Source organism: Trichoplusia ni, chromosome 25, assembly GCF_003590095.1.
Source record: "Trichoplusia ni isolate ovarian cell line Hi5 chromosome 25, tn1, whole genome shotgun sequence".
NCBI classification, from domain to species: domain Eukaryota; kingdom Metazoa; phylum Arthropoda; class Insecta; order Lepidoptera; family Noctuidae; genus Trichoplusia; species Trichoplusia ni.
In genome coordinates, this window is record NC_039502.1 from 2,868,028 (window position 1) to 3,134,752 (window position 266,725).

General features: G+C 34.5%; 11 protein-coding genes and 1 non-coding gene across 18 annotated transcripts; 3 read left to right on the forward strand and 9 right to left on the reverse strand.

Annotated features, from left to right (window-relative positions):
* The first annotated feature begins 32,204 nt into the window (after nt 1-32,204).
* Nucleotides 32,205-146,811, forward strand: LOC113505367 (Kv channel-interacting protein 4-like). 3 transcript variants are annotated; one of them, XM_026888025.1, is made up of 6 exons: nt 32,205-32,855; nt 65,202-65,222; nt 129,943-130,137; nt 142,222-142,295; nt 142,493-142,705; nt 143,643-146,811. In XM_026888025.1, exons 1-6 carry the CDS (start codon nt 32,666-32,668, stop codon nt 143,751-143,753), a joined length of 804 nt encoding a protein of 267 aa, XP_026743826.1. In that variant the 5' UTR covers nt 32,205-32,665; the 3' UTR covers nt 143,754-146,811. The 3 variants fall into 3 exon arrangements, with proteins under 3 accessions (XP_026743826.1, XP_026743827.1, XP_026743829.1); XM_026888026.1 differs by lacking the exon at nt 65,202-65,222 and having other exon boundaries at nt 32,207-32,855; XM_026888028.1 differs by lacking the exons at nt 32,205-32,855; nt 65,202-65,222 and adding an exon at nt 40,127-44,473.
* Nucleotides 138,308-140,945, forward strand: LOC113505369 (small ubiquitin-related modifier 3). Its single transcript, XM_026888030.1, has 3 exons — nt 138,308-138,469; nt 138,623-138,739; nt 140,366-140,945. The coding sequence occupies exons 1-3, from the start codon at nt 138,452-138,454 to the stop codon at nt 140,504-140,506; spliced, it is 276 nt and encodes a 91-aa protein (XP_026743831.1). The 5' UTR covers nt 138,308-138,451; the 3' UTR covers nt 140,507-140,945.
* A 175-nt stretch (nt 146,812-146,986) lies between the features above and the next one.
* Nucleotides 146,987-151,599, reverse strand: LOC113505366 (delta(14)-sterol reductase). The gene is made up of 4 exons (XM_026888024.1): nt 151,395-151,599; nt 149,984-151,307; nt 149,194-149,614; nt 146,987-148,922 (listed from the first exon to the last, which is right to left on the reverse strand). Exons 2-4 carry the CDS (start codon nt 151,304-151,306, stop codon nt 148,636-148,638), a joined length of 2,031 nt encoding a protein of 676 aa, XP_026743825.1. The 5' UTR covers nt 151,307; nt 151,395-151,599; the 3' UTR covers nt 146,987-148,635.
* Nucleotides 151,600-152,095: 496 nt separating this feature from the next.
* On the reverse strand, nt 152,096-155,050 carry LOC113505368 (phospholipid hydroperoxide glutathione peroxidase-like). The gene is made up of 3 exons (XM_026888029.1): nt 154,688-155,050; nt 153,689-153,852; nt 152,096-153,228 (listed from the first exon to the last, which is right to left on the reverse strand). The coding sequence occupies exons 1-3, from the start codon at nt 154,890-154,892 to the stop codon at nt 153,082-153,084; spliced, it is 516 nt and encodes a 171-aa protein (XP_026743830.1). The 5' UTR covers nt 154,893-155,050; the 3' UTR covers nt 152,096-153,081.
* A 325-nt stretch (nt 155,051-155,375) lies between these two features.
* On the reverse strand, nt 155,376-161,069 carry LOC113505219 (probable phospholipid hydroperoxide glutathione peroxidase). Its single transcript, XM_026887825.1, has 4 exons — nt 160,958-161,069; nt 160,496-160,698; nt 160,249-160,412; nt 155,376-155,855 (listed from the first exon to the last, which is right to left on the reverse strand). Exons 1-4 carry the CDS (start codon nt 161,044-161,046, stop codon nt 155,712-155,714), a joined length of 600 nt encoding a protein of 199 aa, XP_026743626.1. The 5' UTR covers nt 161,047-161,069; the 3' UTR covers nt 155,376-155,711.
* Nucleotides 161,070-161,364: 295 nt separating this feature from the next.
* On the forward strand, nt 161,365-163,326 carry LOC113505220 (iron-sulfur cluster assembly scaffold protein IscU). The gene is made up of 3 exons (XM_026887826.1): nt 161,365-161,572; nt 162,200-162,503; nt 162,912-163,326. The coding sequence occupies exons 1-3, from the start codon at nt 161,480-161,482 to the stop codon at nt 162,983-162,985; spliced, it is 471 nt and encodes a 156-aa protein (XP_026743627.1). The 5' UTR covers nt 161,365-161,479; the 3' UTR covers nt 162,986-163,326.
* Nucleotides 163,327-164,228: 902 nt separating this feature from the next.
* On the reverse strand, nt 164,229-175,061 carry LOC113505218 (protein SON-like). Of its 4 annotated transcripts, none has more exons than XM_026887822.1 (14): nt 174,129-175,060; nt 173,696-173,803; nt 173,167-173,379; nt 172,166-172,329; nt 171,586-171,761; nt 170,782-170,928; nt 170,429-170,493; nt 170,258-170,316; nt 169,032-169,105; nt 168,790-168,873; nt 168,333-168,452; nt 165,285-165,479; nt 164,806-164,976; nt 164,229-164,445 (listed from the first exon to the last, which is right to left on the reverse strand). In XM_026887822.1, exons 1-14 carry the CDS (start codon nt 174,947-174,949, stop codon nt 164,335-164,337), a joined length of 2,508 nt encoding a protein of 835 aa, XP_026743623.1. In that variant the 5' UTR covers nt 174,950-175,060; the 3' UTR covers nt 164,229-164,334. The 4 variants fall into 4 exon arrangements, with proteins under 4 accessions (XP_026743623.1, XP_026743622.1, XP_026743625.1 ...); XM_026887821.1 differs by having other exon boundaries at nt 164,800-164,976; XM_026887824.1 differs by lacking the exons at nt 164,229-164,445; nt 164,806-164,976 and adding an exon at nt 165,828-165,903 and having other exon boundaries at nt 165,387-165,479.
* Nucleotides 175,062-176,037: 976 nt separating this feature from the next.
* Nucleotides 176,038-206,331, reverse strand: LOC113505344. The gene is made up of 5 exons (XM_026887985.1): nt 206,141-206,331; nt 184,876-184,979; nt 184,338-184,454; nt 178,926-179,158; nt 176,038-178,664 (listed from the first exon to the last, which is right to left on the reverse strand). Exons 2-5 carry the CDS (start codon nt 184,975-184,977, stop codon nt 178,271-178,273), a joined length of 846 nt encoding a protein of 281 aa, XP_026743786.1. The 5' UTR covers nt 184,978-184,979; nt 206,141-206,331; the 3' UTR covers nt 176,038-178,270.
* A 10,740-nt stretch (nt 206,332-217,071) lies between these two features.
* Nucleotides 217,072-221,013, reverse strand: LOC113505336 (dnaJ homolog subfamily C member 21). Its single transcript, XM_026887975.1, has 7 exons — nt 220,508-221,013; nt 220,252-220,396; nt 219,995-220,142; nt 219,336-219,550; nt 218,674-218,898; nt 217,874-218,230; nt 217,072-217,759 (listed from the first exon to the last, which is right to left on the reverse strand). Exons 1-7 carry the CDS (start codon nt 220,696-220,698, stop codon nt 217,220-217,222), a joined length of 1,821 nt encoding a protein of 606 aa, XP_026743776.1. The 5' UTR covers nt 220,699-221,013; the 3' UTR covers nt 217,072-217,219.
* Nucleotides 221,014-222,849: 1,836 nt separating this feature from the next.
* Nucleotides 222,850-230,743, reverse strand: LOC113505399 (MORN repeat-containing protein 5-like). Of its 2 annotated transcripts, XM_026888076.1 has the most exons (9): nt 230,534-230,743; nt 230,224-230,299; nt 229,064-229,138; nt 228,453-228,577; nt 227,609-227,795; nt 226,530-226,697; nt 223,790-223,994; nt 223,459-223,517; nt 222,861-222,943 (listed from the first exon to the last, which is right to left on the reverse strand). In XM_026888076.1, exons 1-9 carry the CDS (start codon nt 230,544-230,546, stop codon nt 222,883-222,885), a joined length of 969 nt encoding a protein of 322 aa, XP_026743877.1. In that variant the 5' UTR covers nt 230,547-230,743; the 3' UTR covers nt 222,861-222,882. The 2 variants fall into 2 exon arrangements, with proteins under 2 accessions (XP_026743876.1, XP_026743877.1); XM_026888075.1 differs by having other exon boundaries at nt 222,850-223,517.
* Nucleotides 228,157-228,355, reverse strand: LOC113505424. The gene has a single exon (XR_003401629.1). It is a non-coding gene; the product is annotated as a U2 spliceosomal RNA (small nuclear RNA).
* A 1,520-nt stretch (nt 230,744-232,263) lies between the features above and the next one.
* Nucleotides 232,264-240,505, reverse strand: LOC113505398 (MORN repeat-containing protein 5-like). Its single transcript, XM_026888074.1, has 8 exons — nt 240,336-240,505; nt 237,951-237,994; nt 237,181-237,258; nt 236,709-236,833; nt 236,057-236,243; nt 233,354-233,521; nt 232,831-233,035; nt 232,264-232,466 (listed from the first exon to the last, which is right to left on the reverse strand). The coding sequence occupies exons 2-8, from the start codon at nt 237,983-237,985 to the stop codon at nt 232,401-232,403; spliced, it is 864 nt and encodes a 287-aa protein (XP_026743875.1). The 5' UTR covers nt 237,986-237,994; nt 240,336-240,505; the 3' UTR covers nt 232,264-232,400.
* Between the last annotated feature and the right edge of the window lie 26,220 nt (nt 240,506-266,725).

Sequence of the window (266,725 nt, forward strand, 5' to 3'; positions counted from 1 at the left end):
CTAAATGGGAATTCAGGCGTGAAATTAGGATGTCTGTAACGCTCAAAGCAAATGAGGTTCTTCCAAGCGTATCGTACTGTATGATTATACTTTCCATAATAGAACTTGAGGATAACGTCCATCTGTTTTCCATACTATATTCCTCAGAAAGAAAATCACATTAGAATTTCTCTTCTAGTTCAAGTACTAGAATCGCGCCTATAAGCATAGCCCTTAATATGTGCGGTGTGAGCGCAACTTCATTTGATATGAAAAGAGAGACACCCCTCTACATGATGTATCGCTCTATCACGCTCCCACAATTACTATAATATTTGCTTTTGACATGTCAAACAGCACCCTGTTCACCATCACCACCAGCATCGGCATGTGTCATTGTTGGGGCTATGAAGAGGAGTAAACTCTTTACACTTCAACTCAAAACAATACTTATTTCTTTAAATATTTCCTAAGTATAAACTCACAAATTGGTGTTTCCGGCTCACTGACACGAGCTAGCGAGCTCTGTTCGTTCCACAAAGGAGACGCAAGCTCTTAAAGAAGAATTTCTTTTATAAATTGTTCTCTTCATAAAATATTGTTCAAGTTTCTCCTCCACTGTTTCTATTTATCCAATAGCTCATTCTTTATAGAGCCGTAGACGTGTGTTCTCGGACAGTTAGTTAAGGGCGCTCACATCCATTTTAGTTTCATTGAAATACCAGCACCTGAGACAAAAGAATATCGCTATTTTTCGAAAACAAAAACAAAAGTGTCAGTTCCTATTCACAGTTTCCTCGGCGAAACAATGAATAATAGTACAAAGGAAACTTTTCAAGGCAGTTATCTCTAAAAGCTCGTCAAATACTCTTAAAATATATCTATTGTGATGGGCTGCCAGTTCTGTTAAGCGATATTGAACTTAATGCTTGTAGTAATAAAACATATAATGGATTACGTCATCTGTAATGCCTTTCAACTGATGGGGACAGCAAAGCATTTGCTGGAAGCATAATATTATTACATCTAGTAAATATAACTTTGCTTTGTGTCTGTATTAAATTTAATTCGTGTTAAGACCGCGATCATTTGGGATTGTTTCAGTTGCTGGGCAAATTCACTATTTAATTTAATAACAAATTTATATTAAATCGTCGTTCTAACTTTACATTTTGGTTTCGAAATATGTCTTCAAAATATTTCAATAAACTATTATAATGAATACGATGTTAACATTAGGTGCTGTAAATGTTTAAGATTTATTTGAACCTTAAATTATTTTGTTTGTTAAACTTAATTTTCTTTATGTTTGAAGTGAGATTTAATTATCTACATTGTTCTATGTACTTGTTTACATTTTATCTCGTTAGTAAATAAGCTTTATGTATAATTTTGTTCTATAAACATTACATTACGGAGCCCAAACATGACTTTAATTTACAAAAGACTAGACAAAAAAATAAACATCAGGTAGATACTACATAAAATTTTCAATATAAAAACAAAACATAAGTGATTCTCTCCGTACTTCATAAACGTTGTATTTTCAGATGGTCGTAATAGTAAAAAAATAGCGAACTTAACATAAAATATCATGTCCATTATCCACAAAGAGCATTGCACTCAGCATTTGAGAATTGCGGAGCGTTTTATTAACATGCCGCGAAGACGCATTGGATGTGTGTTCATTTTTCATTTTAATAAAATGGTGAAAGGGTCGTTTCATCCACGAGTTTAATTTATTACGATGACTGAAAAGTACTGCAGAAATAAATCTTCGTTCTGTTTTGATGTTTGATATTTTTAGTAATGTAAAGTGATCTAGATTCTGACTTCTAAAAACTTATGGTAGCGAAATGATCTAAACGATGCATAGCAAACGCAGAACAGAATGTGACCCTTAGTATTCTTGCAGCCATTGGTATTATCAAGATTTGTAGAAAAAAATAGGCACTTTAAATTTAGCTTGTGTCGCTTTTACATGTTTTGGAAAGTAACATTCTTGTAGTTTTTGAAGAAAGATCAACATCATGTAGTGCGCTGTCGGGTCGAGTCTGGATGAGTACAGGGCCGTAGAAATTGGCACGAGAAAGGGGATGCCTATGCTCAACAGTGGGAGGATAAAAGCTTGGGATGATGATGAGTGTGCTGTCAAGCTTCCACAACTATCTCCGGACATTTAATATTAAGATAGTTCAGTACATAAATTCTAATAATACACGACTCCAATATCCATTAACCATCAAGAGACTAACCAACTTTCCCGTTAGGTCTAACATCAACAATACTGTGTACAATCACAGATATTAAATCTTACCCAAAGCGAGTATACGAAGTGAATCCACGAAGTGAATTTCAAAGTTAAATTGGAAGTGAGCGTTCGGTACGATTGATGAGTGGACCATTCCAGTTTGCACTTCACCACTCACGCCCACACATTGATGCCTTCTTGGTTTACTGTCTGTAACAAAGTTATCAATGTTCTAACTTGGTTCTCTTGATGTAGAAGGTTTCTTGGTGACGTTACTGTGAGTGTAAGTGATTTTTAGACGTTTTTATATCGATGAAATTTTTGAGGAGGCGTGTGGTGTGTTTATAAGTGACAATACTTTGCCTTAAAATGATTTGGATAAAACCTTTCTGATTCCGATTATTGAAGGTATAAACAATGTCTAATATAATTCATGTGTTTAAGTATCCATACGAAAATATCAAGACATCCTTCTAGTGTTTTCAGTTTTATCCTTTTCTACATAGCATCCGTAACTATTATAAAGGTCACACTTGAACAATCTAAAATGTAAAGTCCTATATTATAAATCTGGATAGATTTATACTCTTTTGAGAAAAAAACAACAAAATGTCTTAACTATAGATTCACGTTTCAAACTTACCCATTATGCAGCTATCCGCTATCCGTAGCAGTCTTAATTTTACGTTAAGTTTATTTCGAGTTGCAACCTTGTTTTGCTTTTAGCAGCTCGTAAATTTAGTCGTCGGGAAAAATGTGCAAGGTTTTAGAAATGTTTATAAAACTTACGGTAAGGTCGCAAGAAAGTTCTTTTGACGTAATTATGAAATGTTGCATATAGTTCATACTGTTCCTTTGCTACTTTCTTTCTTGATTGTTTTAAAATCTTCTCTTTCGAATAGTCGTGTCACGTTAGTTACCGTTATGGTACAAAACAGTTTGACAGTTATTTTTTTACATGTAGAATAAAATTATAAAAATGTATGTAGAGCTCAAAATCGGCTATGGTATTATTTTTCACATCGCTTAGAAATAAAATTTTCTTTCTAATATATCCTTATCCTATTCCAGAGCAATTTCAGTACAAATTAAACTCCATCACCTAGTCTACCGACACACTAATGTGTAATGTAACGCTTACCTATAATTTTTGTACTATATAGGTACCATTTTTTTTTAAGTCACAAATATTAGCACTAAAACAAAACCTCAACTATAAGTCTTACAGCTCATGTCAAAAGTGGTGAGAAACCATGATAACTCGTATATTTTAACGATGACAACATTTTTAATGAAGCTATTTGTCGCCGCCCAAACCGCAAGCTCGCTAACAAGGCTGTTAAGACCCGCGTCATTCTTTACTTTTATAAAGTTCTTTGTGGGAAAGATGTTTTTGTCCGCAAGATGTGATACTGAACTCTTTTACTGGATGTATTTTTAATATTTTTTGTAGTATTTGATGTCAGGATCAGGGATAAAATAGTGTTTAGATCAACATGTCATAAATACATGAGGTACATGATTAACATAAGCTTTTTTTACACACTTTTTTTATTATTCATATAAAATAAAAATGCGTTAAACTAACACTTGAAATAACAATTGGGTCGTCAGCCCCTTTTGACATGGAAACGCAATCCTTTAATCGCTTTTACGACACCCACGAGAAGATACCGACAGCTTATCGGATCGAACGGCTTTCAAAACAAAGAGGTTTTACAGTTTGCTAAAAACGAAAGCCCTAAAATTTTGTTGTTGTAAATTTGTATTAAAATTAAAGTTTTTTTAATGGTCAAAAATCGGCTCGTTGAAAGTACTATCGGACTAAGCAAAAAAAAAAACTTAATACAATGCGATTATGCAGCTATGTGTAACCCTTCGGTTCGATATTACTATGCTATTTCCATCTTCATATACATATGTCTGTCTGTCAAAAAAATGAAGTTTTTACTTCCAGATTTGTTCTAATCGTAAACAAGTTTCGTGCGAACTAAACGCACGTTAATTGAACCGCACAAAAAATATGAATCTAAAAATCAACAAAAATTCGTGGAACTTATTTCATAATGTAAATTATAGCACAATGTAAAATTCTGTAGTGCACAAGTGGAACATTAAATATGCTTCATAACTGCGGTTTTGAGAGTATAATTACAAAAAATACCGGTAATATTTCTTACGCAGAAAAATACTCGTTTGCAGTAAGGATGCTTTTACTGTAAAACTTGTTAAAATTGCTAATTGCAAGAGTAGGTGACTCTCGCATAGATCACGCGTTCTTGTTCCATGAGCGCCTCAATGAGATGTCTACTGGCTGGTCACCCCGGTGACACTCCTATCCTAGCATATTTTTAATTAGGGTTGTCGGTCAAAAACGCCTCTTGATTTCTGGATAGAAAGGGGTGAGTGGACAGAATGACCTGTTTAAAAATAAGTGACACTGAGACTCATGTGGTCGCAAGCAAACGCTTATAAAATCCGTCTTTTAAGACAATAAAGCAATAACCTATAAAATTCTAGAGTTAAAAGCGTGGATCGAAATAACAGTCCGTTTAAATACTGCTCATTAGAGCCAAGTTGCTCTCAGACTAATAACACTAAGAGCAAGTCCATTTGATTAGCTCCGAGGTTTTTATCGACGGTATTACTATTTTCTAATTTCTAGCTTTCATTTCCTTTACTATGAGATATTAAAGGAGGACTTTTGCCGATGTGGAAGCGGAACGGCGCTACACCGCTTATAGCAGCATCTCTTTTCCACAACAGCAATGGTCATGTTGTAAGTGCTCAGAGTCAAAGCTCAGATAAAATGATCACTTTTATGTTTAGCCGTCTATCTAGTCTTTCTACTGTCTATCCATCTATCTACATAAAACATAGAACGTTTATTCTGAATGTATATTTTACGACCTTTGAAACGTTTCTCTGAGAATATCTGCGTCAGAATATTTCAATAGCTAAGACGTGTATTACAATATTCTTATTGTTCAATGCACTATTAGGTACAAGAAGTTTTTGTTTTACTGGCGTTGTGTTTAGCTTGGAGCTAAAATTAGAATGGGTTTCGACGTCACATTGGTGTGAATAATTATTTTTACACTTTTGTGACAATATTATGGCCTTTCATACAAATAAAAAAAAAAACAATGTATATGTTATATGCTATGTTTCTATGTTTCGGTTGTTTGATTTTTCCTGACGAGTTATTTAAATCTGCTTTTATTGTCATCAAAGCCGGCTGAAACCTGTATTAACCCAAGGAGTCGGCTACCTCAATATTAAATTTCAGCGAAATTCGTCTAACCATTTGGGCATAAAGAAGCTACAAACATTCACACATACTTTTACATTTTTTATATTTTTATACAGATATCCACGTGAATTTGTATTAGGTATACTTGAAAACATATTAGACATAACATCATCACGCTTGTTATCTAACATTGTTATTACTAGCCAATACCGAACACTATCGAATATCAATGAAACAATAGCCACGTTATTGACAAGATGAAATATGTATCACTTCGTTAAGACTAATTGCAGACTCGAACAGATATGTCAACAGTAACTTACGTCGTTATTCATGTATCTGTTACACAAGATATATTCGATACCTGTACAAAATAGAATATGGAGAATGAAAATACAAGGTAAATATGTCTATTTGTCTATTTGGTTTGGGACTTAGAAAATAACTTGCTTTTTCTTAAACATTTTAGAAATCTTTGTAGGTTTAACATAATTATATTGTTTCATGTAACAGATTGTAAGAGTTGATATTGATCTGATCACTGCCATTAAAAACTCAAAACATAATAACTTAAAATGTATAGATACCAAAATCTTATCGACGGTATATGTATGGATTAAATACATATACTTATATGTTTGAAAACATTTTAAAAAGTACACTATTAATTAAGTCTAAACATTTAATTTGCAGATGAAAAATAATAATGTTTGTTTATTTCAAAACAGATGTGCATAGTCAAATCATTTTCGGTCCCATATTTTTCTAACCCACTTTTTTACTAACTAACCTTTCCGCAAAACAACGCTATGTTCTATTTTCTTCATCAACGCAGAGGACAGATACAAGAACTGAAATTACTCCAGCTTCTGCAAAAACGAGATAGCAAAGTGCCTTCCCTGCGTTTTACAAATTAAACTCACAGGCATTTTTGTTGGCGTTCTAATTTTGTAGTACTTCTAGGTAACTTTAATGTTTATGCTTACCCAGAAATCAAATTTAGAAACTTCCACTCAAAAATATACCTAAGCACAACACATAATTTGATATCCATTGGAAAAGCCGATAATAATGTAATTTTAACTTTTTTCATAAAATTTTCACTTCATTTGATCATTGTAGACCTTAAAAAGTTAAACTTTTATACGTGGAAATTTTGCATAAACATACGCACAAAGTCCTAGCAATAATGATAATTTGCAATGAGAAAAAAAAAATATTTCCATTCAAGAAATTTCTAGCCCGTAAAAATTCCACCCACATTCAATTCAACCTAACAACTATGCAACCTCTAACACAAGTACCGTCTCCTGCCGACTATAAACACAGGTGGCATCAGACTGAATAACAAAGCAGGACTAATTCCAGCCTGTGATGCCAATTAGCCCTTAATAAATGGGCCTCAGCCGTAGCAAGGCCAGCCATTGGATGGCCTAATTGTAATGCATGGCTTGTCAAGACTAGTGGAGGATAAGATGAGTGTAATCTGTACTAAGTATGAAGATCTATACTGTACATTTGGGCACGTGTCGGGAAATGTCAGGTTTTGTGTGGGATAAGGATAAATACTGGGTAATTATTAACGTTAATAATTATGAGTAAATGGAAATTATTTTTTTGTTGGAATTAAAGTTGAACTTGCAACAAGTAGGTACGAATTAATCCGTATTAGACCAGCTGTTACAACATCGTAAGACGCTTTTTCAACCGAATTTTAAAACTTCGGTATTCTGTATAAAAAAAATATGTCTTCTGTGTCCAAAATACCATGAGTTTTTTTTTATTTAAAAATCAGATTGTTTTTGTTTTAAAAAAAAAATAGCGGTAAATATATTCAAAAGCAAAAACAGATATCAGATAAAATTTCTTCTACCAAAGTATTGAGTGTTATGGATATAAAACAAAATATTATATCAGAACTTCTACAATAGTTAATGTTCGCTTAAAAATTTTAAGTAATGCAATACCGAATTAAAATGACAAAACAAAAGACTGCAGCCCACTGTTCTCTAGTTATTTCTACCTATTGTAAAGTTTATTTCAGTTTGTTTTCATCACTGAATTCGCGAAACCGATGTAAGTTTATTCTTAAAACAATTTATTTTAACAGGACTATTATAAAGTTATCACGTTATTAAATTGTGAAGGGGAGTTTATGCATTTTCCCACGTTTTTATACACTCACTTTTCTTGATTGTTTGTTGTAACGGTTGGACTTTTGCAACTCAATTTTGTGGCACTTCCCAATAAGCTAGAAGGTTGATATTTCAGGTTAGCTTCAAGCCCAATGACAATGCAGTTTACAATTATAAAAACGGCTGGACCGATTTTGGTAATATTTGAATGGAGTCACATTTAAAAACGTGGGTTCTTAGATTTTTTAAATGTATAAATTATTTTGTGTAATTTTTGTTGAACACATAGACTTATCTGATGTGAATAAAATCAATCATTTTTTAACCGAAATGATCCGATTGTATTAAAACTTTAGTAGTATTTTAACGACGCTAAAGATTTTATAACCGAAAAATATAATTCAGTTTTCTACTTTAAAGCTTCCACTTTCCATATAAGGACTTTATCATCATTTTACAAAATTAAACCGCTTTCGCCATACGTCACTTACGTTTTTATTAATTGCCTTGAAAATCAATAATTGGCCTGAATATTCGGTTTGGAGAACTTTAAAACCATTCATGTATGATTCCTTTTAATTAAGGGGTCTGATTTTCAATAGTTTATCGGTGGATTTCCAACTTGAATGGAATTTATTTCCAAAACGTTTTTTGAAAAACTTTATCCCTTTCCGTAGGTCTTTTCACAGTGTAGGCTATAAGTATATTTATTTATTTTATTTTTAACCAGGATGATGTTTTTTTGCTATTTTCTGTTTAATTTTGACCACGTTTTTCGGAATTGAGTTATTTTTAGCTACATCCAAGACATTTTTGGGTCTACTCTTAATATCAGTTCGTAAATGCTTTGTTTACTCGGCGAATAAGCCTCTCATCCCCTGGGTGTCGTAAAAGACGGATAAACCCGGTAGAGGTAACTTGACACTCGGATAAGGGTAAATTAAAAACATTCAAACCGGCAAGTGTAATTAGCATTGGCAACTTAACGAGAATTACATTTCTGAAATAAGTATTGGAAAGAAAAGGGTGCGAAATATGTGTTTCAAAATAAATATATCAAGCCAGTTAGTTAATTATGTGGTATGTACACTAAGACGCCATTCTTGAGCATAAGTTTCGTTAAGGCGTAATAGAAAATATTCTTCTCTTTAAAACCCGTTTCAGCTAAAGAATCATACAAATGACAACTATTCTTACTGTATAAAGTGAGTTGCTAAGAAATGTTCCAATTTTCTAGTACCAGAACAGGTACAAATTGAAAACCAAACGTTTGAGACAAGAAAGACCCGATTCAATCAAGTTTCCACTGATTAAAGGAAATCTCGAATAGCAGGTCTTTAGTCAGATTTATAGAGCTGTGTCAACTATCTTTTGTGTTGAATAAATAGCTTCAATTTTGTATGCATATCGTCCCGAGACGGGAATGTAGTTTGAAAGTGATTTGATCGAGTTCCCATTCTAGCCGTTTTGTAGCGTGTCAACGACTGAAATCGCTTCGGCACTTTAAATTGTAAAAGCTTTACTTTGCAAGAGATTGTCGGTGAAATTCTACTTTCTTTTAAACCGTGAAATATAGAATAGGTAACCTATTTACCGTATTTACATTTCCGAGGCGGCCTATAAATGGAAAACGTTGTACCATTTTATGATTGCGATTTTTTGTATTACGTTTATAAGTGTTTTACGGAGGATAAATTCTGCTACTTTTAGATAGATATTTGAATTTTTTCTTAGTGTCAAAAGTAAAACAAAAAATGACCTACAATACTATCCTATAGGTACCTAATAGCGTGTTGACTGCAAACAATATTTTTAAACTATGTGGTAACGAGTATAAGTAAAAATAAGCATTAACAAAAAAACACTTCATGCAGTGACTGTTATGAAATTTTCAGTTTTCACTTTATTTGAACAACTTTAGTCAATCTTTGCAAGTACTAGGACACCAGAACCACAGAGGGGTTGGTGCTAAATGCATTGGCGCTATGAATAATACATAGCGCAGAGAGATTGCAGCCAATCACTTGGTGTACCAAAGCTACACTGATCTTGGTTTAACCCCAGCCTTGCAAGCCAGCAGAAATCAACGCTTTGCAATTAATTTATTAATAAAGCACCTAAGTAGTTATGTATTAAGATGTATAATGTATTATGTATAAGAATGAAAATCGGTAAAATATTAACGAATTTAGAAACATTGCAGGATTTGAGAATAATCGCTGAAATATTGAATCAGCAGTTTATTCTCTGACATGAACTGAAAAAAAAAATCATTTCATCATTATAAAGATCACAAAAGAAATTCCTTTCCGCTGACATGGACCTTGAGATTCTGTTCTCCGTGGACAACTCCCTCTTTGGTTATTGCAAGAAAAGAAGGACTCGTTTGTCATATAAATTCTAAAATGTACATTTTAAGTAATTAGAACCAGTACGTGGGTATCATTGCGATTGCCTTAGTTTTATCTATTTATGTTAGTAACTACAAAAAACAAACTTTCATGTGTCACGCAACGGCAAAGTATCTAGTCTTATTTTATCTGAATTTGTTAATTATTTTAATTAGATATTTTATGATACTGAACCGTCGCGTTAAAGTAAGGCCTTAGTTATTACAAAATATGTCATTACATCATCACATCATTACAAGTATACAAAATACAAATAATTAATACATTCATTTTTGCTTGAGCTGTAATAACAGTACATAACAAGACATCTAATCATAATTTTAATTACTTGTAAAACATTAACATAAATGTTAACTTTACGAGTATTTCCTCGTTATGACGTCATCCTTTGTAGTCACGGGTTATTGTGAAGCGAGCGACCTGACTTACTCCAATACAACAGTCTTTGAACGCAAAATGCCATTCATACTGAGATATGTTCGAGTATTATTGATGTAAATATTGCTTTAGTATGAGAAAAAGGGAATATAACTTGCTATTATAATAAACCTTTCTATGTGTGCATTTTATTTCCGAGGTGGTTTTAAGTGGAGAATAATTTGTATAGTCAAAAGGTCCGAGCGAAATGTTGTCTGGACCTGTAAGCTTCTTTGTAGGAGAGGCAACCCCACTTAACCCCAGATAGCTTGATCCGACAATTTCATTCCAAACATGCATTTATACGATGTTTTACAAGTTGATACAAGTATTTAGTATGGCTTCACTTTGATATAAAAATCTAACACAAATCTTCCAAAAACTTACTGAATAGACAGCGAGATGATCTCGACTCTGTCTGATATCGGCTGATAGTCTATACTTAATATTATAAAGAGGAAAGATTTGATTGTTTGTTTGTTTGTTTGACATGAATAGGTTTCGAAACTACTGGACCGATTCGAAAAATTTTTTCACTGTTGATAAGCTACATTATCCCCGCTGAACATAGGCTATAATTTATTTTAAAAAATATTTAGTGTTCCGTAAGAAAATTGCGATAATGTAACCAAAGGTGTAAGATCGAAAACCTTTTTCTCCTTACGCTGCTAATACTATTGACAATAGAACAAAATGATGTACTAGGTGTTTGTTTACCACAACGACGACGAAGTTGCGGGCAACTGCTAGTAAATATATATAATAGATTAACTAAGAAGAAACTGTTCAGCAATTTAGCAGGTTTTGCACATCGGTAGGATGTAAAACATTAAAAATCAACGTAATCGATTTAAATAGCCACACCACTTAATTTGAAACCGATAACTGATCGAATTTAATATGACAAAGCATATTACACTGACCACTGGCCACCTCTATAACATCGCGAACACAATAGATTTTGTTATAACCGAGATAAGCCCGGGATACTCGCTCTTTATCTGGACTTACAATTTGTGTATTCAGCCATTTTTTATTGTGGATCATACCTTTCGAGCGGAGAAGATTATGGTCCATCTTTTCTTGCGGAATAAAGTGAACAGGTAATATGGACCCGTTTTTCAATTATATTGATGTGTATACCCTTTATTTCTTAAAGGGTTAGGTTTAATACTCATGAATAATGATTATATTCTGTGTTTTTGCTCAATTCTGTTTTGTGTAACGTTGAAAAACGTTATATAAAACAGAATTGAGCAAAAATTACCTTTTGACCTCCCAAAACAAATATGGTTCGGCTACTATAATTTCATGTAAGAGAACAGGTTTTTTCAATAAAATTAAAGTTGTCTTCTTAAAAATTTAAAGATGAAGAGAAAACAGGAGAGCTAGTTGGATATAATCATGATATTTAATCTCGTATCTCGTATAAAACTATTTTATCCTGAAAGTTTTTACATTAAAACCTTGTTTTCTACTTAAATGCCAATATACATAAAATATCACAGCCGCTTATAAAAAAAAATGAAGAGTAAAAATATCTTACATAAAGCAGTTTTATGCCAACAACAAATAACATGAAAAACATTTTTATGGTTTTAATACAAACTTGTAAAAGGTCCAATGTTCTTAGCAACTTCTGAGTACGCATTTAAATCGAAACATTCTTTAATCAGCTTATTAAAACTTTATCTTCTTGGTGAGATAAAGTTTTGAAAAAGAACCGAGTTTCCGCGTCGATTCCTTGAGTTTGTCTGTAATTGGGTGGCTAGAGGGGTGATTTCACTGGAGAAGGATTTTTTGTGTCTGTTTGAAAGTTTATTTGAATGTTACAAGTATGTCAATGATGCTAACATACTTTTTGGTGACCTAGATCTGAAGGAAGGATACTCGCTTGTTATTAACTTTATTCGTTCGCATTTTGTACAAACTTCATGTACGTCGTGATATCATTACTGAACGGCGTGTGGCATTTGTTTAATTCATCGGTGATAATGTAATGGCAGAGTTTGTGTTGAAACTTTTAAACACCTAATTTAACCTACATCAATAGCGATCTTTAAAATGAAAATATCAAATAAACGTTTCTCTAAAACTTATCCGAAAAATACGTTTTAAAATTTTAAAGTTCGTTAAACAGCAGTATTTGAATTCGCATGTTAACAAAAAGTAGACAGGATTCTCGTCGATTCGGCGCGTTCCGTAATTGGGCGCGCCTCGAGAGCACGAAGTCGCTTGACACAGATGCGCGATACCATAGACCTTGTACCTGAAATATATGAGATAATGCCACTCCACACTTGTGGGTTAACATTTTAAAGAGTGAACATTTTCAAAATGATCGCAGTTCTTAGTATCGTATCGGATTCAAGAAAATGCTTGAGAATTATTGATGACATAAAAATAAAACATTTAAATTAATTTTATGTAGGCAGATATGTGTAGGGAACAAAAAAAGCTTATTGTAGAAAGTTCGCCTGTAGAAATATAGAACCGCCTTTGACTTGACCTGAAAAAAACAAAATGCGCTATATACACCGTGATTTTTTAGTCGTCTTACAAAAGCAGCCCTGTTCATGTATCCAATGATTAGAACACGTTCATGATAAATAATAGGTATTTATGAGATTTGAATAAATTTAAAATGAAATTTTTATTCATTATTATGATGCAATTCGTAGTTTTAGAAACACAGCTCTGTTGCGACCGCGGTCCGAGCCTTGTAACAATGGTGAGGGGCGCGGGCGGCGGCGTTTTTATCATTTTTAAGAGTATGTTTCAGATTTCTCTTGTTTCATTTTTCTTCGTACCTATTATCTTAGTTGATGATAAAAAAAAAAAATCGCGCCTAGGGGTATTTTACGTCGGATACATGAACTGGGCTGCTTTTGTAAGACGACTAAAAAATCAACATGTATATTATTTTACTGTATTAACCATTTCTACCTTAACGTATACGAGAAGTATTTTTAACAAGTTCTTCAAGTGTTCATACATATACAGTGCTTTCCTGTCAACTTAAATTTATTAAACTCCAACCAACTTACGGCGCAGCCTCGAGGGAAAATACACGTTCAGTCTTAGCGAAATTTATAATTGAATTTCAGAAAAGCAGTTACGGAAATCTTGTGTGCTATTAACGGGTGAGATATCACATACAATTACCTACGACTGCTACTACGTAAAGCCAACTATGTTAATTAATTTTTATTAATTTGAATTCTTCTTAAAATTATTAGGTATTAAAACCACTATTAGACATTTCTATTGTTTCGTTTTACTTGCATTGTGTGCTAAGTAACACTTAGTAGTTGTGGAAATTATTTTTTTAACGCTGCTTTATGGAAAAGTAAAAGGAACGTCAAATAAAAACAATTAGAATTTTGAGATATCAAGCGGTGATATGTCGCTTCATATCTCACTTTACATATCCTTTAGTTTTCATAAAGATTAATAAATGTTACAATAAAAACTATAATTCTAACGTTTTCTATGTTTTTAAACGGTCTTACAATAACATAATTAAAGCTAATCGTTAATTGAAATAGAAGTCGACATGCTGTTTCCCGTAGACAATCAAACGTGCCAGTTAATTAGGAATAGTATTTGAAATGCCTGCCAATACATCCTGGCATAATGGATAGCTGGCAGGCTGGCCGTTAGTTATGCCAATCTAGGAAGCCAGTGTCTGGCAATGGACGTCTTCCGATCAGTATGTTGTGATGTACGTCAGTAACTGTCATTTGTTTGTTAAATACAAACGGTTTGTTTGAGAAAATGTTTTACGAATGGTAGATATGACTAATTAAAATTTATGGTGTACAGGTTATATTTATTTTGGCGTACAATTTTCTCTCATGGGACCTTGGGACTATCCAAAGCCCAGCAGAGATCTGCAACGCGTTACTCCATGATAATCAAAATAAGCTTTATTTATTTATTTCCATACATTTTTTTTATGTACGCAAATTATTATTTTTTAAAACGCTACAGCTGTGTTATTTTGTAAAATACAGAAATATGGTAAACAGACATAACTTAAATAAAAACATAAACACACATTCGCTAATTAAAAAAAATACTTAGGCATTGTTTTTGTTTTCATCGTGTCACCAAATTTTAATATCAACAACAACGTTAATTTTCAGTGAATGCAAGCAAACAAAACAAAACGTCAATTGATTTCAAAATACGATCAACAAAAATATTGTTTAATAAAAAAAACTATCAGTCAACACCAATTTGCGGTATTCACAATGAAAAAATTGCTAATACAATCAAACCTCTTTGTTCATTTAAATACTCATTCACATGCAATACAAAAGTTTGTATTTTTCAATTTTCTCTAAATGTATCGTTTAGTCATTTTTATAGCAATTTGGTACTAGAAAATATTACTTACATATTATATTGATGGAGAGGCTCCGACGTTGCGTGATTTTCGCAGTTTTCGCAGTGTATGAAGTTGTAATAATAAATTTCAAAATATTGAAATTTAAGCTCTTAGTCCAGGTCCAGATATTCTATAACGTCTAGTAATCATCAGAATAAGATTTTCTGTGAGCCTACTGCGCCTAAAATGCAAAAAAAAAAAAATATATCTGATATCGTGCTAGCTTTAAAAATGTGTTTAAGTATAAACAAACCACAATCGGAATGTGGTAAAAACTTTTATTGGAATTTGAAGCTGTACTTTACAAGTAACGTATCAAAAGACTCACTGATCCCGGAATAGCTCAACGTAAGTTCCACGTCGTTGGATCAGAGCTGAACACAGCAATAAGGCAATAACCACAAAGGTTATATGCAATAACGAGCGTCGAATCGACCGCCGAGGGAACACGAAGTGCCCCGAACACGATTGACACCAATACCAGTTTCAACTGGTTCATTCTGGTTTGATCTGCCTCGAAAACTGCTTCGGAAGTGAAAATCTTTTTTGATGATCGGCATTTTATTTATAGATATTAAATTGCTGCAATATTTTTGCTGAGCTTTTTGAAATACAGCAATTTTGGTTTAAATAAGTAAACAAAAGTTTTATGAGCCAGCTGAGGTTATAGCCAGATGAGTTTCTATTTGTGTCTAGACGAATTATAAATTTTATGATCTTATAAACACTAAAATTATTAAAATTTTCGCTGTACTGGCGCTGAAATTTTTATATATTAAATTATCTATTGGAGTTGAAGCCAAGCAATAGATATCTCTGTTCTCTAAAATATCCTCGGCTTAAACTAATTTGTATTTTCTCCTTTTTTCAGGACAACTGAAGTCTACAAATGAGTTCCTGTTACCTTGAGTGTAAGTATAGAAACTTTTTCATTACAGTCCTCCTTTCCAAGAATAGATAATCCTTTCTCGTAAGTTAGTATTCTAGTTAAGAGTATCTGGAAAAGCCTAACTTTCTAGAAAGAAGGTAAGTTATTCGGTTCATGTATAAACAAAATTGTATTTGTTTTCTTGATCGAATTTTTGACGAAAAAGAAAATTGAGAGTTAGTTTTGGTTTTTTGTTTTTTACTATTTGAGCTTGTGATTGAAATTGCCTGTCTTCATACTGTGTTCAAAAGTTTAGCCCGAAAAATATGAAACTATCAACTTTATAACAAAGTTGAATTTCCATCGTGCGCTTGACGCAAGTCGTTATATTTATTGACACCTAAAATGTGAATTGTCGACACTTTATATGACATATGAAAGTCGACGCTGACCATCGATTTTATCTTTTGCAAATGAGGTCCTAAATAATATTGATATATGATTGAAAACAAAGTAATTAGCAGTTATTAATACTGTACCTCAATAAATGATTATCTGACAATATTAACCAAAAATAAAATATTAAGCACACTACATAAAAACTTATGTCAAAATGTAACTCCAAATATAATTATTCTGCCAAACAAAAGCAAAAATATTAATTAAAGCTAGAACTTTATTTAGTTGTGAAACAAAAACGAGTCGCGAGTGTCATGGCGCCCGTTTTCAACATCTCATACATTATGTATGTAGAATATTTAAATAGACGAGTCAAACCGCTGGAACTTTAATTGTGAAGAATAGAAAATTCAGTTTAGAGTTCGCTTTTGTATTCTTTTTTTTGTCCCAGCCAAGCCGAAATGAAAAAGTGATTGAATAAAAGAATTATTACAATAATCACACTTTTATTATATTATGTTGGTGAAAGTACAACATACACCATACGTAAAAAAAAACCTGTTCAAAATATCACTAAAGCCCTTTCCTCAGTTAGCAGAGGTCAAAAGGCAAGGCTATTAAGCAATTACCATCCACTTGCTTTTCATTTTAGGGTCACCTTTTAATTTCCAATCCCATGGAATAGACTCATTAAAGTTAATATTAATACTTGCCTGTATATGCCTTTACTAGGCAAAGGGCTTTCCCAAACGGAAATAGAACATATTAGGCCATAAACTCATTTCCATATCGAGAAGACTTGCCAGCCTGCTGCATTGCGAATTGACTATCGAAAATAAAAATTAATTTAATATTGTTTTTCTGCTAACTCTTCTAGGCCTTAACAATCGCAAACTCTGTGGAAACAAAACACGAAGAAGCTTACGCGTATTTCATTCGTCGCAGAACCCTACACGACCCTAATCGCTCCTCATTTTTTAATCTTCAATATAATAAGGGTAACCCATAAATTGGAAGCAACACGGGCTTACTCCGCACAGAACCCATTGTGTTACAGATCGTAATTAAGCCAGTAACATTTGGTCCTCGTTCCTTATATTAATTTTAATTAAAAGTCTTAAAACGTTTTGTCTTCGGGTAAAGAATGGTTACGTTACGAGGGTAACACTACGTAGGATTACATTTTTTTGGAAAGTCAATTAGTAAGCGCGTTTTGCTGCTTTTTGCAAGAATCATGGGAAAGGTCAGGCATTAAAATTTAAGTTTGACGTTTATAAGCGGTTGTGAAAATTATGGCGGTTATCATTGCACTTTTTTAATTATATTCTTACGTTTATGAATAATGTTTCCTTCTTTATTAGAATAATTAGAGAATTCGGGATAGATTTGTTATGAAATAAGCAGCAACATTTTACATTTCAATGTTTGGCTGTGTTGTACTTTGTGTACATAAGCTATGACACAAATAAGTCACATATCTCCAAACCAAACTACTACACAGTCATGTTTTAAATGACTCTATAGAACTCAATTAACTGGAAACCACAAAATGAATACCGACGACCAAAATGAATGAATACAGAAAACACACTCAGTTTCTAAAGAACATCGGTCAGAGACTCCCTTTGTCCTTTCGAACAATATACGCAGGAGGTATATTAATATCTATAAAGCTCTACTCGACGTGTCATAATAACCCAGATGTAAACCAACTCGACAACCAGCCCGCAACGTGAAAACCTTCTCTAATACCGAAGCAATTGAATCACAATTCTCGTTCAACAGAAGGTCTGTACGTATGTAATGAAATCAAATAACTTTAGTTGGATCCTCGTCCCAGGGGAAACCTTTATCTTTTCAGAGACTACTTTCCATAATTTTCTATAATTCACTATCTGTTGAGAAGATTTATAGCCCGCTTTTCCTCCTTATCTTTTATGTTGGAGAGATAGAAATGGTAGTAGTGCGTACATTTGTAAATATATACGTTGAAGCTGGGATATCGCTCTTGCATAATGCAGACGAAAATTCGGGAGTTTATTTAGGACTAGCTGATCCGGGAATACAGCAAAAATATAGTATGTGTCAGTTTTGTGTCAAGTGCACAAGTTATGACAGTTTTTTTTTTATGAAAGAAGGTTTTTTATTGCTCGTAAATGTTGTGCTAGCAGACCTGAATGCGAATGTTTTCTGTACTTGTGTAGCTTTCCAATAATAAATAATAAATAAATAAATGCGGACAACATCACATACATTGTTCTGAACCCAAAGTAAGTTGCTAAAGCACTTGTGTTATGGAATTCAGATACAACGAAGGTACCACAAACACCCAGACCCGAGACAATGTAGAAATAAGAATTCTTACATTGACCGGAATGACCGGAGATCGAACCCGGGACCTCAGAGCTAGCGACACCTTGAAACCGGTGCGTACGCCACTCGACCACGGAGGTCGTCTATAAGGCTTCCAAGACAATTGAAGAACTGTATGCCTACATATATTTATAAATTTAAAATAGTTTTGCAAAAAGGTGGTTATAAAAGACCAAGTTTTGTTTTTAAGCATCAATGCATCATTACCCCTATTTCTATTCTATTCTGTATTAAAAATTATAAAAAATATATAAATATTCAAAGCACTCGTTAATAACCAACAACTAAATTCACTGCAGACAACATAGTTACAATACTTAAACGTTGCAGTTATATTAACCTTTGAGCACATTTATCATTTAAAATACTTCGTGTACCATCGATAAATAATAAAGAGTCGTTAAAAAGTCGTTTTCATTCGTATAGTTCAATTGCCTATCCAATATACTATTCTCGGAACATTTAAAAACTGCTTTTGTAAATACTTGCCACAGATTTTGTTTTTTAACTATTGTCTTTCATCAAATGAAATAGGCAAATATGAATTGAATAGAGTAATATGTTATTGTTTCTTTAACTAGCTCAATAAAGTTGTATCGGATTCAGCTGTATACCAGATATTACATATAACTTAATTATTAAATTCAAAACCTTAGGTAAAGGCTAGCCGTAGCTTGGTTAAAAAATATATTTTACTATCACGCCCATAATTTTTCGAAAACTATATCCAAGTATTTGTTAGTTAAATGTTCTTTGTGTTTTCGACAATGACTCAAAACAGTCCGTCTCACATATACACTGACTGATTTCTCTTGAATTCACTTACACTGCCAATCTATTTCTCATACAATATAGATCATTGCTTACGTGACAATTGCCTTGTTAAGGAGAAAAACTAAACAAAATCAGGAAACAAAGAGTCCTTATTATGCACCCGTAGTTTATATAGGTCGTAATTTACAGACGCCAATTGTTTTGCGGGCGTCGAATCGTGGCTATTAACATAGAAAGCAGGAAAGTTTGCTCTGTGGTACAGACAACACCAAAAGTTGAAGTAGAATATGAGACGAATTTATTTTGTGTGCACATCATTAGGGTGTACACTCTATTGGAAAAGTGAATAGCGCTGTAGGTGTAATAACAAATAGGAAATTATTAAAGTTAAGTCGCTATTTTCACCTTAATGCAACGTTAACGAAAAAAAAACCTTTTTGCGATTACTTTCATAAAAAATGAATGATGAAAAAAGATATCGTAATGATAAGAGAGCCTTATAAATCAATGAAACACTTGCAGTAACTGAATACACAAAATAAATTGAATGGTGCCCAATAATATGTTCAATAAAATAAAACAGATTGTTTCTTCTCAAAATATCAATTTTTACACATTTTCAGAGGCGTTGAATCTCGAGATTCAAAGTTTGAAAAAACTTGAAGCATTTCTACGTTTATAAGACGCTTGTTGATTTATCTTGTAAAAATAAGATTCTGGGGCGCTTCAACAACTCAGTGTGAGCTGAAAAAGTTTTGCTGTCGAAGTGCGGTCTGTTTTGGTTCGATCTTTACTGTACTGAAAATAATATTATTTATACCTCAACACAATTTCAAATGAAAACTTTTTTTATTTGATTTGTCTATAAAATAATTGTTAAATGATTATTTGATAAAGGTAACTCAAATATAACATGTTACATTTCAATATTATAATTACATTACATTATTAATTTACATAAATATTCAGCTAATAAATAGAAACAATAACTGTTTACTTGAGCATTTTTAAATTTTGGATATATTTTTGTTGTAACATCAGTACTTCTTAACGATAATTTTACATCACAACATGCGTCAATTGCTGTTTATGACGCTTTTTGACAATGAAATTGCGTGATGAAGGTCAAAGGTAACGAATCAACTTAAATAAAATGACAAACCGAAAAAAAATATAACAGTCCCCAATTTAAATAAAAAAAAACTTAATAAGCTACAAAATACCTAGGTACATATTCCTATGTATTTAGCGACAGGCAGTTCATCTTAAAAAAAAAGTTTACGCGAGCAAATTCATTTTATTACGGAACTTGTTTAAGGCCTTTGTGTAATGCTCATCGACAAGAGTTTCCAAGTTTATAGTCATTGTGTTTCAGAAGTAATTCGGAGGCATTTTGTTTTATAAGTCTTTAAAAGGGACTGTAAAACTGTATCAGTTCATTTCTACTTAGAATCTTAGTCGGAAGTACGAGTTTCAAGGACAAACGATGAATACAAGTTATGAACCTAATTGAATTATAAACATTACAATTCAAAGTATCTTTTAATTATACTTTAAGTATCATGTTGTATTTTGGTTACTGTAAAAAAAATACGAAAAGCTAGGACTCGCTCTTATCATATTACGAGTATATCAAGGAATAATCTATATATATATAAATATAATTTATTTGCATGGATAAGATATGCAAAAAATCTAAAAAAAAACGATGTTTTGTGTATTTATATGATACCTGTGCATAGGTACTATATAAATACTCAAAACCAAATTAACCTCAGTTTCCTTTAACACTAAATAACAAACTTCCAGTCATAATACATTACATAAATCAATTTATCTGTATCCAACCAGTACCACGATTCAAGGCACAGCTGTTCAATGATTCCAACTTCACAATTAACCCGCCACTGCATCAATCAAGCAACTTTAATTACAAACGATTTGCGAAAGCACACAATTATACCCGACTTGGGTATTTCTGTACCCTAGCCCGAAGTGGTCATCAAACGTTCATTTCACAGGTTATTACGAGCCATCCTTTCGTTTCCCGCTCTACCATGACAGTGACGCATCGTCTAATTTATATACTCACAAAATTCACTCTGCAACTAAAAACAAACTTAGGTCAACGATATAAGGTTTAAATTACTTTATTTTGTGTGCGTGGAGGATAAGTTTGTGTGGCGCTCTCAAGCCCGTTGTCCCTGTAGATATAAAACTGTGACAGCCTCTAGTCGAGTGAGTTCTTCACGCTGTGATTTATATTAAGCCATGCTCGGATAATTTCATTTTTTAGCTGAAGGACACATAAAATGCACGGTCCACATTCATATTTATGAATAATATTTACTTCGGTGAGCGGCAAAAAATTAATGTTGAATGTGGTTGACATTTAAGTAGCAATATGTACATTATGTATTTTTGTACATGCAATTGTGAAATTCCAATTTAAAAACGTTGCTAATTCCCTCTTATATTTATGTACCGTACGTATTCAAAAAACTTATCCTGCAACTAAACAAGGGTACTGACTACGGCGACCAGCGTAACCAAGTCGTAGGCTGTCACCGTAGCACAATACGGAAGATCGTAGCACTTTCACACCATTATTAAAATCGAAGTTGACATAAAATTATACAAAGCTTCAGCAAATACCACACAAAGCACACATAATTTACATTTCTCATTCATTTACATTGCATATACGCTTGAAGAAATATAACGTAATCTCTTAGATTAACTTCAAAGCTCAACGAACGTACGAAGTAGCAAAACTAAGTCAAATATCATCCTCTAACCCTAATGTAAATCCAAAGTAAATAGTACAGACAGCAACAGAAGTCTGTTAACACAAACGATTTTCAAAGGAACTGTACGCTATCAAATTTAATGAGTTGTTTATAAAATAAGTTTGACACATAGCTTACCTACTTTAAAAAATCCCAGCGTGAAATAAGAGCCAAGTTCCATATTATGATATTCTTATATGCCTTGATGACGACTTCAAGGACAAAAGAAGTAAGATCTAAATGGCCAGCGGCCAGTTCTGAAACAATTTATATTAAAACTAATAATTATTTCTTCTCATAACTTAGAATAAAGTATTTTATCCAAAGGTCTGACTTCTCAGAAAAATAAATTGACACGTTTATATGAAATAATTTTTAACTTTTCAATATTTATGAAAATTCTGCCTCTCTTATATCAGATTGTGTCAACCGACTTTTGTTGTTGACCGTACATACATTCATGACTTGTAACACCCAAATTAAACTAACAAGATTATATTGAAGTTTTCAGCCTTTGTATAAGATTAAATTCGAAGTTCAGAGGACTTAGCGCAGATTCTGGTATGACATGAACTAATACTAAATTAGCTAGGATAGTCTGAGAGGATATAGTAAGTGTGTTCTGCAGAAATTTGTTTTGAAGGAAATTCTATTTAGTGATGACATTTTAATGTATTGTGTGGTGCAATAAGCGACATTGGAAGGGTGGAAGGCGAAGTAAAACCATAACCCAAATATTTTTTTGCCAAACATAGTACTCTATGTACCATCGGCATCGTTAAGATGATAATTCAAATTCATGTTGAAAAGAATAATGAAAATCTTTTGTTTTGCCTTTATTTCAAATTATTTAGAATCAAATCTTTCTAATGTATTAAACACTTGAGACTGAAGCAATGAAACTGTTTATTTTTTCTCTGTACTAGTAAACGAATAGGCTTGTGGCACACATTGCTTTTTTCGTCTGTGCTACTAAATAAATAGGCGTGTGTCACACATTGCATAAATTTATTCACTGATTTAAGGGTATACAGTCAAAAAGCTAATACAAAAACATAAATTATAGTGTTCTTGTTAAAACTTAAAGTAGCAAGACTTGAAACGGTTATTACTTTAATGTCAAATACAATGTTAGCTTGAACTAAAATGATAGAATCTTAGGTCGTAAATTGGGCTTCTGAAATGAGGGTTCTAAGACATTGTAGTCAAAGCAATTCGACCCAGACGGGTGAGGGACTCAAAGATAATATCTAGTAAGATAAATAATTATGACGTTTCACAATTAAACAATAAATTTCAAGGTTTAGTAGTCTAGATAATAATATAATTATGGTATATGGTAATTGTGTTTTAATAATAAATGTAAGACTAATATAGAACGTGTTTTAATGTCTAGTTGTATTTTAAATACCGTTGTTTTGCATGAATATAAATGAGTTGCTCCGAGACAGTGCTAATCTTTTCCTCAAAGTTAATCCTCAAAAAATATTAACAAATTGTAGTCAAATTTGTATCATCGTATTATCAGCCTTGAATGACTGTTCGAGACTGACTTCTTTTGTTTATATCATTCCTCTTTGTCTCTTTCCCTTCACGTCTGGACTTTTTCAATGCATAAGAACTGCACCTGAATCGTAGCCAAGATAGATAGAAGACCGAGGTTAAGATATGAAAACGACATTAAAAAAAGGCAGAAATTATGAGGAGCCCAAATGTTTTAATATAAATTATTGACTGTTGAAAATAGAAGTCGTATTAAAATATATCCCTAACTTTTTGAATAAAATATATTTTTTGCAACATTTTTATCTACTTAAAGACTAAAAATTTTTAATCTTACAAAAAATGGAGGAAGAAAATGCTTACCAGTTTCATACATAAAAATTCTATCACACATACAATCAAATCAAGTTGATCTCATTTAACATTCTCAAAACGCCGTGAGTGCTATAAAAGTCGTTCGATCGAGACGAATGGATTAAGGGTATCAAAAAAGATCCATACAATCGATACATAAGCCCTTCACAACAAAGAGCCGACCTCAGAAAACCGACGCGATCAATGTAAATAGAAAAGGTCGGCCCGAGATTTTGCGAATTTCCTCCGATTTCCTTATTGCGAACTGTACATAGCTATAAATAATGAAACACGGACAGACAGAACGCTTCCCTAACAAGGACTAATTCAGACCGTCAGCGGTCACTAACAAGACTAACAAACCTCCTTTCTTTGTTCACAGATTTCCGGCTTCCTCTTTAACACTCCGTTTATTGAAAAACTTAACAAAGAAATTAACTTCGACAACTGTTCTAATTACTTTTAATTTTCCTTCGGTGTGAGTGTCGTTTAATAGTCAACGAAATTCCAAACTAATTTCTCAAACTTGTTCGATTGAAGCAAACGTGAACAGTGAAAGCGAGTTTAGCTAACACTTAGTATTCGACCGCTTGTTAAAGCCGCTGAATTATTAAAACGGTCTAAATATCCGCTGTAAAGCCCTCCGTCAAAGCCAAAACTAGTGTCAGTAATTTCGTATTCGTGTTAATGGAATTTCGTCGACCGTGAAACACTAATAACAAAGTGATAAACTAATACGTTTGTGAGAAGTGTATTGTGAAATGCATGTGAGTGCTAGTACTGTGCGGGTTATGGTGCGGTTACATTAGCGGAGCGGGAGCGTTTTGAGTAAAGCTGGGTGTGGAACGCCACGGCGTCGTCGGTGGAGGGCCGCGGTGCGGGCGGGGCGGACGATCCCGCGCCCTCGCCCGCGCCCGACGCGGAGGCGCCAGTCCGCCGCCGCCGCCACCGCCCGCTCTATCGCCGGCTCTTCCACTATGTCCGCACCGCCTGGACCGGCGTCAAGTTTGCTTTAGGTATGGTTTAAGTACTTATCCGACTCATAATGATCACGTTCATCGTATAGATGAATGATTTTGATGCTTCCTATGTAGATAGAGAATTTTATTTTAATTTAGATTAATTTTAGGTCTCATTCATAATTTAGTTCCCGAAAACAATTTTTCTTTATGTATCCAACAGACCTATGGATTTATATCCTCCTTAGTTTATTAGCAATACTGTAAAGGTAAGTGAGTTCTTCTTCACCTTTTCATTATTTGTCGTATCTCAAAATACTCACAAACAACAAAAACCTTAAATAAAAAGATCATGTTAAATGCATATTAAGTACTGCGCACATTACATCTACAAAATTTTTCCGATAAACACAAAATTCCTTGCAAAAGTTCCCCGAACCGTAGCAATATAGAAACAAAGCCAGCATTTAGTCCAGAATTCTCCAAATGAATTTTCAACTTCACACTCGGATGAATATTCGTAAGGTCGGGGCAAACATTAACGTAAGAATCGTATCTCTTTGATGTCGGGAGGAAACGCTCCTTTCGCCTTCTACTATACATTTTAGAATAATGGGAAATAGGTTTTAGCTCGAACCTTTTATTGAATGCCTTGGTGTGTGTGCTTTCGTTCACTGTAGGTTAAATTTCTTGAAGGTGAGAATACGTTATTAGAAGTTGTTAATATTTTTCATTTACATGACATAGTACACAATGTATTTTAATATATTAGTGTCAAAAATCAAAATCAATACATAACGAATACAACCTTATTTTCTTTACCCGATATCACAATTTACAATACCTACCAACCAAAAAAGAATCTTAAAAAATCAGCTCTGTTACCTCAAACTCATATATTGAACTAAAATATGGCGAGGTAATATTCAGATGATATTTATTATCAGTTTGAAACCGAGAAGGAAATTTATTGTGCGTTCATAATACAACGTGTTAAATGTCCCGGGAGAGATAGAGATAGCACCTGTCGAGTCAGCCATGAACTTAAAATGGATGGATATGTTCAATGTTTGTTCAAGCAATTCATGTAGCAAATATAGGACCTTCGTACAAGTCTATATATAGATTGCTTTCCGGTTTCCATAGCAACAGTATTACAAGTGTTAATGCTAATCGAATTGTTTAAATGTATTAAAATGTCAGTTTGAAGTAACTTAATTAAATACTTATGAATGAGTCACTTGGCTAATTGGCCTACCCAAGTAAACAAGTGAAAACCAAATAGTGAAGTGAAATATATAGTAGGTAAATTGAATTTTTTGTAGACACTGAAATAGTTCATTTAACCAAAAAAATTATGCTATGTTCGTGTTGTACAAAACTACAAAAACATTTCACAAATTACGAGAGCTTACTGCGCGATAAATGAAACCTACATAAACAAAACAAGAATATTTAATATCACAAACTCGTAACTTCAAAGATGAAGACAAAATATATAATCTCAACATAAATTACAAACCTTTAATAACGAAAACCACACAAACGTACTTAATAAATTAAAACACCAACTTACGTACAAAGTTTATTTGATAAAGAACGATCGCGGTACTTATTCGGCCTCTTGTTATCGGCCCACCCTTTATTAAACAGACGAAAAGAATACGGTTGCCAGAAATAAACTCGCTAAAATATGTTTCTATATAAAACGAACCAGTATGAACATTTTTCCGTAATATATTCGCAGTATTTTAAATGAATGGTCGGAGTGTACGTGATTTTTTCCTTATGGAGAAAGACGTAATTATTCGGACGGGATCATTCTGAATTGGTTTTGTAATTTATCAAATGTATATTTGAATTTTTTTTTCGCTTTGGTGGTAATTGTATTTTTAACCGCTGGTCTTATTATATTATATTTAGACCCATTATACTACAGGACAAAGGAATTCCAGCCTTGTCAATGTGTTAATCATGTGTATTTAGAGAAGAACTTTTTAAAAGGCATTCTATATTAGCAGATAATAACTTTTCAGTGAATTTTGAAAGACAATCTGCAAAATCAGCCCATTAAAAAAAACCTTCATTGTTAAAAAACAAGATCATGAATAGTTCAAAACGTAAAATAATCTTTAAAACGTAAAACTTAAGGTCGTTTTTCTTTTATACATACAATACTCTCACATTTCTCCACCATATTGTTCTAAATCTAAACCAAACTACAATATTATTCTTTAGTCGCATAGCGATGGTATCGCCACCTGTTACTTGGAGCGTGAAACTAGCGCGGAGGGTGCACATATCAAACGCCAGCCGCTTAACAAGAAAATCATATTGTTAGAGATCGTAGGTTACAATCACTAGTGCGGCGGCATGTAAAGCTTACTGATGTGAAGTTTATTAAAAAAAAGATTATTTTCCATATCAGTCTGAAATGTAACCAATGATACAGCTTGACTGACTGTAAGTGATAGAAAAATGTGATGGTGAGGCGTATTTATTTGATAACGGTCAACCATCATCATTGGCCTAGCCTTTTCCCAACTACGTTGGGGTCGGCTACCGGTCCAACCGGTTTCAGCTAAGTACCAGTGTTTTACAAGGAGCGACTGCCTATCTGACCTCCTTAACCCAATTACCTGGGCTACACGATACCCCTTGGTTAGACTGGCTGTCAGACTTTTTCAAGCTTTTGACTACCTGTAACGACTGTCAAAGATGTAGGAATAACAGCCGGGACCCACAATTTAACGTGCCTTCCGAAACACGGAAGAACTCGTTATGACAAAGGTGGTCACCTATCTACGGACCAACCGCGTCAAGCATAGCTTAACCTGTGATCGAATTCCACGAGCTCCTCTGATAACGGTCAACCACGCATATATTTTTTTTAGATAGAACGACTAGTTTCTGACTGAATTGCATCATGGCTCCGGACTCCGGTTGGTTTCGAAACAAGTCGGGCTGTCCTTTTTTATTCATTTATTTAAGCGCCTCCTTATGCTTTAATATTAGTAGTAAATTCACACCCCTAGGCAATGGCCTCTTCCCATATCGGTAATTGCGAAGATTTATCAGATAGCTCTTTAGCGTTTTATCGACTCCCGATTCGAATCTCCGATTTTGGGTATCCCTGTTCCTCGCATTTCCTTCACCATATAGACGTTTCCTACACACGTAGTTTAGACAAACAATAACAATAACCTATCAATTTTAATGATGTCCAAAATGTGTTCTTACTCTTGCGTACCAAGAACACAAACTCAGGCTTCCCAAAGATGTTCTATTACCATAAAACTTACTATTACCATAACTCAGTATTCGACGGGGATGCTCCATCATCATTACATTACCCGGTAACTGCCGACTGGAGGTAAAATAAACACGTGCCTTGCCTCGTAACTTTCAATGAGCGTTCATTATATTAAAAATGATAGCGATGATTATCGCTCAGGGTTAATCAAAGGATTTAGCGGGGGAAGCAGATTTCATTTGATGGCTGGTATCAATATTAAGTGACGGTCTTAGTAACTTTGTATATAGTAGTCGTAAGTGTGGTTATAGGTGTAATAATGCGATGTCTTTTTGGGATCTTCCTGACTTAGCACAAGTGTGTGTGTTATGTTATGACCTTGTGGGTATGGTCAGATCTTTGTAAGTATTTCAACTTGAAATTTAAAATACATTTGCTGTTTAAAATCCGTGTTATTTTGATGTTCCGTAGATAAAATGCGTATCCTAACTGAAGATTTTTCCATCATGAATAGTCAATGAAAATGCAGGATACCGCATCTAGATGGCCAAAACCAAAGTAATAGAATTTGAACGGAATTTCCAGATAGACAGTTTTAAAAATGAAACATGCATAAGTGGTAGGTACCAAAGGTAGGTGCGGTAATGTAAGTAAAACAAAAATTACCATTTTAATCGTCCCATCCAAAGATATTCCTTTTTGCAGTAATAACCAAACCAATAAATTTCAGCAAAATATGGCAGCCAAGTATAAAGTTAAATCGTTATATAAAGTGGAGAGCAATAAATTTATTTTGGCGATATTTCGCTGCCAAATGTCAATGAGGCTGTTACGAGCAACGAGCGAAGCACAATTGACTCATGTTTCACATCTCTGCGGTACACCAATACTTGGATGCATTTCACTTTGTAAAACATGATAAATATAGATTTCATATACTTCAGTTTTGTTTCAAACTACAGGGCATAATAAAAAAGTATTGTATCATGATCTTGACAAATATGGCCGCATTTACCAGCAATAGTAGTAGACCAAGAGAATTGAAAAGAAAAGGTTTTTAAAGCAGTGAGGAGTTGTGCTAATATAAAAACTAATAGTATCATGGATCCATGCGGGCCTAAGACCGGGACAGTTTGCACTCCTCGTAGACAGACAATATTCAGCAGCAATGGGGTAATATAATGATGATGATGATTTAAGATATAAAAAAAATATATTCATTTAACAACCGACAATAACAAAAAGTTATAATTTACCTACAACGTTAAATCTTAAACCTAAGCCTTATCATCATCGCAATATAGTTCAATTACCAAGAAGTTTATAACCATTAAAACAACACACTGTCGCAACCACACAATTAAAACCGAGCTATTGAAAACTGTTTAGAATGTAGGACTATGTTGGGACTACATAATTCAGAATAGGATCCAATTAATATAAGTTTGGACACCTCTCAACTTTGTCTATTTAAATGCTTTGACCCTCAACTTCCAAACTACGCTATCTAATATTGTAAGGGTTTTAATGAGCAATCACCCAAACCGTTTTGTATTGAGAATTAATTAATATATCAGGAATTATTTGTGACGAAGTCAAAAGTGCACAGTAATGATTTTTTTAAATAAAACCAGCTTAAATGCGTTCCACTACTGGGCACAGGTCTCTTCCCTATGGGAGATTTTTGAGCACTGATCACCACGCTAGCCAACTGTGGGATGTTGATTTCAGATTCCAATGTTTTGAATCCAGATTTCCTCACAATGTTTTCGTTCACCGATCAACAGTGTTTTATAATAATCAAGGAAGTCCAATCAACTTCGATAAAATCCTAGTACACCGTCATGAGGATAATAGTTAATTCATTAGGCCATATTTTCGATGAGTATGTATACGACACTCCAACATAACTTTCTTCCTATTGGTAAACTTATCACAAGCAAGCTCACTAACTTTACATCTTTCTAATAGATTATGTAGAAATCGTGCTGATGTTAAATTTCAAATTTATTTTTCATTACTTTTTTCAAATCATTCTAGTTACGCACTTCTGTGCGTGACGTGCTGCGGCCTGTATACCACAAAGCAATGTATGTGGTCCACATAAAAAAAAACTGTTTTTATTTTTTGTAGAGCTGAAATCAATGTTTGTGAAAGCTGTTGAACAAACATTGGTCAATGACAGTGAGTTATTCGTTTAAAATAAAGCGGGAGCTGTTTTTAGTATTTACAAAAAAAAAATACATCGTGACTTTTTGTCAATCGAATCGTTTGTAAAATTATAAACATAGAATAAAGTTTAATCTGGTTCTGTCATAAGTATCATTATGGATAACCTAGTAGTTCAGATAACTACGCCAATCCCACTGTGCGTGATGTGTTGAAACTTTCTTGTGATCTACGAATGCTTATCCTGAGTCTTTGTATCTGCGACTTAAATTTTTGTGAAAACCTACGCGATACAAGGTTTTTTTAAATAACAAAAAATCGCTATTGCTACTATTTTTGGATTTTACTGAGGTCGAAATTCCACAATGGCCAAATATTCAGAAAATACTTCATCATCTGCTTCTAAGCTAATTAAGACGATATTATACGTACATTCACTATCAGTACCTGCTACAGTGGAGACTTTCTTACTAACTTGATTATACTTGGTGCCTTTGAAAACTTCGCTCAAGTTTCGGTCAGTGATAAATTACTTTCATACGCTGGCTATACTGTCATTGTTCAGTAATTTCCATTAAAGAACGTTGTGAAGCTGACAATTACAGAATGGAAATGGTATCCTTGAGAAATCCAAAGTATCTTTTATCTTTAAGTCATAATAAATTTAAGATCAGTTTAATTCGCTTTTCTATTTTCAGTTAAGGAAATGTGACAAGGCATTATAAATTTATATTTTCCACGGTAACCACCCAACTCATTTAGAACAATACAAATGTTATTTAGTTAGTTCAAAATCGACACAATAAGGTTATAATAAGTTTAGCAATTTTCGACTAACTTTCATAATACCATAAATTTTCAACTAATTATTTTTAATTTTGCTCCAAAAAAGAAGTCTTTCAAAATACGTAGGTAGCAAATATACCTAATACAAGTAATAATATTCAAATCATTCTGTAAATTCTTTGAATACAATACTAAAATGTAAAAGACTTTCCTTAAGCAATCATCTCGACTTAATGGGAACATTCGCCTTCAGGTTAGATCTTTAAAACCTCGGATCTTTTGGAATCAGTTAATTCCCACGAAGAAAGCTCGCCAAAGTATTCCGCCCAAGGTACGCAAATGATTCATTTGCAAATTCAGTGACGCTCCCTTTCAATTGGCTGACGATTTCTAAGAAAAATGTTCCTTTATCAAAACTCCGAATCTTCAAAAAAATTGAAGTTATTTAACGCGGGACTTTTTATCAATTCCGTCAGTTTATCGATATTCGCTTTTATAGCACTTTTGTTTAATTGAATTTTTACGCGGAGAACTCATTACCGTTTTTCATTCGTATCTTTCATTAGTCATCAAATGAATAAGCAATAGGCTGTTTTATTCCAAAAAGCAATCGGAATTGTGTGTAATGCAAATCGTTTGTAAACATGACGGTATCCCTTTGAGTTCATAACAGACGAGATAGTATTGTGTTTGTGGGTTGCCAAATATTTACCAAATATTGTAATATTCCGCATGTTCCCGATGGCTGTCGGACGCGGCCTAATTACGCAACGTATGTAAGCATCGGGGAAACATTCACGCATCTCACGTCACCAAGCCACGCTTTTACAAACATTTGCCAATCCGTTAACGGACCAATTACCTCGACGTCGAACTGTTTCAATATTCAGATTCATTTGTCTAGCAGCTGTACGCACGTAAATAGCTACTACACAGTATTGGAACCTTCGTCAGTTCGAAGCGCGTGTGACAGATGATGTTTCAACATGATACTGCAAATGCACTTCTATTTTCGTCTTCACATCATTAATATCTTGGGTGACAATTCAGCTAGATATAATTGGAACGCATCGAAATTATCTTTTAATATATGCTGGCAGGTGACCAAACACACATCAGTTTTGCATTAACTTCTAAATATTGTCGAAGACATCTGCTAAAAAGTGCTCGTACTCAATAGATAGATGCGTAATAACAAGCCCTTGTAGTTACAATCAATTCGTTATGTTCCACGCGGAGCTGTCACAAAACGTATGACTCGTTGATGTATATTCTAATAGTTTCATAGTAGCATATTGAAACTTAGCCAACTGTCGCGTAGACTAGACTCAGCAAATCACACGCGTCATAACTATAAGTACTGTCGGTCGCACTCACAATGTGTGTCGCGTAAACAATACTCACATAACACTATGTGAGAACATTCGTCGCGGTTCGTAAAACATAAGCACGGAGTTGAAAGAGTGGAAGCGAAGAAGCGCCGTTGGTGAGCGACCTCTGAACATTGTCACACAAAAACCTAAAAATGTAGCCGACAAAGGGGATAATGAAAACGGACAAACAAGTGCGAGTGTTGTGGTTCCAAATGAAGTGAGAATTATGAAGTCGAGCTTAGTGAAGAATAAAAGGTCTGGGAAAACGAGCAAGGGTAAACGGAGCAAGAAGAGGGTCAGGTTCTCAGACAGCGAGCCTTCCCCGCCAGTCAGGGAGACCACGTTATGTGAACGTTTTGTGCGCTTTTTTCATTTCCTCTGGAAGAATACTCGGAGTTCGGTGAGAAATGTTATAAGTGAGTTTCCCTTTTTTTAACGGCCCGCTCCATAATTATCCTGTGTTGCGCATTTTCATTTAAAATGATAATGCGGAAAAAGATTCACTCGTTAAGCTTCATTTAATTATCTCGTCGACTTTGTATAATTTGTTAGCGTTAACCTAACATGAAATTATGATAAATAGAAAATTGAATTTAGTTTTAAATTTATTTATCTAAATTACTTTGGCCAGTACAAACGAAGCCATACTGTTGAAACGGTAAAGAGAAACTAACGTAACTTAATTATCGAAGCTGGGGCTTTGTGACTGCCTCATAGCCATAGCCTCATAGCTATTGAATTGTGGAAGCGAGACAGCACTCTATACTGCCGTTACGGCGTCTCTTTTTGACAATGTCAACAGTATTACTTTAAAGAATATTATTGAAATTTCGTGTATGTTATTAGTCCATATCAAAACTTTCCAATCACATTTTATAACTACTCAGCTATTGAAATACAAAATACCATATTTGGTGTAGAGTTGATAAACAATTTCGTATCAAACTTCACAGAGCGAGCAACTTCAACGGAGCAAGTTTCACTCTTTGCGGTATTAATGAAATTTCCGATACGGAAAATCGATTACATCAGTTTTGAATACGCCATAGTTTAACTATAAGTTGCTTGGTATATATACAGTGATCTGTTTATTCAGTGAAGAAAGATTTGTAATTTGGACTCTTGAATGGCCATTTTACCTTTTAAAATATACCGTCCATCTGAGTTACCTACACGAAACCCAAATATTTAACTTTAGGCCATTTTTTGCAAAATCCTGGTTGGTGGGCTGGTAGAGATGATTATGCCAAACCCACTGTGCGTAACATGTAGCTAGTTCGATCCCCGAAAGGACTAATATTTGTTTGATTCACGAACGTTTGATCTAATAAGTTTCTATAAAATAATTATACCCAATTCTAATGTTGCTTAAAATTATTGCTGCTCAAATGTTGGTCGTCAAAACTATTGTCAAAACTACAATTACTTGATGGAGTTAAAAAGCTAATACCACTCTGCTACATCTTTAACTCATTTTGCATTTCATTATTCATTACATATACAAAATACTCTCATCTCGGAAACATCCAACCACAACTGTTCCAAAGGTAGTCCCTCAAATTGATATATGGTAAGGCTTCGAGACATTTACGTTATTTATGTAGTAAACCATCCAAATATATGTTTAGCCGGCTCATATAAAATGTATCGTTGACAGAGACCGAAAATATTGACCTCACTATCTCAAATAGAAATGTTTATTCTTATCTTCTTCTATATACTTTTTTGTACGAAATATTTCTAACAGACTAGTTGAATTATAAGGTTTCACTTGCCTAATTATTTTAAGGAACTAATTTTGCTTCGCAGCTTTCCTCGCCTTGGCCAAGTTACTCCTTTTGTTGAACAGTAAAATATTGAAGTTTATCCAAAACGAATACATAGTATGACAAACAATATCCATATCTTTTTATAGCGTACATAAATATCGCTCAAATAACTGTTACAGAATAAAAAAGGAAATATTATTTTGTCATTACAGAAAGACATTTCAAGTTAATTTACACGTATTGATATACGAATTTTACGATACATACGAGACCCACGTCTCATTTTTCACGTCACGCAAATTGAGCCATTCGCTATTCCCAAGAGTTTTGACCTACGTAAATTATGACGTTTGACTTCTTGGGACCTTCGACAAACTCAAGCAGGGATAAACAGAGACGGCAATATATGCAGTGTAGAGCGCTGTCTCACTTTTACAACAGCGAGAATCTCTTTCAGAGCGGGTGATATGCCGCTAGTACATGCAAAGGTTGTATTTCAACGTAAAGGTCGATCAGTGACGTAATAGTTTAGTTGTGACGTATTGGTCAGTAAAACTCAGTAGGTCCTAGTTGAATTCTAGAAAACGTCATATATTATATGGCATTGGTATTGCTTATTGGGAATTTTTGGGTGAGGGCGGAATGACGTTTCGGCACTTTTGCAGGTATAGACATTTAATCTTCGGACCTAAAGTTTTATCCAAGTTTTACGTATTCTAATTTTAGCCTGTTTATTAACAATTAGGTATACGTATGCTCCTCAAAAAACTAACAGTTTTTTTACATCTGTATCAGAAAGTTAGCTTTTCGTTATAACTTGAGCCTACTATTCAACATTTATTTTCCGTGCAACATTTTACGATCTTTTTCCAAAATTTCATCCCTTTTATAACGAAACTTTTACTTATCTACAATCAACAAGAAATTACGACACTGAGTCCCCCAGTATGGCCCTACTCGTAACTATCGTCCGGTCACTAGGGACGTGCACATACGAGTAATGCCACAGAGAAAATTGCCCCGACAAGGAATTGTTCACAACAGCGGTGTAACTGGTCTATGTAAGCTCAAATGCACAAAGCGTATTCTTAACAAGGCAATATTGGGCAATGCTGGCAATGCTTTTATTGGGTTAAATTCGAGAATGGTTGATCCATATATCGAGTGCAGCAACTTGATTTAATTTCTTTTTTGGAGCAATTACATCACTATGGTTCAAATTTGTAATTTGGGACATAGCAAAATAATTTAACGGTTAATTAAAAAAATAATAACATATTCGCTTAGCAAATACTTAGTGATTAACAATCCGTTTTTAGGTTTTATCCAAAGGTCAAAACTAGAACCCTATTACCGCTATCTGTCCATATGGCCGTATGTCACCAAGCAAGATATCGTGGACCATGAAGCTGAATGTTTCAAATAAAATCATCATAATTATATGCTTTAACGATAAATACCTACGAAAATTAAAGTTCAGGCTGGATGAACAATTTTGATTCCTTACTTGTATTTTTTTGTAACATTCCCTTCCTTCGTCGATTCTCGTCGCGAGTCTGACTCGCACTTGTGCTTTAAAGCTTGAGCTATGAGTAGCAATTTATCGTTACAAATGAGGGACTTAAATATCATTAACAACAGTCTAAATCATGTTTTGTTTAGTAAATCTACACAAAAACAGTTAACAATATCTAACAAATCGTAAATTTCCAGCAAAAAATGTTCGCATAAATCTAATTTAAAACCCTGACAACAATCACGCAGAACTTAGTCAGCAACTAGGAACATAAATAATATTAATTCAAGCCTAAATGACAGGGCGGGAAACGTGTTAATTTATTATACAATACTTCTAAATTAGCAGAGCATAATGTTCACGTAAATCATTTTTACATCGCCTAGTAGAATTACGTAAAATTTATTATTACGAGTGTCTGGTTTCCACCGTTTTCACGAATTATGGAAATTATTAGCTTAATTGTTGTTTAATGTATTAGAAAAAAGTAGCGGCGCGAGGCGTTTTTTATTTTTCTGTTTTGGAGTTTTATAATTTATGTTTTGGGAATAACAACAAGCTGTGTTAATTAGGTACTTTTTTACATGAATAAAGAGACGACCTATCGAGAGGGTTTTACAATTGTTTGATGTAAAAAACAACAGCTGTCATATTTTAACTTGGTACTGATCATATACGTGAAAATATAGCAAAATAGTGGCACTAAAAAAAATCTTTAAAATCGCGTACCCAAAAGAATAATAACGGACCCATATTAGCAAGGCTTTTTCTCTTTGTCCTGATGTCTGGCCATTTGTCAACAAACTGTATCTAAAAAAATAAATTCAAAATTTTGTGAGAGGGTCAAAAATTTTCCTTTCAAATAAATTTTTAATTAGCCAGATTGTACAGAACCCTCGAGTCACACTGGTGCAGTTTTTTTTCTAAGTTATCTTAGAAAAAACAGTTAATTCCCACCTCTAAAACTATATTTAAAACACAACCAGTTTCTTTTAAAGCATGCATTATCGTCAGTCTTCACATTACCCTACAATCACAAATCAAATGAAATCGGATCATAATTTACATAAACAATGTCATTTATCAACATCTCAAGTACATGTCAGTAGACAATTAATGTTCTCGATCATGAGTCAATTACGATCAAGCTTAATTACTGTTTGCTCGTATGTATGTTTGTACGTTCGTCTGAATGCGACCCGTTAACCCTCCAGTGAATTGTGTAATGGCTCTGAAAAGAGGCAAGAGATAATTCAGAACAAATGTTTACAGAGATAAAATATTCGTGAAACAATGAGCACTTAAGGAGATTCCATTTGAATTAAAGTTTGCTTACGCTGTAGATCGTTAATCCTTGTGAAGTAAACTATTGTGGAACTTCTGTAGCTACATGCCTGACATAGCTTTAAGTGTATTTTAAATATATAAATAGCGTAATATGGTTTTGTGGGAGCATAAGTTAATAATTCTAAAGCGTTTTTATTTAAATTGATTTTTATTTGTAAATTAGTTAGTACTAGCGTTTCGCGTATAAGTGTAAGTGAACAAATTATATATCTGCTTCACATGCAGTCAGAGAATTTTACAATTAAAAATGGGACCCTAACTCCTGTGGCTTCGCTGTGTCATGACCTGTGTATATGATAACTAGACAAAAATAATGTAACAAAAATACTAAAAATAAAATTAAGAGCCCTTCTTAATAACATTGCATTAAAAAAGGTTCCAACGAAGGCCGCACTATTTTGATATTAATATATTAAAATAACTGCTAGGTAATACTCTGGCGAAAAGCAGTGCTATCGCTCATAAAAAGAAATAGGTCACTCGCCTCAATAACCAAGCAATCTTCAAAACAAACACTTGTTAATTCTTACTAACACTCATAATAACGTTTACGAATGCAAATCGAGTCTTCCCAATTTCCTTCGTTTATGATAGGAAATCGAAATACCGCCGTCACCTTATTCATAACTCCTTTGCAGTATCCTTGTATCATTAATGGGATTGGCGCAGTGAATAAGCGATAAAGTCCTTAATGGTTTCGATTCAAAATGCTACGAAGAATGTACGGAAATGATGTTCGGGTATCATTTCGATGTTGTCTACCAGTTGTTGAGAAGGTTTGTGTTATTTTTCAACTGACTCTCAAAAATAGAAGGAAAGTTATACATATAGGAACGCGCAATAGAAAAGTTGTCATAGCGTGTTTTAAAATCTTCTGTGACAGCATATAGCTTGGATTAAATATGCTACGATATCAAATATACAAATCCTAGAAGGCCTTATGCCTAGAATGCTTGGTTTCTAATAAAACATTTACAGCATTAGAATTCCCGTTTGGTAGAAAAAAGCAAGTTATAAGAACTAAAAGATTAATCACAACTTAGTTCCTAGATGTATAAGACCCTCTTTAGACCTCAACTTTTTTTTCGGCAGATTGGGGTGATAATTCAATTTGTCGACCATAAATTCTTGGCCTGTACTTTCATAGAAGTTTATACTGATTTAGAGCTCGACTATTCTAAGAATAAAATTCAGAATTCTTAAAGAATGGTTTACTTACGCGTAACTATCAAGATCGCTCGACTAGTTTCGGAACCAACCAGAAAAAGCTGAAACGACGGTGAGTCTCGGCGGCGGGTTCGCGAGTCTTAAATAAACTCGCGAACCCGCCGCCGAGACTAATCGGACTTGAAAACTAGTCGGGCGATTAACCGTTTCTTTATTGTCACGAGTAACAATAACAGTAAACTAACAATCATAATGTATCTAAACTCTCCAAACCGACCAATTATACATATTGAATGCTTATCGAAACATTTACAATTAGCTCACTACACTTAAACCTAGATAATAGTATTTGACAGCGTAATGCTGGCTATTGCGGGCTCGTGACGTCAGCAACGGGAATCCCATATGACAATGATATGTGACGTAGTTAACTGTATTAAGTCAACACTTCGGTGGTTTATCCAAACAGTATTGATTTAAATGGACGTTAATATCATGAGGTTTAAATGGAGACAGTACTTATGTGCATGTAGTATCTTTAGGTAATCTGAAGCATTTTGCTGACGTTCTGAAAACAAGATGGCGCCCTAGTGCGTAGTGAGATCCGCTTCCACACCTGAAAAAAGTTTATGAGATGATTGTAGATTAATAATAATAATATTGTTGTTTATTATGAGGAATGGCGACTGAATAAATGTGTGTGCAACTAAGGCTATGGGTCATTGGATATTCAAGTGCAAAAAAACAGGACTTGTTGTTGTGACGACGACCGTGGTCGAGTGGCGTACGCACCGGTTTCAAGGTGTCGCTAGCTCTGAGGTCCCGGGTTCAATCCCCGGTTGGGTCAATGTAAAGATTCACATTTCTACATTGTCTCGGGTCTCGGTGTTTTTGGTACCTTCGTTGTATCTGAATTCCATAACACAAGTGCTTTAGCAACTTACTTTGGATTCAGAACAATGTATGAGATGTTGTCCGCATTTATGATGTCATCATCTCATATTTAATCGCCTTCGAAAGGTTCTTTAAAAATCCCATGTTTTGTTCAATTTCAAAAGATTTAGAAGAAAAGATATTCCAAAAGAAAACAGCGTTTTATTTTATGTGAAAAGTGTTCAAGTGTTTTGAAAAACTAAAGTCGTTACCAAAAATAAGTTTACGATAATGTTTTGTTATATTTGCACGAAAGTTTTGCTCTGGAATAAAACGGTTTTGCTGAACTCTCGTTTCTTTAATATATCCGCAACGTTTACGTAATAAAGTGCATTTGGATTCCTCAGACAGATTAAAAGTAAACTAATGAAACTAATTTTATTGATTTTTATTGATACGTCTTCGACCATGTATTTTTCTGCCGTACCAGATGAAGTATAATAAAGACAATTCATTTTTTTGAATATCTTTTTCTTTTTTTTTAAACCTTAGGCTAAAACCTGTTTCGGTCGGTGTATGAACGATTGCAACGCATTGCCATACACCGACATAGCACGGCGGTTCAGGTTTAATCAGCAAAACCCGAGGGAGTGGGTGTCAATGAGGATTCTCCCGCCTTACCGAAAAAAAAAGACTAAAATCTGTTTTCCACGAAAAATGCGTGACTAGACAGAGAGAAAAAAATCGAAGAGAGTTTAAACAAAAAAAAGGCATATCGAATCAGTCTGCAAAACTAGATTTAAAACACTTTTTAAACTTTTTCGAAATCGTACCTTATTTAACATTTCTCTGTCATTTATTTTTTCCGCGAAAAAAACGATCAACTATTTTAATAAACCGATCCATTAATTTAAATGCCAAACAGTCAAAGCTTACAATTTGTTTTTAACATTCATCATTTCCACGTAATAAAATCAAATTCGATTCAGAATTGTTCAGTTTTTTATTCGCAGAAAATTGAGTTTTAACAATTCATTTTTGGATATATACGGAAATTTAAGTTAACATTATAGTATTGTTATTCTCTAAAAATTCCTTAATTCTAGTAATATTTATGTTTCAAATCTTATGTCTAATGAATAGTAATAATGCCAGTTTATAAATATCGTCCAACTGCAGTGCTCAGATCTCTTCCTGCAAAGGGAAGGGTGGAATTCCAATATTTCTGATCCAAGTTGCTTCGTGATAATTTGCTTTATCGTCAGTGCGTCTCAAGCAGTCCTTTCCTTGTTAAAATTCAAAATCAATCGTGAACCCTAGTAGACATACAAATCAATACAAGCAACGGCAAAAAGACAAAAGCCAATACATTGATATATTCACATCAATATACTAAAATTACCTCAGAAAACAAAGGCTTCACTAACTAAACAACAAAATACAAAGTAACTTACAACTTCATAAGTAATAAAAAGATACTAAAAGTTTTATTTACGTACTTAAACCAATTACAAGCGATTCACGAAGTCTAGACTTTGGCAGGTCTAGCCTAGTCTAATTAAAGAAAGATGTGTATGGAGGGCAAATATTATAGCAGGTGAGGAAAAGAGACAAAGCTCTACACCGTGTAGTGCTTTGTCTCGCTTTCGCAATAGCTTTTAGTTATAGGTACTTTAATAGTCCTCCTATTTAGTTCTTCCGATTATTTTTAATGCGGGTTCCAAGACTGTTTTTCGTTTCCCTGGGACATACCGCGCTTAAGTGCTAGATGGTTTACTTTGGTTATCATTATTGATCCTGGTTGCAATGATGGGCATGTGCGGCGGACTTGTTTTATTTCAATAAAAAATACTACTACTAACTAGAATAATATTGGACTGTTGTATGATAATTTGTCGCCCATTATCAGTGTTATTTGTTTTTAAACACAGTTACTGACTTCGTTTGTTTCGTTTTAGTTAAAGAAAGTTTGGCCAGAAAGCCTATCACGAGCCTTAAAGAAATATACATAATAGGTGAGGAAGAGAGACATCGCTCTGCGATGGTAGTGCTTTAATGTAAATCCACTCATAACTCCCAGCTAGAATAATGATTTATTTTATTGAGGACAAATGATAGAAAGTCAGTTTTTCGGCCATTATCATTTCTAATTGTTTTTAATCACAGCTACTGACTTCGTTTGTATAATAAGTGCCGACAAAACAGGACAACTTATTACACAAACCTAAAACGGCCTGACATGTAATTGCGTAACAAGAGAAATTCAAAAATCTTATTTAAGAAATTATCGCATTGGGAAAAATTAAGAGTGAGGGAAATTACATTTTAATAAATGGGTACAATTAGTGTTACTTATGACAATCGCAGGTCCAGCAGTAACTTGTACTGCCTGTACCTATACATTTAGAGAATAACCGAAATAGAGATAGACAGATTGGCTTAAAGACAATAAAAGACAAAGTAAGAGAGAAAATACTGAATACTTATTTTTTTATTGCATTCAATATTAAAAGAAAACTAATCCAATAGTAAAAAAACAAGAGACGCACTACGCCAACTCCTAATAATTACGAACAGGGCAGAGAGATGAAACTAATACAAAATTGATTTGTTCTAAACAATGTTTTATATTACAAAATTAACCAAGTATTTGTTTTAAATATAGTATAATAGTTTGAAATACTTGTTCTCTAAACTGCATTGGTATAGGGCGGTCCATTAGCACCACAATAGTTTGGTCCATTAGTGCAATGCGGACAGGAATAGACCTCTAATAAAAGCAAAGGTGACCTAAAGCTTGCTGTGTTGTGGCTCTTATACCACTGGAAATTAGGGCTATTTATCAATGACTAAATAGCTTAGTGAAGAGATTATGCATTCATACATTGTACAATTGATAATTACAAGTTTTAGGGTTCTGTACGTTAAGCAGTATATTACTATGATGGTACCGTCTGGCACTCTGTCCATCCGTCTGAACCAGGCTGTATTTAATGAACAGTGACAGCTAGAGAGTTTGAATTATCACAGATGATTTCTTTTTGTTGTCGCTATAACAACTACACACTAAAAATAAGCGGTTAAACAACCGTTGGTACGGTCATTAATTCGATACGATACATTTTTCTTTGCAAATTAGTTTTTAGCCATGTCTGCTGAACACTGAGCTTTTCAACAATAAATTGCAAAAAGGAGAGTGTTATCACACGTTACATTTATTTACTTATATGCCTAACCTTATGCTCCCTTTCAGATTAATTTAGCAGATAAATAAGTCCTCACCTTGTCCCACTTCTCACTCGCAAAAGAAAATGCCACTCTTTAATTTATAACCACATAAATAACAATTGAAAGTTCAAAAACCAATCTGTGTTGACAATATATCAAATTGAAACTTCTGCGAGTAACCTAAAAGTTAATACGCAAATAGATTTACGGCCCATTAACATACAGTTTAATTTATACTCCACGGTACAGCTACATCGTACAATACGCCTCATCAATCATTTCTAACTAATCGCATTCAAATTCAAACTATAATGCTATAGTTATAAGGATCATTTGGGAAATTGTTGGCGTTTACCTCTAAACAACATGCATTTCGCGCAAATTTGATATTAGCTCGTTGTGACACAAAATACTCATTATTCATGCAGATTTGTAACCAAGGTGTGTTTAAGCGATACTGTTTAAATTTTATTGCTCGTTTACTATTTTTAGTTTTTACTGCTTTACTATGAATACTCTGAAATGTCACAAACAATATTGACAAACACGTATTGATACTTTCAAAAGCAAAATAAAAACCGGATAAAAACAAAACGTAAATAAATAATTAAAAATAAGCAAAAACCATTTCAAGTTTGGAACACAACACGGCAAGGACACTAGCCGCTGCTGCACTGTTTCACACATCTGAAGAATTTTATCTGTCCGTCCGTCTTTACATAATTAATTACCTTTTTATAATAAATTATGGACTCTGCACAATGTTCCAGCCAAGGTCTTACAATTAAATATTCTTTCGACCTTCACAGTAAAATGTAGTCTCATTTCGGCAATCCAATTGACGCACTCGATATAAAAATGGCCGGCAAAATGTATGAGGGATTTGTGTGAAAAAAATATATAAGTTAAACTCGGCCTGTGTAAATAAATACAAGCGTTTCGATTGTATTAGAGTTGATTTATCTCTCGCGGATTTACATTTAACAATGTTACTTGTTACGTCACACTGAAAACCGAACGAGATTTTCATCCGAACGTTATCAAAACACGGGATCGTAATGTGTGCTATCATAAAACCTCATTCGTACTGTCGATATTGGTCTCGTAAAGTCTCCGTTTGATAATGAACCTGATCTCTACCGGCTGTCAGGTTAAGAATAGAAGTTGTTTACCGCGTTGGCGATTGTATACATTTAGCGTTATACTCATCTCTCTGTAAATTGGTCTTAAATTTATCAGGTGCTAATATGCTTATGTATCGGAAGCTCTGGAATACCACGTGCTTAGATGATTTAATCGGGATTGTACGTTGAAAAATTGTATTTAGGATTACAAAGTTATGGCGTCGAATACAATTTTTAATACATATTTAATTTCTTTGTTTGGAAAAAAAAATACATTTGCACGGAATTAATTAAACTGAAAAGCTTTTTATATTAGCCTTTGCGTAAATTAGTTATAAGAATGTGTCATTTTAAGTAATATAAAATTATGAGCCGAAATTTATGTTAACCATAAAAGTAGTCCTAGGTTTGATGGCAAAAAGAGGAGAAAATTGAAAAAGTAAAGAAGAAAATTTCGTCACGTTTTAAAGCACATTATTACGTCTGTAAAGACATCCTAATACATAATTTAATTTAGAAATTGAAACTAAATATTCCAGTCAAAATATTTACTTACGCACTCGTTTGACAATAAAACACAAGCGAATCCAACAACTCCAACAAATGACGTCATACATGAAGAAACTTCAGCAATAAACACAATACGACAAGACTTTGGCATAGGACGGTAATTGCAGTTATAACACGAAATTATTACCAGAGCCGTTAGTAATGTTAGTATGCGTCTCCATACATTCCGCTGTTCGTTATAAAGAGTTTAGAATTCGACTGTACTGACTGTTACTGATATGCATTTACGCGCAGTATATTCCGAGCTTCCGAAACAAAAGGTGTTCAGTGCGCAGTGTTACAAAAAACAATACAAAATAGTGTCTATTAGTTAGAAGTTAGGGTGCAAATTAAAATGTCAGTGAATATTGATATGGAAAACTTTTCTGCGAAGAAGAATCTGCGGCGACGTACATTGAACACTATTAAATCGGCCGTGACGGCGCTGAAACAAATCGCTAGTGAGTGCTCCCAAATTGTATTATCTGGAATACATCTCTTTTATACATCCATTTATTTTCACGCCTAATATCACAGATTTTACGTAGAAAAAAGCGGATAATATTTAAAGCGAATAATATTTAAAGCGAAACAGGTTTGATTGATAGCGGGTCCGGGAATTAGGATTAAACTTTTCTATTTTACTGAATATTATTTTGACTAAAACGTTGTTCATGTCGATAGACCTACGTATAGGTATCTATTTATTTTAGACTTTAATCGATGCAGGTTTACTTCAAATTATTACACAAGTTTTTCTACGGAACATTTATCATACAATATTTACGTTATTCAGATTGAAAACTCATACTTTTTTATAAATTCCAATAACACAAAATTTAATATTAACATATCGTGATAACTTTTGACGTTTTAATAAGCCCTGTGCTTAAACCATGAACTCTGAAATCAGGAAAATTGCAAATATGGAAGTGAAAGACCGCTATGCACAGTAGAGCCCCTCTCGCTTCTATTATCATATCACCATCGGTCATAGTATAGGCACTGGAGACCATTAGGCTTGTCAGCATACTTTTCAAAACACTTGTGAAGCGCGGTAACAATTCGTCGAGTATTTGCTGGCCGTCACCGTCTATAATGAAGGTGTCATTCAGGGGCTTAGAACTCCATTGTGTTTGTCATCTCGTTCCCAAACAGGCTCGTCACTCCAACAAACCCTCAAGCGTTGTTTGTCAGAGCCAGCGATCGTTTGTAGTGAAGTCTGAAAACACTCCACAATTCGTTACGTATCTTTCAATCTTTTGTAACACCTGCGTTTTGATAACTGGGCCAAATCTTGACGTTGACAAATGAATTGCGGCTTATCATTGTCTTTCTACATTGATTTGTTACAACACTTCGTTTGGTTATATTGTGGCATGAATTAGCATAAATAAAGCTTGTTTACTAAGGCCTGATTCAAACGCACCATAATTTAATACAAGTCTTATTTGATGATTACTTAGTACCCCGGTAAACTTGTGAACTAATAAAGTTGATTAGGAAATGTATAATTTGAATCATAAGCAAGTCAATTAAAGTCTTGCGAATTGAGTTTTAAATAATCACAAATGTGTAAACTGGGTTGTGATTTTACTACCCACAAACTTTGTTTAGCAAATACTGGCGCCCACCGTGGGACTTTAGCCAATTGAATTACAAACAGGCTTACAAAGCTAAAATTACATAAATATTCATGTGTATTCTCTGTTCTTTTGCCACATATGTTCACAAGTGAGAAGACGAAAATTTAAAGGAAACAAACTTCAAAATTTGCTGAAGCATCCCCAAACGTTAACTTGGCATATTTGGATTTTAATCACTTTCAGAAATACACAGACCAATGAATGTACGACTGGTTTAATTATCGATATCGTTAATAACTGTCAAAATTGACAGTAATCGAGTTACTCGTCAACTGATTAAAAATGATGAGGTGTTATTTGTAGCACGTTTGTAACTTTAAATGTGATGCGCATTCGTTATTTCAAAAGTTTCGTTCTCATTATAATGATGTGGTAATTTGCTGAAAATTATTACGATTGATACATACGTTCTTACATGATTTATTTACGATTTTTTATTTTGCAAAGAATGCGATCAGTAATCGGACTTCATCAATCTGTGTTTTTACTTAGAATAACAGAACACGTTATCCGAATAACCCATCTGTTTATTATGTTCTAGTACTGGGCAAGAGGATTGAGCATAATTGTGTAAGAAACTTGTCCCCAACCCACTTAGTGACAATTACCCCATTTATCTCAGACACTTCAGTTTCAGCGTCCTACAACATAACATAATTCTGATTGCTTTCCACTTGTAGGACCTTATACATCAGCGTTTTTTTGTACTCAATAATCGTTGAGACCCGTGAACACTCTAAAGTATTCCCATTTCCTACCAATATGGGTCGAGTCCCGCCTTTATTTGGGCACGTTTCCTGACCGCAATCTTTTCATTGTGGAGGTCAAACTTATTACCTAAGGTCGATCATTCAACGTGTACTATCTATTGTGATTTTAGATTAAGGCATGTCGGCATTCACGCGAAAAAAGGGTCTGAAGAGTTTTAATATGATAAAGGTGTTTTAATGTGGTGAAAATGCAGGTGTGCTGCGTTTGTTTATTAGTATGCTAGCAAGAAACGCCTAGATATAGTATATAGCTTGTGTTACTCGCTAATAATATAGCTGTTATAAGTAATAGAATTTTTAATAGCAGTCTAATTGCTTAGGTCTCAAAACGAAGCAAAGAAACGCAGATTCACACTTATAGTATTATTTAGGATGTACACATACAAAAAATAAATGGGCATCCGCAATAGGTGAAATACGGTATACGACGACCCCAACATAACTTGAAAAATGGTTACATAGAAGAATAACACGTAACAAAAGAAACTGCATTTTTAATATATTTTTGCCATAATTGGATAGCGGTAGAACTTCAACAGTAACTCCAACGTATTAGTACTTTCGTTAATTCGAATAAATACATATCAATTCAAATGCAAGTGCTTAGAAATCCGTACTATTGGATATTTTGAGAACTCTAACTCATTGTGAAATAAAACGGTACTGTTATTTCACAGCAGAATGGTGGATTAACTCGCATTGACGCGTAAATACTCGCCACGTAATTAGGCAACGGTTGTTACGAAATGCATTTTCTTGGGCTGAGTCATACGTTGTTCCAGATTAGGGATACCTCAATAATTACTGAGGATAATAAGGGAAATGCAAACTCTCGAAACTGCTTTGGGTAAAAGATAGATGTTTGTAAAAAAACCGGTCAATATTCTGAGATCTTCAATGTCGCGAGTCTAACTCGTAGATTTTAAATTTCTTACCAATAGCACAAGAAAAGAAAATCATAAAATTTGTTAGACTTATTCAATTACTACAGTTTCAAAGATTTTCCTACCTAAAACAATAAAGACTTTTGACCTAATTTCCATCATGAGCAAAAAAAACATTATTTCAAAAACAATAAATAAAGCTTCCAATACAACCAATTTGTAAGCATCACAAAAATCCCAGCGAATGCGTACAGAATTCAAACGACAGTACCATTTCAGGGGATTACTCACCTACTACTACCTCACAAAGTAATTGTATTGCCGTTGTAGAAGCGAGACACCATAATACACCGCCTAGAGTGCCGTCTCTCTTCCACAAGGGGAATAAAGAAATTTAAGATTCGATGGTACGGTTTCTGCAGGTACTCTATAAAAGGAACTCCGGCTACAAGCCCGGCCCCGAAGTATTTGACTTAACAATCCTTAATGCGATCCTAAAATATTTTCATTCACACTGTATACAAATTTGTTCCCAGCTGAATATATTTGAAGATTTCTCGTTTTACGTTTTAATTGTTTCTGAGTGCTTAGTGTTTGCATGCTATGTTTCGTGTCGATCTGTTCATGAATATTATTTTTACTAGATCATCGTTTCCTTTATTTGAAGTGCCTTTTTGAAACGGTTTTCTGAAGGCTGTTGAGGTATTTTTAAGGAAAAAAATCATTTTTGTTAAGAAATGTATTCCTATAAACTACACTATGTTTTGGTGCAATGTAGTGAAATTCAAAACACTTTATAAATTGTGGAAGATTTTTTAAAACATTTTAATAGCTTTTATACTTAAACTAGCTGTTGCCCGCGACTTCGTCCCCGTGGGTAGAAGATATAAGTTACAATTTAGGTATACCTGCCCGGTTTTTTTCACATTTTCCATTGTATCTTAACTCCTATTAGTCGCAGCGTGATGGTTTATAGCCTAAAGCCTTCCTCGATGAATGGTCTATTCAACACAAAAATTTTGCAGCAGTAGTTCCTGAGATTAGCGCATTCAAACAAACAAACAAACTCTTCAGCTTTATATATAAGTATAGATTAGCTTAAATATCGTGAATACAAACCTTACACATCAGTAACATAGATAACTACAAAACTGCTTGTACAAGCTTCACTGTGTTTTGCACGTAGCTTAAGCATAATTAAACCCAAAGGATTGCTTTTATAGTTTTAATAAGCGCATAAAACCTTAAGCTTCGCCGAACAGCAAAAACTCTTTCGTTAAAACATATTTTTGAAACATCAACCTCGTATAAGGAAAATTAAAATTCACAAAAGCCAGCTCACAATTTCAGTGGTTTCTTCTTTCGTGCTTCGCTAGTTTGGAATTTAACGGGACTTTGATACGTGTAAGCCTGTCACGGTTACATCAGCGAACTTGGAGCAAACCAATTAAAAACCAGACAGGGTCGCAGGGGCCAATTTTCGGACGCCTGACACTTATTTTTTTCCTTTACACGTCAGCATGGACAGCCATTTCAATTACGGATGAGCGAAACTTGACGTGAGGAATTTTTAGGTTATTTTCGGCTTGACCGCTTCAAAATGCCTTTAACGACCCACTGGTTGGCGGCAAGGCGCAGTTTGGCCTTAGTATATTATGTTTAATATTACATGATTAAAAACTATATACATATAAGCATTATCTTCTGAGTCTCATTGGTTATATTTTTTGCAGAGTACGTTAAGAATTATTGGCAGATTCAGTTATTACAGGTCAAACCATTTTGTTGACCCCATCATCTGCACACAATTGTAGAGTTCTCATAGAATTAATTGCTCGACCTTCTCCGAAGCTGCAGGATTAACCTTTATTGCGTGTTTAGAAATAACAAATCAGACTTCCCTTTATTCAAGCTATCTTTCGGATAACTGGAAGGTAGAGGCGCTTCCATTAATTTTCATCCGTTTTACTTAAATCACCCTAAAAGGGGATTATTTTGGCGTTTACTAGAAACTCTCGCACGATACATTTACAAGAAACAATGAGAATAAATCAGAAATGATTTCTTCTTCAATAAATCAAGGGGTTTTGGTTTGATTGAGCAAACGCCAATAAGTATATTACCTATAAGGATAACTATGAAAATATTATAGGATAAAGGATTTCTGTGTTCGCTCGAAGGAAAATTCTTTTGATCTAAGTTTCTGCATGTTATGGCAAGTAGAATACCAAAAGCAGGGCAGTGAACCGTTGGCTTTTATTTTCCTCTAAATGTACGTCAAAATTCTGTTTTCGCTGATGTTTGTCGTTGCTACGAGGAAAATGGTCGAGATTTTGGTACAATACAAATTTGTTTTGGTCGACTGTATTAGGATGATCCTTTGAATCGTGTTTGTGGTATCTCGCTACTTCATGATAACTCATGCAGAACATTTATCTGATTTTTCAAAATTCAGTTTGCGAGTGATTAAGCTATCGACTAAAACACTCAAAAGATCTAATAATGATCTTAAATATTATTTATTGTCGGTAGAATCAATAGCTAAATATTTGATTAGGCATAGCTTGCAATCTACGTATAAATAATTATAAAACGGTCGACCGGAATCCGAAAATGGAGAAACACAAAAGACCTTTCATAATATTTAAAACAGAAGCAAACGACCCACAAAAGAAAAAAAGACGATCGATAATTCAGCGAACCGCGAACATCCACGAAACCTTATATTACTTCCAATAAGTATGAAGATCTCAACTGATTTCCATTCTGCATAATCGAAGGAGGCAGGAACCGATGGCGGAACATATCGGGCCGGATGACACTGCATTTTACAGGCGGTAAGGAAATTGTGACGTCACGGCCCTGTATAAAATATGAGCCTGTTGAATTTCTGTCGAATACTCTCGAGAGTTCAAACAAGTCGTAAAGACTTTTGTGAAAAGTAATATAATTTTTCGGATAGCTTTTGAAGTGAGTTTGACGTTGAGTATGTATGAGACAAAGTTTCATTGTGGTTTTATGTATGAAATTATTTTACCTCTAAATTCGCAGCTAATTTTTTGGATTGTAAACTACACATTAATATACTATACTGTACATATACTTAAATGTCACTAACATTTTTGCCTACTGATGTTCACTATAACATTTTTCAAACAAAATATTCAGTGTGGTGTAGTGGTAAAGTTCTAGAACACATCCAAGATATTTTGCTTCCGTTAATAGATTCTCGGCTAGATATATAAATGAATCCATCCCTATATTCCTTTATTATTACTGCAAACATTTTTTTTATGCGATTTTTTTTAAATTAACCTCTATATTCAAGTTTCGACTTAAAGTACGAAGTTCGTATCCACCTGAGTTTTATTATTACTTATCTTGATGCTAAACCTGTCACACTTATAGGATGACCTGAATTCCAAACATTTGACTTGAATAGTCCATTTAGATGACCCAAATAGCGAAGCCGTTAAGTTTCCGCTATCCGTGAATGTATGCAGGAGTTGAACCTATAACATGACTTTGTCGGATTTAATCCCGGAGGGCTTAATAGCACGTCTTAAACTTGTATTATTGCAGTTGTTGTAGAGAGATACCGCTCTACGCTTCAACCACCGGGAGACTCTTACTGATGAGCTTGATGATTGAGCTTACTGGGCCTTTTTCTTGGCGGTTAATCAACAAAAATATCTTTGGATTAAGCTGAAGGGAATGTCAGACTTTCAGTGGCTAAACCACAACTAAAAGTATATTGAACTGTGTCCGCAGTAAGCCTCTCAGACAATGTCGCTGGCCCAGCGGACATCGGCCGTAATGGCCCATGAACTGACTTAGTAGACACCTCTTTGGGTCGGTCCTGGGGCGGTGAGCTGTTATAGTTAGGCAATGATATTTTGTTTAACATTAACATGGTAAAAAAAATAAAAAAAAATATTGAAACGATCAACGTATTGATGGCCTTAAAAAAAAACAAAGGAAAGTGCTTATAAAACCTTACATTAACAAAATAACAATCTTTTAAAAAGATTAATTCATTGGAACCTCACCCTAAAAATATACTTAACGTTATACGAAACCGTCCTAAAAATTTTAAAGTGACTTTCTGAAACATTTTCCATACAAATCTGAGTCTTTCCTCTTATCGTGTAAACTTCCTTTCATTTTCTCCACCACTCGTTTTTCATGGGTAATTACCCCGTGAACGCAATGACGTCATACGTGATTGATAACATCCCTTGATTAATATTTTATGTCACGTTATAAAATATATAAGGTATTAATAAATGTAACATAAACAGTTTGTTTTGGTACACGCCAGCTGGATACCTGTAGAATTATTTACACCTCTGGACTATTATTGAAGAGACACTGTTTTTCACCAAATAGTATGGTTTGACCGACTCCAAAAAGGAGATGGTTCTCAATTCGTGTTTCTGCTGTTTTTAGTTTTTTTTTATGTTTCTTACCTCAGAAGCACGGACTGGATAAGAAAGATTTCCTTTATTATATTGTAAATTCACATGAAATAGTTGCCATTTTGTCACATCAAAACTTCAACAAGTTTGGCTCTATTTTTTTTTAAGTTTGACGAAATTATTATTATCCTTTGAACGATGATGTTAAGCTCCCTGAAATTCGTTTACCTACTCCTAAAGTAAAACGGTATCGCCATATAGAGACGCCGCTCTACACTGTATAGTTCTGTCTCCTTTCCTCCACTGAACGAATCTTACATGCATTGGTGATAGGACCGTTGAGCAAAGAGGTTATGTATTTAAACATCCAAAAATAAATAAAGCGAACGCTTTGTGCACAGAAATTAAAACTTATGCATGAACCTAAATTTAGTTCATTGGAGTCTAGCTTTATTTACATACTAATGAGTTTTAAAACACTACGTTGTTAATGCAGTGTCTCATATTTCGTACTAACGTCGCATTTACATATTTTGACACAAATATTATGAAATTTTAACTAGGACTGAAACAGTAGAATAATATGTGTTCTTTTTTTGTGAAAATAGCAAATGAGTTTGTTGAAAGAATAATAGCTAATATTTTTTTTGTGTTTTGTCACTATATTAACGCGAAAATTACTTAAACCTAAACAACATAATTTGCATGAAAATATTTTGTATAGCAGTACCCTCACATATAAACCTTCCTCTTCAATGACTCTATCTATTGAAAAGACTGCATCGAAATCCGTTGCGTAGTTTTAAAGATTTAAACAATTAAAGGAATATAGGGACGGCGATAGCGACTTTATACTGCGTAATGATAACGGCTTACTCAAGCGTATTTATCGGGTTTCCCGACTAGTTTAGGACCCAACCAGAGTTCTTAATCATGAGCTAAGTCTCGCGTGTCCAGCTAATAGTAATCGATGTTTTACATTAAACGAGTTATCTTTTGTTACTGTTGTTACTGCGCAATATCTAAAGTACTTTTACTCGAAGATAAATATAAGTTACACAAATAATATTGTTCACTAGGTGTGCTAAAATATTGCTACTTTTCTATATTACAACTGAAAATAAAACCTCGCTTGCACTTTGCAATATTATACTATTCTAAGACCGGAGACCCTGTAATTTTACTACCATACTACAACGATACATTTAACTTTTTATATTTACAGAAAAAAAAGTTAATAAAAAAAATCTGTAAATCTTTTGAATTACTGACGCAAGTCTTAAGCAATATTAACACTATTTATAAGTTAAAAACTACTTCGTTGTATCGATTATAGACGCAATAGTTAAAAAAATAATGATTATACACCGTGATTTTTTAGTCGTCTTACAAAAGCAGCCCAGTTTATGGATCCAATGACTAGAACACGTTCATGATAAAAAAATAGGTTTTTATGAGATTTGAATAAATTTAAATGCTATTTTTATTCAATATTATGATGCTATTTGTAGTTGAGAAATACAGCTCTGTTGCGAGGGCAGTCCGAGCATACATGCATGCATACATGAACTGGGCTACTTTTGTAAGACGACTAAAAAATTACCATGTATAAGTTCATATGGCCAAAAAATTGAAATCATCATAGAAATCGTATCTTAAAATTAAAGAGCAACTAAAAAGAGATTGTCACTCAAACATAATATACACTGAGAAATCCCACTTCTCCCTTCATACAAAACTTTTTCAAAAACATAACGGTCACATCTTTCAAGCATGAAGGAATTAATCTAACTCCAAGATAATTATAGATTCAACCAACATTGAATAAGCATTTGCATAGTTGACCTTACCTATACCTAAATATATTCCAGTAAAAACAACAGACTGTGGAAATATGTATTTTGGGCGATATTATAATTATACAGTCAAATATTCTAGCCTAGTGTTCTGAGCTAAGTAAATATCTTACTCTGTAACAATAACTGGCTGGAAATAGACTAGTTTCAGTAGTTAATAAGGCCCCAGGTGGAAACAATTCTCTTTATTTCTTTAGGCTTTTGTTGCTCCACATTGCCTACCTCCATTTTTAGTAACAAATTTTCTAAATTGTTATTTCTAAGACTGTATTTTAGCATTCGCTTTTATTGGCAACACTATGTAGAAGTTAGGCTGAAGGTACAGTGGTCAACCAATTGGCATATGACTGGATGAGCAAAGGGAGTTAAATATAGGTTGATTACATGACATGTATGCTTTATAACTGATCTCATGTATCGCAGTTCTCGTCTTGGTCTAATGTAGACTTGGTCTTGGTCTTGGACTCCGGCTGGGTCCTAAACTAGACGGGAATCCCTGAAAAATTCGCATGAGTGAATCATTTTTATATAAATAATGATGTAGACTCCGCATTTATGTATAATTTTATGATAATAACGAACATTATAATAATGAATGTTATCACTTTATATTTATTTAATAGTTTTTACAAAACAAAAAGGTAACAGAAAAGTTTAACGTTCCGAACCTTCACCTTATCAAACCTTGTATAGAAAAATAAATCATTTCTACAAAATAAATTTCTGAAACTACCCTTATCCTCTAGGATATGAAATATAGCTCACGGTCTATTCTAAGACCTACCAAATATCTTGTGCCTACGAAATATTTCAAAAAAAATGAAAAACAATTTGAGAGGAATTTAACACGAGATAACTCAAATATAAGAAGATTGTAAATATAAAGATCTTTTTGAAAGAACTATAAATCGGTAAAATAAATCTTAAAAAAAACATCTTCCTGCTTTTGGTTAAACCAAAAGATTTTATCACAGATAAAACCGCGGCGCTTACAAAGTATATGTTATTCAGAGAGCAAGATCATTAATAATGTGATATTACTTACGACAACGCATCGCAATTTTAGTGACAGGATATGAAAATGCGTGACCTACTTCCCAGAAAAGTTACATAAATTAATGCTTATGACCAGAAAGGAGATATATATGTTGTATTTATTTATGAGGGAAAATATTAAATATTCTACAAGATAATTTTGATTGACTTTGTACTGAGCAAAAAAATACCAACAAAGAGAGCATTGAACAATAAAAAATCGTTTAAAAGAATTTTCTCTAAAGAGGTTTTAACAGTAATCTATCCTTGCTTTTGATGAATTATTTGATTCGCTCAATTAATATTCGTACTGTAAAGAAAGCGACACGCCACTAAGCTTAGATGAGCTCAACTAGCAACAATTAAGCCAAAGCCTTAAATATATTGCATCGACCACTACCATGTTTTCAATTAAAGAAGGTTCTCTATAAAATATCCTTGTTTTACTGTTTTTCGTACCTTTGTGTCAAGTAAATACGCGACTTGGCGAGGACTCTCCCGGGCTCCCAGTTACGTAGTTCGTTAATTAACAGAATAATTTAGTGAAAGCATTGAATAGAGGAATTTAGTTACAAGGGTGTGTAAAATAACAGCTGTTAGTGTTTAGATACTTTATGTAAAGATTTATCGATTGCATGTCGTATACTGATTTTGTTTAATAATAAAATTAAATAAGTTTATAAACGACACTGGAAAAATGTCTATTGCGTAGTACTCATACACTTATGCATTGACTACACACGAAAAAAAAAACAAACCTCTTTGCTATTCAAATTTCACATTGGGAACTGTGTATTACTACTACTTTCGAGATACCATAAAGACTGTACCGTTTACTTGTGACGTCAGACACTTATAGGTGTACCAACATAAAATAATTACATAGTACAGAGCCGTATAAACACTATTATAGATTCAACTATGTGACGTCATTACGCCATTACAGTAATTCTCTCGTAGGCACTCAAACGTGGAATTACAAACTGAATAATTAGTAGTGTGGCTTTCGCAATTATATTGTAATTGAAGATAATGGAATGTTATTAAAACCTTTCACTTACTTAATTAAGTTCACTTAATAATTCAAGTTAATAAAGCTATGTAACATCGTAATTATAAATGATAATAAAATTTGTCTCCAAAATATATTAAAGCACGACTCTTAATTTTTGATAAAATATTAATTTGTTTGGATAACCTGCACTTAAAACTTAATTAAAACATTGTTTTAATAATTAAAAATACTGTTTGTGTAATACGAACAAAGGAGATTTTAATCAAAACTTTTAATGATTAAAAACAATGTTAGACCCAAAAATTATCAAATGAACAAAAAAATTAATACACATGGACATTAAAACTAAAAACTATAATATTCCATTACAAAGTGAGTGCATTGAAACGTAAAACAAAGGACGCTCATAAAAGAGCTACTTCGAACTTAGGACATAAAAACTTTTCATAAAAATAAGTTTTGTTTCAACGAGTTCACAGCAGACCAAATGTACCTCTAAACATGTGCACGATAGAATTGCAAAACAGTCCCCTCTTGACACCGGAAGAACAATGGCACAGTTCAAAGTTTGCCAAATAGCCGGTCCGCGTAGAAATACTGCCGCAGGCCGGTGTTGCCAGGTCAGTACTGAAGTTTACTTGTTTTTATTGAGTGTGCCGACCAAATGTTTACTTAAAACGTCTTATTGGACGAAATGTATAACTTCTCACAGATATTCAACGTTGTCTTATTTTATCCATACGTAGATACATACATACACTTGTTATAATTGTTTGTGGAAACTAAATATTTGTTTTAAGTGTCTTAGTTATTAAAAAGACGCATAGATGTAAATAGCCATGTTAACACCGGATTACTGTCATTAACAAATGCAGGATTTTTTTTATTATAAAAAAATACTTAGACATTAAATACATAATTTAAAGAATAATATAAAGAGAATAGTACTACAATCAAGCAAGATAATAAGTGGTCCTTAGTAAAAATGTATCCAAATGATGAAATCAGAAAAACAAAAAAGAACGTGTGCCGTTGACATAGGATTCATTTTTCTTTTTAAATCCGACTGCCACTGTCTTTCCAATTTTGAATTTAATTTTTCCATGCCATTCTCGAAAGATTTTTTGTACTATTTTTTCCACCTGACCGACTTAGCATTGGCAACACTGGCAGTTTAGGGAGGTAAAAGATTGTCGCAACTCTCTGTACAGTCCCCAGTCAATGTTTGAAAGTGAATTCGTTCAGCGTTCCGTAAAATTGTAAATAACTTATACTTCGCTTGAAATTACTTTTCTTCTGCGAGAAAAAGAACTTTAAGTATTGCATCTTTTATGGAAGGGATTATGTTTATATAGTTTATTAAATATTCCTCAAATGCTGTTACTAAGAATTTGTTTAAATAGTAAAGATAAGCAAATCACAGTAGGTATAATCATTACCATTCCACATCATATCAAATAATGATACAAAGAGATCGATTTTCAACATATTCCGTCAAAAATTGCCCCCTTGAACTTGCAAAATCTGAGCTGAAGATACAATCGCTTCAGCCGGGACTGGGTTATCCCTCAACATTATACAAAGGCTTGAGAGATTCTCATCCCATTCGCGACATTTAAATGAACCCCTGATGGCTCTATCAGCTTTTTACACGTCATCAGTTTTGGAGTGGAGCACCCTTCATTTTCCCTTGAATGGAGATTTTTCCAAAGCGCACATTGGCCTCACCCCAGTCTATATCTGTCGACAAAGCGTTTCGCTTCACTAAAAATTGCGCGCCATTTAAAATGAGTCGGCGTTTATTTATGAAACGACTAAACACGCCTGAAGAGATTTTAAGTGAGTTATCTATAATTTGTTAATTAAAGCAGGTTTAATTTATAAGCTCCTTTTTACTTTTAATTACATAATGAATTAAGAGGAAATATTTAGACAGGGTTAAATATTGGTAGAAGTTAATTACGTTTGTATCAAAGAAAAGTCTCATCATGTAGCAACTTTCATTTTGATATCTATGTATTTTCTTACACATAAATATTTATTTGGTAATATTAATAATTATTGATTCTATTTACTTTGCAGTCCAATAATATTTTGACAAATTATTCTTAAAATAATTTGCGCAGGTTACCAATTTTTCAGTGTCGAAACAATTTTGTAAATTTAAACAGCCAACTAGAATAAATGTGGTTTACCACCTAGGTATAGTAAGTACCTACATGAAGTTTAATTAAACTTAAGTGAAGCAAATAAAACCAAAATACAATTTGCAAACTCAGCCAGTTTCTCATTAGGCTTACGCGAGAAATATTGAAGTCGTGCAAAGTTTAAACAAATTCCAATTCGAAACGTACAACAATAAAGTTTAAATTTAATGTAAGTGTATTAATGTTTTAATATGGGATTTATGTATAATTCATAGTCTGATCATTTAATTTAATATTACTTTTTTATTGTGTCCATGAAACAGAAAAAATTGACAACTCCGCCGCAGATATTATTTAATTATTTTTCCATTATTCGTATAACATGAATTCTGCATTTGTCTTCTGTTTTCCATTTAAACTATTAAATTTAACCAGGGTTCTATGAATGTAGGTAATTAGAAAATTGTTAACTTTTAAAGTAAGAACATTGTTTTCTTTTTTCTTATTCCGAAAGTCTGCTTGTAGAACTTTTAGAGATGATGAGAAATTATCTTTTTTTTTGTATTAATAAAAGACATAAACCATTATTATAAAAATGCATCCGTAGTTGACCTTGTGCTTGTGCCTTGAATTTATGTCAAACACAAAGATACCTTATTAATTGACTAGTTTTTAAGACATCGAAAAAGAAATCAAGACCCTTATTACTTTAGCATAGTTACTAATACTCAAAAAGAAAAAAAAAACAATTCGCATGCAAACTCGTATTTTTAAAGTTCATTCCTTTAAAACCTTTCTAATCCGAGTGATTCGCAATTCGTTCTGCCTTGAGACGCAATACGAGATTGCACGAAGACAGTCGCTCTCCTAATTAGACCTAAGTAAGATAAGGCCAGGGTAGAACAGGGTGAAACAGTGTACAACATTCGTTCCTCGATCCCATCTTTACTCTTAGTGCAAGAAGGGGTATTTTTATCGGGATCTCCTCTTTATACAGACGTGTAACATATAGCTCAGCTTTATCCGAACGGCAAATACATTGAGTGTTGATAGTTTTACTAATGGCAAGCTAAATAAACTCTTCGCTTGTTGGAATAAGTGTTAAAGTATTAGTGAATGGGGTGTCTATGAACATGGATTAAGTATGATTGTCTTTTGTTGTTGGTATTTGTGAGGTGCTCCGATAAAAATACTTATTTTTTCTCAGCGTTAATGGTGATACAAATCACTTAAATTAATGTAAATGACCTTCAGCGCCCTGCAGTCTTTATTCTTAATGTGGTTAACTCTTCGATAATAGTTGTAGAAATGTCACTGTCTAAAAGAACAGAAACGATTTTTTGAGTTTTTATAAAACTCTTTTTATAAGACTCCTGCATTGGCGAATATAATCGTTAAGTCGCAGGGGTTTTCCAAACATTCCAATCTTGTGTCACGTGGGTTGTCACATTCACAAAGACACCACACGTTCCTCTAGCTTTTGCCAAGACTACCTTCTTCATCTTGGTGTTATATGTGAAATTAAAACATTTTCTCTTTTCCACTCTTACTCATAATACACAGCCCGTAAAATATACTATAACAAAAAATATTTACCACCGCTGCAATAAAACAAAACTGCGATCGTAGACCATAAATGTACACCTGGCTTATATTCGGCCAATGTAATAAGGCGGGAAAGTACAGCATTTTATAGCTAACCCCAAACTGCTACACGAATTTAAACACTTAAACATTTGTCGTGCAATGCGACAAACGAAAACATTCTTTTAACCCTCTTCGTGTTCATAGCAATATTAAAACCGTTCAAGTGCGATTCCTACTCGCGATTCTTATCGTTCCGTACACTATAAATAAGGTGAAGATGACTTATGGGCAACGAAAATTGGTCATCCATCAAATTTATGATCGCAGATTTTTTTTACATCATCACTGTAAAAATCTCAATTCTCGATCTATCACGGTTCATGAGATTCAGCCTGATGACAGACGGACAGACAGCGATTCTCAGGAATAATATTCCGATTTTACGACTTAGGTACCCTAACCTACCTACCTTACCCTAGGATGGTAAGGAGCCCTAATAAAGCACGATTAATATTGATGCACAATATTTGTCACCGACTTTCAAAGTATATCGGCGCCATGACACTATGTTGCGTCATTGCGTGGTATAAACTTCGTGTTACAACGGTTGTTATATAAATTTTACAACGTTGCATGCAATGGAGACTGCAGAGAACCTTGTCAGCAAAGTTCTCGTATAATTTTAATGATGTGCTTTATTATATCTATTGATACTTACTATTAAATGTTGTTGTATGAGGTTCGCTGCACCAAGTTTCAAATTTGGTTGATTATATATTAACGTCGTGTAAGTATGAAGACGTAAGAGCTGTAAAATTTATAACTAAACACACATAATAAAAGCTTAATATCTTAAGTTTAGCCGAATTAAAATTTGAGGTTTTATGCGATAAACAAATCCTCCAATGTTATATCGTACAGAGCGTCCAAGTAAAAAGTTATTGTAATCGTAAAATATACCGACAAAGATACCAAAATAATTCGCCTTCACTTTTAAATCGCTGTCTAAACAATTACCTACTTGATTTAAATTGAGGAAATTGCGAAATTATTTAACGCCGACTCCGGACATCTCAGATACGTGCCTAAAGGCGTATCTTTCCCTTTTATAATTCCAACCATAATTCATATCTTTTGAAAGAGTTTTTTTCACCAACTCTGAACGTAAGTTAACAAGTAATTTGAAATGATGTATCTTTTATCCTTTTTGTTTTCGTTACCCTTTCGGTATATTTCAGATTTGTATGATGTAGTACTGAAGTTTTAGAGTTCAGTGAAAGTAGGGGTAACAGTGGTAATCGACCGTAATTTTCAACTTGGTATTGCCTGACCTTTATTGCAAGGCTGTAAAGTCTATTTTCGTCTGACCTTAGTCGGTGGAGTCATAACGCTTTGGGTTTATAGGGTGTGTATGTGTCTTGACAGCTCACACATCACCGGGGCATACGACCACTCCGTTTAAATGACTGAATTAACAAGCGTATACTTTGAGGTGCCGTTTATGTATGTGCAAGGAAATGTTACAGAATTATGTAAGTTAAACAAGATACAAGAAAATTCTATAAAGAACGCTGTGGCAATACCTATTTGCGAAGTCCTTCTTAATTTGGTATAAGTCGTCTTTCTTGCTAGAGATGCTCTTTTCATTCTATATTTCATGTAAGTAACAAATATTTGTATTAATGTATTTTGTTAACCCAGCCTATAACTGCAGCACCTCGTGAAATACGACTGCGTATATGAAGTGAAGAAATAGCTTTTGCCTTTATTTAGACATCAAGATTAATTTAAAAAAAATATTATTAGAATAGATTTAATAATCTAAATGGCAAATAAAATTACTTTCTCTTATAATGTTAGTAATTATTACCACTCACTGCTTCTTTACCAAATTTCCTTCACAAACGTATACACCTATTCATATAACGCAGAACTCCTAAGGGATGCCGTTATCACTCTATCTAAAACTGAGCTCCAACTTTATCAGGCAGCACATAACTCGATACGAGAACATCTTTATTACTATCCCTTAGCTGTATTTAAAGGCACCGCATTCGGGATATTACGAACTTCAAGAGCAATAAAAGAGTACATATATTGCGACTTGATCGAAACTCCTTCATATTTCTCCATTCCACTCACTTTTGGAAGAAGGGTGTTTAAATATTTGACAGTATATATTGACATGTTTCTTTTGTTTGCTCTTTTATTAATGTAATAAATGGATGAATTTTTGATTGTAAAAGTAAGTTTTTTGTGACCGAAACATACTTAATGTCAGATTTATTTATTTACCAATAAGAAAATCCACAGAGATTAATTCAAGAGTCGTGCAAAGTAATTATTATATAAGCACATAAAACGAAATTCATTTACATTACATATTATTATACACAAAACCATCTAACCAGACTATCCATAATTTATTGTACCTCTAAATATTCCTCCCATTACAGAACGCTTAGGTCCATTACACAGCCGTCCTGCCAATGACAGGTCCAGGTGAAATATTTGAGCGTCGCCGTGTCAATGGCCGAACGTCCGTCCGACACGAGCGTATATTTGAACGTCCGTGAAACAGCCGCGTCGATTGCGGGTCGTCCGTCCGATTCAAACGTGTGGTATTTATACCTGTCACTATCAGCGACCGCGGGAAGAAACCCTCATCTAAATCACCTTTTGTTTTGATTTATACGAGCGTTTTGATAATCAGGGTGTTTTTTAGGAGTTTGGTAATGTGTCAAGTTATTAATCAATTAATTCAAGTTAAAATAGTGTTCGTTCGTAGTCAGCTTTGATTAAGGACGCGGGATTTGAGTCCGAAACAAATCGAGCAAAGTAAATACGCTTAAGAAATCGTTGCATCAATATGGTATAATGAATTTACCTTATTATTAAAATCGGATGCAGCCTCTATTCAGTTTTCAGACAATTAAAATACTTCGACATATTACCAGATAAAAGAAATATGCTCCATCTTGCAAGGCGACCACCACAAGCTATCAATTATTTATGTAAGGTTTCCACAAACAATAAATACCAATCACTACAATGGTAAAATACCACGTTCTCATCCAATACCCCTAGGCATTCCCATATTATAGAAAAACTATAAATATTCAATTAAAGGCTCACCCATAAATCGGAGCTCAAGAAAGGGAAAACGTTTGGGGAGAAGGGAAAAATGTGATAAGTCACGTTGTGGTACAAAGGGCCTCGCCTTACACATGGAAACTTTTTGACATATCACTATAATGTTGTATATGCGGTCAGACAAGGTTAAATTTGCTTAGGAATGTACTTTTGATGTTTCTGAATGTTTTTTTTTATCTTATTTTATTTGCGGGGTGTTTTCCGACAGGATATGCTGCACATCTTCTATAGTGCCACAAGCATCACGATTGGGAGAATTTACTTATAGATAAGAAGCCATGTACATAAGTTGACTGTCCAAGGATATAATAATAGACGAAAAATGATGGATTCAAAAAAGGCTTTATCACGCTCCAATATTGCTCATAAATTCAAACTCATTCGAATAAAACCTCGAAGAAAACATATTCTCAAATCGAAACTCTTTTCTCAAATTTAAATAAAATAATATTTTCAAATACGAAATCTAAAATTCAATTTAGGAACACTGAACGTGCCAATCACTCCCCACAGATTCAATAACCGCTGTTGTATTGCCACAACAATATTTCATTAAACGTCTAACCCAGAAATGTTAGGAACAGTCGACCGCATGCTGCAATGGAAACAGATTTAGCCCTGTCTTAATGTCAAGCCTATAAGATTCACTTTCGTTTGTTTCTCATCAATCTCGTGAAGAAATGTTGACTGCAGTGGGAAAACACGTTAGTTGACTCTTAATGTCAAACAAATAAGACACACATTCCTACGGACAGTTTCAGGCGGAAGAATGTACAGATACATTTACAACAATTGTTTATTCATAAGTCAATCTAGATTTACTAACAAATCAATCTTGTGACTATCAAACTAGTCACTTTGGAAAATTTGGTTTCCTCAGCTTGTTGATTCCACATCAGATCTTAAAGTACTTTTCCAAGCTCTGAGAAAAATCTCTAAAGATTATCGGAATTTAAAACGATTAGACTGAAATATCCTTAGTTAGGTTTTGTAACATTCTAATGAAATTTGAAGTACATAATACGTAAAGATAAACAAATAGGGTTATGAAAGTGTCGTAATAGCACATATCACGACCTGATCTGTGGTGGAATAGGATCTGGCTACCTAAATCCTTGTTCCCTTTATTTAGAAAATGGCCTTGAAACTTAGCACCAAACACTATGAAAAAATATCTCTCAGTTGAATATTATTGTAGCCCATATACAATTTCTTTATCCTAAACTAGCGTATTATTCCTTTTTGTAGCTTCCTGTTTGAAATATCTACCATTTATAAGACTTACAAAGTAGAAAGTAAAAAGTAGCACGCAAGTCAAGAACAAATAATATTTGCCGATTTACATACGTATTTGAAGTCGGTAGGTCCCTGAACAACTTACAGACTTCAGTCGCTTTGAATTTGAGTTAATAATTCATTTAAGTTCAGAAAAAGAACGTCCAAATAGTTTTAAAGCAACCGAGTTAAATACCTCCTTTTAAACTGGCACTTGGTACGAATTTCCTACTTTTTGTGAACCCGATAATCGTCCAGCGATTCCGTTGATGAACTGCAAAAACTTGATCTAAGTCTGTAGTTAAGTACGTACTTAAACCTAGTCTTTCAATCCAGTCCAACTTCGACTAAAAAGTTAAGCTCATAGTATATGATGGATTCGTTTTAGGATTTCGACTCGCCAAACTATTATGTATTTTTATGTAAAAGGTTTCTTATGTAATTATGGAAAATATAACACAGAAAAATATTAAAAAATAGAATCGTTTATTCACTTATTATTTGTCACTTTCGATAACGTCAAGAAAAAGAAAGCCGTACACGTAATTGAAAAAAAAAACAACATTAAAAAATTAAGTTAAAAAACCTCTTTCAAATCAGAGTCAACCAAAAAACAAACACATAAAACAATAAGCCCGACTTCTTTATTCAATCTAACCCTAATTCCCGCCAACAGTAATATCCCCGCATGATTAATGAACAGGGATCACAAACATTTGATCTATTGATTCCGCAGGACACCAGCTGCATGATGGATTGTCGAATATACATCAATGTTTCTTATTTTCATTGTTATCTATATAATATTTCACCACTGGCCGACGATTATCCCGAGTCTTGTAACCGTGTTACGCTGTAAGTGATGTTTCGTTGACTGATGTACCTAATATTTCACGGTTCCCGCCGTCTGAATATACGGGTTTGTTTTTATATGAAAGTATTTTTGGGAGGATTTTTTGCGTTGTTTAATCAATCCGTAGGTCGAAAACACAGGGTTTGCAAAGCAAAATAAGTATGAAAGTGTTAGACGGTTTCGTATGATGGATCGCTGTTAAGAAATTCGAATCATAGAGTAGACTTCGATATATTTTTACACCCTAGTGAGCATAATAATAGTAAATAGAATTAGCTGAAACATAAAATATTTTTAAACATATTTACAGTTTTACCGAGCAAAACAGAGTGAGTGCACAGAGAAAGCCAAGTACGTTGAGTAACAAAATTAATTACCCCCAAAAGTCCAATACTTATTATCAATCCCATAACCACATAACTACAAAAATTAAACCTTATATTCTTCACAGTTACACCAATTAGTATATACCCCTGTACCTTAACATATACCATACAACTAGACTAACTTAGCTTAACCCTAAATACTAACGCATTGCTATATTTCCCAGGTCTCACAGCGCAGTCAGAAAGTAAGCTCCAGAATCCGAACTAAGCATGTACTCGTAGAATTTCAACCATCTACACTTACTTTACTTCACACCGAACATTCTGACCCCATTTAGTAGATTATGTTTCACTATCACACATTTTGATAGTAGTTTTAAATTACAGACAGACTGTAGAACGTTGCCCTAAATTACTATTCCTTTTATGCTTAGTTGCAAATCGATGGTGGTTACACATTCTGTTCAAAATTTTGACAGGTTTAGAATAACTTTTTGAGACAGAAAAAGAGACTACCGCCATGTCTAAAAGTAATATTATTATGATTGTGGAAGCGTGACACCGCAATACACGGTGTAGAGCGACGTCTCTTTTCCACATTGCGATATCATTACTTCAAATGGTCGTGGTATGGTTATGCCTCTGGACACATTATACGCTTCTGGGTAAGGATCTAATCAACTTTAAAAAAAACGACGGAGTTGACCGCGTATTGGCCTTTCTCAGAAAGACAATTGTTTTACGCTCTTTTGAAAATATGACCGGACTTGGCTAAAACAGCACTGCATGTTAACATGTGTCATCAATTTGCAACTAAGTAAGAACGATTTAGACCATAAAATATTTTAATAGATGTTTTACAACATTTTACGTAAAGTTTTACACTACAATTTTATCAGTGTCATTTATGTGTGCGGCTTAACATTATGTGCATATTTTAGTGTATCTGACCAAATACAGATAGCGTACCTAAAATATGTGCGAAATTAAGGCCGTAAATTTAAAACGCAAATGGCGCTCATATCCAATAGACCCATTTACCTAAAATCAATTTGTGTTGTACCGAATTTGTACAATCGGAATCACACAAATTGCGACTTTCAACTGTTTTTAGAAAGCATTGTTCATCCCTTTTGAACTTTTACCCCTAAACCCATTGTTTGTTGAAGCATGGTGTAGTATACCGAAGTTCTGATACAATCCATTTTATACTTTATACCTATGAATATAGAACTGATAACCATTTTGGTGAAATAAATATTGTGGTTTGTATTAGCGATAGTGTTTCACAGCTCAACGAACGCGATATGCAAATTACTGAAATGCAAATGGTAAGTATGTATTTAATTACTCCAGTATTCCAATCATGGTAATGTTTTTGGAAACAATGTGAGGGTGAATTTATTCCTCAAATGAACAGAATTACTGTTAGTTAAATTATGTTCTAAATTACTTTACATATATGTAGTTGGAAAATTTGTACTGAAAATACGCGTTCTGTTTAAAATTATAGCTTGAAGGTTTTAAGGCGTCTGGTTTGTTTTATAATTGTTGAGCTTATCGAAATTAATCAAAAGAAAAGTTCAAAACAGTGTTGATTTCAGAAAAAATCTGAGCGCTCTTACCTTCCAAAATATTTTTGACTTTCCAAATTTGTAATATCAAGACCCTTGCTTCATCCCCCCTTAAGTTCAAGAAGTTCGTAAGTACAATTTCAAGTACCTACTCGAATTCTGCCGTGGACAAATTAAACTTGGCAAGTTCCATGGAATTACATTGTCTAGAAACGTCGACCATTTCCTGAAATGATGGTTGAATTTCCTTCAATTTTATGACTCGAACTGATTGTCAAATTAAATTAACTCTAAAAATGTCTTTACTCTGATCCCCAACTGAACAAAACAAATAAACTGAAATCATAAATCAAAAGGTCCTCACAATGTTTGCAAGGACATTCAATTCGGAATTCTGACAATGTTTTTCATTTTTAATAAAAGTTGAGAATGGCCCAACATCGAGACTTGTATCATATAAATTGGGAAAAGTTGTGAACTTGACGTTGAAACGGAGTTTAAAACACAACGATCCGGTATCTGAGGCAATTTCAGTTTTTCACGAGTTCGCTATTCGTGAAGACGGAAATTACAAGACGGCCTTTGTTGTCGCAAAAATATGAAATAGAGTGCTTTCTACATCTTCATTAAAACCTCTGGGCATCGGACCGTAGACGAAAATGTAAATGTACATACCCAACAGTTTATTAAGCATTTTTTTTCTTCACTTCACACGATGCGTAAGAAAATAACATAATCCCGGGAACTTTATGAAATATTCACACTTTTCTTTGGAGTTTGTTTAAGCGGTCGCCTCGTTTCTTGCCCGTCTTTTGTTTAAAATATTTTAAAAACTCTTTCATTCTTGCGCAACAACTTAAGCTTTAAAAATGGGTAAGAACCTTGTTTCATAATAAGTAAGGTTTTCAACAGGCGGTTTTGTGTACCTTACTTACTCTAAGCCTTTGTTTCCAAATAACAAGATTTAATTATTAAGTTTACCCGAACTTTTGTTTCGATGTGCCTAGACTTAGTACTTTAATAGTACTAGTAAGTATGAGTACACAAAATAGAAATGTTTTCTCAATTTCTAGCTATCCGAAAGGTTAAAGGTCAGAGATTTGGGAAACAATCGAAATAAGAATAAAATGAAGGAACCATGAAATACCATAGATAGCAGTCTAGAAATAGCGCGTGAATAGCATTCATAACACAATAGACTATATCTAATGGCGATGACATTTTAGATTAAGTTGAGAACGCTTTGTGAACAAAGTAAATACCGAAAGTAATCGATACTAATGTTCATATATATTTTAGACCGATCCTATTAAGTGACCGAACTTAAAACAGCAGGTTTTGTTTTTAGAATTGCCCTCCTCCTAGTTTAAAAAGTTAAAAAATCTGTACCACATATTTTCAGGGCCCGTATATAAGATACACTTTTTCGAGCGCTAATTGCACTGATTGAATCGCTCAAATACACAAACAGATAAGTCAAAATGAAGTCTATATCTTGAAACACATACACGAGAAATTAAACTTTAAAATCCTTTAGAAGCCAGAAAGGCTTATTGAAGAAAATACTATCTTGCAATTTCGACAATTCAAATTTCAAGGTATTCGTGGAAAATACATTGCCTTTAGATCAAAATTTTATAATTAGTAAACATTTTTGTAGACATATGTACACGCAATTGTAAACGAAGATAAATTACCCACACTTGACCCTTTCAAAGGACCTTACGGCAAAACGTAATTTGCGCGTCTTTTTACGTGAAACCCGGCAAAATTATGACTAACATTTCCCATCTCACATGACACTAAATTAATGCTTATCTTAAATTACATTATACTGACAAACTTTTGGAACAAGTGCAAAAGTTTACAAGCATGTGACGTCACAGATCCAAACAGAGGATCCTTACTAGCCATTTCCCAAGCTGAGATCAGCTTCCAATCTGACGAGATTTAGCTGTATAATAGAATTGTACAGCCTATGACTTCCACAGTCCATTTTGTGTATATTATGTATGTATTTAGAAATATATAAGTATGTTTATCAGTGGTCTAGTACTGATAATACAAGCTTTGCTTAGTTTGAGACTAGATGGCGCTGTGTAGAAGTTTCCGAATATTAATAATAAAACTGGTGGTCGCATAATTTTAATAAATTCGGGACTGCCACATCTATGATTCAATCTCAGCATCGCTTCAATAGCACAGACGTCAACCATTTGCAAATGTCCACGTTTAGTTCCCGAAATTATCCTAGCGATTGTATACCAGGCTTAAGCTAGCCAGCTACGAGACTAAATCACTTGAGAACAATATTATTTTCTATATTCAGTGAGAGATGCTTAGAAAAGGTCAACGATATGAGTGAGGGTGCAGCTTTAAGTGTCCAGTGTTCACTACCATGCAAGTTGTGATTAACAGTGTATTAAGGGGATGAGGTAAACTTAGGGGGGTTTACACCTGCAACTTGCAAATGCGATAAATTGCCTGTGTCTGTCTCTGAGTGATATTTATAGCTTTAGGTTAAGAACACATAATGTGCTTGTTTAAGAGCGACTTGCGCATGTTTATAGAGATCGTCCGACTAGTTTAGGATGCGACCGGAGTCCTTATTCATAAGCTGATGCGGCGGCGGGGTCTCGAGACAAGTAGGTGTCGTGTGAGTAAATTGTTCTTCAACAAATATTACTAAGCTTCACAAAATTTTGTATAATAACGTGATGTGATATCGTAATATATTATGATGCAGGTACACAAATTGCAGATGGAAAATAATTTTAACATAATGTATGCAAAACACTTTAAAATAATATGATTTTGGAAGCCATACTAATTTAAAATTAGTTAAACTAAATGATTTCAGGTTGTATATAAGAATTAATTTGCGGTCAAAGAGGTACACCATAATTTAACCGCTATCAAAATGAAAAACATACCTTTGTTCTGCCTGTGTATTTTACTATCAATTTTATTTTAACTTCTTTATAAAATAACACTAATAATATTATCCTGACATTTCTGTAAATCCCACGCTTAACTTCTACGTATACGTAACATAATTCTATCACTTCGTTATCATACTTCCACGTTTCTAGTAGGTACAGAAAATACACTAACAAGTGTTGAAAAAACCCTCTCCTGAATAAATTCACAGTCATGAGATGATAATAACGCAATCGTACGATTCCAATTACATCGTCATTGATTTTCTGTTACTTTGTTCCATGAATCAGCCTGTACCGTGTACCAACAGGTTTTGAAGCAAAAATGTTCGCATTGTGTGAGTGAGATAGCGCTCTATACCGCACGCTACCACGTCCCGCTCTTAAACCACTTCCAGTACCAGCACTCGCTTTAAGAGATCATGGTAGAGGCTCAGGTCATAGCAATTACACAAGCCTGCCGCACACTGAGGCAGCTGTATTTTATTTTAATCTTCGTTACTTTGTTTCAATTAAATATTTATTGTTTCGATCCCGTAGTCGTCATCATGATAATGCATGTTCCGTTAAAGTGAACGAGATTGGGTGTGTTAATATTTTATCTTCTTGTGTAATCGGGTAATATATCCGAGCTGATTTTTATTTCTACTGAAAACGAAAATGTTCTTAAGTTTTTTTTAATTTTATCTTTACATTTTATTGTTAAAACTGACAAAGCTTGTTATGAGCTAAAATTTCCCACGGCGTGGCAAAAGTCCTCATATCAAAATGGAATAAAAGCATAAAGTATTAACAAAATGATTGATCATAAATTAGTGTAGAAGGTTAATTAATACCTTCAGAAAGAAAAATCTTTCCGCAACTTAAAAAAAAACATAATTTAAAATATAACCGAGTGAGGAGGTTGAATTATCGTTAAAGCACCATCGTTACTAGCTATGTAAGCAGTCAGTTCCTATCGCAAAGGCTCTTCATATCAAGTGTCCATTCTGGCTTCGTACATAAGCTCTCGTAGAGTGGACACTTTAACATTCAGACCATCCCTAATGTGAAAGCAATAAGGTGGAATTTACAACCGAAAAATCTCACTGACCGGTCCGATGTTGTGGAATATAAGATTATAATTGCGGGTATTGTGTATCAGACTTCAAAAAACTTTAAGGATGTTTATCGAAAATGGGCTTTGCAGATAAGAATATAGAATGAAGCCTCGTTTAAACGATGCTAAAATTTCGGACGAGTTGCATTACCTCATCAGTGTTCTATCACTTACATACTCAGATAATATCGTAACTGTTTGGCTTCCGCAACGTATAATACAACTCGTTCTTTCACTTTGACTAAGCGAAGCATAAGACAAGAAATTTAAGAAATGAGTTCGGTAGTTGGCGGTAGAAAAAATCCTCGACTAAGGTGTCGCTTTTCAAAGATCTATAGACTACAGTAAAACTGAAATATTCCATTATTAATATTCCGAGAAGTTCCCTGAAAGCAACAGAGTTAATGACTGCAATATTTAACGACTTTTTTCTTTTTATAGTTCTTTCAAGATTTATAACTAAAGTTCGGTAAGTGTTTTCTTTTGAATGTTTTTCTTTTCTTTTCCTTAGTATCTTTAGTTATATAACGTAGTGTATAATAATATGGATGTAAATATATTTCTATTAATTAAAATAATATAAACTATATTAAGAAGCTCGGCGTCCGAACAGTCTGAAAGTAACTCGCTCGCGGTTTATTTTGTTTAAACTCTTACTTGTAAAACAGTGCAATCAAAGTTTTAATTAAAAACGTCTTATGAAAGTATCTTAAACTAATATCATATAAGTTCATGAACCTTCGTGGTTTTGTAAGGGCTCGGTACGATTTATATGAGTTTGCATAAAATTGCATTTTATTATTTTTTTCGAAACTCGTTCAAAACTTCTAGATAAATAACAAAATATATTCATTTTTCTAGCAACCTTCGTGAGGATGTTTCATAATTAAATGATGCTACTATGATATTTATCGAGATTGCCGGAATAATGTTGTGTTTTGAAACTTATGTCTCTAGAAATAGTAACGTTTTAGAGAAAAACATAAAAATCGAGTACTCGATTAGAACGATCATTTCTGTGGTCTAACAAAACAAGTATTTAAATATCTACCGACGGGTCACGTACGAAAGTCTTATGTTTGAAGCACATACACAAGTGGCCTCAGTCCCAAGATTGCTTCAGAATCCTTTATCTTAATACTTACAAATGTATGAGCGAGGACCTATCTAAATGTTTTCTGCTCTGTTACGACAATTCTTCTAAACGATTTTTCTTTTATGATATGAATGTTAGAATATGTCGTATATATATAGTCGAAAATTTACTTTTAAATTTTATTTTATTTTTCCAAAATCGATTTAACTTGAACTTTACATCGTACATAAACAAATCTTTTTGGAAATACTATTTCGGGCTATGTTGTTTTACTAAGAGTCTGTGCATAGCTAGGCAAATAAAGTTTAGTCTTAGTAGAGAGACTGCCTAACTGCCTAACCTCTGTACATACTGATATTTTTCCTGTCCATGTAAAGGTTGTCTGGAAGGTATCGCTTTTAGCGATAAGACCGCCATTGTACCCTAACATTGTATGTATTAAGAATCACTGCTGTAATTCCATGGTGTACAATAAAGAATATTCTAATCTAATCTAACTGCACTGCCTGCACCTCTAAATACAATAAATGAGAAAGTCAGTTCCAGATTCCATTCTAGTAAAGTATGTGAGTTGACACACGATGTTATTTTCACTGGCTGACAGACGTATGTCAGAGTTACCTACAACTTGGTATACAACAACCGGTCAAGTGTAAGTACGATTCGCGGCACTAAGTTTAAATCATTTATTAAAGAATTAATTTGAGGATGGGTAACTAGATAATTCATTATTTGTCACCCATTTAATTGAATGTAACAACCGTTTCTTGACCGTTGTTAAAGTTGCAGTAGAAATAAAACATTTGTTTAAATTGAACTGTTCAGCAATAACCATCATGAAATATCGCCTAGTGACAGACGGACAAACAGCGGTGACACAATAATATTGTTCCGTTTGGGGATAGAAACATAAAAAAGACAGAAATAACTTTAATCATTCCGTAGAAGTAACTCATAGGTAATTAATACAAATAATATTGTTTGTAGGTCATGAAAGGATGTAAATTCCTGGAAAATATTGTTTTCAGTAAAAACCTGTAACGAGTTATTCTGACTTAATATCAACTGCGTGCTGATAAAATACCCGGCGAATATTTCATACGAAAATTATCGACTTGGTCAGTATTAAGGCACTGATGTGAAGATTTATTCAAAAGCTGAATCTGAATTAAAATTTACTAAAGAATTGAAAATCATACAAATTTGATAAGTCTGTATTAAGTTATTGAAGACAATCATATCAGACCTTAGAATGATGAAAGATAAACAGCGAATTTGAGAAATGATTATAATCATAATTATCAATAAAACCACGTCAAAGACTACTACTACAGCCCTTCCTACCTATTACAAACTATTTCGGGTATTCCAACCCGTTAAAAAAGCAATTTTTAAAACGACTCCGGGGGGGTCGCGGGGGCTTCACAAACATTCAAGTCACATGCACAATGATATCCACTCTGACACCAGCTTGGACACCAACCATACAAAAAAGAAGACAATATTGTAATCATTCAATTAACATTTTGGCATAAACTGTTGTATAATTGTGTCTGTGGTGTCCTCCCATTACTCTAAAGTATAACTTGGAGAAGTAAAAATGATTTCTATTAGAGAAGGAACAAAGATGTTTTCTTTTCATAAAAAATATTAAATTTAAATTTATTAAATTTTATTTGGCCTTTTAGCTTTCCTTTAAAAGCAAAGTATATTGTTATTCAGACGGCGCCAACCATTTTATACAGTAGTCACAAAGATAACGATAATAGCTATTTTTGTATTTCCCAAAGATTGTTCAGACTAAAAGAAACCAATTTTAAAGACAATTTTCTTTTCTCTCCTAAATTGCCCGATTAGCATACACTTTTGTATTTTAATCTAATTTCAAATTATGTTCTGTATTTAGTTATAACTTTGACATTCTTATTAAGAACAAAAAAATATATTTCTAGTTTTTTTAAAAGGTTTAGAACAGTTTAATATATGAAATTGTTTTATAGGATTTTTCAAAGTGAGTGTTCCCAAATCTATGCTTTTTGTTATTATAAATACATCTACATACATTAAATTAAATTTACATACATTAAAACAATTTTAAACAAGTTCAATAGTTACAATTTGCAGCAGTTCGGTTGAAACATTTAAACAAAAAGTATCGTAATAACACCGTGCCTTCAATAAGTTTAGCGCACCTGACTTATGATTTATAGATTCCATAATATCCGCGAATACTCACACGTGTTACGTGCGATAAATCAAAGAAATCTTCAAAGATTTTCGTTGTACAAATAAATTGAGAACAAATAGACTTTCATGAGATCAAAGCTATCAAAGCTACAATTGATTTTCTTTTTAAACTGCTCCAGCATTAAGGAGTTTCAACATTGTGTCGCGGGGGACTGCACATACAACAAGACTCAGCATTCGTGGATCACAAAAATGCTTGATCGAACCCGCGCTCAGTAGTTTTGGCGTGGTGACCTCAACCACTACTACTCTCCTCAAGTAAGGCTGAGTTTACAGCGATATGTCCGTCTTACACCACGTTACAATTACCACTATAAAATTACTCAAATGCATTCAATTGATAAAGTAAAAAAAACAAATTCAAGTTCTTATCAAAAATTAATATAAGTCTCAAATATGAAGTTATTTAATCAGCTCTAACGCTTGCAAAAATGTAACTTGTCATGGGTTCTGATCGCAGAAGGGATCATCGCTTTCTATTGCACTGATTCCGAAATCTTGCAACTTTTCAAACTTGCTCTTTATAAATCTCAGTGGTTTTCGTAAGGAGACGTATTCTGAAACCATTTGTGGGTTTAAATAAATAATAACCTCCTTTTCAGACGATGCCTTTTGAAGCTTGACGGGTTTTTTCATTTTGTAGCACATTTTATTTTGAAGTATTATTTTTTCAAAATAAAACTTGACAAAACTTTTAACATTTTCAGAGCAATTATGAAGCAACAATATCTAAAAAAGAACTCTAATTGGTTTTGTTATTCACGTAAAATTTCCTCCAAACAATTTCCGTACCACAAGCCAAAACCATTAATCATTTGCTTCAAATATCTCAAAAATGTTAAAAAACCAATTGATTTTCCCTATCAACCCAACTCGTTTTCGGCTCATTAATACTGTTCAAATGACCGTGAAATTCATTGCTCAGTACTCTTCGACCATAAAGGATAAATTGGGGGACGGTCAAAGCGTGAACTGGACAGGCGTGAAGCAGAATAGGGATGCGCAAGTTTCTGCACTGAGTTGATAAATAGTCCCACTTCATGAACTTTCTACCATTCGTCTTTTGGGATGGAGTTCTCGCAGTAATTGTCGGCTAATGATCTGCATCGGGAGTGATATTCCATTCAGTTTTTACGTGGAAGTTTCTCTTTGTTTAATGTTTGCGAGTTGGTAAGCCATCGTTTAATGCGAGGTGTCGCTTGTGTAGATTTACGAGCTACTTTCCCGTACCCATAGTTTCTTATCAGACGGGAACCGATGTAGATTTATTGATAGAGAAACTTGCAACGGTGTTTGTGTTTACATTGCTTGGTGCCATAAATTTAAATCAGATTTGTGTTTATCGTTAATCATTGTCGTTACTTTGCATAGATTACATTTGTCTTATGTAATTATTACGAAATTTATACCTAAAGAGATAAAAGGCGATCTTTGTTTAATTGCTGATTTCATATCAAGAATGCAAATAAATGAATATTTTCGTTGAATCTTTCGAGGATTGATGCAGTATAATCTATATTTATTTTCTTTGTTAAAGTTATTACTCTCACAGCGGATTTTTACTTTCGATATAAAATAATGATGAGACTACATTTTATATAAAACCGTATGAAATAAAACCGCTTTTCTCAATTTTACAACATGCGATATAGAATGCAATCCCTCGGAACGGCTTCACCGCATCTCTAAAGATATAGCTAAACTAGCCAAGGACTGCCAGTTAGAAAGTTATTCTTTTTGATAAATATAGTATGAAGGAGAAACTACTTTGTATTTTAAAATTGAGAGTTTAAGGTTCATATCAAATTGAAGGGATTTGTGGAGTATAATAGGCATATGAGTATATCATACCGTATATTACTTTGGAAAATTGATATTGAAAATAAAAGTATATAGTAAGAAACATGCCATGAGATTTTTTTTTGGTAATGTTTTGCCCAATTGTTACAATCAGGTATAAGCTGGTAATATGAATACAATGTAGATGCAGTCACAACATTAGAGTAGCCTCTACTAGTATTGTAGTTTTTTCAAACCATCTGATGGACCTCGTTTGCATATTTGGCATGGCTCCACAAGAAATGGCTGAATTTAGCACGATTTTATTTAAATAGACATTCAGTCGAATCTTTTTATTCAAAATTATTCAGCTGCCTAAGTTTTAAATCAAGCAAATCTAAAGATTTAAAGGTTCAGCTGTTTCTATGAAAAGGTTTGTTATACCAGTCAGCTGTTTCTGTTTCAATGGATCTGGTTTCTTTCTGGTTAAGATAGACGTAAAGCCGTTTAATATTTAAAATTATTCAACGTAGTAACCAAAGAGAGAAATTAGTAATTATTCCCAATATATTTTTGAGGAAACTTCTTTATGGGGGTTGAAAAAAAAATTACCGTCACGCATCTCGTTCTTCTTTTATTTAATTATCAATATGAGTATTAAAGTACATCAAAAACAAAAAACAAACTGTTTCTAAATTTAACTTAATCTCCTAATTTACTCTCTTATCTATGTCATTATTTTCAGAAATTCCTGACATTACAACAGATATTCTAGACAGACCAATGGTCCTTTGACGAGGATCACGGTCTCGTGACCTCGGTCTATTTCTGTTATGCCCACGGAATATACGAAAATAGAAGGAAGAGGTACTTTAGGCACTCACGGATAAAGTATCGATCGCGTATGTGATTAATCTTGGTAGGTATATATCTTTCACAGATAAGTAACAAGTTATGTTTAATTACAAACTTCTAGATATTTCTTTGATATCTTCAAGAATTAGGCATAATTTTCAATATGTCACGTATTTGACAACCGATATAAACCGGACCGACTATAGAATAACAAAATTTGACGTCTCTACTCTTAGAGCTACGGCAGTGTTGGGGAACTTCCCTCAACTTTCCTATGCCCCGTGGTCAGCCAAAATATTTACTAAAGCGGAAAAATGGCAGAAAATAGGCGAAGGATAAACTGACAAGTACTTGTCGATTGTTGAAGTAATGTATTGGAACTGGGCGGCTTGAGAGCTTATCCGGTAGGCCCAAGTAGTCTGTGACAAATTGAGAGCTTGCTTCCACATCGCTAAGAGTGCGTATTGAGGATAGTTACAAGAAATTAAATATAGGCTTGAAATAAAAGATGTGTTAGAAGATGACGTTAATACCATTTTGTGTAGAAGTTATCTTGTTATACTTTTTGACCTGAACGAAAATAAACAATTTAATAATATTGACTTTAAACATACACATGATATTCTATTCTTTAATTGTAGGTGACAGTTTCTATAAGTTTCCCTTCGAGAGTAATCCAAAATGATGTAACGAATTTAATCATAATAGCTCATCAAAATCCATTACCAAAAATGGCGTCTCACCAAGAGTATCTATTGTCTAAAGTAATTACGCCAACAAGTGGGTTCGAACAAAAGAGATTGACGGATGCGATTGTAAGTGCTCAGTGCCCGGTAATTAAATTCCTGTTATCATGATATTTAATAAGATACGAGTAAAGAGTAGATTTTAGTCGTAGCAAATAGGATATTCTAGCAAACGTAGCATTAGTTGAGGACTCGATATTCGTAGCAAACAAAACATTCGTAGTAAATTCTAAATTCGTAGCTAATAACCGATTCGTAGCAAAATATTTATACATTCAAGTAGTTCATGATTCTTTTAAAGGTTACATTTAATTTCATACCAAAGTAAGTAGTGTTATCGAAAATACGTAGCACTTTGCTGCTACGACGAAAACCTCGTCAAATATAACCACATGTATTACTTGAGTAAAAATAAGAAATGTCAACTGTTCTCACGTTTCATTAACAAAAGTGGATGTTGATCCTTGTTGATCTTGGCAAGGAATTTGCGCGCCTTAAGTGGTCGGAAATGGGTCCAATTTAAGAGACAAAGTTTAGGCATTTTATAAATACATATACACCGACTTGTTTATTTCGTAAATATTTATTGTGGCTAAAAACACCACTCTTATTTAAGTTGAAGTCGTCGCAATAAAACAGGTATACTCTAATGTTATTTATAACGGTGTCACAAATAGGATGGGTACCACTTTTATGATATTAAAATGATTACTAACTGTTGATTCAAATAGAATATATTAACTAGAATATATAACGATAATAAACGTCCCTTTAACGGGAGTAGGCCTCTACCCATATAGAGTAGATTTGAGCATTGATCACCAAGCTAGCTCACTGCAGGTGGGTGGTTTCAAATTTAAATATTCAGAATCCACGTTAACATTTTGTCAGTGGAGTCACAGAAAAGTTACCAATGTACCTTTTTCAAAGTTGGGATCAAACCTGCACGTCAGGTATACAAATAGAAACTTAGAACCGCAACGCCAACACGAGAACCTTTGGTAAATCTACATAACCAGATTATCCCTGTGTATCTGATTTTCTGGTACAGAAATTTTATCCATGTTAAACTGTATTATGTCCAACCAGAAACTGATGCATGCTGTTATGAATTCTATTGGTAAAAAATATAAAGTTCAAATTCAAATGCAAATAACATGTAGCAGCATATGACTTCAAGGTTTTCGAGTAAATACTTTAAAGCTTAACTAATGTTTCTGTTAATTCTTTTTAATAAGTGTATCGCTTCGCCTTATCTCATTAAGAGGTTTTAGCATCTTAAGAGGCAACAATAAACTTGGTTGTAAGAAAATGTTCATTACAAATAGGGCTCGTTGAAAACAAATGGCCAGGACAAATGTTCTCGCTTCGTTCACACAGTACATCCGCAGCTAAGATTGCGGTTTCACAATTTACCATTTGAATCTCGTTTAGTACCCTCGGAATGAAATTTATACTTTCCATTGTTTTTATCACCTTCTTTTCTAAGGTTTATGTTAAAGAACTTTTGTAAAAAGGGTGCTTTTAAATTTACAATCACCTTTACAGTATTGTGGACCAATGGATTAGTCAAAGAGAATGTTCGCTCATCAATATTATGACCGTGACAACGTATTTGATATAGTGGCAAAAGGAATACGTAAATATTATCTCTGAAAATTTCAACAGTCAAGATACCACATTTCGTAAGATACAGTCTGGTGTCAAACAGATGGATATATAGCCAGTAATAGGCTGCCGTTTTCAAGTTTTGGGCATGAACACTTTACATGTGTACCCAAAAAATATGCTGCAATTCTTTTTCCTTTTCACAGACTCGTGCAACAATATTTGCACTACAATACGTCAGAAGCTGAACTCAAAAACGCTTTAAAACCCAAGCAAAAAATTTCAAATTACTCCACGCCAAAAAGAAACCGCGAACGTACTCGTATGTACGGTAGAGCGCACGTCGGTTGTAACAATGGATTACGAAAATCGACTTTACTTTTTTGGATAACTTGAAATCGGAAAAACATGAAACATTCATTGTTAGCAAACCACACCACTGATGAACAAAAAACTGTGTATCAAGTCATAAGTACCGATTCACTGTACTGAACAACAAGTCAATGGCTCATCACTTGTCGGAAAGTAATGTAATTCCCGAACATTTGAAGATTTTTATTCTCCGATAACGTAGCTTTATCTAAATCCTCAGTTCGTCTAGAATAGTTCAAAGCCGGTAATAGAATTAAACAATCACGTTCATCAGGTTCATCGAAAAGTCACTTGATGTGTATAAGAAAATGTACAAGTGACATAACAGACAGAAAGAAAGGAAAAGATCCCGTCGAAGATTCAAATGGACTACAGACTATGGGCCCTGGACAATTTGGACTGAAAATTTTTCTTCTGATTTTTTTGTTGTTTCACCTGTGACTACAGGATTTTACAAAAGTTTCGGAGTAAGTTTTTTTAATATCAATTTGCAACTAAAACCTGCGTGGTTGACTGTACCTTTGTACGAACTCCTACAGTACGGTAAATTATAACGCGGTGGTTATCGCCTCACAAAAGCCTCTCCGCATTGTTCCACTTCCGCGCCCGCTCCGCTCGCCTTCCGATCGACGCGTCCGCATTTCGACACTTTCCCACTCTCACTAACTAATGTTATATACGTCTATTTCAGTCACACGTGAGTGCTTTTGATCGTTATTGCTTCATAAGTTCTGCGGTTGACTGGCTAAATATCGCTCTATTAGAAATAGTTTAAATCTTGTACTACAACAGAATGGTTACTTAAGGAAGTGTAATATTTCTATTATTGAGGAAGATAGCTATAAAACTAAAATAAACCGTCTGTTTTGAGTGGTGGAGTAAAGTGAAAAATGAAAAATGTGAAAAAATACACAATTTTTCGTTTCAAAAATCCAATGATACCGAAATCCATTTGAAATCCGTCACGTAAAACTTCAGTCCCAATATTTCGCATGTATCCACGCAAAGCTACTTAATCCAGACATACATACGACTTCCATCGCCTGACAAAACTTTCTGCTTTATCCATTCAATCCTTTTCACTTTGTAAAAGAACATCCAAAAACTATGGGATTACAGTTCAGCCTAGATCCCAACATGACTTCAAACATTTCCGTCGTACACACTGGAAACACTTAACATTAGTATGTTTTATTCAAAAGTCGAGTGTTCAAGTCGACAAGTCAAAGATTTATTCCCGGGGTGGTTGTAAGGGGACACGGGATTCGTAGCCTTATCGTAGCCATCGGTACATGTCGGAAACACACTCCCCAAATTGACGTACGTGTTTCGATTTGAAATTTTGGCAGATGCCAAAATAAAACGTACGAAAATATTGGGTGGAAAGGATTTCGCAGAGTATTTGCAGCTAAATGCCGCTTTATATGGTGCTCGTATTGGAGTACAGCTATAAAACCGATGTTCTAAGGATGTTGCTGAAATCTCTTAAATCACGTGATACGAGATTTTGTAATCAGCTTGAGCCATCTGATTACCTTTTTTATTCGGTATACAATCTTGTTGACAAGATGAATGGAGTTATTTGTGTAGTTTTGTTTTATGGCCGTATAAATAATGGATTAAAAAGAAAGATCTCTTATTTAATTATAATTCGGCTTTGACTTCTTGGCTTTTAGTGTAGTAACTAGGAAAAAAACATTATCGCAAATTTATTTTTCAAACTCAAGATAATTATATAATTTTAAGAATAATAATCACATTTAATTAAAATTATAACAACTTCTATTTTGTCATTTTTTACGACACCACAAGGAAAATAAGTTTCCTAATTAACGAAGTCATTGAACGCCTCTGAAGTATTCGTATTAAGAATATCTAATGACATTCTTAGCACAAAAGCCAACTTCTGGGGAAGGTACTAATTTTTATTAAATATAATAGCACCTCACAAAGGAGTGTCGTTAGCCCTTATTATATTAGCGTTAAGGGTCGGTGCACACTGACCACACAATAATGATCGGTCAGGTTAAAAGTATTTTCGTTAGGTTTATAGGAGACGCTTTTGCTAGACTTCTTGCTGGTATGCTTTGTTCATGTATTTTTCTCTTATTTCTTTTTTCAATTGCAAAGGATTAATTTACATTTTTTAATAACAAATTAAAATTAAAAAAGAATTGTTAAAAGTATTCTGAAGCATAATCTAGTAGCCTTAGCCTAAAATCTAAAATTACTATTCTGCGACGTTGCTCGTAGTTACAACACGTGACCATGTATGTAATGCGTGTAACATTTCAATACGCAACAACATGTCGCCGGCACCTAATGTGCAACGACCCTAACATACGCTCACTAAGCTCGTTGACTAGGCGCTCTGACTTCTTAAAGTGATATAAAAAGAAATAGACCTTCTGCAGCAGGCTTTTTATTTTTATGACAGCCACGAAAAGTTGTTTTATTTTCTGTACCTTTGGAATACAGCGCATTAGTGTAGTCATTTCATTTTTATTTTTATTTTTTTGGCACTAAAATACCTGAGTTTTTCCACGTTTTTTGCCCACCTTTGAGTCATGCAATAAGCATTACAACCAAAAAGCAGCTGCATAGGTATTGCCATTAAAGTTTTCAACTTAAACAGCACTTTGACTTGATTATCGAATCGTAATGTAAAATATCCAATGCTCTTCTTATTATTTAAGGGAATTAACGTCAAACTTATATAATTACATAACAGCATACAAACTCTTTGAACTAGAAAATTAAATAAGCATCAGTATTTACAGTTTCATAAATATTCAAATAACGAAAACGTATTAAAATTTAATGTTAGCGCATGCAAACTATTATTCAACATTTTGTTCGAGTTCCCCATTTTATTCTATGAAATGGTACAGACCGTCACGCGTAGCTCCACAGTTAACTGACGACATCATTATGAGGTGGGCAACCGAAAATGCTATCACAAATCTCACAAAATTGAGCCATACCAAAAATCAGGACAAAAGGTCCCCCAGGAAATGTACACTGCGTAGAGCAAATTACCTACATCGTAGCGGATGGGCTAAATGTTTTATTCATCTAAGCCTGGGTCGGCTAAAGAGCTATTAAGACATAGGACTAAAAAGTTTCACTTACTATAAATTGATCAATAAAACTGTTCGCAATATAAAAAAATTAATTTCAACGTGTGTTGAAGCGTAAACCGCGTAGCAGCGTAGATCGTAGGGTTCGTAGCTAGAATTTACGAAGGATTGTAGGTTAGCGTACAAAGTTGCGTTAGAGCTATTAACATACTGTTTCGTAGTATATAACAGTAAATCTGATAGCTGAAGCTGGATTTTTAAAATTTAAATATTTATGGTATACAATTTAATAATTGTGACCTATACTACCTTAGTGTCTTAATATGATGATAATGCAATCTAACGCCTTATAAAAATGATCCCAACTTATAAAGGAAGGCATCTCTTTCATTTGTTTTTGTAAATTGCGAAAACTCTTGGACGACGATATTTGATTGCAAATGTTAAAGGAATTCGAGTGGAAAGGCAGATAACAGAGAAATAACATATGTTATTACAGATGATGTGCATTGACTTTATTACGTACATATAGGGTAATATAATATCTTTTATTTCTTTGGAATAGGGTTGTATTTCACAATTTCTTTTAAATACTACATTTTAACCCAGCGTGCTTTTTTGAAGAAGGTATCAGAAAGTTATATGCTTTTTATACATAAGCTTATTGCGTTCTGTCAAGTGTGAACTTGTAATCAATTTAGTGCTCTGAAAAAGGTTTGAAAAATATGAACTTGACGTGAATATTTCCATGTACCAAAATAAATTAAATTGCAATTCTGATGAGAATCTCAAATATCGTTGCAGAAATTTAAATTTCCTATCAAAAGAAATTTTCAAACCCCGTTTTCCCCTAATATACGACGACAAATAAACCAACATTTTACAGAAAAGTTAGTCAATTCAAAATCAAAGATGGCGGGCATTCGACTTGACACAAATATTGTATTCAGTAACATGGCGTATGGAATTGATTACCTACCACCAACTCTTGAAGTAATACTATTGCAGATGTTGAAAAGAGACATCGCTCTACATCATGTAGTGCGCTATCACCCTTTGACAGCTGCAGGAATTACTTTAAGATGTAGTAGTATTACCACAGATCGTAATATGGCGTATAGAACTGAGTATATGACACCCGAACCCTTTCAGATGTTATTAAATTTCGCCATCGCAGTCCATTCGCCATGTTTTGGGCTTTTGAAAAGAGCTCGAATGATTACTTTTTGTTTTTTACCCATTTTTGTTTGTTTCATTTTCAAGGACAACTTAAATAAAATACTAAAGACTTTTTAAAAATTAATTTGGTTTACACAGAGACTTTACTATTTACTTATTTTTCTTTAAAGTTGTAAGGTTCAATTAATTCAGAGGAGAGTGTCCTCTGAATTAATTGAACGTTACAATTAACCAAATTCAGTTTCGTCCGGATATATTCATGTACAATATTTATCCTCATTTAAAGACTTCGAATCTCTGTAACGTGCATTTGTGTGTCCCGTTCAAACAAACATGAAGCAACATTCCTTTGACAGAACTAAATAGCTACGAAGCTAAAGCAAAATGTGGAAACGCAACAAACAATATATAAAACGTGTAGTATAATGCACTAATTATCACCGACTACTCTCTGCATTTCATTTTCGAGATTGCATTACATAAATTATAGGTTTTGTAATTTCAGCCGGCAAACACGCCGCGTTTCATTTGACAAAATAATTATATTTCATACCAATCGTACCAGTTACATTCTACAGCAAAAAGCGTTGTGAAATGACTATTTCGACAGTCATTTGTTTTAATTTAATTAATGAAACTGGTTGTGCGGATTTGTGACACGTAAGTGTTTTATGTCATCACGGGTTTAAAAATATTGGTATAACAATGAAAACTCTATGGTGCATTGCCGATTTTTGGAAACACGTTATTTCATTTTCAGTCAGCTTTTAGTGAGGTAAAGTTTCACGTGAATTCTGTCGTTATAATACATGAGAAAAATGTCGTTCCATACTTTTAAATAAATAACTAAGTTGGTACTAAGAAACGAAGACCGAATGTTGCATATTCGAATGCATTCTCGTCGTAAAACTTACATCAGAATATTCAACATTTCATGCTACTTAGCAACCGCCGTCTGCTGAATATAAAATTGGAAATAAATAAATAACTTCGTGTCGTCATAAAACGGTACTAACACTCACATTACTATGACTTCAATGAGTACCTTTACCGCCATCCCACATCAAATAACGTTGGTACCTACGTAAAAACTCACGAATGGGTATCGAATAAAAAACGTCCAATAAAAGGGTGCTCTTTCACATGAATGGCGCTGATGCAAACCGTTGCAAGCACCCCCCCCCTTTACCCCTCTCTTCCCCTTCATCCGTTCCCAGTACCTGAAACAAATCGGACCGTGTAAATGCACCTATAGATTATTTTGTCGCTTCGCGCTTAAATTATTTTGTTTTTTGATTTCCCACTGGCAGTAAATAAAAAACAGCCTGTGGCAAGTAAATTATTCTTTTGTATGTTTTATAAATTGGTTTACGTCCATAAAATAACATGTTAACTTTTATGGGGAACTTTTATGCCAAATTACAAGCTAAAGAATCACTAAATTTCATATTATAAAAAGACTATTCAAATACTGACTGCAAACAACTATAAATTCTGTTAATATGTGTTACTTACATAATAACTATAACGTAACATGTTTAAGCCAAATTTAAATCAAAACGACGAAAAAATCTATATTCCTTCATTGACAACCTATCCCATTCACTATTCAGAATAGATTTCATTCCGCGCCATACACTGGCCGCTTTTCTATTATTCTCATTCAAGCATTCTATTGATTCTTTTCAACCAGTTTTATTTTGGAACTCAAAAATCGACAGGGTGTTTCGAAACACAACAATGATACTGTCATTTTATTATCGATACATACTGTACCACAACGATAAGCGTTTAACGTTATTAACACCAAAAAGCAATTGTTATTACATTGGTATCAGGTAGTATAAGGCATACATTCAATTTACAAGAATATATTCTAAAGCGGTAAACAAAACGGGCATAATCTTTAACGTACCGCGTACAATATTGCTCGCTTGTACGCAACGTGGATGCCATTATCCTAATGGTTTGTACCTCTACGGAATAGCGAATACAACGCAATAAGAATTAATTTCAAATATATTTACATATTATGAAACATACAACGAAAATAAAAGACTATCGAAAGTTTGGAATGGAATGTGTTCCATTCGACGTATTCGAATTTGCGTATCATTATTGAGGGCTGAGTCATTATTATTGCAACTTTTGTGAGAAAGTTTTTTTTTCCTAGCCTACTGTGTCCCACTGCTGGGCAAAGGCCTCCCCCAAATCCTTCCACGACGCTCTATTCTGGGCCGCATGGAACCAGCCAGGTTGGTAAGCGTTGAGGTCGTCTCGCCACCGCCTCTTAGGTCGCCCACGACGACGCCGTCCATCCGTTGGCTCCCATAGTGTGGTGACTTTGGCCCAACGATCGCTGTCCATGCGGCTAACGTGACCCGCCAAATCCCATTTTAGCCTTTTTGCCCACGTCTTTAATCCCAGTTTTGGAACGCAGCGTGGTGTTCGGAATTCGGTCTTGCAACCTATCACCAAGAATGCTGCGTTCCATAGCTTTTTGCCAAACTCCAAAGATTAATAAAATTTAATTTATTGGGTCAGAATGACTAGTTTCAGACCCAACTGTGGACCCAAATCACGAGCTGACGAGGCTTTCAGGCCGCAAGTCGTAGACGATCTTACTTGGCATTGTGAGAATTACATTCATTTATGAGTGACGAGAGTAAGACTTGTCAGTTCAATGCGACAAAACTCTCTAAACTATTTAAAAAGTAATTTTATTAAGAAAATAAACAACTCAAAAGACGATTAACAAAAGCTATTTACACACACTATTAACCCTTAGGGCGTAAGATTAACAAATTAAAATTTACCGCCGTAGTTACACAAAGTAAACATTAAATTGAATAATAAAATGTAGTTGTAATCTACTAACGTTGTTTATGGCTGCAACGTTCTTGGTTAAGCTATAAAACCTATTACTCTGTACCTTTTGCAGTTGCAGAACATATCCTCACAAAATTTGTGTATATGTATATCTTGCTTACCTGTTCAAAAGCAAAATACACAAAAAGGCAAAAATAATTGTAGTATTTTTTCTGGGTTACATTGATGCTAGTTGATATATTTGCTCTTATAGCGGTAATAAATCTACATCTCCTGTAAAAATTTCAAGTCAGTAGCCATCACGGTTCTATAAATACAACCTAGTCATATATGTATAGTCGCAGACTTATAGTCGGCGCAACAGACAGACAGCGTAGGTTTCAACAAAATTGTTCCGTTTATCCTCCGAGAACAAAATCCTAAGAAGTAATATATAAATTTTAAAATCAATCTAAATAAATAGTCAAATGAGGCTTTTGCCCTGCAGTGGTACCGAAACGGCCAGAAGAAAAAACTAACACTATACAATCTTCTAAAATCAACAAACGAAATTGATTCACAGTCCAATATTTTCCGGAATAAAATCGTCACAGGAACAAACTACGACTCGAAATTGCACAACCGAGCCCATAGAAACGTGAGCCAGCTAGAAACGTGCAGATGCATTCAAATTATCAAATATACGTGAATATCTTCGGTTTAGGTTTTGGGTCCAACAGGGAATGTTGAATCAGGAGACATGTTGGTTTACGCTGGACTACAAACACACGCTTGACATAAAGCCGCGATCCCAGCACTGCTCGCTATTTGTACGGAGCTCAACGTTTTGGTATTCCGTTTTAACTGGACCAACGGAATAATCTGGACGAGTAATTGTTCTCGGTAGCTTAGTGTTTGGGATGCTGCTACTTACTGGTGTTAATATGAGTTATGATGTCAATGTAATTTTGTAGGAATTAAATCTGAATATTTAATATATTTTTTTCGTCAGTTTCATATCGACAACTTTTTTCTTCGATCTCGATCTCGCAGTTGGGGAGCCTATGTCGAGCCTATGAGCCTAAGCCTTGAACCAACCGCAATAATTTAACTCAGACCACCCAAAACTGCGATCACCCCCAATCCTAAAATTAGCTGACATACGTTACCATAATGTCTACAGCAAACTTCACACGTGTGACATCAAATACTCTTCTAAACTGCTCCTAAGAGGACAGTTGCCGGCAAATCGACCGAGCAATTTGCTAAACCACCGCCAACAAACTTCGTCACAAAGTTCCACAGACTACAGACTAACGGCCAGTGAACATTACCATAAAGTCTCCCATTAAAACCTGTTTAGCTAGTATATTATTCAGCAGAGGTAAAGGCTTAAGGCTAATTAAATTGGAAGCTTTGCACTGAAATCCTTTGAGTTTACGCGCTTGCAGTAAGGAAGCATTAAGACGTTTTAAATTGTTTGGATTTTGTTATAAAGAGGATTGCTGCTAACACTGTTGATAGTTTGTTGTGTTAGCTTTTGTGTTTAAAACGACTGTATATTCTTGTGGTAACATTTTATACTACTATCTCTGTTGCAAGAATTTTCTTCGGCCCATTTATGATAGTTGCGAACAATTTTGGAGCAATTTAATCAGCTATTTTCATTGTATACAATTCGAAATACTTGTTAATATACGACCTTAGGCAGTCTCAGGTCTTCTGAGAATAATTGATCTAATATTATAATACACAACATTTATTTTATCCAACAAACATCGAAATATTCCATAACCTTCGCAATACCCTTTAGAAAACAAATGAGAAACAATAGAAACTTTGAAGAACACGTGTATCGATTACATTAATTCATTTGAAGTACAAGGCTTCTTAAGTTAGTTATATTAAAACTATAGCCTAAGAAAGCCCGCATTGTATAAGTTAGTGCTTTGTGTAAGTTGGTCCCCCGTGTCGCGATAACTACTGGTACGGAGTAGACCCCCTGTGACGTGGAATAGTTCATGTTTCTGGTGTTGGAGGGTTATTAATGGGAGCTTCGTGTTTCCTTGTCTCAGTTACTTTGTCGTATCATGTACTGCATACTTGTGTAACATATTTTGTAAATTATATTATTATTTGAACACACTAAAACCATTGATATTTGGATGTTTCACAAGTTTTAGCACTCATCGAATCGTTTATAGATGTAGTGTCACGTGACATTGACTTGACAGTGACCAACAAGCTCCTCTCTTCTAGATACATAGAAAAGCATCTAAACTAAGTACATTGACCACACAATTATTAAAGCCAAATAATGACATTTTCATATTACAATGTATGTTACCAGCGCTTTCAATTATCTCGTTACTAGCTGTTGCACGCGACTTCGACCGCGTGGCTAGAAGATATAAGTTATGATTTATATCTGCCCTGTTTTTTTTTCCACATTTTCCATTATATCTTCGCTCCTATTAGTCACATCGTGATGATATATAGCTTAAAACCTTCCTCGATGAATGGTCTATTCAACACAAAAATATTATTTCAATTTGAACCATTAGTTCCTGGGATTAGCGCGTTCAAACAAACAAACAAACTTTATATATTAGTATAGATTATGTAAATTAATTGCTTTTCTTAAAATATTTAGTGTTCACCAAAATTATTATAAATTTTCATAACAGTAACAGCTTTTAATTGCAGACATAGAACAATTTTAAAGTGTATAAAATGTTACTTACATTTAAATGTACCTTACATTTAAGGTACCAGGCAAACATAACACATGAAGAGAAATCAATTCAAATTAAAATGCCTGCGTTTGTGTGCGTATTAACGGAACCACATAAACATGAATGAAAGCTTTGCATGTACCTATGTGTTACATTCCTATACAATGTATACGTATGTATGTGTGTTGTAGGTGCGCAAGTAAGAACGCAAGTAAGGCATATTAATTAAAATCCGAGCACAAATAAAGTAAGGGAGGCGTATTGAGACGTTGGAGCCAGTAATTATTGCCCTTTATAATTGACTATACCAGTACGAGTAGTTCTGGACAATAGCAAGCTTAACTCGAAGCTTGTCAAACGCGTTCCGATTTTGTTAGTCACTGAAAATGTGTTTCGAGATAATGACGTGTCTCCATTACTTTTCTTTGCCTTTTTTAGCCGTCCAAAACCAGACAAAATCAAAATCTTCAATTTGACATGCGCCACGTCTAACTAACCTACTCATCAACTCTGTCCTTTAATAAACTGTTATAAAACGTTAATACTAAATGTCAACCGAATATTGTATTAATATTAAGGCCGTCGTTCCATCAGGCGTTTAATTAAAGACTGGGTTTATCGTTCACGCCTTGCTTGTTGCCATTGTTTCGTCAATATTTACTTTGTTCGTGTGTGCGTGAGACAGACAGGCCAGAGTTAAGCCTGAGACATACTACTGTACCGTGGCGTGGCGTGACGCATCAGAAGCGAATCAGATTCATAAATTTAAAATTATAAGAGACGCATTTGTTGATCGTGTCGTGTGTAACGCGCTACGAATCGCTTATGGCACGTCACGAAACGCCACGACACTATAGTATGTCTCGACCTTCCACCACATTTTAAAGTAAGACGATTATTATTTCCTTTATTTAAATTATATAACATATAAATTACATTTTTAAATATAGATATATAAAAAAAACAACATATATTTAAAAGTATAAAAAATAGTGTTCACCCGGCAACGGGAACAAGGCCCAAGCTGCCGGTGGTCAGGGCTCCAGAGAGAGGAACCTCCTCACGATGCGCGCCGTGTCTAGAAGTACCGCTTTTTGAATCAAACCTTATTATTATTTTTAAGAAATAAAAGGAAGCATAATCTTAAATTTGATAAACCAACACAGACAGTTCCCAAAGTCTGTTTGTAGGATCTAGTTATAAAGTTAGTTTTAGTAATATTGAAATTACATGCGTAGATAAAACGTGGAAGTAAGACAGAGGTCTACACGACATAGAACACTGTCTCTCTCTAACAACAAGAATAATATTGAAGAGGAGTACCTGTAGCAGTAGGTACTATAGTATTTGGATTAGGTTTAATTTGAGTTTCATTGAATGTTCCACAAAGTATTTAAGTGTCGTTTCGGGTGCTTAGAAATTAACGTCATAAGTTTAACAATAAATAAATTAAATGTGGTTAATTTAAACATTGTGATTAGGGTTGCTGCAACAATTTTATTTCCAAATCCTGAATGAGCTTTATCATAATCAGCAAAAGTTAAAACAATGATGATGTTTAATTTGATGGAGTTTTAATAATAGAATAGTTTATTAATGAAAAATTATCTATTTCTGTAAGCAGAAGGCAAAGCAAAATCTAGTAATGATTGCTTAATCATTACCATACACATACCTACATACTCCGTTATGTCTTATACAATCATGTAAAGAAAGTAAATAAGCAATTTAATAATTAATTTACGTAGCCAGACTCAAACTGCTACGTAACAGTAAGTGAATTTGAACAGCGAAACAAATAATTCAATTCTCGAATTCAAAGACGCGAATACAAGTCTGATTCAACCTCTTTGCTCACGAATATCCAAATGTCAGATCAAACGTCGTCATCAACAAAAGGTAACACAACTTTAAATTGCGGAGTTTCTATTATATTACTAAATACTTTGATAATGGCGTAACTCTGACGTTATAGTTCGAAAGTAAGGACATTAAGGAGAAAATCCAGACATTAGGCAAAGGAAACGCTTTATTATGTCTATGTAGTGTACCGGGTGTCTTTAGCTGAAGTTACTTTTAAAGTGTGTTAGTTTATACATTTTAAATTTATTTTTCTCTTCTATTTTTTTTAATTTGACGGGCAATACTTTTTTACAGAATAAAAATGATCATGCTATTCACAATTTATACCGCGAAATAAAACATTCCAATTTCGAAATAATAAAATACAAGCCAGCATCATAAAAAGAGTAAAGAAAATTTGAATAAAAATAATGAGTTCACCCTTCTCATAAAATTTCAGACAAATGCAAAAAGGTTTTAATAAAATGACGATGTAACTTGTACAATTCTATTGTGTACGGTGGCCCGCACAATGCACGCTGTGTCCATGTATTGTGTGGGTATAAGCCGTTGTAACAAGGAGCTCAAATTGGCTGCACTGTACACAAATCTCTGTATTTCCTTGCACGATACACGTACACTCTCGATACAAACGTGAACAAAATGTAGGATGAGAAGATTTGATTTAAATTTGCTGGATTTTATTTGACAGGTCGATATTGGTGCGGCTTTGTTTATATACGATATGTTTCAATTTACGTCGAGTACGAAATAAAAGCAAGCTGTTGGAAAATGTTTTGGATATTTTTATTGAGTCAACATTTAGTTTATCTATAGATCTTGTTCGTCTCGGCAACACAACTCGCTTAGACTGAAGCATTATTTTTACATGACTGATCTGTACGATTTTCCAGTAATGTATTTTGTAAAGTGAACCGAGATTTTTTCTGTTAATGCTCTTTCAAACGACAATTATCAACTCACAAAAGAAAGTCCTTAAAATCTCCTGCCCAGTTCTACCACTTAATCAAATAGTCACATAGCAACACGTCCAAACCTGCTAATTAAATATGTATTAAGGAGGAAAAGTTCGTCTTCACAAAGACTACAAAGCGAGCGAAGTTTGAACATTTTTGTTGGATACTTTGCAGCGACGGGTTGTGAATATATTATGAGATAGAGGAACCAGTTATTTAACCCTTCTTAGCCTCTTAATCAGGTTTGGTGCATGCTCGTAACTTGCCTGCCATAAAGGCACTGTAAACAAGGGGATGGGTTCATAATTGTAAGGGTGTTACGTCATCAGCTTCATTTTGTTTCATGTTGACGTGATTATCTTGGGTTTCTTATGTCCTATTTTCAGTGATAAAAGAAGGGACGGTGGTAAAGTCTATTAAAATGATATTTCTATAGCCGTTATTGGCTCAATGTTTTCAGAAACAAAATCTCGATATTATTGAAATTGTAGACATAAAATGTGTGGCAGTTGGTCAATAAGACTTAGAAAGCCGAAGCTCATCTTAATAGCAAAATGCAAAACAGTCGTTCGTCGATCGTTGAAACAGCCAAAACGCGCAACCTAAGGCTAAATCTAGACAAAAAAATGTATTCCCTTGCACAGAATAGTTACACATTCCTTTGATCAAAATTCCAATTTCTCCTAATATTAAGAAAACATATTAACCTTATAACCATAAAACCATATCACCAACCGGGCTAATGCTTATTTGATTACTATAGTCTCAAATACGAGCAGCTTAAACACGGGCCCTCATTATCTATGTAAATCCGATAATCCCGGGATTTTCAACAAATCAATATTATCAATTTATATAAATGTGAAACACGTTGATATCCTAATTTATGATATCTGTCTTTTTTCTAAACGTATTTAAATTGCTTGCACTAGTGTAAAATGATAATCAAATTGGTGGATAACAATTAATATACATTTTTCCTGTAACTTATTTTAAATAGGATCACGTCGCACACAAATCGCTTTCCTGTGCTCTCCTTCTCACTTACTCCATCGTTTACACCTATCTCGCATCCTTTTTCTTTCTGGCATGTTTTATTCTCTTTTAGTTTTCATTTGCTTCATTATATTTGTAGAAAAGGATATTTATTTCCCTGTAGAGAATTGTTGTACTTAAAAAATGTATTATATTAATAGACTGAACGCTATGCGTCATTTTTACTTAAGATTGAGGATGAATCAATACGAACCAAAACTAAGCAATCGTGTCGTTATTATTCTGTAAAAAGCATAAGCCTTACTTCATAAGCGATCAATCTTAAGGGATCCATAATTTTCCTTACGAATAATAAAAAATATCAGTGTGCAATAATGGTGAGTGATTGAATGGCACCGAGATGGATAGGGAAGCAACCCTTGTCACTCTATGACGTCACCAACTCGAGACTCCCGCGGTTTTCGACTATTTAATTTAATTTGGGCACTGATCAATTTGTTACTGCCAAGCTCGGGAAAGTAAATTGGAGTTTTTAGTTACAATGACGTAGTTTTTCGGTTTTTGTTGTTAAGTTTCTAGCTTGTGAAGACGTTTTTAAATTAATAAGACATTTGGCGGTTTGTTGTGGGCGTCACAATATCAGGTTGCCTATGTCTGTTTATTCCACTCATTTACCACTCCACTTATTTACCACTGAAAGTTTACCGTGACTTAGTTGATACAGACGTTTTTAAAGGCACCTTAAAATGAAACGAAATAGTTTTACTTAAGACATGTCAATTTGCTGTCAAGATAATAATAGATATTTCAAATCCAAAAATATGAAAAGGTTTTCATTCCGAAAACCAGATGTTCTTTACGTTCATATTTACACATCGAAACGATTGGAATATTGCTTTAATATAAAATACGGTCTCGTCATTAAAATGCTCGTAAAAATCCCATAATAATATATTTTCCCCGGCACGTTATGGTCCAATATTCGTTGTTTTATCTATGGGTCGGAGCTAATATTCCAATTATGAAAATAAATTTGAAATTCGAACCGGCAAAAAAGTAGTTACCGGCAATGTATAAAATGTTTTGTCTTTAATTTGGCATGCTATAAAATTTTAGTTATTATATTATTTTTAATTTCTCTTGTTTGTCGCTAAACGTTTTAAATATCTGTCTAAATATTAATAATGCTGTAGGGCTTTGCCTAGTATAGTTCTCAGGGTAGGTACTACTTTTTTTGTAGGAGTACAAGTTTCTATAGTCATGACAGATATCAAGAATTTTTAATAACTTTAGTCATATCAGGAGCATTCAGAATTATTTATTTAACAACAGTTTACTGACGCTTATTTATAATTTTAAGCGGCGGAGGGTTTTAGTCGCAATTCCGACAAAACTAGTCAGGCAACCCTGACCCTAATACGTGTGTATAAAACTTATTTTAAAAATAATTAAGAGCCGTTTTGAATATTCGAACTGCAGCCAGGTTTTCAAACATAAATCTATATTAGCGGCACAATCGTGCTGTAAAATTACGACGGTGTGATCAAATTCTAAGACACTAATGGTGGCGTTAAATGGAGCCATTTCAGAAATACGACGCTAATTGGGATTTCGCTAAGGGAATAATTATTCAGCTTCTCATACAAGTAAATCAAATCAGTGACGAGTCGAACGTAGGAATTATTGCATTGAGCGTTGATTTACGTAAAGCGTTTATGTAGACGGCAAAAGTGATAAGACCGGTGAATTTCGCTTAACAAATATATTTATGTTCAGATTTTAACTTGTCTCAAAATATCGAACGCAATAAAGAAAAAAATGCTGTCCTAATTATTCAAATCGAAAAGCGAATCCCATTTCTTCTCGCAAGTGACACACGATGTTAATCGTATTAGGCAAAGGGGATTCTGTATTAGGCAAAGAGGATTCATCTCACGTAGCACACATTCTGGTTATACGTGAGCCCAGCCCTATGCAACGTTCGCCCGATTGTAATTGATATTGGCGTTCGATCAAACCTTACAATTGAACAAATACGATATCAATGTAATCGGCTACGTGCGGCGTTTGGTTTTGTATTCAAAATATTTTTTAACAAATTTGACCTCTGTTATAAAATTATTGAAAATAGGCTGGTTTTTGTCCATATATCTAAAAAGCCAATCATACTGTATCATTCAATTTATGACTATAATTACTAGTTGGAACTATAACTACTAGCTGATTGGCAGCTTTCTGTAATGCATATGAAGCAGTCAACAGTAATTTGTAAAATAAGTAAAAAGCACATTAATAATTTAAGCAAAAAGAATATGAACAAAGTAAACACAAAAGGAAGAACAACATAATATAAATACTCTTTCATCTAGCACAAAAATATGACAGTACTCTTTCAACGACCAAGAATATATATCGCGCTATAGCATAACGTCACCGGTAAACAAACATCGTTAATTTTTCGTTCTCCCCTGAAGGCGCCTTGATGAGGCGTGCGATATTCACGCACACTAATATTTCTCCGAATCGCGATAACTTTGATGTACGATTTTGATTTATTGAAAGATTCATGTTATGTTACATGTATACCTATGCATATACACCGTGATTTTTTAGTCGTCTTACAAAAGCAGCCCCGTTCATGTATCCAATGACTAGAACACGTTCATAATAAAAAAAAAATAGGTTTTTATGAGATTTAAATAAATTTAAAATGCAATTTTTATTCAATATTATGATGCAATTCGTAGTTTTTTTGAAATACAGTTCTGTTGCGAGCGCGGTCCGAGCCTTGTAACAATGGTGAGGGGCGCGGGCGGCGGCGTTTTTATCATTTTTAAGAGTATATTTCAGATTTCTCTTGTTTAATTTTTCTTCGTACTTATTATATTAGTTGATGATAAAAAAAAAATCGCGCCTAAGGGTATTTTACGTCGGATACATGAACTGGGCTACTTTTGTAAGACGACTAAAAAATCACCGTGTATTTATGTTATCATAAGTTAAGATGTAAGCGTGTTTAGCACTTTCATTCTTCGTTAAAAATGAACCGCACAAATGCTTGTCACAACACGCTTAGTATGTTAGCCTAGTGGCTAAACGACTATTCGTACAGTCAGAGGAAGCAAGCTTGCAGATATACTACTTCGGGGCTCAAGCAACAGGGACTCATTCATAATTCTCATTTGAAAACCATGTATGCGAGCAATAAATCCTTTTAAGCAACCTTCCTAACGTAAGAGCTCTACCAACCCCAGCCCAGATACAAGAGGCTAACATTTCACAAACACATCTGCATTCTCCAAATATAAGCTCGAAACCGCTCAATTCATGTCAGTAAATATAACTCGAGCGCTGTAGAATTCAATCAAAATCGTGAATGTTATAACACACACTTACGTACGATTGTAGTAGGATTCATCTGTAGGATTCAGTTTGAATCCTCGTGCTAGGAAGCCAGCCATCATGTATTTATGCATGCATGTGCGCTTGTGTATGTGCCGTGAGCTTCCAATCTGCCGTCTGCATCCGTTCATTCATGAAGTCTCGAAACTAACTTGGAATAATACTGTTGACTTGTATACTTGTGTATGTTTAAATGTAAGTAACTTAATTAGAGTTCATTGATTTTCATTGGTTGCTTTAAAGGGCATCTTTAATAGCAGACCTTTTTGGTTAGACAATGTTAAATTGCATCAGCAAAAACAAATAGATAAAATGACATATAATTTCGTCTCGTGACTTGGACTTGTCAGTTAAGCAATTCAATCAGCTTTATCGATGGAGATATAAAACATATCTACAGGCTTAATTGTGAACTAAAATGCAAAAGGAAGTAGGTACAAAAAAAAAAAGCCATTGATGAAAAAAAAACTGCTTCAAACACTCCTTCAACTTTCAAAATAAACTTAATATGGTAAATTGAATGGTAATCTTCATTTTTATTTAAATTGCTACCTTCCTGACATTGCAGTAATTCTCTTTGTAAAAAACTGGCATCTTCACAAGGTTGACGTTGAAAGACAAACATGTCTTGCCGCTAGTTTTGTCTGTTTGTACATTCAACACGAATCTGCACTCATCATTTCAAGCCATTGCCTTTATCATATCCCTACTACGATTTCTCGACAGCACATTGAAACAAAAATATACACGGACAAATTTATCATTATTAGCCTCTGCTGTTATCTGTATACTGGTAGTAAATAAATAAAAAAAAACTCAACTTCGCACGAAATTTAAGAAGTCTTCTGATTTATCCAAAAAAGTCTTAAGCTGAAGACCAGACAATCCAGACATCCTCATACCAAAGGCACACATGCACTCAGCAATAAATGCTATCTCCGTCTTTAAAGTGACAAATCGGATCGAGAATCCTGAGTAGCGTCTGCGGTACGTCTCCGTAGAGCAAACTGACTTTGCTTCAATATTCATTTGCATTCAACATTCGAGCTCTTTCTGCAACGTAAGACAATGGGACGTGCTACCTGCAGTGTCACATATGTGTGCCAAGGGAGGTTGCATATTAAGCTATGTACTGCTTCAAATGGTGGTGAAGCTTATTTTGTTTTTTTTGGACAGCGGTAATTGCCATCGATTTTCTATAAGAATAAAAATTCTGTACGCCTACCGCCTCGTCTTAATGTTTTATTTTTGCGGGTATTAAAGAGAGATGCCGCTATACAACGTGTATCGCACTGTCACGCATCCACAAAATAATAATATTACTTTAGGAAGTCCTACGAGACGCTTAAGGGTTTACAGTTGTATTTAATTAACAAGCGGTCTAATTTCGCAATTTTACTTTCTTTTTTCATCATTAACCGTGATTATAACACACGTCGAAACCGGAATTATTTAAAAAATATTATTAAATCTATGTAAATGCATAGAAGCCTGACCATTCTGTCTACGTAAGATGATCGATTAATTAAACTCTTCTCTTAATTAAATGCAAACACAGTAGCCGGTATCAAGTTTTTGTTTCCTTTTACATATTTAGCAGAACCTTCATCCGAGAATTGCAAAAAGAATATTATGAAGAAGATTATTGAGTTTTAGGTACTCAAGGAGTAAAAACGGAAACCTATTAGGTTCCGCAGTTCTTCAGTCTGTAAAGCCGTCCATCATCTTATAGCTATAGTTTTCGCAGAGGAACTATTTCCATTGCCACTATAACAACAAATACTAAAAAAAAAGTTTTCGGTTAAGCGACTTCTTACGATCATAATTTTGCTGACCCTCAAATTTATTACACATCCAACCGATTTGCCTATTATTAGGCTATTTATAAAAACCCTCAACGTCGCGAGTCCGAGTTGCACTTGACCGTTCATTATCTCTCGATTCCAAGAAAGCTAAACGGCTTTAGCCAGAATCTCCATCAGATTAATCGGGGTATAAATGTTAAGTCGAGCAACATAAAATATTACTGATTACAGAGAAAACATACCGAACGAAAAGGGTTGGATGCAGTTAATTAACTCAAACAAAATGGAAAGCAGTAAGCTTCTTAACAAGACTTCACAGTTGTTATCCCTTTTTACCGAAAACTCGCAAATGATACTTAATCCTTTTACGTTGAGTGGGTAACATGAGTGCGAAAGTTCACATTCGCATTGTAATGCTATTAATTATTAACACTCATTTGCGCTAATGGGACATTCGTAATAAAAACGAGCTTGGTTTTATTATGACTGCAATAAGTGCTACGTAGAGCGATATCTTAATAGAAATTCTGTCTGATGCAAGATAGAAATACATCAATTTTTCTCTTTAACCTGCTTTAAAAATACAAAATATTTTGATAATCTTTATAGTACAGACAAAAATAGAAAACGTATATCTATAGATAAGTTGCGTGTATTTTTATTTAAATGAAACCAAAAATTATCACACCCAAAACTTTTAAATGGCTCGACTGATTTTTATCAAACATGTCTAAGAACACTCGCACATAATTTACTTTTAATACAAAATAAACTAAATTAAATTCACCCATTCCGTTCAGGAGCTATGATGCCACAAACAGACAGACACGTCAAACTTATAACACGTCTTTAACGTCTAGCTTCAAAAAAAAAGCATAAAACCGATTGGTTTCTTAGGTTTACGCGAATGTTAGACATTGAAATGAAACGACTTTTACGGATTTTATCGCGGTTTAATTTTTGGTTTTAGTTCCAAAATTAAACCGCGATAGAATCCGTAAAAGTCGTTTCATTTCAATAAAACCGATTATTACAGTTTTCTGCAAAACGCGAATAATATCAGTTTAAACTTTGATTCATGGATCAGATAAGGCATGGATTGTCGAACATCGCATCGGTCGTGTCGATTGCTTGCCAAACGACATATGAAGTGAATCACGGCGGATTGCGCTTCCGTTCGCAGTTCTAAGGACATGACATCCATCTTGAATCCATTATCCAACACGAATGCCTGCTTTGAGATTGAATCATCGTAACAATCCTGGATTTACGACCAGTTACTTCAGTATTTTATATGAAAATCAATTTAGGTGCGCCTGTTCCACGAGGAAATTAGCTGAAAAGTGTAAAAAAACCAACAACTCTTTTGGCCAATCGCTTATTCATGCCCTCGCCTATCAGCCCAGCTCCATAAAAACGCACACATAAACGTGTTTCAGTCCAAAAATAAAGCTACAAAAGATCAAATTAAAATAAAACACAAAAGAGGATCTAAAAACAAAATTACATTACATCAGAAAAATAATTTTATTCCACAAAGGAAACTACCCAGCTCCCTTACATGTTAACATTTCCTTCGAATTCCCTGAAAAGCGATTACCCATGTACCGCCGAACCCAAAAATGGCATACTAATAAAACTACACAACTAAGGCTCGTTCCACACTTGTTGCTACCAAACAAATGTTATCGTCCTATATTATTGCTGATTTACATTTTACTGAACGCTATTAAGCTTGGGTATTTGCATAATGGCCGCTTTACGCATATTAACGGGTGATCGCGGATTATTGAATATAATTGACATATTCGCTTGGAGATTATGTTATGCGATACGATATTTTATTGTTATGTGTGTGAGCGTTTTATGGTGGTTCGGCCGTTACCATTACAAAGCGCTTTCATGTTGTCGAGTTGTAAGAGTATGTTTTGTCCGGCTATTGCCGAGTGTACAATGAATAAAGGAGGTTAGGTTCAAACTGGGCTAAATAATGCGGATAATTTTGGGTGTTCTAAAGAAAGAACAACTATAAACGAAGCTAGGTATGTAACAGTTGTATTATATGGTGTTTGAGTTAAACGGTATGACTATTTGTATTTATGACTAGCCACTTCATTATCACTGCAAGGCAAAGACTTCCTTTCCCATCGTTCATTCATCCCGGTCTATAGCTAACAGAGGCCAGTTTTTTGCGAGAAAAAAACGATTAATATATAGTCCCACAATCTCCTTCTGTTCCTGTGTTTCCCACTTGATCATCTTTAAAGAAAAAAATACACCAATATTCATCATATATACCTACTCAGTATTTTCACAAAGCCGTGAGACAACAATCGCTTGTAGATTCAGATCATCAAGCTACGGAACCTCTCATTGTTCCCGATGGACTAAGTTCAAGTAACGTCGCGAACTTCCGGGGTCATCGCGGAGCGGCTTGAGGGCCATTCGCCACTCACTGCAGTGCGGAGTCTGTCTTGAGCACACTAGTGATACAGTTTTATAAGTCGCTAAGGAACGTTCTGCTGTTAAAAGATTGGATTTAATGTGGTGTTAAAGTATGATTCATTTTGATTTGTTTGTAGATCTTTCGGTCTATATCTATACTCTATACAAATATCTACATATATACAGCTGAAGAGTTTGTTTGTTTGTTTGAACGCGCTAATCTCAGGAACTACTGGTCCAAATTGAACAATTCTTTTTGTGTTGAATAGACCATTCATCGAGGAAGGTTTTAGGCATTAAACCATCACGCTGCGACTAATAGGAGCGAAGATACAATGGAAAATGTGAAAAAAACAGGGCAGGTATACACTCATAATCATAACTTATATCTTCTACCCACGGGGACGAAGTCGCGGGCAACAGCTAGTCGGTATATAAATGTGAATCACATTTTTAGTACTATTTCTGAGCAAATGTAACCGACTAATTTTTTACTACTGTAAACATATATTTTGTAGTTCCAATAGTCATTTTTTATTCGATTTAGTAATTTGATATTTTAAGTGCTGCATGTCGTTTTACAATTTCTTGCTAGGTTGTATCACATATGCAATATAGTGTTGCTTAAATGTATCCTTTGAAAAGCTAACTAAAAAAATATTAATTATGTAGAGAAACAAGGAACTCTAGGTGTAAAATGTTGCAAAACAAACTAATAAATTCAAAACTAGCCATTGAAACTATGCATTAAAATCCAGGCAGAATAACTAGCTTGCCAGTGTTGTAATTAAAAAAAACAAGCTAACATAATAACTCGGGCGGGAACGAGTATCAACGACAATGTAAATCTAGAGCGCGTGGTCATGAATATTTTCATAATTCTGACCGAAATATAGAGGGATGCATACATTTTGTTTTAATAAGTACTTACAGTACTTGCGTACATAAACATATTTGAATACGTCGAAACCTCATTAGGAAACGTGGAAAACACCTAAGAAGCGAGTCCTACTGCATCAAAAGAGTCTAGGCACAGCATTGAGATAAGTTCTGATTTTTAAAACAGTTGAATTTTAATCTAGGATTAGGTATTCTCCACAAAAGTGTATGTGCATTCACAATTTCTCCATACACAAGTACAAACTTACACTATGTTATAAGTTCATATGAAGAAAATACACATTTTCTATCTCATGATTACGCTAGGGAATACAGTGGAGATACACTGACAACTTTCTTATTCCTCAGAAACTCGAAAAAAGATAAGATAAAAGGCCTTGCGGACATAAAATGCAGATAAGATTTCCTTGAATGCGAAGTTGAGTTGGCTTGGTTGGTATTTTGGGTAAAGCAAGGACGAGAGGAAAACAGGTGTTTCCATGTTTCCTCTATCACAGATTATAACTAGTATTCTCACTACAATTTTCTGGGACAAACATACGATACGAAAATTTGCGATGTGTATTTTAGAAAGAAAAAAAAAGCAGCCATTTTGTAACTGGAAATCAAACTATTGTCCACCCTTATTTATTTACTCAGACGAGTCTAATAGAAAACTCGCATTAAATAAAATGGGAGTCGAATACTGTTAGTTTTATTTTCGCCATTTCCTTGTCGTAATTCGGGCATATTCCGGCCCTCGACACATCATCCCTTCGAAATAGGGAATATATCATGTCGGTCACGTCTCATGGTCAAACAGGGCCAAGTCGTAAAACTGTTTACGGTTTTCTCTCACTTCCCTTCAGAGCCGATTCAGGCATATAAAATAAATGGCAATAGCCTCCGTATAGCTTCGAACTTATTTTGTGTCAATATCTGTTGACATTAATGCGTACATTAATGGCTTGATGTTTCATTAACATTCTTAATACATATTCATTTTATGAATAACGGTTAGGATAGCGAACTTGTATAGATAATACTATGTGATTGTATTTTCCATGGCTTATATGTACTATGTCTTCAAAGTTTAACAAAAGATAGATTGATTGATATAAGCAACATAAAAGACGCAATAGTAATGAATGTTCCTATTGATAGTGTTAATGGTGTTTTCAAGTATCATACCTCATTTAAAAATATCTATGTAAATATAATAGTGTCAATTGATAATTATAAATAGAAACAAAATGGCTAATTGTATCCCACAGCTGCATTTTAATCTTCCGCAAACAATATTTTATTCTTTACATTTAAGCTAGCCCATTTAAATCAGCTGACAAGGGTAATCGCTTCAGACATTAAGAGTCCAGCGAAACAATCTCAAGAATAATGGAAAAGTACGAACTCATAAGAAAAGTGTCAAACCGAGAAAGAGTTTCTTGATACTTTCAAAGTATTTAATGAGTTTTAAATTATGAAAGATATTTCCAACAATATTTTGACATTGAAGAGACAGAAACTATATTATTTAGAGTTAGAATAAATTAAAAGTAAACACGGCTAATGGAAAGGCAAGATTCTTAGTAATGTAAGTAGTATTATTTCATACACATCGAGAAAAGTCTTAAATTACATCTTAATGACATAATTGTTCAATAAGTCGCTTTAAGGACCACTTCGTTCGTTTCTTCCGTTTTTGTGTGTAACTATATTTAGTCAACAAAAACAAACCAGTGAACACTGCCAAGCAAGTAATTCCCTTCACCAAAACCCCTGTATTCACGCCACCGTCACACATTACTTAGACTTAAGCGCCTAAATCTGGCTCCATTCCACATTAGGGCGGTTTAATCAAAGGTTTTAATTTCCCGAGCGGTTGTCGTCGCGCTGGCAGGACAGACAGGTAGCGACAGGTTGACATCTCGTTGGGGTCGGACTGGGAAATGGGACAACAAGAATGAATATCGTGGAATCCGAAAGTAGCTTTATGGGCTTATATCTCATAGGAACTACTGGTACACTTGCGCAGAAAATACTTGACACTCGTGTGCCGGTTTTCGGTGCTAATTGGGTTGGCGCTGAATGTACCTAACTACCTACCGGTGAATCCACATTTGATTTTTGTATGCCTACCTGGGATTTGGATTTCGTTTTCGTATTGTTTGACTTGGTTCTGAAATTCTTTTGTTATTTTTTATTGTTTTTTGGCTTCGACGACGGAAAAGGTTTTTGTAAAAGGTAGGCATGGTATTTGTTTGTGTATAACCATGAAATAAAGAGCAGACTTTATGAGAGGAAATGCTATTCTTGAAGTTACTTTTTGTAACTTACCAGTTACTCTGGCGTGTAAGTAATTTGTGAACGCGAAAATAAAGTATAAATATTTTTTTCGTTTATTTCCAATCTTAACTGATGTTACAAGTGATGTAACTTTGTTTGTTACAGTTTCAGGCGAAAAATATTTAACTGATCGTCATAAAACTTTTCACATATGTTCTTAGACCATATGGATTAGAGGTAACATAAAGTTGGATTTGAATGAAATAAAAAAAAAACAGGATTATGCTTTACAGCGATAAAATGGTGGGAATTAAACTTTCTTGCTACAGTTATATTATACTTAACCAAGCAAGAATTGCAAATTACTATTAGAAGTTTTTCCAAAGAACATGTTATGAACAGGCATCCCTTTAATACCAGCTTAAATAAAAATCAAACACTTAATAGTTTGATTACTTTGAAACACCCCATAATTTCACTTGTCTAACTTTAGACATAAAAACCAGTGTTATATGTAATTTCATTGTCTTTAATGGTGAACCTACCGACACCTTTTACGAGGCAATCTTTTGTTCAACGGCTGTTTTACACCGCACAATTTATATGCTGATCCGAGCATAAAACAAAAGCTATAGTCTTATTAGTGAAGCTTCTCATGTCTGTTCACCAGTTCTTGCAAAGAGATTTGATTGTTTGTCAGTCAGATTTTTCTTTTCTTAGTATCTCAAACTCGAGTTTAGAGAGAAAATCCGACCAATGCATAGTTATAACAAAAGTACATTCTGCATTACTCTAAGGGCCTTCTTGCTGGTAATTTTAACCAATACCTACTCCACAAGTCATTGCTAAAAATGGTATTGACACTTAACACTAGTGGTAAATTAACACTAGCCCGTTGCCCGCGACTTTAAATTGGTAAAACAATTTATAGTCTGTTCAGTTCCCTCTCAATCGTCACCAACAGATGCATTAATCCTCAAAAAAGATAGCATGGAATATACTAGAAAGAGTATTTTATTTATATATTAACCAGGAGTAAAAGCAAAGCACTCAAAAACATTATAAAAAATATCTTCCCATATCTCCTCATCTTTTTTGTAAAATGTTACTTTTTGAGGTAAACCACGGCGGATTACTAAGTACCTACATTAAAAAAACAATAACGGAACGAATACGGGGAACGCATAACAAACAATTGTCTCGATGGAAAACCGATCGCAAAACAAGAGCCACTCGCATTCAGGTAGCCGAAAATAACCCATAAGTACCTGTACCGAACCCCTTATGGTGAAATCAGCACGTATTTTTATCCCCAAAAGCTTTTGTACAGATTCTTTTATTCCCCATGTAAGTTACATTTCACACACGGAGGAGCTACCAACCTCTTTGGGCGTAGAAGTGTGACAGCACTACAAGGCGTAGAGCGGTGTTGCTTCTGCATCACTACTACAATAGGTGAAATTAAAAGGTTTTAAGGCAGTTAAGGCTTTTAAGGCAATTAAAAGGTGTTAGTGGGTATTTTGATAGTCCTGAAGAATAGGTATACTGAAAACGGACGGATTGTAGCAAACGAAAATGACCAATGACGTCACATGGTTGACAGAATTTCAGTTTAAATTTGGAACGAAAAATAAAGTAACACTAATTATAAAACTCTCGATTGTTTGTGAGGTTATACGTTTTGCTTCCATTTTGAGACACCTTTCACTCCGTAAACATGTTTTATTTACTCTTCCTGACGGTTTTAGATTCGACGTGTAAGCACAACTCACATGGACTTTTCCGGACACGTAAACCTGAATGCCAACGGCAACTGTCATCGTACTGTTCCGGCTTTCGAACGTCCAGTCCGGTTTTATCCGGTTTTTATTGTCATCGTGATGGGCTAACCTATTGACCTTTATACCCCTCTTTGATATAACCTTGATATCGTAATGCTTTTGCAAGCATTTATATAAATAAGGACAGTGATTGCGGTATTTTTAATATTGGTGGGTATAACGGAATTTCAGATATGATGTCGCTTTATAAATAATATATACCTAGTCACTTAACGTTTTTAAAATAGGAATGGAATAAAATGATTTCGTTTTAAGATCGTACTTACCTTTTTCTTGTAGCATTTTTACCACCAGATACTTCCATTTTATAATTGTCATTTTTGAAAATCGAACCTTCCAAAAGCTACGTTTAAGAAGGAATAATTAATTAAACGATTTTTTTTTTAAAGTGTGCTTATGTTATTCTGCCGACAAGAATTATTTAAATTGACAGCCTATCATTTCGGACAGGGCGTTTTACAGTGACAGAGCTGCCAATATTTCTGAGAACTGTCTATGAAAGCAAAAACCGTTTCTTTGTAAAACAGTTTCTTGGTATCTATTAACTTACAAAGTAAATAGGTTTGGTTGGGTTAGGTTAGGTTAGTATGGTAGCGCAGAGTCGTGGGACGCGGTGGTGTCCTTCTGCGAGGACGTGATGTCGCAGAAGGAAGCTGCGGAGCGGGAGAGGGAGATCTCGACTCCCTTCCCCGGCCGCAGAAAGCGCACCGGGCGTAGGAGGAGGGCGGACAACGCCCTCTTCCAGCCCCCATGAATGGGTCCAGGGGCGCGGGACTCGGGGAAGCCCCCCGCCCCCTATTCCATGGACCCGAGGCGGAGGCGCGAGCGAGTGTCGGCGCGCGCCTCTGAGGCGGTGCACGGGGTAGGCAAACACCTCACTACCCCGTGCACGAGGCGAGGCCCGGACTGACCGGGCCAGCACTAGTGCGGGGCTGCGGAGGAATTTGGACTCCCGCGGCCCCGCGTGCCCACGTGCGAGGAGACACACCGGGGGGTTTTAGCCGGTAAGAGTCCGGCACACCCCTCCGCCTCTCCCCTGGCGGAGGAAGTCCATGAGGATTCCCACCGAAAAAAAAAAAAAAAAAAGGTTAGGTTAGTATATCTTAATTTATTATTTAACCATTTCCACTCTTTTTCTTGCAAAATTGAAAAATATGAAAAATCCTACTAGACAATACAAACACACGAAAAATTACACACAAGTACGCAAAGACATTCTCACAAAATTCTTCAGCATAGTTCGACAAAATCAAAATAAAGTGAAAACTATCTGCCGACATATCAGACGTTTTATAGTGGTCATGAAACGGCCTCGTTTCATAAGTACTCGTAAATACCGTTTACGATGGAACTGAATCGCGAATTAGATCAATGAACGGTGTTTTTCCAATAAACTAGAAAGCCTACCTGAGAGAGATGCCACTATACGCCTGGTAGCGCGCTGTCTCGCTTCCACAATTTCAATTATATTACTCTAGGATGTGCCGGCAGGCCCCTTGGCAAAGAAAAGAGGACGGTGTTAGAAGCTGTGTTTGTTTACATTGAGATACACTGCTAATAAAATGAAACGGGAATCACAATATTATTGTTGTGTCATTTGTTTGGCTCAAATTTCAACATGTGTTCGAATTTCGATTCGATTGTACGATTTTCTAATCGTTTTTTATTCTTATTTTTATCCAGTCTATAGCAACAACATTTTTAAGTCAAGAAAGTTACACGAGCAGCGTTTTCAACGGTGAAGTCACATAATAAATTCCCTTAATTACACGAAATTCAGGGCACATAATCATTCCAGTCGTAACATAAAGTCAACAACGCTATGTTCTCAAATTACGTTTCATTACTTAACTTTGCCCATTCGACATCTTGAAACAATAACAATTCCGGCTTCCTAAGTTTTACATCAGAAGTTATGATATAAATGAGACAAACACATGACGAGCGTCAAATAGCGTGTATACCCCAATAAAACGTGTACGCTACTCAAAAGTACTCGGAACAAGTTAGGTTGGTAGCACTGTAATTTTGGCAGAACAGTAAACTTCATATTTCGACTATGCTCGCTACTCCTGGCTGTGCGATAAATACCTTTGCCTTTTCAGCTTACGAGTGTTCATGACGTGTCTATGACTTTAACCTACATTTTATTTGATTGTTGATATAATTGTAAGTAAAAAAACAAAAGTATTTAAAACCCGGATGGTACAGAAACGCCATGTTGCCGTAACGGATTTCCGTTGCATTGTTTTTTTTCACACATGATGGACAGCTATGGTTCAAGATATGTTGCTAAAAAACATATAAGGTATTTCATTATTTTTCAAATTTCATTATGAAAACCTTTTAAACCTGATAAGAAATGAAAACAACAAATTTATATAAAAAGACAAAAAAAAAACCTATTTTCCTGGTTGGTAAATATTTTCACACGGTCTAGGTTAAAGCAAATATTTTCCCAATAGTGTTTCAATGTAGGAAAATGTTGTGTGAGGTAAAATATTGGAATTGTGTACTAAAATAATTTTCGTACACCGCAAACTTGGTTATGGAGAGCTTAACTCAGAACCGATGTTCATAAAATGTAATGGTGTCTACACAAAGACCTGTAATGGATACTTCTCTTCAATATTCATTATAACGAGATCTTAAGTTTTAGATACTAAAGTAAATGGACAAGTAACTCATTTCGTAAAATTGCTTTCCGTTCTCCTTTTGAAAATAAATACTGTTGTGATGAGGCAAACAAAGTAGAATTTTCGTTTTTACATAATTTAGTATGCTTGACAAACTAAGTACTAAAACATATTATTTATGATTTTAAAAAAGCTTTTTTATCAAATTTAATAACTCCCTCAAATGTAATAAGTAAAATAAGCGAAAATAAAAATTTGGTACGCCTACAAAAAAATTGTATGGGAGAACCAATTTTTATTTCGGAATAGAAGTAAGAAGAAAAACGGCCGAAATTGTGAGACCGTAATAGTATCGCTATAAATCGATTTAAAAACAGTTATTAATCAACTTGTTCTCAAATAGTGTTGACACAAAATACTTGGCTACATTTAAACAACCGAATTCGAGCAAGGTCTTGGTAACAATAAACTCAAACATCTGTCCACCCGTTGACCTAGACATAAAACAAAAGAATAGCGTCTACTATCTGACATAGTTGGCAACGCTAATCAGTACTTCAGTACTATCGGTGGATACAATGTCAAGGGTCGAGACTATAGAGCACAGAAGTGGAAGGAAATGGTGTAAAGGCTACTCGCGTCTCAGTATTAGGAGGTGACAGATTTGATACGAGTTCTGTCTTATACCAAACCAAAGGTTGGGTTACCTAATCCTAAATATATTTGTCACGTGGTTTTTGGCGTGTCAAGACCGCACAAATTAAAGCAACTCTTAAAGTAATATTATCGTAGCTGTAGGATAAAGACGATAAACTTCTCGCGTGTCGACATATATGCCCGTCACGCTGTGACAGCGAATAAGTCAGTTCAGTGACACTACTACAGTACGGATAGTTCCAGTAACATTTCTTTAACAGAGTGAACTAGGCACTTCCTCTATTTGTCTGTCTTCTATGGTTGAGACAGAGCAGTCGACATGCGATCGCGTGTTCCCGCACCAACTTTATCGCGACTCGACTGGCGCCTAAACCGTCACTTGTTTCAAGCACCGCCTGTTTGAACTTCAAATAAACTTATTTTGGAACTACAACAGCATTTTTAGTGTTATTTCCTTTTAGAATAGTAAAGTTGGGCAAGATAAAGCTTAGCAGTTTGCGAAGGTCGAGAGGTAGAACTAAAGGAAGTTTTCCTTCTGCATGGAATTTTACATTTCAGTGCACGAGCTAAAATCAAATTAAATTACTCCATACTTTTTAGATACACGTGATTTCAGACGAAATTCATCAGGGATCGGGGCCATTCGTTGCCTTTTTGATAAAATTCCCGGAGATGACGAACTAAATCGGGCTTCCTACGCATCAGCAGTCCTATTTTAAAGGTCGTGGTAGACTGAAAGGTTTCTAAAACATATCCTCGAACACGTCCCCAAGAGCGCTAACCGACCTTCTTGAAACAAGCTATCCATTTAGTGTTCGGGTGTTTTTCCCTTAGACTTAAGGAAAAGACAAAAGGGGATCTTATCGGTGAAAAGTGCGAGATGGACCTTGTCAAGTGTGATACGACCAACTTAACATATCCTTTTGATCCTTCAACGTTTTTTTATGAAAATAGACTAGGATGAGGATGAACACCATACATGTGTTTACAATATTCGAAAACAAATGCCAGGTATGGCATAGATCACAAGCGGAAGCCATCAGTTTTAGAAACAATATTTATATATTTGTTAATTATGACACCATCACAGAGAACCAAAGCGATGAATTTAAAAGCAATTAAGTAACTAATAATATTTACGAATCTCTTCGTTCAGCGTGGTTATTGTGTATCCTGTTTTCACAGCAGCAACTACCACAATATCTCTTGACATTGTGATGATATAAATTGATACTAAAATCAAAATCATGTACGTGAGTTAAGTAATAAATATAGTAGAGTGTTGCTCTTATATCTCCGACGTGCTAGCTAGTTACTTCGGTCGGTAAACAGTTACTCCGCACTTCACCTACTTGACTCGAAGCCAAAACACACCCCGCTTTTACGAATAATAAAGATAATATGAAAATAGGGCCATACTTAGAATTAAGCGTACGTTTAGCAAAATAATTGTGTTTGCTTAGTTCGGCTTTTGTTTTATAATGTTTTTTATTATGCCTAAGCAGGTTTGGACGGGAAATATGGGTTGACGTTTTTGTACACAGTTTTAAATAAAGAATTTAACATGATATATACCAAGTCATTTTCTATTCAGCATATAGTGTAGTAGAAAACATTACCAGTTTATTTGTGTCGATAAATAAATATCCCAACCATCAACATCATTCTGAGCCTAAGTACGTCGTGTTTTGTTACACACAACAAGTAATTCCAATTATCCTCATACGAGGGTCCAATCGCTCAGAGGTTAATCTGACTCGAATTGTTCGATACACAGCCAAAAGTTATTATGATGATTTTTCCATTATCTTTTCCGTCATAGATTTTCCTTATGGGTAAAACTTAGTGGAAGGTGCTGAATAAAGAAAAAACACAAATCAAGGCATGCTACCTACCACTACCTTATATAGTAAAGGCTAGTCATTGTGCGAGCGAGATGCCGCTCTACAACGTGTAGAGCACTGTCCCGCTTCCTCAAATGCAGTTGTCTTACTTTAAGAGTACGTGGTAGAGGAGTCTACTTAGCGTCGCTACTATGACTTGTTTACGATTGTATTTCACTGTCGAGTTATGATTATCGAAGGTTTACGACAACAATGTATTGAGACGGTATACTAAAGCTTTTGATGCTTCCTTCACTATTGTTCTTCGAATATAGTTTGGGCGAGTCCATTGTTGTTTTGGCTGTAAAATCACAAGCCAGAACACAGACTAGTGTAACATAGATGAATATTTCACATATTTTACTCTACTACGAGCAAGCTATAAAGAAAATATGTACGATAATTAGACTCGCCCCATCACTAATATCGACGTTAAGCTCCGTAATGAAAAGGCAACATAAATAATAAGTAAGTAAACAAAAACTACGCTCCAGACAGAGGAAAATAAATAATGAGAAGAATAGCTGTTAAGGGAATTACCTCTTTGCTGCAAATAAAGATAAATTGATTTCTGCAGGTTCATTACGCCTTCAGCGGTTCTCGTTTCTTCGACTTTTCCCTACTGTCTGTAGGCTACAAGCAATGTCTTCGTCTTAATAAGAATAAACAATCGCGTTCCATATTAATTTGCAACGAACCTTTTGATATGAAAATTGGTTTTATTTGGGTCACGATTTTCTCTCTTTCTTTGTAACTTCGTATTGTCTCCCTTGCATAGATTTCCCAACTTAATTACGAAAACAATTTAATACATTTTCTACACCGATACGCACAAGTTAATTTAAATTACCGTTGTTTACGCCTTAGACACAAATTTTCTCTTTGCCTAACCATTCACTAAAATAAATGAGATGAGCCAATGAACTGTGCCTGTGTGAATTGCCAATATCAAATTCCCGATAGAGTAAAGAAAATTAAATTGAAACAGCCTGAACATCTGGGAGGAAATTGGCTTTTCCCTTAATTTTTTTTGCGCCACAGAAACAAAACAACTTTTTAACGTGACTAACTTGCCACGTGACCGCTTACGTAAAGAGTTCTAGAAAAGTTAACTCTGAACCCACAGAAAAGCGAAAAAGGAAAGGTGGAAATAGAGGACATCATTCGATAAACGATTTAATCCACGTGTGCTGGCTTCAGTCCAAAAGAATTGGCGATTGAAAGGTCACTAGCCACGAAATGCACTGGAAAGCTCGTTTATACTACAAGTTTCGTATAGTTATCGGGAGACTCTTAGACGTTAAGGAGTTTGGACTTTAGCCCCTTGTTCTTAGTAAGTATGAAACTAGGTTCTCCAAAACTAACTACATCACCTATGAAGTTTCGAGATCACGGCACCTCTACCAGCTATACCACCTCCTCAGTATACGATAAGTTTAAAGCCGACGTTGGATTATTCACGTACCTAAGCGCAACGTTCCAATAAATATTGTCTTATGCTAAGACGACGTAAATCCGGCTTCGACAAAGATTCGCAATATCGAATACATACCGTATTTCTCCGAAACCTGACAAACTGGGAATTTGCAAATGTGTATTTCGTTCTTAATTTAAATGTTAATCATTTGTCTGCGTAGCAACTTTCACTTTGTTCTCATTTTGTTTCATTTCGTTTTTAGAAACGAGACTATATTAAATGCTTTGTCTTGGAAGTTATCTGCATCAATAATTAGGACAATAGTCTAATTGTAAACCGAAATACTTTATTATTATAATACTTGTTTAGAGGGTCACAAATTTCCATAAAATTCATGCATTTCTCATATATCCGGAACTGATGATTCTACAAGATACTCCAAATAATAATAATAATAATAAATCATTTATTATCAGGTAACAAAGACCCATAGATAAATACCTTAACCTAAGTATACATACAATAATAACAATTTTGTTAGTAAATACAACTTAAATCTATGTTAGTAACACTGGTGCACTATGTCTTTGTGCGTTCCGGTGGCACTTGTCCGCGAAACCGACGAAATACCACATTCTGTGGCCAGAAGCTCTCGTCCATCACCTGAGGCAGGTAGCATGTTGGTATGCGCACCACAAACGCCTTAAAGTTGACGTTGCGATGCGATTCCAGCAGCTGCACTCTCGGCACGTACTTCAGCCTCTGGCGAACGTACTTGACGATGTCCTCCGCGTCAGTGGTGTAGTGAAGACGGGAAATGTACACCGGCGTATTCGGCTTCGCGGCACGCAGGTTTTCGTTGGGCTCATAAGGAGCCTTGCCGCAGCGGTTCTTACAGCTCCTCTGACGGCGCTTCCTCCTTTGCACCGTCACAAAGCCGTCATCATCAGCCCGGGTTTTCTCCTTTACGGCCACGGGCTTTGCGGGGGGAGCAGTGGGAATGCTCACAGTGACCACCGGGTCAGAGGGTCGCGTCGGTCGGGCAGCGCTGCGGGGAGGAGCTGCGGGGACGGGAGCGGGGCTGCGTTGCACACTAGGCGCGCGAAACGCAGACGCAGCAATCGGCGCCGGCGACAAAACTGCTGACGCGAAACTCGTGACTGATGTGTCGAGGCAGCCAGCACCTCGGCGCGTGTTTACGTAGCTTACACGCGCCGGTGACCCAGTTAACGCCACAGAGTTGCGCAACTCGTTGAGTTCTGTGCGCAGGTCTGCGACGGTGATCTGGGATGTCTCCAACTTCCTCTGCACATCAGCTAAACTAGCTTTCAAAGACACAATGTCTTTTAAAAGGCTCGTAACGTCGACGTGGTCGAATGTGACTGGAGGTAACTTGTTCAAGTCCCTCGCCACAAACGTCGGCACGTCGTCAGGATCGGTACACTTCAGTAGCGTGATAATGTCCTGCACACTTGTCTTAGTCCCGTCGCGCCGACGAGACACCATCTGCTCGACCTTATCGAGCGACCGGAACAGCAACAGCTTCGCAGCAGCGATGTCATCCTCGCTGAAGTTCGTGACACAGATCTGGACGGCGGACACCTCGTCCATCACGTCCAGTTTCTGCTGCAGGAACGCCAGCAGTTCATTTGCCACAAGTTTGTCACTCATGGCCACAAAATTACGAGCGTCGGCTTGCGCCGCGCTACACGATAATAATCATCAATCTTCATCAGCATCAATCAAATCTACATCAGCATTCATACCGCAAGTTTACAGCAAAAAGTACATATATCACACAAAGTGCAAACTACAAAATGCTAAGTTTAACTTCTCGAATATTCGACTAAAGGAACTTTGCATTATTAAAATTTTATTCAACGATGTCGGTTAAATCCATGTGGAATCTCTTGAATTTTGCAGTGTTGTGCAACGCGTGGTGTATCCGATCTCCTTGCAGCGTGCGGTCGGATATTATTCTCGCTCCTCACTGGCCGACACTGAATAAATGATCTACCTTAATTAGCACACGTCATACACTTTCATTCCTTTTTGTCGCGTTATAAAGGATATTGCAGTTCTGTTTGCCGAGTTTCTTTGAGAATGTGTAATTCTTGTGTTTTCACTTGTTTTTATTTGTTCTTCTAAGGCCAGTATTATAAGGGTAAGCATTACGGCTTGTTTTGCTTTTTTGTTGAGTTAAATTGCTGATTCAGATTCTTAACACATTTATTTAACGTAAAAAAGAAAGTACAAAAACTGGCTTTATACGTTACATTTTCACGTTCTTTGAAAGTTGAGAAGAATAATATACATTCATTTATCTCGCCTTAGAGCGAGGACAAAAGGTTCAAGATATTTCCTGTTCATTACACAGTGTTGTAGCTGAGGCCTAAGCCTTCAGCTTATTTGGTTCACCGCATATACAGACGTGACAGTACGTGTAATTACAAATTAACACGTTCTTGGGATTTCCTTTGTTTCGTTTGGTGGAGAAAATTAATAGATCCTGTGATGTGTTTTGGATATTGTTTTCCGAAGATATTTTGTATTGAGATTTTCGATCGATGCATTATTAAGAAGTAATGCGTTGATTTTCTTTGATTCTCTTCAATCAAAATCTAACACAAGTTAAGCTTTAAAACGCTAAGCCCTTAAAACCGCAGCTTCAAAGTTAACAAGTTACCTAAAACAGTTTCATTGAAAACCGATAGAAATTCAGACATGATTATAAACTCTAGCCAAAGACATCTAAGCTTTAGAGATTCGGAATCTAGAGCGATGCGGGCAGAGTCGCTAGACTGGATTGATCGCGAAAGACTGCGCCGAAATTGAATTTCGCCGAAATCTCAATATCGGATAATCGGCTCAGGCAAACGTGTTGGCGCGAATGCAATCTCGATGGCACTCCGCACAGATTTGTTACTTCACACATCGACTGGCCTTGCGTACGGATGTTAGGAGTTCAATGAAAAACCTTTAAGGACGATGGATTGGAAAAGCGAGTGAAATAATGGTCAATATTGTCCAAAATCTCCGAATATTTTCCTATCTTAAATTGTTTCTAGAGTCGCAACTAGATTCATTACCTACTATTACGTTTTAAAAGTACCTGGAAAACGGCCTATTTAAATTAAAAAAATGCTTTTGTTTTTTAAGTCAATAATTAATCGGCCATTTGTTTAAAAAACGAACATCACATTTTAATTTGTAAATTTAAAATATGGCGCGTTTTAAAACTATCTTTACTATCCCTAACTTGATATATGGTCAACATCTCTTATCAACTCATAAAATTCGGACCTAGTTGTCAAATTGTCACAAGCTTTATTAAGTGAACACAACACACAACGGAATTTTAGTTGGTCATTGCTTATGACCAACTAAAATGATAAATGAATCTTCATAACGACGTATGTGGGACTTTTTTACGTAAGTATTTCTAGGGTTCCACAATGGCTGGCTCGATTCCACAAGCGGTACTCGGCAAAGTTTCCGGTCGACGGCCAACGAAAGCTTTTTCCTTTGACTGTTTATTCTCTATCTATCACGTTTCTTGTAGTGATGACAAAGTCTGTGTTGTTTTTGAAGATCCGATTGGCGAAGTGCCTGAAGAATTTTCATTTCTGCGGTTGAATTTGCGTTTTATAAGGCTGGAGTGTTTGAGGCTTGTTAAGTTTTTGTTAGGTTATAAAAATGAGTGGGTTGGGTTTGTTTTGTTACAGAACTTGCCTTAAGGTTTTTTAAAAGCTTACGTAATTACTTAGGTAACTATAAGTCTAAAGGCCACAACGTTTTACTTTTTAGGATTTTTCGCAGTTAAATACTAAGGCTTCGTTGTCTGTCCGACTGGCCGTCTTTTAACAAGCTCTATCTCATGAATCGTAATAGCCAGACAGTCCAAATTTTCACAAATTACGTATTCCTATTGTCGCTGTAACAAAAAAAATGAAATCAATGGTAATAAATATGCTGGATAACCATTCTTTTTTCAAATTATTACTAGCACTTCGGACTAACATTTTCTTGGTTTTTTTATTTATATCTAATTCAAACATATTTCTGATAGCTATTACCGCATACATTATTAAAATATACCTTTTCAATTAACAAAACCTCTATAACTTTTAGGTATAGTTAGTATGCAACATACAAACGGCACACATGCAATATTCAACCATGCGAATAAAAAAGAGGTAACATTTAAAAACGCGTGCAGCACTCTCTATGTCGCATCCGATAAATAACAGTAGGACACGGTTTAACTAAGAACCGGGAAGTGTGAATAAAATTGTAGCAACTATTCCATGCAGTTTATATTTGCACTATTGCGTAAAAATGTTTTAAATTTCTCTATTACCGGCCCTAGTTTTTTGACTAATTTTATTTCGAATCAACTTCAAAATAGAAGTGTTCCATTCGTTCCTTGTTACTTCAGAACATCGGAAGGTATAATGAAAGAATTTCGTTCAATCTCTTTTCATTCCAAGTGAAATATCTGTAAATTTTCCCTTAAAATTTTCATCAAATTCGGCTTAGTAGCTTTTATTTAAAGTCGGTTGTATACTTTTTCTTTTGTTAAGAGTAATCATTACCTACACTGTATTTTTATTTATGTCTTAACGAAACTTGTTCATTTACATGCACTCAAACGATACAAACTCCAAACTCTTGAACACATCAATCACGATTTCTCATTTCAGTTAATGCCATTCTAAGTAGATACGCTGACAAACTTAACTCGTTCAACAGCATCAAAAGACCAACTTAATCTCATCTAAATGAAAACATAAAAAAATTTGGAGAACTCCACAATTTCCGAGGCCGCATAGTCACAGAATCATTGTGAAAAACCGCCATAAATCCAGTCGGCAAGAAAGACGTTCTTAACTCATTCGTTTGATAAAAGCGAGGGAAATCTTAGAAAAAAGCGCTTGAAAAATAGCATGAAAGTTTGCACAATGCAAGAGTCGGTGGGATCAAACTAGGGTCATATTTCACTGAGACATGAGTCCCTGAACTATGGAACTATAAAACCAAAACTTTTTCTACTGTGTAAGTGAAATGGAGCACCACGTTTCGCTTAGCGGCATCTCGCTTCAATGATAATATTCCTGTTGTAAAGTTCGGTAGTAAAGGTGTCAAGTTGAATTTACTACAAAGCGAGTCTTTAATTATTCTCTATGCTCAGTAACGTGTAATGGGCGATTATGAAATATTTGCATGCTTAATGGACTAATATACTCATAGTAATTAGAGGATGGCAATATTGGCCTCTTAGGTATACGTTGTATTTACATAGATTAAGCTGCTAAGTACTAACGCCATTATTTTAATTAGCTCTTTAGTTTACTTAGAAACGTGAATACTATCTAGTGTTACTATTCGATTCATATACACCTATCATAGACTGTGAACTGAATCAAATTGTATAAAATTATGGAATACACAGAAAACGAGAGTAACTTTACAAAGCCAATAATTGATTATAGTTTTATCACAGCTTGCCAATAGTCGTTTAATCTGCAATTTCCATCCCATCCATAGAACCCCTTTATAATTGTAATACCATACTTAATCCTAAATGGCACATTCGTTGTCTAAACTGACCCATTTCATTTCAACCATTCCTTTCCAATAGACTGAATTCGTAGGGTTGGGCCCGACAGATATTTATGGGATCTCCAATTGATCTATTTCTGGGACTGTTATCATTTAATCTAAGAAACGTGCCCTTCAGCGGTCAAAACGGTCGGAATACAAATTCCCTACAATATTTCAAGCGGTTAAATTAACTTGTTTAATTTCACTTATGCGAACAATTTTATTAAAGCAAAACAAAAGGAAAACGTAATTTACTGTTGACTTAAACAATGTTCTACCGTTATCTATATCAGAATATTAGTCACGAATTAAGGAGACAAAACCTTGTTTATCAAGCAACCCGAAATTTCAATATTGAAAACATAAATTCAGAACGGATAATTGGTCTCCCTGAATATATTGAAACTTTACGTTCGGAGCTAATATTTCACAGCGTATCGAAACACTGATAGGCCGAAACTTATTACCGATAGCGAGCACCTGACTTGTGCCAACTCTGTAGAACGATTTCGCAAATTGTTCTTTCCCGCTATTCAAATACTCGTCCCCAATAATGAGACGCAATGCGGTAGGCACGGCGGATACGGGCTGGGCATTGGACGCTCAGAATTCGAAAAATCCGCTCTAACGAAACAAAAATAAAGGTGGCTACCAGTATCGATGAAAATTCCTGCTAGAACTGCGAAGCCATTTGAGGTAAAAAATCCGTATTTTGGGTTGTACCGCAAAAGTTCCTTGTTTCCCCAACTTTTGATTGGCGAACTTGTTTTTTCACGTGTTATAAATAAACGGCAGTCTAGTTCTGCACGCAGTTAATCCGCGTATTCGTAACGTGTGGGAACACAAAGCGACTGTTTTGTTTTCACGATATTAACTGTATCAGTCACATGTATATATACTGCGACTACGTATATACTAAATATGACTATGGAATCCGAGTATCTCAGCTCTTTCCGGGCAAAAAGTATCTAAGAAAAATCTTTATCCTTACAAACTAGCAAACCCTCTATATTTTCATTCTTCCCTTAAGAACACGCATCCCTTATTCGCTACATAAAATTTATAGTAAGTAACTTCATAATTTAGGGAGTGCGGTCGCTCGCGGCTCGGGCTGTACGCAAGTCATTTACGAGCATTTTCACGGCATCTGAAGTGTCAAACGCACGTAGTTGATATTCATGATGGTGGTTGGCACGCAACGCACGCACCCGCGACATAATCCAGCCCAGACATTGGGCACGATAATATCGACGCATATGACGTCGCAGACAAAGCCACAGATTGCCGTTCAATTGCGCCGCGTTCCTTATATTTTTTACGATTCCGAGGAACTATTCCGTCGAATCTTCGAGATATATTACTCAGTTTGGAAGATTTATGTGGTTACTTGATACTGTGATAAAGTTGTGGTTTCAATGCAAATATCGTGTGTGTTTTATGGAAAACGTTGTATCTAGCAAGCTAGTAACCCCTTTGAAGTTTCCTCAGAATTGTTGGATGTATGTTTAGAAGGTTGTATGCATTTCTTGGTAGCCGTATATCCACAATTAGAAACTTTAAACCTGTTTCATTATGCTAAAAGCTCATAAGTTGCTGCACCTACGCACGTTATGTTAATGTAGAACTTTGCCTGTACTATTAAATGAGAATCTGTTACTAAGTATTAGTACGTGCTACAAGTTAACCTCTTCGTAATGGATAGTTTTAAAAATAACTCTTTTAAAGGCAACATCTTTGTTATGCTAGAGTTTTAAGGTAAACAAAAAATATTCTTCACTTAGCTTGTCGATGATCGCTTGATGTAAAATAAAGTCACGTTTATGAGATTTTTTATTTTGTATACAGTTTGAAAGAAAAGCGATACACTTAATTCTATTTACCATACCTATTAAATCAATTTTTAAATTAATTAGAACAAAAATCACCCATGACCAATTGCCAGTTTTTGTTTACATCCAAAAAATTTAAACTACCGCAAAATTAATTCGGTCAACCAAACCACGAGCTCCAATTTCCATTATTTCAAAATTAAAATAACACACTAAAACTTAATTAAATGTTGTGTCCTAATCCGATTCCCAACACTTTAGGATCGGACCTGTAATAGAAATGATTGCAAAATTAAATTCCGGTACCGTGACCGGATTGCTCAAAAACACAAAGAGAACACAAATATAGAGGGAAATGCCTTTACACCTCAATAGTCTGTAATAGAACTTATTCCCTTTTCTGTTTGACAGATTTTTGTATGTCAAGTAGATACGTGAAAAAAAAATGTCTAGTGATTTAGACCGTTTACTTTTCCACAATCGAACAAAACATAAACATGTGACAGAATTAGCTACAAAAAAGCGTCTTCTATACTGGATCTACGCTGACAAGCTGCCAGGTGGACCTCGAGATGTTTTTGAGTGACTTCGTCTGTACTTTTTTTTTCTGTTCTTCAGATTGAATTAACTAATTTTGTTAATTCCATGTTCATTGTAGGTGTGATCCGATCCCATAGAACTTTGGTTAAGTAGTTTTTATTTGAAGTCGGTTTTATGTTTTGTTGTAATAAAAAATATTATACTTACACAAATTTACGCACCTTCAGCGACATGAGACAAGCCATGCAAAGCGAGTATAACTGAATTCTCTACTAATTATTATGTCGCTACGCTGACACTTCCTTCTACTTTTCTCTTCCGTGTTCTAAGGCAAGCGGACATGATACCGGGAAATTACCCCATTCTGGATTCCGAAAGCCCTATTTACTTTATTAAATATTCTAATCGCGACATTATTGTAAGCCACTGTTTCTGTTTGCCTTTCGGGATTGGACACAGAATTAAGCCTTCAGGTTTATGATTGCAAAGTTTAATGGGAGAGTCTGAGATTGCATTATAAAAGTAAATGTTTTGTCATTGGAACTTATTATTTTAATTGTTTAGACTGAAGAATAGTATAATGTAAAAAATATTGGTCCTGATAGTTCCGTACAGACAGGCTAAAGAAGTATAAATTGAGAAGAAAAATGGCCACCAATTGAATTTATGAGTATACGACTTAGCCTTGGTCACATTAAGTATAGTATAGTCTTCGGTACTTAAAATCCTGTTTATCAAACAAACACTACTCTGTTCTATAGAAAATGGATAATCATATTAAAAATAACATATCTCAAAAAACATTTTTACTATTAGGCTTCGGTTATCCTTCACGCGACATACCAGTACATCGGTAAAGTTTTGGAAATGAGACGCCGCTCTACGCCGTATGCTTTTACAACTACAAAAGTATACTAAGAGGGTTGATAAAAAGTCCCCCAAAATAGTCTTAAATAAAATATTTCCTTATATAACACCCATCGAAATTCAAAACCCAGAAATCTATATCAATTTAATATTCTATTCAACTAACTGTTAACGATGGTACGATAATAAACAAAAGAACAAAGCCGTCGATACACGATACAAAATGGAGTTCCTATACATTGAGATCAAAGAAACATGGGAACTGGGAAGTATTCGGTTACTCTAGAATTACATATAGGTATGCCGCCAGCATTAACATGTAAGAGCTTGGGCACTTTGTATATGATTATTCATTTGTTTTAATGAGAAGAATAATTTCAGTGACATCGTTGTTCAGTCGTTCCAAATATTTTGCTGAAAGCTTTTATCTATCCACAGTCGTATTTCTCTTGTTCACAATTAGTAAAATTATGGACAGTAGTTTTATTGGTTGGCTTATTATCATGACAATAAAAGCAATTTACTAATATTTTTTACTCTTCGTGGAGTTTATGCATTTATCACAAGCCAAAAATGTTCTATTGTTAAATAAGGACTTTCCTTCGCTCCTTCCATATGCCAGTCTATGGCTGTTTGTTTACCGCACATATTTTTAAAACATACTCATCACATGCGTCCTAATAAAAACTCTTTAAATCATCACCTTACACGTCAAGACCAAATACCAGGAGACTAGCAATAAATTACTCGTTATCATTAAAAGTAAGCCAAATGGATTGCGAATTCCAGATGAATTCGGCACTCGGCAATTAGTCTAAGACACACCCATTACCGACAATTTGCTTCTGACAATTCCATTACGGGATAGAAAGTTAGACGCAGGTGCAAATCTAAGTTAACAGCTAAGTTAGTTCGAGTCTTAAATCAGTTAAGGTTGGGTTTTTTCTAAGACACAGGTAGCTATCTTAATTTGTTCTTATTTAGTCTCCGAATTATAAAGACTAATTGTTAAAGAATTTAAATAAGTTGCATATTGGGCACTGAAACTGAGAGCACTTGAAAAATAATTTGAATTATTTTTACTTTTTTTACACAAGTCTATAAAAAATATTGTTACTAAAATGACTATCTTTTATTCGAGTTATAAGACGACCAGTATTAAATATAAGGAGTATTAAATGTGAATTGAAAACTAAGTTCAGTCTGCAGCTATAATCAAATATTCTGCACGGGACAAGTAGAGCTACTAAGTGAGGTACTCAAAGTGCTCATATATGCACTGCCTTAAACCGGACTGGCGCATACGGTCTAAACGAGGCACAAACGTGGAGAACCCTCGTAAGTTCTAATTAGTACGCAAGAACTGCGTAATATCTTAAATGGAAAAATTCTGCTGCTATTTCAGTGGCAATCTCGTCTAGTGGAGGAATGTAATCGTTCCTTTTTTTGTATTTAAATATCTCTATTCTGACTGTTTTAAGAAATATTTTAATTAAAAGGGGTTTCATTTTAAACCGATAAAAAGCAACTTTACACAAACATAGGTCATCGGTGGGAATTGAAACAACGACCTCTAATATAGCAGTTAGGGCTACTAACCACTAGACCAGTAGGAAACCTATTGCCACCTTTGATTGACGAATAACCAAGTGGTTGAGGTCACCAAGATGCTTGATTCTGAAACTCCCCGCGACACAAGGATTATATTAATGAGGGCGGGAGTCTTAGGCGAAAGGCTGACAGCTTATTGCATGATCTGACATCATCGCTTGATCTCTAAGTTACCAGTAATATTACTAACATAACACAATTATTAATACTGCATTATTAAAACCAGAAATTCCAAAGCAGCCAAGTTACGGTAGTATTGCGAACTTTGCCAAAGATTAACACATTATACTTGCATATTAGTTGGGAGTAGTTTATTTGTCGCCGTTTGCCTCAAAACGCTTGAGTGTTATTAATTTAGCGGGTTCCGTATTCTCGCGAACAATTAAGGTTTAGTGTAATATTATGTTAATTAATGTCGCGAAGTGTTACAGCTACATCGACGTTATCACTTAAAAGGGGTGTGTCATTTTCTTAGGTAGGTATTTGTTATTGGAGTTCGAGGTGGTGAACACTGACAGACAAAATGCTTTTATGCAAAAAACTCTTAGCTAAGTATCCAAAATGTTTATTCTTTCCTACATGTCATTTGAAAAGCTCAAAGATAGCGAGAAAATCTAAGGACTATATTTTTTCTGAGCATTGTTTTTGCATTTAGCTTTTAGACGAACAAAATTTGTTAATTCATATGTTAAACCAGAAAAATAAACAAAACAACAGTTTGCTTTACGATTATAAATTGCTTTACTTGTAGACAATGCCTGAAGTGGACTTAATGTCCGCCTTTGTACACATTCCCATGTATAAGAAGTATAAATTTAACACTGAAACATTTGACATCACATCCAAATTTTAATTTAAAGACACAGCAGATTTTCAAATCGAAAACACATCTAGCAAAAGACCCGTCTATTGTGAAAATTCAATTTCTCCGGCGCCTTGCAATGACATCTCTGTAGCCGATAAATGATAGATATCGACAATGGCAAACACTGGGCGTCATTGTTCGTCCTTCATTGTACACCGGGTTTTGTCGATAGGGCACGGAGCCGATGTCTACAAGAAACGCTTAAGTTTCAGCTCATACCCTCAGAATTGGCTGGGAGGTATTAGATTTAAATTTGTTGGATAATATTACCCTTTATAACGTTTCTCGAATCCCGTTCTCGAATCTCGTTTTGCCGAATATGTTTTTTTTCCTAGTTGTATGTGTGGCGGTGTATGTCATGTATGTATGTCATTGTAACACTATTGTGTTTAACGTTATTGTATAAATAAACATATGTATATAATATACATAAATATAATAATGTAATAGTGTCAGTATAGTATATAAGTTATAGTGCAGCAGTATATTGTAAATTAAAGTTAAATATAAATATTACATATATATATATGTATATAAATACTTACGTTGTATAATATTCATTTTACATAATAAAATATAGATAAATACTTACATTGTATAATACTCATTATATGTAAAACAAAATATAAATATACTATTAATGTGTACCAATTCGCGGACAGACAAGCGTACTGTCTATTATATTAGATATTTAGCTGGTCGGTTCGGTGCGGCGGCGGCGCGGCGAATACCGGTCGGACGACTACGTCACAGTGCGCGCACCTCTGCGCCCGCGTTGAAATCGCTAACGCTCGGTCACCGAGCCAGTCAGCTGGCTACCACGGACGCGAACACTGCGCTGCTTTATTTGCGCACCACGATTTTGTATACGCCTAAAGCTTTCTTCTAATCTAGTTCTTATTCTTGCTCTGTTTCCACTCCTTCTTTCTTCTTGATGTACTCTTGCTGTGCTGTGAACTGTGTACCTGTGCTGTTGCTTAATAAACTCTTTTCTGCTGTGTACGTGCACCTATTTATTTCAAACACCATCTGCGCTTCATCTTTGCTACGCTTGCACGCAAGTACCCATCGCAAACATACATCTACCATGGTGACCCCGTGAAGTGAACATGTCGAGCGAGAACAAAGAAAGCGGCGTGGCGCCCGCACAAAATGGCGGCGCCCTGGAAACCTTTCGGGTTGGCGTGAGGATACCCCCGTTTTATCCGGAGAAGCCGGCATTGTGGTTTTCTCAAATGGAAGCCCAATTTATCTTGTCGAATATCAAGTCAGATGAGACGAAATTTTTCTATATTACGGGCAATCTGGACCCACAATACGCGTCCGAGGTGGACGATATCATCACCTACCCTCCGGCAACCGGAAAATACGAAAAGCTGAAAAGCGAATTAATTAGGAGGCTTTCGGTTTCTCGAGAGAAAAAGCTGAAGCAACTCCTAATGCACGAAGAACTCGGGGATAGGAAGCCGTCGCAGTTTTACCGACACCTACTCAATTTGGCCGGCCCAGGCGTGCCCGAGGAGTTCCTGCGGACCATTTGGACGAGCCGTCTCCCCAGCGGAACGCAGGCGATCATCGCGTCACAAACTAAGATGAGCACCGAGGACCTGGCGGAGCTGGCAGACCGTATCTGTGACGTGGTCGGCCCGCAAGTGTCATCAACCGCAGCAATTGCATCACCATCTTCCACTGCATCTCGTGCTCCCACGACTGTAAGTACCGACACCGAGATCGCCGCTCTAACTAGGCAGGTACAGGTATTGACGGAAAAAGTGGAAAGATTATCCCGCCCGCGAGGTCGATCGATGACTCGCACGCGCAATCGCTCCAGTTCTATGAGATCGCAGTCCAACTATAGACGATACCCAGTTTGCTGGTATCATCACAAACACGGTGACCGGGCGAAGAAGTGCGTTAAACCTTGCGATTATCAAACAGCGGGAAACTCGAGGGGCAATTTGTAATGGCGGCCGACGATTGCCCAAGTGCTGGTCGCTTGTTTGTCACCGATCGCAGGTCGAGGATGCAGTTCTTGGTCGACACTGGTAGCGACCTCTGTGTCTTCCCCCGGTCGGCACTACCAGGGCGACGTGAGAAAACCACCGAGTATCAGTTATGTGCGGCTAATGGAACTCCAATAAATACATACGGGTTCACAACTATTTATTTAAACTTAGGGTTGCGCCGCGACTTTACTTGGCAATTTATTGTAGCCGACGTTACGAAGGCGATAATAGGGGTAGATTTTTTGTCATTTTATAATTTAATTGTTGATTGCAGAAATCAAAGACTTATCGACAATAATACAACGCTTGTCGCCCCGGCTTCACCTGCTCGTTCGTCCGATATTATTTCATCCGTGAAGGTAATACTTGGTAAGTCAACATACCATCACATACTACGGGATTATCCCGACATTGTCCGTCCACCTGGCATACATCGCACACCAACACATAATACAAAGCATCACATACACACCACACCTGGCCCCCCAGTCTCATGCACACCACGCCGGCTGGCACCGGATAAGCTGAAAATAGCCAAAGAGGAGTTTGAAGCGATGCTGAAAGATGGCACAGCCAGACCCTCAAAGTCACCGTGGGCATCACCGCTACACCTGGCACCTAAAAAAAATGGGTGGCGTCCCTGTGGTGATTATCGCATGTTAAATGCCAGAACTGTGCCGGATAAATATCCGATTCGTCACATTCACGATTTCGCACATAATCTTTCAGGGTGTTCAGTATTTAGTACAATAGATCTCGTCAAAGCATATCATCAAATTCCAGTTTGTCCGGAAGATATTCCCAAAACCGCAATAACCACACCCTTTGGTTTATACGAATTCCCATATATGACGTTTGGACTTCGAAACGCGGGACAAACTTTCCAACGTTTTGTTGATGAGATGGTACGTGGTTTGGATTTTTGCTATCCGTATTTAGATGATTTTTTAGTGTTTTCTAGGGATCAAAAGTCTCATGAGGATCACCTCCGTAAATTGTTTACCAGGTTCCAAGAATATGGGATAGTGATCAACACTGCCAAGTGTGTTTTTGGAGCTAGTGAGGTAACATTCCTTGGGTATAGCATCTCAGCCAACGGCGCTAAGCCTTTACCCGAGAAAGTTGAGGCAGTTTCAAAGTACCCCGTGCCTAAAACAGTTAGGGAACTTCGTAGGTTTTTAGGCATGCTAAACTTTTATCGGCGTTTTATACCCAACGCGGCCCAACACCAGGCACCGTTGAATTTGTTGCTCACAGGTTCTGTAAAGGGTTCACACCCGGTTCATTTCACAGCCAAGGAGATGGAAGCCTTCAATAGCTGCAAGCAGAGTCTCTGTGAGGCTGCAATGTTAGCGCATCCTGACTGCGAGGCCAAGCTAGCTTTAGTGACGGACGCCTCAGATACAGCATTAGGGGCTGTTCTTCAGCAGTGCAAGGACGGGCAGCCATGGCAACCGTTGGCATTCTATTCTCGCAAGCTCTCTCCAGCGCAGAAAAAATACTCGCCATACGACAGGGAATTGCTCGCTATCTATGAAGCCATCAAGCACTTCAGGCATATGGTCGAGGCGCGAAACTTTGTGGTTTATACGGACCATAAACCTCTATGTTTCGCATTCCATTCAAGGAAGGAGAATTGCTCACCGAGACAGTTCAGGCACCTTGACTTTATCTCGCAATTTACCACAAATATTCAACACATCTCAGGTAAAGATAATGTCGTCGCAGACACTCTCTCAAGGATTGAGGAGATCGTTCAGCCGGTGGACTTGAACAAGTTGGCTGAGTCTCAAAAGAATGATCCTGAGTTGAAGCAACTACTGAGCGGCAACACTTCCCTACACTTGGTAAAGATCAAATTACCGGGATCAGGTGCTGAACTGTACGTAGACGAGAGAAGCAAGAACCCTCGTCCATATGTCTCGAGGGAATACCGTCGTCAAGTCTTCGAGAGTCTCCACTCGTTAAGTCATCCTGGCGCCAACGCATCAACTAAGTTGGTTACTGAGAGGTATGTTTGGCCAGGAATAAAAAAGGATTGCAGAGAGTGGAGCCGTTCTTGTTTGGCATGTCAGCGATCCAAGGTCACGCGACACGTTTCGTCACCACTAGGTAACTTCCAACTACCTAGAGCTCGGTTCATGTTCCTCCACATTGACCTCATTGGTCCCTTGCCTTTATCACAAGGATATCGGTATTGCCTCACTGCCGTCGATAGGTTCTCGCGTTGGCCTGAGGTGATACCTATACCTGATATTACAGCCGAGACCGTAGCCAAGGCCTTGGTATCGGGCTGGATTTCCCGTTTTGGATGTCCCAAAGATATTGTCACAGATCGTGGCCGACAGTTCGAGTCGACCCTCTTTAGGCATTTATCTCAGATGATCGGTTTTCGCCATAGACGTACTACAGCGTACCATCCTGCCTGTAATGGTCTGGTAGAAAGGTTTCACCGGCAACTGAAATCCTCTATTGTTTGCCACGCCAAGGATAGCTGGGTTGAATCGCTCCCATTGGTATTGCTAGGTATTAGGAATGCATATAAAGAAGACCTGAATGCCACACCAGCTGAGTTATTATATGGTGAGACACTTAGGCTACCTGGGGAATTCTTTAAGTCCGAAGTCGATGACACAATTGACATGTCTGACTATGTGGCACGACTAAGGACCTTTGCAAAGAAATTGCAACCCACGCCAGCTTCTCGTCATGGTAATAAAAATACTTTTGTTTTTAAAGATTTAAGCTCAACCAGCCACGTGTTTGTAAGAGACGATACGACTGGTTCGCTTAAACCTGCTTATACTGGACCGCATAAAGTCCTGCAGCGGGGAGACAAAGTATTCAAAATACTAGTTAACGGGAACACAGTTACGGTTACGATAGACCGACTTAAGCCAGCTTACATTACACATGACACAAGTACTCACACACGAACATTCACACAAGAACACTCAGACACTAACACGTCACAACAGTCACCATCCACTACCAAATTACCTGAAAGCGGGGGAAATAATGTCAAGACGACACGATCAGGTCGGGTAGTACATTTTCCCGACTATTATCGCCCGTAGTGAAGGTCTCTGGAGGGGGGTGATGTGGCGGTGTATGTCATGTATGTATGTCATTGTAACACTATTGTGTTTAACGTTATTGTATAAATAAACATATGTATATAATATACATAAATATAATAATGTAATAGTGTCAGTATAGTATATAAGTTATAGTGCAGCAGTATATTGTAAATTAAAGTTAAATATAAATATTACATATATATATATGTATATAAATACTTACGTTGTATAATATTCATTTTACATAATAAAATATAGATAAATACTTACATTGTATAATACTCATTATATGTAAAACAAAATATAAATATACTATTAATGTGTACCAATTCGCGGACAGACAAGCGTACTGTCTATTATATTAGATATTTAGCTGGTCGGTTCGGTGCGGCGGCGGCGCGGCGAATACCGGTCGGACGACTACGTCACAGTGCGCGCACCTCTGCGCCCGCGTTGAAATCGCTAACGCTCGGTCACCGAGCCAGTCAGCTGGCTACCACGGACGCGAACACTGCGCTGCTTTATTTGCGCACCACGATTTTGTATACGCCTAAAGCTTTCTTCTAATCTAGTTCTTATTCTTGCTCTGTTTCCACTCCTTCTTTCTTCTTGATGTACTCTTGCTGTGCTGTGAACTGTGTACCTGTGCTGTTGCTTAATAAACTCTTTTCTGCTGTGTACGTGCACCTATTTATTTCAAACACCATCTGCGCTTCATCTTTGCTACGCTTGCACGTAAGTACCCATCGCAAACATACATCTACATATGTATTTTTAATGCCACATTATAAAAAAATAAAAACAAACAATTTCGTCCAAATAATAAAATATATTTTTTTAGTGTGATCAACCCTTATCACTTAGGGGTATGAAAAATAGATGTTGTTCTATTCTCAGGCCTACCCAATATGTGTACAAAATTTCATAAGAATCGGTCGAACCGTTTCGGAGGAGTACGGTAACTAAAATCGTGACACGGAAATTTTATATATTAGAAGAAGATTTATTAAACGATGCAACTTTTCACTCATATTCATCAGTCTTGCCCGGCTAGTTTCAGCAGGGTTGCGAGTCGCGTGTGTAAATCCCTGCATCATTTAACAAAACTTGATTTATTTTATAGTTCTTGATTCGGTCTTATCAAAACTGTTTAAAATCCCGACCCAAAAATGACATTGTGACCCATCAACGTAAAGTACTCCATTTGTGACTTACTTTTTTTCTTTTTGTACTTTAAGTCAATAAATAGGTTCTAACTGTAACCGACATAGATACAATCCCCGATCTGTCACAACTCACCAAGCTATTAATAAAGTCGCATCTTACCCGTCAAAAAATCACGGCACAATTTAACCTCAATCATTTCCATTACATTTCCAGATTCGGAACTCGAGGAGCTGGGTGAGCAGCTGCCCCGGTACCGACCGGACTCGATAGCCGCCCTGCGCCGCGCCACGCGTTTCACCGAGCCAGAGCTGAAGCGACTGTACCGGGGATTCAAGGCAGAATGCCCCACCGGAGTGGTTAAAGAGGAGACCTTCAAGCTTATATACGCCCAGTTCTTCCCGCAAGGAGGTAAGTTTAAGAAGGCTGTAGAGGAGAATATAGGTCTAGATTCTTGGGGTTGTGAGAGCAAAACAGCGCTCTATATTAGTTAATCGCAAGAACATAGAGGCATAGAATCTTGGAGTACAAACATCTCGTTGTGACGGCGACATAGCGCACTATATAATTTAATGCGCTATCTCAACAACTTCAGTTTAGCAATGTTACATAAAATATGATGTCGTGATAGGCCATTAGGGTCGAGTTTAGGTAAAGATCTACAAGTATTTATTTTACGGTGAACACGCGGTTGTATTTCGAGAATCATATCTCTTATTTTGTAATAGTGTTGGATTTGAAGGCTAACCTAAAATCAGACCTTAGAAACTGGTAAGTATCTAGTACGCGAAATTCGGTATTTAACAACATAATAAAGGCACTTGAAGGCTCACTTAACGTCTAGATAGCAATCTAACTTAATGGAATTCGTTTTAATGTAGACCAAAGTTGTTAAGGGCTTGCCAAACCACGTTTTAGCATATGCATTAAGTTGCTCTTTGTTTAAGTTATGTAAGGTGACTTGTTAAATAGTTCAAAGGCTTCATTTGCAAGGTAAGTTGTTGAAAGAGTTTTTACGGTGAATTACGTATGCTCAAGATATAAAGAGTTAATAATAGAGATGCAAAGTATCAGCACAAGAAACCGCGATAACGGCGAACGGTCTCGCGGCTTTGAAGATTTCATACGAAGGATAAAGAAAGACGAATCAAAATTACGACTCTTCTTTTTTAATATTTTTTTCTTATAGCGGCAATAATAATTCAACATGTGTGAAAATTTAGTGTGCCTCGTACAGTTCATGAGATACAGCTTGATGGCGGACGGAGAGACTGAATATTAAGCATCCAAATCCATATTGAATTTATTTGGCATTCATCATCACTTCATACATACAGGTAATCATTCGACCGAGGTTAAACTAGAAACAGATCTCTACACATACATAGGTAAAGACTCAGTTAAAAAAAACTTTTTACCACGTATTGAAGAAGTCCTTACGAACAAGCACAGGTATATACCTCTACGCAGTAAATAAGAACCATAAGACACGTTCAATAAACAATACCCAATGTGTTTCGTTTTATTTACCCTCATCCTATCCTAAGCTTGAAGACGAAGGCACGCACGCTGGAACATCCCACAATCATCTGACTCATCGGGAACTTGCAGGTAAGGTTTCCAGTTCTATCTATAAAGGATTTGTTCTGACGACAACGTTAAATTGAAATTGATTTTTTTTTGCCGTTACTTGTAAATTTTGACACTTTGAGATAAACGAACATAGCCGTTACTTAGCAAATAATTGAAACGTAGCTAAAGATGATGAGTAAACGTGTACTTAACTAATTTCGTGCAAATCTCAAAACCGGGTAGATATTTACGAATTTAAATATATTTACGGTATTTTCCTGATAATGATTCATCCTCATTAGAGATTGAAAAAATAGTTGGGCATTCACAATCAATACGCGTGAGATCTATTAAGAAATACATGTTTTCATACAAAATGATTGTAACGTTGCATAGATAACCATAAGGTATACCTATTTGTTACAAAAAGTAGTGATTTGTTAACAGATATTATATATTTCATAATTCAATTCATTTTGCACGAATTCAGAGAAGTATCCTAACAACAAATTCGGCTTAAAACTTCGAAAATAGAATATTACGTAACTTGTCAAATACGAATATCACAGTATTCAGTAACATCCAAATTCGAAACAGACATCTGCGAATTATACAAATATTTGATCAAATCCGGTTTGTACCCTCGACGGATTCGATTATTATTTAATTAACAAACAAGTTCATACTGGCCTTTCTCTCAATAAACCCTTTGTCGTTCTCGTTAACGATATACAATATGGCGCCTTATTTTATGCTGGGACTCTTTGCATTGATTAAAGCGAAGACTGTCTTTGTACGATTGTTCGCAGCTCCTTATACAGCTGACTGCGTTCACTGATAGCGATCAGTTTCCAACTTCCTTTCCTTGTCCTTTATGGACCATGTTTAGCTGTGTTTTCATATAATCATTTAAGTAGTAAAATGCATAGTAAAGTGGATGACAATCTTTAGATGATTTAGCCAATGACCTATTCTGGCCTCATTGGCGATAATGCCCAAATAAATATGTTTAGGAGTGATTTCAATTCTTAAGCAAACTTATTTTTTTTGGTTTGCAAGATAAAATAGGCATGAATTATCTATTGCGTGTCTTCAGTCATAATCTTACCTATTAAGTAGAATCTCCAAATAAAGAAAAACAAAACCTCATTTTCATTCACGTAACGCCACTTATCTGAAGCAACATACTGTCAAGATTAACCATGAAACAAATGTAGTCTAGACTATATCTGTGTCAGCCATCACATTATACCAACAACCTGTTCACTGGTTTATCACACTCCAAACTCGCTAAAACATACAAAAAACACGAACTTTCACGTAAAGAATGTTAATAAAGTATACCGACCGTAGTAAAGGAATAAAATGGGGACATGAAAAACGCATCACATAATAATATAATCCCATCAAGTTGAGTGGTCTGGGCTGTGGGTACTGCTTTACATCCGCGCAAATTGTCCAAGAGGCCGTAAGTTCCTGAACCCTGAACCATTGATAGACGAACACACACGGTAGAGCCATACAAATAAAGTCCAATTTGCAATGAATAGGTAAACCGTACACAAAAGAAGTGAAAAACGAAATATAATTTGGACCATATTTGGACGTATTGGTGAAAACTTGCAGGTATTTCTGTAGATTACGGAATAAAATTGAGTTTGTCCCGAACTGTTTTAATCAAGTGCCTTTTATCAAAGGAATGCATAATTAATAAATGTTATTATTCTAGTGATTGGATATTGAGTAAATTTTCGAACACAATACAGGCATTAAATATTTCTCAGCACGTCAATATAATTGACAACAATCGTTAATTGCACTGTGGGATAAATTGCGACGGAACAATTGACAAATTTAAATTAATACCATTTCAGTCACAGGCAAATTATGACCCGAACGAAGCAAACATTTAAATAATTGCTAATAATTACAAATGGTAGTCAGGAAGAATCAGAAACGCTTAATTCAATGACTATCCGGCATGGGAAGAATAATTTTGGCACCCTGCCCATTGTAGGACATAAAACAGATAGTATTTTACTAATCTATGCTCTCAATCTAACAGACTGTACGACTTCAATCAGACGATGAAGAAACAATTCTATCCAAAGTTTGTCTATCAAGTCTTATCTAACAGTCGAACAATCAACTGCGAATTGCCTTCGAATAGATTTGAATGTCTTAGATAGTAATGGGTTTAAAGAGACTAACGGATTCACAGATTCACTAAAAAGTCGCTGTGCAAACCATGTAAACGTTTATTGGTGCCCAAGTTTAAACCCTGATTGCTTTTGCAATTCTAAGTAAAATTGTCCAACGATTATGCTCGAGATTGGAATTTTAATCGCTAAATAGCTTTTTAAATCGATAAGGTCTTTCACTTCATTATCTTCGCTAGACATATCGATTAAGTTGTCATCTCGTCCTTTTATGAAAATTGCTATATCTTGGTTAGATAATTTTCTTCCTTGTTCCTTTTAGCTTCTTCTTAATTATGTCCTTAGACATAATTACCTGACCTACCAGAAACTACTTCTTCTTCGTTTACTGATGCGTATTTCCAAAAAAAAGTCATTATTCATGATGAGCAAATCAATAACAATAATACCACAACACAATATCAATTCGTGTTCATCGATCATGCAAAACTTCGAGCCAACAACGACATAAGCAAAAGCAATCCCAAGTCCCCAAGTTTCCAAATGCATATCATTATGATGCAATGTAAAGCAAAAGTGCTGAGAACACAGTACCGGCAAACTGGAGTGCTTTCAGTGCAGTTAACAAGTTCGCCGACTACACCAGAATGGGTACGCGAGGAACAACAATCACCTTTTGTACGTACGAGCAGAATGGGGGATCAATTAACGTTATTCAACTCTACTTACCTTTTCAGAGTGTACGGTAAAGTTTTTATTTTAAAACACGAGTTTTTCGATACATCACGCTTGACTTTTGAAAAATTTAAGTTCCGGAATCAGTATCTTTTACAAAAGCTATACCTAAACGTATACATAAATAAGGATTAAAAAATAAAGAAATATAGGTATAAGCTATAGGTGCTGATCTGAATTCGCTCTTGCTATAAAGGAACTGAGGCTAACTTAAGGTGTACCCGCTCATGTAATGGTAAAGCACTCATAAGTCACTAACAATATACATAGATATATTTATAACGATTACTTAGTATATAGTAATGTCTAAATGTTAATTTATAGTGGTATGTGCCGAGGATTATATCATAAGCGTTTCTTGTTGAGTTTACACATGGATAAAAGTAACTTAGTACATAGGTAAACACTATACTTAGTTTAAATGAATAATCTAAAATTCCGTTTCTCATTAGAACAACAAATCGCCAACCAAAATTTTATCAGCGTGTCAATATTGTAATCTAAAAGTAAGCTTTCGGTAAAAACGAGAGAACTTAAAATGGGAAAATTTATTATAATATCCTTTCAAATATTTAGATAGATGATAAATTGAACGTATTTGGGAATTCACATGAAATAGGTGCCGCGTGAGTCTATCGACAAAACCGTCATTACGGTCCCAAAATGGGTCGTATGGTTGAATACCTAGAAGGAACTCCATTGCGGTAAATTGAAAGCAAATGGTGCGGGAAACCAAAAAAAACATTGACAAGTTATAGAATTGAAAACTTCCAGGTTGCATTAAAAATTCGGTCAAAAGCGAGTCGGACTCGCAGCACTCTGCGTTGCGTACAATTAATAGTCATAACAAAAAAAATATTTTGGGTGCAAATAAACTGTGGGTCCACCCACACATTTATTTGTCACCCACCAGCAAATCCATAACTGTTTCAGGCTTCATACAAACACTTTTATTACTCATGCAATACAATTTGTAACTTAAAGTAAGGAATCGTAGAGCATATTAGATGTAAAAAATACTTTTATTTCCCATCATATTACTTTCTATCTTTTCTCGCCAGAGGAAACGTGTGAAACAGAGAAAAGTGGCCCAGTGTCACAATCCTGTGCTAATCAATATTTATGGCAGCCGTTGTGTTTCAGTGCTGGCCAAGCCGACCTTTTTACTCTTCATTCAGTCCTATTAGTGGCTAATTATACGAATTTATTATTATTACTATTTGATCTGGTACGAAAGTAGGTAGTATCCTGTTAAAGCATACCTACCTAGTATTTTGTCCAAGAAGTTGCACTTTGTAGATGGCCAAAAGAAAAAAAAGGATAAAAATATTGGTATTTGCCGTTCATGTAAGATACTAAGAAAATCGATAAATTTACATGACTTACTACCTATAAATAGCATCATACAACTTTGAATATCCTGAATCTAGCGATATCGATACAGCTTAACTTTTGATGAAGGTTTAGAAACTTGCAGACACAGGTAACCAATAGGTCATTAAGCTTCGGATAACTTTTGATATGAGTATCTATACCTAAGTTTGTAAACAATTGAAACGACACTATTAACAAATACTATACAACTACAAAGTACTTACAAGCTATCGTTTAAACTTTAAAAAAACTAATTTGTTTCAGTCCAATTAAGCAATAATGGTTGCAAATTGCCTTATTCATCACAGTCATATGTAGAATTTGTTTTAAACTTAAATAAACATTTTCGTTAAATAATTCAACGCAAGTAGTCAACGTGGAGACAACTGTAATTTACATTCATATAACGAAATAATTTTATTTGAATTTCACCTGAAAAACGTAACCAAGCGTTTACTCATATGATTTTTATTTAAATGAGGCCACGTAGCAAATTAAATTCAGGCAAAAACAGAGGCTTGGTGGCAATTATTTCCAACTGGCTGACTCTGTTATCAGTATGGCAACACCCACAAATCCACGATTTCACGACACATACGTTACGCGAACTGTTGCGGAAACAACAATCATCGCCCATAAAACACACTTGCTATAACAAAAACTGGAATTTACAGCAGATAGGTAACAGTTTGAACTAAAATGGAGACCGTTTTCAGTGAAAGTTCCTAACATAAAATTTATTGTGGAAGGTCTATGTGAAAGGGCTAACCTACAGATATTTACAGTGAATTCAAGGTATTTCATTACATAAAGCAAGTCGGTTCTAAAAGAAGACAAAAAATCTGTAAATCATTTTGTCTGCCAAACACACTGCCAAAACCAATGTTTTTCTGTATGTGCCACAATCTTGCGGGGTTCTATCGAGCGAATTATCCCGGGCACATGGGCCATGTTGCTTTATGCAAAACTAGAGCCCACAAGTAGATACAATGTTTGAACGACGAGCTGTTGAGCGTAGATCAAGCGGGTCGGATTTTTGGTTTTCTATTTTAGTAAAACCGTAACGTAAGAAATATTTTTTAACCCTTTTACATATAATAAATTCTTTTTAAGTTTTGTTGTAGCCGTTAAATGTACTTAGTCTAATGAAGGGTATCGAAACGATTTCACAGTTGATATATATTTGTTTGCGCGCTTTTAAGTTAAATTAAGTTAAAGTTTACTTATCCATGTTTGTCGGAGTACTTAAAATTCACTCAATTTGAATTATTAGGAGGCCCTATTGATTTGACCATCAGTCAAATTTACAGTTTTCAGTCAGATAAATGAATACCTACACTATGGTAAATTTTGTATTACTAGTGTGACTGTGAGAGCAGAAGCCCCCTTCTGAACCGTTGAACCTCGATCGTTTCTTTGTTAAAATATCATCACTAAAATTTCAACTATATGACAATCATAGTTCGTAGGACTCAACCTGCTGACGGACGGACGAACAAACGGACAGACAGAAGACCCTCAGTAATGATTCCATTTTTAACCTTTCATGGGTACAGAATCCTAGAAATAACAATTCCGATCATTGTCTCGCGTAGTTAGAAAGTCTATGAAACAAATCCTGAACTATTCACATTGATCCTACGGGGCTACGGAATGTTCTAATTACTACCATATAATACCTGGTATTGACCAAAACGAACCAATATTCCGTTTGATGTCTAAATTAACGGATACTTTAATAATTAATCACTTACATACAAAACTACTTTCATAATGACGATCTTCTACGCAGTTGTTGAAAGTATTTCAGTACCCTCAAAAGCTGTCCAAAAGCTGTCTACCTCTCTGTTCTCAAGTTAGATTTGCTAAAATAATTCATTTGAATTAGTCCTATCCCGAAAAGTGTAGTCCTATAAGAAAGGAACTAAATCTGATAAATTTCTGAGAAAATCGCCGCACGAAATTAGCACTAAACCTAAAACTTAATTTATAAGTTAAATCGTAACTAAAAAAATACATCACTAAATAAATAATATAACTGCTTGTTTTTTATTTTATTCTATATCATGATAATATAAAAAAAAAATCTTAAACCAAAACTTGCAAATCGATTACAGAAAACCTTCTATAAATTCATCGAAGTTTGGTCAAATTAACGTATTAATACGTCATACTTGTTTCTTTATCAGGCCGTAAAAGTACAAAATTAAAATAATAAAAATACATTAAATTCTTGAATAACAATTTATTAACCCTAGCATGGTATCGATTTTAAGCAGGCATTGTACGAACGTGGAACGGAACGCAACCATCGACTCTGAACAACACTATTTTGCTCGGTTTGACGTCATCTATCGACCTCTTACAACACTAGCAGCGGAAATAGCTTCGTGCAGTTGGCTATACGATGAAAGTCAATTGATTTTCTATTTATATACTAACATGCTTCTAGAAAGTTCTACGTATTTCGCAAATTTGATAAATTACCTATTTAAATACAGCACATTTTGTACGAACCTATTGTTTCAAAACCCACAGCGGTTTATTTGATATTCTTGCTGAAAGCTTTTTGTATCTAAAAATTATTATAAATTAAATAATTATTCACATTGTAAAGATAAATAAAACAAAAAAAATACGAATAAAAGCAGTTGGCATAGTGAGGAACCACTGCGCAGAAGCGCGCCATTTCTGAGTTAAACCGCGCATGTGTTGGCAGACCTGCGCTTCTCTAGTCTGCTTCCTCCAAGCCACGACCGGACGCCATTACCACGCCATCGGACTAAGAATCTGTCACTAGTGCGTTATTCGTTTGATAATCTTTGGATTTTCTACGAAATCGTTCGTTCTGTATTGTTAGAACCGCCAAATACTTAAAAATCAAAATGTCTGACGAGAAAAAGGTACGTGTATCAGTATAATATCAGTGTTAAATGGAAAACAGTGCTTCACCGACATGGCGTTATTCCTAAAATGTGGTTACTTGATTGAAAGTGAAGTGTTTAACATTGTGTTTGTTGAAATTATTTTATATCGTTATTTTATTTGTGTTACAGGGAGAAAGCGAACATATCAACTTGAAAGTATTAGGTCAAGATAATGCCATTGTGCAGTTTAAAATCAAAAAACACACACCTCTGAGGAAGTTGATGAATGCCTATTGTGATAGAGCGGTAAGTGCCTGATATTTTCGGTGCGGTATATTCATGAAATATACTTACAACTTCTTTAAATGGTCCCATAACAAATTCCTATGTGTAAGTCGTGTACCTACAATAAACAGATACATCTAAATCTAAACGGTTAAACTAGACAACCCATGCATCCATTGTAGAAAGCGTCCTTTTTAAACTCAGTCTTATGTAGTATAGAGTATTCTGCATTTTGTATAATGCTAAAGAATTCTAAGAGAATCTTTATTTGGGATTCAGCTTGATAACTGTGAATCATTTCTATATTTTAAATGATGTCACTTCAACTTAACCCTACCTATCTATAGACACATCATTGATATGAGATTAATCAATAAATGTAATTCATTAAACTCACAAATGTTGGTAACTAACACTCAATCTAAATTCTAATAGTAGTTGATGAACATTGCTTAGATGATTTCATAAAGATGGTAAGAGATTAACAGATAGGACCTTGCTGCCATATTGTTCAATGGTACCAGATTCATAACCAAAATACCTATATTTAAAAGTAACCAGTATTAAGTTCCAGCATGACATCCTTATGTAAACAAATGCTATCTTAGCACTTGTTTCTGTATCAGACAATTTTTTATCCAGTCATCATATTTTTTGAGATTAGTTTGATGATTAAAGTCTTCATGACTTATTTTCACTTACGATCTTTGTCCCTTTTGCTGTGCACACAACATAACTACTCGGTCTAATTAATCTCAATCTTAAGATTAACTATGGCTTGTTGTTCATCCGTCCAGACCATTATTAGCATTCTAAGTAGTAACAAGCATAATAAGTACAGAATTGTATTGTTTTTTCTTTCATTATTGTCTGAAAACCAACATCATTAACATTGCATATACAAAACCCGGAATGACCATTTGAAGATCACAGACATGACCATGACCATGTCTGATGCGCAGTTAACACCATATTGTTTACAATAGTTAATCCCATAGCTGTAAGCTGTAGAGTTTGGCTATCCATAAAGCTAGTTTTTAAAATATTAATGAAAGGAAAGAGACATACTTTTGCATGCAGATCGTCCAACATAGTCATTCTAATCTAGTCCATTCAAAATTTTGACAAATCTTACTTTAGTGTGGTTTAATATAAACCATTTAATAAATACTTCACAATGACATGTTTACCAACACTTATTATTTATTACCATAAGGTCCAACAATAAACCTTGCTTAGATAAGCTTAGTGATATGCAAGGATTACAATAAGAAAAACCTTCATGTGAAGAATGTCATCATTAGTATAAATATCTTGAACAAGTTTAAACATGACCAATATAAACATAACTAAAGGTCTACTTGTATCAAATGATTAGTGAAATCAATGTTTTAGATGATTTAGAATTAATATGTTTTGGTTCAATAACTATGATATTAATACAATTTAACCAGTGGGTTATCATCAATTGTTTTATGTTATAAACAAAATGGATATAAAATATTTCACAATATTGTGCAATTCTTAAAGCATCGAACACTCTCTTAAATGACTATGTATCAAAGTCCACCATAGTCTAAAATTCTAAATAACATGGTATATATTAGATAGAGCAAAATAATGGAACATTTTTTTTATTTGTTATAGGGTCTGTCAATGCAAGTAGTGCGATTCAGATTTGATGGGCAGCCAATCAATGAAAATGACACACCAACATCACTGGAGATGGAGGAGGGCGACACAATAGAGGTTTATCAGCAGCAGACGGGTGGATCACCTCTAGTGTAATTCTTATCTTAAGGAACTGTCCAATTCCCATGGGAAGAGCGCTGTGGTGTACCCATCTCAACTTTAACGTTAAGTTAATTTTAAATAAAAACTGCAAGTATAAAATGTAAATTTTGAGATACACAATTGCATTGTCGCACTTTGTATAACTTAGCATTGTGTATCTTAAAACAGTAGTACTGTATACTCTATTTAATTAAGGAGAAAATTTGAGGTAAACCAAATGTTTTAGGTAACTTCAATAATTATTCCAATGTGATAATTTTTTTAGTTGACACTTTACAGATCAATTCTGAATATAATAAGTGTGGCCAAACCTTAAAACACTTGCGACCTGTATGTGGTAATCTATGGGACTTAAGTCCAAACCCCAATGTCAAGTCTACTGCTACAACCACTGGTTTATTATATCTGAAATAAATTAATTTTAAAACCAGAATGTTTTTTTATTTAGATATAATTTTTAATGGTCTAAATGTAGTTCTTCTGTATTAATAGGATTAATTTCAAATATTTGTTTTCAGAACAGTACATCATACATAATGTATTTTATACTTATTCCTTTAAATAATAGCAAATTGTATTCTCTAGCAGTGTAGAATATTTTCAAATGAAAAGCTTAATTTAGTATAAGAGGGATAAATGTCAGTTTGTGAATTTATTAAGTAAATTATCTCTGTAATAAGAGTTATCTTTTTTTCTCCTATTACCCCGGACATGATGTCATGTAGGAGTACAACCCTGAAAATAGTGTCCTTCCATTTTTAATGGGTACTACATATTTGTTTCGAAAAATTTAGTTGAAAGAGGTTTTAATAAGTACCGGAAAGATATTTTCTATTGCCGTTAGGATTCGCCCTAGTTAAGCAGAATAGCATAGGTAGGTATAACCGTGTAACCTTTTATCATTATTAGCCATAACTGACACACTGCAAGGCGGAGGCTTCCCTTCTATCCTTCCACGAGTCTCAATCTGTGGATAGCAGCGGCCAGCTCGGCGAAAAAGAACCGTGTAACCTACCTACACGTTATTAAATATAATCACAGTGCAATTGATGACTCATCCCTACTATTGCGTGTTACGTGTGTCGGTAGGTAGGGCAAAATTTAATGGATCCTCTGATTAAAACAATGATTTGCAGGTTTCAATCAAAATTGTATTGTCAAGAATTAATTCTTGAACTTTCGTGGCATTTAAAATCTTCATGGACTCACCGACCTTAGAATACTCGGCGTTAACCTTTCTTAATCCAGTCCCGTACTAGTTAACAGTTTGAAAATTAGATTTTAATGGTTATAGGTTTAAAATTCTCAAAAGTTGTGTCCCAAAAGTACAGTGATTTACTTAGCCTTTCATGGCACAAAAGTACACATGTAGCTTTGGATGAACCCAATTACAATGGCAGATGAATTAATGGAAAAAGATTAAAATGACACTATTCCGAATCTCATTACCATTTTTCTAACACAATAATTCGGAATTCGGTACAGGGTGGAAGTGGTGGAACACTCACGGTGGTCAACACTCAATATCCATTCATCCATTGGCTATTGTAAATAGCGGAATTGGAGATTTGAGAGCAAGTTAGATACTTGCACATCACCTCATGTAGGCCGTCTCAATGAAATTGCATTGATACCGAACAGCCATCGCTTTAGTAGTCTTCGACTAGAAAATCGAGTCTAGAAAATGTATGCACTTTTTTATGTTCCAGCAAACACGGCACAGTACGCGCATTTTGTTTTCAACACGTTGGACCAAGACAGAAGTGGCTTGTTAAGTTTCGAGGTAAGAACTATTTATAGCGGATTTTTATTAGTTTTCTATATCCCGGACCCATTTGGAAGTTTTGCATTTAACGCTCAATCATTTGTTCAAGATCCAATTACGATTTAATTTTAGACCCATATTAAGGTACGAAAATATTGATATCGATCTGCCATTTACATTCGATAATCATCTAAAGATATTGTCCATATTTTCAGGAATTCGTTACTGGATTATCAATATTATCGAGAGGTACCTTAGAAGAAAAGCTACGTTGGACATTTTCGCTGTACGACATAAACGGAGACGGCTATATAACTAAAGAGGAAATGACGGAGATTGTATCAGCGATTTATGACCTCATGGGGAAGATTGTGGAGCCCAACATGGACGATGACGTGGTGCGGGAGAAAGTTGAAAGACTGTTTCAGGTTAGACCTTTATTTTTAGACTATTCTACATTATAACATTTACCATAGTAAGAAAAATGTTTGTCACTTCATTGAATATCGGGATGTACTATGGGGTTACTATGGGGTCTATCATAGCTATATCTAACTAGTAAATATTTTAACTTTATCCCATTTAAAAATTTAATGTTCTATGTTTATAATAAAATTATTATTTTTTAGTGCTACAATAATGTTTTGGCGGGCGATATTATTTGAGCATTTGACAGTATTCGTAGAACCACAGATAACACAATGAAATTTTATGCTTAATCATTTTCGTTTTTTATCCTCGTTGATAACAAGAAAACTCTACGACAAGCATGATACTTGAATAATAACAGACAGTCATATTTTGCAATTCTCTCACGTATATGTAATTAAGTCGCTAATCATCAAGATTCAAGAAGTCCTTTTAGTTAAAACAATCAATCTGAGTCAGCGTAGAGTAGTGTAAATAGACAACTTACTTCGTATCATAAATACATAAATTTTGTTCCTTTTAAAAAGTTTTTTTTCTTTATTTAATTTGTTGTAATTATTTAATTTTATACCTATCTTGAATTGTTTTTGACATTAATTTATCGCACCCACTGGTGGTACGCGATGTGTCTTTCCCTGTAGCTCCCTTAAAAATGGTTGAGCTGCATAAGGTATTCGGCATGCGTGCCGCTTGATGACACAGGCTTACCCATAATATTAGTATGGCTCTTTCTTTCAAAGGCCATTATGGAAAACTATTTTGCCTGGACGCTCCTTGTCAGGCTAGCCAGTTAGGAAGTGTCGACTCCAACTCACAAAGGACATCTAAAAGGGATAACGTCTATCTTATTTGCAGAATAAATTATTTGATTTAATTTCATCTATATTTAGACAGTTAGCGTGCCTCCTTAATCCAAGTTTATAAATACAATTCCAGAAAATGGATTTGAACCGTGACGGCGTACTGACACTAGACGAGTTTCTGGACTGCTGCCTTCGTGATGAGGACATCTCGAGGTCGATGGGGGTATTTGACAGCAACTTCTGACGGCCCGCGGGCGGCGCGAGTGCATCCACGTGCCGCGCCCCATGACATTACACCAACAGATCTCCACCCACGTCATTCTGTACATAACGGTGTTACACCGCTATTGTACCACATAGGTTTGCCGAAACGGAATTGTAGTTAGGAAAACGAATAGTAGACAACATTCTACTTATACCTGTAACATGGGTCAGTCCATCCTAATTGCCAGACCAATTTAAAAATGACGTGGGGCGATACTCGGTAGGTGTCAATGGAGATTTGATTACGATACTATTGTAAAGAAATGCCTTATTTATAAGAAGCTTTAGCGATGAAAGGTGGATTTAAAGGATATAGACGGCAACAGTTGCTGCGTAAACGTGTGTCCGATTTTGTATGTAGATTCAACTGCGAAGGTTCGATGTGAGGCTTATTTTGTACTTAAAAGATTACTAGGACCTTTAAAAATATGAATAAGTGTCCAGTTAAGAACTTGTTATAATTCCACATATAGTTTTATAAATATTAGAACCCCTGCCTCTAATGGGCATTTTGTTAGACCCTCGCTAGTTTTGAATAAGCTCTAAACTGGCTTTTTAAGATAATAATTCCCAACACACACCTATTCATCTTCTACTTACTACTTCTACGTAAACGAAGTAAAATCCAAAACTTGTCTGTCTTAAAAACAGAAATTACTTATACAGCACTACACTTAGGTACACCCAACCTTCACCCAACTATTCAGAATTTATTAAAACCCGTAATGTCCAAATAATGAGCTCTAACACAAACTACTTTAATAAATTCTATTAGAAAAGTCTAACGAATCTTAAACATAGTGTTAAATTAAGATAAACTAGTTTTACCTGAATATTGCTGATAATAAAGAATTCTAAAATACCTTTGAAAACTGTTCAATTAGGAGTAGATAATTTCGTCTTTAAGCGTGTGAATGCCTGGATCAATCGTAATATGACATTTACAGCATAAAATAAAAATGTATGAGCCAAATTTCATAAAAAGTATCGTGCTTGAGAAGAAATCATTCCGTCACTACTTCTTCATTTGCATGTTATAAAAGTTAGAGGTGTAACCAAACGTCGCACCCCATATTCAAACATGTTCGTTATCTTATCTTGTTACTTTTCAAATGACTTAGATTTCTAACATAACACAACCTACCTAAATTCAGTATTTCCAGTTTCCACATTTCTTCACTTCTCAAAATGATCAACTGTTATTTTTCTTCATTTTGAATCGTTCCGGCCATTTTTTATAGTAATTAGAATATTTTCGTTAAGATATTGAATAGTTACCCTAATAACATACCTACTTATTATAAACATTTATTTCTTAGCGTACCGTCGACGCTTAGCAGCTTAGAATACCAATTAAGGACTTTCAGATTTCTTCAAGATTATTAATTAGAGGGCCATCTCGGCCTAAGCTAAGCTATAGCTGTAAATTATAAAATTAAAATATGAATTCGTCACAACTCGGGTCATAGGAACACACTGCCATAAAATAATTTCCTAACTACAGAACCCTTCACAGCTTAATTTTAACACAGCTTAATTGTTTTTTTTAAACTGACAATAATTTTCTTCAAATATATTGTTAAAATTTCAGAATTACAAAAAAAATATTTATGTAGATACTTACGTACTTATCTACTTCATAGAATAGCCACATTATTTACCTATCTCAATGTTTACCAATTCTTCATATTATTCGAGAAAATACCATATTTTCTAAAAGTTATCATACATGTAAATATACCTTGTAAATACCGATATTAATAGATTTTAAATGTGTATATTTTCATAGTGAATGTTAAATGGAACCAAATAACTAGATGGCATTAATATTAATAATTGTATTATGTAATATTGAAAAAATAAAAAAGTGACACGCAAATAATAACAGCACTAATAAGTATTTACGAATATCTCTATGTAATGTGATTAAAACGTGATGAATAAAGATATTTTGCGTTTGATAATTAAATAGATACACGTTAGACGACCATGGTAATATATGTATTGCTTAGAAGTTTTTAGCTAATCAGCATCACGTGGAAATATTTTCATGTAAATTTTAAACCTCATTTTATTGGTCGAGCTTACATAGTTAAGGTTTATGTGTGTCTTCCCAAACAATACTGTTACGTTCTAACTCCTACGACCATGAATGTTATCCGTTTTAATATAGTATTACCATTATAGCGAAATACATAGATATATTATGCCTGTTATCCTCGAAGAGTAAGGCAGACGTACTTTTGACAATGGAAATGATTGTATAGAATAAATACACAATCTTATGATGAAACTAGATGGTATTAGGTACTTATAAAATGAGTTGGGTACCTATAATCCTTGATTGTTGTGTTTTCCTATTATAAAATTAAATGATTTTAAATCTAAATGAATGTATAACAGAAATAATATAATTATCTTAGTGCCAAAAATGACCCTTATGAGGGTGCAACCTTTGGTATGAAAGTTCGTCTCTAAATTTTAAAAACCTATCTAAAAAGGTTGCACCAGTTAATTATTCAGAGCGTTTATGATAGGCCTAATAAGATGGTAATTAATATCGATTTTGTCTTAAAGTCCATGTACTACCTAGTCTAAATCCTACAGGTACTTGATGTTAGTTATTTTAGTATAGAAGCTGTTGTCCCATAGGACTTAAATATTAAATTGCAGTCGGTGTCATATCTGTCAAGCTTGCATTCTTTTATTTCCGTAACTTATTTATTATTGGACTTTGTTGTATACCAGATATTTTATTATATTTTTCTTAACAATTTGCTAGAGATGAAGTACATATCAGTCATTTGTAGTTTCAACATGCCCATCTGACACTGCACGTTTGATTTCTCATATTAATTTGACATAGTTATTAGTTAACGATGCATGTTACTGCATATCCAGCATTCATGTAATAGGTTATAGCGTGGACGTAATGAATATGTTTAGGTACGAATCTGTAAATTAGATATTTGAATATTGAATTGTTTATTTACAAATTGTATGTGTATTTTACAGAAAAATAAATAAAAATAATTAAATTTTGTTTCATTTTTCTAATCTGTATTTCGAAGCTGATCAACCTGTGTTGCGCCTTTTGTAAATGCTTAAATAGTTCCAATAGTTCGATACCCAGTCAAACAATCAATCATACAATTAAAAGGGATAAAACTACTACTGACAAAAGGAATGATTATAGCAAATAAAAGAGATACATTTACACTTTGTACAAAATCATTTATTCAAACCGTGACAATAGTATAGTTAAAAAGTGAGGTCATTGAAAACACTTCCGAAAAACAAAATTATATTCCAAGAATGTTTTTACATAATGCTACAAGAACATAATATTAATAATGTCTTTCTAATATGGCAAAACTGTTACATGACAAGTATACAACTAGATTCAACATTTTGATCCATGAAGGCGGCATCATTATTTATAAAATATCTAATACGACCTACTTAGATTCGATATGAGTAAGTTTCTAAATAATAAGTTAACAATAATGATGGTCTGTTATGTAACGAAGAAGGTTGGATGGGCAAGACATATGGTAACATTAAAATGACCAAAATCTATTATTTTTTCACTATTCGTAATTATTTTAAATATGTATAATCTCACAAAAATATATTAGTTACACTTATTTGTTGTGCGTTTTCTTGAGCAATTTGCCTTTCTTATACTTACTGTTGAATATATATTGTAACTTAACTTACGTTTTAAAACCACATAACAATTTTGCAGTTACTGCTAATTTTGAGGCACTATATTTAAAAATAAGAATCATTATAATTATAATGTTTAGATTACGTGTTCCCTCACAAGAAACATTCGAAGAATTTATTTTATAATTAATACATTTTTTTATAATAATATGAACTTGAAATAAGCCATTCAAATCCTATAAATTAGATCTCATTATTTTGTAAATAATATTATTTTACAACCTAATTGCTAAAATAATCTATATACCTGATGAGTCTTTACGTTATTATATTAACCTAATTAGTCTTCCGATTGAAATTGGAATTTAGATGAGTTCGAGTTAAGGTATTTTTAATACATAATACGTATAATATTTATTCATAGTATTTGAATTGATGTTTTGCTAAGATAAAAGAACGAGAAGAAAAAAAAAAGACATACATGATAATTTGTACAGAAACCAACTAACCTTTCCCATTTGCGATACAAAAGCTCCTCGCAAGTCGTCACATATTAAAAATAAAATGAAAATGTCGCCCTAAAAACATGAAAACTACTTTACCAAAATACATTATGTATAAGTCAATATTTAAAAATATACCAATAGTTAAAATTATAATAAAATTAAGAGAGCCAATTAAGTATTCGAATTTTGTACGGTGGTGACGCGCGGCAATATTAATCTCATACTAACCTAGGTTATTGAAATGTCGTAAAAACTTCAATATAAAATCTACTTACACACAGAGATCTATAAAATTTCAAACTTGTGTGATGCGTTGCATAGAATACATATCAGTATCTATTTACAAAAAATAATAATATCCTCACCCACATATTAACCTAAAATAGATACTTTAATAATTAAATCTTCATTACTCAATAGTAATGTGTTCTTAATGGCTAAGATCTTTTATATTTGAGTTGAAGTATATCTTACCATTCTTTTTTCGTTGATAAACCTGTTTGTCATTGCATAAGTCTGATAAAGGCAGCCTGTATGATCACTGCATGAGGTACAATCAGGGTTCCAACTGACACCTCTTAAGCTTTACTATTTGAGTTGTAAAAGCGAGTCAGCACTCGACACAGAAGTGCAGCATCTTGCTTGCGCCAATGCATTATTTTCAAATACCGGATACAAAGGAAGAATTTAAAGAATTTTCGGCAAGAGAATTGATGGAACTCTTTTGCAGTATCGTTGCCAGGCAGCTCCATACCGCTGCTTGCACCTGTCGTGGTCCCGCCACGCCCGGTGCCCCAGCATTGCTATGGTCAACAAGGCAGGAAGCGCAGCAACATACTGACCCGACAGAATCCCCGGTAGTGCCAGCGCACTATGGATTAGAACATCACCTGTGTAATTCGGATGACGTAAGATTCCCCATAGACTGGAGACAAGTAACTTCTTTCCATGAAAAGTCGGCATGGCGTCTACGTCTGGAAAGAAAATATTAGGTTTAATGACATATTGTAACAGTAGATGTTGCTCTGTGAAGTTGTTTGTTCTTATATGAAACTAAGTATCTAAAAAGCATAAACTGTAATAAGATTATGAATAATCTAGTTTTAATCTAAATATAATGAGCTTCTAGATACATTTTACTATAAGAAAAATACTGTTAATACACAATAATACCACCAAAGCAGCATATTTAACAATTATGGCATAAAATATTAATATTTAAATAAATAATATAGTGTTACTTACTTGCCAAGCTGAGTTGTAGTGGATTTTTTCTGAACTCATATTTAATATTGTTACTAGCAAGCATTATAGAGAATCCCAGCACAAATAGTACAGAAGCAGAAATTAAGGTGTTAGTTGTCAGCACTAGATCAGTGTCTGCCACGTGTTTAGATATTGTTGTGAAGTAGAATGGGTACAGTGCACTTGATACGGTCTGTAGGTACCCTACCCCTTCAGACTGCCAGTAAAACGTAGATGTTATCTTATACTCCTTCATAATAAAGTTCAAGATGTAAACTATCTGCATTAGGGAGAATACTATTGTTGTCGGCTTGTATTGCACTTTGCTCAGCAATTGCTTCCAGTTATCCAATGTCAGGTCATCTTTTTCCGTCAGTTTAATTTGAAGGCCATGTGTGAATATTAATGAGAGTAGAATAAGCTGAAATAAACAGGATTTTTGTTTAATATTGTTGTTTATACACACTATTGGTCTTATACAAACATATATGTGACTTTGATTTCACATTCCTGAATAAATTAATGGTAATTTATACTGTGTTTAGCTCATTTAATAACCATAGTATATTTATCCTTATACATATACATTTTTCTGTTAGAAGGGCACTGATAATGACTATTCAAACCTATAAATGCCTTGAATTCTAATTATCATTGGTCATTAGCATGATAAAATTATTTTTTGTAACTTAAAGCTATTTAAAAGAACTTTTATAGCACATTTACAATGTTTTAGAAATAGCAAGAAATATCCTTTAAAAGTCCTTAAAAAAACAGGCTTTATACTTACAGAATTAATGTTTGAGATTCTTGAAATCCAGATCTTGACATCCAATCCTTTGATAAACGGATGTATTTCTCGCCCCATGAAGAAATCATATAAAGTGTACTTAGTATTCCCATAGGGATTCAATTCATCCTTTTCAAGTTTCAAGCTCTTTACATACAGCACAATGCTGAGTATGATGGCAAAAACGTATGATATTATCGCAAGCCTCAAGTATTCATTCAATATAGTACTTTTATCAATAATTTGAAAGAAATCCAATAGGAATAGAGTATTTACTGTCATTATAGTGGCAAAGAATGCGTTGAAACAGTATTTTGTGCCAGTTTCATCCATGCGGTCTGATTTTGGACCCAATACAGGTACTATAGCTAAGATTGCCTGAATAATAAACTGGAGAACTATGAATCCCAATGCTTGTAAACTGAAGAAGACATTCAGAGAATTGTATGAAGACAGATCCAATAGTGCTTTGGGAGAACAAGACTTTTTACAAGAAAGTATAATAGAAAATACTGTTATTGGTATTAAGAGCATCAGGCACACAGATCCAATTCTTCCACCAAACTCCCATTTGCTAGCAATCTGAGTCAAACTGTTAATGCTACTCCGCAGTGGAGTTGCCAACTTCCTTGTTGTTGACTTTGACTTCTCTCTGAGGTAATCCTCCTCAGAATTATCTTCATCTGAGTATGCATCTATAGATTTACTAACTGATTTGCTAACAGATTTACTTAGACTTACAGATTGGCTAAGGCTCCGTCTTATCTCAGGCACATTGTCTATAAAGTCTCGCAGCCTACTAGACCTACGTGGCGCGACCTCCTCGACGGATCTTCTATTCCTCAGCCCATATATATCATTCACATCCAATCCATTGACTTTATCAAGAGAGTATTCAGTTTCTGTTATGCTTGATGTCAGATCTTTAATTGAGTATTCAAGACGTTTTGACCGAGTACCTCGGTACACTGCCGGCTTAGCGGCTATGTCATCTAGCCTTACTGCAACAGCAGCTTCAGAGTCGATGGGAGGTCGCTTTGCTGGCGATTTAGGCACATTCGGCGCTTCTGATTGCGTTGTCTCTTTAGTGGCTCTCGACGGTGACTTGCGAGCAGGAAATTTCGACGCTGGCTTTCGGCTAGGTGATTTCCGTGCTGGAGATTTGCGGCCAGACGCTCGCGAGGGCGGTGGAGTTTTCCCCGAAGGTGGGGGAGAAGTTTTCCGCGTTCTGGCGGGAGAACGCGTCGGCGATACACCCTTTCGAGTTCTCGGTGGGCTAACTTCTATAACGCTAGTTCTTAATCGACCGCTTCTAGTAGACATTCTGTAATGAGATACCACAACGTGTTTTAATACTTGCTTTTTTGTAATGTCTAAAATTATCTCCAAAACCACACGCGATGATATTTACTTGACACATTAATGAAGTTTTCATCGATATTGTAATTATTTTTCAATAATTTATTATTGTTGTTTGTTTACACACACCACAGTAAAACACAACTATTTCTAAACAAAAATCGTACAACCGAATCGAAAAGTACGCAACATAAACACGATGAATGAACTCAAAAGAAGCCAAGCGCCAACGAACGGCGACGCTAGAATGAATTTAAAAAAGTCGACTGTGATTGGCTAAAAATAGTTGTTGCTACACATTTCCACTTGTCGTCTCGCTTATATATGTGTAAAAGAAAGAGAGAGAAAATTTTGTTTAAACATTGGCCAACCTAACTTCCTCCGTTCATAACCGTAGCTTGCCAAAATTTACGGTTTTAAGTGATGACAGTAAAGTAATTATCGGATACAGATAACATTTGAAATTAATGAAATACGGTTTTGAATATACACTGTAAATCTATAAAACTGCTTTCAGATAACAGCAACATGAATCGACTTTATTTGGCAATTATAGGCCACTGGTGATTTAATGTTACCAGTTTTGTTTCCAGAGGGATCAGCCTCACAGATATAATTTAAAGAAAGACAAAGAAGTGGCTAATAAAATGTTGCTTGCTGGCTACATCACACACTACAATTACTGAAAGTGGACTTCGTTTTTTAACATTTTTTTTATCAATATTGCATACAAATGGGGTAAAAAAAAACAACTTTTATTTTAAACACTGTAATTTTGTAAAATACAATAAATTTCAACTTAAACCTTGCTAAAAATATGGAACATACCCTAAGTACTTAATCATGGTTTTAAATTTTAAATCAAAATTTTGTTAGTTATGTGAAACAATAAATTTGGTAGATATCACGTAATTCGGTCAGCTTCGTCGCTAATTCTACATTTTACATTGAAAACGGCGAATTCTTGCGTTTGCGTTGACGTCGTCTCCTATTCCGATTACTTACGTTTGGGCTCGCAGTGTTTATTGGTGTTTGGACTAACACCAACTGGTTCTGTTGTTCCATCGACGCTAGGGCACGACTCACTTGTGCGATATTTATTATTGGGATTGTGTGATAAGAGGTACTTGCATGCATACGAGTTTGGCTTCTACGCTGATATTTTCGCTTTAGTAACAGGGCCAAAAGACGTGCAATCTCATCAGGCTCCATGAAAAATTTAAGTGATCCGGCCTTGTGTTGCTTAATCTCGCGGCTATTTGCTAGTTGAGTAGTATATAATAGAACTACTTACGGTATAAACAAGAGTTTAAAACAAGTAAATAGCACACAATGCGGTTTAGTCACTGATCGAGAAATACGTAGGTAGGTAGGCAGCTACTGTAAGCTCACTTATTTTTAGAACCTACGTGTTTATTTTTAGACTTGAGTAAATATGCACTGCAGTATGTCTATTATTTTGAACGTTGATATGGAACAATTTTTTTTCAGCTACAGCCAAATAGGTATCGCAACCGGCTTCACAAAACTGATTAATTTTGTAAAAATATTGCCATTGGTTCACATCGTCCATTTATATTAGGGTAAAGAAAGAGATAGATGTAGCGACTCCCGGCTAGTTTCGTATTTTTGTCCATATTAGGTTTGACCTAGATAAACTCATGTCATTGTGTATTGGTCCAGTATTCGGCTAACAGTATTTTTAGGTAAAGATTTTTTTACTCCACTTCAAATAAGAATCACCAGTAAGGTGTGAGTATTTCTTCAAAAGTTCTTGGTTCAATTTCTGGGCCAAAGCGTTCAACTGGGACACCAGCTTTGGTCACAATGAACTTCGTGTAACTCCACCTGATCATGTCTCCAGTCTTGTTTCCAGAGAGATGTTTCTGAAAAAAAAACAACTCTGTAAACCTTTGCTATCAAAGCTCTCGACAGAGGGAGAGCTGTAAAGAACGCGAAAACACCTGCCACCAGCCGGACAGTTGTGCCAGAGCAGGGCTCCAATTCCGGTATTTACAATGACCGATGAATTAATGGAAATTAGATTAAAATGACATTTCGTACACTCACAAGCATTTTCCAAAACAATTATTGTAAATTCCGTACGGGGCGAAACACTCACGGTCCATACAATGAATTTAAAAATAATATTTTGCCAAAATGCTAAAGAGAATATGCATACTCTCCAATTTAATCCAATTGCCATTCATTCATCGGCCATCGTAAATAGTTGTAGCGATAGTTCATAATTATCAAATGTGGCTTTATGTACGCTTTTGGTTTTAGGAATGCTTTGAGTACCTATAACGTTTTAGCGTAATCAAAATGAAATATTAGGAGTCTCACCTTCATATACTTGTAAAGTGGACTTGCATTTTCTCCATTCACTTCTATTTTTCCATATATATCAAATAAAACATTGTTTTTAATAGCATGTTCTTCTATTTCTTCCGATGTTCCCGGTTCTTCTAGACCAAACTGATTGCAAGGGAACGCTAAAATTCTTAGTCCTTAAAAAAAGGCTCCTGTCAGTTTAGGTAGAACTCCAATGGACCTGTCTTGAAATTTTAATTAATCTGCCAATCTTACAATAGTTAATTTAATGCCTACTCAGGTATCGTATCTCAATGTTTCTGTAATCGTGCAATTCGGGTCATATTAAGTACCTACTCGCCATACATCCATTGATTTAGGTACGTGCTTAAAAAAAGTGAATAATCTTCGTGTCATTTTATTCAAACTCAGAAATATTTAGTATTTAAACGACCGATATGTTCAGTGGATGATTTAGTCATCTTTATTATTGTGGGTATTTGGGTATTTTAAACTGGGTTTAAGACAAAAAGTCACGCTAAGATTGTTTACTTCTTATAAGCAGGGTTGGGTCCCTACTTAAATATAGTGGAAATAGAGTACAGGTTTTTTCTTTTGTATTCGAGGTGAAAACACACAGGTACGACAACTTCAAATACATGCATATTTTTTTTCTTTCATAAACGTATCCCGTTATATAGAATTTATAATCCATTGCCGCAGGGGGTTATATAAACATTTAACTCATATGAGCAAGGACACCAAGACTCAGGACAAACATTCGTGGATCACTCAAACACTTGTCCTACTCGGGGATCGAACCCATGACACGTCGCGCTCAAAGCGTGTTAGCTACTCGGCTATCTGTGCACTGTGCAGTCACTACACTGACCACACGACGGGGTTGAATATCCAACTTGCATCGACTAAAAAACCCCCTGCTTACCGAAGCAGCAACAGGGGTAAGAGGCAGAAGTGCAATTTATTGTCTATCGACTTCAAAAGGACAAGCTAAACAATCAACATTAGTACCTTTACTCTCCCCAAGCGTTTTCATCAGTCCATTAAATTGTTTGTAATGCATGTCGGTAAAAGGAGACTTTGTGGCAATGTTAACAATGATGCAGACATGGCCCTTGTATATTGCTAACTGTACAGGTTCACCTTTTAAGTTAAAGACGGATAATTCATGAATACTTTTTATATTGGTATAGTCCGGATTGTTCAATCTCGCCATTTTGATAAAGACATGATTCGATCACTGTTTTTTTCATGAGTAGAGTATTAACTTACTTAATAATTTTGGTTTAAATCATTTTTTACAAATAAAATTGGTTTAATGCTACCTTGTTCAGGTCTCGTCAGTAAACAATGTCAAAATTGACATTTGACAATGGTAACAGAATGACGATTGTTTTTTTTTCAATCCAGTAGGTGTCGTAGCTCATTGGTATCTACTATTTAAAAGCGCCTACTTGCTTAAGGATAGAGTACTTACCTACTCGCAAACATTAAATCTTACTATCGCAAGACTAACCTAATATAGTAGAGGATATTAGTAGCATAATATTAGTAGAGGAAAATATCACATTTATATTATTGTGATTTAGAGGTATTGCAAGTACTGACTATTTTGCATTTTGGTTATTGTATCACGTCTACCTATACTATCCGATTATTCTTCAAAAAAAAATATTATTTAAAATAAAACAAGATTCAATTTAAATAAAGATATATTTTATCACAAAAAATAAACAATCATCCTTAAAACCTATCCAATATATCATCACACAGTGCGTTTGCAAGATATTAATTACTTTTTACTCATAAGCTAAACTAGGTTTAGTATATTTACATTGTTCTTTCGACATGCCAGATTTAATAGCGATAGGTAAAAAGTATTTGTGATATACATATATATTATGCAGAAAATATAGACATTTGAGAAAAGTTAAATGCTGAAAACAGTACAATAAACTGTAAAAACTATCTACATTCTAGGTGACATTAGAAAATGCTCTTTGAATGACCGAAATGAATAAATTTATTTGTCTCATCACCAGTACTTCTCAAGAGACTTGACCAAGTCCAACGGGTCAACATTAGGGCCGTGACGCTCAACGGGCACTCCGTCCTTGTCAACGATGAATTTAGTGAAGTTCCATTTGACGAAGCTGCCTAGAGTGCCTCCTTGCTTGTACTGTAAGCAGAAAAATGCACACATTAGGTAATTTTTTGATAAATTACAAGAAAAGTGTCTGTCATCGGTGACCGAACAGGAATTTAAAAAGATAGTAAGCATTTTGGTTGCCTCAAAACTGATACAAATGCGTAAAGAGGTAAATTGCTCAATGGTAAAATTACAGTACTGTTAAATTTTCTAAAATTAGCACCTAGAAATCGTACAATTTGTACAAGGTTAAGTTTACTGCAGTCTCACAACACTGCAGTCAGACACAACCTACCTCCTAATTATTTTCACTGAAACCTTATTCATGTCATGGTCTAGTATAATATACAAAACATTCCTTAGACCCTAAGTGTGTCATTGTATTTAAAAATATATGACTAATAAATAGATAATACGAATATGAAGAGAGGTAATCAGCAGTGTATTGACAACTTAGACTACTTGGCAGAACTTTGTACTCAAAGGTAGGTACCTTGTCAGTGATATAACGCTGTTTGCCTATAAAAATGAGTCAGTAAACAATTTATAAGATAAGAAATTGTATTATAGGTACATACTCAATATAGATAAAGAAAGGGTAGTTGTGGTCAAATGGGGGCATTTCTCTTTTCCAGATAAATAATCTGAATAAAGAATGTGTTGAAATAATAAAATTTAATGCAAGTATAAACTTTGCTAAAATAATTATTGCCCATGCTATAGTCCCAGGATAATTATCATTGTTGTACTTCGAGTTTATGATGAAACTTAGTTGAAATAGTATGGAATAAACTGGGTCCCAATTCTTTTATTTACTACGGCAATGGGAATTGGAATAAATTTGACACTATTCGTATTACGTTGGGATTTTTTTGTATTGACAGTGAGTGCTCCGCCCCGTACTGAATTTCCAATTATTATGTTGGCAAAATACTTAGCAGAATACAAATGTGCCAATTTAATCCAATTTCCATTCATTCATCGGAAATTGTAAATAGCAGAATCGGGGCCCAGGGCTTAGAATTAATGACTAATCCTCATTGAGCGATATTTATGGGCAAGGTCAGGTAAGTGTGGGCATGGGTATAATAGCAGCTCCACTTCAAATAGAACTATTACAGATCATTTATATAATGGGACGATATGCCGAGCGCACGCACATGGCTAGAGATGGAGGTTTGGAAGTAGAACTAGGAGCAAGGGGATGCTTTTTAGTGGGATCTTACAAACGATATATAAAAACAACAGTTGAAGATGAAATTACACCTTTTGGGGATTCTTTTGGTTCCACAACTGTAAGAGTGTTAATTTATGAGGGGCTGGTAGATTCTCAGGGCGATTTTTCTCAGTATGATTCGTGTAGTATTTTGATAAAGACGCAATTTCTCGAATGAATAAAATAGGGACTTCTATCTTACTTGAGGGCAGTTTGAGTAGACCAGAACCATCGTTATACATACTGATATTATATCGTAAATAGTTACAAGTATGCACAATGGTACTTCTAAGGAGTATCTTTCAATCAGCTCCATAAGGATGAGTAGCTAAAACCGTAAATATTTTCACGTATTTGATTACGCTTTGATTTCATAATTAATAGATATGGTATTTATTATTTATATCTATCAGTGATTAAAACAGGTGTACTCAGTATTTTGATCCTAACTGCGCCCCGCGGTTTTACTCACGGATAAAAAGCCTTTGTGGTAAGTACCTACTGTAAGCAGTATTTTTATTTCAGGATGTCCTCTAAATTTATACTAAATTGCATAAAATGAGTCCGGCCGTTTGATCGTGAAAGATTTACAAACGTACTTAAATAATTTCGTTTTTAAAATATTAGCAAGATTCGTGTGATAGGTCATGATGACTCAACATTAATATAGTTTCAACTGCTTTTGAGTCATTTATTTATTTATTTGAATAGACGGTACAACACCAATTACACTATTCAATAAAAACAATGACAAAATTACAAAAAAAAAAAATGCTTTCAAACATGTCATAAGGAGGTACAACCAATATTAAACTTCAAAAGCTTGTTCGATATATAATTAGTATGTTATTCTCAAGGGAAAAATAATAGAATAACAGCTGTAAAATACAAAGTTTTCCCATAAATTAACATTACCCTTAATGACTTGGCTAGCAAGGTCGGTACCATGGAATTATAAATAATAGAAATGTATTGATTTTCACGTCCTTATCAAAGGAATAGATAAGTCAAGGCTAAACCTTCAGTACAACTGTTTTTTTAATACCCCACACAATATTCATGTTATCAGGGTTGATTAGAATCTATGTTGATTGAAACCTTTTTGTTTTCCCTTCAATATAATGATCATGTCATGCTAGCTTTTATTAGTGTTTAACATGTATCATAATAATTGGATATTTTTCTTCCAAAATATCAATCAATATTTTTTTAATAAGTATTTTTTGAAATGCCTATAATTTATGTAGTGCAAAGTAACAGAGTGTAAAATCAAAAACTATTAGCTGACGATTTATATTAGCTATTAACTTCACACAAAATGTGTTATGGCGTGTACCTATGTTATTAAGCTATAATGAAAAGAACTAGTCCATTAACAAAACTGCATAAACTAAGAAAATTACAAAAATAAATAAATAATACACATACTTAAATAAAGAATACCAAATCCAAAAATAGATTTGAAAATCTTTAAAAGGTATCCCTTAATACTTATATGTATATACACTTATGTATATAAATATATCTATTTATGAATGTTAATTAATTCCATTCACATATAAAGCTATTTTCCTTGTCTTATTATATTATTTCATTAATCATAAATGTCCTTTATCATTTAATGATAGCTGTAAGAAGACACTGGTCACAAATAGTATTAAATATTTATTTTCATTTTTTCTAAAAAAGGAATTAACTTAAATAATTAAAGGGGATCAGATATGCAATTTATAGCTTGAGGAAAAACCATGAAAGTCCTTTTTTGTTCATTATGTAACAAGATCAGACATGGAATTTGTTAATTTGGGAAAAAAACCATAGGAGTTATTTTTGTAAACAAGTTACAGGCCTATTTTGAAAATACAGATATAACTTCTTAAAATAAATGGTCTCAAAAAGAAAAACAGGTAGGTGGCCAATATAGTATGGCCACAATTTTTTAAAGTGCAGTAGCTATTAAGTTTTGGCATTTTAATAGATACTGATTTTCCTTTATTTCAAACAGTCATGTTTTATTTTAATTTTGTAATATATTTATATCCTAACAGGGCTAAACATTTATCACAAAAATAGACTACCAAAATAATTTATATGGTGTTTTCTGAAGCAATGCATAAATGACCTCTTTATTAGTTTAATACAACAACCATTTCATGATAAATATAAAATGGAAATATGTATATGGAAATAATTAACATTTTGATAAACCATATCTGTTCATAAAATTAAACTTTACACTCTATAGTAGGATTTTCAATTATATCTTGCACAGGTAGGTAGGATTGCATATTTTCAAGCCAATCACCAAATTACATAGTTCTCAATGGAATTATGATACCCAATTTAATATAATTATAGTAAAATGGAATATAATTCAATACCCCTAAATTAAATTAAACATGCTTTTTTTCTGTTTTTATAAATAATGGTAGGATAGCCTTCATGCAAGAGTCTGAGTCACACTTGGCCTTAAACTAAGAGATATAATATTGATTTATTGAAAAAAAGAAAACAAGAGTGTCTGAACTCAGATAATTATTAATAAACTTGTATAAAACAGCAATGAAAAGAGTAAGTGGTGAATAATAAACAGATTGCTGAAGAATTGCAAGAAAGAATTATAGAGCAGAATTTAATAAATCTTTTTAAAACTGAAGCATTTTTTTTTAGATTTAATAAATGTTACTTATTCACTAATCTAAAAGGTAAAACATTTTAAGTAAGAGAAAAACGTTTTATTTGAATTCTTGGTGACATTAAATTGTAGGTCTTAGAAAAACTGAACTGATTATGGAATTTCTCTTCCAAGCCACAAAATTTGTGACTGTCAAATTAAATAATTTTCCCAGTAAAAAACTGAGAAACACATTCCTTCAATAAAAATGCTTATTCTCATCTCCAATGAATCTATTAAAAATATTGAAACAGGCAGAAAATGTAAATGTTCTTGTCTGAAGGACTAAAGTTATAAATAAAGAACATGCTGAACTTGATCACTCACTCATTTGCATAAATTTGAAAATCTTATGCAAGAAAAATATTTTTTTTTAAATACTACAGGTATATTTTTCTCACTTACTTAAATGCCTTTGCATATAGAAGGTTTACATATTTACATTTGACATGTAAAACAAATAAAATTACTTATGCAAGATGAATAAAAATGCAACATAAATAAGCATAAATAAAGATAATAAATATTCTTACCTTCAAGAACTTCCATAATGGGCTAGCATTGTCGCCATTAACATCAATCTTTTCAAATAGGTCAAACTTCACTTTCCTCTCTGATGCAAAGCAGACAATGTCTTCAGGGTTGCCTGGCTCCTGGCCGGCGAACTGATTGCAAGGGAACGCGAGAATACGCAGACCTAAAAATAGACATGCATCATAAACAATCAAGAACAAAATAGCTGAGTTTCTAGACTAGGATTTAGTAAATGAGTTACATTACCTTTTTCCTCAGCATATTTCTCAAAAAGTTCGTTTAATTGCTTGTAGTTGTTTGCGGTGAGACCGCACTGTGAAGCCACATTCACAATTATACAAACATGCCCTTTATACACATCCAATTTCACTTCTTCGCCTTTGATGTTCTTTACCACGAACTCGTGGATCGATGTCGCTGACTTGTAGTCCGGATTAGCACTCATCTTTCTAAAAACCGAAATGCAAGATTATTAAACTGCGACTAACTTCTTCAGAATGTCTGTATAGAATTGAAAATTCTGTGTTCAAATTCCAATTTACACTACCACCGGCGTTCTATAAGTTTTGACAGATAAGTGATAATGATAGTGTTGTACACAAAAAACACGCGAGTAGATGACGTCCTATAGATTTGATGCATCATCGATTGCATAACATTCTTAAATTCATCAAACAGAAATAAAATTAAATTAAATTCATAACTCACAATGCACTCAATTGAGCTCGAGATAAACACAAAACGTTTGCAGCAATTGGCGCAAGAAGTCTTGAAAAAGCTCTAAAAGTGATTGTCATTTTCACTACAAAAATAGTTTTATATACACTGTGTGCGTTTGTAAACTTGTCTTGGTACAAAATTGACTGTAACCAATGACTGTGTGAACAAAGTGAATAACTACATTTTTTCATTAGGACCGATTTTTTTGGGATTTAAATTAAAATTATGCACAGATATAGCACGGGTCATCACGATGATAGTTATATATTTAAAAAAATAAGTAATTAAAAGTATTCAGAATGATTGTAATTTTCGATTTTATGAGGCATGTTTCGAACGTGAGTGTTTTGACATTATTGACAAGTTGGTTCCTAATCATTCACTCTTTGGTTCAATCCCGGTCTCTGGATTCCCTTCATATTTTGCCAAATTCTTCCTTCACGTCTCCGAGGTAGTGTGTTGTGAATTGACGTGTAAGAAATAACTAATTTCATATAATAATATACGACGATGGCTTTTTTGGTAACGAATATCCGCAGGTGCGTGTGCCTGAAAAGCTTCAGCACCCCAAATATTGTCCAGACTGCATCTTATCATGCTAATGTAAGTACCTACCTATCTACTTATGTACAATGTCAAGGATTATCGATTTTGCACGACTACTACGTAATTTCATGAAAAACCTTGACCTGCTGTAAATATTATGAAATGTTAGCAGCCATGGGGGCCTTTCATCCCTTTTATCTAAGCTTATTCTTAGTTAACAGTTGTGTAAGAATTAAGGTTATTTGTTATCAATAATTGAACGTTGTTTGTATTATTCTTATCACTAATTACTATTTTAGTGTTATTTATAATTTCGCTTTGACACTCAACTTTTCTTGGTCATGAAATGCGTCATGAATATTATAATATATAAATATATTATAAATAGGAACTGTAAGTTTTTGTCAGCAAAATTAAACATCTCCAATTGTTCAAATATTGATGATTTGCTATTTTATGGTCAAATTAAAATTTCACAATATTAAAATTAGCTATTATACAACCTGTCCACCCCTTAAATTGTAGCTGATCTCATACATTGAAGAAATTAAACTTAAAAGAGATAATACCAATTGGAAAATTATAGTTTAAGCCACAAACATTTTGATGGCAAATAATATAAAATTAATAACTTACTATCTTCTACAAATTATTTTATTATAATATTTTATTTTCTAATTTCAGGTCATCGACCACTACGAAAACCCTCGCAATGTTGGTTCTCTTGACAAGAAAGATAAGAATGTCGGCACTGGTCTTGTGGGGGCCCCTGCTTGTGGTGACGTCATGAAACTTCAAATCAAAGTTGATGACAATGGCAAGATCATTGACGCCAAGTTCAAGACATTTGGTTGTGGTTCAGCCATTGCGTCAAGCTCTTTGGCCACAGAATGGGTTAAGGGCAAGACGGTTGATGAGGCTTTGAAACTGAAGAACACAGATATTGCTAAGGAATTGTCGTTGCCGCCGGTTAAGCTACATTGCTCTAGTAAGTAACTTCTCATCTACCACAATGATGTGACCTCTTTTTGGGTTTCTATTATCTTCCCCTTATCATTTTTTACAGATGCTTGCTATTTTTTCTTATAATAAAGCAACCTCTTGTTGCACATCTATCAAGTATGTTTTTCCAATGTTTCGGTTGCCAACAAATAAATTTTATCAGTTCATTGCATCATAGATTGTGTTCTATGTGGAGATAGTATTGTCTTTCTTACCATTGGCACTTGAATTGATAAGTACTTTCAGATAGTGTATTGTTTATACCCATGAGAGCTACATGTGACACTGAGTACTTGCATATTCACATACAAAAATTGCATTATTTTTATTGTAAGCAAAATTATGTTTTGTTGTTTACGTTTTTAACTGATTGACTATCTTGTTTTGTTTGCAGTGCTTGCTGAAGATGCCATAAAGGCGGCTTTATCAGACTACAGGATCAAACAACAATCTGGCGAAAAACAGTAAAGGAATAAAAACGGAATGACTTTGGGAACAGATCTGTGATTTTAGTAAGAAAACATGTCAAGTATCTATTACATTATTAGAGGTAATTGTAGGTACGAGGAGGCAGAATATGTTGGACCTTTAACAATTTAATAAAAATCGTAGTTTCAAATCAGCACTATAAGAAATATTTAGTGATTGTTTAATTAAGTTCTAGCAACATGTAACCTGCACAATACCTAAAGTTCTCATTATTTTAGTTAAAAATTGTTGTTAGATGTTATAAATGTTCTGAAAATAGTTGTAGTAATTTAAATCTTGTCAAAGTATATAGTTTTAAAAATAAATCTGATTATAGTGTATTTTGTTTTTTTATTTATATTTTCCAGTCAACACATCAAGATTTACTTCCTTGTATTCCATTGGGCCTTGGGCCAACGGTATTTTTCAGTTGGTGCTATGAGTATAAATGTGACATTGCCTGAATGGTCATAGTACTTGATCTATAATAAAACAACAATTAGAAACTTATTCAAATAAATTATATGTGAACATTCTTAATCTGAAAATATCTTATTTATGAATATAGATCTATACGTATGTAAGAACACTCAGTGCCCCTAAATAGCACATATTCTATTGTTAGACCGGTATATGTTAAGTGACGATTTCCCTTCAGGGCATGACTTGGCACACAACGAAATAACACTTCTATTACTTCGACGACTAGTGTCAAAATCGTTTGTCTTGTTATTTTATTGACATGTTTGTGCTAATATAATGGTATATTCATTATACAAGAATTACATCGTGGAATATATGTTTGTAGTGATTCAGCACATTACTCTGTTTAATATTGATCATGATATAATACGTTACCCAAAACGTCAGGTAAAGTAAGTAGCCTCCGTTTTACAGTACTGAGTCGGCTAAGCATTTTATAAGGAACTTTATTCAGTGACTCATAAAAAAGACCTTGGAGAATTTTATGGTTTTAGTAGTCAATGTTTTTTTCCTTTAATTATGCAAGTAGTAGTAAATTTTTATGGGATATTTTTGCCATTCTGAATAGGAAAATACCTATCGTATTCAATTCTGTGTTGAAACAACAAGAAGTTTTTGTAAGTATTATCTTAACGAGCACTTAGCTGTATTGGTATTATTCGATTAATAACTACCCTATCCAGCTTTATAGATAGTGAACAGTATTGTCAATATATGTAGTATGATAAAATAGTAAGGGTAAAGTTAAACCAATAAAACAACATTTTAGCTAATCATTACATTTCTAGCTAATGTATTACAAATGATGTACTAACAAGTCTACCAGTCATTATGAAATAATCGTATACGAGATTTTAATGTCCATGTTACGTCACTATGCCGAGTTTCTGCAACGCCAGCTGTGCAGCGTCGGCCTTCGCTTGTTTTTTATTCGCGCTGGCCACGGCAGGCTGGTACTCTGTCCCGGCTACCTTAACCTGTTGGGATGAAACATAAGCCTTATGTAACAATGTTTGGAGAAATTTGTTCATGAATGAAATTATGAGATTGAGGTTTAGGTATGCACTAGTGAATGTTGATAAAATGTATACCAATTACACGATTAAGATAATAATATTTGATTATTAGTGTGATTACTGCGTCACGGTAGTTATTATCTTAGTAAAATAAATCGGTGAAGGTCAGCAACGAAGTATTATGTGCTGGATAGTTTTTAGAGGAAAAATTACAAATATGAGTTTATTAAAAGCAGTTCTAGGTTATGAATGTTATACCTGCTGTTACATCAAGTAGCTATGTAATGAAATAGAAAATCAACAAATTTAACGTACGCAGACCTTGAACAGGAAGTTCTTTTTGTGGTCGGGGCCACATTCGAAACACAGGTTGTATTCTGGCGGTCCCAGCTTTTGTTTAGAACAGTATTCGCCGAGAAGCGATACAGGGTGTTTGCCCCCAGCTACCAGCGGCGCTGGACCTCGTATACGACCTGTTCGCTGAGGTTTCATCTGAGAATAAGTCAAATAATAACTTTATAACATAATCATTTAAATCCCTTGGATATCGAAAAACCATTTTTTTTATTTCTAGTGGCCCTTTACAGGCAATTTAGAAACAGCTTTAATTGATACCTGCAAGGTAACCGGCAAGTAAGTATAAATTACTAAAAATGACAACAACAGTCAATTAATACGGTTATTACTATTAGTAGAAACTAAAACTTTACTACCATTAAAATGAATTCGACTGGTTGGATGTCAATTCTAAAATACAGATATCAAGTAGGAGAAAATACAAAAATGCGAATTTTACTTACACCTCTACTGCGTCTACAGCTACTGACCTCTTCTTTGGCCTGTAGCCCTCTAGTGTCCAACTTGACTTCGAGGAGCAAAGGCTGGAGTGTCCCAGTCCCTTCCTTACCCAATCCTTGTCCAGGAGTCCAGCCCATTTTCTGTAGTAAATGCATGCCCATACCCCCTTCAACGGGCGCGGCGCGCACGAGTTGATCCTACACGTGAGGTAGCGAATTAGAACAAGAATTGACAATGTTGAATATAACTAAGTTGCTTTGATAATGGGACAATATAAGAGGGATCTATTTATCTCTTTAACATTTGATTTGGTATCTAGAGTATAAATGAAGGTTATATTAGGAAGTCTTGTCATGTAAAGTAAACCTTATGCTAAGAATAAGAGGCAAGAAAATTGCTTTATTAAAAGTAAGTCTTATACAACACATCAAATAGCCTGAATGTCCTATCAGCAAATCGGCCAACATACAGACTCCACTCTATTCACCATTGTATTAAGTTCATTTTCCTATAACAGTGTACATCCCTTCCCGTAATATACTTACCTCTTGATATACATTGAAAGGTTAGCACCTATCATCGTAGACATCGAAGTGCACGCATCTCCTTATCACTTAAAAGCTGCAACAAATATTCATGAATTCCCCATTTTGGCCGCGCTTTTCTGTGAGCCATCCAACGCGAGTAATTTACCCTACGAATGCGTGTGTCACAGGCGAATGTTCGTTGCACAAGTGTGCTCGAACATTTGCACATGCACAGTGCACATTTTGACCCGACACTCCGCACGTCATATTTTGCGTACTTGGTGGATTGATCGCTTGGCCAGTTATTGCAAATTGTTAGATTGCGCAAAACTTCGCACATAGCTTTGCACAAAAGTCTGGGCATTGCACATTTCCGGAGATAGCTCAAAGAATCGTTAGGCTCTAACAGTTTGGAGACTGACAAAAATGTTCTAATACTGGTTTATTGGGAGTTTTTGTACATTTGGACGTACAGATCTAAAGAAAAAGTAAAAACGCAGATAGACGTATAACTGATTGTATATCGGTATCTTCTTTGAATAATGTGGCCGAACACAAATGAAAACAAAACTTATGTTTTCCTAAACATCAAATCTAAATCCAAACCAAAAAGGGTCCTAAAACGAACAAAAGAAATCAAATAAGTCAGTCAGAACCAAGGGGAAAACTGAATATCTGTACGCAATCTTAGGTGATGATGATTAACATGCCAAGGGGTCTGGCATGAGAATTACCATCACGTTATGCCAGAAGAATAGTGCGGTGTAACGAGCGAACTAACTAGTTCCCTCTTTACACGAATAAGGAATGTACGGTTTGTGTAATGGTTGCAGCAACAAATAAGTGTATCGCTATATGTTGTTAAATAATTATAATAGAAGTAAATATTATTAGAGAAGCGAGTTAGATAGTATGTTACTTAATATATATAACTTTAATATCAACAAACGTTATATAATATTTTGGTCGTTATAAATTTACTGATATACAACGAGTAATAATTATTTAGGCTTATGCTTACTTAAATATTGCAGAATAAACTTTGTAAATAGAATTAACAGTAAATACAAAAAAGTTTATCGAAGATATATAAACACATACCCTCCAATAACGTTACATTTAAATACTATGTTACTATGCATCTATGGCATAAAATTACCAGTTCAATTAACGGTCTCTATAAATAAAATACATACAGGTAAAAATGTGCTTTAGCATTAATTATTAAACTGAAGAAATGTAATAATTACAGATACAGAAATAATTCAAAGTTGTTGCAACCATTACTGATATATAGAAAAAGGTCAGAAAGTATAATACAAGTAGTATTATAAATTCTGACCGCACGGTCGAACGCGCAGCGATCGCCGATCCCGACCGGCGAGGCAATCAGCTGAAAGAAAAGTTATTGCCACACAATTAAAGTATTGAACGAAACCACTGGACCATTGACTGCGTATTGTGAACGTGTAGAGTTCAATTTTGTGCGGATTTTTTATTTGAAACTAGCTGGTAACACAAATTGTTTTTGCTTGTATCCTGTTATTCGTAACGATATAATGTTTGCTAGTGAGTGCTAACAAATGTTTTCACTTTATTCTTTCGCAATTTCTCGTTATTTCCTTTAGCTTATTGGATGTGCCAAAGTTATTAATTTTGAAGTCGCACGTGAATTGAGTGATAAGAGTGACCGGTTCTCCGGCCGATTTATTTTTAACTTAATAGAATCTGTTTACATGCTATATGTACGTATACCTTTTTTACCTGGCAAGCCTGACATCTGAAATATGTTTGGAATTTCCAGTAAAAATAATTAGTGTTCGTTGAACAAATAGAAACCAGAACCGAAATAACAACTATTATGTTTACCAAAATACACAAAATTAAACACGACACATGATTCACAGAACGGCAGTAAACACCATCACTTGGTTTCGTTTGATACTTTAACGGATAGTTTATTTTTCGCCCTTTTCGTTTATTGTTCTTTCATAATCATATTTGTTTTCCAGAAAAATAAGAATTATAACACAAACAAAATAGAGAGGCGTAAGGTACGATTAGATCTGGACTAGGCTAAGATTAAGTAATTTTATCAAGATAATGATTTGAATGGGTGATTTGGTATGCTGAGAAAGGTACAATATGCATTTGTATAGCGTTAGGTGAATTAGATCTAGTCTACTATGATACTCACAAAGTTTTATAAGTAAATACATTTATTTAGGATCATTTGATTATTACTTGGCCGACACCGCAACCTCATTTACCCTCAACAGGCCTTAGATTTCAGAACTACTGTTTTTAACACAGCTATACTTTCACAAATGGTAATCAACATACATGGCTGCTAATCTACTAAGCAGTACTCATGAAAAGTTAATCATAAGCTTAATTACTTAATGGGTTACAGAATGACCTTACACCTTCCTATTTCCAAACTGAATGATAACAATGATATTGAAAGAACAATTTCCACAGTAATAAGTCTTGTGCATGTATGATAGTGGTGTGATCGTGTACCTTTTTGGCCCAAGCTTGTGTACCGCTAGCGAGTTCCCGCGGCGTCAGTATCTGAGCCCCAGTCGTGCCCGTGAACTGGCCGAGAGATGACGAGAATGACTCGCTCGCTGACCAGCCGAACTAGAAAATATAGGTATATGTTATTAATAGTTGTGTAAAGAAATATGTATTTTTTCATTAAGGAATTTATTCATTGCGTCGCGAGACATGCACATGGACAAAGGCAACCAGACACAGAACAAGCACTCGTGGATGATACAAATGCTTGTAATACGCGGGGATCGAACTCGCGACAAGACGCGCACAGTGGATTTGGCGTGATGTCTTCAACTAGTCGGCTATCCTTATTTCGTATGTTCAGATATTAATATCTGATACTATGCAGAATATTACATATTTAACTAAATACGACAACCCGCAATGGGTTCTCTATTTTTGGCTGCAAATCACAACTTACCCCATGTGTGCTACAAAGTTCGCTTTCTTCCTGTTCCTTGCGAATCAAAGACAGCTTCTGTGACACGATCGTAGCTACATCTTGCTGCAAAATCATAATAATAATAAGTGTTGTAAAATTATAAAAAAATAAAGATACACATTAACATTTAGGGTTGGCTAACAAGCGACGGCGGACTAATTGACTTTTTCTTAACGAGAATCTGTCGAAATGATATTAGAACCGTGATTTGTGTAACGTACCATTTTCTGTGGATCAACGCCCGGGGGATACGCTTGAGGTCCCGGCGCGGGCAGGGCCGGCACTGACGTCAGCTCTGTCGGACATACACTCACTGTTATAAAAGTAGTTTCATACAAAAAACTATGTTTATGCTGTGTGGTTTGAAGTAAATAGAAACATCCGACCTTTTTACCCGACTGCCAAAGAAGGAGGGTAATGTTTTTCGAGTGTATGTAAGTATGTATGTATGTCTTTTCCTTTGTGACCTCCTGTAGCCTAAACGGCTTGATGGATTTTGATGTATGAGGTATCGTTAGATTTGTCTTGATTACGGGAGTGTCATAGGATACATTTTATCCTAAAAGTCCCACAGGATAAAGACATAATAATATTTTTTCTAAATTTCCCTTTAAAAAAAGATGTATGCGGTATCATTAGATTCATTTCAATCACGGGAGTAATTAATATAGGATACGTTTTTTCTCAAAATTCCCACGGGAACATGTTAATTCTGCGTCAACGCAAAGCAACTCATGCGTTAGCAAGCAAAAAGATAGGGCGTGGCCTGGCATGCGGCGCGCGGCGCGGTGCGGAGCTAAAAAGTTATAAATAAAAAAATTATTATTAAAAAAACAAAATACCTGACTGCACACTAAAAAAAGAGTAAAACAAGCCCCACAATAATATTGATCAATCAAATGCTAAAAACTAATTATGTAATACCGTTTAAACAATACCTATATTAAAATACACTACAATATGTGTTCTTAATCGATAGTTAAATAAACAGAAACTTATTTTGAATACAAATTTACTGAATATAATTTATAAATGTTGATGGAAAGCATCGCAGGCGGGGACCAACAGAGGCTTATTTATAGTCATTTCGGTTGTGCACCATTTAGCAGAATTTTCGTTGGTGGCGGTCAAGGTGGTCCCCGCCTGCGATGCTTTCCATCAACATTTATAAATTATATTCAGTAAATTTGTATTCAAAATAAGTTTCTGTTTATTTAACTATCGATTAAGAACACATATTGTAGTGTATTTTAATATAGGTATTGTTTAAACGGTATTACATAATTAGTTTTTAGCATTTGATTGATCAATATTATTGTGGAGCTTGTTTTACTCTTTTTTTAGTGTGCAGTCGGGTATTTTGTTTTTTTAATAATAATTTTTTTTTATGAATATCTTATTGACGTAATTTAAATAGTGTTTGTAATTTTACTTTATGACTACTTACGACTACCGGACGTAAAGCTTTTCATATATGCAGGTGGACTAGAAGATCTTTCAGAAATTCTGAAACAAATAGAAGTAGTTATATATTTTTGCATAAAGAACAAAGTTGATATATAAACCACACTCAAATCAAACTGAGGGTTAAAAATGGTTATTTGTGATGAATACTTACTTTGCGATTTCTGTGGTTGTGCTCGATTTTGTTTTAGCAGGTGCGCTGTTCAGTTTTGCGACTTGCTGTAATTAAAGCAAAGATAATTTGAATAATGAATGGCAGTTTATATTGTAAAGAAAAAACAGTTTAGGCCTTCTTCTTTCATATAAATTAAAGTGTTTTTAATATTGCAGTGGAACTTTTAATAGTTGGACAAAAATCGAGAGTTTTTGAAAACACTGTTGTTTATTTATTTCTTTTAATTAAAAGATAAAAAGTTTCATTTAGTGATCTTCATTCGCGGGTTTATATTTTTTTTTATCAAACATTTATATACTCTTAACTGTAGTTAGTTATTCGTCATGTTTTACCATGTCTTTCTTAGGCGGTGATACAGGGACCCATTCTGAGGCCTTCTCCCTGTGCTGTGAGCCGGAAGACACGGGGAACTGCAGCCGTAACTCTTCCTTATTAGCTATGGGCAAGGGATTGGCTTTGATTGGCAGTGGAGCGCCTCCCTGGAAACATTAAGAAGTCAATCTGTAGGATCTCTTTTTTAACAAAAAAAAAAAAACGATTCTAAGGAATTTAATCCTCGTGTCGCGGGGGTTTTCACAAACATTCAAGACACATGTACAAATACACCCAGACTAAGAACAAGCATTTGTGGATCACACAAACGTTTGTCCTACGCGGGGATCTAACCCGCAAATCTTAAAAATTAACTGCGCTGTTTAGGTGACAGGAAGGTAAGGAGTCGATTGCTTTGCAGCATAAGTTTAAATCATAGTGATATGTAAGGAGTGGGCGACCAAGAAAGCAAAACTATTTGGTCGAAGAGTCGCAACCACTGAGATTTAGAAAGTGTCTGAAAATCATTAACAGAAAAAAATCTCGAGTCTTACTGCTGAGTAATTTATATTCAATCTTTGCTAGCTTGAAACACTAAAATTAGGTAAAGACGTTTCCAGCAAAAAAAAATAGACTTAATATTTACGTCAGATTTCAATGCGATATACCACTCAATACGTCTATCATAATAAAGCAATCTATTATGAAAGACGTGTTGATTTACGCGTGACTATTCGCTATATTTACGCTACTTTACACAAACAATCAATTGTAATTGATTAAAAATGGGCACTCCTTGAATGTTCATGTCATACAAAACTCACCCTTATGTTCATAACAATAGGTGCTTTTTCTTTGACTAGGAAAGGATGGTGGAAAGCGAGTGTGTCTTCGTTTTCACTCATGTCGTCGTCGTTTGAGGAAACTGATGACAGCTCACCGAGAGCTTCCTTCTTTGATAGGTGCTTGCAGAAGTCTGTCAGTTCATCAACTGATTTACCTGTGGAAATTGTAATGGAGTTTTATTCATAGTGTATATTATCACAGCATAACTTAGAAAGTAGGGTTAGATTCGTTTATCAACTTTACCCATTGTGTTCCTATTGTATAATTTCCCATTTTAGCTATTAATTTAACATTAACAGGTTTTTTTAAGAGGTATGCAAACTGGTCTATTTTTTATAATAAAATACAATTTTTGTGATTTCATACTTATAGGAATGTTAGCAATTACTATGACTACTTATTTTCTTTCTTCTAAATAAAAAATAATATTTATTTTTTTTGAAAAATCGGTTTTGGCTTATAACTTCATCATCATATTTATTTTTTAATTTACTCCAAAATAATGTAGTAAGAATACTAGCGATAAAGCCGAAGAATTACTGTATTATTTTTCCTTACCTCCCGACTGTATGGCAGCCATTACTTGGTTCCTGGTGTGTGGCGGCAGAGCGGCGGCCCCGGCCGGCACCGCCCCATTCTTGAGCATATTAATAGCATTCCTTCTAGCTACTTCTAGCAGACGCTTCTTTTCACTGTCCGCTAGTTTCACACCAGTTGGAGACCTTAAAATAGAATCGAGGTATTAAAATCCAGTCATCATTTATGTGAATATGAAAATGTTATAATATGTTGGTCTAAGATTTTGGCTGAGTATTTGTAAACATACATTTGCAACAAAATTGATAGAAATAGTTTGTAAATGGTACAAAAACCAAATGGTGGAAAATGTCTAATTTTATAGGATTTGTCACCACAAGAAAAGTAACCTGTCTTACTTATTGATATAATACCAGAGACTCTAGTCCTTAAAGCTCAAAATTGGATAGCAACTTGTTTTAGTTAAAGAGCTGTTATTAAATACTTCTATGATTCTGGTGGCAAGAAATGAAAAGAAATTTTTTTTTTTTTAATTTTGACACGAAAATAACAAGACTTGTGGTCCAAACAATGTAAAGAATAAAATAGAATATTCTGATAACTGCAAGAATTTAATTTAATCTAAGTAATGTGCTATGGATTTCAAAAATAATGTGCTGTGAAGTCATATTTATGGAAAATAAAGTAGTTTGGAAAATCAATGATAAGGCATAGTATATTGTGTTTTAAGACATACTAGGGCATGTACAGAAGCACAACATTGTATACTTTAACAACTAGTGGCGGCTCATGGTTGTATTTAGTTCCGATGACGATAAAATGTGCCCTAATAATATTTCTAGCAATTCAGCAATACAAACAAATTTTACATTTGCGTTTATAGTGAATTGTGTACTTTACATAAAAAAACTAGATTTTAAATGAAACCTAATTAAATTTAAATTATGAGTGGATTTATTGAAGTCAAAATCAAACTTCTGTCTATAAACCATAATGATAATAAACAAAGGTTAATCCCATACCTAGATCTCCTGCTTCTACCATGTCTCGGCGATAGGCGCCGTGAGCGGTGTCGTGACCTCGATCTTGACCTTCGTCTCGACCGCGACCTTGACCTCCGGCGTGACCTTGAAGATGACCTATGTCGTGTCCTGCTACTATGTCTTGTCTTTGAACTTGAGCGGTGATGTCGTTTTCTTGAAGCTGATGTAGATCGCCGAGATTTGCTTCTTGATCTATAAATTTAGATTATTTAAAAACTATTTTGTTGAACTACATTAGGCATAGTTAAGGTATTAGTAATAAGTCTATAAAGATATTAAGATGTGATTAGTTAATAATAGTTTTATCTACAAAGTACATACTTAGTTATATGAACTAGTTTTCTTGTGAACAGGAGCTAAAGGGAGCTGAAAATAAGCACTTAACTATCCTCAAGGGGTCCTTATAATAATGCTGATCTCGGCAATGTGCTTCAGTAATTATAGTTTTGGTGTATATACCCAATGCCTTTTCCTTATGAATGCAACTACTATTAAATAGAATAACTACCTCTTAGGACTTTTACTCCGTTCCTTCCGTGATGTTTTTGTTGAACTCTCAGCCTTTTTGCTTTTCCTTGCAGCAGCAGCAGCAGCTTTCTCTTCTTCATATAAATCACTAAAATGAAATAATGACAGCTCTTAATCAAATTAAATAGTAAAGTGATTTAAGAATTTGCTTTATATACCATACAGATATGTTTTAAGTAAACACTGGCACTTAGCTAAATCCGGTTATACTGGAAGCCAACCCCAACATAGTTGGAAAAAGGCTAGGCCGATGAATATTGTCACCACAAGTTACAATTTAGTATCTACAAGTATGCCTACTGATACTTAAAAACATTAGAAAAAAATATTAAGCATTACATACATACATAGCATACAATTTGTACAAATGAAATCAGTGAAGTTCAAACTTTTTTTAATAAAATGCAACTTACAGTTTCATTTCTTCTTCAGCCTGTTTTTTGAGTATGCCTCCAGGATCAGAGGTCTTGGGGAAATGTGAATTACATACAACCTCCTTCTCTGTACTACTTGAAGAGTCTGTATATTCACCTTCTTCATACTTCTCTGCCCTCTTTCTAGCCTCCTCCTCAGCCTTCTTAACAGTCTCTTCAAACACAGTACTAAACTTAAGATTTTTAATTTGAATTTTACCTTTAGCTTTATCACTGTCTGTGTTGTTAGCCTCAGACTTTTTGCTTTCAACCTTTTGTCTTAAATCTATTGTTTCACTTTTACACTCTGGTGGCAAAGGAATCGGGTGTGGCGGTGACAAAGAGTTATCTTCTATTTTAATAGTAACGATTTTCTTTACATCCTTTTCGATCTTAACCTCTTTAGTTTTTACATCTTCAGACTTAATGGGCGTTTCATGTTTGACTTTTACGTATTCGGGTTCAGGTTTAACTCTTACAGGCGTTAGTGGGTAAGGATACGACGGAGACCGGCTCTCCCTAGAACGTTTTTTAGACTTACTCTTTTTTCTTTTTTTCCTCTTGTGGGAGTATTCGCTTTCCTCTGAACTAACGCTACTCGTACTACGGCTGCGTTTCTTTTTCTCTTTTTTATGTTTCTTTTTGCTTTTCTTAGACTTTTTAACAGGAACTTCGTCTATTTTGGGTGGATCAGCGTTAAATGCACTAAACAGTTCTGACAAAATCTCATTCGAGGACTTTTTAGAATCATCCTTTTTACGCTCAGGCGTTGTTTTTTCTCTTTTAATCAATAGTTCAATTTTATCTATTAAGCTCGTCATTGCAAAAACATTAACTTTTTAAGAACGTTTCTACACTCATAATATTAATTCACACACAATTCAATAAACACAAAAATTAACATCTGTCGCCATGTTGTGAAATCTGACATTTCATCTTGACAGCTGACACATTCTTAACCTACCGTATTTTTTTAACATGCAACCCTTGAAATATTTATAGCCGTTATTCTGGTGTATATTTATTTAGTAACGTAAGACTATTTTATTTTCATATAATATTTATTATGTTACATTTGCTATAGAATTATTATCTGATTCCCGTACCTCAAAAGTCAAATAAACTGAATCAAGTTTGGTATATACCTAAAAACAAAATTGAAGTCAAGTTTGAGCATTCAAGTCGTTAAAGTAGAATTCATATATTTTTTTAAATCGACTCCCGCACTAATGAATTTAATCCTTGTGTCGCGGGGTTTTCACAAACATACAAATCACATGCACAAACACACACAGACTCAGGACAGGCATTCGTGGATCACACAAATACTTGTCCTACGCGGGGATCAAACCCGTGACGCGACGTGGGTTCAGCTTGGCATTATTAAAACAAGAGTAACCTCTTAATAAATGATACCCATGCACTATCCTTCATGTTTTATTAAAGTCAATACAGTGTAACTACTTGAGCTCACATTATATATTACACGTACCTAAACTCTACCTTTAAAAGGAGCTTTGGATCTGTCTGGCCAGATTGTCGATTGACCATCATCTAATGACTGTGCACCGCGGCTACCTGCAATAATGTTGTTCCTCACAATCCTCATCCATAGGTTTTATGTAAAAGGTTCTCTTAGCGATAAGATCGGACATTGTGGCCCATAATTATGTCTATCGACAAAACAACAGTAAAAAAGCATCAGAAGTTAGTTAGCACACTGTGATTTATAAAGTAAATGTAATTGTAGAAATTGGTATTTAACAAAATGTATTTCTGTTCTGGTCGTCAAGTCTCCCTTTTTGCATTAGGTATAGGTGTTTTGCAATCGATTGTCTTTACCGACTTCTGTTACTGTCCGTAGGTACGATGCAGGGAAAAGGTAGGTAATTCGAAATAAAACATAAAATAGTAGGTTTAGTTTTTATTGTTTCAACACCTTTGCAAGGTTGGTAAGTGATAAACTGATAAACAATACAGAATGGAACTACATTCTTTATAATTTTCTGTATCATTGAAACACACTGCGAATCAGGTCAACTGCAGCTTACAGGACGGAACGAGTCCTTTTACTTTAGTTTATATTTATTTAGGTACATAAGTAAGTAGGTAAGGGTGTTCAGAGAAAATGTACTTACAATTAATAATTTTTAAGAAATCTCGATCTACTTATTTGACATGTACCTACTTGTATGTAGGGAAGCTTTTAGCATGATTGTATGGTTCGTATGAATGTTATGTTTTCAGATAAACAGTTGAACATTAAAACAGTTGACTGGCATACCACCTGTTTATAAGAAAAATACTAAATTAGATGATAAAACAATGAAGTTAGCAGGTTAGATTTTTTTTTATCCTTTCATCCAGTTTTAAATAACTTTGACACAAACAAAGACAAGCACATTCTTTTTAAACAATTATTACAATAAAATGCAAGAACAATACACAATCATTAATTTGGCAATAATTTTCCTTTTATGAATTTAATAATCGGAAGCTCCAATTATTGAGCAATAAATTTACAATTTCAGGCCCTTTGCCAATTTTTTTTTAAACCAATCATAATTCAGTGTTGCAATCATATAAATTACAGGTGCAGTTCCGACCAGAACACGGAGAAACTAATGGAATTCATGAAGTATTTATTACATATTCGTATGTAATATAAACGCGTCTTTTTTACTTACTACCCGCTTTTGTCATAAGACCAGTTCCATCATACCTAGTATTTCATCAAATGTCTTAGGAAGACAATAAATACTACAAATTGGCCAAATTAATATAAAATTATTCAAAAAGCAATAAATATTATCATATCACACAATAATATCCATTATAAGGTAAAAATCGATGATTAAATTAATATTTCTAATTCATATTTGGGTATACATAAGAATAGCAAACGTTTTTCATTACAATACGTCGATATAATAGTAAAATACATTCCCGTATTAAAATACCTATCTACTTTTCGTATCAAATTTTAAATGATTTATCCCATGTACTTGATATAAAGCTTGTTTGCTATAAAAAAAACTAATAATAACTAACTGAAAACTAGTCACGTTATATTTAAATTTTTAACTCTATGTTTATGAAAATATCTAGACAACAGGTATACTTACGGTTATAATGATTATTTAGCAAATCACATTTCTTTGAACTTAAAAAATAAAAATAAAATAATGTTCACTTCTTCCCTCCGCTTTTACTGAATCCATTTTCATTATACTTACATAAACGTTTTCATTTAACATGTTTATTTAATTTTTTTGTTGCTTTGTCTTTTAAAAGGTGCTTGATTAAATTTTTCGAATTGTGCAAACTGGGTGCAACGACGGCTACCTTTCTTTCTCATTTTTATACATTTTTAAGTACGTCAATGTTAAGAACTAACACCTTTTTTATCACACAGATCATAACGGGTCCCAAAAATTTTATAAACCATGAGACAGAACAGTTTTCGCTCGGTCAACGAGTGGTAATGAAGCGTTCGCCTAAATGAGTAGAGTTACCGTGTTCACAAATACTGGGAAACGGATCGCAATCTTTTTTGTTCTAACTGACTCAAGCTACATGTAGAAGGTGTTAGGTTGATTGTAATCTGATTTGGTGAGTTCCAAGTATTTGCAATCACGGATATTGTTGATATCAGTAACTAGGCTAGCGCCAGAGAACGCAGCAAACGGCTACAGCTCTCGAATCTGACTTGAAGCGCAGTGAAGAGGCATTAGCTATTTAATAGATACGTATCAAAATGTAGGCAGGCTTGTAAGTAGCGCCCAACATGAAAGCCATTCGTTGTCATCAATAAGAAGTAAATACTAGGAGATTAAAAACGCTAACGGCAGAAAAATATCGCAGAGGCCCTATAGAAGTCTAACTGCGCTTGTACACACTCTTGGGTCCACAGATTATTAAGAAGCAGACGCCATGTTTATTGTTGGAATGATTCGAATTATCAGCATGTACAAGCGCAAAACGGAGCTAACACCTGTCGTATCGACTTGGGTCGGACCGAGAGCACTAGCCGCTCCATCTTAAAGCTACTACTAAAATTTTCTAGACGATCAAAGATCGCAAGCTAAATTGATTTTATTCAAAAGTCTTAAAAAAATAAAATCTGGTAGTGTGGGCGGCGGCTAGCGGGGCCGCATGACGGCGCGCTGCGTGCGGAAGGCGCGCGTGAAGCCCAGCTTGGTGTAGAGCGCGCGCGACGCCGCGTTCTCGGGCCGGATCACCACGAAGGGCTTGTAGCCGCGCGCCGCCACCTCGGCCGTCAGCCGCCGCGCCAGGTAGATGCCGTAGCCCTTGCGCCGGAACTCGGGCCGCGTCTGCATGGAGAACATGGCGCCGTAGTACGACTGCACCATCCACGCGGCCAGCTGCCCCTCCACGAAGATGCCGTAGGCGGGCAGCTCGGCCACCAGCTTCTCGAACACCTCGCGGCACTCGATGTCGCTGGCCGGGTACAGGTCGTGCACCGCCTTCATGTGCTCCGGCTGCAGGCGCACTAACTCCACGTCCTGTGCCAGCCTGCAACGTATGAACGCATGTTTACTGTATGAAATTGTAAATATGCCAAGTTATGGGAGCAGAATATTTTTAATGAAGTACCTAATTTTACCTTTGTAATTATAGACGAACAAATACTACTGGGTTGCAAAACGATAAAAAGTTTATGTAATTCACTAACTCGATTCGATTTTGCAATCGAAAATTGATGTGAAAAGCTTATTAAGATCAAATTTGTTTTAACATTTAAGCACGCAGTTGAAGAAACAACATCATCTTTACCCATCAGTACTGTCGTCTTTAGGTGGGTTCTCGCAGACGTAGACATCGCCAGTAATCTTGTCGTGCCCCTCATAGTGCCTCTCCAAGCGTTCGACGATGGCCTCGTGAGTAAAGTTCAGGTACAACGGCTGGGTCAGGTCTAAGAGAATGTCTTCTGACGTCAGCAAGTCGACCAGCTCTGAGCGCTCCGAAGGACAAAACACTGTCACGCTCTCGTATGTAGTTTTATTCGGCTGGAAACATGCAATAAATACTTGGTTTAATACATTAAAATAGCCGAGTATAGTTCACTACACTAAACCCAATGTTCGCGATGTATCGCCGTTCGTATTGTACGAGTATGCTTATTATGTCTCGTTGATGTGACTTGAAGGTTGTGAACAACTGGGACATCAGGATTTAATTGTTTAGTGCGGTTGTCGTTAAAAAATAATATAATAAACATAAGAGGTTGATATTAAGACATCAGCATATCCTATCACTTATACGCGCCAGTCACTGGAAGCCTCAAACTCTTTAAAGAAGATTGTTGTAGGTGCTGTGGCGACGCTCTGACGGCGTGTACGACGCTTCCATAACTGCAATAGTCTTGCTTTTAGTGTATGTGGTAGGCAGTAGGCTCTTTGTATAACTCCATATTATTTGGGCTTATTACTGAGTCTAACCGGCAAAAATAATATATGGATCTCAAGTTCAAGCTAACAATTGTCAGTTCGTATTCCCCATAAATACAATACAGATCTAATGTTCCAATATTTAACAAAGCGTTTCCCACAATATAATTTTATAAAGCATTTGTTGAGCCAGAGATTCTCAAGAGCACTTAGTTCAGAAAACGGACACTACAGCATATAGGTTTGCGAAGTAATTGGATAACTGGGTCACATTGGATGACCGAACGTTATTGAATTGAAGAGAAGCATCAACAAGATTAAGGTTGTCCTACTGATGTTGGCCATGATGGAGTCTCTATCTTTAATTTAGTTCCCGTTGCATTTTTGCATTGAGCACTCTACGTTGTTATTTTTTAGACTCCGGTCATATATACCATCTATCTGTATAGAAAAGACCAAAATCGTAAAGGGAAGAACGTTTTTTTTTGTCGGTAGAGACAATTCCTTTCTTAGAAAAGTTACTTTTATGACCAGTTTTCCCCGAAAACCGAGAATAAACCCAGTAGTTTCTTACTCTGTTTAAGAAAACTATACAACATTGTATTGAGAAAACGATAGTACAATTCAACGGCAGCTAATTTTAATGACATTATGAACTGTTCATGATATTCTCGTAACTTGTAATTAACCTTTGTTGATCATTTATAATGAAAAGGCGAGGCAAATCTCTCGCAGGTACGTATGACAGGGGTAGTCTATGTGCACAGCAATATCATTATTGTTTCAGGTCCCAGGAGTAGTAATTAGTGGGCAAGGTACGACTAGCTTCTGGTTTCAAATTACCTGTCCTATACACACAACTACTGAAATATTCAGTAAAAATAGATAGGAAGGTGATTAAAAAGTGTTAAGGATTCAATAAGTTAGACGAAATCATCCACAATAATATCAGATATTTGTTATAGCAGCAACTTCAGATCAAGTTTACGCTTCACTAATTTCAGCCATGTTTGAAATTCGTGTTTTAAAGTTAGGGCAAAAAAAACTGTCGTTTTAATTAATGAGGTTTGTTAATCTTTTTAGACGACCTACATAGAGCGAGTAATTAGACTGCTCACGAAGCTTACAGAGATTTCAGAACTCAGCCTTGATAGATTTCGATGATTATCGTCTACGCTCGACTACTCTATATAATTAAGAGGGCGATGTTAAGCCGGGCTTGGCTGTCGGCTCTACACTTTATGAAGTGGGCGTTTGTGTAACGAAGACACGTCCTAGTCTAGACAGGTATTATAGCACAAATTAAACGTTTTATGAGAGGTAGTAACCTATATTTTTTAATGAAAACGTTTAGGTAAGCTGAACTCTGAAGCCATTTCTTGCTACGCTTATGGCGTTTAGTAATTTATCTACTAATAAATGACTACGGAGTCTAGTAATTTATGTAGTAATCGAAAACGCTTTATTTTGCTTTTCGTAGCTATGCTTACCTACTCAACCAAACAATGGCACTGTATACTTTTTGCAGGTTTGAAACAGTATATTGATCTGACTTCACACCGCCGCACATGGATCTAGTTACCCATTTTTGACGTCGAAACTTAGCCCTATATTCGTTTCGTTAACTCATAGTTTACCTGTTGGTTCAACTCGGACACCAATAGTGAAAAATTGGTTGATTGCGGTTTTTAAACAAAATGTTGTCTCCATAAAGTTCAAAAGTATTAAATTTCCTTATTTGCAGTATCTCATCTTTCATTAATAAATAATATCTTCAAAAACAGATTGTTATTCCTGCTAATGGATAACTTAAATCTGGCGCTGCCGGCAGCTTAACAAGATTGAAGTAGGTAAACTGATTAAGTAATTTTACTTTTCCCTCGTTTTAGTTAGCCATTCCGTAAATTTTGTGAAGTGAAACCGGTGTTTTTTGCTCGGTAAACCACTTGGGAACGACGAGCTCTTGACGCCGCTTACGTCACGTCGTGGTAGAAAACTCGGAAACTAGGGAAGGTGATGCCTTTTGTAGCTCATTTGGATGTATTTAAAATTTATGTAAAACTTTCACTGTATGCATCTTCGACAAATAGAATATAGGTATTTACTATGTGAGATATCTCAATGTCATATCAATAAAAAATACATCTTATAAAGATTTCGCTTAGTTTTGTGTGCTCTGGATCTCTTTATAAAATCCGAGACAAAATCGTTTCCAACTTCACATTTACATAAAATAATAAAAGTCCAAACTATGAACAAAGGAAACGATTATGTCTCCATTTTATGGGTTCAAAATACCAGCACTAACTCTATATTATACTTGTGCATATTATGTATAGTATATTCCTAGAACATATTTACATTGTACCTACATATTGAAGCTACTAACGAAAGCGGTCTATTTTAGTAGTCTTAATACTTATACACGATCAATAAATTCTGCATTCAGAAGGCCTCTCCTTAAATAGCGATATAAAAACACTTCTTATATTGGTTTTTGTCGTTCTTAATTTGAGGAATTGTAGAGATATATCACACACAATATTGTTTTAATATCTTTGAAATTATAGCACGACTCCTGGAATGCTTCTTTATATTCAACCTGACAATCATAATTGATGAAAGTATTTTGACGATTTTGGGAAGTGGTCTTGAATTCCCAACTATATAAAATTTTAAGAGAAGATACACGCTTCTTAACATTTTTTTAAACCCTAGGATGCTGAACCAACCTCAATCAGAATAAATGCAATAAAGGAAAAACATCCGCTAAAAACTTTTAACTAAAAGAAAACTAGTTTCAGTTCCACTATTTTTTCCATTCCCTAGGCTGTATAGAGCGCAGGTTAATAATGCATGTAGTACATACAGCCAAACAAACTGTCACAGCTCGTTAGTCGTTCGCAGTGAGGCAGTCCCAAAGGACGGGTACAAAAGCTAAGCTCAGTAAGCCAACTGCATACGAATCGGAGTAACAAGATGCAGAACAAGTATTTGTGGATGCTAGAATATTTGGAGTGGAAGAATATTTGTGTAGCTTGCTTTACGAATTTGAACTACTGTACATATTTCTGTGGTCTATTGAAGGGTGAAAATGGTATGTTAGTGGTCGTATTTTCAGGTCGGATTTAAGAGGAGAGTAAGCTAGAATAGAATATTCTTTATTGCACTACATATAAGTACAGGATACGACGAATGAGGTTTATTTTATTGAAATTAAGGACCCCTTGTGTGTATCATAAGGCATCAGATAATATTCAATGAATTTGAGTTTTCATCCAGGTTGCCCAAATCTAAGTTCGTAATTAAGTTTTTTCAATTTTAAATAGTTAGAAGTTGTCCTTTTGAAAGTTCACTTTAATCAAGGGACACGAAAGCTAACGATTACATTTCAAACTCATTTCCGTAGGCGTTGTTTATGGATTATAACAATACCAACGACCTTTAACCTTTATGTTAAGTATTGGTATTAAAACTAACAACCTTTGTTTTTCGCATGTTTCATTTGCGTCAGAATAATCGACCTCTGACAGCTACCCTCTTGCTAAAGAAGTACCTCAGTGAAAATTTTGCTACATCACTGGCAAAAAGATATTTCTACAAAGACAATGACGTTGTTTGCCGCGTAGCAATATTGCAGCCAGTGTAGAAAAACGTGAAAATCCAAACCGATTTAAAAACAAACTCGTGGATCATAATATTCGTACATCTTTTCAATATTTTTATCAATTTCATACATTTCCATTTTTAGTTTTTAACGGACGGACTAATTGGATTTTTGAAGACAAATACACTTTTTAATCCTTGTTTACGATGTTCAACTATAAGTCAAAAATAGAAAACATTAGCAACTCGTTGAAGAAAAAGAAAATAAAACTCGATATAACTTCTTTACCTGTTAAATTTTAAATTCGGAATTGAAGTTTCTAAAGCGCAAAAGGCAAGGAGCCGTTGAATAATTAAACGAAAGTCTTTTGACTGGAAACCGACTAAAGAGGTTCCTGTGTACTTTTTCAGTACGTTTTCAAGCAATTTCTTCGTTGTAGGATGGTTGTTAAATGTATTTTAAAGAACTTGTGCATTATTATTTAATAATTTTATTAAATTTTTGGTTTAATAAGTGGGAAGTGTTCTGTCCACGTTGCTGTTATGTTAATTATGTTTTATGTTTGCTAAGCTGTGTCTTTTCTTTATTATAATTTATTTATTAAGTTTTTTTATAAGAGTCCCAAAAATCTTATAATTTACCTACTTCTCTAAATTGGCGATTCTCTAAATTAATATCCAATTTATTAAAAATTAAACGCTAGTACTCGTATTTTTATACAGCTCTTTAAATAATAATCAGGATACCGCCTGGTACTTTTGGCAGTATAATAAATGATCAGAGCCTACTGCTAGTGATTAATCATAAAAAAAAACCAGAATAATATATTATGGTTTTAGCTTAAATAAATATAGAAGAAAATTTTAAGGTTTATTTAGTAATATGTGTAAAACTAGTTTTTATCATAATTTTATTTACTTAGCAACAAGAAGCTAATATATTCAGATTAGTTCATATTGGAATAATCTGGTTATTTTTTATCGTCGTATGACGCGTGCTAGTAAAACAATACGTCATTAGATATAACATTTTAATATCGATAGATATCTATTGGTTTACGTTAAACAAACATCAAAACATTGTTATTACTTTGTTTTTTTTATTAATTTCTTAGGTAATGATATGGGTTTCAAAAATTGATTTTGAACAGTGCTTAACCGGTAAAAGTTAACAAAAATAAAAATGTCTTACCGTACTAGTGCAGCCGGGGAAATGCAGACAAATCGGGTCCTCTGGCCAATTCTTCGCTACATAAAAGTTGAAGTCCCACACCTTGTTGTTTAGATATGTTTGAATCGTTTGATGAAACTAGAAATTAATAAACAAGATCATTAATTGAAATAAAATAACAAGGATGCTTACTATCCACTAATAAAAAGGCTGCCATCAAAATGCAGATTTTAAATTTAGAACACAGTTCTCTGTTTAATCTGTATCATTAATTAATATTACTAAGAATTGCTGACCGCATTTTCTAATTTAAACACCTCTTGCTGTGATTGGTAGATTGGAGTTTATAAAAGGAAATGAAACAAAATGCAAATGTGCCTTAGTATTAATAAGTTAATAACATTCCATTTATAAATCGGAGGCAATAAAGCTTCTTAATTTGACATTAAACCCGAAGTACCAACGTAAATCAAATAACTAAATGTAATGAACATTTCGTATTACGTAAATCTCTGTTCAATTTCGGAACGTTTTAATATAAAAACTCATTAAAAGTTACCTTTAAAGATTCAGGCATATACTGTACTAAAACATCAGCCACTGCTGGAAGCTCGTCTTCTGAAACCAATCGAAAGTTTTTCCCTTCGGGCACGATTTCCATCTCTGAAACAAACGTAAGAGTTTTCATTTTGCTCAGATGTCTAATATGGAGGGAAAATACGAATTGGAAAGGAACGTGTGCGTTTGAACTGGCAAAGGAAAATGTAATATGCCAAGTTTTAAAATAAATGTGTTTTATTTTTCCTTTTTGTTGTGGGACTGTATTTATTTCTCAATATGTTTTTATTCATAATTTTAATGCAATTTAATATTTAGTAAAATGTTTAATATTATGTTTCTAAGCAACAAATAAAACATGTATCTGCAAAAGTGTATACAGTATGACAATGTAGGTAATATGTATGTATGATCGGTGAATTGTTAACAAACGTTTTACGTCATCAGGGCTCGAAACTAGTCGATATCGTTACATTGCATGCAACGTGACACAAACAAGAACCTAATAATTAATTCATGTTAGCAACTCAGTATGCTAAACAATATGATTGTAGAACACATAATACCGGACTTATAAACGCGAGAGTTCAAACACCCTTATAGTAATACATTGATATCACAAACATTTATTTTGTTATAGTTTCAACCCGAAAAAGGTTGTTCACTACTGACTTTTGTTATCGCAATAGAAATCTGGAATGGTAGTGTATTTGTGAAAATAAGGTTACCGTGGTTTTACTACCCCTGGCAAACAACACGCGCAGACACGCGAGGGTTTTGTTATTTGCTTATTATATTGTTGTTGATTGAATGAGACAACTCTAAGAAGGAATTTGCCTTAGTTATTTATTTTGACTCTCGATACTATCTAAGTTAACTGTTAGTGAGATTTAAAGTTAGCTTTAAAGATGGTGCACATATGTTTTAAATAACAAATACAACTCTAGTATCAGATAAATAAAAGTATGCGCTATAGAAAGCAAGAGCATAAAGAAAGCTATAGAAAGAAACTAAATATCTACAAACGTGAACGTTTTTCAACAACCGTAGAATTAAAACATGACCTCACATTTTTTGATCCGTATCTCTAGAACTGCAGCACAAAAATAAAAGTGGTAATATTTGGCCGGGAAAGAGTATTGTCAGCAAATTTCATGCCAGAGTATCTTTGAACAGAGATTTCTGGATGTCAGTCGGATAGCATCTATTTAAAAACAGAAAAATCATTCGATATTATTCTGTACTAGTTCAAATTTCAAATAATCAAAATTTAGCATATATACCTACATTCGATTTTTAAATTCTCCGTCTCTAATTTTAAGAATGAATGGGATTTTTTCTCGAGTTTATTCCTACATGTTTTTATCAAACGATAGTTTTTAGTTATTTTAAAACAAAAAACGCGCAATAGTGTATTTGACTCTATTAAAAAAATAAACAAAGTACTTGAGTAGAATTAAACAAGAATCCACATTCGAAAATATTGGTTTAAAATATTCTCGTAACGAACAATTGTACAATAGACAAGAGTTTCAGGTGTGCTAAGTTTACGAACTTATAAAGTAGAGTACAAAGTTGTCAAGAACAAAAATAACAAGCATCTCAATCTAACACGTTGTTAGTTCACGAACAATAGGCGACGAGCGTTGCATGTTGCACGACAGTAATATCGCAGCTGATGTCCCAAGTACGAGACGTCAAGCTGAGAATATCGTGACAGTTTACCAGGTTATTGTGTATCTGCGTTTTATTCGCTGTTTCACAACAAAGCGACAATTGCAACCTATGACGTTTTAGCTTATCATTACGCGGTATCAACGTTAAACTGGCTTTGCTAGATTGTGTACTTTCAAATTTGAATTTCGAATCGTATTGACGTTAAAAAGAAAACAAATTATTTATTGCCAGTATATCTTCTCATTAGGGCCGACTGGAGTTATTTTAATATTGGAAAATAATTCATTATATCTCCATAAGATTGGTCCGTAGATGGCTGACCATCTTGGTCATAACGAGTTCCTCCTTGTTTCGGAAGGCACGTTAAATTGTGGGTCCCGGTTGTTATTCTTACCTCTTTGACAGTCGTTACAGGTAGTCAGAAGCTTGAAAAGTCGGACAACCAGTCTAACCAAAGGGTATCCTGTTGAGCCCAGGTAACTGCGTTGAGGAGGTCAGATAGGCAGTCGCTCCTTGTAAAACACTGGTACTTAGCTGAAACCAGTTAGACTGGTAGCCGACCCCAACATAGTTGGGAATAGGCTAGGCCAATGATTGAGCTAGTTAATTATAAATTTTAAAATTGTATATTTAACTAGTTAGCTATTTTGTGTGTACATGAACTTTTACGTGAATAAATACCAATACTAAGTCATTTAGAAATAGCTTTGAAAGTAATATCCAATCAGCTAGAGTACCAAACTAGCCACTTTCATTACATCGTTCAAAACAGGATGTTAAAAGTTGGAAGCAATCGTTTGGTAGAAGCTTTCTCGAATGAAGTTGCCTTGTTGTTCGTTAAGTATTAATTGGAACCTTTGTTTGGTTTCGTGGAATTCGAGTAGCCAATCCCAATCTCAGCTGGAAAGTGTAGGTGTTCTGTTGGCAACATAACACAAATTACCAGGAAACTTCAAAAGCATTGCTTGAAAGGTATCTAGGTTTTAGAGTGGGTATTTATTTCTTAAAGTCAGCAATGCAACGACCGAAGTATTCTTACTGAATATATTTTTTAATTACCTAACTTATTATTATCACGACATCAAGGTACAAGTATAACTTTAAATTTGGAATGCACTTATAATTCTGTTTTTAAATTTACTGCGTTAAAAAAGTTCAATTTTCGTGTAGGTACATGTTATACAGCATGCTCACGTAAAAAGTAGTGTATTACATAAACAAGGCAAAGGTAAATTGCGATACAGCCAGGTAATATGGAATATCGATTGTAAGGTTATTGTGACCGTGTCATGTTTTATGGGTAATCATTGTAACGATCGATCTTTTATAGTTATATGCATTCTACTGGAGAATCTCAGGTGGTATTGGTGGTTCATAAAACTTGTCTATGCTATTTGGGTCAAATATTCATCAGTTTCATGTTAAAATTATCTATTCTTAGTTCCTCTTTATTATTATCCATTCAAAAACGGTTTACACACGTATTTCGCATCCTTTAACTAGTGAGGAAATCCCGATAAATACGAGTGAGTAAACCGTTATTAAAGATATAATTATGAATCAGCCATACGAAAATTATCTCAAGAAAGTGTTTGAACTAGCTTTATGAATTGCAAGTGAAACGAAGTCCGTCGTAGCCGTAGCGCACGCGTAGCGCAATTGATAACGTGAGCTGAATCCGTCGTAGCTACATTGCGTAGAACGTAAGCCAGTGGTTTCCTTTTGTGGCTACGCGGTTTGTATCTGTACGTTGTGTTATGGTTATAAAAATGTTTGCATTGAGAGCATTTATTGAGTGCATTTATTCTGTCAAATACCACAAATGAGTAACATTTCTGGAATTCATGCTTTATTATTTTAGTTTTAATTAATAGTAGTTTTTGCCTTTGGTCGCTTCTGATGACATCAAAAAAACTATCAATAAAAATGCAACATTATTCTGCATAAACTCACGAGCTGTCACATAACAATACTTATATAGAAGAGTCGGTATAAATCCTCAACTCGTTGATATAAATAACAAATCCTCAACCACGTAACTAGTTAGCGCTGACAGCATATTAATTAGTTTTAATTAGCTTGCATTTCCCGTACCATAATCCCTTGAAACCGGGCTCTTGTCATTGTGGAAGCGAGACAGATGTATGCGAAGTGTAGCGCCGTCTTGCTTGCACAATAGTAAGCGGTGATAATGCTTGTAGTACAAGTTCGGTTCGGAAACTGAGGTCAGTTTAATATTAATCACATTTTCATACGAACTCCGCTTATCTTTCCACCGCAGGGATTATATTAAATTGACGTCGCTAATTAGTAACTCATTTAGTTTTAATAAAGTCACGAGGTTAAATAGATGTAGGTTAAATGACTTTAATTTTAATATGCAGTGTGTTTTCGTTGATAACGGTAAATGGCACAAGGGAAAATAGTTTTTGGAGGAGGATAAAAACAGTTTGTTTTCTATTTACAGTAAAAGATTATTTATACTGTTTACTAACATTATAAAGAGGAAAAATTGGGAAGTATGGAATAAACACAGTATGAAGAGATAAAAAAAAATTCAAGAAACTGATTATGAATTTAGCTACACATTATATTGACACATTTTTTTTAACAACGAAATAATGTTTGTCAAAACTTGACGAATTTTTGATAGGAATGATATTAATAACTATATGACATTCACATGAAATGAAAAATGAATCAACAAAATCGGTTCATCCAGTCTGAGGTAGAGAGATAAAGAAAAGAACCTCTGCCTTTTTGTATCAGTTGAAAATTACACCCAACAGAGTACGCAAGGTTCAGCTAGTAGCTAAATAAGTTTACTTTTAATTACACTCAAATTAATGCACTATACACTAGCAACATATAACATTGCTTTTAAAACTAACACTCCATACGATGTAAACATTTTTAAGCTTAATTAGACTGTCGTTTTTGCAGGCTGCGCAATTAAATTTGCAATTTAAAGCAGGTACACCCCTGCAGTTGGCAGGCAAGGGTTGGCCGAATGCACGGGGCTATTCAAGGGCACACGTGACGTCATATCCGCACGTTTTGTGCACGCTAGGGTTGTCAGTGCGAGAAATATACGGTGATAATGTTCGTTGGTAATTTAGTGTTATTACGCGATGATTGGACTGGTTGATATAGTGAAATACCTTGGATTAAAAACTATTGTGCTTTAGAATAGCTTTTATAAGCCAGATACACGCTGTTTGGCTTAACAAAAATATTCTGTGTCTGACTAGTGTTATGCATGCATGAATGCTAGAGTAATTAAAATATAACGTATCTAACGTAAATTAACCTAATTACTAAACCTTACGCACCTAGATGGGTAGGTATTTTAGGCATTAATATTGCGTTTAAATATCTCGCTTAGAGTTGGGTAAAGTAGGAAAATAAATTTAATATCAGAAAAGTTTTAGGACGTGATCTATTTTTCTATTGTATTTTTTTTTGATCTATTTTTCTATTGGAAATTGTAATTCGCTTGGAACTCACATAAAAAAAAGACAGTTTGCTTTTATATGGCATCATGGATAATATTTTTTATTGTAAACTTTAACAATATCTGAGACAAGATAGGAAGCAACCCTAACCAGTACGTGTTTGTGAAGCATGTCGTTGTAAAATTATTATTAATTATGTGAGTATTCAAAGGGTGACTGTACCTGTAATATGAATACTCGAACAGGACTATGCCTACAGGACTATAAGTAATATGGAAACGAGACAGTGCATACATTAGTGTAGTCGTGTCTCGTTCACACAGTATCATGAGAATGGCAATGTTTATAATGAAGAGTTTGAAGGGTAAGAGCGGAGTATATCAGCAGTTATGTATGGGTATTAAAATGTATTTATTAAAAAAAAAACAAAGTTCAGTAAGAGAAAAATATTATTATTGATTATAAAATTCTGCACAATGGGATTTTTAAAACTAGGTACGTCAGTAAAAAGCGATGTTTTTTGCGGAATATTATTATACCGAGCGGTAGACATTTTTTAATTATTCTCCCTTATTTAAATCTTCCGTTTGAAAAAGAAGGAATTTTTCATTCCTTTATTTTAAATATTCTCGTTGCTGTGGGACATGGTTCAGTGGGTATCTGATAAAGGGAACTGATTGCTTGTTCTCTGGCTGCGGCTAAGGGAAAACTCTCGGAAAATTTTATGTGAGGTTTTTTATCGGGGATTTAGATCTTGTATTTCTCTGGGAAGGAGTAAAATAAATTCGGAACACACCAATGTATTAACTTTTGAGTAAGGAAACTGTTCTACAATGGTATGGTTATTCAGTTATCTTAATTTTTACATAGGTAGTCTTTTTTTCAAAAGGAGTTATTTTCTAAATTAATCGTGTGGTGTTCGTACTGACCCAATTTTAAATACCAAGTATACCATACCATACACATCAGTAAACTGCAATGTTTATCAAATCTGTGTCTACACCGTTTTTTATAAATCACATAATATCAAACTAACGACTAACATGATTATAGAGCTCTTTGCAGAAGGCATTACAAGCGTTCTATTCAGAGCAAAACTTTTAATAAATAATTGGAAATTTTCAATATTTTGCATCAAAGTTAAAGTACTCTTGAAATTCCTGAATGTTTCAAGATGGCCACAACTAAGTAAGTACGTATTATAATAGAGTTTATCCGACACGAGACACTGAGTGCTTTGTTATTATTCATACTTAATATATTTTGCAGAACCGCTACATGTTATGGCATCTTGACGTTTCCTGCTTGAGATGTTTCCGTAGCTAGGTGAAAAGAAAAAGCTTCCGTTCGAAGAAAAGATATAATAGAGAATGCGTCAAATATCGTATAAGAAAACGTGATAGGTTGTTTTGTAAGTCAATGCAACTCATGTTTGCGCATGGCATGATGTGATGTGATGTGTGTAGGTATGTGAATATTTCAGCCACTTTATGTACTTATGCACCTTCCATTTGTATGGTACTGTCAAAGGACTGAAATGTTTTATTATAAACAATTGCTGACAATCACATGCACACATAGTGCCCACAGTTACGAATAACTCTCTACAAAATCATTTTTATAACGACAAATTGTGAGTTTAATATTTCCAAGATTAAACTTTAAAACTAAAAATTGATCATTTGGAACAAGAGAAGTTTCTTGTTCGGAAGCTTCCAAAGCCGAGAAAAATCACCTCGAACATAATAATGGATAATTTTTCAAAGCCTTTCTTATTCACAAAGAAACTTTCAAGGAGTAAATTGAAATCTCTTTTCTTTTCAATCCAGGTAGTTTTAATTTTCCTTTCAACCTACTTCGAGTTTCAATTAAAGAATTAAAGTAGGTGAGGAAAGCGAGAATTTATATCAAGCAGATTAATGTTTCCAACTCAATTGCTTTGGGAGAATACTCTAAAGGAAATTACATACAGACTATTGGAGATGTGGAAGCGTGACAGTGCTCTACATCATGTATCGTGCCATCTTACTTCCACAACTGCGACAGTCTACCTGTATGAGATGTTGGTAGGCAGCCTGTATACTACTATCTAGGTAGAACGTGTTCTAAATTATTACTCGCCTTTGCGGTTGGGGAATATGTCTGGAATGTCACTTGACTCGATTTTATCTCTGGTAAAAGTTGTCGGGAGATTTATAGTTTTAATCACAAGAAAGGACCAAATGATTACTTTTTTCGTTTTAGGATCTTTGGATTTAACTTTGTGAATTGTATTTCATCCGCACTGACAAAAGCTCTTGGCGGCTTTGTTGAAATGTGTCCAAGTATAGGGCAAGTCTGTCATTTGTTGTAAAAAGTTTTATTAAGAAGTGCCTATTGGCTCTATATTGAAGGAGCAATCCTTCGAAAGTAATCTTGTAAAAGTCAGTGATGTCTTGATGTCGAATTAAAATATATGGGGTTATTTGAATTTAAACACGTTTCTCTTTGCATAAGAATTCGATCCCTAATGCTTAGTCCACAATATAATAGGGCAGTTAACAAAGGACTTAGTGCGCATATTAATCCTCTCTTACAAACACAAAACAGTCTCTTAAGGGAAGGGGTGTTTGAATGTTCGAGAGACAAAGATACGTCTGACAAAGAAAATGGCCGTTTCAATTTGTATCATGAATTAAAATGGAGGACGCTATTAATATTAAGCTTCCGTGTCAGTCATTCGTACTAATTAAAACTGGACAAATACTTTTGACGTTTTTCAAGCTTTTGTTGTTGTGCAAAACATTTTTTTTTAATTATTATCGTCCAAGTATTTTAATGCAGCTGTAGGAAGTATGAATTAAGTTTACAATTAATTAACTATTTAAATAATTATACAAGTGTGGTTAAGTTAACGTATACAAGAAAAAGCCATATGTAAAATAGTTTTACATCAGCAGCCATATAACGAAGTCTGCTAGCAACGACATTGCGTGTGAATAGCGCCAGTGTCGCGCGCCCTTGAATCTGCGAACACTGCAGTGCCTAACGCGTCGACGATCGATGGATTACTTATTTAAATCTCTTATTAATCTCATTTGTATATATCCTGGTGCTTTAGCGGCCATGTTGTGTACTTGACAATGACATGTCGGTAATTGAAATTGATTTCTTATAATTCTTATTTTAATAATGAATGAAGGATCTTATTTTAGAGTCGGTTCGAAATTTAAATTAGTGATTCTGTTTTGTTTTTCAAATGAAGACGAATTCGAAATTGTTCATCTTAAATTTACATTCAACTGTTTTATTTCTTAATTTTTATTTTTATGTTCACTGCAAAGCCTTTTGAAATAGCTTTTTTAACTTTTCTGTATCAAAATTTGTTAATATTTTTTTTTTCATAATGCATAATGTGTCCAGTACCTAAGTTTGTTTACTCCATTACATAACATTATAATATATAACATCTATGATAACTCCCAAAATATTTTTTCAATTATTTGTCAATTCTGGCAGTTTGGATAACATTGATGAATGGACAAATAATATACATTATTAATTTACCTTTACAAATATTTGCTTTAAAGCCTAGAATGCAAATGACTACGAAAATAGTTTCACGATTTCAAATGAATGATTGAAATATAAAATGATTTATTAGTCGTTAATCAACGTTGAATGTTAATTAATATTTATTTAAAGGAATCTGTTTATTTTGTTTATAGTCCTTTATTATATTATTTATCGGAGTACATACGTGAATAAATATTCGTGTGAAATGTCGAAAATAATTTATCTTTGCCAGTCGTTAAGTGATTCTGACAACCATCCGTGTTGTGGGATACCGTTTAACTCTACACAAGGGGTCGTGGAAGACCAGTATTCAGACTTTCTGTGTAAAATCAGGTTTCAGCTTTCAGTTTAGATTTTAGTATTGCTTGACGAAAGGCTACGCACTTAAGTACAAATAATGTAATTTTTACTATTGTATTTGTAGAGTGGCCGATACTGGTTAATCGGCGTTATGTTGATGTGATGATGACATTTCCTTGATCATAAAATTCCAAATCGTTTAAAATACTGTGTGCTTATTAATAATTGTAGGTACATGTTGATTCAGGTTGATTATAGAGGAGCTTAGATAATATCCATCCAGAATAAGAAGTTTCCTTATTAAAAAACAGTCCCACAGTAACGGATCAAACTGACCTTCCTCGCTGAAATAAGGACTACTTAGTAAGTCACAAAAATCAAATACATTATTTAATTTTTCCCTAAATTGAAGGAGTTTTTTTTTTATTATTTCCACTGAAAAATGCCGTTGTCAGCATACTGTCAAAAATTTTAAGAAGTACCGAATCTTCCTTATTGTTAACATCAAATATTTTATTCGTTGCTAAACAATTCAAATTCTCGTAGCTATGTTCCAAAGTCATGACAATAGACAAAGTAGGTCAGTTTAAACTTACATAGTAGAACACTGAGCTATTGTAGCGATACAACGTAGCTAGAGCACATTGTTCAGAACAAAACAACCTCTCGAACCAAAATAAATAAGCCCACAATAAGCTGTAAGCATAAAACCTCTTTGAGGTTGCAGTTTTAGTTTAAAGGAAGCTAAGGCTGGAAAGGAATTCGATGCCATTTGGGAAGTACTCCATTAAATGCATTGTTGTGAAGAGCCGGAAAAAAAATGCATTGTCATTTGTCAACACGAAACGTAAAGAGCCAGAGAAAAAAGAGTTAGTATGTTAAGCTTTATAAAAAAAAATCCAAGCAAGTAAGTGATCGTAATTGCATACGCAGCATGCATAACATTGTAAATTAATCAATTATATCCAATAAATATACATCCGAAGATATCCAATAAACATATAATAATTCAAAATTTGAACGCATAAACGACGTATTTGAATTCTCTCGCGGGTAGCTTTAACGGTCATCAATTTAGATTTTACGAGCAGGCAACACTTAACATATAACTGAATCTCGGTTGAAACAGTGTCCCGGCTCAAGCTCATACAAATATGAGGACAGCGTTTAAAATTATTTTCTTAATTAAATTCCGAGTGGTTTTGGCTTTACGAGAGCTTTCCTGTGCCTCATTACTAGAACATCTTGGCATTATTCGCTTCAAAACATAAATGGGTTAAAGAGTTTTAAAAATAAGTTATGACAGAATTAGATTTATAGTCCCTGACCTATCATAACAACGGGCCCCTGAATGATAGTTTACTAAGGTCCCTTTTAGGGTTTCGTTATCAATCACAAATATCAACATGGTTCATCATCAGGACATTCTTTTTGCGGATGCATGCAAATTCATGCAGATTTTTTAAGATTTTTAAAAACTCTTACAAAAAATTTTCATCACCACGCGAACGATATCGCACGCCACAGCGAGTTTTTAAATAAAAAAGTGTATTACCTGTACATACTAATTATACTAAACGCATCAAACATGATTATAGTCGTATCTGCCAACTCTAAGCAGTTGACAAGTATTATATTAATGTAAAAATATTACACACCGAGTTTATTCAGCTCAAAATATATGACAAGGAACTGTCATGATGTGACATGTTTGATTTAATAGCGTTGCGGATCAGCTGTTGTCACAGTCAGCTGTTCATGAAAAATGCGGATTTGTATAGCGTGTCTTGAAGATATATTTATCTAACACCCACTTATAGTGTTAATTAGTTAATGTTTTATTCGGTTAGTAACGATTTTTACGAGAAAGCTCGCGTGATCGGTCGTTTAGCGTGTGAAGTTCGGCGCACAATTTATGATGTAGCCTCCAAGGTTTTATTACAATACTTAAATGAGGAACTTTGTAACTTAACAGTCTTATTAAAAAAGAAATGTGTCGAATATGTAAAGGTTGTGTTTGAATGCAAATGTCTTTGGTATTTGTAAGGTAAGTTGTATTGATTCGTTTGCTTAGGGAGTATGATTGAGACGGAAAATTGAGGTTAAATAAATATGCATGGCGGTTTTGCTATGCTCTTAACATGTGGAGAAAAAAGAAGTCAAGTTCCATGAAAGGTTTACAGTTTTTGGCAGGTATTGCATAACTGTTGTTGAACATTTTAGTAAAAGTAAAAACGGAAGATAGATTTAAACAATTCGAAGAATGTTCAAGTTTAATTTTTCACCAATATTGATATATTGAGTTGATCCCGTTCTAAATAAGATTTCAATTGAAGATACCAACTTCTATAGACAAATTTTATTTCTACTACGCTAGCGTTCTTATAAAATGCTTAAATGTACCTATGAAAATGACATTGACATATGACCTATATTTGTAATTTTCATAAATTCGACCGGCTGGAGATTGAGCTCTGAAAACAGTGAAAAACACTTTTACATCTTCCTTTGTAAGATTACAATGTACAGAATAATATGACCATTAAAAGAAGCCATCTGTATCACTTCATCTTTATGCAAGTTCATAATACATACAGAACTTAAAATAGTTATTTTCTGAATAACTTATAAATTAAATACCTTTTCAGTAAGATGAGGTAAGATACTGAGAACGCTCATTAGCATTACTTCAGAACTTCGTCGTTTAGCATACGGGCCTTAAGTAAGGACGATTTATCTTAACATGAGAATATTATGTTAAATACGATCCTTAGGGAAGAATTAAAGACATCTATCTTTACGACTCAAAAGTTTGAGACTTTTTGAGAACCATTATACGAATGAATACAAATCTAAAGTTAGTATTGCAGATTCGATCCCGTAGCGGTAAAATACCAATGTGATTTTTTCTAAATTGATTTTTTTAAGGCATTATTGGCTAACCGCGAAGGAAAGCATCGTGAGGAAACCTGGATTCCAAATATCTGAAATAGCCAATCCCAGTGAGCGCGAGCGTGGTGACTTTATTTGAACTTTATTTCTTCGTATTTCTAGTAGCTCTATGCAAAAGCGACGCACACTAAAATATTGCCTTCAGGTGTTATAATGTCTCTATCATCATCGAAGGGAATTTAGAGAACGTCATATACCTAGGTAAGTGTTGTTCTTGCATTCTGTTGTCGGTATTAAATGTATATTTATCGAGAAGATACTCGTTTCTGACAGAAGGAAGGTCCTATCTTTCAACGTCATAGTGTCTTATTCGCCTACAGAGACACTATTGGGAAAGGCTATTTATTGTAGAATACCTTTGGGTGCTTGTATATTTATGAATTTAAGAGTTATTTCTTGGAAAAATAAATATCTAAAAACAGTAGGTTTCTAGCAAGAAGTTTTCTTTGTACTTTATATCTATACTCTATACTCATATATAAAGCTGAAGAGTTTGTTTGTTTGAACGCGCTAATCTCAGGAACTACTGGTCCAAATTGAAAAAATATTTTGTGTTGAATAGACCATTCATCGAGGAAGGGTTTAGGCTATAAACCATTACGCTGCGACTAATAGGAGCGAAGATAGGTACAATGGAAAATGTGAAAAAATAGGGCAGGTATAAATCATAACTTATATCTTCTACCCACGGGAACGAAGTCGCGGGCAACAGCTAGTTATTGATAAAGGTTCTTATGAAACCATTCTACATGACGTATTTTCAGCTTTTGCTGATGATATAATATTAAGTTAGATAGCAATTGAAACCTTGGAGATTTTACTATGATTTTGGAAAGACGAAAATTTGGGCTGAATTTATTTTCATAAATACTTTGAAGCGTGACAAGTACAGTTCATAATCCAGTGCTATTCTATTCCCTTTGTCGGGGAGCAAACCAAAACGAGAACGCATTTGCAAATTACCACGATTCATACCGGAATTATTTACGCCTAGAGCCGACTCACTGTTGCGTGGCAACACCATGATAAATTAAAAATGGAATACTTTTAGTTTAATTAAAATAAATCTTGACAAATAATAAATACAAAAGCAGATTTATTTATCAATTGCATTGCTTAAACATTAAGCAATAAAAAAAAAATTGAAAGTGAAAACCAATGTTGCATATCGACTAGCTACAGGCACAAATTTGTATGAATTCGTGTTAACCGTTAAAATTTTATGCGAAACAGGACTTCAGGTCGGCATTTCTCAGTTGTCTAGTTACACACATTAAGTAATTATACCTGTACAGCGAAGTAACACCTGAGTCAAATACACACGTGTCGCATTTATTTATAATTATTATAAAGTCAATAAATGCAATTATGTAAAGGAGTAGGCAAAGCAGAGGGAGGATACAGATAGAATACTAATAATCTATTTCTATTCTAATCTAATATATAAAGCTGAAGAGTTTGTTTGTTTGAACGCGCTAATCTCAAGAACTACTGGTCCAAATTGAAAAATTCTTTTTGTGTTGAATAGACCATTCATCGAGGAAGGCTTTAGGCTATAAACCATCACGCTGCGACTAATAGGAGTTAAGATACAATGGAAAATGTGAAAAAAACCGGGCAGGTATCCCTAAATTATAACTTATATCTTCTACCCACGGGGACGAAGTCGCGGGCAACAGCTAGTAATGAATACGACTTGAATAAGACTTAGCATTTTCCAACAATAGTGGTAATTCGTTATCAATTCTTTCCTCTTAAATGGTCAAAGGCTTGAAAATAATAAGGATAAGGTAAGGTATAAGGCATTTAGCAATCAGGACTTTTGAGGCGAGATATAACGTGGGTCATTGCTTGTTTGTTTCTCGACTGTCTTTGAAATTGTGTCCACCTTAAACAGAATATTTCCTCAATAATATGAACTTTAAATTCCAAGTAACTTTATTAAAATGCCCAATAAAGAAGGAAACTTTATAACGAGTTAATAAAAAATTAGTGCGCGTTAAAACCGACAAAGCATATTAAACAGTATGTCCTTCCCAGTTACATACAATACTTGTTTATTTTTATACTTAGTTGTTTCGCATATTCCTCACATAAATACCAAATAAACCAATTCAAAAATCTAACAAGTATTAGGCAACAGGTCAGTAGGTCAAACCGATACCAGTTTAAAAAACCTATAATGCAAGCAAAGTGCTGCAATATCCTGTAAAAGTGTAGTTTGCGGCGAAATGAACGCAGTGCTAAGTTAGGAGCTTAGTAAGGTGTTACGGAAATACTAGGTAATAGCACCTCTGTGCGGCGGAACGGGCCACTTTAATAGGCTAGATAAATTTTATACATTATATTATATTATTTAGGAAATAATATTTTTAATTTATTTTCAAGAATATTCCTTTTTTACCTTACTGCACAAAATAATACGAACGTATCTTAAATTTGGAATTTAATCCTAAGATTTTTTTTGATCGTTAATTCCTTATTTAAATTAAGGTTAAATGCTTTTAAAACTATAGCAATTTTTTTTTAATAAATAAGTCACATAGGACGTATGTGATTTATTTATTTTTAAGCTTAAAATAAAATACGTCGAATAAAAAACAGAGCATAAAATTTAGGTTACCTGTTTTTTTCTACATTAACTATTAAATAAATACATGAATTGAATTGAATATATTGCATTTTTAGTATAAACAAATAACAAACCTCTGTCGCCACCGAAAATTTTAATTATTGTCGGCTGTAAAATGGTAAACTTCCACCTCAGACGTTATATGTCATATATAAAGCATCAATTCCAGCAAAGCACATTTCCATGCTTATTTATATCGAAATAAAAATAATGGCTTACATGATAGCTGTGCATTAAGCACAATTTTACGACGTATCGTATCCCATTTACACTCAAATCACTTTTTGTGGCATTTGTTTTTAGATTTTCTTTTACCTCTACTCTAATGGCATTAAAGTATTGCATTATCCTTAATTGAAACAAATAAAGAACACAAAAAAGGTCAATCTGATAAAGCCGTCATTTGTTTTCTTAATTTGCATGGCTTGTCACGGTATGTCTTCTGATTTCAAAATATTACTGATGATCTAGGCAGAACCAAAGTATTTGGAGACTTCTGGCATATAATATGCTCTAAATACTTTGGTTTGAAAGAAGGTGGAAGTGGTGAAACCCCCAAAAAATAAAAAATATACTCCTTTTTTAATATTTAGTTATCCGTTAATTATAATATTAGCGTGTCAGTCACGAGACAATAAAATTACTCTGAATTATTAGTTACGGGTTAAGAAGACAAATCACGCGATATGTTACTATAGTACATATTAAAAGTTCATAGCCATATTGAGATTAAAACTCTCTATAGTTCTTAGTAATCGTATTTAGATGAAGTTGCCCTAGTTTGGGCTCCAGTCCTCTCCATTTATTTATTTAACTAAAATCTATAATGTGAAAATCAGAGGTGGTTTTTTACTTTAACTAAGTTACAAAATCGTTCTTCATTTACAGTACACCTATGTCACCTATAGATTATTAAAAACTACAGGCCGGTTGACAGTACATCACCGTACTAAAAGAAGAAAAAGGCATTTAAAATACAATAATGAAGCAGCTATCAAAGTATACTTACATTAGATGCAAAAGAACCTTTCTTTGCGTGTATGCCTATAAAAAAGTTCTTCTTTTAAATGGCACTTTCATTTATAACCTTTATCCAAGTTCCAAATTATTATATTATTTCCGTATTTTCAATCTATTTTCTTATTACTGGCTATAATCAGTCTACACATTAAAACCTAAATGATCAGTCTAAATATATTCGAAACGTGACAGATTTATAATTAAACAGAAATAGCAATGTTGTGAACTTGTAACCTTTCGAAATAAATCCATTCGTTATTGAGAATAATGTAATAAGTTTAGGCCGAAATTAGTTTTCATGATATTTTGAAATCTGGGCGTAGGAGTGGCAATTTGAAATTTGATTTTATCGGGTCCAGGTAAGCGTAGGACGAATTTTGCTTCTATATTTAAGAAGATTCAGCGAACTGTATATTTGGTCGATAAACATAAGATGATACTTAAATATTATTTACTTAAATTTCTTCGAAGTTATATTTTCAGAGTCCATGCGTGGGCTAGAGTGTATGGTAACCCGCCTACATGCTGAAGACACATAATCCTATGTTGACAACAATGGATGATCAATTTCATTTTGAGATTTATTAAAAGACATGTGCAAACACACCACTCATACAGAAGCACTGAATGATGATAAATATCTAAAAGTATATAAAACTTCAATCGTCAATAAGATCAGATTCCGCGCCTCTCCGATAGAAAGCCAAGCTCAAAGCATTCTTCATTGAATTCAATTCGAGCCTCAAATATGAGGATATATCGCAAAATTGAATTGAGAATATCGATCCAATATAAAAATGGCCTCTGATCTGGCGCAATATAAACGAAAAGCAGAGTTCAATTTAAAAAGTTTTGAGAGTAAATAGAAACCTTACCTCAAAGAGTAAACCTGGGAACGGACGCAAAAAATCGAAAAAGAATAAAACTTTTCACGCACACCAGTTGACTCGACTCTCGCAGATGGACTCTCGCAAATGAATTGTTGAATAGTGACTCTATGACTATACTCCCAGTAGATTTATTTAAAAGTTTCATTAATTTATGCAGGAATATTTCAATTAACGTTAATTATTTTAATTGGAATACGATACGCCTAAGGTATGACTGACTCTACAAAATTGGTATAAATTGACTTCCTCTGAATTCAGTGCACTAGGCACACGTCAAGATAATTTTCTGCGAAATTCATGAGTCATAGCAATGAGATCTACTTCTTGTATTTCCATGACACGTGTATAAAACTATATTACAATAGGCTTTTGTTTATTATTTTGAGAAAATTGGGAATTTCATTGAGTGGATATTAGAAAACAAAAGTGTACCTAAGTTAAAATGGTTGTGGGTTTTTCATATGCCACCTTTTTATTGTTCTTGATAAATCGTAGCTCAAATATTTTAAGAGTAACTGTGTATATAAAAAAGCACAATCAAAGCTGTATCTAATAAAATGTAAGATTTACAAAAAAAGGCTCGTATGAAAGATCAGTGCTAAAGTGGGGATCGATACCTATAGGTACTGGAAGCCGTCTCGATAGTCTAGATTTCAGGCTTAGCTGAATTTCCCCGGCACAAGGACAAAGGCGTTAAAATTCGACGTCTCGTCTCGTGACACGTATACATGTGTACTTAGCTCTACTTTTTGTCTAAAGTGTTCTTTGATTGGCCTTTCTTTACGATCGTATTCGTCCAGATTGTTAGTTTTATGGGACTTTGAATATTGTAACAAACTTTTGGGTTGATTTCAGTTTGAGGGTTTGATATGGTAGTTAAATGATAAGCTCGTTTTTATGGCAATGTAAGTTACCAATGTTCGGATAAGGACGTTTGATCATCCCGAATAAATTTAAACGTTTTAATTCATTCCTGTTCCTTTCGCATTATGAAGAAAGCGAGTACAAATTTCAGTTTAGATAAATTATACTTTTAATTAGGGCAACATTAGTAACTCAAAAATAGCACTGCAAACTTGTGCACTTTTTCTAATTTCGATTATAAACCCAACCCGGATTATGGGTACAATATTTTGTGTATGTGTTGTATTTATAGAGTAACAACTATTCTTATACAATAAGTAAATTCCGATTTAATTTCGTCTCTACGTTAGTTTACGTCATGTTGTAAAGCTGAACGCTGATTGGTCCGTAATTCTGTAAGATCCTGATAAGATCAGGAGAGACATTACAGAAGTTAATAGCGTGTACAACATTAGCAAGCTATTTATAAATGGATTACTACAAAATTATGAAGAGTATATTTTTAAATGAGATTTAAATTTTGTAGAGCTGATAAAGTTGAATTTGAATTATTCATTAAATGACCAAAACTAAACTGTTCGTAGTTTTTTAAAAAAAGGAAGATATTTCGTATATGATCTACGTTGACCACATAAAGTTGTGACACTGACTGATATTTTAGTTTCGAAATCTGTACAGTTATAACAACAATTGCTAGTTAATATTCAACTCCCTCTCAATTGTTCAATTCAAGTAACAACACATCCAATGTAAATTCTGTTAATAAAAAAAAAAAACATTATAAATATTTCACAATCATTACCAAGTTCAATTTCTAGGCACAAATAATTGAACACAAATCACCAAAAATAGTAATTCAGTCAAAAGAGTTGGATATATTAATCGTTCCAATGGTCCTTTATGCAAAAGAGGTTTATGGACTTCGGGTCCAAAGAAAAGGCTGAAATGTAGGACGAGCTTCTAAATTACCTTCACGAATGCCAGTGAACCTTGCGACCTAATACTTATTTCTAAGTCGTGTTATGTCTTTTACTCTCCCTCTAGAGTAGAGACATTAAGTAGAGATGGCCATACTCTTAAAACAACGCCTTAACGTTACCATTATTTAAGACACAAGCTATCTTTATCATTTAAAGGTAAAACGTTGAGACAGAAATGTAAAAAAAAAACTAATGATATGATATAAAAATTCTTAATAAGATAATTCATGTAAGTTGTCTTTTACGATCATTGTGGTTGATACATTCACAGCGCTAAAATTAATGCACAAGTAAAAATATTAGTAATATAATTTAAAACCATTATCTCCACTAAAACAAGACTATAATACCAGTATATTAGCCTAATTAACTAATTTTGATGAAACTTGGACCATTCTTTATGTCGGAATAACAATAATACTATTTTAAATAATCTCGAAAAAAGCTAACGAAAAGATATTGTATGATAAATTGCCTAATACTCATCTTAATTAAAAGAAATTGAATTGATTAAAAATTAAGGCAGCTTTTTACATACATACATGTTTACAAGGAATCGGTAACTATTAATTACTAATACGTTCCATGAAACCAGAATTGATAATATAATTCAATTACAGTTGGCTCGGTACCTCTTGCCCCCATACCTATATGTGCAGCATAATGCACCTCTTTTACATACGGTTGCGCATTTCAAGGACACGCGACTGCAACGCCACAAGGTCAAGCATCAACTAGCCGTAGTGGTGTAACGAATATATTCGTAATAGGTACTACGTATTACGATACCATACTAGGATATGTAAGGTTCACGTTGTAGGCTAATTACTAGTCAAATAATAAGGTTGTGACAACAATTATTATGTATATGCGTATAAAAAGTATGAACCAAAAATGATTGAATATTTGCTCATAGAAATTGGTTTGAGAATATTACTTTATAAAAATAGCTTCAAGAGCCTATTATATGACTAGTACCGAGTAATAGGTAGTATTATAATATGAAAATATTATATTAGAATCTGGTATAAAATCTGGCTTTCCAAAATCTCTACCGTCAAATGGACAGTGGCTGGATAGATAAGATATACTCTGTCTACACGCAAGAGTATTTGGCATTCTGCCTCTATTGTCAGAATCGATATAAAGTGCGAATGTTTGACAGATCATACCTTAGTTAGAAAGGGCAGTGAGTCAAATGCATCAGACACGTGTAATGTGTAACTGATTGTTCCACCGAGAATAAATCACTTACGAATATTTATAATTGTGAGTAAATATTTAATAGGACGTAAATCACGCGCCGTTGGCATTATTGGAATGGAGGAAGCGGACGTGTTTATGGTCAGCGAATATTACGTATTAATGTACTTATTACATTAATTGTACCGCTTTTTTGATCCTGGACTGTTTCCAATGCCTTTTTTGGGTTATAAGAAATATGGTAGAGATAACAAAGGAATATTGAAGTAATATTTATTCTATTATAATTTTTTCCGGTTTTTCGAGTTATAAAGTTCTTTAATAAATTAATTTAACATTATGCCAGATTGGTGATTGGTATTATTTATGCCAAATATCGTAAAAGAAAAGGTTAATATTTTTATTTCGAGTCCCATTTTTTTTAATTGTCAGATTCCACTTTCTTTTTTAACGATTCTATATCCCATTATAAATCAGTGTACCATAAAAAGCTCTATAATACAATACAGGTCAGCTAAGACGTCTTAAGTTACAAAATAAATCAAAACCATTATATTAAAATGTTCACTTGACTAACTTATTTTTGTAAACAATGTACCTGTAATTATGTCTTTAAGAGAAAAGTATGCTTAAAGAGATAAACAGACTTTACAATTTATTGTTTCCTTTTATGTGTGAACAAGAGCTTAAGCGAACCGCGAAATACATTTCGATGCGCTTTACTCAATGAATACTCCATTGAGGTAGGTTTAAGTGAAGGCGGCCCTTCAAAGAAATGAGCAAGAATGCGTCAATTCAAAAACGGTACTACAAAAATATAATTGTTATTGCAATTATTTCAAAATATTAATGTTATTTATCGATTTAGGGCTCATTTATCGATTTAAATAATTTGAATAAATTTAAAAGCCGATTAAATTCTAACGAATCTTTGGCACTATAACAAAATTGTTTGCTAAGACTATCTAAGGATTAAAAAAAATGGTTTAATGTAATAAAGCAAAATAAAAAATATTCCGGAACAATTGATTACGTGATAAACACTGCGGTGAATATAAGTAGGAAGATGTTCCTTTTAAAATTGTTGTTAAAATATTGGGGATTATTTAGAACAAAGAGAATTATCTCAGGTAACATTGCTCTACTGCTCTACTGTTTACCCTCGACCGCTAAGAGCGCTGTCATCGCGTTTTTTCGACAACCGGGCAACCGTATGATTTATGTTACTGTAGCGACCACTGCATAATCCGGCACTTTATTTGTTACATACGACTAGATACTAAATCGATTAACAATCGGCTAGCTTTTGAGATTTCTGTGTAAATTAAAAAACGAACGCGAAGTTGCTACGAAATTTCTACCGCAGACCGGCGGCGTAGACAACGAACTTACGCAAAAGCGAAACGTCACAAGTACTGTATATAAAAAAGCAGATGATTTAACTATACATACTACGATGCAGGCTCTAGTGGAAGCCGTAATGAGGAAAGGTCAAACACAATGCCTTACTCGTCAATTAGAGGATTAACGGCATAACCAACATACGGCAGCTGACAAAAGAGGAACGAAGATTTATATCGCGTACGCACTCTTTTGTCATAATGCAGCTACCCCAGGTGCTCGACAGGGAACGGATATTTTTTTTATGCATTCACACAATTAAATGTGGTATTGTAGTGCAAATGAATAGCGAATCCAGGGCGGACATGTCATAGCAAGCACATAAAGAAATGTATACCTTTTATCCGGCGAGCCCTGTGTGCGAACGCCGGCGTCCGTGGCGGTAAGCCCCCGGTGGTGAAGTGTCGAGAGTGAGGGTGTCGGAAGCGCCTAGGAGGGCTCCTGGCCGCGAGGGGCCGGCGTTGCTGCGCGTAGCGAGCGATGGCGCGCGTGTGCCTCGAGGTCGCGGTGCCGGCGGAGTGGCCGCGGCCGCCGCGCTGTCACCGCCGCCGGCCGCCGCCGCTGCGCGCGCCGCCGCCTGCGCCACGCGCATGCGCCCGCCGCGCCGCAAGCGGGTACACTGAACACGAGCGTCACGAGCGCCACCACATGTGCTATACTGGCGCGCTGCCGCCCTTACCTACATTGTATATCGAGGTGAGCATTGTGCGACATTTTTTTTATAATCTTCGATTTTGACCCACATTGTTACCGACTACAATTCAAATCAACAAACCAAGTTTCGCATTTCGTAACAGCATGAATTGCCGGAGCGGTGTTTAATGGAAGTAGTAATCGTAGCAACAATTTCTAACATCAACATTGGTTTCTATGAAAGGTTTTTGTAAATGGAAACATTTTCATTGATCCTACCTTTAGTTTTATTCTGTAGTGAATAATTTTGGGATTTTAAAGGAGGGGTTAAAAGCTTCAAAAAGCTGTAAAGTTTGTTTGATATCGGTGCGTTACAATCAGCTGTTTGTATCGGCTGTGTATCGATTGGCGGCACTTTCTCCGCTGGGCGCGAACACCTCGCTCTGTTTTGGCGCCGCTCCAGCAATGGCGGCCACCCACCCTAGTAACAGGGTACACGCCATTTTCACGTAACAAATTATTACTTACTTAGTCAACTAAAAATACATTTTGAATACTTACATAACGCTTAATATTACTTAATTTGGTTTACTTGTCGAACTTGGCTAATAAATGAGATAGAGCTTTTCGATAAAGGTTTTGATAATAGTTTTGATAACTGAGTGAGCTGTGACTGTCTTTTATGATGTTTAAATTTCAAAAGTTAAAACTACCTACTTACTACTACTTAGATAGATTAAATTTCTGATTCATGAATACTTTTGTTTAGCAGTACTTTTAACATGTATATTTCTCTTGATTATCTAACTCCTGGTAGAGCTTTGGCTTATAGTTTAAATGTAAAAACAATAAAAAGTAACACCTACTTGTATTTACTGTTTTACACTAAAAATTATAAGTCTTGATTGGTAACTTAGGAATTAATTAAAAAAAACTGATTAAAAAAACAAAGAATGCAAAAAAAAAATAGTTAAATTATGCTTATCGCCACGTAGGTTACAATCCAGTGAAATAGTTTCAAAATAAAAATCTTAAAATATGCGATTTTGTTCTACTGTTATGTTAACTTACGCATTACACACTGGGCCGGGGGTCTGGATATCTGCATTGCTACAAAACGATCACCAGACACGTGAAATGTGAATATATCGCCTTCAAGTATTATATACCAGTAGTTTGGGGTATAATGCAGCTGGTGTGGTGAAAAAAGGGATTTTTGTAAAAAATCCTAAAAAAGGTTCTTCTGGTAGTATGCGTTGTTATTTGAGAGCTTTGTGCTTTAGTACTAGAAGGTTATTATGATTTTTGAATAAAGTATTTATACTATGCATCTATCAATAAAAAATCAAATGAGATTTCCAATTTTATTTCAATGGCGGTTAAAGACACGGTAGCGTGTGAGCAAGGAGCCAAAAAGCAAGGAGCCAAGTTCATGTAACAAATTAATTTTTCAGAAAAGATAGATAAAGATAAGAGAATTTAATTACATGAACATTACCAGACAACCTCTATAATAGGTGAATATACATTTTATTTTTAAAAAAGGTACGAAAGCCCTGAAGTTAGTACCATAATTAAAAAAAAACTATGTCGAGGTGCAGCAATGATTGTCAAATTTATTTTGTTACCAATCGATTCGTCTGTATCTAGCCTATTTGTACGGAACTCTCAGTGTTGCGAGTCCGACTCCGACTTAATAGTATTAATTGGCCAGTTAGCTACCGAACCCAGTTCCAGTTACAGGGCTATTTAACAATATATGTACTATGTATTTATGTGTATTGAATCCAGATCTACAAAGCGCTTTTACCATGTGGACACAATAAAAATTGTTCACGGAACGAAAGTAGAGTCGGTCGTTTTCATTGCATTTTTAAATTAATTATGTCTCTTCAAAATACGTTAATAAGAAAACGTCATTTATACATTTCTCTCATATATTTTTGGTTTGTTAGCTTGTGCCGTAGTAGTTGAAGATGTTTGTCTACTAAGCCAAACAGGATTGGAGATCTATTTTTCTGGACTTCTTTTTCAGGGTTTTGCAATGCATAATTTCCGACTAGTAAAAATGAGACATTCGGACGCCGTCATAATTAACCAAATTAGACAAACATTCCAAAAAATCTTCCATGTTTATACTCCAGTTGTTTTGGCACCTTTTTTTTTTTGTTTAGGCGGGGGAATCCTCATGGATACCCACTCCCTCGGGGGAGTAAATGGGTAGTGTCAGACTTTTACTGACTAAACCTGAACCGCCGTGCTACGTCATCCGCGTTGTTGTGTCGGTGTATGGCAATGCGTTGCAATCCTTCATACACAGTTGTTTTGGCACCTACTTAAAAACAGAACCATCCTTCTGTCTAAAAGTATACCCTAACTATCAAGACTTAAATTCTATGTATAACAACAATCATGATAAAAATCCCAAAAGTTACACTTAAAATATATCATTCTTTTATTTTTGACGTGTTTTTTTGTAAAAAGACACGCCATATTGGCTACAAACTACATGGAATTTCCTCTTTAATTCTTTTCATACATTTCGTTAGCACAGCATAGGCCATGACACCGACTCTACTTAATAATAACGTTCTATCGGGAATTTTGACAGGCATCCTTTGTTTATTAACCTTTTAATGTATCGTCTTACTTGTTTGTTCTTCGTTTACTAAACATATTTCATGGAATTAGTCAGGAATTGATCTATTTCCCAAATTATGGTATTTAGAAAACGTCGCATTTTGTTTTTACCGTTTTCTTTGGTAATTTCTATTGCCTTAATATTATGTTTTGTGTTTATGGTTGTTTTTTGTACAACAAAATAAAAAGGTTAACTTAAAACTATAGTAAATATAGCTAATGAAAGAATTCAAGTTAAAGGTTGCATGTTATTGTGATTGCCAATGTTATTGCCTTGTTTTAATCCATCACAACCTACCGTTGAAGAGTTTTAAATGGCTACCTGTTTTTAAAGTCACAGATACGTTTGAGTATTCGAAGCAATTATATTAAATGCTATAGAATATCATAACATGACTTATTAATTCCTATTTGATTAATATTTCAACGACGAAAATCGAAAGACTAGACTTCTCTTTATACCTTTTTTTAAATTGTATAAAACTTTTTATGTCTAACTCGACAATTAATGATACAGTCTGAAGATTAGACGATGATGCTTAAAGAAAAACAGCTTCAATTTAGTTCTACTTCAAAATGTAGAGTTTTACACACAAATGCAGGGATATATGCTATGTGATATAGAAGAATTTTAGCAGCAATGGAGTATAGCTGCGGCTAGTAGTCAGGTCAAGGGCATTGCACAAATCCGCAGTCTCCTTTGACGCATACAACACCCCAGCTCACTCCCCTATCGTAACGACAGATCATTAACAGGGGTCGCCATCGGCTAGGCGATGTATTCCCGGTGTATCTGAAAGCTTTTGTTTATTTACTTTGGTAAAAAAACTACACAGATTGATTGTTATTATATATATGCTATACCAGTATTTTGAAAGATAAAGGAAAAGAGAATGTTTGGAGTGTGAGAAGGCACTTGAAGGAACGGTAGTTGGATTAATCAGAAAAAATATAGATACACTTTTTGAAGTGTTCCAATTTACACTGTAAACTTTCAACGTTTGATAAATTCTTTGTATTGACGTTCCATATTGCGTAAACATACTTTGACTGGTGTTTTGGTAAAGTCACAGCAGAGGAAGGGACACAATAATGTGTTTTTTGCTTGTGCATACCTGCAATATTATTTTTATGGATATAATTATTTTCTTAGGGTACTTTGAGACACTTAGTTTCAAGAAAGTATAAAGCTTGCCAACATTACAACTTAAATGTATCTCATACATCTAGTATTATCACAATAATTATAATCAACAGAATCTAGCAATATTTATGCATCATCAAAAAACTGAATTGATATGAAATATTTTTGATGAAAGTATTCTTCAATCTATAATTCATCTATAAACATTAAAAAAGGACTTTGTTTCTTATATATTCAATAAAACGTTTTCTAAACGACCGTATACAATTGGTATAATAAAATCTTTAGTTTTCCTTCATATAAAACTGTTTATTTTAATTACCGTTAAAAATTTCTTGATTTTACTTGCTGTGTGCGTTTTAAGGGCCATGTATCGTAGTAATTTGATTCGATATAGGTATATTGAACCGAATCCGGGGCGTCGATATTAGGGCTCATTTTTAGTGAGCTAGAAAAAAAAAAACCTTTATCAATGTTGTGATCAGGATGCTGGTCTTCGGGACAGCATTTTTTTTTTTTTAAAGATTGAACTCACTCTCACTACTTAAACCTCAAGCCCTATCTAGCATGGCTTTGATATTTTTTCACAAATAGCTTTGAGAGATTTACAACTAAATATGATGACATAATATCACACCCGACAATCACTTTAAAGACCGAAGTATGTTGCACCGAAACAAGACAATGGTAAATAAATTGTTGTGGGCAAACCGTTGATATCGATCATTGAAATTAGATATGGCAGCCTTGATTATATAATAATTCAACTGAATAATGTTTTCAATTATCAATAAAATAACTATTTTATTGGAATATACGTCACCTTTCATGCTACCAATCTTCTATAGCAAATAAATTATATTTTATTTAAAGCATGAGAAAATCACGAGTCTTTTTTGTTAAACACCCTCAAATAATCGAAAAACTCTTTGTTCCTTATAATTCTTTTATGTATAGTTGATGCAATATAATATATTCCTACATTCATTTAAGGTGTAGGTATAACGAAAACCTTATCCGTTAAACGTTTTTTCTTTGGACTCAAACATGTGCATATTCCCATCTGGTCTTTGATAATGAAGATAACATCATTATATTGTACTGCAGGGTTGATATCTCGTTAAATCAGTGGCTACTGATACAGCGGCCTTATTGCGGACATGACTTGCAAATTTTCATTCTAATCTTGTTGACCCAAACTTAACACACTCTATTAACTCGAATTTTCATTTTACCGACGACGTAGCAACGAAAATATAAAGATTTTTTCTAGTGACATGATTTTATAGGAGATGTGATATTCCGAGAGACCTAAAAAAGAGCAAAAAGCGTTACGAAATTGTAGCCTGTAGCTATTAAAATTTTTTTCGTAGCTCGACCTTACCGTAGCGTAGCAGTTCGTTAACTGAATATTTCGTAGCAGAAATTCTAGTTTTCACTTCAACATTTTTTTCTTTACTTTTGATCAACACATTAGTGTGCTGAAATTTAATATCCGTGATTTTCAGACACCAAATATAGATTTCTAATTAAAAGTAAACGTGATTACGTCACGATTCCTAAATGAATTGGTATTTAAAGTAAATTGGTGCCTATGTTCGGTATTAGGTAATATTGTGTAGTACGTGGGCTGAACGTTCGTTCTTCATTAAGTCACCAGTGGTAAAATTGGAACGAAATTATTAGGGCTTGAGGTATACATTATGTTACATAGGAAAATTTGTATTTTGATACTAAACCGTTCATTAATATTTTTTGCCATACAATTTATTCTTACGACATCTCCTCTCCTGCCATCTTATATTGTGTTTTTACTTATCTCTCTAATTTTGAGTGTGAAAAAATTGTATAGGGAAGAGCGTAAACTTTTCTGCACTGTGAAAAAAACAGAGGGATATTGCCTTTTCTATTTAAATCATAATATGTACTTTTTTGATCTTGCCACGAATCTATCGCAATATTCTCAACCTTATTCCGGTTAGCTTTTTTTTCTTAGCTGGCCAGTTTGCATCAGCAGAAAAAAAAAATATTCGCTGTCCATTTGGTGCAACCTCATTCTAATTCCACAGGGTTTTCACCGAAATTAACTTCCTTCTATCAAAACATAGCAAATTAGTATTTTCTTAAATCGAATACATTACTAAATATTTTTAATTAAGTATTTGGCATATCTTAGCGAATGTAAACCAATTCGGGGAAATAGAGCAAACTTTACAGCTCTATATATAAAGAAATATGCTAGCTGACTTTCGTGAACGTTGCCAAAATGTTAAGTTCCTTCTTTTGTTTTACTATTCCGTCGGTGATTGTATTTTTCTATTTCTTTTTTACTTTTACATCAGTTAGTTTTTTAGTGCGGAAACATGGATGCTGTCCCAAAAACATAGTGAAATAAACTAGCCTTTGAAGTTACTACTGAAGAATAAAGTGATACTCTAAAGTTGATACGCCGTTTGATGATAATATGCGTGTGCAGGTAACCTAACAAAACGTGCCTAACAAACATTTTTCGATTTTAAAAAAATATCAAATTTGTTCATAAAGGAAATGAGATCGTACTGATAGATTTTTATAACTTGAAATATTTTTTTGTTGCAAGGATTATAAGAACGGTCACGCATATTATCATACGGTGCATTAACTATAGTAATAATATCGCTAATGCACAAAATTCAAGCTCATAGAAAATTATTAAATATTATTCCTCTAAATAAACCATTTCTAATAAAATACTCAACAGTTGGAACACCGAGATCTACTTTTATTTATTTCATTCACATAGGGGCTAAAGATGTGGATGTAGTTGATGTTTGAAGCATTGCTGTTCTTAAGCTAGAAAGAAAAATGATTAGGGAGTATATGGAAGGATGACAGATAAATGTTTATACTGCAGTGCAGTAAAATAAATATAAATCATTTCACCATCAAACTAGATCTGCCTCATTCTAGATGACTGTTCAATTTCTAATCATTCCATTGATAATTCGATTGACTGATTAAGAAACAATGGAAGTAATTATTAGGGTAAAATTGACTTAATAAAACATTTTTCCGGTTTTCCCCATTAATCAGATTTAGGTGGGACGCTTTAGTCAGTTGAATTTAAGGACTTTAAAGTAATAAAATATTTGACCAGACCTACATTTGTTTTTTTGAATAATCAGTAATATAATCTATGAAGGCTTTTACGATGCCCTGTCACACTTCAGTCCGTTTCTCCATCTTTGATAATATTATGTGGCCAAACCATATCATATCATAATTAGTAAGAGTTGTAGTTGTAAATGGTTGAAATTGTCGAAGTACGAATATTTTACTACATCTAGTAGCTACTGGAATTGCTTAATAGTACAATTTTATCTGCGCAATAAAAAAATGTAATGTTTTGTAATGTATGCAGTTTTACGTGTAACAAAGGAAAATAACGTGTTTTAAGTAACGGTGTATAATTCTATGTAAGTTTTTTAATTGTTGAAATATTTATTAGGTAAGACAATAAAGAACTAACTAACTACAAATATGCAAGTATCGCGAACCTCGATCGAAAAAAAAATCGAATGTCAGGCGAATTCAATCGAAAGCCAGTTTTTTTTATTATTTGGTCAAAATTGTACAAAAGCAGAAATAAAGTAAATAAATTATGGACCGAGTTTGCGAATAGCATCAATACCCTCAAAAAAGCCCTTTCTTTTCAAGTAGAAGATCTGATTAGTTATCATTTTAATACAAGATGGATTAGCAATACCGCAAACAGAACCTATATACGTGATATTTACAACGTTTGCATTTCGACTAACTCGAGAGTAAACTAGCTCGGCATACTCATTTATCGTCAGAACACACCAAACGTCACAGCTAACACACAATCATGTATACATACATGCACAATAGACATATACAGCATGTACACACATAGGCAACACTTGATGAAGAAATAACATAAATAGCTGAACAGAGTAGGTCCACTTCAAATACGTGAGACAAAATACGGTTTCGATCCTGGCCTACAAATATTGTGCGATTTAAAAAGCTTGGCCAAAAAGAAGTAACTATACATCTTAGTAATAACCCTGGCCATTCTTATTGCGGAAAGTTTGTAATAAAAAAATTGTAATCACTTACTTTTCTGGGGTAATGAATTTACAATTATCATCTGCTTTAAATTAACCCTAACCTAACCTTCTCTATAATTACAATCCCTCTACCTGCACGTCTCGTGCACAAATAAATTTGGTAATTACATCTTCAAAGCTAAACGGAAGAGCTTTTAGTTTCAGCGGTTACGTCACTAATTAACAGTCAGTTACGAAACGATTTTGAGATGATATTGAACTTCCAAGATTAAATTATAAATTATATTTACATAGTTTTGATTCTGAAACAAACACATTATAAAACACTAACTTGTTAAATAAAACTATTAGGTTTCTTAGTACTCAGAATCATTAATCTGTTTTTTTTGGAAACTACAAACATAATTTTATTTGTTACCTGAAAGTAAAAATATTATTACAGACATAAAAAGACACAATTCGAATATCATTTGTATTATTCTTTGCAGATGGAGGACGGGTTCCCTGATTTGATGAATTTTAAAACAATCCTACACCTTTAGAACGTTGCTTATTGTGTACAGAATAAAGTTAATTTACTAAATGACGCTGTTTTTACAACATATCAAAGGTAAGTTTTTAGTAATTCTTCCCGTAACTTACAGGCCCGTTGGTCTAGTCAAGTCTGGTGTTCAGTGACCCTGACTGCTATACCGGAGTTCGTGAGTCGATTCCCATTTCCCACCCAGGTCAATAATGTTTGTGTGATGAGCACGATTATTTGTTTTGTGTCTGGGTGTAATTTATCTATATTATGCATATTTTTATAAGAATGATTTTAATAAGAATAATATTGCACGACTTACTTAATGGAAACTTGTATTCTGAGCACTAAACAACTGATAAACATACTGATATGTATATTTGAAATACACGGTGATTTTTTAGTCGTCTTACAAAAGCAGCCCAGTTCATGTATCCGACGTAAAATACCCCTAGGCGCGATGATTATTTTTTTATCATCAACTAAAATAATAATTACGAAGAAAAATTAAACAAGAGAAATCTGAAATATACTCTTAAAAATGATAAAAACGCCGCCGCCCGCACCTCTCACCATTGTTACAAGGCTCGGACCGCGTTCGCATCAGAGCTGTGTTTCTAAAAAACTACGAATTGCATCATAATCTATACTAATATATAAAGCTGAAGAGTTTGTTTGTTTGTTTGTTTGTTTGTTTGAACGCGCTAATCTCAGGAACTACTGGTCCAAATTGAAAAATTCTTTTTGTGTTGAATAGACCATCCATCGAGGAAGGCTTTAGGCTATAAACCATCACGCTGCGACTAATAGGAGCGAAGATACAATGGTAAATGTGAAAACATAGGGCAGGTATAAATCATAACTTATACCACTCTACCCACGGGGACGAAGTCGCGGGCAACAGCTAGTATTGAATAAAAATTGCATTTTAAATTTATTCAAATCTCATAAATACCTATTTTTTTTATCATGAACGTGTTCTAGTCATTAGATACATGAACTGGGTTGCTTTTGTAAGACAACTAAAAAAATCACGGTGTATTTCAAATATACATATCAGTATGTTTATCAGTTGTTTAGTGCTCAGAATACAAGTTTCCATTAAGTAAGTCGTGCAATATTATTCTTATTAAAATCATAATAGTAACCATAGCGTACATAAATACTAGGCATATGAAAATATAATTTACTTACATGTAGTAACGTTGCTAAAAAACAAGTATTCAAAGCAAAGAAAATGTCCATATGACATTGACATAACTTAATTTTGATTGCCAATTGTCAGTTTTTATTTTATTGTTATTGTGAGCTAATTTTCAGCAGGAATTGAAAATAATTTGAAAGAAATTTGTCAACGGATAAAAAAATAAGCGTTTATATCTTGACTTTCACTTATAACTTCCAGTGATCAAAAGGTGTATGTAATACTTTGGTAGTTGTAGTTTGCTTTTTCTTTCTCATATTTTATTCTATAAGATTAATGTTAGATGTTTTGTGTTACAGAGCAGGCTAAAAATCTGAAGATGTCCAGATTTCGGTTCGGGCGCCAACACGATGGCTATCGCCTAGTTTCGAATGACGACAGTGGATTTTCCGATGCACAATTCGAGGTCCCTCCTCCGAAAATTCCGTGGAAAGCGATATCTTTAGCGGCGTTTTTGTTCGTCGTGGGTACGGCATTACTTATAGTAGGAAGTTTAATTGTGACCGGCCACATAGATACTAAGTATTCGGACCGTTTGTGGCCAATGATAGTTTTAGGTTGTATAATGTTTTTGCCAGGAGCGTACCATATAAGAATAGCGTATTATGCATATAAGGAGTATCCTGGTTACAGCTTTGCTGATATTCCTGAATTTGAATAGTTAACTTTCTTGTAATATGTTAAGAATGTTGTTGTTTAGATCTGTGTTGATGTTAACAACTTATTTTCTATGTGAATATTTGTTACTCAAGATGCTTAGTTTACCAAATAGATGCTTTAACAGAATGTTGTGTATATTTGAATTGTATGTTATGAATATTTATTATTGACTTGTGAATTGTTTCCCCACAGTTTATTGGTACTCTTCTGTTATTTATAATGAATGTATTGTATTTGATGATATGATAATGTATGTGAATTTTAATAAATGATAAAAGACAAGTAGCTTTGGCTTGCCTTACCATGTATCATGTGTTCATCTTTACAAATACATAATTTAAACATTTCACAAGTTCTTTTATTTAATTATAGGCACAAATAAAACATCAAGTTCATTTAGGCATAGTTTTAATGACAGTAATCATAATTTTAATAAATAGATTGATAAAGTCACTTTTACAACTTGTAGAGATTTTAAAGAAAATCCATTGATTCTCAATGATTAGTTAATACTTCCATCCTATCTAAATTGCACATGTTTACCTATTAGCTTTCTTACCTTTCCTAGGTTGTGGACCGAAGTTAGTCGGAGGAAGTGGCACAGAGTGCCCTGTCTTTTTTAAATGTTCAAATAGTTTATTCTTTGATGGGAAATCTGTTTGACAGACTGCACATCTCAAGGTCAAGGCTGTGCTTGAATCTTCAGTTTCACTTGTTTTATTCCTCACTGGCTTCCTCTCTACTGTTTTCTTTGGTTTGATATTCCTCTGTGTCTTGGGCAGAGCTGGCCTGTCTCTAGGTAGAGCTGCTTCTCCTAAAGCATCATCAGTAGGTGTAGTACTGGATACTTCATATAAATTCTCAGTAGATGTTTGAGACTGGGACCCCTTCTTTAAATTGGCCTCTTTCTTGGCCTGAATTTGACTCTTTAACATATTGAATTTCTTTGCTTTTCTGCTACGAGACGGGCCTTCTATTTCATTAAAACTCATTTCATCATGACTGTCATTGCCTTCACTCTCTGGCATTGGAACAAACTTCTTTTTGTTCTTTTTCTTTTTATGACTTTTGGGAAGAGCCTGAAACATACACAAGAAAATTTGTGATTATGTTGAGATGCATCAAGTATAAATTTCAAAGAAAGATTAATGAGGTTTTATTAGTCAAAACCCCTGATCATTTAAATACTTTACCTGTACTTTATCAGAGTCATCACTTGGTGTGTCTCTGCAGGTTTCATTATCAATATCAGATGTTGAGTTTCCCATATGATCACCTTCACCTTCCTTCTCACCATTCACTTTATCACCTTCGTCTTTGACTTCATTCACATCGTCTGCATCATCCTCGACATCTTCTTCATTCTCAGATATGCCAATATCATCATCTAGTGTCATATTGGAGACATTTTCTTTGTGTTTCTTACTTTTCTCATGGTTTTCAAATGATTTGATATTCTTGAATAGTTTATTACAAGCTGAACAGTAAAGGTTCTTGATTGCCTTGGACTTTGTTGAAGATTTCGCTGTTGCCTTTGAAGCTTCACTTGCCTGCAATTTAAAATAATTTAAAATTTAATGAATAGTGACCATTACTAGTTGAAGTTGAGGTCATTTTGCATGAATACTCAAATAACCAAAGTAAGGTGTGTCTGATAGTCATTGTCAATCAATTGTAGTATTCAAACATAATAGTGCCCTACCCCAAGTTTTCAACCACTGCAGTAGTGTTATGCAATCTGACATTACAGTCAAAACTAATCTTGAAAAGAGGTTGTAAACCTCAATGCTTTTCTCAAAATATTTTTGACAGAATGGTACTGATTAATCAGATTATAAATGCCATGAAATAGCAAGCAAAATACATAAATAGTAGATGTAAAATAAATTGAAATTAATAGAAGGAAAACATTGTCATTTTTCAAAGCTTTCAGGAAATAAAAAAACAAAAGAGATTATAAAAAGTAAAGAAACAAAAAGTTTAGTTATATTACCTCTTCAGTCTTAGAACTTTCTTCATTACTGCTTTCCATCCCTCCTTCACTGATTGTGTCATCATCTGATGATAAGCCAAACTCCTCAGCGAGAAGAGATTCAATTTCACTTAGTTTCTTGTGATAGTCTTCACTTTGTAAAAAGGAGCTTTCGCCTTCCTTCTTTTTAGCTTCTTCTATTTCCTTCTGCCTTTGTATGATCCTTTCTCTTCTTACTTGTTCAGCCTGGAACATAAATATTGAGATTAAGACTTTCAAAAAAACTGTTTTTTAAATTGTTGTTTTAACAATCTTAATTGTATAAAAATGCTTTACAATTTCTTTTATTATTATGGCATAATTCCATATACCTTACTCTGTTAGCAGGTAATATGTGTAATTGTGTATCCTAAATAAAGTAATAAAATATGCTACAGCTTGCCAACTTACTCAGCTATATAGTTGATGACACTAGCTCTTCAAAAAATGAGGTCATCAACAAGAGAAAATAGATATTTATCAGAGTCTAATGACTGACTAAGCAATTTGAATTTAGAATTGCATTACTTTTAAATATACCCAGATATGTTTTCAATAGGAGCCTTTGAAGGTTGGCTAGTCGGCCAATCCTTGTCAAGTTTTGTTAGATAAGTATTAAATTGTCAATAAATTAGTGGATCTACCTTTCGTTTATTCTCCTCAGCCTTCTCCTGCAACAGCTTGGTATGCTCTATAACTCTCTTGTCCTTCCTCCGCACAAAGCTGACAAGTCTCCTGATCTCTTCATTCCTCTCTTTGCGAGCTTTCTGTCTAATCTTATTATTTTCTTTCTCCATCAATTTGATTACTCTCCTGTTGTCCCCCTGTGATATCTCATACTGGTCTAGCCACACATAACCTGGAAAAGTACAAGATATTACATATTAGAGAAGTTAATTTGAATCCGGTACTAGATTGCAGCAGGTCTTGATGTGCATAAGTATTAAATAAATGCAAGTATTGCTCCACAAGTAAGTACACCCTTTGCTAAACTCTGTAACGCTAATCTAACACTTCATTTAATATTAAGATAAGAGTGCTTAAAAAATGTATGAAGCATTTGAAACCGTTTGGTTGTTGCACAATGTTTAGAAAACTTATTGAAGTGTAACAAATACAGTTTTATTAAAACATCAATATTATAACACTGTAATGAAGTGCTATTCACATACATTGCATACATTTATCACAAAGTACATAGTTATTGTTATGTTTCATTCATCAACAAACAAGTCATAGAATACATCACCAACATAGCTTTCACATTATTTCATAACATTTATAAATAACATGGAATATTTACTTTTATTAGTTGAGAATGACATCCAATATGCATAGAACTCATGTACATCTTCATATGGTGTAGCAGAGTTGCCAAATTTAGGTATTTTGGCAACTTCTTCTGGATCATCAAGAAACTCTGCCTCCTCCGATGCCAATTTGGAGAATACCTGGAATCAGCAGTAGAACACTTTGTTACAAGTTTATCATGAAATAAGAAAATAAGTATTGGATATGGATGTAAAAACATCTGTTTTAATATTTGTTGTTTATTTTTACCTCAGTGTAAACTCCATAGAATCCTTGAGGGTCATCGGCAAAGCCTTTATAACAGGACGGACTAAAGTAAGGATAAACATCAAGACTGTCATCATTGTAGGAACTACCTGCTCCGCGTAATAGTTGCTCTCTGTGATTGTCATACCTATAAAAATATTTTTATATTACATTATATAAATATGTATTGGGTAATCATTTTGAGGCCAGAATTGAGTCAGGCATCTAGAATTTTGAAGGAATCATTTTCTGAACTCACCAAGCTCTCTCTTGCGGATCAGAAAGCACTTCATATGCATTCTGCACAAGTTGAAACTGTTCTTTAGCCTCTACCAAATTTTCCAAGTTTTTATCCGGATGCCATTGCAGCGCAAGTCGCCGGTAAGATTTTTTTATTTCTGAGGCGCTCGCTTCTTTCGGCACGCACAATACTTCGTAGTGGCACTTCATTCTGAGATCATTCTACGCGCACTTGTATTTTCACTAAAGCCTGCTAAAATATTTAACCTGAACCACTAAATCCTTAATTAAAATGGAATGAAGCAAATGAGTTAAACTAACGTTATTATTTGACTAGCAAACTAAATGAGGAACTTTTCACGAAGGTACATCAATAAGGTTTTTGCAGAAAAATAATATCGATCTATTTTGAAGATTTCAGCGAAATAGACACGACGTCCATGCTGTTTCGTTCTGGTTTGTTTTTTTTCTGAAGTCGGGTGTTGTCATAGGTGTAAATGTAACACACCATTTTACATGACAAGGAAATAATATTCATCTATATAACATTTGATTTAACGATAATATTCACGTTCCTATTTCATTTATAATGTTTTGTATACTTGTAATCTTCGTAATCTTCGTACAAAGTTACAGAATGCTAAAAAACCATCTAAACACCGTATGCCTAATATGAATATGTTGGCAACATCTCAAATAGACAAAATGACAGTGTGAAAGCTACGTTCCGTTTCACGAATTTGCTTATATTTTACTTCTTCAAATCAATACATTTGTGCTGTTTGTTTATAAAAACAATTACTAGCACGTAGGTATAAAAGTTATTTGCACATATTTTTTAAAATACTTTTGCAGTCTGTAAAATAAATTTTCGTAAAAATCTGTTGAAAAATAATATTCTCCTTCATCGAAGTATTATAAACTCCGATGAAGGAGAATATTATTTTTTTCTCAGATTATTAACGGAATTTGAACCTAACTTTAAACTTGGATCAGTAAGTAAATATAGATTATCTAGGCTGGAAATGGGAGGCCTGGTCATCCATCGTCATCATCATCATCATCTTAGCCTTTTCCAAACTATAACTACCTATAACTTATAGGTATGTTGGGGTCGGTTTCCAGTCTAACCGGATTCAGTCAAGTACCACTGCTTTACAAGGAGTGACTGCCTATCTGACGTCCTCATCCAAAGTTACCTGGGCAACACGGTACGTCTTTATTATGCGTAGAAGAATTTCTTGGCTACGAAATCTGATTGCTACAACAAAAGAAGTACTCGATCGTTCTTTTTAGCGTAGGTGTCCAGATTTCAAACAGCACAAAAAATTGCCAAACTGGGACGGCACTATAAGAATCTCATATTTATTGCACGTAGCTTTGTCAATGATCCTTATAATTAATTCCTACTCCAATTAGAGCGAATTGCGCAAGAGAATGCAAATTGGTATTTATTTCTTCTCTAAAAGGAATAAGAGGTTTCTAGCCGTGAGCTATTTTCGTGTAATTATCTTACAAAATTAATGTGGACCTGTGTTAATCGTCACGATGTGGTGGTCACGACCTCGTGACGACATTCTTGGTACAGTGGAAGGGTGCAAGGGTAGAACAAAGCCTCTCTCTCTTACTGCTTTAGAAGTACGAGGTTGATGCTATATAGCCAATATTAAGGTTATTAGCGTGTATTAAAAAAGGTTGACGTACGCAAAGACGACCACCTACCGCGGAAAGAGTATTAAAAATATGAGATCTCTTTCTTGTCACCTTTTTTCTCCTACCTATATTGGATTAGCCTATACGGACCGAATTCTGCTGGATTGGGTAAGTACCTATCTAGAGTTAGAAAAAAAAAAGATTTATTTATGGTTAGAGAACAAAAAAAGAAAAAGAAAATTGTTTTAAATAATTTATAAAATAAGACAATTGAAAATAAACTAATTATTTAAACTATTGTAAACGTAACACTATCTAAAACTATTTTAAGATTAAAGAGATAAACAATTTACATCTTACTTTTATAAAGTTAATTAAAGTTATAAAGTCTAGTATTAAATCTAGGTAATAATATATAGATCTTATTCTTGACCGAGTTTGAAGCGTCGGAGTGGCCTGTCGATAAATAACAAAATGTTAGTTATTGTCATAATATGGTGATTTTAAGGGATCTACTGGTAAAATACCCTATCCTAATGTAAATAACGTTTCTTGAACGTTCTGCAGTGCAATGCTTATTAACTACTTTTGTTAGACCTTAATTTAATTTGGTAAACATATTAGCAACGATTAAAGTTCAATTGCAATTTAGGTATTGAACATAAATGAAAGTTTCACTTATTATTAGATATATAGGAAGGAAGTTCTCAAACAAAAGATTTTTTTTACGGAGAAAACCATTTATTTAAACTTTTTTTTTAATTCATCAAGCGTGAGCGCGCATTGCGGGATTAAGTCCGATCTGTAACAAGAGAAATTTACTAAAATCCGTAAACTGCCAAAATAAAATAAAACAGTAGTCTCGATAGCGTACAAAACGTTTTTTGTACGTTATGACGCGGTGTCAAATTCATAGTATTGACAGACCACTGAAATAGTGTTTTTCAACAAGGTTTTCCAAATAAAATAATGCGTATATCACAGTGTAGAAAAAAAGGAGATTTCGAATTTATATCTCACTTTAGAAACGGCATCGAATAAATTCCGCAGTGCGCGCGTGGACTGCAAACAGTTTGTTAAGCTCTATATTAGACTACAAGATAAACGTAAAAGTACTTAATAAATAATTGTTAAAAACTACTTCCTATCAATACGATATATTTAAACTACTTAGTTCCTGTCACTCAATGTCCCTTTCTTATAGCTAAATGGAATCCTAATGTCGAAGAGTTTCGTTTTGTTGGCATATTACCAGGGCGGGAATCATCTGAGTGATGTTTAGGATATTTAAAATTAAAAGCAGGCATTTCTATGAACCTTCCGTCCGAGTCCGAATGCCTCCGCGTACAGTCATAGAAGTTGAGGTGCGTATCCGACTGAAAAAAGGGGAAATGAATTAAATAGGATATATGCCTATATAAGAACAAATGTTAGCGATGTCATGTTCATAACGGTATTTACGGACTTTATCAACCATGCGTAATATGCCGGTTTGGGTTTGACTGAAAAAGGATGAGTAGGAAACTGTTTAATATACCAAGCTTAACAAACTACATTCAATAGCATCTTTGATTCTCTCACATATTTCTGTCCGACAGACTTGACAATAGTGGAGTGCAAATAAAGTGATGAAAACATTGATACTAACAGGATCAAACTCCGTGTCGAATATGGACATTTGACGGAAGGTAGTGACAGTGGAGCGCACGCCGGCGGCGGGCGGCGGCGGCGGCGCGGGGTTGAGCACGGGCTCGCTCCAGCGCTCGTACAGGTCCGGACGAGGGCCAAGCGGCTCCTCGGGGCTAACGCGACAGTTGTCCACTATCCACTTCTGTTCACGTATCGACGGCGATCTAAAAATTCATTAAACAATGCTTTTTAGACGGAAGGCTGTTTTGACGGAGTCAAGTGGTTTGACCGAGGCATATTCAGAATCCAAAATGTTTTTGATGTGCATCCCTACTTAAAAAGGAACCCAAACACTAAGTAGATCTTGAGAGTCTTGAATATCTACCTAATTCATCATCCTACCCTTTTTCCAAACTGTGTTGGGGTTGGCTTTTAGTCCAGCCAGTTACATGGGCAACACGATATCCCTTAGTAAGACTGGTTGTCAGACTTTCAAGCTTCTGTCTACCCGTAACGTCTATTAAGATGTATAAATAACAGACGGGACCAGTGGGTTACGGCTGTGTGTTTTATTTAGGCATATTAGATCACCATTTACGGAGGAACTCGTTATCACATAGATGGTCATTCACGGACCGAAAGTATCAAGCGTAACCCAAAGTGTGATCGATGAACTTGTGAAGTTGTTTTTTGGCCACGAGGTAACGCTCTATTAAGAAATTCAAAATAAGGATATTTTTACATACAAAAATCTTCTTTAATAAAGTAAAATGAAAGAAGAAGAAGAATTTAAATTACTGTGTTTCTAGCAAATTAAAAGACCGACATTAAAACCTGTGAGGTCATTATATTAGAACAATAGTCTTCCTGTGTATTAAGACCGAGTCTGTGTTAGTATGTAATGTGACCCATGACGCAGATGGCGGTAACGAGACGACCGCCCCGCAAGTAGCTGGACTACTCTCAAGTTAATTCATCACATTTTAAGAAAAAAAATGGCCCCATGATACTTGGCGGGCCATAAGTCGCAACGGTTTACTGTCACCAGTCAGATGGAATAATGTATACAAATGTATCGAAGGACTTAAATATTTTATATAGGTAAGAGTAAGTTATAATAATAATATCTAACAATGAAATTGGGATTATTGTTTTTCATTAATTTTAATCGTGGAAAAGAAAAGAGGAATAAATTATTAAAATTGACTCTAGAAAATTAAAGCAGTATTCCAGTAAGTTTTGAATGAGGTTTTAGAGAAAATATCTTTGGAATAAAAAAAAAAACGTAATAAAATTCCCACAATATTTTATGTATGACGTATGAATATTGATCATGCCAAATCGAAAAATAAAAGCTTGTTTGTTCATAATAAAGGTGTCTGTTCTGTTTCGCTTGCAAGCAATAAGCGAGAATTATTCGTAGGCACGTTGAAGGGTGCCACCAATCAGCAAGTCAATTAAACAACCAATTAACGTGCGTTCAATAATTAAACCCGTACAGTGCCGGCGTACAATATTGGATATTTATCAATTGGTTATTATTTATTCGATATTGAAAACAAATGAATTCAATTGGCATGTTGGAGCCAGTTTTGTAGTCTTTTAAGCAGTTGTTCAGATTTTAGTTTCAATCCATAGAGCTTCATTTGCCAAGTGGGCTCTATTGAACTGGCCTTTTAGGAAAATTAGTCTTAGATGTACGTAATAAAAACTAAAGTGAAGTAACGTTGCATAAAAACACCTTACGTATCCATACCAACACCTCACATATGATATAGCTTCTAGCCAAGAATCATTTCTTCTAATTTTAAACGACAATGGGAAACGCTTAAATGCATGAAATTAAAGTTTAAAGTTTCGATAAGCATGCATTTCGAACGTTTTCTATCAACGGTAACGATTGTCATGCCAGTATCTCAAGCCAGTATTGTAATAGAAAACTAATATAGAGGCCACACATATCCCACCAAACCTGCTAGCAGTGAACTACCTTTTAATATGAATGAAACACTGCAGAGATTTAGCATAGTCTATGCATTTCTCTATTGCAAGTAGTGAAACTGTTTCCATTTAAATCCCGGCTAAAGAAGGTCGGACTAAAGAGGTCTCAAACTTGTAGACGGATGTCTTTCCAAGCTTATCCTTCCGTATTTCATGTCGACTAGTTCCCGAAAGGGATTTTGTTGTAGCGGATATTTCCAATACACTTTGTTTTACAATTCAAATTCTCTACCATGCGTAAATCTTAGGATAGATAGACTTAAGGGTTTAGAAGAATATGGGGTATTTCTAAAGCGGTTTAAAATTGAAGTTCGTATTATTTTCACCTACAAATTTAAATTATTTTACCAGCCTATAAATGTACCACTTTTGGATACATCCTCTTCTTATATGGAAAAGGTTTGAGCATTAACCAACACGTATGCTAAATGTGGATTTGCGGTTGCAGATTTGAATATTTAGAATTCAGTATTTATCGCAATGTCTTTTTAATCCACTGGTTAGTAGTGTCCTGTAATTATCAAGTAGGTACATATAACTTATCAGTCACATTGGTACTTTGTCTGCTTTGGGATTGAAACAGCACCTCGTGCATACAAATCCAGACATAAAACCGCAGGATCATCATAACACTTTCATTGATAATACCGTGGAAGATACAGCCGTAGTATTGAAACAATGTATAATATGATTGATCGTCATCTCTTAACAGTGTCATTCCTTGTACTGCAGAAAAGTGAGTAAAAATAAAGAATTACCTCATAACAGCTGACAGATCATCATACTTGTAGACGCACTTCGTTTTGGGACAATAAAACCCGTCCCCGCTGTCGTAGTACCCCGGAGGGATGACCTTCGTCGGCTGCTCGGCTGTTAGAAACGACTTACCGGCCGGCATCACGTCTATATCATATTCTATGGCGAATCTGGACGATGAGGGAGAAAATTATTAAAATTTGGGGCTAGCTACTAAAAAAACCCTACTGATAAAAGTTGTCGTTTTCAAAATACATCAAGGTCGCCTTGATGTTTTGATAGCTATAATTTAAACATGCAGGAGTCACAATATCGAAAACTGATGTTTTATCGTCTTATTAGTTAAAGTCCTTGCTTTTAAAGTTTCCTGTAACTATAATGACAACAAAAAAGCATAAATAATACTAGATACTTTACACGATTCCAAAAGTCGAAAATTCTAAGACAAAAAAACCTCAAATTTATATCCTTAAACTAGACGGATTCTTCCCAAATCAAAAGGCGTATTAGAAAACGTTTCTAAACCCACTCGTTGACAATTAGGCCATTGAAAAAAATACTTTCTAGCCTATCAAGTGAATCGTGACTAGACCCACATTATCACCGTACAAAAGCATACTGAGCCTATTCAATTAATTGCGTAACGGTACAGCACTTTATCCACATAGACTTGTTTTTTTTTTATCACCAGTCAGAGTACCGTGCAAATTCTAGTGCTGTGCTTTTATATGCCTAATAGGAACTTGAAAGGCAACATAGAAAGACCTATCAAATAAGTATTGTTAGAGAAAATATGAAAGTCTTTTTTCTTAAGGACTAGAAGTATTGCATAAATGATAAATATTTAAACTAAATATAAACTCCTATGACATAACCACATAATCGATTTTTGTAAACGTTTTAACAACGTAAGCAGTGCCGTATCGTATTTCAAAACGTGAAACCCAAGCAAAAAGGTCATCATCTGATCGAAACCTGCATGAAAAGCCCACTTTTGTTTTAAAAAAATATGTGTACATATCACGCAATCAATCATATAACTGAATTCAAATGTAAAAGTATCAACTCAAAGTTAACTGACCTCCTATCGGGTGCTACACAGTACTTCCAAAACTCCTCCTTATATTCAAGACTGTCTGAAAACAGGAGTGTCTTTTCTTCCATTACCCCCTTTTTCCAATTTCCCTTTAACACCGCTCCGTCGTCATATTGAAGTTCCCCTTTACCGTGAAACATCCCGTCATCGAAATCCCCTTCGTAGATAACTCCTAGAAATTAATTGAAAATAGTATTAATCTTAGTCTTAGTGTAGGATCTCGGGTACAAAACATACTGTTTGTTAATATTCTTGGAGACAGTTGGTCCGGCACTAGTTGTTCCAGATATCTGTGTTACTTTTCAGTTCAATGCTATTTTCGTAACTTATTTTGTTTTTTTTAAATAAACCTTTCACTGGACTGCAAGTTTTGACTGACTTCGGTTTGACAACTTTGACTTGAGACCTTTTCCCCGGATAATCCTCATGGACTTTCAAGGCCAGAGAGGTATCTTAGCGGCTAAAACCACCGGAGTGCTTAACCATTCAAATAAGTTAGGGACCAAGGGGACGCGATGCAAACTACCGCGATAATTATGCGACCCGTTTTCGGCGGCACTGCAATGCTGTGCTGATCCGTGACGGGGGTGGAACGAGCCTTGACTATCCCGTCAGCTTACAAAAAACAGTTTAATACATTGGTCCCTCAGTGAGGGAACTTCTAGATATTAAGGTTAAAAGAACAGACAGACAGATTACACTTTGATCTTAGCCAAAATGCCGAGAAGTGATCCTCGTTTATTTCCTGCGAGCTCTCTTTGGTGATTTTGTATCTGTGCACAGAACTAACTAATAAATTTTAATAAAATATTGTAGATTATTGTATTACCATTAGGGAATGTGTAGGTTCCATAACCGCTCATGCCGAGTACATCCCACTGACCTCCGTACCGTGAGCCAGTTGGCAAGTTCTTGACCGAACGATGGGCCCTTGGCATGTCCAGTGATGCTGTCCTAGGGGAAAATGCAAAGCATTAGGCTTAAGGGCAACTTCATCATCATCAGTTAACCTTGCCACATAGCTTGCAACATGACGCGCAACTTGTTTGTATGTATGCAACATGTTGCACTTGTAGAAAAAGTTGCGCAATACGATACGCGGCTCTAAGCATCTTGTAACGCTTTTCAGGCCACAGGCATTTGTTTATAGTGTAGTATAAAAAATGGGTTTTCAACTTCCCATATTGTTTAAATAATAAAGTTTGTTAGTTACTTAAAACGTGACGGCATAGAGTGGTGTCTCTTCCTCAAATATAATACTATACTTTAGGGGTACTGATGGGCCCACAAACCTCTATAAATATTCTTCATTTAGGATTTACTCTTCTCGTAACCTAACTGCAGCATGTGTGACTCTTAACTCAGTGTCTTTTTTATTAAAGACTTAAGATAATTTTGCGGCACTCAAGATTACTGTATTCTTAATTGATTTCAACTTACTTGCATTGCTCCTTATGTGCTTCACAAAACTTCCTCATGAGGTCCTCCCATTGTGAAACACGTTTCTCATTATATCTGGTGAAAATCAAAAACTCTGTGATAAGCTATTTCAAAAATATTTGTATCTGATTATCAAAACATAACTTATGCCTTTTTTAGTTTGAAAAACTTTAGATAATTGAGTCTTGTTGAAACCTCATTTTGAAGTCTTATCCTGATTTCTGATTTTATGATCCTTTCACACGCCTTAGGCGTTATGTCCGCCATTGTACTATATGTGCAAGAAGTATTAAATAAATAAATAAAATAAATTTGCAATGGTGTTCCAAACACTTGTAGGTAAGTGTAGGTGTACACTTGTAGGTGTAAAGTCTAATTTGACTGGACTTTTCTGTTTCATACCGTTTACGGTAGAACAAAATTTGCTTGTATATAGTACCAGTACTGTATTGATGCAGGCGTTGCAGTTGGCCGAACAAACACAAGTGTGTCCTATATTGCGGCAGAAGATTATACCAAAGTTTGGGTGGCTTGGCAAGTATTACCCAACTTACACTTCATGTTACAGTTTATTTACCATTCTATGTACGAGCATAAAAACCGCGCTGGCTTGCCAAATTTGGTACTAGTTCTATGCGTTACTCACCAATAAGCACTGATTAGTTTGAGAAGCAAAAGTCACGTTACTTGTCGAAAAGCAATTTCATTACCTACTGTTCATCATCATCATCATCCTAGCCTTTTTCCGACTATGTTGGAGCCGACTCCAACATAGTCAATGTCTAGTCTACGCAGAACGCAGCCTAAGCAGTGATCGATCAACTTTTACAGTTGTAGCTTAGCCTCGAGCCATTCATTTGAAGGGCTCTCTTCGTTTTTGATTGGTGCGATTTAATATTGTCTTGGTGAACAGAGGGGTCTACCACCACGTCTTAACATATGATTATGATTGTGGAAGCGTTGCAGCGCAATACACGTTTTGAGCGACAGGATAGGACGATGACGTGACGATGACGATGACGATGATGCGATAGGACTTGACAAATATTAATAGGGCTGGCTTCCAAAACTATATTTATTACACTTTAAAATGTCTGAAACTTAAATCTAGCATAGAGTTCGTAAGGAATCATATATTAAATCAGTCTTGAATAGCTTACCCAGATGCTGAACTTTGTTGTCTGGCTGCTGATTGTCGTGGCGGTGGCGGTGGCGACGCGGACGGTTTTTGTCTTCCTGCAAACAGGAAATCATCAATAATGTCTACACGAATAACCGAGTGGTTGAAGTTACCACGCGAAACTCGTGTTATGGGTTTGATCCCCACGTAGGAAAAACGTTTGTGATCGACAAATGCTTGTCCTGGGTGCTAGCTATCCTATCCTAACGTAGGATAGGCTAGAAGACCCAGGTGTTTTTATTCTCAATACATTTACACAATTATACAAGCGTGCAATAGTAAAAACTTACTGAATCCTCTCATTGCTTTTAACAAGTTATTGAACAACGTTTTACTCCGTATGTTTTCTACAAAAGCACTAAGAACATCTTATAAAACATGATAATAATTATTCTTGCGCATAATAAATATTTATAAAATTATACAAATTAGAAATGTATAACTCTCTCAACACAACATCAATAATATGACATTTTTTTTGTGTTGTCACGCCATTTTGATTAGCGTTCGAAATATAAAATTTTGAAATACAGCCAACGATTTTCAAAAAGTTTTTATTTTCTAAGTGATACAAAGTTAAATATTTACAAGTTAAAAAACAAAACATAAAAAAATATTATATTTATTAAATCAAAGCATCAAAAAATTCATCGGCATCGCTGCCGGCTGGGAGTGTGCCCAAAAGGCTGGCAGCATTGCCACGTTGAATTGCAATGCTAATCCTCTGAGCGAGGTAAAAGCCAGCCTTTGGGTCACGAGAAATGTCAACAAGACGCTTTGTCACGCCTGTTTTGGCACTCGGCCCCCACGGCCCAAAAGTTTCAACCCCAAACGGCTCAAAGAAGTAACTACCAACTAGATTACCATATTTGCGCCGTTTGAGGTTTTCAGCAGCCGCGGCAGCAGAGCCAGCGCAGCTCGAAGAGCCGGGAAGGTGAGATGGCGCAAGAGTACCGACACAAGTGGCGTCCCACACTAAAGGCCTACCCATCTTCCAAGGAAACAAAGACATACCGTCCGGTCTCTTGCCATCATCGCGTACCAAACCATTAGGTTCTAATACAGCAGGTACGCCGACGGCAACAAGAGCTCGACGGATAATGTCATTAATATTCGTGTGACGAGCCATGCGACCTGCACTACGGCTGCATGATAGACCGTGGTGTCCGAGGCTGTTGACTACTTCACCACAGTGGCAGCGATGCGGAGAACAAGAACATTTTCTAAGTAGATTTTAAGTCATAAGGTTTAGTTACGGCACGGATGTTGAGCGCTGACCTTCACCTGGTCAGAAGTGATTTTTGGGTCCGCTTTGCGGTATGAATTGAGGCGCGGGGCGGATAAAGTGCAGTATTGGCCCGCAGCGCATCGCTCATAGCCGTCGCTCGTGATTGGTTAAAATTCGATCTTTGCTGCTGTTGCATGCACCTTAACGCGACGAATACGCACAAATGATTGGCGTTTTATTTTCCGATGCGCAAAGTGATCCCAACTCTTCCGCCTAGAGCTCAAGATCCGTGCCGGTAACTATAATTTCCATATACTTGTAGCTTTAGATGGCTTGTCGTCGGGAGGCTTTTTCAAGAATCTAAAGGGCACAAGCTAGTCTATGATTTTAATGTATAAAATAGTATAATAGGTGGAGTATGAGAGTATGTAACGAAGAGTCGAGAATGTAAGTGAAAAACAGTAATTTTTAAAGTGATTTTTTTATTTATCTTTTAAATTGAGATTAATATAATAAGTAACATGTCTAAACTAAAACCTATCAACAAAACAGGTATACAATTAAAAAACTCAGTCTATTGAGCATTGCTTCTAAGGAGAATTCAAGTACATTGAAACTGAGTATTTGCTCATTTTACTCATTTTAATGAAGGAAATATTTAAATAATATCTAGTTCTAGACTAAAGTTGAACTGAGTTTGATGGTTCAAAATTTTGCTAAAAGTTAGACCATGTTTTAAATTAAGAAAAGAAATGATTAGGTAACCTCAAATAACAAAAAAAATATACATAATTATATTTAAATCTTGTAATAACATTTATTCGTTAAGTATAAATCTAAGTGTAATACAAATTATAGCTAAAATAATTAAAATAATTGTTCTTAGGACAAAAATAAATGCTGTTATCACATAACTTGATAAGAAGTTTTTAGTCACTAGTATTTGTTGAAGACTCCGATGATGATCCAGTACGGAAGAATTTGAATCCTTTGAACTGCAAAAAGTGTATCAATCAATAAAAACCATTACAAAACGTAAGATTAGCTTAGTGGTAAAGATTACGACCCAATGACCTTTATGGTCATTATGGAGAATAATTTGTTTGATCCACAATAGTTATTCCAGAAACCGAATGCAAAAACTAATGAGCGCGATGTGTCGCGGGCTTGATCCCCGCGTGGGACAAGCGTTTGTGTGATCTGATCCACGACTGCTTGTCTTAAGTCTGGGTGTTTTTGTACATGTGACTTGAATTTTACTGGAACTCTCCGCGACACAAAGATTAAATTTTCTCGTGCGGGAATCGGAAAAAAGAAGATTAGATAGTTTACTAAACTCGATACGTATAAAATACTTACAAAATCAAAGTCCTGTTCGAAGATCGATTGAGCTCTGAACCCGGAGATATTAGTCTTCGGTCCAGCGGCCGGTGGTGGAGGCGGCTGCAGCCGGTCTATCGGCTCCGACCACTTCTCGTACAGGTCAGGACGCGGCCCTAATGGATCGTCAGGGTTTCTGCGGCAGTTCTCCAATATCCACTTGTGTTCGCGTTCCGATGCAGACCTGGAAATATAATATATTGTATTTCTTAAAATGGCAGTAATGTATATAAAGTTAATACTTACATTACGAAACGAAAATTATTAAATGTTGCAACTGGGATTGCCCTACTAGTTTCGGACCCAACCGGAGTCCTTATTTAAAAATAACGAATTTGCAATTAAAAATTTGTTTCACGATTGTAAAATAGATTTACTGTAAAATGTTAGTGAATGTTTTGATCAAGATAGATTTTGTTTAACCATTGATGTTCCACAGGAGGCCAAATATTTTTCTTAACTATATATTGCTTAAATCAATAACACAATACAACAGCCGTACCGAACAATCCTTGTTGGATCTTCGTACTTAAAAACACTTCTAGTCTTAGCATTGTAAAACCCGTCTCCTGAATCGTAATGTCCGGGAGGGATCTCCTTCGTGGGCTGATCAGCTGTTAAGTATGAAATGCCAGCCGCCGCGACGTCTAAGTCATATTCTATTGCGAATCTGAAAATAACGAAGTACAGTAATTATTAAGAATAAAAACCGGGCAATGCAAGCCGGGTTTGCGACGCTGACAAATGAATTTGTCGGCATGGCAAACTGGTAAAACAGATGTTGTCAAATGAAAATCCAGACAGACGGATAGACAGTAGCTCTGAGTAATGAGGTATCGTTTTTGTACCACTGTGGGTATGGAACCCTAATAAAAGTGAAGTACCTAAGTTCGGATCAAGGTGAACACATTTCTTAGCTAACTGGATAACGTAGCCTAAAAAATTGGGAGTCTAATATGACAAAAGTAAGTAAGTGAGTCTTCTAGGGAAATCCTTAATAGCTGAAGTCTTTACTAAATTGGAGCTTTGGAGGAAAACTTAGAGACTGCTAGCTACTAGCTAACTTAGCTCATCAGTTTGGTTAAGCTAAGCTGAAGTGCTCTGGCAAAGCAGGGTAGATAATGAAAAGGAATTCAACACAACACCTTAATTAAGATTTTATTTTTAGGTAAACATATGTACTATTACCATACCATTTATGTCCATAATCTTGATCTCATAAACCCACACCTTTTTAATTCCCAAGCCCCTGAAAGAGGGATGTAGGGCATATAAACATGCTAACAAAAACTCTTGTCATTAATCCCCATTAGATTAAAGCTGTTTTTCGGGTAAAATTCCAAACAGTCATGTATAAGTAAAACAAATCGTTATGATGGGCGATTAGTATAGGAGCAAAAAATTGCGCGGGAATTTATTTTAGGCGCTTATATTCATTGCCGCCATTTTTATACGTATAAGCGGGATAAGACGTAATTTTGCGTTAATATCTCGTTTACCTCGTGAATAAAAAATGTGCGGAACAATTCACCTTTAGTTAAGCGTGTTTTGTATTTTTTTTTTTGGGAAAGAAATGGTAAAGGTAAAATTTTGAAAGGTTCTTTTATGTAGGATTGACAGTTTTCACTGTTACACTTTTATCTAAGAAATAATCGTAGGATACTTGGTTTCAAACGCCGTTTCTGTTGATTGCGTTTATTCATCTGTAAGTAAGCTACTGAAAAAACCTGAAGAGTTAATTTAAAAACTTAATGCTCTAGTCGAAAGTTATATATCTCTCTGAACGTTAACTCTGACAAATCACTCAACAGTGCCTGTCGATAAGTACAATCCTCCGAACGCACGAACTGACAAATCGCTCAATTGTACTTTTGTGACAGGTCAAAGTCGGCTAACTTGTCCGAAACAGTTTAAAGTTTTCCATTAATTTGATTCAACCCAATCATCCAGAAAACTGATTATATTCACGTAATTAAGGTGAAAAACTTGGGGTTTTGCTTTCATATGTGAATACGAAGGTAATCCGCGGACTATCAGGTATGTAACCAGTCCTAGATTATAATCTTATTTCACATTCAATTTGGCAAATGTTCGCGGGCTCGGGACAACTTTTGGGTCGCTTCGATCTTGGTCGTAGAGATGAGGGCGGAGATTGCAGGTAATGTTATTAAACGAGAATATACGGGAAAAAATATTGCTGACTATTGTTCTACATATATTGTAGGATATGTACTGAATATCAACGATAAAAATAACACCTTAAAAATGAAGCAAGTCCATACTTTGGTACTTTCATCCTTCCCCATATCGTTTGCAGTATGTTTATTACTCCCTAGAAAAGTTCGTTAACTTACACCGTTTTTGTTTTTTGTTATTATCATTCATATTTCAATCATATACCTAAATATTTTTAAAAACTAACCTATACTCGTCCCGTTGCTAGGCACAGGCCTCTGCTAACTGCGGGTAAGTAATTTCAGATTCCAATCATTGGAATCCATGTTTTCTCACTATGTTTTTTTTTGTTGGCAAGTGATATTTACCGTTTAATACGCACACGAGTTCAAAAATACATTCGTACAATGCTCACACTAATATGCTATAACTGCAAATAAATTCAACAAAGTTCTAATTGATTTCCAAACCCTTTCCGTTTCTCCAAGATTCTTTCATTAACAATCATAAAATAAATATGAACACAACTCTAAAACTTTAATAATCCACAGCAACAGAACTTTCGGCCTTTTAAACTAACCACAATGACTAGGTGTCATTGTATTTGACCTGCAAAACTACAATTTTGCTGCAATGCAAATTGGGATGGGAACGAAAATTATATTGAAACTGGCTACCATCCGTTGACACTCCAAAATTAAGATAACATCATAACAAAATTTTAATTAGCTTTTACGTGCTTTCAATTTATGCACAAAAACATAGTGTTGTAGTTTCATTAATTAACTTTTGCTCTTTCTGTTTTTTTGGTTTTGCTTTTCCAAAATATAGAGCAATAGAAATTCACCTAGCTGAAGTACACTCATACCCATACACGGCTTGAATGAAAATTGGCGTGGTGACCTATTAATACCACTCGGCTATTTATTCAGTCAGTCAATTTGCTGCGTTTAATTACAAAGCCAGAATATAGGACGAGTCTTATCCTTACCTTACATACATAAATCAAAGGTGGTTTTAAGGTGGTTACCTTCTATCGGGCATGACGCAGTACTTCCAGTCCGATTCATTGTATTCGAGGGTATCAGTAAACGAGAGCAACCTTTCGGTCATGACCCCTTTATCAAACTTGCCACGTATGACTGCACCGTCCTGGTAACGTAGCTCGCCTTTGCCATGGAACATGCCGTCTTCAAAGTCTCCTCCGTATTCAACTCCTGTAATACGACGAATGCATTTTAGGGGACCGTACTCATTGAAACCGTATAACTAAAGCACCGCTGTCTATCCGTCTCTTACCAGGTTGTTTTGCAAGGATCGTCATAGTTTGAAGACATTGAATTTTTATGGGTGATGTCTTTTGTTGCTAATGTTTGTTACAACTAAAATTATATGGGATATTTTAAGAATCATCGTATTATCTTTATCAATAGTCTTTTTAATACTATACCTATTTTGCTACCTAGAAGTATAACAGAACTCATATAGTGTTTGTGTACAGCAATTCCACATAATTTGCTGTCAATATCTAAAAATATGCTTGTTTGTAAAAAAGGTGGTAGAAAAGTTCAGAAAAAAAGGCAAACCGATCCGTCTTTCTCCTTTCTGCAAATCCGATCCTGCAGGTCGGATTACAGATAGGAGGAATTTATCATTTGGAAATCTAGGAACTGTATAATTACCATTAGGAAATACGTAGTCACCATAACCGCTCATTCCCAAAATGTCCCAGGTTCCTTCGTATTGGGAGCCCGTTGGGAAGAATTTTGTTGAACGTGGCGCTCGAGGTATGTCCAAAGGAGCTGTTCTGCAATTGTAACGTTACGATAAATATATATTCGTATCTATTTATATTGAAAGGGCTTGAAAAAGACAGCTTTACATTCAAGGAACGTCATCTGTACTGTGGAAAATTGTGAGCAAGTGAATCAAAACATATTTCATCTATTACAGAGTAACATGATGTCTTCGTTTTTTTTTTTATATTCACGTAAAACATTCTACTTTATTAATAAATTGATTATGTCAAGAACAATTTTGGTAACGTTGCAATACATTGCTGTTTGTAATAGGTAACTCTTGTTAGAAAAGGTTTGCGGCCACGCAATGTACTGCATTCTCCATGAAAATGTTCGCATCAAAATCTGGCCTCACCTGCATTCCGTCTTGTGTGAATCAGAAAATTTCCGCATGAGGTCTTCCCATTGCGATATCCGTTTCTCGGAAATGCAGCTGGAATGTTAAAAATTCGACAACTTAGTCTCCGACGGGATTATATTTTTGTTCAAAAAAGGTTGTATTAAAATAGATAGACGACAGTCCAGTTTTATAATTTCAAGTTAATTGTAGACTTCGTATTGTTATGGTATTCAATCATTTGTCGTATCATAAGATCGTTTTCAACTTTGATTTACCAATACCAAGTCATTTTAAGGTCTTAAGATTATCATCAATGGACATATTTTCTCAAGTTTTATAACTATTTGTACACAAATAGGTGTAATTACATAATAGCTAATAGAAAGTCCGCACACAATTTATTAAGCGTTATAAAAGCTAGTACTCCAGAACAAATACACGTGTGGCCTATTTTAATGCAGGTGTTTCTTGAACAAACAGAAAGCATGCTTATTTTATGTAGATGAATCTAAACCAATCCTAGTAATATTATAACAGTTACAAACGACCAAAAATATAATTAAAATATCAAAATGTACAAATGGTAGAAATGGCCTATGCCTATAGTTAAACCTATTGTTTCCAACCCTTGAAAATAGGGTTAAATGTAGTCGTGTTTATCTCTGAAAACATAGCCTACCATAGGTAAAACATTTTGATTGGTGGATTGGGTTTACATTTTACCCGAAAAGTGACAAAACGAGTACCTTTAAATATACCAAGTTTTAAATGAATTCAACACTTACTTAGATGCCATACTCATTTTCCTTGAAGACGTCATCTTGAAAAGCTGTCAACAAACAATACATAAACTACAAGGGAATATTCAAAAACCGTAAACCTATTTCTCGACGATTTCAATAGGTCCAAAAATTGCTCCGAAAATAGTACTTAAACGTTTATTGTCCGTAAGTACGTAACAACAAAAGGTGCTCAGAAATTCGGATGACAATTCCAGTGAATAACAAACCTTTGTGCTCTAAAACTGTATAATAAATTTGTACTTGTGTTGGTTTGATTGTAGTTTTATTTATTAAAATATTAGCAATGTTGTTGTTTGTTCAATTCGGAGTATGTTTACGATTAATTCATTTGTTTTAGTTACCATTTGCTTTTATTTTCCGAGAGGCTTTCGTTATAATCTGCTACTGGTAATAGGACTAGCATTTGTGCTTAAGAGAGTTAAATTGTGGATTATTGTTCACCAACGCAAATTTTGTATCATTTATAGCAGTGCTTAATTAATATTGAGTATTAATGACCAGCCATTTATGGGCCCATACCTTTATAGCCATAGATTTAGACTAGATCAAATTGGAGTGCATGGAAAAATAAATTTTATAACTATCTAAGTACGCGGTAAAATAGATATTCACTTTTATATCGAGTCATCATTTTTACAACTATTCAAGCAAATTTAAAATCATCATCTAACCTCTTTAAACATCTACCATGAGACATCTTAAAGGATATCAAGGTTACAAAACAAAAGTTCACGGGAAATCCGTTGGAGAAATGGACACCATTGTGACGGGGCTTAGTATTCAGTAGGCGATACGGTCATGGTCACACACACTGTCACATGCATTATTTATAATGAAAGAGTGAAACCTGTGAGTGTATCGAACAATAAGTTTAATGCGGTAAAAGGTTTTAAGATGTCCGGTTTGGTCAGAGTTTATTCTTTCAAGTTCATCGACGAAAATGTTGATGTTAATTTAATCTGTGATACGCCGAATAGTTTTCAGTATATATTTGATAGCTACGTTGGCAATTCAGCTCAAGTTGGTCTACGGGGAAATTACTTGCTGAATGACATGTATCAGTAATACACTCCTCCATACCATAGCTGCATTCCTCTAAATTACATGGTCTCCAATATAGGCATAGATCTCCAAAGTCCTTTAGCTAGAGCTAGCTAGCTTTCAATTATAATTACTAAGCAGACATTCTCAGAAACTTTCACGCAAACAATACGAAGGATTTCACTGTCAAGTCTCTTTGAGAAATGGAGCAAGAATCCCTTACAGTATTGATTAAAATATCCTTTCACGTAGATGTTAGAATAATGGAAGAAGGTAACAAGGGCTTGTCAGGTGCTTGTCATCTCGACGTGAATATTCAAGTGAGGAACAAGGAAGGAAACCAGGTCAGTGTGGATGCCGCAGGCGAACTGTTTGCAAACTCACTGCGTATAAGAGTCTGCGTTCACGACAAAGACTTTGAAAAAGATAGGTCGAAATATGAGAAAGAAATCACGGGTTTTTTTTATTAGAAGAAATATGTTAAGGTTCGGTTGGTAATAAGAAAATGTGCTAAGAAAATTTTCACGTTAATAGTTTGTATCTCATCACGGATTTATGTCTGCAGCATTAAGATGTTAATATTTGATCTATTAATTTAATTATAATGTCCTTTTTAATTTGCAATATTAAAATGTTTAATTAAAAACATGTAAATAATATTCCGATACGAAATTGAACTCTGTTCGATTCGAGTTAAAATTGAAACTCCCTCAAAGCGCTTATGTAGCTACAAGGAGCTGAAAATCAGCTCGACTGAATCAACCTATCATAATACCACAGATGGAAAATTATCGGTCAACAGTTTTTGGTAAAATGAAATTTGATTAAAAATATTTCGGCGAACTGTTAAATTAGGTACATGATTTCAGCTCAGCTCATACGGACTAGCATTAATCCGTCGATTAACTAGTTCCAGAGCTCATAGTTTGAAGCGTGTCGAACATAATGTTACAAAATGCAATGCATTACAAGGCTTAGCGTTCTACAGCTCAAATTTAATGGAATATCGTAAGCGGGCTTGTAACCGAGTATGCAAGCCGTTCCGCAGAGCGCGGTCTCAAAACGGCTCAAACGTTTTCCAACGAATATGTTTTCCGAGCCACCAGCCGCGAGTGTATTTGAATAAACTCATGTTATTAGAATTTCGTATATTTTCATTTCAAACGAATAAACAAGGCTTTGTGAACGAAATCTTGGCTTCATTGAAATGGTCTGCATGTTTGACAAAGTTGTGCATTTTTGGAACTGCGTTTGAATTTAGTGTATAGAAAAATAGAGTGGAATATAAGGGAAAAAACTACTGAGTAAAATAGTATTTTTATTTACCTGATTATTCTTTAAAAAGTGTCTTTACTTTTGTAGCCTTTCACCTCTGTATCTTGTCTTTTATCAATATAATCGTTTATCCAAATTCGTTAACAACTTAAGTACATATTTATACTGAAAAATGTATAAATCTCGAACTTTGCTATCTACCTTTTGTCAATATGACAACTTTGATGTTGTTATACCATTTAGATTAGCGTTCGAAATTTTAAATTCGTTACGAAACACGGGTAATGCTACTAAAAACTCAAAAAGTTTCGACATTTCAGGTTGTATTATATTGAGTAACAGCTGAGCCCAGGATTTTACCTGAATAAGTGTGTTAGCGAGGTTTTATAGGGGCAAATAATACTTTCCTCCTAGCATAGGCTCCAAGAAAATATTTTTTTTTGCTGTATGACTAATAAATTTCTTGAGAATCGAGTGCACTTTAAAGACTAAGGGACTTAACACTTGCCAATGATGTTGCAAATCGTGCAAAACATATATTCTCGGAACATATTTGATTAAATCGAAGTTATATCGATGACCTAAAAATAAAAAGAAGCATTAAATCTTAATAAAACAATCATAATTCCCATTCAGATTTAATGCTAATGTAATGTAAATCACTAAGTTAAATAAAACATAAATTCGAATTTTACTACAACTTTGTTCTTCCGACTCTTTCTATCAAACAGACAACCGCATATTGCTGGCCATGTGGTCACAAACGTGTCAAAGTATTGTCTCCAAACGTATTCTATACGACACATTACAATTAGTTTCGTTGTTGTACCCGATTCGTTCCAGAGAAAGTCAGAAACACTATGAGGTCGACAGATTCAGTATTGTTGATCGCAATCTATTTAAACTGTTACTATGTCGTTTTGAGCTGAGGAATTCTCTAAGCTGACTACCGCCTTTGCAAGTTATAATAATGTAGTTGTTAAAAAGAGAGGATGCTTTACGCTATGTATAGTTCTCTCATGCTTCCACAACAGAAGGCTCTGCTCTTTGTTCCCATCCAACTTCTTTTTCGCTTTAATGATATACTACAATGTAAAACTGATCACCATATAATCAGTTTTTTTTTTATTCTATCGGCGTAAAGTTTGTGGAACCATCATAGCAAGGGTTGCCTGATGAGTAAGAGATGAGTCTGGGTTTCAGTCAGTAGAAGTCTGGCGCTTCGAGCTTCCGATCATATTACCGATAAAAAAATGTAGAACGCCATAATGTTCCCATAACAGTCTGTTCTCTATTTTCATTAGGTAGACTTTGATCATTTTCAAGGCTTTCTTCGGCTCTAGACAGACGGACTGCAAATTTGCAGTTGGATTGCAGTTCGTCTGTCTAGAGCCTTGCCATCTAGATTAGCCAGTTAGTATAAAAGCTTGCCTAGAAAATACCAATTCACAATTTATAACATTGGCCAAGTGGCTTTCTTCTATAAAAGTTGATTTCGCTGGACCGAAAATATAATTTAAAAAACTGCTACTACACTGTCAGTACAAATTAGATGGCTCAGTTGAAATTATTACTAGAAGTGTAAAAATATGGTTCAAAATTGCTTGACAACTATCTTGCATTTAAAATTTTCATCCTCTAGAGTGAGGTCCATTGCTATATTTTATTTGTCGTCTAGAATATTTACTATCCTAGCGAAAATATGTCTGGCTGTGGAGTACAGTCTCCCACATTTAGGCAACACGGTTCTACAAATTGGACCTTCTTCCAGAGCGTTAGAGTTGATATTGGCATGTTGTTGGCGAGTTTGGTTGGTTGTATAAATAAAAGTTTTATTCGGATGGAGACTGATGCATCTGGGGGTTTTAACGTTGCCTCGTTTTAGTTTTATCGTCTCACTGCATCCCGCGAGTACCGTATGTTTTCATTGCCTCTTTGTCAAATAGGTATGTTATGAATATGTTTCCTGAAGTAGTTTTTATTCAAGTTAAATATAACTGCGTTATTCTTACTGTTTGTGCGCTGTTCCGTAGAACTGCTCTTTGAGTAAACATTAGTATTTGCTGAATTCTTGCCTTGTTTGTTTGTACTTAGTTGTTAGTGGTTTTTCACGGGAATAAATACTTATTCCTGGTATTTTCGCGTATAAACTTTGGTTTTTTCGAAAATAATAAGTTATTATAAACAAAAGACTTTTTTCTCCTGATGCAATAAACGGAAATGCTGAAAAAACATTATTTAATTTTATTGCTGTAAGTTGTTGAATATTGCTGTTGAAAACGAAAAAAGGAAATCATTTACCAAGTTCAACAAACCTTTTAGTACGCTCAGTTGTGTCTATTTCTTTAAATTTTTATCTTGGCCTGAGATCGTTAGATGTTGGAAACAATCAGCAATCGCAATTCTAAGTATCACTCATGCCTCATCAGTTTCACAACTTTATTACGTTAACGCGAACCGCTTATCTTTATCAAACAAACATAACTCGAGATGCAATTTTCAGACCATTGTTATATCACAATACTTAAGTCGTTACCAATTTATTTCGTCTGCGAGTAACAAACGAATCTAGTCACGTTATCTAAAAGCTGATTTAGAAGATATGAAAAGTATTAAGTTGTTATACATTGCTGGCAACGATAGATAGTTTTTCAAACCAGTGCTGCGCGACTCGGCAATGTACTCCAACTCGCACGTTATTCCCCGTATCGTTTAAATAAGGCGTCAGTGTTGCGAAGCTTTTTTTTAAATGGTGCATCAATTCACACGTTATAATATGGCCGTTGGATTACGGCAGCGGATGGCACGCGATCTGCCAAATCATAGCCCAATTAATTGGATGCTCTTTGAGATAAATACTTTTTGCGTGGTCAACTCTTTTGGTAGTTATAATTGATACTGGTGCTAAGCTTCAATAAATCGTTCTTTTACGCATTCGTGTTGTGATCCTTTTATTAATAACGAGTTTTTTACTGTGGTTCCGGCCGCGTTTACATCGTTTATAGCTGGTAACACATTATCACTTTCCTTCTGTTAAGTAAAAAGCCTAAGCGTTATCTACGTTCCAAATTTCATTAAAATTGGTCTAGTGGTTTTCCACGGGCAGAGTGAGGTGTGTCATTACATTTTTTCAAGACAACAAGTGGGGTACAAAGTTCTTGATATAAATCAACCATAATCTTTGCTCTTGTTTCGCGCATTTTGAAGTCTCGAACTCACATAACTTCTTAAAAAAGAGGAATATTGAACAATAGGCTCATCTCCGATTGTGAAAACATGTGTAACAACATTAACATATAAACATGTGTGTTTGGGAAAAATATGTGTCCATTAAGATATATAATTATATGTAATAGCATGTAATAGTAGTTACCGTACATTTAATTGTTTCAGACATGTTTATTTTCGTAATTCGCACACAGGCGTGCCATTAATCTAGTTTGATATGAGATGCGGCTTTATTGTTTTATATTTCATCTTGTTTTTTATTCACACATTAATTATTATTTATTACACTTTTGTGTTTCTCGGTTTAGGTATTATGTTAAATGATTATGCTTTATGAAATCTGGGGAGCGTTTTTGAATGCATGCGCGTAACGAATATCCAATTTGAAATTGCGTACAGTTTTCAGAATTAAATATACTTTTCAACTATAGTCTCCAAATACTCAAATAATGCAATATCGTAGTACCTATTGTAGACTTTAGAATTGTTATTTAAGTTTCATCGTTAATAAAGAAGAAGAGTAGGTTTGTCTTGTACTGGGGTACTAATGACAATGGTCACCTTCCAGACACAAACTATTACAACTGCTTTTTCAGTGTCTATTGTGTCGAACATTCAGACACAACAAAAAAAAACTTAAATACAGCCAAGACAATACCCAAACAAGTAATAAAATCATAACGGCAAAATGACATAAAATGCGTAACAGCCTAACCTTGAACTAACCAACAAAACCACTAATAAAACCAAAGTTAAGACGAGTAACACATTCACTTGTTTTTGATTGAGCCACGGAGTGATGAAAATTTTAATGAGCTGTGTTGCGAGCGATGAATCTTAATGCGCCATTGTTGTTTAGCAGGTTCAAATTAGAGATGACTTTTACGAAATAAATATTTGTCTTTAAAATTTGGTGTTACAGTATGGTTAAATAATTGGATGTAATTTTGTAATTTCTTTGGGAGTTGTTTAAGGATTTTTTTTAGGTAGAACTGTAGTAATGGTGGTTAATAATGGCTTGTATTTTAACAAATTATTACTGTTTAGCTTGTGTAAGATAGAAAATAGTCTGATTGTTTGAATGCCCACATTAAACATATAGAGAAAATGTATTATTTTCGGATGATTCCGTAACTATGATTCTTGTTTTATTTATTGTGCATCAATTTAAATTATACACGGATAAATATATTATTTTTAACATCAACATCAGGTATTTACCGAATTCAATTAGACAGCAAGAAATGAATAGTAAATTATATCAATCAACCAAATGTATTCGTATATTTTACTTACATTTAAGTATTTACTACAGATCTGCCTGTCAGTTCAAAACTTCAAAGCGATCGTCCTAACTTAAATATGAATTTACAATATTCAAATAGTTATTTAATTGATATCTATATCCAAAGATTTGGTCTGAAATTTGTAAAGACAATACAATAGCAAATAACCTAAAGAAAACTGGAAATAAATATCATCATCTAAGTTGACCTCAGTAACCTTTGTCCCTTGACATTATAACACCGGAATGACCTTTCTAAGAAATATAACACAGACGTCAAGATGCCTGCGGATACTCTCGTTGTTATGGCGACCACCAATTTAAAACATTTCTCATGTTTCTCATCTTAAGTGGAGCCTAAAGATATGAAGTTATACAGGTAAAAATAATTGTTCCTCATTATTTATAATTTATTACCTTATAATGAGGCAGGACATGGACATAAAAAAAGTTTTAGGGTTCCGTACCCAAAAAAAGGGAAAAACCCTATTGCTGAGGCACCGCTATCTATAAATCTCTCCGTTTGTCTGTCACCAGGGTCAACCTCATGAAAGGTAATAGAGACACACTACACATTGCACAGTAGCAAAATTTTCGCTGATGATGTATTTACATTGCTACTGTAACAACAAATACTATAAATAAATATCCAAGTAAAACAACGTTCTTAGGGCCATTCATTTGTTAGGTGACAAATAAAATTGTTTGTATCGTACCTCAAATTCATTTGTTTGAACTAATCACTGAACTTTATTCTTCAACCCAATCAATTCTAATTTAAATACCGTAGTCGGATTTTCTGGCATTGAGTTGAAAAGCAAATTCTGTTTAATTAATTCAATCCTTATACGTGTAAAGAATGAAAAATACATATTAATCTTTTGGTTTTCAGTAAACATTCGTTTAAATATAAAGTCAATCCTCCTACAGTGCATTAATTATAATGTGAATAGCTAACGCCTTCGTCCATAATAGAACAAACGACGTGCAAAGGCGTTACGTTAACCCTTCACATTGTTTCAGTTTCATGTTTATTCGAATAAAATGTTAACTACTAATTCTTTTTTTGGGTTCGTATATAACATTTCTTCTTTTTTAATAGCAGTTCTAGCAAGCAAATGTCTGGTAGATCAGCCCTTAGTATTTTTTTATAATGTTTTGTTGTTGTTTTTCTCTCATGTCAACAATAATAACTTTCTTGTAATTCTGATGTGAAAATGAGGCTAGTGACCCAGTGGATCTTAAATAAAATCGAAATTTCTTACACCTGAATATTTGGAGGAGGTTTACGTTATGCAGTAGACAGCGATGGGCTGATAATGATGGTGAAAATGATTTTGAAAAGTTTATTTTATACACGTTTTGTTTACGCTGAAGATACTAAATTAATCGATTAATAATAATAATTTTCAATACAGAATAAATTATGGTGACGTCATCATCGATCATCATGTTTAAAGCGACGAATTAATAATCCTATTATATATATTATATTATTATATAATTAATTCGAAAGTTTTATGTATGGATGTTTGTTTACGCAAACACTAATTTACGGATTTAAACGAAACTTGGTACACACATAGTTTTTATGGAGTTTTTCTACTGATTTGATGTATAGATCATTTCCGTTCCATTTGTAGCGGGCGGGCCGGCGGGCATGTAATGAAATACATAGCTGTGCATTGACAAATGTTCTTATAGTCATTTTAAATGAATTTTCTTGTTCGAACAATACTGATGCATATATTAAGTATCATAATCCGATTCCTTTTATTCCCAAGTACTCGCTACCCTTAACAGATGACGTTAAGGGTAGCGAATTTAATCTCGGCACGGAACAAGTATTTGTTCCGAGTTATGAATATTATATCAAAGAGCCTGAACTAAGTTTGACTTGGAACATGTGAAATGTGTTTGCATGTAAAACTCAGTTATTATGACATACTGACGTAGATATGTAGAGTTGGTAAGAGTTGAGTGATGTTTCTGTGAATAAAATGAAATGCGTAGCAAACATGTACGCGATGTATTTTTACAAATTGGGGTACATACGGAACCCTATTTATTTATCATGCTCAACAAAACAGTTTTGCTTCAAATCGTTGGGCAGTTATTATGTTAAACTAAATAACCTATAACTGTGGCACCGCTGTCCGACTGTCTACCCGTCCGTCACCAGGCTTTATAACATTAACCGTAATAGCTAGACAGTTAAAAATTTCACAGATGAATCTCTGTAACCGCAACAAATGCTTCAAATAAATATCAGAAATAATGAAAGATAAAAGGAAAAAAGGGATAAATAAAGATGTTAAGCAAAGATTGTAACAGTTGTCTTTTTCTTTAGCCTACTCGGACGAAACTAAAGGCCCCTTTAGACGCTGCGAGAAATAACATGCAGTTGCAACACACTGTAGAGCCTCGGAGCTACGCTATACAACGTGATGTATGATCGCCAGCAATGTATTACAACTTGCACGATATTTCTCGCATCGTCTAAATGGGCTCTTATAGATTTATTTAATTTACCTAGTATTACGCGAACTATTTACAGCTACATGTTTCATATGCACCAAATTAATTATTATACAACCTTCCTCCATGCTTTTTAGGATATAAGTATCGGGTGGAACTTCTGGCAATGGCTCGTTTTCATAAAATAATAAGTAGCAGTAAGTAGGCTGCATTAGCGAGACGGTACAGAATGTTGGCCATATTCCAGAAATGTTATGTTCATATAACCTTATTGGTAAGTACTGGCCGACACTAATGGCGGTCGCAAGGGCTTGTCTTCTGAATTTGGACGGAGCTTATTGATATTTTAAGATAACTTTCATGTTTAAACTTGACAGCTAGCCTGATATGTTGTATTTATATGCAGAATAGTTAAGTAACTATTTTGGTACTGTTTTAAATTTTATCTTATTACCAAATATGGCCGTTTTGTAGGAAAGAAAGAAAACAATTCATGAGCTTTTACTTATTTCAATTTAACAGGTAGGTAGGTGAATGATGTCATATTATTTATGTTTAAAAATAAAAAGTCTCCTTAACTTTAAAATAGGATATGTTTGTTAATTTTATTGTTCTAATATAGTTCTAAGCGGGTCAATATGCCTCTTCTATTATCTAAGTATCAGATCAAAAACTCTAAATTTAACAATACATTTTGCTTCCATCACAAAATTCATTCTCAACAGCGAATTTATCGCTAATACTCGAGTTATTAAGTTCAACCCCTTTGAAATTTATTTCAACCTTTTCTATAGGATATCGTATAGTTTCACATAAAACTGATAGAGCCGCTTTATGTACAATTCGCGGGTTGAAAGGATGAATTTGTGAGGCAATTTGGTTGGATTGCCGCATATTTCTGACGTAATGTGGGTCGAAACGTAGCACATTAAGTTGGTAATGTACTTGGGTTAGTGCTATCGTATTTATGTTTTTCTGCGGAAGATGAATTAGATACTTATTGCCGTTGTGTTAGGATACTGGATTTTATGGCTTGTGTGCCTTCAACAAAACTTATACTTAAGCTTTGTTATAACTTTTGTATGGCAGACACATAATTATAACTAGATTGTTAGTTAGTTAGTTTACTAGATTTACTTGACTAGATTTTAAAATTAATAATTATTTTTAACAATTTCTACAAAAATTGTTTTATACATAAATCAATGTGAATTATTTTGTAGGCAAAACAGCAATTTTTGTACTTTCTTAATTATTGACACTTCAAACAAAAGTTGAAGGGAAACATCACGAGTTAACGTGGATGCCAAATATTAGAATCTGAAATCGCCAACCCGCAGTGAGGTAGCCAGGTAACCAGGAGGTGGAGGAGATCTTCGCCCAGCTGTGGGCCACTGTTAGTTTGCGTGGTGATCAATGTTTAAACCTGCAGTTGTTCATCTATAGGCTCTATACTGCATTTACTATGTACCTTTTTATTTAATAAACAAATAATCATAGTATATCTAATCTTACCCAAACTTGTATCAATAATTTGCACAGCTAAGAGCATCTACATCAAGTATAAATTGTTTAGTTAATTAGATTATAGTATGTTCCATTACTCATCAATAGGGAATAATAGGACGTCTAACCACACACCGTCACTAAATTAACCGAATACTCCGTAGCTATATAATATTATATGCAAATATATTGAGCTTAATTAAATGTGATGTATATATCGAATATAATATTACATATACAATAATACAGGACCCCTGTAATGGATTTATTTTAAAAGAGACTTATGGAGTTTTTGCCGGTTCTTCTCCATAGGAATGACATTTTTTAAGTTTTTTAAAAGTTTCTTGAATACGGCCTATTTGAAATACAAACTGTTGCTTATGATTTAGAAAAGAGATCGTCATAAAATAATTCGTTCAAACATGACTAGACATTACACTTATTGACAAACTCATTTATATCTAGTAATGATTTTAACTGAAATTTCGTGGTCCTCTGTAGCTGAACTCAAAGCATATCTTCAAAATGCTCACAACTCAACAAACGGAAGCTTTTGTGCAACGTACAATTAATTAAGTTTTAGCCAGTGGAACTACACAGACCAACTCTGTATTATAATCTAACTTCACACACCACTGTTCTGTCACACATGAAACTCCCTGGAGCCGGATGCGACACCACGTTGAATAACCGAAGCACATTCGTTTTAATTTAAATTTTCAAAACATGTGATGATAGAGCGTGTTTCTTTTTGTTTTGAAGCAGTGGGGCAAATGGTTAGACTGGAAGCCAACCCCAACTTGAGTAAGCCAAGGCTAAAGAGACATGAAGAACACACAAAATGAAGTGATAGCCTAGTGGTATGACTGCTGGGCCTTAAGGAAATTAAACTATAATACGAATACTATAATATAAATATTACTTATTCGATGAAAACAAAAGAGCATTACTCGCATAATAAAGACAGGTGTAAGCAGCACTTACGATCCGTTATAAGTCACTAATTATAGTAATACCAGCTGTAATGTGTTTCTGAGAAACATTTCACGCGTTCGAAGAAATATGTGAAGGTTTCTACTTAATGTTTTCCTTTTAGGTCTTTTTTCCTGATTGGCTAAAGTCAGTGTTATCTCTTTTACTATTTTGTATTTATACCTAATAATCTATGATGATAGTCGGCTGGCTTCAGCATGTTAGCGATTGTTGGTTACTTAAACTACTCGTAGTTTTTGAATTAGTTAAAGACGAGACCTCCGTGTTAAGTAATTTAATTCTTATCCTTTGTCCTGAGAGTTTACACAAACATTCAAGTCACATGCAATAAGATGCTCATTATAGCGTTCAGAGAAATATTCTATCTAGTCTATATAGTCATAAGATTCCAGCTGTAGTCGCGGATTTTCTGCTACGCTTTGCAAACTGAAAAAGATGATTTAAACTTTGAAAAAAATGTATTAGTTTTAATCTTTAAAAACACTGTTGTAGTCATTGTTACATTATAAGTTATGAAAAATATTGTTGTAATTGATGTTACGTCACATTTTCATAACTCAAATCGTATACGAGTACTTAATACCAAACAAATTTGTACAAACAAAACAACTGATGATATGAACAAACAGTAGGATATATCTCCGTATTCACCATATGGACAGAGCCATCACAAAACAGAACAAATATGAGAGCCTTATGAATATTTAAATTGATACGAATATCGACAAACATGGAATCGGGAAACTCATTTTGGAAAAACTGGGTGATAGACCACTATTTGTTTTTAGAAGAATATGGGAGCATACATTTTGCTTTACTTTGATGTTATTCTTCATTTAGATAATAGTGTAAAAAGCTTCTACATATTTACCTTATAAAAAGCATTCTTATTGGATTCAGATAGCTATGTTGTTTTATTATTTTTACATTACTTCGTTGACTTATTTATAAATTGATTGATAGATATTTTTATTTTAGTCACTCCTATAACGTTACGTGAAAAAGGAGTGTTTAGTTCAATCTTCATCACTTACAGTACTTACGAGGCTAATAAATGCATTTCTCCTTTCACCATGTCCTTTTGAGGCTGAATAAGATGATGGTATATATAAAATTAATTACAAAATTAAAGGCTTATACGCAGACATAATTTACCCATTTCAGAAATACTTTTTTACCGTAATAATAAGGGTCTTATCAACACCTTTCTACCTCTTAAATTCTCTTGGAGATGTGGGAATGAGATAGGGCATTACACGGTGTAGAGCAGTACCTCATATTCATAATTGCAAGAAGGCTTACCGTATGAAACTACTAAAGGCATATAATGAAGACCTTTTCCCTGTCTGTGGTTGTAAAAAAGACATAAATTATGTAATTACGTGTAATATTATCCATATTCAATATACTTCCATGTTTAACGACTTAACGTCGATTTTTACGACTGACGTTATTCAATAATTTTATTATTGATATATTATATTGCTGTGGAAACCTTTAGATTTCAGTATTTCCGTATGACGTCATATTATTGTGTTGGGTGTATTGTTTGAAGGTATATGAAAGTTGTAAGATATATTATGCTGTGTCTTCATTAAATGCATGTAATCTTGTATTGCATACTAAGTATTAATTAAACGATGGAAATATAATATTCATGTAGACGTGTGTGGAGTAACTTTGGTTTTTTTTTGGGTTTTTCAGTCTTTTGAGAGTTATGGCCACTCTTTCCAATAGTATCTGACTAGAGCCTAAAGACGTGTTACGTTTGAGCGCAAAAGCACTGATGGAACTGTTCCGATTTATTAAACTGACAATTCAAAAGCACGTCGCTTGTTTTCTATTAATTTTCTTTTCCACAAAAAGTAACATTATCTATACCCGAAGATCAGAAGCAAGGTTAACTGTCTCAAAGAAATGGCAGAGGGACTACCCTCTTGAGGTATCGTCGTGGTTAGTCAAAGGTACATTGAATAGGTTTTGTGAGAACTGAATATAAATTTCTTAATTCTTGGTGCCCATCACCTCGTTTATGAAAGTAATATTACCATCATCCTGTATCGGGTCAGCGCTATGCACGTCACAGAGATACAGAGGCATCTCTCTTTAAAACCCGCAATAATATTTCTTTATGACTAGGCGTTGGGCCCTCAGGATCTTGTAAAGACTCATCGTTTAATGGTCGAGAAAGTTAAACTTATCTTTCAGTTCCCACAAAACATTGATTGTCCCACGGACTACCCACGACGATACCTCAAGATAAAAAAGCTAGTACGAATTTTAAATTCCCGAAGAATATTCAACAGATTTTCGCGCCATCAGAAAGCTCTCAAAAAACCTGACAGCTTGCGAAATACGGTACTTGGCATTACTAAAGGGCATTAATAATTCATCACATCAGTTTAGTATTCATACGAGGATTCATGATTTGCGATAATCAACCTTAACGCATTAACATAACGGCTATTAACACCAACATTGTATCACTGTCATCTCGATGTACGGTTAGCAACAAATTTCAATAAAGAAGGTTGACTTACTGCCAGAAAGTTGCTAGCTCCTGTGTGAGCTGTGTATCAATATTCAAGAGTCAATATAAAGCAAGGTTATTTATTTTTGTTTTTATTGCGATCATAGAATTTCGATGCTGTCTGTACTGACGTTATTTTAGATGGTAATGTAGGTAATCAGCGACGCAATAGTACAACCATATGTTTGTGTGCAATTATTGCAATCATTTGTGTGAATTGTGAGATTTATTAGATGTTGCGTACGGATAAGTTTGTGCGTAATATATTACCTATATATTCGTTAGATTGTGTTTTATAGGTGTCTATAAAGTTTTATGCTCTAGGCAAGAGGTACACTGTCCTGAACATTTAAGATGCACCTGTATCAAATTTCAAATTTATCTTTTTATTTAGCTAAATATAGATTAAATTAGTTAATCAAATAATACAAGTTAAAGTTAAAGAATTTTAAGATTATTTTTTAATTAAGGTCACTAATTATTTAACATCGAATTCTAACTTTTAATTTTATTTTCACTTGTAATATAAATATTAAAAAGCACAACTTTCATAAACATATAGTATGCCGTACTTACAACCACATTTAGTTAAATATGAAATAGCTATGTAATAATTGCATTAGTATATAAAAAATATAGGTCATACTAAATCCATATCAAATTATTCAACCTCTCAATCGTATTTATCTTTTTTCTCAGACTTTTCTAATTACAGTTGTCACTAACGGCATTTAAAGCCGCAGAAAGAACAAGACAAGACAAGCCTACGATTAAAAGGAGATTTATCGTCTGCGACACACTTGGAAACAAAAAAAGGTGGGGCATCGTTTTTCTCACCACAAATCGGAACAAACCGACTTTTATTTTCACAACTTTATAAATACGAGAGTTCATTGACCTAATTTAATACGGTCAAACAGGTTAAGGGCGGATTTTACAAGACCTTGTAACCGCGATTAGTTAAAGCTAATCTCGGTTTTTCATTTTAACAGCGTGGAATGTACACAGGTTGTACAAAATCTTCAAAATTTTGCTTCAACAATTAAAAATTTTAATCTTGATCATAGAACCTAGTATCTAATGCCAAGGTTTTCCAACCCTGATAGAGGTTATCAGAAATTTTGTAACCAAGACCGTCTTGGATAATAGAGTTGCATGAAAGATTGCAACGCATTGCCACGCACCGACACAAAAACGCGGATGAAAATCCTATTACTGTTTATGAGGTTTCGTCCGTATAACCAAAAAAAGGCCAGAATAGGGTGTGTTAATGTCATAATGGCAAAAAAATAAGATCAGACTGAAATAAACCTAAGTTTAGGTCATTTGGTGAAATTGGCTCTAAAAGAAAGAAAAAACGAGAATCGAAGACTAATCGCATTGTTTATTTGGTTTCATTCGTTTTTTTTTTCTGTGCAGACCCTTACAAGTGAGGCGTGAATCGTTCGTGCCGTTCCGGTGGAAGCCAGCTGATTTGATGCTCCATTTTACCGGTAAAATAAAAAGTGCAAAACATCGCAATTAACTTTGATTTCTGCAGATTTGAGGGTGGTGGATACTAATTAACTAACTTCGTGAATATAGGGATTATGTTGTGTCATTGTAAAATTTATTTTAGTGTATTATATGCTGGAAAGCTATAAAATTTTCAGCAATTTTAGCTGTGAAAAACTAACAGATTAAATAACTTGCATATTTTTAATTTGAATATTATCTGTTATATACGTTTTTTCACGTACAAATCCTTTATTGGAACAAAAACTAGAAAATAACATTAATTATGAGTCAACAGCCACATTATTAAAGAACTCTGTCGCAACTATTAGCGTCCACTTCCGAGCTGGGCTTTATAAAAATATGTTATTTTCCTAAGTTAAAATTAAGTTTATGAAAACCTTGTATAGAGCTTTGTTATTCGAGAAATTTTCATGTTGTAAGTTTAATTTTCATTTATAAGGCTTCAGCGCTCTTAAGTAAGCATGTTTCAGCTATAATAGAAACACTCTTGTGTATGAAGAAAACCTATTGTTATGGAAACAGGTTTATAATAAACACAATGTTGAAAGAAGGCTTTGAATAGGCTTTTTTCCTATTGATTTGACGCTTTTATGTTTGTTAAGTAGGCTGGTTCGAAAATATGTCTTTATGTAAAAATGTACACCAATAACCTGTATGTTCTGAAATGTTATTTTCTTTTTAATATCAAAAGAAAGTGAACTCAAATAAACAATGCCGTCAGTATTAATTTAAGACGTAAAAATAAAGAGAAACGGAATCAACAATTGTATAAATTACAATGTTTTAGTTACCTTTTTTAAATTACCTTTGTGCTATAATATTCCTTTTATTCCAAATTGTTCTTAGATACGGTGTTCTTTAATTAAGTTCCTTCGCATTGAAGTCATCTAAACTGTAATTTTTAGCCCTGAAACAATTACCGCCATCCAAATTGATACATGTTCTCCAATAGGGACGAGTCGTTAGACACTATATTAGGAGAATTAAGTGGTAAGGTACCGAAAACGTTCCTTCGTGTATCAAGGGTATAGTGGTAGGTTATGGTTGATTTTATTCATACGCTCATCTCACGTTGCTTAACAGAAATGCAAAAGCCATTTTCTGAGGTTGTTGCCGTCATATTAAAGTTGGTAAGGTTAGGTTAGTAAGTCATGTATTACATGCATACAGAATGACATTGTCGTTGATGAAATCTCAGATTTTGATGTGTGAGTGTTAAGTTGTCTATTAGCTTGCAATTTTGTTATTAAAAATGCAGTAAAGACAGAGAGGATACATAAAACTAGAGTAAGTAATTTGATAATGTAAAATCTTTGAGCACCACGACGTTTAAGTTTCAGCCACACATTCAACATGAGAAAAAACCTTTAAATAAAAAAAAACAATATTGGCAAGATATCAAAACAAAACAGAACAATAGTTTTAATATCCGCTATTCTCATAGCCACTGCGAACCCCACAGCTCATCGTTCACACTGAACTCTGTGGTTTTGGTTTTATTGAACGCGTACTAGGTAAAAGGCAAACGACACTGGTATGCAAACCATAGCCTATACCACCATCTCTTAAAATAAGACTTCCAATTGTGTGAGCAGGACGCTCAGGGACAGCGCACTACAAATGTAGTTCGGCATCTCTTTTCCACACCGGCACTTTAACACGAGGTGGCTATCCCCGGTGGTTTAACGTAAGTTTAATTATTCTGTCACTGGATAAAGCTGATTTAGTTCGTGCGATCGTTAGTCGATGGTATTAAAATATTGTATTTTCTGCGCTGGCAATCCATAAATTTATTAAGCCTTTTTATTTTGCAGTAGCTGACTCGTGACCACTTTTATGGGCGATGCTTTTTGACTTTTGATTTTAAGACTATTTTACTAAGCTGTAATTTGACTTTCTATAAGTAAAGTATTTTCAAAATACTTCACAAACATGAACTCTTTAAAATGTTAATTAATATACCTAGGTCCTGTAATGTGTTCTATTCTAAAGATTGATAATAAATGATTTGACTGAACGAACTTGGTGCAGGGCGTTTTAATTAAAAGTCATATTAAATAACAATAATTTTCAGTATATGAGAGAAGTTTTTGAACTAGTATTTACTGATAAAGCGTGTGTGTTTACGATTTTTAGGAAACGGCAGTAGAAAAGTTAGTGTTATTGCGGGTGGCGCTGAGCCAAAAACTATGTATGAGTTAACGTTTGCGAAGGTACTGCAAGAAAAATGTGTAACGGTACTCTATTTGGATCTTTCATTACGTAATTTTTCGATGGTATTTCAAATTCAATCGAAACATGGAAATTAAAGCAATTTAAAATCTAATCATGTGTAAATTAGTGACAGATAAGCGTTTAAGAATGTATTTAGGTACAAACTATTGTTAAATGTCTTTTTTGCAATTAAATATACGGGCCCAACCTGCGAGTCACGCCCAAATCAATCTATATTTAAATAATGAAGAAATGTCCTACGCCTCGAAATAGAACACAAAAGAAATATAGCTAACAATTACAAGACCACAAAGCTTTACACTCAAATATATCTAAAAAGCACACTAACCTTGTTATAACGAAATTGCATCTGATATTTTATAAAATGTATCACATATTCTCACTTGAGATGTTGATCCTTGGATGGCCCGGGGGAAATACGAACCGCGACAGCCTCTCTTATGTAAGTGGTTGCGGTAGTCAATCTGTTCACAGTTTTATAAATGGTCAACGTTAAGGAAATATCTCTGGAGTTATTTTTAGGCTTTTATTATCCTTCGTCGTTTTTTAAAGCAAATCAGAAATCACATTGTATTTCTGCTAAATTAACAAAATACAAATTATTTGATTAGATAAAATATTTCGTTAAAATAACGTGGCTAAGCTATAAACGCATAAGTGATTCGATCATAGGTTAAGCTATGCTTGACGCGGTTGGTCCGTGGATGGGTGACCATCTTTGTCATAACGAGTTCCTCCGTGTTTCGGAAGGCACGTTAAATTGTGGGTCCCGGCTGTTATTCCTACATCTTTGACAGTCGTTACAGATAGTCAGAAGCTGAAAAAAGTCTGACAGCCAGTCTAACCAAGGGGTATCGTGTTGCACAGGTAACTGGGTTGAGGAGGTCAGATAGGCAGTCGCTCCTTGTAAAACACTGGTACTTAGGTGAAACCGGTGAAATGTGATGATGATGAAAATATTTCGTTAAAAACATTTTTAAACATATTTATTGTGCTTTTTACGAAATTCTTTCAAAATCAAAATTAAAGTCAAAAATCGTATCTTATTGATCATAAATCCACGGCCACGCATCGAGAATTTGCTACAAGATGTATAAAAAATATCTGCATTTGAAATTTAAAACATACTGCATAATAAACAAAGCTTTCGCACCAAAATATTAACTCCACAAAGTTAGCTAAGGAACGTCACAGCAAGTTCTTAAACATGTACAATTTATGATCCAAAGAAGGGACGTAACTTAGTTCCCAGTTAGAAATTGAGATAACTTATCTGAATGTAATATAAAAGTTTCATTTTGATTTCAATGATCAAAGAGAAAGTGGATCTTTTAATGTTTTAATTTATTTTATAGGCTATTTTGGTGGTTAATATTTGGTGAGTTCCCAGAATCCTTGCTAACTTTAAAGAGGTGTAAATACGTACAAAACTTTCAAATATACGAAATATACAAAGTTCTATAAAAACTACGTAAGATACAATAAAAAAATCTAAAATAGACTAGTCGAATCTAACTACGTTTCTAAACTATATTTGACTGCTCGGATAGACAAGTGTTAGTGATCACTCTCAATTCCATTGTGCGCGACGTGTAGTGGGTTCAATCTTCACAAGGACAGACATTTGTGTGATCCAAACCCTGGCAAATGCTTGGTCTAGGTTTTTGGTGTCTCTGAGCATGTGATTTGAATGTTTGGGAAACCCTCTGCGATACTAGAATCAAAATACTTAATGCGGGCGTCGTTTGATGAAAACGCTCACAAAAACTTTTTTTATGAATCGAAGAATTCCGTGAAGTATGTTTCGAAAAATTGCATTCACTCCAATTATTTTGCAACTCTGAAACTATTTATGATTTAAGCTTTTGCTGTGATCTTTGAACTCTATAGATTATTCAGGTACGTGACTTGGGCGGTTATCATTGGTATTGGCACACGGTAAAGCTATGTCCAACATAAAAGGGAATCTTACATAATTCGCTGCAGTTTACCTATGAACCAACATTCACTTCCTATGCCGTAAGAAATGATAAAAGGAATATATTATTCAACTTAATATGAAATATGACAAATGCGGAAGTTAAGAGTTACTCGAGAAATTATACCTTATGCGGAATTAAATAAAGCTCATTATTGAATCATATGGTTACACTAGAATAACCTTTGAAATAATTGTAGACTTTGTTCTCCTGAAAAAGATCATAATTTTTTATTGAATCTTGTTTTTTTTAAAGGTCGGACCATATTATGATCTTGATGGCGTGATATTGGGGAGGCCTATGTCCAACAGTGGACGAAAATGGGCTATGCTGATGATGATGATGATAAGTACTGCATAAGTATCGGCCAAAGATGAAGGGTCCGTCAACAGGGAAAGGTGGTCTCTATCAATGATATGCATGCCCCACCATGACCAGGACCACTCAGATATCAGAAATGTTATTAGTATGGAATGTTGGTACTACAATAAGCTGGTAACAAAGTTCGAGAGTCCTTGTAAATTCTGTCTTTCGGCATACAAACATTTAGGTAGTAGACACGATGACAAGTCACACGACACTCTGACAAGAGTGGTGGAAAGCGAGAAGAAATAGGAAAAAAAACCTTCTCGGATTTTTTTGCCGATTCTTTTCTAAGAGAATTACATCATTTTTTAAAGAGCCTTTTTAAGGTCGAGTAGAAAAAAAAAACATTTTGATTTGGTTCAAAGTGTTCCTTACACGTAATCGTAAATACTTGCTTTGGTAGGGCTCAAAATTCTTATCACATTTAAGTAGAAACACCAACTGAATCCTAAATTTGTACCTTCGTCATTTAGTTAAATAGACAGTCCCAATAATAGTATGTCACTAGTTAAACCTTTTTGATGGACATCGCGAGACCACAGTCTCGACCCAAGCGCATGAAAATGCTCCGCTCGTATTTGGTAATGCCGAATGGAAATGCTTGTTGAATGCCGATAACACGCGCTCGAATCTGCGGTTATTGCAGACTGATGCAAGTTTATATCTACAGAACTAGGTGTGTCTCGACTTCATGGAGTGAGGCTACCTCGCGGTTGGTGGGATGGGTTCGATCCCCACGTAGGACAAACATTTGTGTGATGACATTTGTCTGGAAGCCTGGTGCATGTGACTTGAATGTTTGTAAAACTCCCCGCTACGCAACGATTGCATTTCTTAGAGTGGGGATGTTGTTTTTTATATTTACCTTAAAAATAAGCTCTTCGCAGATCTCATATGTCTGCTACTGTTTTCCACATCTGCAACAGGCTTAGATAAAGCAGATGTCAGGTCCTAATGGTCTTTTAAATTTATGTGCACTAGATGACATGAATAACAAACTCGTAACGCCATCAGTCCCATACACACCACATAGTAATTTCCCCCACAAGATTATACAGCTTTCGGCAAAAACAACTACAAATGAATACGTAACGTCACTCAGGATTAGCATAGCGCATTATCCTTCAGGAATATTTAAACGCGACGCGTCGTGCCAAATTACCCCGGAAACACGGATGTGGTCAGGAAATAGGCAACATATGTAATAATTACGCTCGCTAATACTACGGCATATGAAAACCCTCATATGTACGGAGAAAGGGAATAGAGGTACCTTGTTAATTTGTATATGACCCGAGGGCCAAAGGAACGGTTGTTAAACATTTTACAAGTTTAGTTTATAATATGTAAGTATAGTTAGTTTGGTTACCAACGGAGAAGATAGTCGATCTCAAGGTTTTTATGAGACGTAATAAAAATTTAAACAACATCATTTCATAAGGTATTAGCTGCCAGTAGCTACATCCGCTAAAAATGTTAACACATTAACACAGCAACGTTATATCGGAGTAGAAACTATCAACTAACTAGTGAAAAACTTTTATAATTGTTTTCTATAGATACCTACTGACTTTTACATAAATCATCAAAAATGAAAATATAATCGTCTTTAGGATCGTGTGTCACTAAGAAGTTAACAAAACAATAGTAGCTGAAATTGAATTCCAAATCATACCTTTATTTCACTTTTATAACGAGCAAAGGTCTACCACTTCTAAAAGTAAAATGATTGCAGTACTGAAAAAGACAGTACTCTATCCTGTGTAGTATTCTATCTCGCTCCCACACAACTGCAAAAATCTTTTTTTTTTAAAGTAAAAAAAAGTAAGTAAAGGCCCCTGACTTTAATATGACGTCACACGAAACAACATGATCAAATAGACACGTTTTGTAATCCAATTCTCGTTACTTTAACCCAAGTCAGATAAAATTTCTAAGAAATACAGAGTTACAAAAGTCAAATTAGAATAAGATATTTTGTTTTTTATTTTACTTTTGTTTGATATAAGGGTGTGATAGAAAGTTAAACATGACAAATGAGTTTAAAGGTGCTACTTATTATAGAAATAATATATGTGTATCGGAAAATTTCAAAGAAGTAAATATTGGAAGAAATACCTAGTTTGAAACTTGACAGCCACTGATAATCTGAACTAGATCAGATTGAAAACAGTAGTCGTATTAAAAAGCAATTTTCTTTTGCATAGAATGTTAACGGCCAAGAAAACAGAAATAGGCCAACAGCCACAGCCTGAAGGAAGTAGAGAAAATTATATAATTATTGATTTAAAAAAAAAACCATTTGCCGCTATGTAAGCATTGTGCGATGTTATATTGTACCAATATTTTCTAAAAGTCTTACATGTCAGAGATTCGCCTATCTTTTCATCAAATTTGGTTAAAATCTGTCCACGTGTTTATAACTTTTTGCATGACAAACAAACACACACAAACTTACACCTTTGTAGTATTTTCATCATACCTTGATACAATCACCTGACAACAGATAAGTAGATAGACTATAAAGATTCGGGATCTACGTCGGTATTTTCTCTAGGGGGAATTCGTGCATCCTTTTTCCTAAACATAATAATCCCAAGCCGTGACGGGAGCGCGGAATATCATAAAACTTGGACGAAAAGTGGAAATCCTGAATCAGCTCAAGCTGTTGAAGGTTATGAGTTCTTGGGAATAGTTTGTTATTAAATAAATATGGTGTGAAGTGGAAAGGGAAAAGTTTAGTGGTATAGATAGTACGTAATATGAAGTATCATTATTGTCTTTTTACCGACTTCAATTAGGAGAAGGTTCACAATTCGTCCGTATTATGTTTCTTTTACATAAATTTAAATTTTTTCGTTAAATATTACACAGTCGTTATTTGGACGCACAAAAGATTAAGCATGCTTTTTAGCTATAAAAACAACACCAACTGCAAATGTGAAAGATATAAGCGTTTTTGCGGGTGTGATAAAAGTAATCAACCAAATCGGTTCATTCATTCCTAAGATAACAACAAGGTAACAACCATAAAAAGGAAAAAAAAACAGTCCAATTGAAAACCTCTTCATATTCACGTCGGTTGAAAACATCTTCAGATGAACATTAGTTTGTAGAAGTGTGAAGAGGCATTTAAGTTACACATTTAGCACTTTCTAGAAACGTTTAATTCTCACAAGCTTTAAACAAGGTTAATGTTTTCCCTTCATGTCGGTGACTAGAACAAAATGTGTAGAAGCCTTTTCTTGGCATCCGACACACGTAACCGCCATAGCAAATAAGATATTTTATACTTACATTAAACTCGAAGTCTTAAAGCCTCCGGTAACTCCTGATCCGACTTAAAGAAACGACTGTGTGAACAGTGGTTCCGTCTTAGCCTGAATAATCCCCGTCGGAATAACATATATATCATCTTATCTTATACAGGAGGCGGAATATTCATTTAGGTTAAGCGTTGAAATTACGCCATTTTCTTTCCACAAAATGTTTGATGAATATTCCTGGGAGCGTATCGCAACTTTATAAGTAATGTCGTGCACTTGTGAAAGAGAGATAGACACTCTACACATTACTGCGCCGACACACTTCCTCACTTGCAATTATAATACTTTAAGACGTATAGTAGACCTATTGTAATTAGGTCACAAGATTTTACCTCTCTAGATTATAATCGTGTCCTGAAAAAGTTAGCGATCTATCCTGTTATTAAGACAGCGACTATTTCTAAGTGGGCGTGCAAATACAACTTTAAAAGGAGTCATTTAAAATTTCCAGGTTTACAGAAAAAATCGTTTGTCGTGGGCGTTATAGCGTGCTAAATTGTTAACCAATCAAACATTCTCAACAAGAGTTATGTGTGTAAAAAGAACTATATAACTACATGTCAATAGAAATTGTGTTTCAAAATATTGAGAGTCCAAACTCAAGCTCAATTAAAATTAGAAGAGCAAACAAACAATAGTAATCGCGAGTATAAGTAACAATAAATCTTTTAATATGATAGAAACAACATATTAAAAAGAACTTATATAGTACAGTCAGCAACATAATTTAATGAACACTAACCCCTTGTTTCAAACTGTGTCGCGTACAGCTTCATCTTAAAATCATATTATGACAGTTGTAGAAACGTGACAGGACTATATCGGTGACTCTTTTAAAGCTTAGCTTAACATAATCATAAGTTACTAAGTATTTTTTATAGATATCACAGCTTTAACCGTATCTGATAAAAATATTTTGACTTTAATCGCAACTGTCACCTATTTGAAGTCTGGTGTTTTTAAGGGTTGTTATTTTTACAGATGATATTTCTATTGCATCGAGCACTTATTAAACACATTAATATCGCAAGCAACGCTTGGTACGGTTGTAAATTTGATCATTTTAGTTGCAAAGGTGTTTCTTTCAACGGATTTTGAGAAAAGCGTGTCCGATTCGCACCGCTCTGTTATTTTATTCATATCTTTTGTTGCTGCCTGTACTACATAAATAAGACAGCTTGTAACGATACACCGATAAAAGTTGAAGCGACTTGAGAACATTTTCTTGTACAACTTTACCGTATTTTTGTTTCATTGTCTGTTCTTTAGGGTTCCCTTAAAAGATGGGAAAGAACCCTTTTTTTACTTTAAGAATAGCTGGTAGTAGTAACTGTGTTTTGGTTGCTTAATTTCGTTATGTGGTCTATATGTATTATTAGTTTAGATATAAGTCAAATGTTTTGTGTCAATTTTTTGGTGTAACTTTTGATGGGTAAGTAAAAGTTAGGTTTTTGAATAGAATTAAGGTACATTCATTCAGTTAATAAGGCCTTGTCGTAAGTAAAAGTATTTTATCCAAAAGCAGGTCGCCTCGAAGCATTTACTATCATAAGTTGTAACCTAATTTATAATCTTACAACTCGATATCTACAATGCATCCCACCATTACAAAACCTATGTTCAGTTTTTGCTAAAAAATAAAAGCTTCAGACCGTAAAAGTCTAAGTGTAGAACGCTCTTCACCGCTTCAACTCCAACTTGGCACCTTTTTTACTTTAATGAGTAGTTCGCATAGAACGATACTTATTTACCTGCAGCACTTACAGTCGCTATTGCAGACCGAGAAAAGGCGAATTATTAATTTTTTACAACTTACAACTTCAATTGCAACTTGTACTTTTTATCTGACTACTTTTATAGCAGAGTTTGTTAGGCTATACTCGCTTTGAAAGCAAAAGTTTTTTTTTATCAGATTACTTCGAGTTTTCTGAGCTATGTAGGAGTTAAAGTATCAACTTGAGCTTATTAAAACTTCTATTAATTGTTTCGTAAAGATTTATTTATTTTGAAAAGGATTTTTTTTATATGTAAATATTATACTTATATAATTATACTTATATAAAGTATAATTTACCACCTTCATTATTTAAAGTACTGTCTACGTACTTTTTATTTCTTCTAACAAAGGATGCTCGGTTAAATATAAGAAACAAAACTGTTTATACACATTCATAGTGACGCCGCATACGTCATCAATAACATGGTACTGAAAAATCCATCCCGTATAGGATTTTGGTCTCATTCTTCGGCCTCTCCTAAATATCTCTGTCCTTAATTGGTTCAGTTTCTAATCAATGCAGGATACACAAATCTTACTCTTTTAGCCTGCTTTTGTTTTACTTTCATTTAGGAACCTGTAGTGATTCTTACTATTCCTACGTGACTGTGCCTATATTTAGCATCGTCCTTCAATTGTTTTGCGTGATCTTGAAAATTGTTTAAATATTTGTATTGTATCGGATAGATTATGCATTTGAAATCTTGTAAGATAAAACAACTATTGATTTTTTGTTGCGAATTAAATCATTCGCGTCTTATTACGGTATGCGTATTCATATAGAGGGCCGACAGCCAATCACCTTTCAAAATTAGTCAAATGCAGATGTGGAAAAGGGACGATGCCCTTCAGAATATATTGATATCTTGCTTTCACAGTCCCTTACGAGGTTATGGTAGACCCCGTTCTCATAATTCAAGGATAATTGAATGTCACGTAATTGCTGTGGGGGAAATAAAGGACGTTGGATGTTGTCTTATGATGAAGCTCATTGCGGGTCCAAGCGTATCAGATTTCCCTGGAGTGTGGATACTGTGGCCTGGTTTACTTATTTTTATGCTCTGATCACTTGCGAAAGATCTTGCCCTGATTTCGTAACAATGAACGGGAATTGTGATGTGATGTTATAATTTGAGTTAAAAGTTTTGGTTTCTTAAAATGAACGTCATTTTCATTGACTCGTAAATAATTTCTGAAAATAATTTCGATAATTCAATCACATTTAGCGCTAATGATGTCAGAACTTAGTTTGGAGTCATGAATTTCACTATAGTAAAATCAAATTTACTGTCATTAACGAAATTCAATACAAATTGTTTGTAAGCATCACTAACAATATACAGACAAACAGATCATTGATTAATTAATTAATTAATCAGTCATGAATTAATTTGAAGTAACTGGATTAATATCGGTGCAAAGAAAGCAAAACAAAGTTTGAACGTTCAATTAATATTAAACAGTAATGTTCAAACAGGCCGGTTTTTCATTAAAACAATGCGAACTAAATCTAACTATCGTAAATTCAAGTAAAATGTTTATTACAAAATCGGTTGAGCTCATTAAGACTAAAAAGGGCAAAGTTTAATCACTTCGAAATAACTTTGGTTGAGAGTCGAGGGAACGGAATGTAGCGACCCTGAAGGCATTGTTCTTTTACAAATCGGGCCCTAATCAAGCAAGTCTACCACCATCCCTAAAAAAAAACTTGCATTAGTGCAAGCGAGAGGCTGCTCTATGCGTAGTAGCGCGCTATCTTGCTCGCACGCCCGCAACCGTCTTCGTTTGGGTACCAGAGGTATCCCCCGTGGCAGTTGTTAATAGATCAGTGAAATACTGGAAGTAACTGGATCGTGGGCCAACCTCACTAATTTCCATATATTTCAAAGAAACGTGACGTGCATAACTGAATCGATAGTTAAGGTTTTCAAGAAGCCGCTCTTTTGTACAAGTTGGGATTGTTAAAAGGGAATTGCTTCAATTGTAGACGATTTGCATTTTGATTTTGTAGTTTACATTTATATTGTTTGTGTATCTCATTAATGGTTACCTATTTCTATTACCCTCTTTGCATTTGTTTGAATCCGTTTTAGTGGAAGACAAAGTCTTTTCTTTTAACAACTCCCTTAGTTAGGAGTTTAATTTTTATCGCAGTGGTTTTTACGAGCTTTTAAGTCACATAAGCAAAGACACCTAGGCCTAGAACAAGCATTCACGGATCTCACAAATACTTGATCATACGTAGGAATCAAAACCGTGACACGTCGCTCAAAGTGGGTTTGGCGTGGTGAACTCTACTTCTCGGCTAGTTTTTGACGGCTTCCGCACCATTATGCAAAATAGCAAAACTAAAGGCTTTAATTTTAACTCCTATCGCTAGATAATATAATCATATATTTTTTATACATTGCAAAACTTGTATCTATGTTGAATAGAAGATTCTTTACAGTACACCATGTAATAAAACAACCGAGAATAAACCACATATTCCACGGATCCCAATCCAGTTTTTACGCAATCAAATCCGAAGTCTCTAGGGTCACTTTGAGGATGATTGAATAATAGACAAAGGGAAAGTTACTAGGTTTGCATAAAACATTGTCAGTTTGTTATTGAAATTAGAATTACGGACCCTTTGTAACTAGTTTACTGTAAATAAGATTTAGGTATATCTTTATTTTCCCCAAATGGTTCCATACACATTTTTTTTCGGAAAATTATGATGAATTTTGTTTTTCAGTTAGGTTACACTTAAGTTTGATGCAACTAAAAAATTTAGCTTAATATAAAAATATATGGTCTTATTTTTTCACTAACTCAAAAAAGCTACACAAAATATTTTTTCTTCATATTTATTTCAGCAGCAGACGTTATTATGTTTACAAAATATAACACCAAGTTGATGAAAGACATACCTAATGTTTCTCAAACGTAAACAAAGTAATTTACCCCCTTAAGATCAGAGCGAGCCTTCTTAATCGTCGCTAAGAAGGCCTACACTACCTTACTGTGGAAGCAGGACCGCGCTCTACTCGGCGTCTATCTCCATCTCGCTCCCACAACGGCAACATTAATTTTAGGTTGCAAGAGCGAGGGCTTAATCGCCGCTAAACCAACAACGCCCGACCTTCGTAATCATGACAACGTAAGCTTACCACGAGAATTTTAAAAAGTTTACAAGTAAAAACCGCAGAATTGTGTCCTTCATCTAAAATTTAAA

Bases quoted from the DNA above. Each gene is read 5' to 3' on its own strand.
- LOC113505367 (XM_026888025.1), top strand. From the start codon at position 32,666: ATGAAGTCGAGCTTAGTGAAGAATAAAAGGTCTGGGAAAACGAGCAAG. The intron at 65,223-129,942 runs GTAAGCTCCAGA...TTACATTTCCAG, and splicing joins TCTCACAGCGCAGTCAGAAA to ATTCGGAACTCGAGGAGCTG. The intron at 142,296-142,492 runs GTAAGAACTATT...CCATATTTTCAG, and splicing joins GTGGCTTGTTAAGTTTCGAG to GAATTCGTTACTGGATTATC.
- LOC113505369 (XM_026888030.1), top strand. The intron at 138,740-140,365 runs GTAAGTGCCTGA...TATTTGTTATAG, and splicing joins ATGCCTATTGTGATAGAGCG to GGTCTGTCAATGCAAGTAGT.
- LOC113505366 (XM_026888024.1), bottom strand. From the start codon at position 151,306: ATGTCTACTAGAAGCGGTCGATTAAGAACTAGCGTTATAGAAGTTAGC. The intron at 149,615-149,983 runs GTAAGTATAAAG...TGTTTATTTCAG, and splicing joins GAATCTCAAACATTAATTCT to CTTATTCTACTCTCATTAAT. The intron at 148,923-149,193 runs GTAAGTAACACT...TTTTCTTTCCAG, and splicing joins ACTACAACTCAGCTTGGCAA to ACGTAGACGCCATGCCGACT.
- LOC113505368 (XM_026888029.1), bottom strand. From the start codon at position 154,892: ATGGCGAGATTGAACAATCCGGACTATACCAATATAAAAAGTATTCAT. The intron at 153,853-154,687 runs GTACTAATGTTG...CCTTTTTTTAAG, and splicing joins AACGCTTGGGGAGAGTAAAG to GACTAAGAATTTTAGCGTTC. The intron at 153,229-153,688 runs GTGAGACTCCTA...TTTTTTTTTCAG, and splicing joins CACTTTACAAGTATATGAAG to AAACATCTCTCTGGAAACAA.
- LOC113505219 (XM_026887825.1), bottom strand. From the start codon at position 161,046: ATGACAATCACTTTTAGAGCTTTTTCAAGACTTCTTGCGCCAATTGCT. The intron at 160,699-160,957 runs GTGAGTTATGAA...TTCGGTTTTTAG, and splicing joins CGAGCTCAATTGAGTGCATT to AAAGATGAGTGCTAATCCGG. The intron at 155,856-160,248 runs GTAAGAATATTT...TTCTGCTTACAG, and splicing joins CATTATGGAAGTTCTTGAAG to TACAAGCAAGGAGGCACTCT.
- LOC113505220 (XM_026887826.1), top strand. From the start codon at position 161,480: ATGGCTTTTTTGGTAACGAATATCCGCAGGTGCGTGTGCCTGAAAAGC. The intron at 161,573-162,199 runs GTAAGTACCTAC...TTCTAATTTCAG, and splicing joins CTGCATCTTATCATGCTAAT to GTCATCGACCACTACGAAAA. The intron at 162,504-162,911 runs GTAAGTAACTTC...TTTTGTTTGCAG, and splicing joins GGTTAAGCTACATTGCTCTA to TGCTTGCTGAAGATGCCATA.
- LOC113505218 (XM_026887821.1), bottom strand. From the start codon at position 174,949: ATGACGAGCTTAATAGATAAAATTGAACTATTGATTAAAAGAGAAAAA. The intron at 169,106-170,257 runs GTAAGTAGTCAT...TATGTCCGACAG, and splicing joins AAGCTTTACGTCCGGTAGTC to AGCTGACGTCAGTGCCGGCC. The intron at 168,874-169,031 runs GTACGTTACACA...ATGATTTTGCAG, and splicing joins GCGTTGATCCACAGAAAATG to CAAGATGTAGCTACGATCGT.
- LOC113505344 (XM_026887985.1), bottom strand. From the start codon at position 184,977: ATGGAAATCGTGCCCGAAGGGAAAAACTTTCGATTGGTTTCAGAAGAC. The intron at 184,455-184,875 runs GTAACTTTTAAT...ATTAATTTCTAG, and splicing joins ATATGCCTGAATCTTTAAAG to TTTCATCAAACGATTCAAAC. The intron at 179,159-184,337 runs GTAAGACATTTT...GCATGTTTCCAG, and splicing joins TCCCCGGCTGCACTAGTACG to CCGAATAAAACTACATACGA.
- LOC113505336 (XM_026887975.1), bottom strand. From the start codon at position 220,698: ATGAAGTGCCACTACGAAGTATTGTGCGTGCCGAAAGAAGCGAGCGCC. The intron at 218,899-219,335 runs GTAGATCCACTA...TTTATGTTCCAG, and splicing joins CTGAGGAGAATAAACGAAAG to GCTGAACAAGTAAGAAGAGA. The intron at 217,760-217,873 runs GTAAAGTATTTA...TGTATGTTTCAG, and splicing joins ATGACTCTGATAAAGTACAG to GCTCTTCCCAAAAGTCATAA.
- LOC113505399 (XM_026888075.1), bottom strand. The intron at 229,139-230,223 runs GTAAGCTATTCA...GATTTTCACCAG, and splicing joins CAACAAAGTTCAGCATCTGG to ATATAATGAGAAACGTGTTT. The intron at 223,518-223,789 runs GTTAGTATCAAT...CCCTTTTTTCAG, and splicing joins TCGACACGGAGTTTGATCCT to TCGGATACGCACCTCAACTT.
- LOC113505398 (XM_026888074.1), bottom strand. From the start codon at position 237,985: ATGACGTCTTCAAGGAAAATGAGTATGGCATCTAA. The intron at 236,834-237,180 runs GTGAGGCCAGAT...TTACAATTGCAG, and splicing joins TCACACAAGACGGAATGCAG to AACAGCTCCTTTGGACATAC. The intron at 236,244-236,708 runs GTAATTATACAG...GTCGTATTACAG, and splicing joins TGACTACGTATTTCCTAATG to GAGTTGAATACGGAGGAGAC.